Consider the following 205,476-nt stretch of genomic DNA (forward strand, 5'->3'; position numbering starts at 1 on the left):
ACTCCTTCGTATTCGTGTATACTTTATCCAATGAAATTCCAGTTGCTTCTCCCGTACTTAATATATGCTGAGCAATATAAACATCGAGTTTCAAACGCACCGATACCCCTCTCTAGTAACATACGTATCCTATGCATATACGAGAACCACCCGCTGAAAGGAAATAAATGCCTTCCACTCCGACAAGTTGCGCAGTGTAACCCACGGCTATCAAACCCAATACCTCATATATCTCCGGTGCCTGCCTCAAGCAGCCTCGATCAAGCAACGTTGCTTCTTCGGCGTCATCAGGAAGTACTGGCTCGGCTCCATATCCTCGTCGCAGAAGCCGTCGATAGTAGAAACCCGCGGATTCCGGAAGGTGAGGAAGAAGCGGGCCGCGGCAAGTCGCAGCTCCATCCTCGCCAAATGCAGGCCCATGCACACTGTAAGGAAACGATCTGTTAGTACGGCCGAACCCGGGAACCATCGGTATGCAACATAAGCAAGCCGAGTGGAGTTGTGTGTGTATGTATGAACTCACCTCGGCTTCCGCCGCCAAAGGGGACAAAGCTGTCTTTCATGGCCTGCGTTGGTCTCTCCCACCTCGAAGGGTCGAACTTGAGCGGGTTGGGGAAGACGGCTGGGTTTCTGTGCATGGTGTATGCCTGCGCGCTGACGGTGGTGCCCCCTGGGATCCAGTGGCCGCAGAATTCGATACCCTCAGGAGGTACCTGTGATTATAATGAGTTAGCAATCAACCAGTCTCAACAAAGTGTACTCCTGATAAGACAATTGTATGAGTGTGTTGAGAGGGGAGTGCTGGGTACACTTACTGCTCTAGGAAGCCCAGCCGGCACAGACGAATACAGCCGCAAAGTCTCCTCTATGACCTGGTTCAAGTAGGGCAGTTTCTTGAGGTCGCTGTCCTCAAATGAGACGGGAAGCGCATCGAGCTCGTCGACCAACCTGGTCCTGACCTCGTCGTGCTTGCAGACGAGCCAGATGAGGTAGGTCAGGGTGTTGGAGGTCGTGTCGGACCCGGCCACAATGTAGGACTGGGCATTGGCCCGGACCTCGTCGAACTCGAGGCCCTCCTCGCCGGCCTTGGGGTGGTACAGCTTGGACAGCAACGACGGCTTGGCGTCTTCGCCCTCCTCCTCGATGACGCGGTAGTGGCGCTGGAGCAGCTCCGTCGCGCTCTGTCGGGTGCGGTCCAGTACCTCGGTGCCCTTCCGGATGAACGGGATAGGGAAGGGGATGTACCGGGAAAGTCTGGTCAACATGGGGAACGAGATGCGAATGCTCTGGGCAGTCCCGATGGCAGCAAGGTTCCGCATGTATTCGTTTTTCTGAAGTAAACCATTAGCATTTGCGTGCGCCGGAGACGGGATATATTTCGCTCACCTCCCCTGTTTCCAGCTGGTTGAAAGATTGGCCGAAGCTCAGCTCTGCGACGATGTCGGTGGTCATGCACATGGACCAGAACAAGACATCCTGGACTGTGTCAGCGCCCCAAATCAAGTTTTCTAGGCTCGTTTTAGTGTTGGGCGAAGCTTACAGTTGCACCCCGGCGCTGCGTCTCCTCCGCCATGCGCTGAATCGCCAAGCGGACCTTGCCGTCAATGGTCTGCTTGTGCCTCAGCAGGCCGGTCTCGGACATGGCGGCCGACAAGAGCCTTCGGTACCGGCGGTGCAGAGCAATGTTGATGGTGCTGAAGACGCTCTCCATATTGACCAGAGTTGTGTACCACGGTGTCTTGGGGAACTCGCCCTTGACCGAGTACATCCTCTGCATGGCGGCGATATCCTTGATGCTGACCTCGTGCGGACTGGTTCTCACGATCGGGCCTTGGTTGCTTCACGTTAGCATGCCGGCCTTCTTCTTTTTCTCCGAAATGCACATTGGACGTCATGAGTAGGGGCTGCTCGTACCATATCTCTCGTGAAGTTCATCTATGTAGGCTGGTTTGCGCCCCTTGAGCAAGTGGTACTTCCCGACAATTTCGGTGAAGTTGGAATACCACGGACCCGGCAGCTTCGCCAGGGGGCCCGTGACAGCGCTGAACAAATACTACAAATCGCCTTAGTCTAGATCATGGCACAACCAACGCATGTTGATGGGCCAGAACTTGACCTACCGCAAGAAGCCCCAAAGCAAGCCCGATGAGGGCCAAGTAGGTCTGGTGTAGACCAAAAATCTCCATATTGAGGATCAAGACAATGGTGGGTCGATGTCGGAAGTCTGATCAAAGGAGCGGGGAAGTGCCCAGTAATATCGCAACACCACTCAAATATTCCCGGACGGATATAGTGTTCTCTTCGTGTCTTGAGTAGTAGGATGTCGACAGACAATTGCTGTATATAGAGATGTTGGGAGTATTGGTCACGCTGGAATGCGAATATGATGCCAGCCAAGTCCAGAGACGGGACCATGGACTCTTTATGCCTGTCCTCTCGCGCGGCGAGCGCCCCTGAATCGCCAGCGGCCACTTTGGGGCAGCAGGTGGGCGGGCCCCATGTCTGATCAATTGGAGGCACGTCAGGACCCGCATCCCGCATTTCGGTCTTTCGCGGTGCCGTTGCGGCTAAGGCAAAAAATGACTTGCCCGGGTTGGGGCGTTGGGGGGGATCGGCAGTAGGGGGTAACAGAGTTCGGTGCTATCGGTACCCGCTCGCGCCCCGATACGTCCTTGTGCGAGATCCCGACGTGGGGATTCAAACGCTACCCTTGAGGTCAGACGGAACAAATCCAACCCGTCTATCACGTCAACACCTTGCACTTTCTTTCTTCCTTTGATGTGTCTGTTGCGACTTGCGCTCGAGTGCAACGCGGTACCCTGCACCTGCTCCGCCCGATCCCCATGCCTACCCTTAGAGCGCGGGGGACGGCTCGCGTTTCAGTCTCATGACGATGTCCGATCATCATCATTATGAGCAACTACCACCCTCCCATCGCGTTCCTCCTCACTGCGGGTTGCAATCGTTATGCGGAGTATCAAGTGCTAAGTAGCAGTATGCTGCATCAAAGCAGGGTCGTTCCATTATTAATCGGCCAGGTAGTGAGCGGTCTAAATTAAACGCCAGTCGCGGCCCAGAAGGTATCCTCCACACCACTGCCGCGCTTCCCGGCATTCCCCGCCCTCAGCTACCCCACAACCAAAAGCTTCGCCCGACTTCAAAGACGGTCTTAGGGGTCGGAGATAAGATCAGGTCAAAACAACGCACTCTATAGCGACTTCTTGCTGCGTGGTTGGTTGCGTAGGGGTACGCGTCTAAAACTACATTACTAAATCATGACCGGTATTAAATTCGATTTCTCTCGTCGTCGCTGACAGACCCGATCTGGATCGAAGGAATCGCACTCTCGGACACTATCACCATTGGGGGCTGCGTGTCCCGGGGCGCCTCGACGTCCCCTTCGGTAGTGGTGGCTTTTTCTCTCTTGAGCTTGCCGAACACTTGACCAATTCGTGAACTGAACGAGTTCAAGGCATGATACACAACGACAAAGGGACGTCCGACCACCCCGGAAACCTTTTCGAACCAGATGTCGGGACACAGTCTTATAACTATCGCCCATGGCAAGGTTACCAGAGCCAAAACGATGCAGATGGCCCACTGCGTGCCGTTGATTGGGGTAATGGAGAATGCAGCACCGCCGACAAAGATAATGGCAATCTGCGCCGCAACCATGATGCAATTGATCACAATGAAGAACTTGTTGCGAAGAACCCCCTCAAAGATGTTGAACTTGTTGTCGAGTCTCCTGTTATTGAACTCGTTGAAGATCTGCATCCATACGAAGGTGTTGAAGACCATCGTGTCGACTTCAAGATCCGGGTAGCTCAGGATTTGACGCCCCGCGTAATGCAAGATTAGGGTAGCCGTCAGCTGGAAAACGGCTTGCCCAATTATCATCTTCCACATGTTGACGGTGATCAGGGGCGCCGACTTGGGCTGTGGGAGACGATCCAGAATCTTTTCGGTTGGCGGATCCGTGGCAAGGGCCAATGCCGCGAACGTGTCCATGATGAGGTTTAGCCACAGGAGCTGAACGGCAGTGAGGACTGACTTCATCTCTCGATTGGAGACCGCACTGATAAAGGCCAACAGAACGGCGGTGATATTGACCGTGATTTGGAACTGTGAGCCTGGGTTAGTCAAAACATCCAATCAATCTAGGAACATCATTGCTTACTTGAAGAAACTTTTGCACCGCGTCATTAACAGCCCTGCCCCATTTCAACGCAACGATAATCGAGGCAAAGTTGTCATCCATCAACACAATCGAGGAAGCCTCTTTCGCCACCTCGGTGCCAGAAATGCCCATTGAGAAGCCGACGTCTGATGCCTTGAGAGCGGGAGCATCGTTGGTGCCGTCACCGGTGACGGCAACTGTCTCGCCACGTTCCTTCAGGCGCATAACCAGAATCCGCTTGTCCTCGGGAGACGAGCGAGCAAGAACTTGGAGATGTGGGAGCGTCTGATCCATCTCCACATCGTTGAGCCTCCTGAAGACTGGACCTTCCATAACGATGCCATCGGTGTAGATGCCGCATTCGGCGGCAATAGCCTGCGCAGTGACCACGTTGTCTCCGGTGACCATCCTGACGACAACACCGGCATGCTGTGCCTTCTTAACAGCTTCTGGGACACCAGGTCGAACGGGATCCTGTATACCAACAAGACCAAGGAAAACGAGATCTTCAAGGACCGCAGATAGGTCCACGTGCCCGTCGCTGGCGGGGATCTCAGCTGGCGGCCATTGGCTGAAATCTCGGTACACAAGACTGATCGTTCGGAGAGATTTGCGCGCATACGAGTTGATCGTATCCGTGAGCACACCAATATCTGCGCCCAACAAAGTGCTGGTTGTCAGTTCAGTAGTAACCAGGTTCGTAGTGACAACTTTGCTGGTACAGCACTCGAGCAGAATCTCCGAGGCACCCTTGATGAGCAGCCGGTAGCCTCCTGAGTGGCGCTTGATAACTGCACCCATACACTTCTTGGAGGAATCAAAGGGCATCATCTGTACCACCTGCTCGTTTGCCCGGGCTTGTACCAAAGATTGCATCCCAAGGTGGTCCTTGCATAGTTGTAACAAGGCCGTCTCGGTTTTCGATCCAATGAATGTAGACTGCCCGTCTTCGTCTCCTTCGAACGCGGTTGAATTGACGGCTACAGACTGGATGATAGCTTCTTTGGTTGCAGCGGTAAGACCAGGAGCCCATTGGGCCACTGTCTGGGTGGTGACCCCCCTGTTGTTGTTGTTCTCTGGTTTGTCGAAACTTGTTGATCCAAAGGTTCCCGCGACCACGGTCATCTTATTGGTAGTCAAGGTTCCCGTCTTGTCGGTGCAGATTGTTGTTGCATTCCCCATGGTTTCGCATGACCGGAGTACACGAACGAGATTGTTCTCCTTCAAGAGACGCTTCGTGGCAAACGCGAGGGCCAGTGTCACAGCCAGCGGCAACCCTTCAGGGACCGCAACCACGATAATGGTGATCGCCACAATCAATATGTCCGTGAACTCGGCCGCTTTCTCCGCTGGGACCTTGTTGTTTGTGGGCAGTCCCGCAAGGAAACGGAAGAGGAGGATGAAGAAAAGGAGGCCCGCGGCACCTGTACCAAGCTTGGCGATCGCCACAGCCAGTTTCTCAAGCTTTGCCTGCAGGGGTGTCGATTCGATATCGGTTCGCACAGACATCATGATCTTGCCAAAACTGGAATTGACACCCACAGAGGTGCAGACAAAGGTACCCATACCCTCGAGGACCTTAGCACCTGAGATGATGAAAGGGTCGAGGTTGTTGACTGATTGGCCACGCTCAAGAAGATCCATCACCTGCTGGCCGCTAGTCTTCTTGATCGCGTCGGACTCGCCAGTGATCGACGATTCGTCGCACCTGAGATCGTGGCCACCGATGAAGATACCGTCGACAGGAATGAGGTCGCCTGGCTCCAAATGTAAGACGTCACCGACCAGAACGTCATGTACATTGATCATATACGACCTTCCTGATCTAATGACTTTGACCTCACGATCCTCCTTCTTTTCGTTCAACTTGACGAAAGCGCGCTCTTTCTGCCAATCGTTCAATGAACCGACCACGGTAACAATAATGATGGCGATGCATATAGCAACTCCTTCAACCCACTTCAACAGTACATCGTCAGTGTCGGGTCAATGACATAAAGTAGGTAGGTAGCAGATTATACGTACATCAATTGGAGGAGGACTTCCAGGTGGATGAGGTCTCCCAAGAGTTTCGTATAGACCAAGTGACAAGGAGACAACCGCAGCCCCGGTCAGAACCAAGATGACTTTGTCATTGTAGGCGTTCCACATAAGCTTCCATAGTCTGTGGATAGTCATGTTAGCTGATACACCATACCAAGCGTTTAATGATGACATGGTACTCCCATATGAGAGACGCAGGCCGAAATTGAGAAAAAGGAAAATAGTATGGTAGCGGCGAGAACATGGTAAAAGAAGAAATATCGGATTTTTTTACTCACGGTGTCGCTTTCTTGGCTGGTAGAACATTCTTCCCGTACACTCGGATACGGTCAGAGAAGGATTCAGGGGTGTCCACGGTGTTTTCGGTGGACGCTTCATGCTTAGTGCTCTGAATTGCCTCTTCGAGCGTGATCCGTCGTTTTGCTGATGTCTCGTCGACACTGAGCCCGGTATGGATATCGGTCTGCAGCCCCTTTTCGATCCCGCGCAGGCCGCCGAGCGCCTTAAACACATGGATCGACTTGGGGTCGATGAGCTTGCCGAGATGCCCCGGGCTGAACGCGAAGGGGTTGTTCTCAACTATGAATGCGCTTTCGGTGCCTGGATCTGGACGCAGCGCATCCTCCGGTTTGAGGACTGTCGTCGCAACACTGGATGCGCGACTTCGATTACTAGGGGTAAGAAAGGGGTTTGTGTTTGTAGGTGTGAGGAAAGGGTTGGAAACGGTTGAAAGGCGGGAAGGCGTTCGCGCATCTTCATTCTCGTTATTTTGCCCCTGGTGAGTGTTGACTTGAAGCGTCGGAGGCGCTAAAGTATGCTGACCGGCCATGATAACGAATATGGGGTACTCCACCTGAGTATACCCGATTTGTGTTGTTGAGTATGCAACGTATAGAAAAGAGCCTTCTCATCAGGTATTCGGTGATGCAAGAGTGTGTGCCGTTTATCCGTGCCAAAGGGAAAGGCCTTCAGGAAACGGCAGCAGGATAGATGCATTATAAGCAAGGCCTTCTGTACTGCCTTGAGGCTTTTTGGGGGCGCAAAGCGATGAACGGCCAAGGCAGATGGCACCCAATGAATCGCAAGTAGGGGTAACCTCGACCAGAGTACCTTTGCCAAGCGGCAGGTGCGCTTGGCCGACCCGCCGCCGAGAATGTGCCATACATGACTACTTGGGTGCGCACATGAGCTGGGCTCGGGATTGGATCTTGGTGAGGCTAGCAAGAAGGCTGTGCAAGATAGAAGGTGTATTGGACTGCTTGTTGAGGGGTGGTTTCCAGCGGGTGCAACAGCATGAATCGGCCTCACTGGGACCTTGGCTCCTTCCTCGACGTAAAAGTGACGACACCTACCAAAGAGTGGCAGAATCTTTGGCCGCAGGGAGGCAAATAAGGCCAACACATGGATCTCAATAAGCATTCGTTGTTACATACGCATTTGCCATGGTCATTTAGGTGGCGGTGTAATGTCAGGTACCTTGGGACGGTGTGTGGCTCGCAAGCACAAATGACAAGGGCTCAGGCACCCGACAGCTTGGACGAAATGGCGGGGTGAATTAGACACGACAAGGCAACAGCAGAAACCCCTCGGCTGGGTATATCTCCGCGTCGGAAGGGCCAAGGCGAGAGAATGCGAGTCAGTCTAGATCGCCAGCACACCAGGAAGAATGATCCTACAGTTGCGAATGTGCCAAGCAATGGAACGCCGGTGAGTTGAGGCTGTGTTAGGTACATGTACGTCTTTTCGCCTGATGGGAGGCCCCAGAACCGGTAAGTGGGGTTTGTGTTGGGCGACTATCAACTGCGTACTAAACCTTATTCGGTTCTTGACCAATCAGGAGGCCACGACGAACGACATCAGGAACGTGGGTCTTGCTGAATGAAGCAGGAAGAGACGACTCGGTTCAATCCACGAACACTTCCATAGTCGGTCTGAAACTTCCTAGAACCATGCGCATGCACAATGGGAATGAAGCAGAAGCAGATTTCTAAAGTCCAAGGCCCGGGGACGATAGCACTTGCAGCCAGCAGAGCGGGCACATGGCTCATTCTCGACCCGATATTACACCCACGAGTCTCCACGATCCCGGCGGTATTGGGCCAGCCAAACTGAGGAAAACCAATCAGAGGGAGGCAACAAAAGAAAATAGAGAGAAATAGTACGGGATCAACACAATCCGAAGCCACGCGTTCTGTATATCGAAAGTTTGATGCTCATGTGTTTCCCCCAGTTCGGTCTTCGTGACGCAGGGCCAAGGAGCTGTGCTGTTTTAGTCCGGGGGCGAGGCAGTAGGCGAGGGAGTTCGAGAGGGAGTTTCAAAAAATGAAGGTTGGAAAACAACAACAATGGGCGGTGCTGCTACCTCACGTTGGAGGCCTCGATGGGCTATGCATGCTTGGCCCACGTCTTCCGAGCTGTCGTTGTTTCGACCGATTTCGTATCCACAGCGGGTCGATCCTCCAGATTCGGAACATGCACCGGCAGTGCAATCTTGTACGCCGTGCGTTCTCTTCGTGACTATAGGCAGAGAGTGGAAAAACAAAGACAAAATCAATTTAAATGAAGTTAAACCCTGTTTCTCCAAATTTGTTCTTATACCGCGCCAGCCTGGTAGAAACAAAAGACCCACACCACGGGTGGGTTATCTCGGGGTATAGAATTCTTACAAAGAGATATGGGTGCGAAGTGTCTTTCAGAATCTCAGGATAGGAGCGTACCTATTTATACGCTGATATCGATATTCACAAGGAGCAAACATCTGGTAGTGGGACGATCGTCTTTGCTGTTTTTCTTCTGACCGCCTCCTCTTGAATATGTAGAAATAAACACAATACCAGGAAAGGAAGGCTTGACGCAATGCCACGCCGTATAGGAAGCCCATTCCTTGTAGGAATCTGGTCATACTCGATTTTACTGATGATGCATCATATCCTGCCCTGGCCAAGAGCCGCGGATCGCACACCACTGCAACAGCTGAGCTAGCTCTTCACTAACCTCCTTGGCCCTCGGTATCTCGTGGCCCCCTCCATGGTTGTAGACTTTCCGTATGTAGGGGTCGCATAGCCCCGCCAGCTGTATCGATGCTGAAAGCCGGGGGTCCTTCTCTCCAAAGACGTGGACTGTGGGAATCCGGATTTTGAGCTCGGCGGGGATCCTATTGAGGTTGAGGCCAAAGCAGTCGTCCGAGTCGAACTGCGCCCGACGCACGACTGAGGCGTAGTCTGTGAGCTGCCACCTGTCTCTCGTCACCTCCGCCGTCGTCTTCTCCAGAAGCTGACCCTTGGTGCGACGGTCCAGCTCCTCAACCTCTTGGGACACATGCACGCCCAGATCCTTGAGCGCCGTGATGGGGACTCCCCCGCAGATGAACATGGCGAACTGGAAAGGGGGCGGTGAGTCGGGCTCATACCACTGCTGGTAGAGCATGTAGCTAGACACCAGAGCACAGCCCTGTGAGAACATCATGACTCCATCGTACGGCCCATTCTGCTCCAATATCCCCCGTAGCCACTTGTGGCCAGCTCTGATGCCTTTGATATCGGTCCCCTCGTAAAAAGCATAGTGAGGTGGCTCGTAGAACAGCGGGGTGTCTGGTGCCGGCGCTGACGGCTGCGGCCCATCAACGAAGTCGAATTCGAACTCCGGGACTGCCGTTTCCAGCTTGGAGCGTAAAGAGGCTGCCTCAATCAGTTGACATGCATGGAGGTTGGGGCAGTGCAAATACCTGTCTGAGATTTGAAAATTCGGCCGCTAGTTCCCTTGCCATGCAAGCACAGGATTTTCATCTTCGGGTTCGTTCTCGGGATAGGATCTGACCTGAGTGGCCTCAGCAGTGTTGTTTTGATAATTCTATCACCGTCGCCTGTTCACTTACTTTGTAATGGGTTGGGGTCTCAAATGGAACGACCCTCCGAACAATGCAATATTGAGAGTCCGGACATCCGAAAACATTTGACGGAGCTCCGACCGACTTACTAACATACACATTTTACAAATACTTCCCTGTTTCCATGCGTAAAATGACAATACGGCTTCTTGAAACCTCGAATTTTCACTTTCCTCCCATTCTCAGCTATGTTGATGCCATCAGTTCTCGGCAGCGTATCTATTCCTCTTCAAGTTCCGGGGAAGTTGCCATGACATTGAATACATATATGGCAGACGTTTGCATACGCGTTTCGCATTCTATAACCCCTTCTACTAACCCCCCTAGAGATTTACCGCAGTCTGGAAAAGGAGGCAGAGTAGACGAGATTTGCCATGTTGCTGGCTGCGGCCTCTGATTGGTTGAACGCCACTATACACCGCCACCTTCCGCCAAACATCATGATAGGCTGAGGACCGCAAAACGCCTCACGCTATCGGAAATTTGCAAGACGTCGTCGCGTCCCTCATCTGATGGTGCAGCATTACCCATTAGATCACGTCAGAAAGGAGGTCAGTCTCGGACTTATCAGTGCATCGGATAGTTTGGGGCTTGGGCAACCCGCTAGCGTCGTGGTCTGATACTAAGCCTCCGAAGAAGAGCGCTGACTCGGAAAACCCTGACACCTAATGATTTGACATGCGCATCAGTATGGAGATGGATCTTTGGAATATTTGTCGGATCCGGTCGCTTGGGGAAGTGCGCCGAGACATGCGGGAAGAACCGTGACTCATCACCCAACTCGCGGTGAAAAAGAAAGATACCCTGACCACCCCGACCACAAGCCCGAAAGTCAGAGGTAGAGAACGCCATATATCTTCGTTGTAATGATCAATTGCACTCTGTGTTGGGAAACACCGAAGGTGCTCTAGTTGCGCCTTTCATCCTATCAAATATAACCACTCCGTGCGCGCCCGTACCATGGGTAAAGTAACACATTGCACCCGATTGGAAAGTCTAATTTTTTTCTTAGACTTAGGCCGATTAGAATCGGATGGGATAAGTCACCACAAACTGCCTGAGGCATCGCCCTACACCGCACACGCGCGAGTTCCTTGTGCTAAGAACGGGTGTGTAGTTTGCGGTGTGCAGCATGAAGAGAGCCCGACTCTGCTTTAGTCGAGTTAGGGGACATAAGACGATTCAGCTGAATCAAGTAGCCAACGTGAACGTCGGAACACCAGAGGAAGCACGGCGTCGCTGTGTTCAACTTAGACGGGAAATGATGGAAGCCAATGCTGCAACTTTCGTGAGTCAGGTGTTGCGCGCGCTCGGGATCGGCATTCGCATCGAGGACTCCCAGAGACAAATCATTCTTGAACCGACCACCAAATGACGAGGATCTTTCTAAGGATATTCCCGAGTTTCCAAAACCTCGTAGTTGATTGGAAGGATGCCACCGGCTGTGATGGGTATCTTGTTCCACTTGGCAGCCAGACCTACTTCCAATTGACTGCTGGTGAAATCTTGCGCAATCTCGGCAACAGCATATCTTTGTCTCGTCCTGATCGAAAGCTGTCCGATCGATCGGCGCATTTAATCGCAAGGTGAAAGCAGGGCTTGCATGATCAGCAACGGACGCAATAATGGTTTGCCATAGTTGGTTCCATGTTCCATCCTCCATTCACTGCCTGGGCTGCATCTTCGGCGATTGAGATATCATGCTTCAAATGAGAGCAGATTCCTTCGCTTGAAATGTGCGATCCGCAACGGCTGCGGGTACGTCGTCCGGAACACGTGAATACTCCTTCTGGCTGTGGGCATGATGCTATTTCATACTTGTAATGAAGCCTAAGGGCTGAGCTTGCGAATAGCCCACGTGGTAAAAGGGGAGAAAACATAATCACGGGAACAGTAGAGTGAGCCAGGTGACTACATTCACTTGATGTTGTGTTTTGTTGGTTGACGGAGGGGTCACCTGCGGCAGGATAATCGGCGGCGGAAATCCCGAATACCACGGCGCGACGGTAAACGAATGAGCTGGCAGCCGGATACTCAGTCATTTTGCGTAACACATCGATTGATGATCGCGGTTGCGCCGTCAACGTTTTGAAGGTGTGGTTGGCACCGGCCCTCTATTACCGACCGGAGCTTCGGTTATCAATGAATTTGGTCTTATTGGCACACCCGTGAACCGGGTAGCAAAGGCAGGGAACATGTCGCCCGTGTGACGCCAAGGCGCTCGGAAGCGACCTTAACGTTGGGCTGACAGTCTGGAGATGGGATGCTCTAGTGATGCAACTGCGCTATTCCGTCTGCAAGTGCCAAGGCTGGCGAACGGGATGCTGCGAGCAAATTATTCAGAATAGTTCAATCGGCGCAATCTTCCACCAGCTGCTGATCGAGGAGCCATTTTCTCCCCTTCCTTCGTTCTCGTCCTCTTACTCCTGCCTGGTTCTTCGCATTGAATGATCTTCAGTGACCGCCGATCACAGATGGGTGGCAGATCAGATCTTGCTTGGCAAATCGCGCTCTCACGTGCAGGGCGGGGTACCTATTTTACGGGTACGGTGAAGCCACTGCGGGCACTTTGTCAAGTAAAACGATGGCCCAGACACATCCGTTAGGCCGCTCCAGTCCCCCCTCTCTGGGTGCTTGGGGGGCCTTGGCTTGCCGGTTTCCAAGTCATGGGTCTGCTCCAAATGATACGGTTTGAAGCTGTTCAATGCGCTATGCGTGCCAGACCCCAGGAAAAAGGAAAACATTTTGCATCATTAAAGGTCTTGGCGTTACCCATCGCTATCATCTATTATTTACCGCCAGTCCTTCATCTAGTAAATTGCGATTGTCACCTTTGCCCGTTCGTTGGAACCTCTATGCGAACCAACATACGACCTCACCTGATGGATCAATAGAGCCCTCACTATCACCCCCAATTTTCTAGTCGACCATGGCCTCTGGAAGACCTCAGCCGACGCGGACCAATTCCCGCCAGGCTGGTGATCATGCACCCATGAACCCGAGCGGTCTTCGCCAGAGCCAGACTCTGTCGTCGACATCTTTGCATCGAGAGAACCAAGGCGACAGCTATTTTGCCGCTGCGCCAGACGCGACAGACGTCCAAGACCACGAAGTCTCGCGACCCGGCCCGAGCTCTCCAAAGACTCCCGACGAATTGAACGAAACGACCTCGCTGCTCCACGAGCATGTGCACTCCGGGCCATGCAACCATGGCACCTTCTCGCCCCGGGCCGGGAGCCCGATGGGAAGCAGCTATAAGACAACCGACACCGATGCGGGCTCAACCGTAGGTTCCGAGCAGGAGGGCGACCGCGCTGCTAGAACCACCTGGAAGAAGGCCCTGTCGGCCAAGGTTAAGAGCAAAAAGATGACAAGCTCCCGCGCTCTGGCAGAACAGCATGGATTCAAAGACTCTCCGTTGATGTACCTGTCCTACTATGTCCCTTGTCTGATTTGGATGCGACAATACAACTGGACCTGGCTCAAGGGCGACCTCACGGCGGCCATTACGATAGCGTCCATGTATCTTCCCATGGCGCTCTCCTACGCCGACAACCTTGCGCATGTTCCTCCGATTAATGGTCTATATGCCTTCGTATTCAACCCTCTCATCTATGGGTTGCTGGGAAGCTGCCCGCAGATGGTTGTAGGGCCCGAAGCTGCAGGCTCGTTGCTGATAGGTTCCATCGTGAAGGGCAGCATCGACGCGGGGGCTGGCGACGACGACAATGGCATCTTGCAAGCCAGAGTTGCCGGTGTTGCTGTTGGCATCGCGGGAGCGACTGTCTTCATTATGGGCGCATTCCGTCTTGGCTTCCTGGATAGCGTGCTTAGTCGACCTTTCCTTCGCGGTTTCATCTCTGCTATTGGTCTTGTTATCTTCATTGATCAGCTAGTCCCGGTGCTTGGGCTGACAAAGGTTGCCGAGCACGCAAGTAGTGTTCAGCACCCGAGCTCTGTGGACAAGCTGAAGTTCTTGTTCAGCCATCTAGGGAAAATCCACAAGCTTTCTGCCGTTGTGGGCGTTGCGAGTTTCACTGTTATTATGGTGCTTCGGTAAGTACATTGGTCCAATTTGATCTCGCCCTGCTCGAAGCTCACCATCCCGCAGTGAAGTTAAGAAGCGGGTTCAGCCACGGTATCCTTCTATTGCCTATTTCCCTGACCGTCTCATGGTCGTAGTATTGTCTGCTCTATTAGCCTGGAAACTGGAGTGGGATAGACAAGGCGTCGCAATCCTCGGGAGTGTCGAAGCCGCATCGGGCCAAACCTTCAGATTCCAAAACCCATTTCAGCTGCAGCACATGCCACACATTCGTGAAGCGATGGGAACTTCCTTCTTGATCGGCATGCTTGGCTTCTTCGAGTCGTCTGTAGCCGCCAAAAGTCTTGGGACTGGCGACGTCATCGAAGGTATGCAGCTGAGCGCGAATAGGGAGCTCGTTGCTCTCGGTACCGCCAACCTCGTCGGTTCTTGCTTCATGGCCATTCCCGCCTTCGGTGGCTACGGTAGAAGCAAGGTCAACAAGTCCACTGGCGGCACAAGCCCTATGAGCTCCATCTTCGTGAGCATCATCACCGTTTTCTGCATCATGTTCATGCTGCCTTGGTTCTATTACATTCCGGTAAGGGCAATAATCTTTCACATCAGAAGATCAACCAAAAAACTAATGTTTTCTAGAAACCTGTGCTTTCGGCCCTGATTATCGTGGTAGCGTGGTCCTTGATAGAGGAAGCGCCCCATGATGTCATGTTCTTCCTTCGCATTCACGGTTGGTCTGAATTGGCGCTTATGGCTGTTATTCTTCTAGTGACTGTGTTCTTCTCGCTTAATCTTGGCATTGCCATCGGTATTGGGTTGTCTCTTTTGCAGGTAATTCAGCATGCCACGCGCCCACGTATCCAGATCTTGGGGCGCATTCCTGGAACGGAGAGGTTCGAGAACGCCGAGGAAAACCCCGAGCATTTGGAGTTTATCGAGGGCTGCCTCATCGTCAAGATCCCTGAGCCGCTTACTTTTGCCAACACCGGCGAGTTGAAGAATCGGCTTCGAAGGCTGGAACTTTACGGCACGAGCAATGCGCATCCTGCCTTACCACGTCTTCGCCCCCACAAGAGCAACCGTAATGTCATATTTGACATCCATGGTGTAACGTCACTCGACGGCTCGGGGGCACAGGTGTTGGAGGAAATTGTAAGGAGCTACCGCGAACGAAACGTCCGGGTCTTCTTCAGTCGCTCGCCAAGCAAGTCAAACAAGATTTGGACGCTTCTGCAGCGAAGTGGCATCGTCGAGCTAGTGGGAGGAGAGCGCCACTTCGTTCATGATGTCAAGGACGCTCTACGGATGACAGAGTCAGAGGACTTTGAGGAACAGGGCGCCTGCGCAGCGGCAGGCGACAGCACCCCGCTCTAGGGCTTGTCTTGTCTTCGATCAGACATGATTCCATGAGCTACATATTAAGTTTAGCATTTTCTGGCGCAAGTTTATTATAGCGGTTCTGCATTTGGAATGCTTGTCCATTATGCATGTATGTATCAGACGATAGAATAGTTGAGCATAGCGCTGAAACTTCTTTCATGACACCACAAATGTACTCGCTGTCCATTGCATGCTCACGTTGTATGCCGGTTACCTACGGCGTTATAAGTGAACGTGTACTTAATTTTCGCTGCACTTTGCTCTTGGCAGCTAGTCAATGCTGTCTGTCGATCACGGTCTATTTCGCTAAGCCTTCTTGTGGCAGTCTAAATAACCATTTCTCGAACTCCTCGTCGCTCAAATCCTTGGGTATCTTATCCACGCCTTGCTTCCACTGTAGCTTGCCACTGTACAGCGAATGAGATTTGGGGTTCTTGACATATTGCATCGTTTGCGCCGCCTCGGGGCTGTCCTTGCCCTCGCACGCCACCGTGGCCTCGTAGTCTCGCTCGGCGAAGACCTTGGCGCGCGCCTGGTCGCCGTTGGCGATGGCGATCTGGAAGGCATCGTGCCAGGCTCGGCTGACCCAGGCGTCGTGGATGCCCTCCTCGCGCAGCAATTTCAGTTTTCGCCACGCGTCGTGCAGCATCTCCTCGGCGTGCTTGACGATGCGATTGCCGTCGCCCACCTTCTCGTCCAGCTCGTTGATCTCCTTGCGGCGCCGATCGCTCGCGTCGCGTTCCTCGCCCGCCGGAAGGGCGCACGTCGCGCACGCGCACTTGAAACCAAAGTGATCCTGCAGGATCGTCTGGCGCTCGGCCCAGGGGAACAGCGCCGGCAGATAGGTGAGGGTGATCTCCTCGCCCGCCGCGATGTCCCGCGCGGCGTGTACCGTCATCCGGCCCAGGTCCTTCCGCCACTTGTTCTGCGCGTTCGGGACGCAGGCGTGGTTGATGCGGCACGCGGCCAGGAACAGGCCGGCCTCGGTGGCGCCGCCGCCGCCCATGGGGTGGACGTTGGTGCTGGCGGTGCCCACGAGGGGCCCGTTGGCCTTGTGGGCGTTGTCGAGGGACAGGAACTCGCGGGCCTGGTCCTTGGTGGCCTTCTTCAGGCCCAGCGCGATGATCTGCTGCATCGTCTTGACGTCGTTCACCGTCGTCGGCACGACGAACAGCGGGGCGTCCGCCATGATCCGCTCGCCCCGGGCGATCTTTCGCAGCGCCACCACACCGTTTCCGGCGCCCGGGACGGGCTTCACCACCCACATATCTCCGCCCATGTGGTTGGCGGAGATGCTGAGGTCGCCCTTCTCCGGGCCTGCTGCGACGTCCTTGGCGACATCATCTTTGTTGGGGGCCATGGTCGATACCATGAAAATCGGTATGTTATATACAGTATATATAGCAATAGTATATATGTACTAGTATGTCCGCAGGCGGCAGAGGCAGGTCGCAAAGAGGTTAGGTCTCTAGCGGGGTTGCGGTACGGTACAATCTCAGCCGCTTCAGTGAATAAAATAATTTGCACCCTGCATGTCCCCACGTGGGGGAATCGCTCCACTTTCTTAATTGCCCCTCTACTGCATAATTCTTCTGTTATTTTCACGTTTATTCGACAAAGCACTAACCTGCAGCCATATTTGCAATATTCGGCCACAGGGAACCATGTCTCGATTGCTTCCGATTGAGACCTCCGTTGCAGGGCGACCCCCCAGGATCAGGCGGCATCAATGCTTGAAAGGAACGCTCTCGTGCCACGCCGACTACTACGCTACAAACTAGACATGCTCGGATTGGTTCCAAGCTAGTCCGTCATTCACCGTACCATTGGATGATCACCTCACCTTACAATTGTGGTTTACTTGCTCATGGAATCCCGCGGCCCGCGAGACATGTTGCAGATTGAGCGCACACAACTTGGGGAGGTCGCCGAGACGCGTCGATTGGTTGATCATATTCCTTCACGCGTGTACCGCGATCATAGGCCACGGACTTAATTGCTCGACCATTTTTCGTTCTGTCAGCCCATTTCCTCGCCCAAGTCACATGGTATCGCGCCCGACTCGCGCGGACTCGACCCCCGAGCCTAGGTCTGTCAGGCGATCGGCCAACGCGTCCAGCATCAGATAATCGCACCATGTCTGGAGGCTGAAATGCATTGGCTGCGCCATGTCGCTGTACGTTGCTGTCATAGTCGGGCCAGAGATAGGTTTACGCGCCTGTAGAGATCGAATGCAATGTAACGCGTCAACTATCAACACACGTCCAGTTGCTTAAATACGCTGGAATGTCAGCGACAATTGAGAGCTTAAATGGCACTTTGGGAACGCCGAGCAGACTTTGTAACAGATTTGGTCTCTTTCATTCCACCTCCTAACAGTCACTGTTGCAATCATGTCGCCGAGCGTTGATCTTGTCGAGGAGTATCTTGCCAAAGGTTCTTGGAAAGGGGCAGAGAACGCCAACTCGACCTTCTCCCATCAGGGACTGATGCAGTATGTCTCCAATCATATCATCGCGCAGTACTGGGTTGAGAGGGTCTACACGGACGAAATACGCCAATACGAGCGCGATAACCGATTCCACATCCACGATCTCGGCTTCCTCAGCGCGTACTGTTCAGGATGGTCAATCGAGGACATCCTTCTCCAAGGTTTCGGTGGCGTCGACAACAAGATCCAGTGTCGGCCACCCAAGCATCTTAACACCGCCCTTAACCAGCTCGTCAACTTCCTCTTTACTCTTCAGGGCGAGCTGGCCGGAGCCCAGGCACTTTCCAGCTTCGACACCTACCTTGCGCCGTTCGTTCGGAAGGATGGCTTGACGTACCCTGAAGTCTTCAAGTACGTGCAGAGCTTCGTCTACTCGCTCAATGTACCTACCCGAAGCGGGTTCCAGGCCCCCTTCACCAACGTGTCGATGGACCTTGTTTGCCCGAAGAAGCTTCGAGATCAGTGCGTCGTCATCGGCGGCCAACTCAAGCCAGAGTGGGTCTACGCCGACTTTCAGGAGGAGATGGACATGCTCAACAGGGCCTTTGCCGAGGTAATGATCCAAGGAGATGGGAATGGTAACATCTTCTCGTTCCCAATCCCGACCTACAACCTCTGGGAGGGGATCGACTGGGAATCCCCGCGATGGAAACCAATTTGGGAGATGACGGCCAAGTACGGGATCCCATACTTCGGAAACTATTACAACAGCGACTTGGACCCAGAAGATTTTCGATCTATGTGCTGTCGTCTTCGTCTCGACATCAGCAAATTACACTGCCGAGTGGGTGGCCAGTTCGGTGCAACCCCTTTGACGGGTTCGCTTGGCGTGGTCACAATCAATCTTCCGAATCTCGCCTACTGCTCTGGCGGCTCGAAGGACAAATTCATTTCGAAGTTATCGGATACTCTGAGGGTAGCGAAGGACTCTCTAGAGATCAAACGCAAGAGGGTGGATGAGAACGCGGCTCTGTACCCCTACGCAGCGCACTACCTCTCTGCAACAAAGCATCGTACCGGATCCTGCTGGACGAACCACTTCAGCACCATCGGCGTGAATGGCATGAACGAGGCTTTGGTTGCTCTGCTTGGCGAGGGCATCGAGAAACAAAAGGACTTCGCACTTGAGGTCTTGGAGTTTATCAAAACGCGACTTCAGGATTTCCAGGATGAAACCGGTAACTTGTATAACCTGGAGGCCACCCCAGCCGAAAGTACGTGTTACAAGCTAGCCAAGAGAGACAAGGAGCTGTTTCCTGATCAGGACATCCCAGCCTTCTACACCAACTCGACCATGCTTCCGGTTGACAGCACAGATGACCTGTTCGAAGCCCTTGGGCACCAAGAGGATCTCCAGTGTGCATACACAGGCGGTACTGTCTTCCACGCGTTCTTGGGCGAGCAGCTGCATAGCTGGGAACTTGCACGGGACTTGGTCAGGATATTGACAGCTCGATTCCGCATTCCCTACGTCACCCTAACTCCGACCTTCAGCATCTGCCAGACACATGGCTATCTGCCTGGAGAGCAACCCCAATGCTCGGTCTGTGGCGATTCGACCCTCGTCTATTCACGCATCGTGGGCTACTTTCGTCCGACTCGAGACTGGAACAAGGGCAAAGCGAAGGAATTTGTAGCCCGTAAGACCTACCGGTACATCACGAACTCGCCGGCGGTGGATAACGAGAGTGGACTGCTGGATCTTGAGCGTCAAATCGCCGATATCGCCGATCTTCCGGTGGCAGGATACATCAAGAACACACTAAGCGACTATCCCGGCAAGGTGCAGGCAGCGATCATGTTCACATCGCGGTGTAATCTTGCTTGCCCATGGTGTCACAATGGACCGCTGGTTCGCGGCGAGCGCGATGGGATGACGAGTCTCGATGTCTTCAGGCACGTGTCGTCGACCACCCACAAGTCGCTGGTCATCTCCGGAGGCGAGCCGACCATCCACAAGGGCCTGGTCCCCTTCCTCCGGATTCTCAAGAATGCGGGCGTCAGCGTCAAGCTGGACTCGAACGGCACGGCGCCCGACGTGCTGCGTCAGGTGTTCGCCGAGAAGCTCGTCGACTTCGTCGCCATGGATATCAAGTGCGCGCTGGAGAACTACAAAGCGGTGACCGGCAAGAGGATTGACCCGAGCATACTCGAGGACAGCATCGGGCTAATCAAGGCGAGCGGCGTCCCGTATGAATTTCGGACGACGGTGGTGCCGTCGCTGGTGGACGTCGAGGACCTGTTCGAGGCCAAGCGCTTGGCCGGAGGGAAGCTCAAGCTGCAGCGATTCCGGAAGGGGGAGACCAACTTGGCCAAGCGCTACAGGGACCTGGATCAGCACACCGACAAGGAATTCAATGCGCTGGTCGCGCAGTTGGCGTAGACATTATGGAGGAACAGCATCTTTCCAGGTTTTCTTGCCGTTAGTGTGTAGTCGGACTTCGCGTTGGGGATTTGAAAGCCGAAGTTAGGCATTTCTTGATGTTATGTAAACGGGTTTAGGACCCGACGGGAATGCATGGAGCTTCTCACTCTGTTTGGGCTGTACATTTCTTTGGAGCAGAGAACAGGATATGGGCATCCAAGTCATGATGTATATGCGAATCAATGGGCTATTCTATCTACACTTTACTTCCTTCTGCATTTGTCCTTGAATCTGCGTTGGGTGGAAGCTATATTATTGGTGGGTTTCCGTGACATCAAAGTACACGATTCAAGTGATCATACAATTCCAAGCCAGAAGGCAAGCCTACGAAGCTGAGTCTTAGTGTGCCAAATTTTATTACCTGCTTGTTCAATAGTTTTTCGATGCTTTCGAATTGATAGAGAAAGTGTTCCCAAGCGTGCTCGACTTTGGTACCTAGAAGCCACACCAGCCCTAAGTGCTTAGTCATCTTCTTCCTTCGACCAGGCAGATCTCCATTTTCCAATAAGTCCTTCGTCTCCCCATGACGCCTTTCCACGACGAAAGCTAAAACCACTTGATGTCGAGACTGCCCGACGGGCAAACATCTCTCGGAGGTGGTTTGGGGTAGGTATCCGACTGCGGGCACCCCGCTTCCATCTCTTAGACGAAAATGCATACAGGCAGGTGGGAGGAGAGCAATGATGGACTGAGGTAATGATTGCGATAGGTATATGTAGTGCCGACTGGACTCGGCTGGGTTCTTATTGTGGCCACGAAGACACCCCGTCGAGACCGATGGTGTCAGATGTCAGTCACGCATAAAACTCCGTTGAAGGTGCGGTGCCCCACGACTTCGCATCATCAGCACGATCTTCATCGGTGGCACCACCAATACGACCTGGACCTGGACGCCACGGAAGGTCATCACTGAGTGCCTCGGAACTCCTTCTGCCAAGAGGAGTTGCCAAACTCGGAGGATCGTCTTTTTCTCAATACTGCGGCCTCATCCAGGGAGATTATCGGTCCCATTCGAGTCGATCTGGTCAGGAGGGTTGGGGTCGTTAGAGCGCCCAAGGCTTTGATGATGATGGGAAACTGGGGGTAACGGTGGTCCGACTTGAAATCCTGCTGCTGCTCTTCTTGCTCGCTCAGCTTCTAGTATGCGCGGGTTGGTGTTGATCTGGCCCGAGAGACACTTTTTGCTGCTTCCTTTGCTTCTGGTACATCTCCCGCAGCGCCTTCCGTCAAACAATATCTTACAGGGCGTGTCGGTGTTCTTGCACGCATTGCAAGGGCCATAAGGATTCAGAAAGCCCTCGGCCTCAATTTTGTCGGCGCGTGCGTTCTCGTTTTTTGTCGTGTCACGTCGCGTTTCTTTACCACTTTTCGCGTCGATGGGTTTCTTCTTCTCAGGCTTTGTTTTGGCTACACGTGGTTTCTTGGATGGCGGAGATTGCGCAACATCTTCGTGGCCGGGCAGCGGTGGTGGTGCACCACGCTTGGACGAGTTGGAGACCGGTAGGGGTGTCCGATTACTTCCTCTGCTACTCGGAGCCGGGCTCTCGCTGAGTGTCCGTTCTCTGTCGTGGCGATCTTGGAACGCCTGTTCAGAGCCCATAGTCGGTTCATGCTGAAGCTGCTGCTGGCCTGATGTATATGCTGGCTTGGGCTGCGGGCTTTCGGCTGCATACAGATGTTCGGGGTTTTCCTTTTCCAGCCTGCCAACCAAACCACAAGCGGCCACCAGCGATTCCCATCTGCGTTCATCTGGATCATTTATGGTTTCAATTCTGCGGGACTCCTCCCTTTCGTCTTCATTCATGGCATCGTGGATCCTCTGCTTGTCGAAAGACCGAGGCGGTGGGTGGAGAGGTGGGAAAGGGGTACGAGTTTGGGCCAGGGTTTGAGCCTTCATCATGATTCTCGGGATGCCGTTCAGTGAGGAGGAATCAATAGTTTCGGGCTTTTTGGACGTTTTGGGGCTGGATCGTGCAGAATGAGCTATATCCGCAGAGAGACAAGGGGTGTCACGAGTGTGGATGACTACTGTCTGCCTAATATGATGAACTTTGGACTCGTGGAATGGATGAGACGAAATAGAACATTTATTTTGAGGAAAGGACGTTCCCGACGGTTGAGGATCTGTTTATAAAATATGGTGTACGGGGACTATCTCCGAACACAAATTTGCCATACAGACCTTTCCCCGCAGGCGTGTCCATTTCCTAACTCAAATACGGGATCCTTCCTGGCTCCAGGTGAAGGCTAAGATGTACAATCTGAAGATCACTCGCAGACCTTCCAATTCACCATGGGATCTTGTTCGGCGAAAATGACATCTATGGATATAATGTTTGAAAGAACATATCGGAAACACCCCCTGGGGTAAATCTCGAAGACTGATAACAGACAGGTTATAGGAGATCCGAACTCATGCACCCTAACGCGGATTCAGCCATCACGAATTAGAGTTTTTGAATAACCGGATCACTCGACCAAGAACGGTTTTCTTTCGAAACGGTGACATTGCGAGCTTTAATTTGTGCCCCTGGACAGGGCCAAGACAAGAAAACACAGACCCTGAAGAGCCCTCGAAAGGGTGTCCCAAGGAGGCATATGCTTGTAAGTTCTATTCCGTGACACCCATAAAGATACTCATATTCATGAACCTAGACAGATTTTAACGAGGTAACAATGTGTTAACCCCTATAATTCACAGTAGAAATTTTCAATACTGCACTGTGGATGATGGCAATCACGGATATTATGGCTCGATGAGATCCTTGGCGGAACCAATACATCGCCTGATGGCTCCTATTATCGGCGCGGAGAGATCATCTTACACCGTCTCCTCTCACCCGTCTGGCGTTGCAAAAGGCGGGTGAGTCGTTAGGCTGCCTTAATAAGATACTCATGATATAGAGGCTGCTTTTCCAAGCTCTCCTGGTAGAGCAGCAAGAGTAATATGACGCCAAATTTCGGGAGCATGATCTCTAACTACTTCTTCTTGGACAAGACTACTGACTTGAATGCGATCGGCAGTGTGCCATGGTGAATGAACGATTCCGGCCTGATCGCTACTTGGCGGGTGGCTCTGATCGCCTGGACATCATTGCTACCTAGCCTGCCCGGAACCGCTGCATTGCAGTTCTTTTGGCACATTTCGTGTAAAAAGCAGCTGTAATTGATATATATATCTATGTCTCGCATACTGGTAACTGCCATTGAATATGTCAAAGCTGTCAATAGAAACAAGGGACATATGCAACGCCTCAGTCCATACACTAACACTGTCACGTACTAACTACCAATCTTACTACAACTAATCTAAAGCCCATGATACAGAGTCGTCCGTCTTTTCATACCTCCGAACTCGGAATAGACAATTTGTTAGAAACCTCGGACGCCACCAAGAACAAATCAAGCACAAAAATATTGCAATAGTTGTATGAAGTGAAGTTCTCTTTAAGGGGGAGTTTGGTTCGCAGATTCTGATTTCCTGTCGTGCAGGACGACGAAGTCCCCTAGTGTGCAAAATATCATCCGCATCCAACCTGCTAGCTGTCGATACACCCTTCTCCGTTCCCCTAGCTTGGCGGGAATCGTCCCACTGGACTCCCCTACACAAGCGACGTTTTCTCAAGAAGCCTAAGACATGTTGTAGCAGACAGTCATAGGGTCGCTTTGGCCGCCCTTGACACCGCGTCCGTACGACTTGTTACCGGAGCCCTGGAGGAACCAGCCAGGAGCGAGATAACCGCACTTGTCGGCGATAAATTTCATGTAGTTGAAGTACTCGTCCCAGCTACAATTCTGAGAACCGGCGTAGTTGCACATGTACGCCAAATCCTCGTCGGTTTGCCACCACCGGATGGAGTGGCCTTGCATCTTCTTGCCAGCATCGCACCAGCGACCCATCTTGTTCCCAGCATCGCTCCAGAAGCCCTCGTCTAAAACGTCGTTGCCAGTGCACTGTACCAAGGAAGAAAATGCATTGGTCAGCGAATCATGTTCAAGTCAATCGTGAGGGGCTGCAAAGCGATGAACAAGAACAACCACATGAATCGAAGCTGAGTGCTCATTTTGCATGGGGAGAACAGTAAGAATAGAGAAGTAAACTTACACCCCACTGATCTCTGGTCCGGATGCTGTCTGGGTTGGAGTCATGGATTGCCACACCGGGGGCCGGGATCGGGTCGATGACGAAGGGAGAGCCTTTGACCATGTTACCGTCCAGATCCGTGACATTCAGAACTCCGTTCTGGAAGGTGTGCATGTCGACCATGTAGCCGCCATCAGGGATACTTTTAGTGACGTCGTTAAAAGTCACGGCATTGGCGCCGAGACCGAGGAGGAAGAAAATGAAAGCAAAGATGGCATGCATAATTCCGGTAGTGTAAAGACAGTGAGCGAAAGCGAGTGTGGTTTGTTGAACGGGCAAAACACGAGGTTTGCCGGCGGAAGAAGGCTTCACTTGTGGAAATTGGTTGTGCAGGTGGTTTGAGGATGAGGATGTGTGTTGTGAGGAAGGAAGGATTGACTGGGAAGAGTTTGGGAATCCGAGATCACTTTATAGGGAGAGGGAGAGAGTAACGATGAATACACCATGTTCGTTGAATGTAAAATGAAATTGAATATAAATGTCGATAATCAATTACAGACTCTCGATTTGCCCTCCTAGGATAGATAACGTACATTCAACCCACGATATCCTATACGTCACACTCACGGTGTCATGGCCACACCCCTTTTCACTGATCACCTTGAGATTATCAGAGCCTTTGATAGGTAGCTATCCTACCTCTTATAGCCCTAGCCGTGCTATACTGATTAATATTTGCTATAATATAAAATATATGATGCATCGTAGAGCCTCTACTAATATATTATTAATGTATAATTAATTATATAGAAGTTGCAAGCATGCTAGTTAATAACTAAAATCAGTTTAAAAGCATGGGATCAAACATCTAAAAAGCCTCCCATCGGGCTTCTAGGCGACTAGGATGGCATCTGTTCCATCGATGATGTTGTGATGAGGCCGACGGCAGTTTGCTCCACGTAAGGGCTGACTGAAGCTATCGCTGCTTTCAATTCACTGTACTCAACAGATCTCTCAACACCACCAAATTGCGGCTGACCAAAGGGGATATTTGGAAGCTTCCAGCCCCTCCTCAAGGAGCGATCGGAGAGGCACCGGGTAGCAGATTAACAGTCTTTTCAAGCTCCTAGTACGTCCTCTGCGTCTTAGAGCTGCAAGATACTGCTTCTGAATGCTCGGAATCATGACGAGGTGTTATGAGCGTCCGGTCGTGCTGTCACTCGATCCCGAGTCTTTGGAAACCGGATTGCGCGAAGCAATTATGGCGGCGGCAGTGGTCATGATAGAGAAAAGGCCTCTTGCGTGATGCGCTGGGTTGCAAGACAGCAGGCCATTATTTGGCTTTCGCTAGATTACGCTCGATGACAAGACAGTTCGCCCAGTGGAAGAAGACAAATGAGCTCGCTATCAAAGTGTGCATGGTATTATAAGGGTGGTTTGATTACCACGAGGTGGCAGAAGCCATATCCGGGTGAAAGGGGGCAAGACGGTCAAGGATATGGACGTCCATCATAATAGGCTTGGGCGTATCGGCAATATCAAGAGTTGATAGAATAACACTCCTCTTGCCATGTCACGAGTCTCCTGAACCGGCGTTTATCAAAAAACCTCTTGTATCTTGATAATGAAACGCGGGGATATCTTGATCCCAGGGCTATCGTTTGGACTGGATCCAAACGAGTCAAGGGTGTTTCCTCTGACGTGCGCCGGTTGATGCGAGGGGCGCGATTTCGATCTTCATCCAGCTGTAACCTAGGCAAAGGATATACATAACATAGACGCATATGTAGGAATAGGTTCGTTGCCTTTCAGGGATGTTAGCGTCTCTATGTTCAAGATTTTTCGAGGGTTGAAGCAAAAGGAAAGCAAAACAGCAGGTGTGAGGCAGGCCTCCAAAAACGATAGAGTTGCGCCAAGTGCCTGCCCGGTTTGACTTACCACGCGCGCTAAGAAATCCGTCCCATCTTCCAACTGCTTATTTGATTTTACGGCAGGATGGGTGACCTTTTTTTGTTCGGCTTCAACTACCCGTAACGCTTGCAAAATGGTAATGGCATTCCACGATTAAGGCATACCCGGAGTTGGCACCGGATAAGACTGGAACCACGTTTCGGCAATACCACGCCTGCGTCTCATCTTGACGTCTAACATGGCAACCGAGAAAACTGGCCACGGCGGTCTGGCCTGCTCACCTCGCTACTTACCGCACCCGTCGCGGGCCGTCGCAAAGCCAAGATTGACCTCCCACGTTGCCCAGCCTGCCGTAACGAATGCCCACGAGATGCAACTGGCTACCGGCCCAGGTAGAACAGGCCAAGGAATCGGTTTTACTTGATTTGGTTTTAGGTATTGAGCGTCTTGATCCGACCGAGGTATAAAGCAAGATGGCATTGCCGCCCGGCCACAAGTCCTTTCTTGGTCGTCGTCGTTAATCGCAAACATGGCTGCCGGTCCAAAGAAACCAGTCAATATCTTCAAATTGAAGAGCCTGGGCGAGCCCAAAAACGTTTGTAAGTATGCCAAGCGGCCAATGCAGCTCTCCTCTTCCTCGACATGGACTTTCAGCTTTGTCCCGTCCCAAGATCATAACATGCAGTAGAAGAGAGAGCTGACAAGGTTCATCCGATAAGTCAACTGGCGATTATGGTTCGCCGTCATCTCATTCGGCCTACTTGGGGCTGCCCGTGGCGTAGATGAAGGCCTGATTGCAGGAGCCTTTAGTTCTGCCGACTTTCAGGATTCAATCGGACTCAGTTCCTACAGTCTGGTCGAGCAAACGAACATCAAGGGCAATGTTGCGGCCATGGTGCAGCTCGGTTCAATTGGCGGTGCCCTTATGTGAGTCAATCCTGGATGCGCCGCTTCCTGGCCACGAACTGTACGCTGATATGCGAGGATTTACCAGTGCTTTCGTGATCTGCGACCGCATCGGCCGGATCTGGGCTACTCGACAGCTGTGTGTCCTATGGATACTGGGGATCGCCCTCTTCATGGGAAATAATGGAAAGCTGAGCGCCATTTACGCTGGCCGATTCATTGCTGGCCTTGGTGTTGGGCAGACAGCTGTGGTCGGGCCCATATACATCGCCGAGATCTCACCTGCCTCCGTACGAGGGCTGTGCACATGTATATTCACAGGATTCGTCTATTTGGGGATCGTCTTGGCGTACCTTGCCAACTACGGAGCCCAGGTTCAATTGGGTGATACCACGCACGCCCGCTGGGTTCGTCGTCGACTTTCTAGATAGAGGGGTAAACTTGCTAACGTTCAGTGATAGCTCGCCCCGACCAGCATCCATATCATTTTCGCTACAATCATCTTGGCAATGTCGATCTTTCAATATGAATCACCCCGTAAGTAACCGGCGCTACCCATCTCAATATGGTGTGCCCATATGCTTACCATGCTCATAGGCTACCTTATCAAGATTGGCAAGCCGGAAGGGGCCCTGCTCAACATGTCTCGCCTTCGGAATCTCGAAACCACAGATCCATATCTCGTCCAGGAGATAAAAGCCATTCAAGATTCACATCAAGAAGAGGTTGCAGAGACGAGCGACACGGGATTCTTAGATGTTTGGAAGCAGATGTTCTGCTTACCCAGCAACTTCTACCGCGTCTACCTCGCCACCATGGCTCAGCTGATGGCCCAATGGTCTGGGTCCGGTTCAATAACTGTATATGCGGTAGATCTGTTTAGGCTTCTCGGTTTTGACGGCGAAAACGAATCGTTACTGATCGCTGTTATCTTTGGCGTGGTTAAATTGTTGTCGGCCGTTTGCTGCGCACTCTTCCTGGTCGACGTGATTGGTAGGAAGCGTTCTCTGATGGCTGGCATTTTGCTACAAACCATAGCTATGGTTTACGTTGCCAGCTTCCTAACGGCCGTGCCTCAGCTCGGTGTGGCTACGGACTTCGTCGTGCCCAAGAGCCTGTTGCCGGCGAGCTATGGCGCGATCGCGATGATCTTCATCTCCGGGATTGGTTGGGCGCTGGGCTGGAACTCGATGCAGTACCTGCTAACCGCCGAGCTCTTCCCTCTGCGCATACGCGCCGTTTCTACATCGCTCGCCATGACGGTGCACTTTGCCAATAGCTTCGGCAACTCCCGAACCCTGCCCCATATGCTTCTACCCACGGAGGACGGCGGGCTGGGACCGGCTGGTACCTTCTGGTTCTTTGCCGCCGTCACCATCGCCGGCGGAGCCTGGGTGTGGTTCTCCATCCCGGAGACGTCCGGGCGCGACCTGGAAAGCATGAACAAACTGTTCGAACTCCCGTGGTACAGGATTGGGCGTTACGGTAACGCAGACGCGGACCGGGTGGAAATCTTGGATGGCAGCAGGCGCCCCGACACCAACAGTGACACTGCCACTCTCAAGAGAGTGAACGCGAATGTTTCCGTGGTAGAGAAGCGGGAACACGGGCACAGCACAGCCTAGGCGCGTGTGTTTGACAGAGAAGGCAATGCATTTGTTTGACAACCCGATCTTCAGGGCCCCACTTGCTGAAGATGCACCATTGACGATAATTGTGCTTGTGTTATGCGACACAGGATTCTATGCATCGAACAGCTGGCAAACTTGTTCTGATGACATAGGAATCATGTCTCCATCTCCCCAAGTACGTCAAGGGTAGGACCACCTGCCTCTAAGGGACCTCCCGCAGCACATACGTTGGATCCAGTGCAATGCCTTGATCGTGGGCACATGACGCTCGGCCAGTGGAAGCTGTCTCTACTATTCCTTCCGAGAAAGGAAATTGGAAGTTCATGCTTCTTTTCTATGGGGGGCTGTCTCTGTTGTTGTGAGTGGGGAGCTTTCGTTGAAGATAAGAAGGCTTGGCATACCACCTCGGCGGACCAAGGCGTCTTGGCATCGGGGATCATCCTCTGCAGGGTAGTTGGCTTCGGCACACTACGCCGCATCCAGAAGGACAGTAAAGGTACGAGCTGCAACCACGGCACTTGTTCGCCTTGGCGAATGAAGGTTCCGCATTGGGTAGTAATCAGGACATTATCGTGCGTATACGCATCGGGGAGTTCTAAATGCTGAAGAAAGTAGAGTCGTATATAACGGGACGGGGTTTCCTCCAGTGTCGATGGTCCGAGGTGATGCTTTCACGCGCCAGGTCATTCATTGCACTTACCCCGCCCCTTTACCAGTCCATCCTGCCTTGCTAGTTTCGCCTTCACTGGCTGCCGTTCGCTCATCATGGTCAAATTCGCTCTTCTTGGGGCGACTGCGCTTCATGCTGCCGCCGTTCTAGGTGCCTTGACTGCCCAGTCGCTGCCGGCTCGGGATGAAGAGCTGAGACTCGTCAAGACCTCTGAGGAGGATGCCGGCACTTGGATGACTGAAGAGCAAAAGTTCGACCAACTTATCTCCAAGGGAATCCACTTTGCCGATATCACGGACACCATGGTAGGTCCCCATCATCTACTTCCTCTGACCCTGAGAGCATCCCTGTCTCATCCAAGTACCCGCGCGCCTTCTAGGAGAGAGGAACGAGGGGGCAGCTACACGGAAGAAGACCAAAACACTGACGGGGACTCCCTACAGGAACTCGAGACGCTCCGCGCTGACCGCCTGGCCACGGCCGTGGCGAAGCGGGCCACCTTCCCGAGCGGCGCGAGCCACCAGTCGCAGGCGAACCCGCTGATCGCGAAGCTGTCGCAGAGCAACCTGCAGACGTGGACAAACGCCATGGCCGACTTCTACAACCGCTACTACAAGGGCAGCTACGCGGCGACGAGCGCGCAGTGGATGTTCGACACGGGCAAGTCGGCGGCCGCGGCCAACGGCGCCATCACCGTCAAGCAGTTCGCCCACTCGTACAACCAGCCAAGCGTCATCGCCGCCATTCCGGGCACCTCGGGCGAGGTCGTCGTCGTCTCGGCGCACTACGACAGTGTGGGGACGTCGACGAGTGGGCGCGCGCCGGGGGCGGATGATAATGCCTCGGTGAGTACCTCCTAATCTAGCCCAAAAAGGAGGGAGGGGAGGCCAAACCACCATAGCGGTCATGGCTCCTTCCTCTCAGTCAATGGCCGCCGTGTGCCTGTCAATCGATGTCTGAAAAATATGCTGACGCATAGTTGCTTGATGACAAAGGGCGTTGTTGTGATCCTCGAGGCTCTCCGTGTTCTGGCCGAGGCCAAGTTCAAGCCTGCCAACACTTTGGAGTTCCACTTCTACTCCGGTAAGCCCGCGAATAGTTGGATCCCTAGTCGCTGAATTCTCCCAGGTGCCTTGCACCTCTTCCGCAAATATATACCACTAACTCCCTGGGCTGATAGGTGAGGAGGGTGGTCTGCAAGGGTCGCGTGGTGTGATGCAGTCTTACGCTCGTTCCGGCGTCAAGGTTCTGGCTGTCATGAACCAAGACGTAAGTAAATCAATCGCCTTTCCCCTTCTATTGATTCGAGGTGGACTCTCTATCTGGCTGGGCCTTGGCTGATCTCAATGGATGAATCCTTTCCAGATGACCGGCTACTCCCCCAACAACGTGATCGCCGTCTACACCGACTACGTCGACGCCGGCCTCACGTCGTACCTCCAGAAGCTCGTCCCGGTCTACACGCAGCTCAAGGTCGCGACGGACCGATGCGGCTATGCTTGTTCCGACCAGTAAGTAGCCGACTCCCGGCCCCTGACCCCCTGAACTCAATTCCGCACACCTTGTTTCTTTGAGACTACTTGCCACATCCGAATGCCTAAGTTTTGATGTCTTGACTGATCAATCTCTACTTGTGTGGTACAGCGGTTCGGCAAGAGACGCCGGCTACCCCGCCGCCTATGTCTGCGACGAGGTCATGTCCGACTCGAGCCCGTACATCCACTCGGCCAACGATGCTGTGTCAACGCTCAGCTTCCCTCACATGCTGCAGCACGCCAAGGTACGCTATATGTATACTTCCTATGGTGATGTCCCAGGTGGGCTTACTTACGAGGATTGGCTGACACTCACATTACCCGCTTTATAGCTTACTGTCGGTTTCCTGGTGGAGGGCAGCTATTTCTAAACTAGGGATTTCGGAGCTGGCAGTGGTTGTTCTGCACGAGAGGGAACCGAGAGTTGCAACCTGGTACCAGATCGCTATCTTAGTATTGTGTAAGAGGGCACCAAGAATGCTCACCCAGCCGGACCTCAACTACTTCAATTCGTCACTGCTAGAACGATAGTCGGTAATTCAACCACCATATAAAGAATAGGTGTAATTTATAACCCGTTCCCAAACACGTATGTAGGAGAATATCAAAAAACAACAGGCATGCAGTAAAAGCGCTGCTATGGTTGGAGTGGCGCTGAACCCCGGACCTAGGTCTCTGGCATGACTCGAGTTGGCCAAGCCGCAATCTCCGAGGCCGGCAGAGTGTTCCCAGCATTTCTATATCAATCCCAGCTCGTAGTTTGTGACTACGCATATTTAGATCTCGTGCGGTGGCTTTCTTTCTTCCTTTATGGGGTGCAAGTCATCATCTTGGCTGTACAAGGGGCTCAGCAAGATACCCCGATTTACAATGAAGACGCTTTCAGTCGCGACTCTGGCGTCGTGGTGGGCAGGTGCAGGAGCTACGATTACGTCTGATTCCCAAGCTGGAGGCAGCTTGCTAGAAGACATTGTTGCTCGGGGACACCTCCGAGTCGGTACAACAGGCAGCTACGCCCCTTTCTCCCACCTCGTCAGCAACGCCACTGAGAACGGAACAAGCTTCATCGGAGCGGACATCGACATGGCCATGTCTCTAGCCAGCGCTTTAGGCTTTACTTCATCGTCCCCTTCGGTGGTCTTCGTGCCCACGACCTTCGCCGATCTCGCCACCGGCGCCGCGGCGGGTCTATTCGACATTGGCATGTCAGGCGTCAGCATCACGCTGGCCCGCGCCCTACAGGGCGTCTTCTTCTCGACACCCGTGCTCCGCGTCGGCAAGGTGGCGTGCGTGCGGTGCGAGCGGGCGGCTCAGGGCGAGTTCGCGACGCTCGCGTCCATCGACCGCCCGGGGGTCAAGGTGGCCACGCCCGCAGGCGGCAGCAACGAGGCCTTCGACCGCGCCCACTTCCCCGCGGCCGACATCGTCGTATATGCGGACAACACCGACATCTTCCGCGCCCTGCTGAACGAGACGGCCGACGTCGTCGTCACGGACCGCGTCGAGGCCGAGCTCTGGGCCCGGCTGCACCGGGGCGTGCTGTGCGCCGTCCGCCCGGAGAGCCCGTACAGCTTCGAGGAGCTCGGCTATGTGCTCCCGCGCGACGTGGCTTGGCTCCAGTTCGTCAACACCTGGTTGCATATCGAGCAGGGGAGCGGCGAATGGAACTCAACCTTGCAGCGCTGGATGGATTACGCTTGGGAGACGTGAGAGGATACAGTAGCATGGCAGATGATGCTCATGCATGCCATATACAATACGAAAAGGCAACAGTCAGTACTCACCAGGTCTATGTGATGCAATTTTCAATCATGACAGAAACCAAGCCCAATGAAATGAAATTGGAAATTTTGACTCTGTTAACTCAGTGACAAGCATATTTTGCTTCTAATAATATCCAATGTCTGGCCATTCATAGACAAACGGGTTTAACCCAAGACAACATAGACACGTAAACGGCTACTCTTTTTCTTATGGCTTAAGAGTAGTCTTCACCCATGATACCCCATCATCTTCCACAAGTCGGTGGTTGTGGAAAGCCCCTTTTGCAGTTTCACAACCCCCCTTTGTTGGCGATTGAACCGAGCGTATCAGGGAGCAGTCTCAACGAATTGGCCTAATGGCGAGGGATGCAAAGGCTTCGAGGTACGCCGGTAGTATTTGTGGCTTTGCTCAGCTCGATCGTCGCGTTTCACCTTGGAGACACGCGTCCTTTCCTTCACTTTCTCATCCGTTTGCCACATCTTCCTGATGACAGTGCGGCAAGCGCAAATTTCCGGTGCCGCCGCCTTTTTCTCGTCGCTCTCGTTTAATGCACGTGGATCGCCATCTTCTTCATTGACGTCGCTGCCGGGCGTTTGTGTCCATGTCCTGGCCGGGCAAGAGGTGATTTTGCTGGGGCATTGAGGCGGCTCCCCAAGCGTGGACATACAGTATGCGAACTTCCTCTTCGAATCATCCCTCTGCTGGATCATCTCCCCGCACAGGAGCATTCGAGCGTCGTCACAGACCATTCTGAATACCCTGAAAAGGTCGCTTGTTTGCTTCGTCAGATGGGTCAGGCCTCGCTCCTGGTACCAAAAAGCCTGGTCCAGGGCTTCCGCGACCCTACCGTAGCAGGGCTTAGACTCGTCGAATAGGAAGGTGTGGTCGATGGCCCGACTGGATTTCTCGATGGCATATTCCAATACCTTCAGCATCATATCCATGTGCTCGTCCGAATAGCCCCATGGCCAGTTGCGGGGTTTGCTGTACCAAGACCTGACGTCCTCCAGGATGGCCCCAAACTTGTTCGCATCCTTGCAGCTCCTGGTCTTCAGCATGTCGATGGCGGATTGAATGGCAAACAGTTGGTTTGTCAAAGTCTTTTCGAGACCCGGCTGCCAACACGTATCCGGCATGAGGACGTCACGCAACTGGGCAATATCATCGCTGAGCTCTTCGATGGCCGCGCAACGTCTTGCTTTTTTCGGATTGTCCCGCCAGGCTTCGACTCTGTCGCAAAGCGTATCCTGATCCATTTTACGTCTTCGACACGTGGATTCGCAGAGGAGCCCGTTGGCCAGCATTGCGCCCAGATTTAGAGCCATGTTGTGCGTGATTCAGACTATGGCCGTACAGGCTGAATGGTCTTGAGAAGATCGATGAGAGAAGTATTGGTGTGGAGATGTGGTCAACACAATGGTATCTGTATGAGTGGTGGTAGTAAGTGTGTGGAAACAGGAATGAGACCCGAGAACGAAGAATGGGTGCTATTTGTACACATTGGACAGGATTTAGACGTTCCCTTTTCTCCGTTATACTTCGGGGAAGGAGATGTTATTCAGACTTGAACTCATCTCCGGTACCTGCCCGCATCGTCACAGCCCCATGCAGTAATTGTCTACCAACTCTATAGGCTCATATAGAGTTCTGGGTTTCTGCGGTCAAGGGAACGCATCGACTCCAAGCTGAAGGGCCCAAATGAAAGCATGACCATCAATGGATTTCCCACTTCATACGAATGGGTAGCCAACTTCAAGGAAGGTCGAGCACAATTGAGGCTCTTATCGGTCTGTTCCAGGCTCTGAATTGAAGACATCTGAACAACTTCAACAAGATGCGAGGATTGGTTGAAGTCCCTACCGTTTGCCGTTTATGTTTTAGAATATATTCCTACTGAGGTTTCCACTTATAAGTAAACAGTTTGGGAAGTCAATTGAAACACTTTTTGACGTACCGAATGGTCAATTTAACATCGTACTCATCGAGCTCGAGCGTGAGATGGTGTCTGTCACCAAATTCCCAGAGTCTCTCATCCAGTAATATCTTTTTCCTGAGGCATCATCTCTGCAGTAACTGAGGGAGCCTCCAGAAGCCATCACGAAGTGTGGAATGGTTGGATGGTTATGAGAATGCAGCTTAGAGCACTGGCAATCCAAGGCACCCGCAACCGATCGTAGCAGCTGGTCGAGTGGTGCAACTCAGCATAGTAAGATCATTATACCTCCACGTAATCCAATCATGGGATCTCCTGTTCGCCTATAATCGCAGTCTGTTCTGTTTGGGCGTGGATTGGTGCAAGATCACGCTGCCGCCGTTGTTAAATTGGGCCGTATTAGTACTTTATGGTAGGTATTTAGCTCACCACGGTTTAATTGGCACTATGCCTAATCCAGAAGCACTTTACGCGACCCGCCCACGTCTCGTGGCCCGAAAACGCGTCGCGTTCAATTGTGAAAGTCCCTGTCCCTTTTTGCATCTTTATGCGCTTTCGCTGTCCCGCACCCGAAGCCGACATCACCAACTTTTGCCCACCAACTCGCACAACATCAAACCTCAACAGACCTCAGGTAGCCACAGAGGGAATTGAGGCACCATGGACGCTTTAATGCTTCGCGATGAAGCGACCAAGGAGCGCATTCGCTTGGCCGAAGAGTTCCTGGATCCCAGTGAGTTTTGCCCCCCTCTTTCAAGCCGTTGTACGCCCCCCAGCAAGCAGGATAGAGTCTGATTGTGCCGCCCGACATAGACGATCAGCATGCTAGAAGCTACCGATCCGACATCATTACGATGCTCCAGAAGAACCTCAGGCGGCTAGTCGTCGACATCGATCTCGTCCGCGACCATAACCCAGAGATGGCCGAGGGTTTATTAAACGACCCCTTTGACTACACCCTGGCCTTCAACCATGCCCTCAAGGAGATCGTCAAGACCCTACCTCAGGCGCGCCCCGATCAGACAGACGCAGATGTTCTCTACTACTGTGCCTTTGCTGGCAGCTTTGGATTGCATGCCTGCAACCCTCGTACTCTGTCGTCCTTTCACCTCAACAACATGGTCTCTATCGAGGGTATCGTTACAAGAACGTCCTTGATCCGGCCCAAGGTTGTCAAGAGTGTGCATTTTAACGAGACCAAGAATATCTTCCACTTCCGGGAATATCGGGACCAGACTATGACCACTGGTGTCACGACATCCAGCGTCTATCCCCAACAAGACGACGAAGGCAACCCACTCCTGACCGAGTATGGTTTCTGTACCTACCGGGATCATCAGACCATCTCTATCCAAGAGATGCCCGAAAGAGCCCCCGCTGGTCAGCTGCCCCGTGGTGTCGACGTCATCCTCGACGATGATCTGGTTGACAAGGTGAAGCCCGGCGATCGAATCCAGATGGTTGGTATCTACCGGACACTCGGTAATCGCAACACCAACCATAACAGTGCGTTGTTCAGAACCGTCATGTTAGCCAACAACATTGTCCACCTCTCCTCAAAGTCAGGTGGCGGTCTCGCATCAGCCGTCATTACCGACACCGATATCCGCAACATCAACAAGATTGCGAAAAAGAAGAACCTCTTTGAACTCCTCTCTCAATCACTGGCGCCCAGTATTTATGGACACGATTATATCAAGAAGGCCATTCTGCTCATGCTTCTTGGTGGTATGGAGAAGAACTTGGAGAACGGCACCCATCTTAGAGGAGACATCAACATTCTCATGGTTGGTGACCCGTCGACAGCCAAGTCTCAGCTTCTTCGCTTCGTCTTGAACACAGCGCCCCTGGCTATCGCCACAACCGGTCGTGGTTCATCCGGTGTTGGTCTCACAGCTGCCGTCACCTCAGACAAGGAGACAGGCGAGCGGAGACTCGAAGCCGGTGCCATGGTTATGGCAGATCGCGGTGTGGTCTGTATCGATGAGTTCGACAAGATGTCCGACGTCGACAGAGTGGCAATCCACGAAGTTATGGAACAGCAGACCGTCACCATTGCCAAGGCCGGTATTCATACCTCCTTGAACGCCCGCTGCAGTGTGGTCGCAGCTGCCAACCCAATTTTCGGACAATACGACCCACACAAAGATCCCCACAAGAATATCGCACTTCCAGACTCCCTGCTATCCCGTTTCGATTTGCTCTTTGTTGTTACGGACGACATCGAGGACACAAGAGATCGACAGATTTCGGAGCACGTGCTGCGTATGCACCGCTACCGTCAAGCCGGTACCGATGAGGGTGCCCCGGTTCGTGAGAACAATGGACAGTCACTTGGTGTCGCACTTCAGAGCCAGAACGACACGCAGAGGCCTACCGATGTCTACGAGAAGTTCGATAGCATGCTTCACGCAGGTGTCACTATCACTGTTGGCAGAGGTGCAAACAAGCGCCACGAGGTTCTCAGCATCCCATTCATGAAGAAGTATATCCAGTATGCCAAGACCAGAATAAAGCCTGTCCTTACCCAGGCCGCTTCTGAGCGCATTTCTGAGGTTTATGTTGGTCTCCGAAACGACGAGATGGAAGGGAACCAGCGAAGGACGTCGCCACTGACTGTCCGTTCGTTGGAAACCATCATCCGTCTGGCTACCGCACACGCCAAGGCCCGTCTCTCAAATCGCGTTGAAGAGAGGGATGCTCTTGCTGCGGAAGGCATCCTCAGGTTTGCCCTGTTCAAGGAAGTCGTGGAAGATGAATCCCGCAAGAAGCGCAGGCGCACTCAGGTCGTCGAGTCCGAATCTTCAAGCGGGGAGAGCTCTGACGATGACGACGACGATGCCACTGCCAGGGGTACCTCGAACCGCACAAGTGCTGCTCGATCGGCCCGCATGTCTGCGCGCGAACAACAGAAGGGCCGCCGTGCCGCTGCTAACGGTACAAATGGCGATTCTTCTACGCCGGCACCTGCGCCTCAAGAAGAGGAAGAAGATATTTACGATGCAACGCCGCGACGTTCGCGTCGTACGGCACCTGGCACCTCCAGCGCTGCCGCGCCCACACAATCGCAGACCTCGTTTGCGTCCTCGATGCCCTCGTCACAACTGGAGTCGCAATCGCAAGAGGATACGCAAGAAGACGTCGACCTCGCCTCAGGAGCGGCCTCGCTCAACATCGCCGGGCCCATTAGCTCTGAGCGGTTGTCGACGTTCCGCACGACTCTTGGTCAACTCCTTAACACGGACCTGTTCGAAGACGATTCTGCGGACGTCGGCGCGGTAATCACGGCTGTCAACGGACGTGTCGGCAGCAGAAATGGCGGCGCCTTCGGCCGCGATGAGGCAGTCAAGGCTCTCAAGCGTATGGATGAGGCCAACCAGGTGATGTAAGTTCTAAACCCTTTCCTCTCTTTCCCACCCTTTTGGTGTCCCCGATCATGAGTACATGAGACTAATATTATTCTGCACAGGTACACGGATGGCGATTTGGTCTACAAGATTTAAATGTGGCTGATGTTGTGTCTTTTGTTGTTCAAGTCGGGCCGCGATATGGTCTGATGAAGATACCTACTACGATGATGAGATGAATGGCGTTTCGGCAAGGACAAAGTCGCATAGCATGTCGGTCTTAACGAGTATGAGCTAGTGCCCCGTGGCTTAGCATAGCGCCGCGATGATGATGTTGATAGTAATGAGATAGTCAATGAGCCACAATACCAAATAAGTGAACTGAAAAAAAAAAAAAAAAAAAGTCGAAGCCGTGTGTAGCGGCACGCGGCACGCGAATAAGAAATGTGTAGTACGTGAACTAACAATAGACGAGGTGGACTTCAGATGAAGACGACGCGGTTGGGTTGCGTTCCCAGCGAATCGGTAGAATGGTCTCGATGTACGTTAAGATTGGATGCAGTATTTAGTCGGTAGGTGCCATGCGAGCCTGGCTACCAAGAAAACGAATATTGTCATACTCTTCCATCACCTCGTCCCGGGCTGGCAAGAAATGGACTCCGATTTGAAGCGAGCAGAGAGGCACGCAGCTTACACACTACAGGTCCAATTCAATATCATGATATTTTACCGCAATAGGAACCGATGGCATCATATCGTTCACCCAAATCGACCAGTGTTGGGTTAAATTGGAAATAATACGTATCACTATTGGAAGCAGACTTTCTTCGGGTGCAAGACCAGCAGCGGGGAGCTGGAAATAGGAGAAACACGATCACCCGGCTAAACAGACTACCAACATGGAAAAGGAAATAGTCGCGCGCCCAGAACGGCATCTAGGCCTTGGAACTGGCCTCCTGCTGTGTACATGCGCGTATACCAACCATACGCCGCATCTAATTGATGCTGTCTGCAGTATGAACGATACTCGGCAACATCGGATCATCCTACCTGCGTGCGAGGAAGCGAGGTTTGTTTACCTTCTATAAGCAATACAGAGATAGATGGCAGAAGGACTCCCGAGGGAACTGGGCTGAGTATCGTGGTATTGGCCTAGTAGTACACCCGCTGCTGCGCGGTATGCCGCTGTGGCCCCCTGTCACCCACAGCTCCCCTGACGTCCCTGGTTGGGGTAGGTACAAGTAGGGAAAAGATGCCTAACCTTAGCCTACTTGGTTTCCCAGAACGGCAAACGACATCATCCCAATGCGGAAGCAACCTCGCCCTCGGGATTTTGGATGTTGTGTAGGAAGTCGGACAGATGACATATATTCTTGGAAAATACGCAGTCTATGCTTAGAAAAGTTTAGTCCTTCCTTTCAACGAGAGAATGCTCTGGCTGGCTGGTCCTTCGCTAAGATATTGCTGCAGCCCGCCCAAACCAAAACTCCCAATATCACAGCCGCGAAAAAGGAAAAATGCAATAATCAACGGGATGGACAAAAGTAGACATGGAGAAGAAAAAGAAGCATGCGCGCGATTGGCTACAGGCCTGAAATGCAATTTACACATTACTGCACAAGGCGAACCCGCACGCGCGCCGATGTCATTTCTCTGGCTTTGTCGAGTCCTCGTTGGGCGCCACGTCCCCCCCCAGATGCGCCGTCTGCAGATTGCAGCTGCAGGAGCAAAACGGGCGGGAGCAACGAAAGGCAAGCAAAAGAAATACATACGCGGGGCAGCTAGGTAGGTGGCATTGTTTTTCTGGTTCCTGCTTTCGCGGTCTTTTTGTACTACTGTTGGCTCTGCTGGCCTACTTTCCCGTATTGGCATCTGCCCAATCAGAACGAGGCAATGCCTGCATCCGATCTGGCGATTTCCATGTATGGACGACTGGGATTGGGACCAAGAAGCGGATGGGTGTGTTGCATATGCGCCTTTCTGCTAGCCTGCCTTGCCCCTGCATCAAGAAACCAGGCTGGGCCATCCTACGGCCCTCCTCCTGCGCCGCGTGGGCACGTGGTTGTCAGCGACGCCATACCCGGCCCCCAGCCCATGCTCATGGATGGAGCAGGACGGGAGAATGGATGGATGGCATCGTGCGTGTCCGACAAATCCCAACGCTACTTGATAGTTGGGGGTGGATGTGCAGGTGGTATGGTAAGGTACGTTGGCACTCACACACACCCATCTCTCTATAAGATCTAGATGTCCTCTTGCCCCTTTCCGTCGTGGTGAATCTCCTCTCTCTCCTTCTCTTGTAAACCAAGTATACCAAGTCACTCGTTTCCTTCGGCATATACACGTATTCCATAGCCTTGTGTTATAGTCACTCGCTACATATCTACCATCGACCTTACCCTGCCTTGTATACCTGATCAACATCAACAACCTCACTATGCACGGAATCGTCTTGAGTCTGGGCGCTCTCGCCCTGAGCCGCGTGGCCGGCGCCGCCCGCCTCGACAGCCGCTGGAAGTACCCCGACTGCGAGGCGGACAACTGCTACCGCGCCTTCATCGACAAGGACCACATCGGCATGGCCCCGGACTTCTGCTGGGACTTCCTGACCACGCCCCACAGCGACGCCTCGGGCGTGCCCCAGGAGTTCAAGAACTGCGACAGCGACATCAAGCTCATCTCCTCGGCCTGCTCCTGCATCACCTACACCTACTCGCACTCCTCCTCGTCGGCTCCCTCGTCGGCTCCCTCGTCGGCTCCCTCGTCGGCTCCCTCGTCGGCTCCCGCGGCGGCCACCACGTCCTCATCCGCCATGACAGTGATCCTGACCACCTCGTCCGCCTCAGCTACCACCGCCACCGCGACCTCAGGCTCGGCCGCGGTGCCCTCTTCATCCAGCTCTGTCGTCCCGGTTACGAGCAGCACTGCCATCATGCCCACTGGCAGCACCACCAGCGGCGGCCCCGTTACCAGCGCCAGTGCCACCGAGGGGTCGAGCGCCACCAGCGAGGTCATGACCACGTCAACAGTGACCGAGGTCCACTCGTACACGGTGACGAGCTGTTCCTCGACAGTCGTCGACTGCCCGGCGACGACCAAGCCCTATGTCACCGTTGAGACCAACGTCTATGTGACTACCTGCCCGGTCAGCAGCGCCGGGCCCAAGACCTCCCTCTACCCTGTTTCCTCGTACCCCGTCGGCACCAGCACCTCGACCCTGTACGCAACTTCACTGTACACCGTGACCAAGTGCCCGCCCACGGTGGGCAACTGCGTAAGTCCTCACTTTTACCCCATTTTCCTCTGTCATCCCTACATAATCGAGCTTGCCGCTGTTAGGAGAGTTTTAGCTGACTAGAAGAAAACACAGCCTGCTTCCAGCACCTACGTGGCCACCAGCGTCGTCCCGACCGGGACCACTGTCATGACATACCCGGTCGCCGTTAGCACTTCCACCCTGTACGCGACTTCCCAGATCACCGTGACCAAGTGCACGCCCGGCGTTGCCAACTGCGTAAGTCCACCCCTCGTCCCCTTTAATCCCTACCATCACCCCCCTCCCCTTCTATGTCTCTCCCGAGCCCAATTCCTTGCCACGAACCCACCACGGCTGACACAAAGAAACAAACAGCCCGCCTCCAGCACCTACGTGATCCCGAGCGTCATTCCCACCGGCACCACCGTCATGACCTACCCTCTCGCCGTCCCCACCACCACCAAGGAGGCCGAGAGCCCGCCGCCCTACGGCGTCACCACGGCCCCGGCGCCGCCCCAGCAGAGCTATGGCTCCGGCGGTACCGGCGCGCCCGTCTCGCCGCCCAAGCCCACCTCGTCTTACATGGCCGTCCCGACCGCCGCCGCCGGCCGCGTGGAAATGGCCGGCGTCGCGGCTCTTGTGGGCGGTGTGCTGGCGGCTCTCCTATAAGAGAGATCTCCATTGATCTGGAGCAGTTTTTGGTTTCTCGTAGGGAAGGGGATATATATGTGTTATCTTCTTTTTCTCGCCCCCTTCCCTTCCCTCTTCTCAATAATCAATCAACATGGTTTGGTAAAGGCGTCGACCTTCCCCATCTTGGTTATTGTCCTCTATTGCCCTTCTGTTGGTGCCGCGTCCGCCAGATATTTAGTTATTATGATGATGCGAAGACAAATTTTATTACACTTTGAAAAAGACGCGACGCTTGTCATTGAGGTGTGTTACGGGGTTCTTGATTTGACGACAACTTGATGATGGCTAGAAAAAGAAGACGGTGATGAATTTGAGACTTTTATTTTCATCCAGGGTTGAACTTCAATATTACAAAACCAGTTATAAAATACAGACGATTGCATTCTCATTTGAACATCGATCAACCGCCCACACTTACAGAACGTGGTGCAAAATACCCCTTACTCGGCCATCACTGGCTTAAATGGGGCAATGCGTGCTGCGTGACAATCTATCCGAGTAGGGATACGCCGTATTCAATTTTTCAACGATGCCTCTTTTCTTTCTTGACAGCAAGATGTAACATCTCATTGTGGTTACTACAGCTGCTGCACAAGCAGAAGAACAGCCTCCCATGCCCCCCCCCCCCAAACGAGTCCTGCAGGTACTGAACCTTGGCATTGATGGTTTCCCAAATGAACCAACCATCGTCACGAACTAGTACACAAGCTTTTCGGCCCCTCCACCGCTTCTGGGGGTGATAATTCCGTACAGTGACGAATGTTGCATATGTATTCCCATGCCAAATGCCATGCCATGCCATGCCATGCCATCCATGTACTGATCCATGTCCCATTCCAAGCGGGTACAAGCGCGCACGTACATGCCAGAGATTCAGGTTTCCACATTGCCACATCATAGTAGAACCATCCCAGTCTGTGGATGATCTCATCGTAGGTTTCAGATTGATCGCCAGCTATTAGCGGGCCGGCACGTAGATTAGTGCTTAGTCCCCCTCTAGTTCGGACAATTTCCAGACGTCATCCATCCATCTACCTAGGTAATCATAAGGCAGAACATGATTACAGCTGTAATTCAAGGCCGGATTACACACATGTGCTGTGCCACACGGAACTTGTAAGTGTAGGGATAGCATGGGACACGAGAGCGAGCGACCAGTAGCAATGAGTTTTTCAATGTTTATATTAGTTGTGTCCTCAGGATAACCAGAAGGGTTATCAAACAGAAAACCTATGTATGCATGATAGAAAGCCGTACTGTCCAATCCGCCAACATCCAGAGATAAACCGTCATATTCTTCGTAACCCGACATGAAGTTCCGTCGGCCAGCGCAGCGGGCTTCGTATCTGCCGCAATAGTGCAATGACAAAAGAAAAGGCAAATGCTTCGGCGCTCCAAAACAAAAGGGGGAATCTGTGAGTAAAAAGGGGAGGGGTATAATTTTATGATGCAGAGTAAACCAGGTCTCTCTAGATTGTGAAAAACAAATGCACCGGTATGATTTGTCATCATCATACGCAAGAAAAGAGAATATTTAGTCTTCGAAAAACTTGACAATCTCCTTCAGATCCTGAACACCGACGCCACTGCGAGGGTAGCAAATGTAGACGGATTCGCCCACGACACCAAACTTCTCGCGGAAGGATGCTTTGTTGGTGAGGCGCAGGCTCTTGACAATGAGCTCGTACGAGTTGGCCAAAAACTTGGCGCGAACACCGTTGAGACGAGCGCCAGGGGTCAGCTTCTCCGATACGCCAGCACCGAACGTGACGGGGCCTGAGACAGCGTTGAGTGCCTTCTCGATCAGCACCTCGATAGTGCCGCTGGGGGAGCCAGGGAAGTCCATGGCCCACTTCACCTGCCAGCCGTGGCGAGGCGCCAGCTGTGCCAGCACGACCATGCAAAGGACTTCGCCATCCTTCTCGGCGGAAAAGTAGCGCCGATGCTCTTGATCGACCCAGGGTCTGATTTCTGTCAAGTGCACCTGTTTGCCCTTCTCACTGCGGGAAGCCTTCCAGGCTTCGATGGCTTTGTCCGCACGCTTCATAAAAGCATCGTCCAGATGAACCTCGTCAATGTCAATGCCCTCACGCTCCACGCGGCGCAGGTTAGCCTTGAAGTTCTCGGGTTGGTGATGGTTGTTCGAGTCGACGCGCTGCTCCTCTGTGCAGCTGAGAGTGCGCCACTTCTGGTTCTGGGCGAGGATATGCTGAACGGTTTCCGACACCAGCATCCATACCGGCGTAAGCTTCAACTCATTCGTAATATACTTGATGAATGCCGAAGTGACATCGGCATATTGGACTTGGTCGCAAAGAGGGTCACCAACAACCATGGCAAAGCGGTCTTGCTTAGCCCAGCCAATCGCGGCGCCATTCGAATGGCGCCAGATCTCGAATCGATCATCTAACCAGGATGTGTTTGATGCATCACCGTAGTTGGCAATGAGCTTCTCGATCGGAGGGGCCTCTTGGTATGTCCAGTGCTTGGTAGTATCTGCTTCAGGGTGGGGCAGAGTGGGCGGCTTCTCAGGCAGAGACCTGGGGTCTCGGTGGAACATAGTGGCATTTCGCACGTCGCCGAGGTTAAGCAAGAGGAATACAACACGCTCTAGACCAAGACCAGCGCCAGCATGGGGAGGGGCTCCCAAGTCGAACGCACTCAAATACTCCTTCATGTCGTCCTCTCGGATCTTGGCTTTCGCCATGCTTTCCCGAAGCAACGCGGCGTCGTGGATTCTTTGGCCTCCGGTGCAAATTTCTTGGCCACGCAAGAAGATGTCGAAGGAGTTTGTGAATTCGGGGTTGTTATCGTCCTTGTGTGTGTAGAACGGGCGAGCGTTGGCAGGGAATTTGTCGAGGATGTAGAGATCGGAGTTGTACTTCTCCTTTACGAGCTCTCCGAGTCTAATCTCATCACGTGTCGAGAGATCTTCAATGTCGACTTCCCTCCCGTCGGCTCGCAGCATTTCAATACCCTCAAGGAAATGAAGCACGGGTGTCTCCTCAAGGACGATAGCGTCCTCGCTTGGCCACCTTTGTCGTACCACTTGGAGTTCAGGCATAGCTTGAGCAGCTTTGATCATAGCCTTCAAAGTTCGATCGACAACCATCATCATCTCGTGGTAGTCCTGGTGGAGCGCCATTTCAAGATCCAACCCAGTATACTCGGTCAAGTGCCGATGGGTGTTGGAGTTCTCCGCGCGGAACACGGGGCCGACCTAGATTGCAAATTAGCATATGGATAGGACACCCTTACATGGGGTTTTGTTGGTTTCACATACCTCGAACACCTTGTTCAAATCGGCTGAGATGGCCATTTGTTTGGCCAACTGAGGGCTCTGGGCTAGGAAAGCTGTGCGTCCAAAGTAGTTCACCTTGAAGACTGAAGCTCCGCTTTCGGTAGCTGCTGGCTGCAGCTTGGGCGTCTGGATCTCGAGGAAACCGCTCTGGTCCAGGGTGTCTCGGAACGTACGCGTGATCATGGAGCGGATCTTGAAGATGGCCTGGTTGGATGGATGACGAAGATCCAAAACTCTCGACATCAGTCGCGTGTGGAGTGAGTCGGTGGGTTCGTAGTTGTCCCATCCGGGCAGGTTGCTTGCTGGGTTGACGAGATGAATCGACTGGATATCGACCTCAACGTTCGAATGCGACGCGGAGCGTACGGCACCGTGAGGCTCCTTCAGTTTTCCGACCACGTGCACCAAGGACTCGGGATGCAGTCGTTGCACCCACCGAACCATGTGCCGACTGCCATCGACATCGGTCAAGACGCCTTGGATCGAGTGCGTCTGATCACGGAACAGTATGAAGTCGAGATGGGCCGAGACGCGGCGCTGGGTAAAAATACGCGCTCGGAAGGAGACTTCGGTGCCAGCGGGAAGTTGGGAGATCTCTTCTATCGAGGAGAACTCGGTGAGCTCACCAAGCTGGCCGTAACGGGCGCGGACCTCGGGGTCATCCTCCACCAGAGCTCGGGCAAACTCCTGTTTCCGGCGCGAGTCTATGCTTTCACGCTCGTGGTGGATACGCTCATCTTTGGATAGCTTGGAATTGCGTCTGTCTTCGCTGCGGCGGGAACTCCGTCCATCAGACGACGCATCTCCATTAATGTTGGAAGACTGGGAGCTCTTGGCGCTGTGGAGGCTCTTGGGGCTCTTAGGGCTGTCGGGGCTCTTGGGGTTCTTGGAAGTACTGCCAGACCGCAGGCGGTGACCTACGGAGTTGGTAATACGCGCCAAGGGGTTGGGGGACCGATGACAAGGTAGGCATCGTGGCGGGTTCGAATGGGTATAACAGGTGAGTCCTCTAAGAAGAGTCCCGTACAAATCTTAAGAAGTCGCCAGCACAAGTGTATTGATTTGGTATTGGCTTGGATGACAAAAATAAGAAGTATGAGGAGGGTGGGCAACTGCTGGTTTTAGGGAGAAGAGGCAATGTTTACAATAAAAAAATGAGTCAGGGCACTGCATTAATAGTGTATGTCAAGACCGAGACCGAGGCAGCTGAAGGAAGCGAGAGGGCGAGGGGGGGGTGAGAGGGCACACTACTTTTTGAGCGGGTTTGAAATCCGTCCCAACAAGCCGACAGGGGCACTCAGACTGAGTTCTCGACTGGATTGTTTGTGCATGGAAGCTGAGGGAGCAGATTACAATTACATCGAGATTCTGTACGTCATCGTCATCCCGCGGGCCTAGCTTGTACGTTAAGACATCAGATAATTGAGCAACCAGACCCGCATTTTGGCCCTGTTCCCCAGTCTGGTACGGGCTTGATAGGATCTAGTAATACCTCTGCGAATCCACCGGACATTTCGCTCCAGGCTGGGTCCGCTGGGCTGGCGCTGGCTGGCTCCTGGCTGGCTGGCCAGCTTTTCGGAAACAAAGAATGGGAAAGAAAAATAGGCCAGATCCCTGTACAGGCCGGCATCCAGATCCCGCGCGCAGGGCAGACAAGCTCACAAGGCGCCGCAATGCTTGAATGTCCGCATTGCCACGACCCTTGTCGTCGCATGCAGGTCTGCCAAGAGCCAAGGGATATGTTTCTGATTCGTCCCGCAGGTGTGCACCATGTACACCCGCCGATGTGTCAGCGCTCGTAGCGTTAGTGGGGTGATTGGGTCAGGTACATACATGCCTTGCCCAACGCGTGGTTTTGTGCCCTGACGTCAGTGGTTCCCGGCTACCGTCTAGCACCGACTCTTCTTGATTCGGATCCTGCCCAAACTTCCCTGCCTTTGTACCTGAGCCAGCCGCTCTCTAGTGAAGACTCCAGCAGACTCCAGTAAAGGCTTGCTGCAAAACCCGATCGCCCTGGCCATCTCCCGATACATCGCTGGAGCCCATTTCCCCCTCAACCGCGTTCTGCTATAGCGGTTCCTCTTGCTGCTGACGTCATACCTCAACGTATGGTCCCTTTCAGCCGGTAATCGGATTCTCGCCCTCCTTTCTGTCGCTTATCCCGTGTCTACAACTCGCCCGTTGCATCCATGACCAGTGCGCCGCGATAGTCTTTCTGTTCGGAAACAGATTGATTGCCATTCGTTTCGAAACCTCCGTTTCCTACTGCAGCCATGGCCGATCGTCTACAAGTTCCTCCCCAACGGCCGGCGGTGCCCTCCAGTCACTCTACCTCGTGGTTTACTAACAAGCTCCATCGCACCGCCAGTCGCAGCTCTCTCAAGCGATCGGCCTCGGCCCTGAAGCGATCAACATCTCTTCTAAATGTCAAAAACAGCAAAAATGCCAACAAATCTGCTGGAGCGAGCCCGAATGATACGGAAACCGAAACGATCAATGAGGAAGACGACGACTATATCAACCCATTAGAGAAGGGCTCTCGCTGGCTACTATCGGCCCGTGCCTATGCACTCCGTCAAGCCGCCCATTTAGGCTTCAGTCTAATGAACATCTCAGCTCTAGCACCTACAACAATCATCTGGTTAGACTCGACCCTCGGGCAGTTCAAGGGGAAAGACAAGATCAAGGTCGAGATATGGGAACCTCAGTCATCTGAGCAGCAGACTTCAAAAAACCGGTTGACGCTCGCCAAGACGAACCGTCCCGCCATTATCAACTTCCACGGCGGAGGATTTGTAGTTGGCCAGGGGACGGATGACGCTTTTTGGGCCGGTGCGGCGATGAAGGGTATAGAAGCTGTTGTATTCTCTGTCAACTATCGTCTTGCGCCAGAATTTCCTTTTCCCACGCCGGTCGAGGATTGTGCAGACGCAATCGTACAAATCACATCCCGCGCTGAAGAATTTGGTATTGATCCTGATCGTGTGTTCATCTCGGGCTTCTCCGCCGGTGGCAGCTTGTCATTGGCTTGCTGGGTGCTTCTGCAGGCACCTCAGCGATGGGGTTACCAGCTGCCCTATACGACGCCGCCCAAGATTGCGGGCTTCTGCCTCTTCTACCCTCTGCTGGACTATACCATCAGCCGGCCCCAGAAACGTACCACGTGCTCTAAGCCGGATTTGACGTTACCCAAGAATATGACGGACCTTTTTGATGCTTCGTACCTGTATCCGAAACTCCCGAAGGAGGACAGGGATGACCCGCGCCTGTCACCGGGGCTGATGCCAGACGACATGCTGGTAAACCTCCCTCCTCTGCATCTCTGCATTTGCGAATACGACATGCTATTGGCCGAGGGCCACAGCTTCGCCGACCGCCTTCGGGATGCCGACAAGGAGATCAATGTTCGCGTGGTGGAAGGCGCGAAGCACGCATGGGACAAACCGCCGCCCATGTGGCCCAAGAAGAGCGTCCACATCGAATACGGGCACGCTTTAGAGTCAATGCGGCGGTGGATGGGCGGCCCCGAGGGCAGCGGAAGCGACAGCAACGTCGAGTCCATTCTGAAGCGCATCGAGACTGTGTAATGCAAACGGCCTACGACAGATTGAGCGTTCTTTCGGTTATCATGCATTTTGGCGAGGAGTTAAGGATCAATAGAGTGGGCGCTATACACGATGAGCTACCGAGATTGGGGGTTCCATAAGACCAATAGACGGTCCTTGTTCATGTTTTGAAGAATGCACATATACTTCTCGGGCACTTGAGATATACATCGGGCGCCCGGGCAGCTGAGGCAACCGGGCGTCTTGGATGGCGGTCCTGTAGCGGATGCTACAATGGGACCATAAATCCCGTTGATCAATCCCAGAATAGAGCGAGACCTAGACTAGAGTTGAAATTCCAGTCAGTCAAGTCGCAATGAGTCAAGTGAGGTAACACGTGTTACGCACCGGTCAGTCCGGAGCAGGCCAGAAAGATATGGAAGTAGTCAGATGTTCGGCGGCATGAAAGTTTGTGAGCACTCGTGCTACTTAAAAATGCATCCCTCCGCGTTCCGGCGCATCCGGATATCCCGGCGCCCCGCGAACTCGGGAGCGCCTTCCATGGTACTCTCCGTCGTCCCAACGTCCAGATAGTTCGACAGTTTAGGCCGGCACTTGAAGAACTAAATTTAGCAGTCTCCCCCTTGCCTTAGTCAGTCGTCCAGTACTAGCTGAGGGTCTGAATCCAACCTCACGTGTTGCAAAGGAGAAAGGAAGGACGACTTAGCGCTGAGCGACAATTACTCAAGCTGTTATGTATCCCTTTCCCGCAATAACTAAACTCAATAACGGCGGTTTACGATATATCTTTGACTAGCAGGATCTACACTACTCGTATTTCTTGATAATATCTGCGCTCTTAAGTAAGAGGTAGTTATGAGGCTGTCTTGCCAGTATTTGACATCGTATCTGAGGGCCAACAACTATACCCAGAGACCGCTCAGGTGGGACACGATCTTGATATGTCCTGGGAGCATGATCTTCTATTCCCTCAACTTCTCCGCCTGGCTTACCAGCAGAATATGTTGCACAGCTGTAGCTTCCATGTTATCTCAAGATCGCGTCCTGCTTGATCATGGCAGGGTTAGTGATGGGTTGGCCTAAGAGGTTTCCCTTCTGGGGATACCAGAATTGCCTTTAAGCAAGGTAGTGATATAAGTAATATGTCCAGTAAAATATTCCCTATTTATTAATCTACTGAATACTCTGGACTTTGTTTAGCGCAGAGCATTGATTCGCCCTTTCCCATTGCTCAACATCCAGTTATGTCATATGGTGTCGAAAGCTGGCTAACATCTGCTCATCGTATTGAAAGAGGAAGTCTCACATCGCATCGTACTTACCCAAACCGTGTCTTTCACCGCGTGGTGGATTGGGCTGCGATCTCGAAGGACCAGACTTCCAGCCAGTACTACTGACATGGGCCGCGATTTCATATCACGCATTGCGACATCATATTGACAGGCCGGAGCCAGTTTTGAAGGATAAGCTGGTAGAATCTCTTGTCGAGATCTGGATGGCATATCCTGATAAATAGAATGAAGTGGTTCAGCCACCCCCCCTCCCCCCCCTCTAAACCCTGCGGACAGAATACACATTCCCATTCTATACATCACCGGCGCTCGAAAAAGGGGGAGCAAAAGCCATGCTCGATATTTCAATCAATCAATACCATGATCCGAACAGAAGTTATATGAGAGCAAAATAAGAAAAAGAGAAACCCCACCAACCATGTGACTGACTCATGAGAGCAGTCCGTATCATGCGTTCAGTCCCCTCTTGCGCCCGAACAGCCACACCCATCGGCGAACGCATTGACGAACCCGATATGAGGCCCCATCCCAATTCGTGCACACAATCCCGTACGAAGCCATCCCTATGCCGGGATTGGCATGCATAGACCCTGCCAAGAGATCGTGGTGTCCCCGATAAGAGCCATCGGGAGCTGCCTCCATCACCTTCTCCATCCGGCAATTGTCTGCAGGTGTACATAGGAGCTCCATTGCTTGATTGAGTGCGCGGCTCCACATCTATCACGACGGCACACGGGGGCTGGGTCGAGGGTCGCAGCAGCGGGCATGTGAATACCATTAACAACAAAAACAATGCCATCGGGGAGGGGAATAGGTGTGGTGAGGGGAGGAATCATCAGATATATGCAAAAGAATCACATATAAGTGGCCACATCGGCACCTGTATGTTTGCTTCCTTCCGTTCTCCTGGACATCTCTCTTGAACAACATCACTCTCGCCCACCACTCAGGCTAATAGGACCCCAATACACCGTTCACGCATCTTTTAATATACAACTCCTTCTTTCCACTCCCCAAAATACAAAAATGCAGCTCTCCATGCTCCCTACCCTCCTACTAGCCGCCGCGGCCGCGGCCCTGCCCGTTACCGACGTGGAGCCGGAGTCGCGCGCCGCCGCCGCCAGCTTCGCCCGCGTCAGCCTGCCGGCCCCGGCCAACTGGATGGCCGACAAGTCCCTGTACCCGGGCAACATCATTGCCGCGTATAACGCCGAGCCCGCCCAGTACGCCTCGGCCGAGAGCTGGGCGGCCTACATCCTGGCCAAGTGCCAGGGATACCGCGACTGCACGTCCTGCATCTCATACTCCGGTAAGTTCTATATCCACGGGGGGAGGGGGGAGGGGAGAGAGAGAGGGAGGAGAGAGAGAGAGAGAGAGAGAGAGAGAGAGAGAGAGAGAGAGAGAGAGAGAGAGAGAGAGAGAGCTACTACGTAACACACATGATATATTTCCGTAAAGCTGGCTACATGTAACTAACTGATTCGTGACTTAACCTTGCGCAGCTATCAACTCCGGAAGCACAGGTGGCAGATATTGGTTTGGCGAGGTGTACCGAGGCGGTGCGACGACACCGGCACAGTACGAGCGCGAGACCGATCCCAGCTTTGGAGTTACCGATTCGATTGCGTACACCATTGTTTCCTGAGGTTTCAAGCAAGGAATCAAAACTGATGCTTCTGCGGTGGAAGGATTATAATGATGTATGCGAGGGTCTTTCTCGACGCAGTTGCGGAATCATGGTCTTATACAGATACCCAAGTTCTTCACCATAATATACTGCTGATAAATGTTTCCGTGTTCATCTTGAATTGTATTATTCCGCCTGGGTTATACCCAAGTCAAGAGAGATCAGTACAACCTCCTGTTGCATACTACCATAGAAATGTACAGTCAAAAACGCCCTAAAACTCCTCGTGAGCCATCCAAACTCCCGTGTTTTCCAGTACCAATCCTGGGTGTTTCCGTAGAATAAATAGGTATCGAATGTGGTTGACGCGGCTCAACGTCTCCTGACCTGTCGGCCATCGTTCCTACGTCTCTCGCACAGAGCCGCATCATCATACGTTCTCTCGGAACACTGACCGGCGCTCCGTCGGGCTGTCATTCTTCCCAATACTGCTAACACCGCTCAGAGGTCTCGCAGGCATGCCCGTGTCGATGGGCCTTGGGCTTACGCCGCGCATGCTAATGTTGCTAGGCTCCGCTGCGTCATCATCGAACGGGTTTGCGGCGCTCCGGCCGGCTGCTCCAGGCACACCGAGACTATCTCGATTTTGCGAACGGCCCCGGCCATGATCCGGCGCTGCAGCGTCTGGTGCCGAGGCCAAATTCATATTGTATCCGCTGCCCGAGTACGGGTCGTTGCGAAGGCCCAGCTCTTGTTCCTCGTAGTAGCCGCCGGGTCCGTAGTGGTCGGCCTCGGGGCCCACGCGGCTATCCCACGCCTCGTCGGGGTCCAGAGGCCCAAACCCGCGACCGGCACGCCCGGGCTGCTCGTAAGCTCCTCCAGCCGATCGGTTGTTACCGCGGCCGCGTAGCTTGTCGTTGAACCAGCCGCGGATGCCGCCCGGGGCCGGAGTAGGCGTACCGTACGCAGAGGGCTCGGATGGTGCGAAGGGGTTATACGAGGATATGGTGGGAGCGGGCAGCTGCAATTGGGATTTCTTATAGTCAGCATTCGAATTTCTGTGACCGAGGCTGTAGAGTGCCCGGAACAACAGGGTAGCTCGAGGCAAAGGACATTGAACCCCGGCGGAAAGCATGGATTGATCGGCGCAGCGCCGCAGACTTCCGCAAGGTACACGCGGTTGTAGTAGACAGCAGGAAAGAAGCCAATCAAGGGAGGAAGGCACTTACACCTAATCGTCGCGCTCTTAGCTGTGTGAAGACAATCCATCCTACTGCAGCTACGATGAGCAGCAGGAAGAGGACAAGGAAGAATATGCCGAGACCATTCATTTCTGCCAGCACAGCCTAGGGCCAACACAACACGTAAGGTCGGCGAAGGCGATGGTGTTCTGCTCAATCAGAGAAGTCATGCAGCAGCAGCAGCAGCAGTCGAGTGCCAGAGTATGCGCGCGCTCTCTCCGTCTGGGCGGCTATGCGATGCAAAACAATTGTAGATGGTGTCTTGCTCTCGTAGAGTAGGTAGGGTTGCAACAAGTAACGTACGAGGCTGATTAGCATGCCGTGCCTAAATGGGTGCGAAGTAGTACCATGATTCCAAGAGAGGGAGAGAGAGGTTTCCTTGGCGACTGGCGGGTGGTGCCAACAATAGCTGTGTACTTGCATTAGCTTTTGGGTCAGGCACTTTCACTAAAATGTGCGTCACTGAGCCGATCGACCCAAGTATCCATCCCCACAGGTGAGCAAGCAAGATAGAGCTTGGCGAAAAGAGCAAATGCGCCCAGTGCTGCGTGCAGAAACGAAACCCAAGCATGGGGGTTGTTTTAGTGGGTTTCAAACGTCTACAGGGGGTGAAGTCACTCGCTCAGTGCCCTTGGGGATCTCTAGTGAACTGCGGAGTGCTGCTGCAAGCTGCAGGTGCCCCCGATAATTCCATGTTGTGCCGACCAGCAACCAGAGCCAATGGCGGCATTCCTGCTGCTCTCGATGCCCAAGCCACTTCATCAACACACCATCAAGTTGTCGTGTCTCATGTCGTCCAGCGAATCGATATTTAAACTTGACAGTGTGGCATTGCCAGCCGGCCTTGCATCTCCCAGCCTCCGTGAATGTCTCGCATTTGCCCGTATCGCTTTATTGCCAAGAGGTGGCTTTGCTTTCGCGCCCAGCAAAAACTAGAACAAGGTTGCAACACGACATCATGTTTATTGAGACGCAAGAAGATACTGTAACGCAAGCTTGCTACCGCAAGACTCCAGTTTATTATGTAATACGTGGCGAGGCCTCAAATGTACAATATCCAAACAACAAACCGGCCACCACCACCTGGGGTGCATGGCTCATATTCATATATTCGTAAATCGTGCTCTAAGGAAAACACTGATCCCAGTGCCCACCAGCCCTGGCAAAGCTGAGGCTTTCTACAAATCGTCCGAGCTTGCAGCGTCCCAGGCTATCTGCATCGCAATTCTGCAAGGGAATAACTCTATCGTTCACCAAGACCCTCACGAGCTCCTCGTCGGCAGTATCGGCGCAGGTCATCTTCTCCACGTACATTCTGGCGGCGAAGGGCACCGACCAGCTAGACGAAAACCCCTTTGTCTCTCTGGGGGAGGCCTTTGTTGTGTTCGAGAGGGGCTCGGTAGCATTGTAGAGGCCCAATGCAGAGAACACCCCGGTCATGTCATTGTCGTGGCTGAAGTCGGCGTAAAGCGACCTGTCCAGAGGGAACGTGTCCGGCGAGCTGTCTAGTGTTGCATTCGTAGTCGTCTGGTCTACCACTGCCTTTCCGGTCAAGCGAGCAATGAGCTCGTTGACAAAGCCGACGCCCTGGGTCGCGCCAAGAGGATTTCCGTTTCCGTAGCCGTACCATTTGCCCAGAGACTGGAAGTAGTCGTACCCGTTCCACTCGTCGCGCGTAAACAGGCCACAAAAAGGCGATATTCTGCCATTGATATCGGCGACGGTGTTGAATGGGCAGAGGTCCATCATGTAGATGGTGTCATCCAAAGTGAAGTTCGCACCTGGCAGGTTTTGGTTGAGTTTCTCTGCAATAGGCGGTGCGAAAATCTCGAGCCAAGCGTTCTGCGCCTCGTCCTTAACAGACGACGCAGGTCCGTCTTCAAAGGCTTTGCAATTGGCATGGCTCAGCGTGTTGTTGAATCCTTCATCCTCGGGGATAATCAGCATGGGGTATGGGAACGCATCAGGCTCATCCGAGGGCTTGTCTTCCAGGCGCGACTGGTGGAAGCCTTGCGTCCAGTTCTGGGCAGATTCGATCACACGGTTCTGACCGGCAGACCTCAGGAATGGAACGGCCTGTTTTGTCAAATGTTGGTAACGTTTGTAGAACTTGATGCCCGAGTTCACCAACTCCTGCTGGCCGAATGGCGAGAGTTCATCAGCACCCAAGGTGTAGTTGTAGTTCTTGATGAACTTGTAACCTTTGCCATACTCTGTAACTGAACCATGGATGCGCTGAATCAGGGCGCTGTAAGTGGCGGTTTTAGATGCCGTAGGATCGCGGGCTCCATGTCGCGAGAGTATCTGGGCAAACGTTACGTTGCACCCCTTTGGGGTGGCACGGCTGATATCTGAGTTGACCGAGTAAAATGGCGAGTATTGGCCCCAGGAGTGTGATATCTCGGGCAAGCACGTGAAGCCGTGCAGAGCAGTGTCACAGGAGCCATCCGCGGAGGTTTGCCTGTGTAATGAGTTAATGTTACAATGCTTCGGGGCGCGGGTGTAAACGGGATCGGATACTGACGCATAGCTGACCACCGAGAAGAGGGCTACTACAATGAGAACACCGACCATGGCGAGTTTCATAATCGCGTGCCTGCGCCCCTGTTCCGTCCAGGTGGTAGATGCCGGGGCTAACTCATGAGAGCGGCGGCGTGCTGCTGCCACGGGAAGAGGGCTGTATTTATGCGACCCGGGCGGCCATTCCCATTGCCTGTTGAACATGTTCGCAATGTCATTTTTAATGCCCATGATGGGGTTAGTCGAAAATATAGAATAACAAGAGGTGGTGTCGGATACTATGTTAGGTAGTACTCGGTGGCATTCCAGAAGCAGTCGGTGTTCCAGCACACGTGGGCCAGACCTCCAAGCCTCATTTGACCAAGCAAATCGATGATCCAAAGCCGATCAGCACCAATCTCGGAACCCCGGTCGGCAGAGGTTACAGAGTCCAGCCGCAAATGAGTGAATCTCGAAATATTTATGCCGCGGGGTTCGCTTGAATATGATAACGGCGGCTTTGCTAGCATTAATATGAGTCGTGGAGAGGCCTCACCGAACGTGGACCTTGATTTGGGGGGTTTTGGGTTACTGCCGCTCAGTGGGGCGACGATCGTGCTGAGGCAGTGCCTTAGTGGATGGTCTGGACAGAACGGATTTCCCTCAACATCAGACCGAGAGTCCAGTCGGGTCGACGGGAACATCTCATTGAAACACCACCAAGCCGTCTCTCCAACAAATTGAATGCAAAACACCTTCCATTAAGAATGGAGCGCCACCAGAGGGCACTCGTCAACTCTAATACGGCTACATACAAAAAATGCCGGCGCTATTACCGCACAGTCGTAATGTAATGGATTAGCCCCAAGATCTATCTATATAGCCGGTCAAGGTAGGTTGGCACGCCATCGCCAGACCCTACAGTCAAATCCCGTCCGAATTCCAAGTCTAAATAGCGCCGCTCGAGAACCCATGGTATCATGATGCAAAATACTGGTACAGAGGAAAACAGCCCAACTCCATAAAACCCACACAGCTTTCTCATCAAAAAGCGACTCCCACAGTGCTTGTCCGAAAGCGGATGGCGTCGAGAGCAACAGGCCGGGACTGTTTGGCGGCCATGGAGCTGATACTGCCGTATGGACTGGCCAGCGTCGTTTGCAACGTTTGCGTATCATCCTCGGACGTATCTCTATCGGAACTCCAGTCGCTGGACGTCGCATACGGATTGCCGCGCGACCAGTCGTTCGTTGCCACTACTTCATAATGTCCCTTGTTCGGCTGGACAGGTAATGGCGAATTCGTGATCCGCTCGCCGCCGACTCGAGTAGTACGTTCTTGCCTCCCAAGCCAATCAGCCACCCGCGAAAACGATTTCTTCTTCCGCAGAGGAGGGCGGTATTGGAGTGGCAGCGGTGGAGTCAGTACTTGTTCCCCTACTGGCCGCCGACGCGGTGGTTCTTGCTTGATGTTGAAGTCGGTGCCAGCCAGAGGCAAGACGAAATGGGGACCCGGCGATGATGTTTTCGGGGGTGCCGTCCGTGGGCGATCGTAGCTCAAGCGCTCACTGAATGAGGGCGCATTCGGCGGTAAAGCAGGGATGTCCGGCATGGGCTCTGTATGGATGAATCTGCGGGAAGGTACCGAACGAAGGGAACCAGGGCGCCTGGATATAATGCTTGGCGACCTGCTGACGGCGGTATAGACGCTCGCCAACTCAGCGGCATCTTCAATGCGGTCCTGGATCTGATCTCGCTCCATCATGGCGTTGGCGATCCTCTCAATGAGATCGTCTATCGAGGGATGGCCAGCTGACGGGGTTGCTGTCTTCAGATGGGCCGGCCCTGGATGTCTCACCACACCAGATCTTGGAGAATCAAAGACAGATCCGGTTGGGGTTGGTTTCCTGGGAATATGAAATGACATTGGAGACAGTGACTGATCTGGGCTGCTGTCTGAGCTGGCGATGTAAGCCCCGATGATACGGTCAGGGGGCGTACGGGGGCTTCTGAGGGACTCGAAATGCGGCAGCATGGGGGACGTGATTTGGAAGTCGACATTAAGTGGGCGGAACGAAGACGGCCGGGGCGCTTGTCTCGGCTGTGGTAGGTCATAGTCCGGAATGTGATATGACCCTGAATCGAGATGGCGGAAGTTGCTAGGAGCCGATATTTGCGGCCGGCGCGGGCTCGAGGACCATCGAGGTCGTAGTCGCAGATGTTTCCTCAAAGACAAGTAGATATCGCCCTGCTCAGAGCCAAGCCATTTCCTCCTTCTGGGAGGCCGCTCCTTATAAGAAAGGGCACTTCTACTGTCCATCGGTTCATACGAAGGAGGCGGTGCCATCATCAACGGTTGCTGGTGAAGAATAACTGGTGGCTTCTCAGACGCTGTTGAGTTGGGTATTCTTAGTTGTGGCCATAGGGTTGGTTGGGTTGCAGCAGATAGGTGGGGGGTCTTACTATTATGATGAGACTTCTCATCGTCATGAGCAATGGAGCAGCACAGAAATGAATGGGATATATAGTCGTATACCTCGGTAAACACCGTGTTGAATGACTTCATATTCTACGGCTTCATGGCGCGTGACCCGAAACCTGCCCGAGAATCTAATGGATACCAAAGAGAACGACCAGCGGATCTGTTGGTGTGAAATAGATACCGAGAAACAAAGACGGCGTGCCAGTCACGCCAGGCATGCTCGAGTTCGACCCGGATCCGCGAACGGCTTTATGCAGAAAAGTGCGAGAATAGGAATTACCTTCTGACCCTACCTTTTTTAGGCTTGCGCAGCTGAACGGGCGCAGGCTCCTTCTCTTGGGGCCCGACATTTTGCATTTGGGATACCAAAAAAAAGTCTTGATGACCTTGATGCTTGGATTTAGGATTTGATAGGCTGTGCGGCTTGGGCTTCGTCAACGACGGACCAACCATGGCGGTTAGAGGTTGGGGCGTCGGGAGCCTCCCATTCGCCGACCCACCCAGTGGTGTAAGATGAACGAAGGGCGACCAGCGAGTCGATGTCTTGGATTCTTTTCTCTTACAGGACTCGTCTGCCCACCCATTCTTACCACCTTGCCACATAGTGCCGACAGGTGTGTCTCGTGTACCATGCAGATTGGCCTTTAGGAGTGGCCGCCCGCCAAATTGATTCCAAACGAAGAAAAGGGTCTGTTTCCCCGCCCCCCCCCCCCCAGGAAGTCCTCCGTCCGTCGCGGGATCGGATAGCGCGCGCAGATGATCCTTTTTCTGACAGACAGAGCTGGGGCGGAGTAGTATCTGGGGCCACCAAGGCCAAGGAAAGCCAGTCAAAACATGCATTCCAGCAGCAACTTTGCTGCGCGCTGATGCAGCTTTCCTCTAGCTAATGCGTACGTTCCCACAGAAATCAAGGCAGGAAGGAAATATTGGCATGGTCAGTCAAAGACCCGTCCATACTTAGTTCAGAGAGCCGGCCTGGACGAAACAAGACAGAAAGGACCTGCCGCATCCCGTCAGCAGCAGCTCCTTCGTTCGCGGTCATGGGATTCGTCATCCGGGACTAGGTAGTAGCGCTCGTAAAAACAGCGACCTTGGAGCTTATGCGGTCCAAGTGCTACGCCCGTGTCGTGAGCGAGGTTGGGGTAATAGGCCATAGAGGCATCATCTGTCTCAGATCTGACATTTGTAATTCGCACGCGCAAAGAGGATTCTCACAATAGCTTCTGTGACGGCGAAGAGTCGAGGTCCAGACAAAGCGGCGGCCCTCTGGAGGGACCGGATGCGATGCAAGGTAAACGAGAAGAGGGGCCAAGCGCGTGACCACAAGAATTATCCACACGTATTTTTGGAAGTGAAGCCACCCACTTCGAAACAAATTCTGGGCATTGAAACAATAAACAGAAATGAAGGAGAGGAGTGACGATGAAATGTAATAGTATCGATTTGAAGCACAGCGTCTAAAGGCTGCAAGGGAACTGGACCAATGGTGTCTGCTGTTTCATTCCGGGCTGAAACGAAGACAAGTTGGTACAAACGTTGAAGCTTCTAATTATAGCCAATGGATGTGGTTCTCGATTTCATGTATCCGCAAGTCGATAGATACCTAGCACATCGGATTGCTCAGATTGAACGTCCAGCTCCTGTGCGGCCCTCGCATGTGTACATATAGAGACGGAGGCCCCTTTCCCTGCTCTCTGCGTGTTCATGCGAGGTGTCCAAAGTCTGACTGCCCCTTTCCCATTTTCCCTCGAAGATATTGAAGAAAACCTGCTCTTTTGCCCTCAAAAATTACCATACCAGGTCGGATCCCTCTTGCCATATACCTGGTAACGGCATACCCAAGGAGATGGGGCTAGCATTCTTGCACTAATTGGGGGGGTTCTATTTTACTACGCAACACCTACTTACACTTACACTCGCCAACTTGGATGCGATGGATGAGGCGGAGAAAAACAGCATGACTCACTGTAGATATGGGGGCTGACTCATTGGGCAAATGTAGAGCTCATATGTCCGTACTTACTACTTGGGCATTCATTTGATCTCCTCCAGAGCATCAACAATTGAAGGAAGCGGGAGAATGCCGGTTAAAAGCCCGCACATGTAGAAAATAGGTAATCACCACTGGCTGACTGGTACCTGACGTAGGTACTCGCTGACTGAGTGATCAGATTGAAGCATGAGGCTGAAAGTGGCCTAAACACGTTTCGTGTCCTTAAGCCCGGGGGCCCAGTAAAATTATTGAACCGCGCTCGAGGTAGTTGCCAGATATCAGGTATCGAATTTAGCCTTCAACTTCGTCCACTCTCACTCTACTGTAGACCTTGCAGCGCCATCCACAACCCAGTCGCATAACCTGCGGACTCGACCCGGACAACAGGCCAATTCAATTGAACATACTTAGTTTCTTTTGCATCTAGCCACGTAATCAAGATGGCCGACGAAGAGCAGCAGCAGCAGCCGCAACAGGCGCAGCAGCCACAGCAGCCTCCGTCCGGGGAGGAAGGCCAGCAAGGCCAGCAACAAGGTCCTCAGCCCGGCCAGCCAGGAACAATCACCTTCCAGTTCCCGCCCGGTGTCCAACCCACGCCCGAACAGATCGAGATGATGAAGATGAAGCTGGCCGCGGATGCTGAGAAGGCCGGCATGACTATTCCCGAGTTCCTCGAGGAGATCAAGAAGCAGCGCCAGGCGCAGATGGAAGCCATGCAGCGACAGCAGCAGATGCAGGCCCAGCAGCAGCAACAAGGACAGCCACAGCCTATTCAGCCTGGCCCTCCGAATCCGGTCGCCATCGCCATGGCTAATTTCCTGCGAGGCCAGACTTTGAAGCCCAGAACCTGCATCTTCAACGGCCAGCGAAAGGACATGTTCAAAGGTGCGTTACTCCACAATTCTTTGAGTCTCGAGTATCCTCTGCAACCAACCTGTATACTGATGCCCTCAATAGTGAAGCGTGCTCTCCGAGCCCTGCAATCCCCCGCCTATGAGAAGGCGCGCAAGAAGAACCCCGCGCTGCCCGAAATCACGGACCGTGCCAGTCTCGAGAACGCCTTCAAGCTCCTGCCCATGTCGATGCTGGCACTGCGCGTGAGCAAGATTGACCCCCACGAGGGCCACGACCATGCGCCCAAGAAGGGGAAGCGCGTCAAGGGTCTGTGGACCGTCAAGATCGAGCAGCAGCAGGAGGCACATGACGACATGTATTACATCTGGTTCTACGAAGGTAGTCAGCTCATGCGCAAGGTCTACGCTGGCCTGGCCCTGGTCGTCATCTTCACGCTGGTCTTATACCCCCTGTGGCCCCTCGTCTTGCGACAGGGTGTCTACTATCTCAGCTGGGGCTTCCTGTGTCTGCTGGGTCTGTTCTTCGCCATGGCCATCTTCCGAGTTATCCTGTTCTGCATCACCTACTTCACCAACTCTCCTGGTCTCTGGCTATTCCCTAACCTGTGGGAGGATGTATCGTTCATGGACAGTTTCCGACCCGTCTGGGGCTGGCACGAGGTAAGTTCATCACAATCACAGCCGCATGGGGTCCAGAACGCCCAACCATGAACAATGTACTGACATTCCATAGACTGTTAAGCAGAAGAAGAAGAAGACGAAGTCCAAGGGCATGAACCACGAGTCGGCCGCCGGCTTCGCCGGCTCAACCGGAAATGTTGCTCCTGCTACTGCGACTACGACTGGCACCGATACCCAGATTCAGACGGGAGCCCAGCAGCGGGCAGCATACACAGCACCTCAGGTGGAGGAGCTGGCTGACGACGAGTAAAAGCAGAAGAAGGATAAGGATCAGCTGCACGGCACGGCGTTTACGGAGTTGAAGAGTCGGTCTAATATTCTAGATTGCTCTGGCGGAATGTTTCCAGGCAGAGCGATGCGACTCATAGTTATATTGAAGTGTTTGCTAGGGGTTCTCTGGCACCGACTCGCATTGAACATCATGATTACGTGTCTATATAGTCGTTCATGGATGGGGTTAATGCAGTTTTGCCATCCTCGTGGCGAGCGGACTACCGTTCCTAAACTTCGGACCCAGCTGCCCGCTCGTAGTAGTGCAGAGCCCCAGGAGTCTGGGCACAGTTGGTCAGGCGGCCACCGGCGACGTCGGCATCGACCGCGATGCCCTCCTGCCGCTGCACGCGCCCGTTGACGTGGTAGTAGTACCAGATCTCGTTGACGACGGTGTAGCCGGCGTCGGTGCTGCCCTTGCCGGCGTCGGTGGCGTTGAACTTGGGGCCCGAGCAGCCGATGTAAGGGACGGCGCCGAACGCCTGGGTCAGGGGCCCGGCAAAGTCGCCCAGCGAAAAGGTGGTCGCGTTGGAGGGGCGGACCCCGCTCGCCTCGAGCCAGGACCAGGTCGGCAGGCGCCGGTGGAAGGCCGCGGCCGTCTCGAAGAAGTCGGCCACCTCCTCGTGCTCGACGTACTGGGGCCCGTAGCATTCGACGTCGAAGGTGCTGTAGCAGGTCGCGTGCTTGCTGAACTCGTGGCCCCAGAAGTCCCCGTTGAGCCAGCCCGGCTGCGCCACCCAGTGCACCTTCATCCACGCCAGCAGGTCCAGCTTGCCCAGCGGCGCCAGGAAGGTGCCGATGTCCGGGCCGCGCCACGCGGGCACCGGTGTCCCCTCCGGCGTGCCCGTGGTGGTGTTGGGCGAGGGGAGGGGGTCGTACTGCCGGGTTAGGTCGCAGTACTGCGTGTAGGACCCGTTGCAGAAATCGGGCCAGAGGCCTGTTTATTGTGTAATTGTTGGTGAGTTCCACTGCTGCTATAGTGATGACCCCCATCAGGGGGCCAAAAAGACCGAAGCAACAAACGTACCGTGAAGTGTCCAGGCGTCCCTCGGCAGCACCTGCCCTTGCGCCTCGAACCCCGTATACGTGTTCCAGAACTGCGTCGCCAGCACCAAGCCGCCAAACGTCTCGGTGCAGCACGTGTCGACGGCGCTCGGGTCCGAGGCGCCGGAGGAGCACGACAGGATCGGGTCGACGAGCGAGCACGTGTGGTTCAGGTTGCTCAGGCCCGGGTACAGGCCGGCGACCGCCTGCTGCGCGAACAGCAGCGGCGCAAAAGCGACAGCGAGGTGGCGGCGAGTGTTGGCCATGGCGATGATGCTGTTTTGTAGGTAGCTTTGCAATTAACCGACTTCTACCACAAGTGCAAGTGAACACAGACGGGGCTAGGCGGGCAAGAGAGTAGGTGAGAGAACGTGCTCTATCAAAGGCGGGACCTGGTGTGGGCGATCTTTTCTATTTTATATTTCCCTGCGTAGCTAGATCTGCATACACTTTGCGCCCTCGGCATATCCTTGTACTAACAGGGGCTAGAGGTTTTCTATATGCAGGAGTAGCTACTATCTTCCATGATGTCAGTATGGAAACGAGACCGGATAACTACCTGCGTCTCCCAGGTCAAAAATCTCAGCTGCGAAAAAGCTGAAAGAGAGGGAGAAAGAGATGGATTGCATGGTATCAATCAACCGCCCACCTGCTTTATCCCTGTGCTGTGAGAGGTCAATTGAAGATGGCACTAGGGTCCCTCCCCGGTAACAGTAGCGGCGGGGGGATATGCCGTGGGTGGGCCTGGACTACACTTGCTTAGGAAGCTGTCTACGTGCGACCTTTCGATCATTCCTGCAGTATTCTCCAGCCGCTACATGGCCGTTCACTCTACGCCGACGTAGCCGACGGTCATCGGTAACACGGTTTCCCCGTACAGCCAATAATTGGTAGCGCGTATGGACAAATCAGGCTTCGGTAACCAGTTGGTTCTGAACGTTTCCTGGTGGCCAAGCCCACGTGCTCAATCGTGTAGGTTTCCCCGGAGATTACAGCGCCTAACCTGTCAACCCCGGATGGTCCAATGAAGCGGGGTGAATACCTGGCCAATTTCCAGGCACAACAAGGATGGGACGAACTCACCCGGCGAAGAGTTGTATACTCGACATTCATGGATACCCTGGGGCAAAGTCTGGAGGTACGCAGGGTATGGCATGGCAAAGATATCCCAGCTTCTGGATGATGAACTGATCTTTGAACTGATGCCGTTCTCTTTGCATGGTTATATCCATCTCTACTGCTACTAGAGTCGCCTCAAATTTCATCGGCTTCCTACCGCGAGGCGATATGCATAACAACAGACAAACCACGCAATTGGGAATCCTTCCCATTGTCCAGAATCCGTTCTTCTATTGCCAGTGTCAAAAGAGCACAATACAAGATAGCCTATCACTATTTGATATATTCTATCCCACATTGCTTATGTATTGTTCGTTGATCATCCACTATGGCCCGTCGAAAGACGCCCCTCCTCCTGGGCCCTTCTTCGACATCAGGACTGAAAGCTGTTACTCTCGGTTGAGGTATATTGCATCATGTTGCCGCTGTTTGACCTGTCAGAATGAGCCACACTCGCTCCTGGTGCTACATCATTATAGGATACCGCCCCGAACCCAGAATAGGCCAGCTGGTTAACAAGGCGTATCCCCGTGCTCGTTGTCGTTTCGCCGTCCGCGTTCACCTGCCTAAGTTTTCCGCGCAAGGTATACGCGGTGCCTTGATGGGCTCGGCTGGAATGTGCAAACATAGCAATGTCGCAGAGACGCTCGATCAGACGCCATGAAGGAACGTCGTGCATTGCCATGTCCTCGCCGAGATGCCGGCGGAAGATGAGGTCGACTTGCTTCCAAGCACGTTCAGCTTCGCTCGTCCTGGGCACTTCCGCTAGGCTGTGGAGAAGGCGAGCAATTCCTATATGCATATGACGTTAAGTTGAGGCATTACAAGGAATTGAATGGTGTATAGCTGATACACAAGCCCGAATCAAGGCGCATACACTTACCGTGAAACGGTGGTGGCCATTTAAAGATCCACTGCCAGTTGTGTTGTTTAGCAATGGCTTCGGTGCGCTCGAGGTCTTCGAAAAGATCGAGTTGGGTAGCCAGGATGCTTTCATTGTGACGACACGTCAATAAAATTGATTCAAATAAACCTGGGGATCAGTCTTACCGAGTATGGACGTCTTCAGGCAGTTCTGACTGTGCTCTACTTTTCACCGCCGTGACTTCTACATTTATCCGCAGGCATCGGTGATAGAAACTGTAGTAACCGACGATAACCGCCTGCATGGGGTTTTGTACATTCATATGTTCAATATACTTCTTCCGTATGGCATTATCGCAGTCGGTAATGATAGCAAGGAGCCGCTCCGGTTCCGTCATGCGGAACAGCCTGCCTACTTCGCGGCTCATGTAATAAAGCTCTCGGCGTATGTTGGCAAACGCCATGTCAGTGAAACCGTCCGCATCGGCCGGTACCTGTTCCGGCTTCATGAACCTATGGGGCGGCCACTGATTGTCGTTCGCGTTCACCGGCCGTGGTATCCATGGCAGAGTGTCGAAGACAGACTCGGCACCTTCAGAGTTGTATATCGGCTGATCCATAACTAGGAAATATGTCCATAGTCTGCGCCGCATCTCGGCAACCCATGGGGTGAAGAGATGCGCAGACGGGTCTTTGTGAAGGCCCAACCGCATGCCGATTCTCGACGCGGTACCCAGAAACGAAGTTGCCTTCTCTGCTTGACCAGTGTGAAACAGGAACGTCTGGACACAAGTTAGATGAGGTTATGTCCTACTGAAAAATGCCACACCATGCGAAGCGCCGTGACAGCTGTTGGGGACAGCAGGAGACATACAATATAGTGCAAGAGAGCCATAAACATAAACATGTTCCTCGTTCGAAGGAAGTTGGCGCGGTTCATGGCAAGTTCAGTCGCATACTGAAAGTGAGAAAGTAGGTGGTCCCTGGATCTACCAAAGAGCTGCTGGACCTGATCGCCTGGCATCGCAGCAATTGTAACAGCATGGACCGAGAATATGACGGCTTCTATCTCCCGCGGCATACTGCTCTTCCCTATCCGGAAGTTCGAGACCTCGTTCATATAGGCCCGGTAATGGGTGGCACGTATCCATGGATCCGCGGCTTTGTAAAACCACTCGTGGAGGAGGTCTTCTTGTTCTATGGGTAGGTGAAGCGGTGCCAAATTCTCGGTTAAAATGGGAGGTATACTTTGTGCCGAAAACGGCCAGTTGTTGCTCATTTTATCGTCGTACGGCCATCTCAGCAGGTCACGCGGCTCGTCCATGAACTCTTCCAGGTTCAGCCAGTAGTTTGGGTGCATGTAGTAGCATATGTTGGGCTCAGACAGCTGCACGCCTTGGTCTTCTGACTCGACGGTCGAAGAACTCTCGGGACTCCAGCCTTGAATTACTGATTCGGTAGACGACAGGCGAGATTCTCTTCCTGCAGAAGGGCCGCCGATGAAGTTCATCCCCTGGACTAGGCGCTCCAGCCTGTCCAAGCGATCTTGCATCCTCTGCTGGGTCTCGGCGGTGAAGAGGCCACTTTCGGGCGGCCCCTCGTAGACGCATATTTCTCCATGGCGACTGCAATTGATACACGAAGGTCTGCCCTTATCGCAGCGCACCTGCAAGTCGTTAGAACGTCGGCCACTGCTAAGAATAGATGACGGCTGGTAGTAAGGTAGATGGATGGGTTGCGTACTTTCCGCCTTCGGCACCCGTTACAGGGTTTGTTGTTGGCAGAAGACGCATCGTACCCCAGTGACGTTATGCTTGAGGGTGCTGGTGGTGGTGGTGGTGGAGGAGGAGGAGGAGGGCCAGGCCGGGCCCGACCTGGAGCATATTCCGGATCCATCTGCTGAGTAACAAACAATCCAAAGTATGTCGCCAGATGATCATCATAAGGGATCAGGTCCTAAAACATAGAAATGCATTCCGTCTTAGCCAACATAGGCCATCGATAGGCGACGAAAAGTATGGGACGGATGTACAGCATGCGCTACACATACGCGGTCACCAGCCAGTTGGTTTCTCATTAGCGAACGAATGATAGGTCGCGCTGACAATACTGACGGGCTGTCGGTTAGTATGCTGCGTAAACAAAGTGAGTCTAATGCCGTCTTTGTAACTCGGGCGGTTCGGTGTAGTTTTTACGTCCCAGCTATTACTTTGTAACATATAACTCGAGACTAGAAACTATGAGATGTCAGAAGTGAATTTCATCCGATGTTCGTAGGGTTGTCTTCCACATTCACACCTGTTTCCGCCGCAATATTTGGTAAGGCGTGGTTTGGCTAATCCCAACCCCACTAAGCGAAGCAAGGAGCCCGTCCTCCATAATCAAATCCGTACTAACACAGCACTAGGCTAAGTAGGAAACCTGGAAAGCATTTCGATCGGAGGTTGGTAGTGGTACGAGCCGGACATGGAATACGAACGATGATGACCAACTATTTCTCTACGAGCTTCAACATGAATATGAATCGGTATACTTCGAAGATCATACCATATACAATTGACTACCCCGAGATCCTAGTATTTGAGAAGTGCCGCATCTACAACCCCTCCGCCAAGAACATGCATGGCAAGGTATCGATCAATAAGAAAAGGAACCAACCAAATCGGTTTGTCTACTTGGGCAAATATCGAACATTATTTTCCCTTGTACTCTGTATATTTGAGGTCCAACCAGGGGCATACAAATGATATTACTAGACCGCCTCAGAGACCGAACCCTAGTTGGTTACTTGACTACAACACCTCTACGAGCGTAACAATATTTACACATTGCTTTCGTTGGCTCCAGATTACTCAGACTTCGAGGTCACCTTTTTCTTCCTCAAGCGAACTCCCTGCAGAAAACACGCCCTCGACTCCCAGAAAGCCTTCGCCCATTTCCGAGCCCCTAGAAAGTTCCGGCCTCGTATGTGTTTATCTGAGGAGCCAATGCCTTCAAGCTCTGACTCAGACGGACCTATCGATGGATCTGACATTTGAGCAACCCAAGGTGATACTTCGACGCTGCATGGGGTGGAAGCTTCTAGGTTTGGCGCCGTGGTAGGGAGCGAGGTATCGCTGTCCTCTCGAGGCCCCAATGCGGCTTCTGGTTCCTCCATTAGATTCCGGCCGTGCCCGCTGCCAGTGCTTGAATCTGAGCTAGTCCATGTGAGATCAAACCGATTATTGCAGAATAGCTCGATGCTCGAGATTGAGGTCAGGTGCCCATGAGCAAGTGAATTGGCGGACGACTGGTCGTGGTTAGAGAGAGAGGACGCCAACCCCCCCTCTGGTGCATATGTTGACGAGGCACTGCGAATCTGAGATATATCCAAGCTAGTCCACGATGGTGCCGTTACAAGATTTTCTGGCCCGCATTGATTTCCTGTGCACCCTTCGAGTTCCAAGGCCGCCACGGGAGTTGTGCCTTGTAGCTCCCCAACATGTCGCACATTCTCGTCTCGCTTCGCCAACACGTTTGATGGGATACGTGGGGCGACAGATGTATTGGTGTCAGGCGAGCGATTCTCATCGTTCTCCTAGAAACCTGAGAATGCTGCTGATAAGTTACCACGACGTTGTCCTGGACTTCGCGGCTTCAATCCTTCTTCCTGTATCATGTCCCTGGTAAAGGCTCTGCTCGGCAAAGATAACGTGAAGAATGACATGTTGGTGACACAGAAGGTGCAATAGAAGTCGGGCTAAGTTAGAAGGTGGTCGGTATTAATGTCTTTTCTATGATGATGCTGAGTGTTGCACGTGCATTATGTGATGTTGATAGAGGTGAGTAAGCAGATAGGTATTCATGTCTCAAAATAGTGCAATCCATGATCAACCAGACATGTCTTAAGATTGGGAAGGTGCTCATCGACCCCGGGGATGATGCTCCGACTAATGCGTGGCTGCCGACTTTCTAAGGATCGCTCCAAAGAAATAGATTCTGGGTAAGGGCAATTCCCAGATCCCAAACTGATTTCTGAATGCTCCGGCTCTTTTGGCTGGCGACAAAAGCTATTATTTAACTACATATTTGGGAATGCGGCTACCCCTTTCAATACCGAATTGCAAAGCTTCTTGAAAATCAGTATTGGTCATGTCTTGCTTGCGGACCAAATTCTGCCTGACAAAGATGTTTCATCTCTCGCATACACCCAGCCTGGAGCAGATCCAGACTTTCCCCCCGAGACATCGCAACTGCTCTGAGCGAGGCAAGTACATATGTTTTGGGGTCCGTCAAAGTCATCCCTCGACATGTCTCCAGTGATCCTGGCGCTGACTGCCTCGCTACCAGCATACCGATGCTAGCTCTATCCAGCAACAACACCAAGCTTTTCGATATGGAGTCTCCTCATACGGATGCTGCCGAGAGACACCAGCGACGCCATGAACCAACGGCTGAACATGGGGGAGGGGGCTAGTTGCGACGAATCCCCTTACAGGGCTGAAAACAGCCAATCAGAGATGCACCTGAGGCTGAGTCTTGGATCCCTGCCCACACCCACACTCATCCATGCAACCATTAGATCCCAAATCCTAGACGATTTGACTAGCGGTGTCTCGGACGATGACATCACAGCTCTGGAGCTGCCACCTCCTGGCCTCCTCGATCTCGGGGTCCTTCACTGCTCACTACGCGATGACCTGCATTGACCCTCTCCGCAAGCCACGTCGTCAAATGACTGTGCTACTAAAATTGCACGATGATGAAATCCAGCGTTTCGTTTTGGAGCACCTAGCCAATCGGACCCGGTAGACCGTTATTCCTCCGATTCCAGACTTCGGGTCCAGCGACACGTCCTGGGGGGTTGGTTATATATATTGAACACAGACGGCAGCCCTTCGCACCATCTGTTGCTACATTTTTTCTGTCCCCCTCCATAAAGTACCAGACGACCAATTGCTACCCCAAACGACACTGCAATATTGAAAATCCTCCAATGCATTTGTAGTGGCTATCTAATCTACATAATATTCCGGCGCAGCTAGCCACATCCGCACCGACGAATATAACGAATCACTCGAGGTCGGTTAGCGGTGCAACACCATCTGAACCAAATAGTCGCACGTATCAAATCTGTGGACTGCGTCCGAATCATTGACAAGTGGCTACGATTGACGGATCTATACCCACCACCACGCACGCGACAAGACCAAGATCCGGTGTGTGTGTGTATGTAACACGACAGACCACTGCCGAGCCGACTTTTTCGCCCAATCGCTAAACAATACGTAATTGTACGCAATGCCGAAACTCCCAGTTGATCCGCGAGATCTGCTGCCCTCGCGCGCGGACCCGGAGCACCGATCCCACCGCAAGGAGCTTGAGAAACAGCACGGCTACGGCTACACAGAACCCCTGATCCTGGCGGCGATCGGCATTGGCCTAGTGTGGAACATCGATAATCAAGTGCGGAAGCACGAGGAGCGCAAAGACGAGGCGGAGCGCGCCGCGGAAGAACGCCGCGAGCGACGGCGCAAGCGGGAGCTGGCACAATACGAGCATCGCGGCGGCGGCCCCCGTTCCGGGTCGAGGTACGACGACTCTCAGCAGTCAGACAGGAGTCGCGATCGGTGCCGGGGTGACTGGGACCGCGACTGGGATGCCGCAAGAGGACGGGACGGTGGCCGTCGCAATGAAAGTAGTAGAGGCAGCACCAGCCGCGGCCCCCGCCGCGATTCCAGCCGATACGAGGACGACGGGCCGACGTACAAGGATGACCCGCGGCGCCTTGACTACCGATACGAGGAGTATCGCGGCTTCCACGACGACTACAAGAACTACCGGAACGACTATCGGTACGAAGACCGGAGGGACGGCAGCGTCCGCCGTAGCAGTAGAAGAGACTCGTTTTGATTGTGTGTACGATTACTTTGGGGCATGACGTCACGGGTAGGAGTTTGGCAGTTGGCATTTCATTGGCTTTTCGGGTTACATATGCATGCGAGTATACGCAGCCATTGCATCAGACGGACATGGGCTTATACTACAAAGGAATATGGGGGTCATTGGGAAGCATAGGTCCCAATTGCATAAGAGACACCAACTTACGTTGCTACCATACTCTATAAGGCTGTGTGCACTTGATAAATGATTGACTCTATAATCGTTAATCTAAGTCTATCCGAGTCGTACTGTCTAGTTTACCAACGTCGTCTCAGCAGCTGCCACCAGGATCTCGAAGTGATTCTTAACGTGCTTCTCCTCGACAAAAGGAGTCGCGGGGCAGTGACGCACGGCAAAGGCGTCGCCAACAACGGTGCTGGACAGAAAGATCTTGCCGTCGGCGATGATGTTGTCGTAGTACTTCTTGGTGAGAGCGTTCTGTTCGTCGACAGTGATGGCGGCGCTGTCGTGGCCCTTGAGCTTGAACACGGTTAGGGCGAAACGGGGGCCCGTGACGATCTCGAAGAGGTCGCTGCGCGTCTTCATGAGCTCAGCGAACATCTCGCCGAGCCCGACATGCTTGCGGATGTGCGCCTGCAGGCCCTTGATGCCGTAGCTGCGGATGACGAACCATACCTTCAGGCTGCGGAAGCGGCGGCCGAAAGGGATCTGCCAGTCGCGGTAATCTGTCACCAGGCCAGAGGAGGTGTAGGAATTCTGCAGGATGGCCAGGTTCACGCTCAGGGCTTCGATCAGCCAGGCGCGGTCCCGCACCCACAAACAGCTGCAGTCGAAGTTGGTCAACAGCCACTTGTGCAAGTTGGTGTTGAAACTGTGGAACTTGGAGAGTTGCTTGGTCAAATGCTGGTACTCGGGGCATACGAGGGCCACACCCGCATAGGCGGCATCGACATGGACCCAGATTTCGCCGTGTCCCGCCGGTGCCGGCTCGGACAGCACCTCGGTGATGGAGTCAAAGTCGTCAATCGAGCATGTATCAGTGGTGCCCAGCGTCGCAGTCAAAAAGAAGGGCTCGAGGCCCTTGGCCCAAAGGGCTTGGATGGTGGCCCTTAGGCTCTCACCGGTGAGCCGGTATCCATCCTTGGCATGAACTGGGATCGTACGGAAGCGGACACCTGCGATCATGGCCGCCTTCTTCGTGGCACTGTGGGTGGCCGCGCTGCCCAGAGCAACGAGCTTACCACGCCTCTCGGCCATGGCATCTTCCTGCTCTTCGCCGGTAAGGCCTTTGGTGGCTTCTCGGAGATACTTGTCTCGGGCCGCTACTAAGACTGTCGCGATGGCTTCAGAGGCGGTACCATGGATGACACCGCCGCCATGAGTGGGACCAGTCGACATGTAGCAATCCGGCAACGCAAAGGCCTTGGCGAGCCAGTCCATCACAATCGTCTCAAGTTCGGTCACAGCAGGGGAGCAGATCCAGTTGAACGCTGCGCCGGTAAAGGCAGTCGAATACATTTCTCCCAGCATGGCAGGAAAACTCGACGAAGAGGGGAACCAAGCAAGGAAGTTGGGAGATTGCCTAGCGGACTGTGAGCCAGAAAAGCCGCAACGAATATAAAATAGATGCCTCCTACCAGTGTGTCAGTCCGGGAACGATCTTATCCTCGACATCCTTCTGGATGTCAGACCAGGCCTCGCCATCTTCGGGGGCATGATCGGGAAGAAGTTTTCTCAAGTAACCAGGTTCAACATCGGACACAACTTTTCGCTCCTCGATTGTGTCATAATACTTGACGACTGATACTGGTTAGCCATGGATCTACAGGGGTGTTAGGTTCGTGCAGGGCGAAATCGTACTGTGGTCTATCGAAGAGATCGCGGCTTCTCTGAATTCCTTAGAGTCCATTGTGTTCGTACGTATGTCTTAATGACTCGTGTCGGGAATCAACCTCTTGGAGTATGAAATCTGACTTATATACAGATGTATAAGGGAATAATGGTGTATATAATTTCAGGCCTGTGTTCAGTTCTTGCTTGGTAGTCGAAAGCTTCAACGTCGCACCAAGGGGCTAAGCAAATGGATAGATCAAAGGGCGCACGAATGTCAGTCCAGATGTCAAGGTACAGGAAAACACACCAGACTACGGAGTAAAGCGGGGAACATATCCGGCAGAGCAACCAATATCCATGCAATCCTACGACCAGATCATGCCATACCCGATGCTTGACCTTTTGGAGTATGCGAATGATATCAAACAGTCCGTTTGAAATTTGATTTGACTTCTGCTAAGATTCCCCTACAGTCTGCAGCCGATGATACGCGATGTATATAAGGTGGCGGCTTAGTACCTACCTAGTGTCCAGTGTTGAAGAACCGTATTCGAAAAGATCAGATTGAAGATCACCTTAGGTAGGTAGGTACCGTTCTCGCTGCCTTGCAATATGGTTGAAGCAAGTAGCCGGTGTGACTTTCCCCCGAACCACGGCCGATTCTGCAATGCGAATTCAGGGATGAGCAACCACTGCCCAAGAATGAGCAACCGCAAACCTTGAAGGATGAGCAAGCACTACACACCCGCCTTCCCCCGGAAAAATTGGCAATGAGCAAGCAGGAGCGCCATTTGCAGGACCCCGGACTAACAACATAACATCTACCTCCTACACAAGCTGCTAATAGTCACATACAACTCCAATGGACTAGCAAGTATTGCATCTAAATCAAAACGTTGGATAAACTAGTTCATTCCATGCCTGTATTATTCAAGTTGTCACGACCACTGGATAACGTGTTGCTGTTTAGGCCAGTGTGATGTCCTGTCAATCTACTGGAGTAAGTACTACCTGTTATTCAAGTTGTCACGACCACTGAATAACGTGTTGCTGTTTAGGCCAGTGTACATGTAGTGTCCTGTCGATCTACCAGAGTAAGCACTGCTTGCATTATTCAAGTACTTGTCATAACTATTGAATAGCGTGTTGCTGTTGTTGCTGTTTAGGCCAGTGTAATGTCCTGTCAATCCACTGGAATAAGCAATACCTACCTGCATTATTCAAGTAGTCGCAACTATTGAATATCGTGCTGCTGTTTAGTCTAGTGTAATGTCCTGTCAACATGTCTACTGGAGCAAGCACTTCCTGTGTACATGTATCCAATTGAATAAAAAAACCCCCCACCATGCCCCTCCATGATGGCAGCTGGGGAAGGTACGATGCACCCGTGACCGGCGCGTGAAACAGTCATTCGGCCAGCGATAAAAAATTAGTGGCGCAAACGGAACTACTCATTATTCCGGCGGGGCATTGCTCATTATTCGGCGGGGTATTCCTGATTGTTTTGCATCGAGTCACTGTTGATTCGCACAATTTCCTGAGCAAGATTGGGAGTAAACCACCACCTACCAATTGAGTCATTGGTGCCCTGTACTATTTATTGGGCTTGGTCTCTTTCGTAGAGCAAACCAACACCAACCATCCATCATCTCTCCCCTTCCTTCACAGCGATCATGGCTACCCCAGTCGACCAAGTCGCCGGCGAGGTCGGCAAGCTTCACCTTGACGAAGTCACTGGCGAGATGATTTCGAAGAGCGAGCTCAAGAAACGTCAGAAGAAGCGGGAGAAGGATGCCCAGAAGGAGGAGAAGCTGAAGTCCCAGCCCGCCCAGCCGAAGAAGGAGGGTGCCGTGGACGAAAGCCAACTCACCCCCAATCAGTATTTCGAGATCCGATCCCGGCGAGTTAATGAGCTGCACGCCCAGGGGAAAGCCTACCCTCACAAGTTCCACGTCGACTACGACATTCGCAAGTTCGCCGACGAGTTCAAGCATCTCAAGAATGGCGAGTCTGACAAGACCAAGACCATTGCGCTCGCTGGCAGAATCTATGTCAAGCGATCGTCCGGCGCTAAGCTGGTCTTCTACGATCTTCGATCCGAGGGTGTCCGACTTCAAGTTCTTGCCCAAGCCCAGGAGTCCGACCCCAATGCGCCTGACTTCGAGGCTCAGCACATCGACTTGCGCCGCGGAGACATCATCGGCGTTCGTGGGTTCCCGACCAGAACTAGCCCCAAGAGCAAGGCCAGTGAAGGCGAATACTCGGGAGAACTGTCCATTGGTGCGATCGAGGTGACTTTGCTTTCGCCATGCAAGCACCAAATCCCTGATGATCACTACGGATTCAAGAACCCCGAACAGAGATTCCGACAGCGACATCTTGACCTCATGATGAACGAGAAGGCACGAGACGTCTTCATTACCAGAGCTAAGGTAGACTCTTTCATCCGACGGTGGTTGGACGAGCGCGACTTCATCGCTGTGCAAACTCCGATGCTGAACGCTATTGCCGGAGGCGCTACGGCGAAGCCGTTCATAACTCACCACAACGATCTGAACATGGACATGTACTTGCGTATTGCCCCTGAGCTTTACCTGAAGCAGCTGGTGGTCGGTGGCCTTAACCGTGTCTACGAGATGGGACGCCAATTCCGAAACGAGGGTATGGACCTTACACATAACCCCGAGTTCACTACTCTGGAATTCTACGCGGCCTATGCCGACATGTACGACCTGATGAACTGGACCGAGGAGCTTGTCTCAAGTCTCGTCAAGCACATCCACGGCTCATACGAGACGACCTTCCACAAGCAGGATGGAACCGAATACAAGGTGAACTGGGCAGCCCCTTGGCGACGAATCGAGATGATCCCCGCTCTGGAGGAGAAGACGGGTGAGAAGTTCCCGCCCGGCGATCAGATGCACACAGCGGAGACGGGCGAGTTCCTGAAGAAGGTGCTTGCTAAGATGGGCGTTGAGTGCTCACCACCCCACACTAACGCGAGAATGCTCGATACCCTCGTTGGTGAATACCTGGAGAGCCAATGCATCAACCCTACCTTCATCAAGGGACACCCCCAGATGATGTCGCCGCTGGCCAAGGCCGACCGTGCTATTCCCGGCCTATGCGAGCGCTACGAAGCCTTTGTTTGCACCAAGGAGATTGTGAATGCGTACACCGAGTTGAACAATCCCGCCGAGCAGCGCCTCCGATTCGAGGAGCAAGCGCGACAGAAGGACCAAGGTGATGACGAGGCGCAAATGGTCGACGAGACTTTCTGCAACGCCCTCGAGTATGGTCTGCCGCCGACTGGTGGCTTTGGCATGGGTATTGATCGCATGATCAGTGAGTCGGCCACCACAATGATGCTGTTTTATGCCAAATTACTAATAAGTGTTCTAGTGTTCCTGACGGATAACTACTCCATCCGCGAGGTTCTGGCTTTCCCGACCATGAAGCCGGAGTAACCGGATTTGTGTGATGGTCGCGTTGATACGAGGGAATAAACGTGTTCATGCAGGGGGTAACGATGTTGATGACAGGGGATAACGATTTTGCTTGGGGGAATAATCGCGTTTACACGAGAGAATAAACGCGTTGACACGAGAGAATAAACATGTTGCTACGGTGGAATAATCATGTTGATTCGAGGACATCAGGTTGATAGATAGACGGAATAACCAGCATTGCCATAAGGAGTACAAAATCAAGGAGAGTTTAACTGTCATTATCCAAGTTCCCGCACATTTCCCAGTATGCCCAAGCAAGCAGAAAAGGCCTGGAATATATGTGCGGGATGAAATGTCCAGTAAAATTAGACAGTCCAGCTGGGTTGAGATCTCGATCAATTGGGGGCAAAAAGATAAAAGGTAAACTTTGACTCGGCTGGGGCTCGATCCCAGGACCTTCAGTGTGTTAGACTGACGTGATAACCAACTACACCACCAAGCCCGTTTAGCTAACAAATAGCCATTTGCCTCTTAGCTTAGATGGTGGAAAAGCTCGTTACTGACCAACATATAGCAAGACGCAGCTGTGGGAAGGGGATGTGGATCGGACTTGACTTGCGAGTCGTCTCCCCCCTGAATACCAAGGCTCACTCAGGCAGGTGATCAATCATCCTATGGTACAACAAGCAGCACATTGCTATTGATACAGACCGTATACAGAGTATCTCTGGCGACCTTTAGCGAGCAATCTTATATCTTGTTCTTGTCCTGAAGGCCCTGCAGGCCCTGCATCTGGTCTAATGTGGTGGCTCGCTCAACCAAGACAGGAGCTTAGCTTAGTACAGGTGCGGATGCGACAGTCACCTCAACCGAAAGCTGCTTAGAATATGTGGTGAAGCCTTAGAGACCTGATGCGATTAAGCAATGCTAGATATTCTAACCCGCGGGGCATTGTGTAGAGGAAGTCACCGCTGCAGTTCTAGGGTGTCGGCTTGACGGAGAGGCTTGCGGAAGCGGTGGGTGGCCACTATATGATCTGAATATTCAAGGACTCGCCTTGCGATTTTCAGTCTGTTGTGAGGGTGGTAAATGGGAAGCAAAGGGACGGACCATATAAAGCGGCTAGAGTACCTTGCGTAAAGCAAGGAGCCGTGTAGGCTGATAGCACATTTTGAACGTGCTTCCCAGACCCTTCCTTCTGTTGAGGGTGAGGAAACTCCATCAGTAGTGACATGCTATCTCTCGCGGACCCTGCTCAGATGGTTATCCTAGACCCTCCCCGGTTTGTTGTATGAGATATGAAAATGTAAATGGGAGGTGAGTACAGAAGATCTCTTAGATATATAGGTAAGATTACAGGTCATACATCGATGAGGAAGTGGGATGCTTCTCTCACGCCTCCTTCACGTCAAGGTTACGCATTACATAACGTCCTGTATGCGCCCATTCGATACCTGATAATGCTGGCAAGATGAGAACCTTTGGGTTCCTCTGTTTTCGAATTGAATCTAGTGACTTTGCCAGTGACTTGTAGCAAATCGGCGATTGTGTGGAAGCTTGCAATTTCCCCACGTAGCTGTTCACCTCGATCACGTCTTGCTCCTTGCGATTTGGTTGCCCGGCTTGCGAAGTCGAGCCTTGATGCATGTGAACAGGCGGCCCTGGAGCTTCTTTGCCAACCAATTACTCCAGTTTCCTCACCTGTTTCCTGCTTTGGGGCATCTTATCTGTGAATACAGTGAGCTCACACTTGAGTGTTTGCAGCAACCACATCAACATCATCAGGTTCACGTCCAGGGCTGCTCCACTGGAGCTTCAACGTTTCCGAATATCATCCACTGTCATCTGTCATTGATCTGATGTTCACCACAACCTCAGATCCATCCCAATCATCATTGTTCACGCTTTCGCTGTTCCACGTGGAGAGAACAATCAACACTTGCGTCAACTTTGCGCCTCGATTCTCAATCCTGTTCAGGTGTCTCCCCAACAATAGCATCACTCGGCGACACCATTCTTTCTCTTCGGATACAACAGACACGAAATTTCAGGCTCAGATGTCGACGCACTCCGACTAGCAACAGAGTTGAGGATACACCACGATGGAGAACACTGCATCGTCAGCGAAGGCGCAATCCAAGGCGCCCGCAACACCGGGGCAAGCTTTGACATTTCGCGCAGCACCTTCATCAGAGTCGAGACGAGACGTGAATCGGCGTCATGAAGGCAAGCAAACCATCCATGATGGCTTTGGCCCTGGTAACAACAGAGCTAAGCCATCTCTCCCAGTGTTCCGCACGCCGGGCCTGCTCGACGACTCCAGCCCGGCCTGGTACCAGGAGGGCAACGTGTTGCTTCCGGGCGCAGAAGCCAAGAACCAGGGTCCCGAAGAGGATCCGTCTCAAGACGATGGGAAGAACCGCCTGCCCAGTCCGGTCCCTAGACCCCCGAGCCCGCTCCAGTGGGGTCGCCTCGACTATCGCACGCAAGCAATCATTATGAAGTCCCTCACAAAGTTCCACAAGAAGGAGTTGTTCGCTCTCGACGCAGCTTGTGACACCTTGGGCCTGTACCGCCATGAGGCGGACGCGTTCGTCGCCCGCCATTTCGCAGAATGGAGCAAGCTGATAGCTGGCGAGATTGACGACACAACGTTGGTTGACAGAGGCACTGTACATATGGCTCACAGGTTCATGATGGGGCAGAGCTTACCCCAGCAGGCCATCGAAACGGTGACGCAGATGTCTTCGAAGATAATCCGGTGGCCTCAGCGTATCACTACTGATGGCCCTCCTGCGCCTGCCGACCCTTTTATTAATGGAGGGTTCCCATCATTTGTGCCTCTTCCCTCAAGCCCCTTGGATCAGAGGCCCGGCGGGCTTCTCAACCAAGGACAGAGGCCTCAACCCAATGCTATCCCACCTCAACCCAGACACGCAGGCTTTCTTAAGTTCGCACTCATACCAGGGATGGAGGGCACACCCCACGGCGTTCGGTTCACTGAGATTGTGTTGCCTCCCAAGACCTTGGTTCGTGGGCCTCGCTCAGCGTACACCCTGCAAGACGGCGGACGATATGTCATCCAATACCCAGATTGGTGCAAGGACTACACGAACTTGCAGCTCAGTCATTTCACTTTCGTCGAGGGGCGTGGAGGTGTAAAGCCCATTCCGCAACAGACGCACGGCGGGGATGCTGCACACAGCGATAACAGTGCCCAAAAACATAATTCCAGCCCCCTTCCTATACATAAGCACACTGACATACCAACAGCTACCTCCATTTGCGCATTGAAAAGCCACGGCTCCAACACAGTTCATCAAGGAGGGGGCGAGGGTGACAGCGAACTCGTGACACCAGAGGATCTCCAATGGAACAGGTCGGCACCCATGCCTTCCTTTTATGAAGAAGAGCAGGGAATCACATCCGAGGAGCTGGCTAGAATGCCAACAGGTCCTGTGGCACCAACAAGTTCTTCTGTCATCAGCAGACATGTATCCCATGAGCCGTATCTCACGATTCGCCTACCTTCCCAGTATTATGTCTTTGGCCCGAGGTCCCAGCTCATCACCTTCGATGGCAACTTCATTCGCTCAGCACCAGCGTGCCAGCTGGCTAACCCCAAACAACCATGCCGCCATGGAAACATGCCACATAGTGTTGGCGGGGTCTATTCGTTTTGGTTTTCTAAAGAAATAGACCCCGTATTGACACCGGCCAACTTGGCGGTGTTGCCGAAGTTACCGGAGGCGGTGTCTGCCCGGTTCTTATTGCCAAGTCGTTACGCCATGTACCGAGATGGTAGTCTCATGCCGCGAGCCACTGCGCCCGGTTTCCACGAACTCCGAAGGATGCGGAAGACTCAGAGAATCGATGGCGCCGTCGCCGAGGAGAAAACAACAGTGGACCTGGTCGACCAGAACGGAATCTACCTACTTCTTAATGACATGGCTCCCTACCGAAGCCGCGTTCTGCCTGTGTCCGAGAAAAAGGCCGAGGCCTCTTCCAGCACTGACGAGCCCTCCTCCGAAGACGAAGAGTGTGACGAAGGAGCGAATGATATTGCCGCTATCAAATCGATGCCGCATCATATGCAGGATACCATGCTCGAGGCGCGCCGCCTCATTGCACCTTATCGGGAAGAATTCGAGGCCGGCATGGAGAAAGAGCGCAGGGAGGAGCTCCTAGCCGAAAAACGAGAATATTCGAGAGAGAAGGCTATGGCCCTGAAGGAAGCCAAAGAGGAGAAGAAGAGGAAGGCGCTCCAGAGGAGAACCGCACCCAGCAGAAATGTAGCCCCGGTAGCATCAGATGCTACCAACAGCAGTGGACAGCACGGAGGATCAAGCAGAACGGGGCCAGGGTTGGGAATGGGCCTCGTCTCTTTCAACGATGAAGTCCTAAAGAGGCAGATCGAATCCTCTGGCAGCAGCAGTAGTAGCAGCGACGGCGAACGGACGCAAAGGAAGAGGCGGAAGATGGAGAAGCTTGCTGAAAAACTCGATCGCATCCCCGATGACGATGACGAAGACGACGAAACGTTCCACACCAGCCGTTGGGGCCGCAAGATCACCAAGTCGACCAAAGCTCAGGAGCAGCAGCAGGCACCTGTGACCAGGAGAACCGCACCGCGAGCTGCTTCTTCTGTCGCCACCACTACAAAGCAAGCTCAGGTCCCGACTCCGGCATCTACCGGACGCCAAACCGCTGTTGCCACCCCGCCCAGCCATCCTGGGGCTGCATCTGGAGATGGCAGTCCACTCAAGAAGAAGCGCGGCCGACCGCGCAAGCATCCTTTGCCCGAACCGTCCCAACCGGAGGCAAGTAGCTCGACGGCCGGGACCACCAACACTCAGTCGTCCGGCGAAGCGTCGTCATCGAATGCTGCCAACACCATCCATTGCGCACCTGGTTCGTCTCTGTCTGTCAAGACCGGGCAGCAGTCGAGAGTGGAGTCGAGCGAGCAAGCCAGTGCTGACTCTGGCAACGACACCTGAGCTGAGGGCTCGAATTCTTCTCAGCATTGAAGCTCACAGGGACGATGAAGGTGTCTTTCTCTGATAGCTAGCGAGAGAACTTGATTTGTTGTCCTCTTGATTTTAGGGTGAATGGCGTCTTGCGAGGTATGAGTGAAGCATTTTCCACCTCACATGGTCTTTGTTTGAGCTCTGGATGTCGTCGGCGACGATACGAGCAACAGGCTCGGACTAGGGGTGGATTTGTACAGCCAGCGACCATGAGATGGTCATCGAGGCCTTGCATGCTGGCTCACGGCTTCACATACTTGAGAATGTTGGTATAGAATAATTACAGTGATACCCAAGATGCAATGAAAATATTCACGAATGCCTGTGTGATGTATGCATGTAGTATATGGTTAGTTGCATTGTACTTGTAGGTAGTAATAAGTCCAGCACGGTTGCTGTTGTCTTCAGTGCGTGCAGCAGTACGTGCAGTCTGTTGTCTGGGGCTCTGAGGCCGTGCACTAACAGGGGCAGAGTAGCGGAAGTACCTAGCCTAAAGGAAGGTACAAGTGCAATAAGGATCCAATCCAGCTAAGACCAAGACGTCAGCTCCTTGCTGGGGCTTGGGCCGACAACAGCAGTGGGGATTGTAGATTGACATTCATTTGGCGATAGGGACGACCAAGACCGGCAATCATTTTCCTGACTTGGACTCGAGACGAGCTTATTACTTACTACTACCTACCCGACGAAAAGGGCGAAGAAACGTCATTCCAAAGATCGAGGCATCCCTCACGAAACCACTTCTGCTGCCCGCCCTCCGACCTCCCGATCTACCAGACTCGAAACCATCCACTTCGCGACTCCGTATAAGACCAGACCCCGAGCGGCACATCAGCCATCATGGCCCCCCGAATCGAGCCTTCGGAGATCGAGACGTACTGGAACATCTTCGCAACCCGCACCAATGGCGCCAAGTTCCTGACGGGCGAGATGGCGGCGCCGCTGTTGAAGAACAGCGGCTTGCGCGACGACCAGCTCGAGCAGGTCTGGGACGTGTCCGACATCGACAACGACGGCAACCTGGACTTTGAGGAGTTCTGCGTCGCCATGCGCATCGTCTTTGATATAGTCAACGGGGTCGGTAGCCGCCACATGCAACGCACACAGACAACATAGCACTGAGAATGCCTGGGTCTAATCATTCGAATCACTTGTAGGAATACGCCGAGGTTCCCAAGGTCCTGCCCGACTGGCTCGTCCCCGAGTCCAAATCCCATCTTGTACAGGCCGGCCGCGCTATCACGGGCAAGCAAGTACAGTTTGAGCAAGTCGACGACGACCTCGACTCGCCCGGCCTGAAGGACGGCTTCGATTGGTACATGAACCCGGCAGACAAATCCAAATACGAGTCAATATACCAAGAGAGCCGAGACATGCGCGGCGAGATATCATGTAAGCCCTCACTCTACATCGACCTACCTGTCTGCCCTGCGATGCTTGCCTTCAACGCTACACCTAAGTGACGACACGCACAACTGATCGCTAACCACTGGGCTCTCCCCCTTGTCGCAGTCAACGCCTTAGAAGACCTGTACGAATCGCTCGACGTGCCCGACACCGACATCCGCTCGGCCTGGAACCTGATCAACCCGTCGGCCTCATCGAGCATCAACAAGGACGCCTGCCTGGCCTTCCTGCACATCCTCAACAACCGACACGAAGGGTACCGGATCCCACGGACGGTCCCCGCCTCGCTGCGCTCCTCGTTCGAGCGCAACCAGATCGACTACCAGATCGACAGCGAGCGCAACGCCCCGGCCCCCAGCAAGTCGCGCTGGGCCGCCAAGGCCGACGACACCACCTCGACCGGCCGCAAGGCCAAGTTCGGCGACCAGTACCTGACGCGGTTGGGCCGCAGCGGCTTCAAGGCGTCGGGCACCGACTTCAGCGCGACCAAGGACGCCGACTGGGAGGAGGTGAAGCTGCGCAAGGAGCTCCAGGAGCTCGACGACAAGATGGCCAAGGTCGAGGAGATCGCCAACCGCCGGGCCCCGGGCGGCAAGCGCGACAGCAAGCCCGCCCTCGTGAAGCGCGAGCTGGAGCAGCTGCTCGACTTCAAGCGCAAGGAGCTGCGCGAGATGGAGGAAGGGTCCGGCGACAAGGCCAAGGCCGGGGGTGGCCTGCGCGGCGTCCAGGACGACTTGCAGACGGTCAAGGAGCAGATCGACGGCCTGGAGGCGCACCTGAGCTCGCGCATGCAGGTCCTCGACCAGCTGCGGAGGGAGATTGAAGACGAAAAGGCGAACAGATAGCTGATGTGTGTTCAAGACGAGTGGCACGGGCGGACGGACAGACAGACAGGCAGGGAGGACGACAGACGGGATAGGCTGGGTGGGTTAATGGTGCACTCTGCAGGGTAAGTAGAGACTCACCGTAATCAGTACCGGATTTACGTTCTCGTGGTTGTAAACAGCAGCGATTGTTCTTAGCAGAGGGCGGACGGAAGTCTAGGGACGGAAGCCCTCAGGATTGCCTTCTACATTATTAGAATGGACAGCACAGGTGCGCAATAACCGATCAATCTTATGTAGTTTGCATAGCCATGGTAGAAACAAAACGTACGGAGTATGGAATGTAATATATTTTTCCCAGCCAGGCGTTATACTGACTTCTCACTCAGGTATTCTTGTGCTTCATAAGATTAAATGTCAATTTGAGGGTATATTATCCAACCATGATATCTTACAGAAGGGGCTAATAGGGTATTATCGATGTTTCCCGGCCATCCTGTCCTGCGCCTACCGCGTCCCTATGGCAACGTTGTAGATAATAGAAGAAGGAAAACGGTTCTCTTATTTCGTACACAAGTACCCAAGAAAGGGGAAATGAAGAGTCGAGAATAACAAGCAATTAGAAAGAGCTGCCATCCACGATGCCGGGCAGCATCTGCGTGCCCAACGTCTTGCCCTTGATCATATAGACCATGAAGGAGAAGACCTTGATGCCAGCCATACGCCCTGCGCCACGGCCGCGACCGACGGCGCACACGAAGACGTCAACGGGGATCAGCTTAACTGGCGTCGTCTTCTTGCCGTTTAGCACGAGATCGATGTTCTTGGCAACACCGGCAGCCTACAGAAGCATAGTTAGTACCAAATGCTTTTGACCGGTTCTTGTAGAAGAAGCGGAGCGAAATGTAGTGTAAAGACAACTCGTGGGAATCTGGTAAAAAATGAGGGGGAAGGAACATACCTGCTTGTCGGCAATAATGAAGCTGGACTTGGGCTCCGAGATGATGTCACCAGCCGCCCACACGTTCTCGGCGTTTTTGACGCGACCGAACTCATCGACGAGAACGTACTTGTCGTCCCGGAGCACCTTGGCAGGGAGGTAGTCGGTGTTGGGCAGGACGCCCATGGTGGGCAGGTACAGATCCGTGAGGATGGTTTCGCCGTTCTCGAGCTGGACCTCGGTCTTGCCCTCGTCGGCCATCTCGTTGGCGCCCTTGACGCGGGCGTTCAGCTTGAGCTGGACGCCGAGCTTCAGCAGCTCGCTCTCGGCGTTGCCGGCGATGGCGTCGCCGCCCAGGATCTGGTCGCCGCCCGAGAGCAGCACGACCGTCTTGTCTTTGAACTCGTAGCGAATCTCGCCCGCCGTTTCGACGCCCGTGGCGCCGGCACCCGCAATCACGATGTGCTGGGCCGCCCGGATCTTTTCCTGTGTCGTCCTCACGTTGGCCATGACCTCCTCGTTGGTGCCATTGGCCTTCCATGGCGAGTTGTCGTCCCTGTAGCGCGTGCCCGTCCCCAGGACGAGGTGATCATAGCTCAGGCTGCGCTCGCCCGTGGCCGTCACGACCCGGACAGTCTTGGCTTCCAGGTCAGCGGCCTCGGCGCTGCCCACGATGAACTCAAAATTCTCGGCTGGGTACTTGGCGAAACCGGGCTCAATGGGCAAGTTGTACTGTTCCTCCTTCAGTACACCAGGCACAACGGCACGGACAGAGGCCAGGTTCCAAAAGAAGTGGCTATCCTGTCGAGATGTTAGATGCAAATCCTCTGTGTCACAGTACCCTTCTCTTCAGTATCCTGGACAGCTCCGGCTGTGTATGTCAAGGCAATTTCACATGAATATGTGGCGTAATCTCAAAAGGCTGGTTTCCGCCACAACCGAGATCCGGCCTCTCGGCTCCAGGATCATGCTGGGAATGACTATACATTCAGAAGCTTACCTTAGAGACGAGAATAACTTTTATATCCTTGTGGGTATTCCTCGTGTGCTTGAGTAGCCTGTGAGCAACTTGGAGGCCAGCAAAAGAGCCTCCCAAGACGACAATTGTCGGGGCCATTGTGTGTGGTTGTGATTGGAATGTTACGTTGGCGAAGTCCGGTGTAAGTCAACAGTAGTTCGGGTCCGGAGGATAAGGCTAGCCTGGTAAGCGTCGAGACGGATTGGAGCTCCAGAGGAGAAGCCTGAAAACAAGAGACAGAAGACTGGTTGGGTATCAAAAAGCAACAGGAGAATGGAGACGAGGGCAGGAAAGAGAAGCAAGAGAGTTACAGGCCATGCCACTCGTGGCCGGAGGGCGGACATAACATCTTATATGTGCCAACCGGTTGTCCGGGTTGGCGGAGTGTGCTCAGTTGTAGACGGCTTGGGATGAACGCTACTGTCCGTATGTAGTAGGAGCTGACAGCAAGGGAGGGTCTATCCGCTCGTTCGTTTCACGCACTTCATTGCGTCCTCGACACACGGACGGACATGGCTGCTGCTGCTGCTGCTGCTGCTGCTGCTTGTGCAATGTCTCGTCGAGACGGCCAGGCCAGCCTGCACAAATCGTACGGCCAGTGGGCTGTGTTGCCAAGTTGCTTAGCCATCCGTCCTGTCGTGTCACGTATTACGACGTATCCGGGTGCTTGCTTTGGCATGATTTGTTTCGTGATATACCCGCATCGGCGCATAATGTTCGTCCATGTTGGCATGGAAATTGTGGTGGTTGCTTTTGCGTCCACTAACCTAGGCTACGCTGCGGTTTGGCCTATACACATGGCGTGGCTCCGCGCGGCGTCAGATAATCTAGGAGGTCTCTCCGTATCCGGTAGTTCCCCACGCCAGCGCTCTTCGCCCCCGAAAGAACCCACCATAACAGAATCTGGGGCTCGCATCTTCTCTGCTTCTTGTCGTCTCTTCCGGCAGAAGCTGGACCCGTTCGTCAGGGTTTGCAAAGTCTAATCACATACAAGTACACGATGTGCTGGCTGAGCGAACACATCCTTCATGTAGGCAGGTAGGACCTGCGAATTCCCGGTTGCGAGCCAGCGGTGCTTAGCGGTGCTCTCGGTCCCGACAGGTCACAAACCAGCTTGCCAGTGACCCCACAAATAATTTCCACTGCGAGGCCACTCAAAAGAATAGCATCCAAGAAAGATGCCAATGCTTTCAATGATCCACACAACAAGAAGTAGGGACTTGGGACGGAAGTATGTATGTAGGTTACTGGGCCAGGCACCAGGCGTGGTTCGGCTCGGGGGGATTGGGCCCCAAACTCTAAAGCAGATCAAGGTCGAGCACAAGCGCGGCAGTCGGAGATACAGACATCCGATTAGATTGCATCTCTGGAATGGCCCAAGCCGGGCCATGGCTGATAGACGGGCGGTGTCATGTCAAACTTCGGCAGCTTATTTAGTTGCTGCAGCAGGGCTTGGTGTAAAGGACCCTGAGCCGATGCTGGCGGCAGTTCGTTTACTGTAGATCACCGAATTCGCGATGCTTCGTCGCGGTCCATATCCAAATCAAGATCGGGATGCGTGTTAATGTTCCGTGGCATCCACCCACTTCAGTCGGTTTGGGAGCAGGTACCCAGGACCGTTTATCATGGAGTGTTCCACCCGCTGAATGATGGACCCCTATGAACACGTACATACCTATGAAAACACGAACCTTGAGAGATTTCCGACACATGATTCCAGTAAGCTCCTGAGCCCTCCATAGTGGAAAGCCTCGCAACATGCATTCGTCTATTTTCAGGGGCGGCCCCCGAAATAGTCCCTTCCTCCTGCAAGTAACCAGCAGCCATGGCGAGCTTGCCCTGGCGTGACAGATAACTGGGTGCGCCCCCTCGGCCTAGTTGACGATCCAATCAAGGACGGGCCCAACCCAAAAGAAAGACCCCGCCATGCTGTGCTGCTTTCGGGAAGAGCATTACACTCATTCCCTCTCGGCTCAACACATGATGCTAAGCCAGGCGAAATACCCCGCAAGGGGGGTAAGGTACGTAGGCTGACGGTGGAAAGTGGGCAAGCAAGCAGCAGCTTTCCTCAACAACTGAGACATTCTCTATATAGTAAATCGTTCGTCTCCATCCCGTGAGATTCCCACTGCTGCAGTTCAACTTTGTTACACACACGACTTTCCTGCATTCACGTCTTGTCTCTTCTCGAAGTCTACCGAAAGTAACTTACCACCCGAAACCACCCCCACCACCATATCGTCAAAATGGTTGAGCAAACTGAAGCTTTCAAGAAGGCCGTCGTCGACTCCAAGAAGTTGACCACGAAGCCCAGCAACGACCATCTCCTCGAGATGTACGGTACGTCACATGTGTCCCAGGCGGTTAAGTCTTCTCTTCATGACCAAGTGGCATGCTTCTTCTCCTGCACGCTGCAAGTATACTAATGCGTCATCGCAAACCAACAGCTCTCTACAAGATCGGCACCGGCGAGGACATCAAGGCCGCCCCGGCCCCCGGCATGTTCGACATCAAGGTATGCATGCACAACCCCTGCCTCCCTCAGATAAGATAGGACAAGACAAGACACCGGTGGAGCTGACATGCGCGCTTCCAACTCACAGGGCAAGGCTAAGTCCAAGGCCTGGCAAGGCAAGGTCGACGAGGGCGTCACCCCCGAGCTCGCCCAGGAGCAGTACGTTGCACTGATCGACAAGTGCAAGGCCGAGTACGGCTACGACGAGAACAAGGCCCCCGAGACTGTTGGCGCTTAAGCTACACATGTATATCCATGAATGCAGACAAACCCAGCAAGGGTGATAGAAGAGAGGATCGAAGACACATGCTAAACACTTGAGCATGCTGCGAGGAATTGGTAGAGTGCTGGGTCTCAATACTGTTGCTCTAAGAAAAATCGATATATCAGATCACCCACCCAAATCGGTATTTGCGTGCATGAACTCGAACACACGCAGGGTGCATGTTGACAACTACCCGAGATGTCTTTAGGGAGAACGTGGTGAACCAAAAAGAAACATGTTGGTATTAATATGATGCATTGAACCTTCTATGCTCTGGCATCTTTGATGTGCCAGGAGGAAAAGGAGAACATGGGTGTCTTTCTAGACCACACTCGTTCGTTCTTCTCTTGAACATCCCAACTCCGTCGAACCCGTTCCGGCCCTACCAACCCATCCGTGCTATAGAACTAAGTCCGCCTTACCGTTTCTCATCGATAACCCAGAATTCCCCATTGCGTAAGGTCGGATTGTAGAATGTGCAGACATGTAGTGTCACAAGAGGGTGTAATATACAGGAACTCCCGCTAGATATATGGTGTCAACTCCAAACCTGACCAGCCCCGTAGGGTGTCGCCGGTAATGCATGCTTCCCGTCTAACCCCGTTTGAAACAACTTCAATCCGTCTTTCCGTTGGCGGTGTTGCCGAGGAAAGTGTCCTTGAGCTCCTTGATGGGCAGGTTGTCCATTTCCAGGCGGAATGAGCTGCGGTTTCTCCTGAGGCGGCCGCGCAGCCACGATCCGATGCCAAGAGCGAGACCAGCGAAGCAGCCAATGGAGAGATAAGGGTGTTCCGTGAAGGTTACACGCATATCGAAGAAAACCTTCTCGAAACTCGAGATGGTCAACTTGGGCTTGATCTTGGGCGGCGAGACAGTCACCTTCGAGATGGTCTCCAAGATCGATGTGCGCGAGGGCGTGATGTGGTGTCCAGTAATGGTCTGGTCCCAGTATCGGCGGTTCTAAATATGTGTCAGTCAAGCGAAATTGCCAAAAAGGAAGAATGGAGCCTTACGTCTTCGTCGTTGATGATTACGCGCTCGCCGTCCTTAACGTCAATACCGTAGGTAGTCTTGATCCATCTCTGCCAAAAGGCGCCATCAACCCAGGCAAAAGCGACCTCCTTAGTGTCAGACTTGTCCATGTTGATGCGGATACTCTTGGCAGCCCGCAAGGCGCGCTGGTCATTACGATCCTCGGCTTCTTCGATCCGGAGTTGCTTGGCGGCACGAAGGTCGGCTCTCTCAAGCTGGAACAATTGCACCTGCTTATCCATCCACTCCCCAGCTGCCATCTTCATCTCGTGCTTGGCCTGCAAGAATGACTCGTTCTCTTCCCTGTTAAGAATTCCGAGAACGACAATCTTTCCGTCCATGATCTCTCGGGCATTGGATGCAGTGAGCTCAGGTACAATCGGGAGCCAGACGGATTTCATCCAGGTCAACACTTGTCGGGTGTCCCGCATCTCTCTGGGCGTCAGGGGATTGTAGTAAGTAGGTCTTCCCTCACGGGAAACCAAAAGTCGAGGCCACGTCGTGATCTTGAACCTGTCATACAATGCTGGATCTCTCGTCTTGACCAGCTTGGCATGTCCAATTAGGCTTAGAGGAAGTCTTTCCAAAGCCATCATATCTTCCATGGTCGTGGCGTGATCGTAAAAGTAGACGAAAAGGACATCTTCCTTCTCCTCCAGAGCCTTGAATGACTCGGCATCGACATCTTGGACGCCGCCGCAAATATCCAAAGCCTTCTCAGCATATTTGACGAAATCGCCAAGTCCACGCAGACCATCATACTCGACACGCTCGCCGCCTCGAAAGAAATGAACAGTAGGGTAACCGCGGACCCGAACATCCTTGCACAGCCTTGATTCGGCGTCGCAGTTGACCTCACCAATGTTTAGTCGTCCCTTCATCTCCTTAGCAAGCTGAGCCCAGCTCGGGGCCATAGCCTGGCAATGGTGGCACCATGGCGCATAGAACTTGATATACCAAGGCTCCTGAGTCATGGTTACCAGCGTCTGGAAACTCTCAGCGGTGAGGGCGACAGACAGCCCCTTCTCATTTGGGGTCGTGGTAGGCTTTGCAGACTTGGTAGCGAATGGGTTTGGTGGTGTCCACGTGGGCTTAGAAGGCGCGATGGGCTTCTTCTCGGCTACGGGCTCGGGAATCTTGTCGTTCTTCTTCAGCTCGGAAGGTTTCTCGGCGTTGTCGGGCTTCTTGTCTTCCTTCTTGTCTTCCTTCTTGTCCTCTTTCTTCGCCTCCGTAGTGGCATCCTTGGCATCGGGAGAGTTGGTCGCACCAGGTTCGGGCAGGTTGAGCTCCTTGGGCCGATCGCCGGGGAACGAAGCCGCCAACTCCTTCTCGATAAGGCCTGAGATGACCTTGATGTTCTTGCCGCCCTTGATGAGGTCGGCAGCCTTGCCAGACTTGTACAATGTTGTCTGTGGGTACGAAGTAATTTCGTGCTTGGTGCACAAGTCGCCGTAGGCAACGCAGTTCAGGGTTGCGAATCTAATATCATAATAACTCTCGAAAGGCGACTCTGCAGTCTTGATTTCCTTGCTGGCGCTTGCGGGAGCATTTGAGGTATAGTAGTACTCATACAATGTTTGGTATGTCGGAGCGAAATCGACGCAGTGAGGGCACCAAGGGCTGCACAGCGATCATCAGTCTCCAGTCAATGCGAATGACCCACGGTCAGAGGAGGGGTGCGCCAGAGTGTGGAAATTGTGACGGGGTCTTCTCGATCATCATACCTGTAATATTTCACCACCAAGTATTTTGACAAGTTGACCTCCTTGTCGAAATTGTCGGGCGTCAACTCGAGTAGCGGCGGGACCTTCTTGCCATTGAAAGTGGTCGTGTCTTTGGCGACACCGTCCGGGGCAGATGCGCCAATTGCCTGCGCAGCGCCCAGGACAGATGCGCCCAAGAGCAGCGCGAAGGAAGCGAGCCTCATGGTGGAGAGCCCGAGGGATTATATTGCAACAGGAAACGAGCGTGTCGGTAGGAAAAAAGAAGGGTTGGGCCGATGAAGCGAATTGAAGTATTATTTGGCTGGCTCGGCCGCGCAAAACGAGAACCAGCAGAGTCTTGAGCGCGATGGGATTCGTCCAAGCCGGTCGAAATAGTCGGGAGGAAGAAGCAAAGGGGTGGTGGTCTGGGTGTTGATTAATCGGACACGAGACGACAACTAATCGCGTTGGTTTATCTGTTGGTGCAGATCTGCATCGGGGCTACTTCATGCGATACGAGAACACGGCGTGCGACGTCCCCCAAAGGTCCAGTGGTGTAAAGAGGCTCAAAATCCCGTGGAATGGGTTCTGTGTCGCGATTCTAGAAAAAAGGGAAGCCAAAATCGGGGATGAAACGTCAAAATTACAGAAGTCGCCTTGGCCTCCCCAGACTGAGGTGAGTTTGTACAATAATGGGTGGATGACGGAGAAAAAAAGGGCAATGCAATGCAGGGCAGTGCAAGATTCAGTGATACATTGGTAACAGTATGTAAGTAGTCGCTTAGCAGGTTCCAATGCTTTAACCTAGGTACAGTACACTTTCAGGAGAGGCCAGAGGGTAAGAGGCAAGCAGCAAGGGAGCGAGACAGGGAGGAGCGCGAGTCCGTGTCCCCATCAATCAAGGCCCATTGCTGTCTCGAACTTTTTGGCCTCCAAGTTTCCAAGCTGGCCAGAAGCGAAATTCACCTCTTGGATCTCCCAGGCAGGCTCCAAGCACCCCCAAGCATCAAGCACCCAAGCAAGTCAAGCAAGTACATCGAAGCGCATGCCAAGGCTCTATTAGGGATTGGTACAGCTTCTGCACGAGGTTCTAGGTGTGTTATTGGTCAAACTCTGAAGGGCCCCACCACCAGCTGGAAGCCATTTCTGTCCCCCTTTATTATTGCAGGTGTACTTATCCTGGACGAAAATAGATAAGTGTGCACCCTACTTCTGCAGTCACGGTAGCATCGAACCTGTAGCAATGCATTCAAACATGATTTACATACATGATTTATTTTTTATATAGCTGCGAAGCCCATACTCAACGGTGGTGTAGGTGGAAGAGGAAAATACCCGAAGAGGTCCAAGAGACTGATCAGACAGGTATCGGTTGTGTTAGACCCCTACTGCGTTTAATAATTCCAACATGAGCCGTTTACCAGTAAGGTCCCCAAGATTAGGTTAGCTTTAGGTAAGTGCATGCAGCTGACGTGTAGCGATGCTTGTTGCCAGCAAGCTACCTACATACTTAGTTACATTTACATTGTGTATGTACAGTAGGTAGGTCGCTAACATCAAGGCTTGCACTGTACCTGACTGACTGAGCTGGGTTCAACACTATGGAATGGACTGAAACCAAATTGAATATATTGCGAATTCTACGTCTCTGCGATTGGTATCTTAAATACTGCAATTAGCTGATCCGGGTTTGTTTTTGTCATTTTCATCATGGCGTTTGAGGCAGCTGCGCTCAAGGTGTCGCACCTACCTGGTCTGGTGATTTAGAAGGGTGGAATGCCTTTCCTACTTGCCTACACATCCACTTCGCCTGCCTAAATCTACTGCATCTGCCAGTCTTGAATGTAAAACCACGACAACCTCGTTCCAATCCCAACCAAAGTCGGTCTTGCTCGTCTGTTGCCGTTATACTCGCATGATTCGGGACTGCATTCCTCTCCACCGTTTCACGCCTGCCTGAGGTGCATACCCGATGTCAGAACACCCTGCAAAGCGTCGGCGTCTGTCCGAAGGCCATGACCCACCAGCCGTAGAAGTCGGAGCTGCCTCCGGATCCGGACTGGGACCAGCTTCACTCACACGGCCGATCAGCCCGCCTCCAAGAAAGAGCCCGAGGTTGGCACAGCAGGAGCGGGTTCTGATACCATCTCCCTTTCAGTTGACCACAATCCGCGATCTTCCTGCCGCCTCTAATGTTGGAGCGGTGTCCCTGCATGATCTGTTAGGCGATCCCCTGATCTTGGAATGCTGGGAGTTCAACTATCTTCACGACATCAACTTCTTGATGGGCCATTTTGACGAAGATGTCCGATCTTCAGTCAAAGTTCATGTTGTACATGGCTTCTGGAAACGGGAAGATCCAAACCGAATCGCGCTTGAGGTAAGACTCCGGATATGCAAGTGATTTTAGTGACACACATATCAAATTATCGGAAGCGGTACGTGATGTCATACTGACCTTGGTCTGGAATAGCAAAACGCCTCTACTTTCAGTAATGTCGAGCTCCATTCAGCCCACATGCCCGAAATGTTTGGTACTCACCATTCCAAGATGCTCATTCTGTTCCGGAACGATGACACGGCCCAAGTGATCATACATACGGCTAATATGATCTCCAAGGACTGGACAAACATGACGAATGCCGTGTGGTCTAGCCCAATGCTCCCCTTGTCCAAAGCGGAAGAGAAGCAAGATTTCGCAATCGGGGGTGGTTACAAGTTCAAGTCGGACTTACTGAGCTATCTGAGAGCCTACAACACGAAACGTAGTGTTTGCCGACCCCTGATCGACTTGTTGGCGAAGTTCGATTTCACTGCAGTTCGTGGCACACTCATCGCCAGTGTTCCAGGCAGGCACGCTGTGGAGACAGATCCACGGGAGACTCGTTGGGGCTGGGCGGCATTGAAACAAGCAATGAGAATTGTACCGGTCCAACCAGGCAATGCGGAAGTTGTTGTGCAAGTATCCTCTATTGCTACACTCGGTGGAACTGATGTCTGGATCCAACGCACCCTGTTCGATTCGCTGTCCTCGACGGCAAGGTCTACTACTCGACCCAACTTCAAGGTCGTGTTTCCAGACAGCTCGGAGATTCGACGATCTCTGGACGGATATGATTCAGGAGGTTCAATCCACACCAAGATCCAGTCGGCACAACAAGCCAAACAACTTCAGTACCTGCGACCAATATTCTACCATTGGGCAAATGACTCGGACAAGGGGGTTAAGCTGGCAGAAGACGCAACTGTGCGAGATGCGGGTCGGAAGCGTGCAGCTCCCCATATAAAGACCTATATACGTTATGGGCAGAATTCGATCGACTGGGCTTTGCTGACTTCTGCGAACTTGTCAAAGCAAGCTTGGGGCGAGGCACAGAGCGGCTCCTCGGAGTTCAGAGTTTCCTCCTGGGAAATTGGCGTGTTAGTCTGGCCAGAGCTGCTTGCTGACAATGCAAAGATGATCGGTACCTTCAAGACAGATTCACCCTCGCCCCTCGAAATCCAGGGCGATTGCCCCCTCGTCGGACTGAGAATCCCTTACAATTTGCCTCTGCAGTCGTATGGTATGGATGAGGTACCCTGGGTTGCCACAATGAAACATACAGTACCTGACTGGATGGGCCTGACCTGGAAGGGTTGGTGAAGTTGCCAGATCTAACAGAGGAAAGAGGTTTAATGAGTCATGGGAACTCTCGTGTGGGACAGGCGGTTTTTACAACGCGAGTATTTTAAGAAGAAACTCGCGGGCAACACATCTTGCGAACAGGCTGGGTTGTCTTCAATTGCTTACATGGCACGAGTATTAATCACGCGTTTCTACTCACTGAATGGGCGTGATCCGTATTGTAATGCCCCCAAGAGATAGGGCGTGTATAACACACAGGTGGTAGAAAGAGCGCAGTAAATTGCATTCATCTTGCGTGTCTACGTTGCGATATATTGCAGGGTATTCAAGCCCCATTCCTTCTTTCCAAAGTCTAGCAAACACCGATCAACGATTTAGGTATAGACCGTCTCGGTGAACTTGTTGAGGGACATGCCTTCCTTGGCCATATCCTGACCGAGCTCGATGAGGAACTCGAGGGGCATCTCGACAAGGGTGCCGCGGACGCGGTTAAGCCAATCCTTAACCTCGCGGAGGCCGCCAGGGAACTCCTCGCGCACGACGTGGCCGTACACGACCCGGCCGCGCTTCTCGTCCTCGTCCATGTCGGAGCCGGGGATGATGAAGTGGCGGCTGAAGAAGTCTTCGTACTGCTCCCAGTTGCGGACGTGGTCCGAGGGGACCGGGTGGAACACCTTGTTGAAGATCTCGGTGTTGGAGCGCGCCGTGCCCGTCCAGAGGTCCCAGAACTCGCGCGACATGGGGTCGTGGACGAGGCGGTCGGCGGGCGAGCCGAAGTCGTACTGCTGCGGGTCGCGGTCGATGGGGGTCCAGTTTGCGTTAGGGCGGTCAGGGGCCTGTGGGCTTGTCAGTTACTCTTGTCTTTCATAGACACCACGGGTATGTGCTAAAGATGTTTCTTACCTGGTGAGGCAAGAGGCCAAGATGCTTTCGCCAGAGCTGGCGGCGCAGTGTGGTGGCAAATTTGGAGGCCTGGTAGGGCTGTCCATTCATAGCCGACTCAACGGTCTCGCCTCCCTCAATGACAACGGCAATTTCTGAATCTGATAGCATAATGGTAAGCATAAATACAAAATACTTCGGGATCAGACAACCTACCATGGGTTCCAAGCTGCGAACGATCGTTCAAGTTGGCGGATCCACAGATCACAAGGCGATCGTCGGCGATCAAGACCTTGGAGTGGATGTACAACTCCTCGCTGACAAATGCGTTCAGCTCGGACTCCTCATCGCCATCCCATGGGGCATCTAAATTTCCTTCGGCGTTAGTAATCATGTACGAACAAATACTAGGCACGAAAAGATCTTACTATGCAAATCAGGGCCTGCGTCCATATAGCAAGCCGAGATCGAGTCCCAGGTCATGTCCTTAGCATCATTGGTTGCCTGTTGGTACCGCTCATACTGGTTGCCGGAGCCGCCCTCGCGCGCGTCGGAATGCTGGCCATAGGGGTAGTTACCCGCACCGACAATATCGTCGTGTTCGCGTCGAGCACCTTCATAGGGGACGCCGCTCTCGTTCTCCACCCTGCTCATGGTAGAGGAGATGTTGATACGGTCATAGTTGCGAAGGTTGTAGAAGGTGATGTATTGTCTCGGGTCATCGATGCCCTGCTGTTGCAACGATTCCATGATGCTGTGGCCGCCGCGGTTAATGGAGTTGTACTGGAACTCCATGATGCCTCGTGTACCCAAGGCACCGTCGGACTTCAAGTCGCCAGCAAAGGCCGGCACAGCGGGCATCAGGACAATGACACGGAACTCTTCACGCGCCTGGTGAGCTCTCACGATCCGATCCACAATTGCCCGGCCAATCTTGTTGTCGACAGGGTGTTGCTCATCAGACGTAGCCGTGATGAAGAACTAGGCCGTTTTAGTATAATACATACTTCTAAAGATCTGTGATATTAACATACCTGGTTCTCGATGTAGACGAAATGGCGAGCATTTCCAATTGCCGAAATATAAGCATTCGCAATGGAGTGCTCGGTTGGATGGCCCGAAGACCACTCCGTGCAACTAGCGTTGGTGAGTATGTTGGTTTGCATGTTCTGCTAAGGGTTGGGGATCATACCTTCGGCAAAGCTGAATGGAGAGTTCAGATGAGCCGCCACCAAGTTCGCGTTGGCCCTCACCTCCTGGCTCGCCCATGTATCTTTGAAGTCCGTGCTGCAGGCGATGACGGAAACCACCTTCTTCCGCAGGAGCTCTGCTTTCTTGAGAAGAGACAATGCCACCCGTACTAGAAAGCACAGGCTCGTACTTTCCAGGATCCTTTCCGTTGTACTTCTGCTCAAAGATGAAGTTCCTGGTCTCATTAGTGCACATTTCGAGCAACTTATACGAAAAAGGTCGATGCCTTACCAGCGGTCAGAAAAGTGGTCGATCAGATTATGGACAATAGGCCCCTGAAGCGAGATCGAAATATCCGACCAGCCCATGCGAGAATTCTGGGTGCGATCAACTATGTATACATTATTAGACTCGATCCACATTCGGAGCACACTGGCACTACTCACGCTTGTTGTGGTCCCAGTCGTCGACGCCCTCGAAGTCGTAGATTCTCGCATTGTTGTACTATCGAGTCGGTGGAGATTAGTTTAGGTGAACGGAGATGGTATATAACCCAACAAAGTTTGTTGCTTGAGTTGTAGTTGGAAAACACTGACATCTTGGCCGGGGAAGATAATAGCGTCCAGGTTTCCGGGATGAGCGTCAGCAATTGGGTGAGAGTTGGTATCCCATCTACCGAAGCACATGTCGAGACCGCCCATGAAGGCGAGTTTGCGGTCGACGATGCAGAGCTTCTCGTGATGTGCCCAGTAGAGGACAACATCGCCAGCAGACCCGTAGAGGGTCTTCAAGGCGTCACCGGAGATCTTGTGAAGGGCTGCAGCATTTAGACGTTCCGTCAAGTTCTGCAATTCAGCCTCAAGATCGGCCCTTGCGTCATTAACGCTAGGGATATGGTCCGGATGTCTGAAGACCTGTACAAGTGGAGTCAGCGGCAAGAGCGTCAGACAGGATATACACGTTGACCAGAAACCAAGTCTCCCCTCGCGGACTTTAACGTACCTTGATATTGGGATGCATGCCTTCGAGATGATGTCTGGTGTGCTATATGTCGTTGTTAGCATAGCACCAGGTTACAGAGTGCGAGGTGCGCAATATACCGCCGAGTCCACTGAAAGTCTTGTAGTCAGTATCGGTTATGTTATAGCCCTGGGCCAACACTACTTACATGTCAAAGCTTGAGTGACTTCCTTATAGACAATGATATTGATCTTGACCCCCCTATCAGCCGCAGCTCGGAGCATGTGGTCCAGCCGGTACTGCTCATTGCGAGAGGGGGGTCTTCTGAGATAGAGTTCAGGGCTCAACCACCAATCGAGAATATAAATGCTCTCTCGGGCCTCTGCATGCAATGTTAGAATGCGTTTGGCTTGGACTGGGAGGTGCAAAGCTTACGCTCGAGGGCACATGAAACTGCCCAGAAGTACGAGGCACCATCGACAAACCACTTCACACCGCCAGACGAGGGGGGTGCGAAGGAGTCGAAACGATTGCCTTGGCGAGCCTGGTCCTGCTGCTGCATCTGTGGAGTGAAGTGGCCGGACGACTCTCCATTGCCAGACTCTCCTCCTCCATGAGGCGTTCCCTCAGGGTGTCTCTCCCTGTGGAATATCTCGTCGAACTTTTGCTCAGCCTTCTCCTCCAGCTTGTGGAGCAGTCCGTCCATCGTCAAGATGTAGATAGGAATTGATTGGCAAGTGAGGGGTTGGGGTTACACTGTTGCTTCTAGATGGATCACGACGAGGGATAAAAAAGACCTCTTAGCAAGCAAGCAAGCACACGTGGATGTGGTAAGAAATAAAAAAGGAAGAGAAGATGCCTATTTGTAACTCACAATCGCCTAAAGCATGAGCTGGTTAGATCAGCAGCCGGCAGATGTCACGTTGAAACAAGATTACTTAAAGCTGAAGGGGCCGAGCTTGGCTGGATGCATCACAGACAAACTACAGCCAATGGCTTCGGCTCGTCCCATGCTTCGTTGTCGGTCTGTCCACTCCTAGTTTAATCTGGGACGCCAGGGTAGAAGCCAGCTCAGAATACTGGCGCCAGGCTGTCAGGGTTGGCTTATTACAGTCCATAGGGTGGTTCATGCTGGAGCGGTGGAGTCCAGGTCGTGATGGGGAAACACGATCAGCCTGGGTCACTGAATCGCCTGCTCGTAAACACGAGGAGGGGTTGGAAGGGCTGGGAATCCAAGGAAGAGATCAACTAACCCATGTATCTAACAGGTTTCACCAACAGCACCTTCATACCCCCTTGATGCTCGGGCATGTTGTTTGTGTCGCATGCTTTGCCCATCTTACATAAACCGCCAACCCCCCACAAGCCGACGTCGTAGTAAGTTAGTTAGGTGGAGGTAAGTTTCCATGGTGCGTGTTTCCTGCATACTGGGCGCGGCAGGTGGTGCAAACAAGCTTCTGCAGGACGCCAAGCCTCAAAATGAAGGTCACTTCTGTCCGTCACATCGACACTTAGACATGATGGACACGGAAAAAACGGCCCCAAAGGCTGCAATCATGGCTGTTACTCATTCTGCCTCTCTGTGTGCTCTAATCATCACCGCGAAGTAATCGTCCAACAATGGTGGGGTGACCTGTCCCCTCGATCTTGGGTGCCATGGTGGGGTTACAGAATCGAGTTGCACTCACCGCCTTTGGCAGAAATTTGTCGGTTCCACTTTATTTTTGAAGATAGCGTACTGCAGATACGGAAGTTTGCGCGCTGGAGTCGAAGATAATTCCCAAATTTCGACGAAAGTTTGTACTGTAAGGCTTGCGCATGTGCAATTGAGAAGCCATTCGTTGACTCAATCCTTTGACTTCTTTGCATATTATCAGTCCTCTCGGGGGCATCTTATTGCCAGGAAACGCTGTCGAAGATGGTCAAGAAGACGCAGAAAGCCGGCAGCGGCAGCGGCAAAGGCAAAGGCGCTGCTATCACCGATTCTCGATTCGCCAACTTTCAAACCGATGAAAGGTTCCGCCTGCCCTCAAGGAAACTTGGCAAGACCAAGGTCGATTCCCGATTCGCCAAAGTGCTGAAAGACGACGAATTCACAGCCGCGGCAACTGTGGATAGGTATGGAAGGAAGCTTAAAGCCGACAGCAAGAAGGAGGCATTAAAGAAGCTGTACGAAGCATCTGACGATGACGATGACGACCAAGATGACATCCAAGATGCAGAGGTTGACGACGACGAAGTTATTGAAAAGGAGCTGAAGAAAGCCGGCAAGAACTATGATCCGGCGCGTGGAGGTGGCTTTTCTTCGTCGGAGTCGGAGTCCGACTCTGAAAGCGATGACGAAGAGGAAGAGACTGCTGGAGAAGCTGCTGCGAAGGCTTCTTCTAGTATGCAACGTTTGCGTGATGAAGAGGCCGAAGTCGAAGAGGGCGAGGTGACGAGCCGACTTGCTGTCGTCAATATGGATTGGGACCATGTCAAGTCTCAAGATCTCATGGCGTTGTTCTCCAGCTTTGTGCCGAAAGGGGGCAAAATCGAACGAATATCGATATACCCCAGCGAGTTTGGAAAGGGTCGAATCGAGCGTGAAGAGCTTGAAGGCCCGCCCCAGGAAATCTTCAAACAGAAAGACGGTTCAAGTGACGAGGAGTCGGAAGACGAGCCTGAAGATGGCGATTCTGACGAGGACGAGGACGAAAAAATCAAGCAGGATCTGCTCCAGGAGGAGGATGCCGACGACTTCAACAGCGATGCTCTGCGGAAATACCAACTCGACCGACTACGATATTATTACGCCGTTGTGGATTGTAACAACAAGGCTTGTGCCGAGAGTATTTACCAGGCGACAGATGGTACAGAATACCAAACTACTTCAAATTTCCTCGACCTTCGCTTTATCCCCGATGGTGTCACATTCGATGATGAGCCTCGAGATTCTTGCACCGAGGTCCCTGCGTCGTACCGGCCAACAGAATACGTCACCGATGCGCTGCAACACAGTAAAGTCAAGTTGACCTGGGAGTAAGGAAATCTTGGATATTATTAATGGGAACGAATGCTAACATGAATATCCAGTATGCATCCCGAAGAAGCTGCTCGGAAGGATGATATCGCACGAGCGTTCACTGGCAGCCGTTCCGATATTCAAGAAAACGATCTCCGGGCTTACCTTGCGAGTGACAGCGAAGACTCGGATGCTGGTGCTGATGCTCTTGGGGCCGACGATGAGACGCCAGCCGACGAACCCAAGCTGAGCAAAAAGGAGCTTGCCCGGAAACGAATGCGCGAGGCACTTGGTCTTGGGGCTGAGGCCACAAAATCCTCCAAGAACGAGCCTACAGGCGAAATGGAGATGACTTTCACTGCTAGCGACATGGGCGGCAGCGAGACCAAACCAGACGTGCCCGAAGAAGAGACCACGGTTGAGAAATACATGCGGAAGGAGCGCGAAAGGAAAGCCGCCAAGAAAGACAAATCTCTTTCTAAACGCGACGGCGCTAAGCAGGCTGAGGCTCCTAAGGAAGTCAGCACCGAACAGGATGGCGACCTGGGCTTCGACGATCCCTTCTTCCAGACGGAAGCACCCGTCAAGGCCTCCAAGACTTCTCTGAAGAAGGAGGAGCGTCTGAAGAAGAAGGCCGAGAAGGAAGCGGAAGCTACCGAAAACGCCGCCGAGAAGGCTCGGCTGCAGAAGCTCATGGCTAACGACTCCGCGGGTGCCGCTGAGCACCTGGACCATTTCGACATGAACGAGATTGCCCGGGCCGAGAAGCAAAAGGACAAGAAGAACAAGAAGAAGCAGAAGAAACTGAAGAAGGACGGTGCTGAGGACCGCGGCGGCCTGCAGCAGGACTTCGAGATGGATGTGGCGGACGAGCGTTTCAAGAAGGTCTTTGAGAGCCACGAGTACGCTATCGACCCGTCCGATCCCAAGTTCCAGGCCACGCCTGGTATGAAGAAGCTACTCCAGGAGAGGAGAAAGCGGACTACCGGCGAGGAAGCGGGTTCGGATCGGTCCAGCAAAAAGGCTCGTAAGAACTAAATGTTCGGTAGAGATGGTAGCACTTGTCGTTTACGAGGTCAATACAAGATATGCCCGGTTCTGTCGAGGTAAAGATAGAATCAATAAAACATTCGCGCATTGTAATGCTACGTCACCAAGATCCCGCACCATGGTACTACACAAATCAAAACGCTGAAAACGCTACATTGAATATTGCTATCTTGTTCCCGACACAATTCTGTTCCCTCTATTCCTAAGTCACAATGTATGCCATGTTCCTCTACCCCCTTTTCCTCTTGACATAGACCATAAGAGAGCGTATCATATTCCAGGCTCTCGCTTTTTTATCTAACAAGCGTCCCCCGGGTAGCAGTAGCAGACGCCTCGCCGCCCCTGAACCGAAGGCTCTCCAGGATCGCGACGTCCGCCTCGAAGCTGGAGCCGGCCGTGGCCCAACCTCGGAGGCTCGCGACCAGGGCATCGCGCAGAGTGGGCGGCACCTCGGGGGCCACGAGCGGGCGCAGCGGCGGACAGGTGTCGGCCGCCGCCAGCACGAGGACACAGGCCAGGGCGTTGTGCGCGAGGGACCAGAGGTGGGCGGAGCGCCGCCCGAGGCGCTCGACGGCGTTGTACAGGTACGCGACGCAAGACTCGAGACAGACCTCGCAGCCGTCGAGGACTGCTTGGGGCAGCTGGTCGAGGGCGGTCGGGACCGAAGACGAAGAAGACGGCTCGTTCTGCTGCTGGAGGCTATGTTGCTGTTGCTGATAGTAACTCACCGCTTGCATCACGAAGGGCCGGTGGGTGAGTTGCCGGGCTTCGTAGTAGCGGAGTCGGAGGGTGCGACCCCGGTCGGTCTCGATGGGCTCCATCCCTTTGGGCGGCCGTAGACCGTCGGGGATGGAGTCGTACCACTGCTCCAGCTGGCGGTTGAGCTCGGAACTCAAGGCTAGCAGCTTCTGGAGGCTGAGTCCTTGTTGTTGTTGTTGTTGTTGCCAAATGGTTGGTGCAGTGTCCAAATAGCATCCCCGTGTCTCCTGGGTGTTGTAAAGTGAGCTGAGGATGCGGTTGAGGAGTCGTCTCAGAGCAATCTCGGCGACGAAGCTCATGGTGTCGTTGGTATCGCTCATGTTCTGCTTCATACTGCGCGGAAGCGACATCTTGTCCCCTAATGGCTCGATACCACTTCTGACGACATTTAGCTCCGCCGCTTGGTTACTAGGAAAGCATGTGGTTAATTAGTTGGCTATACTCCTCATGCATATGGCGGCTATTTATGGAATAAGAACCACAGAGAAATGAAGAAAATGTTCATCCGGAACTTACCAGTCGATAAGAAAACAGAGCCAAAATATTCGGAGCTCGCCATCGTCACATTCCGCAAAGGAGGCCTGGCGATGTCTTCCTCGGCACGTCAGCAAAGAAATAAGCCTAAACATGGCTGGCAGGTGGGGAGTGTGCTTACTTGTCGAGGTGACCTAGAAACATCCTTGCAGCGAAGCATGCCATTCTTCCGCGATGCAGCGGTCGGCCGAGATATCCAAAGTATGTTGATGCCAGTAAGAGGGCTTGGCAAGTCGTCAAGCTGGGCTCGAAAGACCATGTGTAAGTGCGTATGATAATCTGGAGTGCCGGTTGGAAAAATCGAAGACCCAATGCCGTCTCGTCTTCTTCATCCCTGGGGTTGTGGGCAGTAATAGTACCCAGGGCGTATACACATAGGCAAATAGCGGTCTCGATACCGTACTCGGGCACGTTTTGGATAATCTTGCTCTGCCACACGCCGAATAGATCTGGACAAAAGAGGGGTTGGTGTGGGTGCACATGGAGGAAGTAGCTATTGGCGAGGTCGTTCGCAATGTTTTCAGGGAGGGCCGGCCAGCTCACATGACCGGCGCTGACTGGGTCGATGTCGCGCGGAAGGACATGGTTTTGCTCGATAGTGAAGAAGAAGTTCCGCGGATATCCTCCCAGCTGCTCTCGCACGCCCGGAATCAAAAATAGGTCATTTATTGGACTGATGCCTGTGGGGATGAGAAACTGGGGGGTATCTTGCGGCTCGTCCTCTGATAGGAGAGGAGGCTCAGGATAGCTTGAAGAATGCTGGTAAAGCAGAGGGAAAGAACCAGATCGTTGTGCGGGGGAGAAGGCTGGGCTTGAGTGGGTAGACAGTTGATGTAGCTGCTGACTCTGCTGCTCCAGGAGAGCTTCTATCCTGGAGAGGCGGTCTACCACAGCCGAAGGACTAGCATCTTCAATCCTGTAGCAGTATACCTTGTGTTAAGCGCATTCTCGACCTTGGTGAGGGGAGGCTTACCTATCAGCCGGGAGCTCCTTGTAGACACAGTCGGCGTTAGAATCTCTACACGTGGAGCAAGGGCGTTCGCCATCGCATTTTCTCTTCCTATACCTATCAGGAACCCTCACATCAGATACGTCCCAAGCCGTCATGGCGATGTCTTGCGTACCGACAGAAGTCGCAAGCCAGTAAGGCTCTCTTTCGCGTATAATTCATTGAAGCCGAGTCTTAGCTATCAACTTGATTTAAGAGCTCCGACACTTCGGCGTTTGGCGTTGGGCGCGGGTATAGGTGAAGGTGTCTGATGTCTGATGTCGTAATCAGTTTGCCCGCCTATATGGCTGCTGACAATAGCGATCTAAACGTCACTAAGTCACACAACCGGGATATCACGCTATTTGTACGGTCATATTGTTGACAATATGGATGATATGCTTGGATGAGTTGAGGTCCCAAAAGGCAAGTGGCGACTCGAAAGCGCCACGGAGTGCTGCAACTGTAGGCATCAGCGTGTTCAATGGTAATCGAAGGCAGTCGTAGTAGCAGTAGCAACCCACCACAGAACTTGGCCGCTGAGTGACCTATGATGAATCCAATCCAGTCCACCCTGTGAAGGAGGGTATCATGTACATGGCCGCAATAGCCCTCACTACTGTACATGGACCCTTCAAGGGGAACAAGTTGACGTAACAGTGCTCTTGAAGCCTCTCTAGCTCCCAGACACAATACAATTATATTAGTACACGTCGGTATGTATACTTAAGCAAATGTCAGTCACTCGTCATTGTACCGCCTTCCGCGGCGAAGAACCTGATCCAAGGCCTTCTTGCCTCCGCAGAGTCCTCACACAACAAACAGGAGTAAGATTTAGCCGGTGCCATCTCGCTGGCAATAGGTATTACAAATACCAATAGGTATATGTTGGCCATACCATTTTGGTCGGTCGAGTTGCTGCCGAAACAGATCTGTCAATGAGGCTGATGCTATAGTCGCTCTGGCCCGGACGTGGTAAGCATACCAAGTCAGCGGAGATAACGACTGATTCGGATAAGTCAGCATTCGGAGCCAGTGAGATGCGCACGCAAGTTTCCATGTACGTAAGTGCCAAAAATGATGCCGGACTCGGCACGAATATTCTGTTCTGGGAAAAGAAAGCAGATGAAGACGCCTCTCCATGGTGCTGCACTGCGGTCGCGTGCATCACATGCTGACGTATAATTGTATAATATTCCAGGCTTCGTGGGTTGCACAGTTGGAAGTCTTGAGTCCTGAGTCACTCATGCAACCTTTGAATATGCGCCCTTCAAAAATGCGTCGGCCATTGGTAATGAAGCGCAGCTGACTCCGCAGCTCGGGGCATCATATTCCATGTTGGTAACCCGGTGTCATGTCGGCATCTGTACAGAATTTGATAAGTTGGTATCATTGTTAGCACCCAATAGGATCTGCACACCTGCCTCGCTCGTCGCTGTCTACTTCGTCCGAAGTGAGTCTATTCTGACCGGCCGCTATCGCCGACGGGGATTGAAACAACGGCCTCGCCGCCTTGGCCGTTGCCCTCTATACATCATGCATCGCATCAAATTGGATGCTTGTGATTCGGCCGAGTTAGCAAGCAGGAGGGAAACATCCTTTTCTGATTGCAACGTTGAGAATTTGAGCAGGGGTGTCGATCGATATGTAGATCCCTAGACCTCAAACGATATGTGATGATTGGTAACTCGCTTGCTGGTGGGGTTGAGAGAGCAAGAGAGTTGGAGAGAAGGAGGGATTAACTGCCTACCAGAAAGGGGGGGATTATTAACCCGCCAAGAAGTGCTGCGCGCTTATTACGTGGGCACACTTTGTCAGCATGCCAGCCCTATTTCAGCCGCGACATCATGATCTGCATACATTAACCCGACCTCACTGCAACCCATCCGCTTCTAGAATCACGTCCAGGTCCTTTCCCTCCCGCATGCTTTGTCAGGAAACTACAGGAGCACTTGAACGTACACTATCCTATCGCCGACAGCCAGGCGAGCGGCATTACCGATGCATCTAACCTTGCGCGGAACGAGAAACGACGATACCTTTTCTCGTGTATCAATTCGTCTAGAAGGGACCCTTACTAACTCGCGTGGCCATGTGTGACATGTTGGACCAGGACTGCTACCAATCCATAGGCATACATGTCGAGACTGCGACGTACCTAGCCATACAGATCGGCTGGACCTTTATAACGGCAACATCTGAGAACTTTGACTACCAATGACCCGAGACTGTGGTCCCCTCCCTCTCCAGCACTGCCTCTTGAATGCGTACCAGGGGGTCAACCGAACGCCTCCTTCATTGGAACCCCATCTTACGCATCTCATTCCCTTCATAGGCCTTGTATTTGCACTAGGGCGGCATGACTCATTGTCGCCTTGGGTAATTCCATATCACCACAAGACAGGCTTCGAGATGCAGTCACAGCGGCGAGCCCGAGGTCGAGGGGGAAATAGCATTCCATCCATTTGTACGATATGTATCAGTCACAAGATCGCCCCCAACACAAATAACGCATATCACTGGAAACGTTACACGAATACTGAAAAGTAGGGAGTATCACCTGAGATGTATTCTAACGGCTAAGCAAGTTGATCAGTCTCATCGCCCTCCGATGAAAGTATTTACAGAGAAGTAAAGTTGGTAGAAGTCCATCGTCCGCCAGCAGCATACACTAATGCAGAAAGAAAGTATTAGCGTGTTGCGAGTTGGTCACTTGGACTGTCCCCAGCAACCTGAATCGTCTCTTATGGAAGCAAAGAACCCTGTTGTTTATGAAACGCCGAATGCCAACAAGCAGATGCCCAATATGCGCACCATCAAGGTGTACAGGGCAGAATAGAAATGTTAGAGCACAACAAGAAGCTTCCGAGGGTATCATTGAATAGAGTGCATATTGAGGGCGGGCACTAGGAAGCAATGTCTCAGTCACCACCAAACGAGAGTCCAGTCATATGGCATTTTCCCTTATTGATTGCTCACTGAAGGTTCTTGAGAACAGGTGTAAAGCCTCTCCTCCTTTTCATAGCTCATCTCATCGTATCGCGTACTGTTGTAGGTTCTCCCCTTCCAAAGCCCGATGTCCCTTCAACAGGTCATTGCGAGACTTAGAGAGCCAGGGCCGCCAGAGCAGCAGCCCCGAGAACAAAAGCAACCACAGGGCGCTGGTTGCTGCTGGATGCGGTGACGGGGATACTGGAGGCAGTAGCGCTGCTAGAAGCCGTCTGTGAGACGTAGGACTTGCTAGCAGAAGTTATCAAATCCGTGTTGCTTGCGCTGCCAGGCGCAGAGATGGGCACTACCACTTGGGTGGTGTAAGTGGTGCAGTTAGCCGTCGCCGATTGGCTCGTTACCACAGCGGCAACAGAAGTGCTCTCGGCAGTAACAACAGGACTGCTGGTTGAGTCCGTGGAGCTAGCCACAAGGCTGGACGGAGAGCTGAAGAAAGAGCTAGAAGAGCTGGACGAGGAGCTGGACGAAGCCACATCTGAGGGGGTTGTGGGGGTTATGGAGGTTGTGGTAATGGTGGTCGGTGAAGGGCTTGGCGAAGGGCTCGGCGAGTTGGTGGTTGCAGCGGTAACAGATGTCGACGAGATCAGCGATATGGGAATCTTGCCGCCACAAGCTTCGTCACCATCCTTGCAGCACCAGGTAGCGCCCTTTCCATCATTGGCACAAGAATAGCCCGCGTCACATGCGTCTAAGACATTGTTAGTGGGTGTGGACACCGCTTGCGGTATGAGCTTCCGACTTACTGCCATTGTCTGCTCCCGAACAGCAGGTCTGGCCGACGGTAGGGTTGAAGCAGTGAATCTCGTCGTCCTTGGAGCCACACTGCTCGAAGCCGCTGCCGCAGGCCTCGGCACAGGTAGTTCCAGAACCACACAGGGTATCACTAGGTTGGTACTCGCCGCCGTCGTCGCGGCGCTGGAGACCGAAGATGTCTCTAACAGACATCTTGGCGACGTTCAGTTGGTAGGGTTGGGCCACAGGCTCAGCAATGGCATGACCCGCCAGGGCCAAGAAGGCAAGAGGGGAAAGTGCGTGGAGAAACATCATGTCGAAGTCGATATGTATGTGGTGTACCAAGAAAGACCTGGGTTTGATCTTCTTTTGCCTAGGTCGGAGGGTAGGGAAGATGCAAAGAGAGTGAATCGAACGTAGGCTTTATGTGAAAGAATGACTGGAGGTTGCAAGCGAACGGATGCTCTTAGGAGAACAATAGGTACACCGTCGATTAAAAATACCAACAATTGCAACGCAACGGGCGAAACAGAAGAAGAGAAATCGGTCCAAAGAGGAACAGACGATGTAGGTTGCGCGGAGAGTTTGGTGATATATGAGTAGTGGGCGGTGGTGCGTGAGTGGTGCTATGTCCCTCCTACGGCGGCTTCTCTCGATGCCCCCCCCTGCACTTCCAGGTGGATCCTGCTTAATTTCTGTCCACTATAACCCCAGATCTAGGATTTGTCTAAGTCGTGCTGTCCGTCCCGGGATCCCATGTGAAGTGCCTGTTCCTTTTTTTTTACTGTCTCTGCTAGATTGAGCAAAGAAGGCGCAGCCCATCGCATCCCTTTCCTACGTACCTAACATAAGTACATACATGTTTGCGTGTAGTTTGTTGGAGTTGGTCAGGACAACCAAACAGCATCATATTGACTGACTGTGCGTTTTGGGTGGGATCGAAACGATCGAAGCCTGGAATGGGATGGGGGAAAGACCGCCGGCAATCAATCCAACGCGGTACAGAGATCAAGTGTTCTGTTCCTCCGTTCGGCGTCCAATTTCCGGGAAAATGCCCACTGAATGGATCTGTGTCATCCTGCGTTTGTGTACGATCCTCCTGCTGGGGGCGCATGTCGTCGGTTCTCAGCCTGCCTCAGCCAAGATACTAGGCGCGCTTATGTACTGGATACGGCTCCTTCCCATTTGCACTGGACCCCATCCCCTGGAGAAAAAGAACAGATACGCGCTTTCTTTGCCGCACAAACAACATTCTACATGTACCTAATGTATGGAGTTGCATGTAAGCAAGCTCATAAGCCGACCAATTCAACCATGTACCTACCTAGCCATCAAAAGCCTTAGCTAGAAGGCGCCCAGAAACGTTCGCGTGGGATGCCCATTTTCTCGCATCAAACCGAAGGTGGCGCCAAGGCAACTGTTGACCGACCACAAGAAGCAAGAAGGAGGTCATCCCAAAATAGGAGGAACCGGGGAACCGTCGACCGTTGAAGACCGAGGCAGAATTATCTAAGCGCCCGAAGTGCGACAAAGTGCAATGTTGCGCTAAAACTCGGGTCAGGGTCTAACAGGACAGACACTAAAGGGATCGCAAGCCAGGAACAGTTTGCAACTCGTCGTCTGATTTGCCGAGAGGAAGCCTACCCCTGATTCCTTGGCGTTTCAGATCCTTGTCAAACGGCGAGACACCACCAGAGGATTCAGTGCTCTGGCATTGACGCTAATAAGATTTGCCCAGGGCGGTGGTTTCCTAGCCTCTACCACCCACAACCTATCGCTGCTATTCAGTGGGCTGCAGATGTAACCTCTCACGGCGCTGTACTCGCACGATCAATGCCACACGTTCGGGAGGGAGAGTTACCACGTCATATTGCATCAATCAGTTTACCATGGAGAAGACGAGGTTTTGCCAGCCGATACAACACACCTGCCTGATGATAGAAAGGCTGACCTGACCCTCTTGCCAGCGTAGCATGTAAGGCAGTACTCCGTAAGCCTGCCCCCAATTCCATTACCCGCCCCCAAACCTGCAGCTAGGCGGAGATGAGTGGCACGGTACACGATGACGACTGTATAATCTAGTACCTCTCGTGCGACCGTCGCGATCGCTTGAAGTGCCATGTTCAATACCAATCATGGCGTTTTGGCAACGACAAACCCGTGCACATTGCGCAACGAGATTTGCCTATCGCTTACATGACCGCGTTGCAGAGACGACGAGATCATAGCCGGTGATCGCCAATGGGCCACGAAAGAGTCCAAGATCGGCTTTGCATACTGCCGATGCAAACTTCCTCGCTTAGTTGGCTGAGTGCAGAGAAGCGAGAAACATGGATGTCCCTGACCTAAAACGTGCCTGGTTGAGTACCTGATTGCTCGAGAGGAGCAGCTCAGCCTGCTCGGAAATAGAGTCTACCTACCTGCAAGCAGGTCTGAGGTTGGTAAGTTCTTCCAAGCACCGCACAACCAACATTGTGTATCGCGGGGAGCTGCATGCATAACCGGGCTGCGATCGGCCTGTGTTCATATGTATGTGCCCCTGCTACATTTGATATTGAGCACATGCAGGCGAATGGAAACGACATGACAGCAGGGCCTGGTATATGACGCAGTCACATATCACAACTACAACTTACATTGGTGTCATCACATGTAAGGGGAACGGGCCGTCCTCGTTTGCTACCGCGATTGACTGCCATCTGATTAGAAGTCTAACCTCAAGTACTTAATTCAACTGGCACCACTGCTGTGTCTTTACCGACCCGCTGGACAGACAGGTACCCGGTGAACCGTTGCGATACCTACGATGCCCCCCTCCCCCTAGGCAAAATGATTCCATAATGAACTGCCTGGTACTCAGATCCGGGAGTAGCATTGCACTGTCCACCTTTGGACGACCTCATTGGTTCAACCACTATGTCAGCTCGTAATCTTGCCGCAGTGCCTTGGGTCACAATGAACGCATCGTATGGATGATTCCTCGACTCCGTGGCGTCTGCTATGATGTGTCTCGATCTGGTTCGACAATCTAACCTAGAAGTCTCCTTAACGAGATTGAGCCGTATTCGTGAACGGAATGCAGGTAGCAAAACTCGCTTGCAAGCTGTATAGTATACGGCATCATGCTGTAACCACCTACAGGCTGGTGCATTCTTAACAACGATCAACTTGTACATGGGATTTGCCCTCTAATCTCTATGTCCCCTACTGTACCCAGCGATACTATGGTATGTTCCATCTCTCCTTAATCTGACTACTTCCATACACTTGAGGCAAGAACGCCTTCGAAAATCATCTTCCCTGATAATGTTCATCTCCATGCAGCGAAGATATGCGAAATGACAAAAGATTGATGTGTCCTCTACCGGGGCCATGACGCTCTATATCCACTCACTGGTTGCTCAGGGGCTACCATTGCAGCTGTTGCTGCTTCTCAACGGGAGTATTTCAGTCGATCATCACTCATGACCTCATCAGTAGGGATTTGAGGATCGCATGAGGCCACACGATTCGCTTTCCAAGTGATTCATGACAGAGCTTATGTACATGAATCCCCTGAAGCAATGTTTCTTGGGACAGTGGTATAGAGAATCTTGGTCTATTAATAGATAACATGAAATTAGTATGGGAAACATGTCCTCATCTTAAGGAAGATAAACTTACGAACAGGCGAGCGAAGGTGCCCGTTGAGCATTGGTAGTGTACTGAAGCGCTTACGACACAAACAGCATTCATAAGCAGATCCGTTCCAGGCCAGGGCGTTGGCTTCGTATGTGATCTCGTTCCATTTGATGGGATTCTTGGAGTGCATGCAATCCGGGACCTTTGAACAGACCAGCTCGTATATCTGTTTGTCGGTTATGTTGGATCGGTTGCGGCAACCATTCCTCTCTAAGTGGGCGCAGAGGGTTGTGGCAGAGGCGAAGTGGCGATTGCAGAAGGCGCACTTGATAAGTCTCGCGCGGTGAACCCTGGAGTTTTGGTGCTGTCCTCATGTCAGCTATATCTGCAATTGGAAGGATTGTGTCGGTCTCGCCATTTGGCATTCACTCACCGACCAAGCGTCAGATACTGTCGGGAAGTACTTCACGCAATCGTAACACCACCTGTGAGCGAAAGCCTCGTGTTTGATGCATTCTTCTTCAGTGGCGAAGGAGCCATGACAGAGATCGCATGCATAGCTATCTGTATCATCCCCGTCGTAGCTGCTGTCCACCGCATCATCGCCATAGGTGCTTTCATCTTCATCCGTGTAGTCCCAGTGGCCTTCCGAGGTCATGTGCTCCTCGACCTCCCGTTTCGATGAGAAGAACATTTCGCATGTATTGCACTCGAACTCGGGCGGTTCGTGGTTCAGCTCATCCATGTGTCGATCACGCGGTTCGAAAGAGCTAAACCAACGCCCGCAAGTGCCGCAGACGCAAAATTTATCGTCATCTATGTCCCTTCTTTTTGACTCGTCGTAATTGTACCAGTGGCCGGTGGAGTCCATGTGGTCCTCGACTCGCGAGCGAAGTGGGAATGAGCGTTCACAGGTGTCGCACTTGTAGCCGGGTGTTGGATGTAGGTTCGCTCTTCCATGTTGTTCGCGGGCATCATGGGAGTCGAACCGACGACCACATGTGCCGCATTGATACGACATTCTCGCCCAGAAGTCTGCAAAGCGTTAAGTGGCAGAGTTCCTGCAATCGAGCAGATGGGTGGTATAGCGCAAGCGGAAATCCGCGAGAGGGTTTTGGTATGTGTCGATACTCCAAGCTTTTTGTTGGAATAGTTTCAAAAACTTCAACCAGATTCATATACCTCTGTTTTCCATTTGACAAGAAGGGAAATTTTCTGGCCTGGCAGAAGTAAATGTTGGTCTTGGGTAAGTGGGAGCAGGTGCGAACCACGTTTGGTAATGCAGCGACGCTTTTGAGCAAATCAAAACACTAATGGACCCATCAGGTAACGAACAGGAGGAGAAATCTAAGGGTAGTTGATCACTCAAAGATTATATGATGACTTTTGATGCCTAAATAGATCCGGAGGGTTGTTGGTACATGGTTTATTGATTCATGTATGCTTGAGTGACTTCCAGGTCTTCTGTAAAAGCCTAACATCGATATACCCAATACAAGAAACGCATATAGCTTTGATGTTGTCCGTTGAGTTTCCTGGCTAAGAACAGTCATAAGATCCAGGTAATTATGTTTTCAATTCAATACTCTAACCAGAGCACATATCTAGGCATCGCCGTCCTTCACACCACTACCAAAGAGCAGATCTTTCCGTGCCTTCCGATCCCAAACCACCACCCCATCACTCTTACGCTTGAAATATAAGACACGATGTTGGGGGGATGAACTCCTCATCCGTCTGCTCCGACTTCCATAAATCCAGCGCCCGCTCCTTGGCACCCAAGAACCTGTCCTCGTAGCCCACGATGAAATCACCACTGTCTAGGCTGGGATCCCAGCGAAGCCGGCTGATTACATCAGCCGACGGCCGGAACTTGCCTTCGTAGGCAGGTCTCGAGGGCACGTCGTCTTGGATAGTATTCTTCTTGGACTTCGCCTTAGGACGCGCTTCTTCCGCGTATTCGTCTTCATCGTTGAGATCCTCCTCTTCCTCTTCCTCGTCAGACTCATCATCCCCGATGGTGTGCTCGCCCCACTCACGTCTATCCAGTTTGAGGTCGCCCAGCTCGGACTGCTTGACCACAGACGCACTCATCCAGGACGTCTTGGCATCGAAAAAGGCCTCATCGCCCCGTATGCGCTCCTCGAAGTTCTGCAAAGCGGTTTGTAGACCCCCGAAAGCAATCTTTAGGTCGTCCTTGGACATCTTCGCTGCTCCATTAGACGTCTCTAGCTGGTCCAGGCCAATCAGGTAGGAACCTTGGTAGTCCGTCTCATCCTCTGATAACTCGCTTCTCACGAAACGTGCCGGCCACATCCTGGCATGAATATTGGGTATTCGTCTGCCCAAATCTGAAATAAGGCATGGTTAACACAACAATCTGAAAAGGGGAAATACAACGCAGCTAGTTCACTTACCAACTAGGAGCATCACACATCTCGATTCGAGCCACCCCACATATTGGCTCCCCTTAGCAAGGGAAATGCCCCAAAACTGGACGTCAATCTTGACATAGCTCTTGTACGTTTTCGAGAAGTCCAAAGCACCGTCCACGAGTTCGTTATCCCCGAGGAAACCTGACCACGTGGCGCCATCACTGGATAGGATCTTGTTGGCCTTTTGGAACTCTTCGGCAATTGCTCTGACTGACGGTGTCGATGCCGCGAGTGCTGTGTTGAGGCTTGGGGGGTGGAACCCCAGGATCGCCATAGGTTCGCGGGCGGTTCTGACATACCGAAGATGCTTGTGGAAGAACGGGTCAAACACCATCTGTTTAGTCCAGTCAAAATTGGCATAGTGGTCGAAGAAGGTTGTCAAAATGGTCGGCGCCGACGTCGAGGTACCGTCACGGACCAGCAGCTTGCATACCCGTGATAACAAAATTGATATCTGGATCCCATTCAGATAGCCGAACTTGCCCGCATAAATGCCTCGCTGTTTGGCCCATGTCTTTACGACGTAATGCGCCGTTCTGAAAGCGGCAAGGTCCGGAATCGTCTGTCGAAGATAGTAGAGGTCCCTCACGGGCTTCAGCTTCGCGAGAGTCTGCATGGATAGTGAGAAGGCCGGATCATTGGATTGAAGTCGCATCGCTTGAGGCCAGGATTCGGCAATCCACGTTGCAGGGCAATACTGCAAGTCCATCTTAACCCCCTTGATTTCCAGTTCCAACATGGTCCCACTGTTTGCATGGACTCGTCTCAAGATTCTTACATCGCCCGAAGAAGCTCTTCTTAGCCTCTGTGTAGCAAGAGCAAAGAATGTCTTCGAGCTTATCGAGCCTACGCAGAGACAGTCGATATCCGATGCCGCAGTCCATACATCCAGCCCGTAGGATCCGACAGGAACCAGCACCAAAGAAAGCGTGCTACGGGTTTGCGTGGCAGACCCGTCGCTGTCGCCATCCAACAAGATTGATCGAAGGAGGTCAAGAGCTAGTTTCCGATTCGAAACATCGTCTTCAGAGGGTAGCACCTGACATTCTGTGAGGACTTCTTTTAGAGCAGAGACACTGGCGAGATTTGCTGTTGCAGGCTTTAGTTCAACGGGAACAACCAGCTTATCTGCTTCGCCAGTTGTGTTTGTTTGCTCTGTCGAGTTCATTTTCAGGATGCATCTGATTCCCCAGTGGTCGCTGCCGTAAGATTTAAGGGGTTCGACTTGTGTCCCGAGGGCGACTTCAAGGTCACCTGTATCCTGACCGAACATGTTGAATCCGGCAATTGAGAAAAGTTCGCGGTCCTTAAACAGAATTCTGTCGTATCTCTGAGGCCGATTGTTGAATCCACTGCCAACTATCTCGGAAGCCAGTTCGTTCACAGTAGGGTCAAAAGTGGCACCCGTTTCGCCCTCGAACGCGCCTTGCGAATCGTTGGGCCCCCTTCCTACGCTCATATCCAGATTGTTGAGGTGTGCTTCAGTCCAAGCATCAGAAAGTCCCGATTCTGTCAGCGCCACTTCCATCTGTTCCAGATACTTGGACGTTTGGGGTGAAATTGCCTTCTTCTTCAGGGCTGTGTCGATTGTATACGCGCTCGTTGTAATATTGAAGTCGCCAGCCAATACCCATGGATTCAAGGGGTGCTCTTTGGACAGGTACTTTAAGACAGCCAGGAGTTCCCCTTTCTTGGCCGCAACAGAACCATCGGTCAGCCCACACGTTAGGTGGACTGTTGCCAGAACCAAGGGAAGGAATGTGTCTCCATCTGCTCGTCCGATGTCCCGGAATTTCAGTATGACCGACCCCTTATGCTTGCGTCTGAAGGACACCCAATCCCACCTGAAAGCCCACCTGCTGAGCACGACGACGTTGAGATGGCTGGGGAGAGGATCGGCGTTGTCTTGTTCTGGCGGACCACACGTGGTGAATGGATAGTTTTCCCTGATGTCCTTGCCGTTGAGTAGGTAGGAAAGGAAATCATCTGTGACCTCCTGCAGCACCAGGATATCTGAGAGTGCAGGCCTTTTCAGGATGTTCCTGATGAGAATAGGATACCTACTCTGCGAGGGGGGGAACTCGAATTCGGCCAAAACGTTATAACTAGATACCCTGAGGTAACTCGGCAGCGGAGTACCCTCAATCGTGGGAGGAGGAGACTGATACGGCTCCCATGCCTGTGCTGTCGACGTAAACACAAATGGATTTCGGCTTAAATCGCCGCTCATTTCCGCCGCTTCGTCGCTGGTCGCATCTGAGCCCATAGCCTTTTGTTCGTGGTAGAACGAGCCGACTTCAGGGTGTTGGATGACTGAAAAGTCACTGAGACTTATTGTTCCCCAGAGATTCATCTCGCTTGATGTGTCACCATCTCTCTGGCTCCTTTCGCGGATCAGTATGCAAAGCTCCCCAGCTTCCCACGCCACGGTAGGGGAGCAAGTTCGCTTTCTGCAGCAGGAACTTGTGCAGGTCGGAGGTGACATCCTCGCTCTGGCCGATGGTCAGATGCGTTTGGTATGCCGTCGAGCTTTGACCTAATGCATCGAATACAGCTGCCCGAACCTCGCCTAACCTCCTGTTATGGTCCTGGTCGCTGTCATGAATGAAGATGGTGTTGTAATGGCGATGTACAAAGGCATCAGCCACGTCAAGACTAATGGGCAGAGCTCGGCAGTCATGTTCTGTGCTGAGAGACCTTAGCTGGTCGGCGATCTGGGCTGCTGCTTGAGGCAGAGAGTCTGGTTTGACAAAGGGGTAGACGAGGTTGACGTGGGGCGGCCAGCGTCCATGTGCCTTGTCGTATAGAGATCGCAATCTTTCTAAAGACGGCCAACACTGACGCGGCGGAATTATACATAACGCTGTATCGCGCGAATCTACCGAAATAGTCGTCGACCCAGATGTTGTTTCCGTACCCGCCATATCTATCTTCCTGGCGAAGTATATAAGGCCTGCTCGTTGTTGTTGCTCGGTGGGGGCAGTTATAGAATAGAACCAACGCCCGTGCTAGTCAGGCTTGATATGAGATTACACGATCGCTTGTAATGGAAGTTTGGAGAAGAGCCTATACCGAATATCCCTAAATTGGAAGGAAGTGGACTCTTATTTATCAATCAATTCGTGATATTTAGATACCTATACGCTCTGTTGATACAGGAAACTGGACAAAGGTAGTATGCAACTAGGCCCGCATTGCGGGGTGCACGTTGCAGGGCTGGGAGTGGGCTGAGTTCCCATAGTGGTCAATGGGGGCCTGTCCCCGGTGTGACGATAGTGGGTTTAGGGGCGTTGTAGCTCGACAGACCCCTGGAAATATGGGCTGTGCTCAGAATGAATCATAATGAAAAAGGCAAGAGCCATGACTTCGTTATGCCCGGCATGAGTCATAGAGCCACCAACCATAACGACGCTGAGTTTCAATCAAGGCAAATCATTCAACTACATACTTCTTGAAGGCATTCACTCCAGTTGGTATCTTTATAACGATGAAAGAATAACATCAATTAGTGAATGACCAAGGTACCTCCTTTAGTCAGGGCTCCCCAGCGCAGCTAGCCTGGGAGACTGACTGCACCTCTAGAATTTAGCACAATTTACTAAGTAAGTAAGTAGTCCAACAAACGCAACGCCGGGTCTCTTGCGATAGAACGGCCAAATCCTCACGCCTTTCTTCCTCTCCTTGTCGGCAAGCTAAAGGCCAAAAATGGCAGTAATCATGTTTTCTATTGATCAATCTTCCACGGCTCTCACAAGGGCGATTACACAGTACTTCGAAATATCACTGCTCTGGATCATTTGTAATCTTTACCCTTCGAGGATCAAAATATCATCAACTGTATCTTTAGTCAATCTATCGCCACCACTCTGAAACCAAGGGCCCAGCTGGGATATAAACCTCAAGTACATGCTGGCATCTGAACTGGGCACCATCTCAAGAGGTCAACACTCTCTTGATTTCCTGGCCACGGTTACTCGAAGATATAGGGCCAAGACCACATACACATCAAAACAATGTTTTGTCTTCCTGTCTAGGCGTCGCGAAAAAGCCCAATATCTCCAGAAGCCATTGCAAGTCTTCAGTCAAGCATTAAGCTCGCTATCACCGAGTCTACGGGTGGTTGCTCAGTCGCCTGATAGAATAAGCATTACCATGCTTGGTTTCACCAAAGGAAGTATCATCAAGGGCCGATACATTTATCTGGCTCGGTTGCGGGAAATCTGAGCATGATTTGCCATTTCGAGCCTACGTGAAGCTGAGATCGCTACTCAAACGCAAAGCTACGGGGATCTGTCATTAAGCGAGTAACCTGGGTTACTCGTATCCTTCCGCATCGAATCGAATCGAATCGAATCTAACTTGATGATGTATATGAATGCACTGGCAATGGTATAGCCTACCGCCTGAACTGGCAGAAGAAGCATGCTAACGGAGAAGCGTAATTCTTTCGAGGGGGTATTGGATACAGGCATCGTTACTCTCCTCAGCGTACTCGGTCCGTTTACTACGCCCTGGATACAGCTGGATTAGCTTATCAATGAGTTTTAAGGCGTGCTCAAAGACGCACACCTTTTAGAAGTGGCATGTGGTAAATGAACACATCGGATGCTCATATGAGCTATTGATCTACAAACCTCTCCAAGGAACAGCTTAAACACTCGCGTTGGTCCAAAATTGCGCCGAGAACCGAGTTGATTCGCATGCTCTAACCAATCTATCTCATGCGTTCGATCACGGCGCAGAGTGTTATTACATATACCCAGACACGGTGTTACGATCTACCGAGGGAGGCTTATTGCGTGTCTACTGGCAGGAATGTTCGGGAATTCCACACGAGCCGCTCTGCAAGCCGCAATATCTTGATTTCAGACTAAATTCCGGTACACGACAGCGAGGGTCCTTGGACCCTTGTTGTACAAAGGGTCCCTCTTGTACTTCCGCCTATGCATGTCAACGTTGTTGCAGCCAGCTGCAGCTCTGGAGCTTGGGGCTTCATGAATCTTCTTGTTGCACCAAGCATGTTCATGGGTCGTAAGGGTCTCCCAATCAAACTTTGGACACAGATCCCAGGCTAGAAAAAGACAGGGGCCCTGCGAGTCTAAACGAATGTCTCAGATCAATAGACTGGGGGGCTCTCGCAGCAATCTAACCCGTATGTTTGCTACGAACGACTTGTTGATCAAGGGCAATCAAAATGACAGAGGCACGGTTGAGCAGTTCCTATATTGCCAAGCTGGGCGTACCTGATGCGCCATCAGCAACCAAATCCCTTTTTGGGAGAGAATAGATGTTATCACAGTGGTTACACAATGGCTACAGCTGGCCTTTGATCGAATATCAAGTCTTCATGCCGGGTCTCGGTCCGATAGGTCTGCCATTCTGTCATTCTGCCTACAATGCTTCATTACTGGTCATGAGTGTGGGGGTTGAGGAAATCTTTGACAATTTGCCGAGACCTCCTGAATATCGCACCAGGAAAAGGCAACCACCAGCAGAGGAAAAGCCTGCGACAATCATTACAGAAACCCCGTCCTCCGCATTGAGCAAATAGTCTCCATCAGAACTATACAGCACATTCTGAAAGGAGAAATAATGTCGGCTGATCTTGCTCCGATCTCGATCCATGTATCTGTCTGCCTGGTCCGTAGAAGAGGAGGAAAAAGGGTGGGAGGTAGCCAACCAAGTCTTCAGGTTGGACAAAGAAGCCAAAGGGACCAAAGAGATCCCAAAGACGACACGATTCACGAGTTCGCAGGCTGGGAGCGCATTACAGTGGCGGGTAGGGGCATCGGCCCTGGTCGGTACCACAGGATGCCTTCTCTGTCAAGCTCGTCGATCCCGTCGCCAGGGCTGGGGCAATCAATATCCCCAGTGCCAGATCTGCCGTGTACTGTCTGCAGCGTTGCGAAATGTGATCAGTCAGTTGACCGTACGCCACGAGCGACACGCATGTCGCCAGGACAAGCGGTGGATGGATGGACAGTTGTGTGTCACTTACTGCCTGTGCGGTCTTGCCGACATCAGCCTCGACCCATTGGCACTGAGTGAAGGCGACGTACAAGGCGCCCCACCAGGAGCTCTTGTCGACGTGGTAGTAGTCACCCAGCAGCGGCCGGATCGCGTTAGTGGCCTCCTGGGCGTGGTAGTGTGGGATACGCCTGCCAGCACAAAGGCCTCGTCAGCAAGGAGAAGAGGGGCTCTGACGGGACACGAAATACCCCCCAAACGATTGCAGATGGCACTTACGGGAAGAGGTGGTGGACGACATGGAGGTCGACAATGTGGTGAAACATGTATCTAAGTATTGGGCCCGGGTCACGGTCGACGGTAGCAAGCGCTCCACGGAGATAGGTCCAAGACTCTGGCATGTACTTGGGGAGAACAGGCGATGTGTGGTGAAGATAGGTTATCATGACTGTGGGTTTCCCCTCATTGGCGGTTAGTAGCTTCACGTCTCGTTGTCGTGTTCAACAGCATGGTCCAGCATGAGGGGGATAAGGGATGGTTGTATTGCATTGCAATCAACGTACCGATCCAATGGTTGACCCACATCAAGGGGAGCAGGTATGTCCAGACCATTGTCCACATGCCGTAGCGCTGCTCGAGAGCGTGAAGTACCACAGCCATAGCCGAGATGGCCAGGTCGGAGATGACGATGTTCCAGAACTCGCTGGGGCGGAACAGCGAGCTGTCCGGCAGGAAGTGGCTGTTATCCCACCAGCCCCTCGACTTCTTCGGCGAGCTGTTGGGCCCGGCTGTGATGTGGGTGATGAGGTACCACGGCCAGCCTACCAGCTGCTGGAACAGTATCCTCAGGAGTACGACGAGCGGTGCATCTTCAATCATGTGATCGAGATCAAGCTGTCCACGAAACAACTCCTGATATTCGTTGCGCAGCGGTGGCACCTGCGATCACCCAAACATTAGCGTTTTCCTCTTTCCTTCCTAGCGTCACTGCTGGCTCCTAGCAAAACACTGCCATTTGATTCACACAAACAATCCCATGGATGCTTGTGCATTGGAGAAAACAAAAACCAAAGTAGCACTTACATAGTTGAGGTCTGTCTTCAGATTGTTGGCGAATTGGTGATGCCTCCCGTGGCTCGACCGCCAAGCAAAATAGGGGTTCATCAGCGCCGAGTGCAGCACAAGACCCACTGTGTTGGAGACGAGGCCGTTGGTCGAGAACGCCCCATGGCCACACTCATGGGCCAGAACCCAGAGGCCAGTCAGTGGGAGGCCAGCAAGAAAAGGGAAAACGAAGTAGCACAGAAGAATGCGGCCGCCACTGTCAATGTTCGAGACCCGGCCCTCGAGGTAGAGTGCCGTCGCCAGCAGCCCGAAATACAGGACGACGTCATGGAGGACCCAGCCCAGAGAGTAGAGGGTAGATGGGCGAAAGCAATGGGCTGGTACGCAGCTTCTCAGTTGCTGGATGTTGATTCTCATCTTCTTGCCGTCGACGACTGTCTCAATGTCCTAGGAGGCACCTGCGGTTAGATTGATGACAGCAGCTAACCATCAGGAAGGCAAAGTACGCACTCCGCTTTTGACCCGTTCTTGGTGAACAGTCTCGGTAGTGTAGTCGGCGGTCATCGTGAAGGCAATAAGTGAATTGCAATCCGTTCAATCTTGTCTCTCTTGTTCGCAAGGGCGAGAGGTAGGTAAGTATTCTAGTGGTAATCTCGGACCGAGAAAGTGATGTCACTTGGGTGCGTATATATCAATCAAGTGGATGCCTATTGGTTTGGTGGTCTTGTTCGTGATGGCCAAAGAAGAACAGGTCGATTACAACACGGGTCAGTTATATATATGTGCATTCAAACACGCACACGCATGTTACAAGTCAACTATGTCGGCGTTCCTTTAGGGACGTGTCATGACGATGCTGGACTTCGATGGGGCAAGCCAGCGGAAAGTCAACAATTGCATATGCACGCAGCCCTCCACTTCGTCTACTCGATGGCGGGACAAGCCATACGATGCGACTGTTACAATGAGGAAAATTATGACGAAGGCCTACATGTCGTGTAGGACAGGTAGACCTGGACTACAATGGAGGCAGCGGATCTAGATTGGGCCTCGTCACAGTCGAGACCACGATCAGCCCAGCTTTCCGATGATTTCTGGACAGCAGGTCCCAGGCATCCATCTAGCGGGCAGCCCGAGGAAACATCGATGCCGATGGTGTATCTTGTCTAAGCTCTGCTGGATGATTCGACTCACGGTTCCCACATTTGCTATTGGGTCTTCCTCTGAACCTTTGCGGTCCAGAACTCCGTCGAAGACCTTCTGGTTCACAATTTGGCCTGCTGGCTGTTACGTGAACCGATTGGCTCATGACGTTCCACAACCGTCAAACCTCGCGAGCATAAATGCAGTAAGATTTTTTACCCGAGCTATTGGTCTTGTCTTTATGTTGGTGGCCAAGCGCTTGGGCTCACCGGTGGCTTCGGCGATGATGCTTCGGGCCTCAGCGACTACTGCGCGGCGTCAAACAAGAGTACTTGACTCCGACAGATATGATGCATGCACTCGGATAATTCATGCCTGCCGGGGCCTTTAACCGAAAGGACGTATCGAGTATATATATAGAAAGAGAGAGTGTGTGTGCTGATATCAGTAATTATATATTCCAGATGGAAGGGATTGGCCAATACGCGACCACCAACTTCCACTCCTTCCCACCCATGCCGTCCTATGGACGTTTGGCCCCCTAGGCCAGAGGTATCAATTAACCAATCAAATCCGCCCAAACACCGAGTTCCCATCCAGAAACGGCCACCCACATCCACAGACACCTCGAGGCGTCCTCTCGCCTCCTGGGAGACTGGGGGCTGTATGTAATTTGGATCCTGCTTGCTTCGTTTTACTTTTCCCCAGGCATGCTCAAAGGTGCCTAATCGGCCCCCAACTGGAATACGGAACGCTCGATATTGCCTCTCCCCTTCTAGTATTCCGCCATTTCCCAATTGACCGTCAGGCTCTTCCCCTTGCCTTCCATGATGCACTCCAGCTTGTCCTCATTCGTGACGTACCCGTGTCGCTTGGTGACAATTGCGTACTTGATCGGGTCCTTCCACTCTTCCCACCACGTCTTCTCGCTTTGCACAATGCATTTGCGGCCTTGTTCGTTGTTCTTTGCAGTCCTATGTGTGTACTCTGTTTAGCATATAATCTCATATTTCACGTTGTTTCGCTTTCCGAATCTCATGCATCGGAAGCAGCCACCCGGCCCGATCCTATTGCCTATCGGGTCGATCGAGAGCGTCTCCAAAGCTGGGAGGGCTGGGGGTGCGTGGGTGGGTTGCACCACCACCAATCAAAGGAAAAAGGCTCGGTACTTACGCGAAGGGCCACACAGCCTTGACTACCTCGTACTTGCTCTTGCCGGTGAAGAGCGCCGAGACCGAGGTGAAGAACTTGTTCACCTTGTCGGGGCTCTGGACGAGAACCTTGCAGTGTGTGACGGGAAAGGACACGGTGACGTGCCCGTTGTAGTCGGTCGCCGCGGCGAGGCTCCGCAGCTGGCCCTCGATCCAGTTCGTGTCCAGGTTGGCGACGGCGCGCTCGAGCAGGAACGTCTTGATGTTGGCCGGGTCCGCGACGAAGCGTTCGCACCACTCCTGGAGGGACCCCGCGGGTACGTCGGGCTTGAGCGACGGCTGCGCGCCGCCCCTGCACGCCATCTCGTCGCGCCTCACAACCCGCAGGTAGTCTAGCCGGTCCTGGGGGTCGTTGGGGACCAGGAGGCTCATCAGGTTCATCCTGATCGAGAAGTCGACCCGCCGGCCCCGGGTCCCCTGGACGAGGATCTGCGGCTTGGGTGGTACAGTCGCTAGATTCTGCAGTAGCGTGGCCAGTGCCTTCGCATTCGCCGACAGATACGTAGCCTTGCTGCTGATGGTCGTGCTGTCGCCGGACAGCTCGAACATGGGCGGAGAATACTGGCGGTAGTCCAGCAGGGGGAGGCCCGGGTAGTACTGCAGGCCCTTTCCCGTGGGCGATTGGTTGTTGCGCACCTCCACAGAGCTGCTCGACGGCGTCGAGTAAGGGGGCGGTTTGGCTGGCTGCGAGGTCGGCAAACTCACATCGGGCTCGTCGCCAGCCAATTCCGCCGGCAGAGGCACGCTGCTGGAGCCGAATCCATGGTCGGACGCTCGATGCACTCGTCCGCTGGCCTGTCCAGACTTGTCTGCAACAACCGAGTCTTGATTCTCCATGCGGTAGAGACCGATCTGTACGTAATTAAACGCGATGCAGCTAGCCACGCTCGATCTGCCAACTAAGCGAGGTGCTAGATCAATTGGAGCCAATTGGCTTGATCAGACAACAACGACGACTACCTACTTAGAGGGGCAATTGGCGACGTGGGGTTCGTGGCTTCAGTTCCAAGTGAATTGAGGAGATGATGAAAACACCCAAACGGCATCACGGCTACTTAACCAGTGCGCAGGGCTCCCTTTAGACATCAAATCTATTCGGCTGAGTATTGACTGACGTGGAAAAGAAGGCGCAGTACTCCGTCAAGCTCCCGGTCTGCTATGGTGTCTGCCTATTGGTAGCCAAATGTGGCTTAGGGCTGACGGGCCATTCGACAAGCGGCCGCCAAATGCGACTAAGCATTGAACTACATCGTTCAAGGCTGTATTAAGACCGACGCAGTCCGGAAGAAACATCATAAGCCTATCGAGCATTGATTATGTAGGTATGCTAGGTACTACCTACATGTATTCTGAACATTAGAGGTGTGAGGCATAACAGAACCACTGGCCAAATCTTCTGCGAAACCGAAACCCCTGTTTGTGATATGTCATATCACGCATCAATATGACGAATCTTGATTCGATGAGGGCGCGTTTCTGTCACTGTATATTAGTGATCCTCATTGATGGCGCGATTGGCGACATCGATAATCGAGACACTTCCAGTGGCTAGCAGTGTTTGCTACATGTTATATAGTCGCGGATCTTGATTTGACCCGGAAGGGCCCTCGACCCTGTGGCCAATGGCAATTTCCCTTTTACGCGAATAAGATAGAAGACGGTAAGGGATGATCCGGCAGAACTCCAGCAATTAGTAATCTGTTCATCGCCTTGGCCCCTTGCATCTTGCACCAACCACCCCTAGACAAACCGACCTCGCATCACAAGGCGGCGCCAAACCGTCTCTTCGTCTTCGTTGTACGAAGTCGGCGACATGTCTGTGTTGTCGACAGGGTCCGGATTCTCACAAAGGTCGAAGAAGTCTTCTGCCATTCCTTCTCCGGCCACGAACCCGAGGTTCAAAAGTGTATCGGTTGGCACCGGATCGTACCTTGCGACAAAGTCAGTTTCAACGGGAAAATGGCATGTATCTGGGCCGGAGTCCAAGGTACTTACCATTTGTATGTACTTGCAAAGTCTAAATCGGTTTCTGTATTCCGTCGGTGCGGCACAGAGCTTTCGCCATTCGATTGAGAGCCTGGCGTGCCGTGCGAGGCGCTCGGCGTTGCAAATGTACTTGGGTGGCGTTTGACTCCCATGGGAATAGGGCACTGATACAGTGAGGCAGCATCGTGGCTGTCGTCCAGGACGCTTCGGTTAAAAGCCGACGTCGTGTCCGATACGATTGGAGAAATACCAGTCTGCCAACTAGAATGCTCGGTAGAATGAGTTTGCGAAGTTGGCCCGGGTCCGTCAGCTTGGGCAAAGTCGGAGAGGGTAGCTCTCCTGATATCATCGCTTTGGGTATATATTTCCCCTGGGTTTTGAGGGGCTCCATGAGAGCTCACTATAGAAGCGGGATGTGGGAACTTTGGCGCATCGTCCTTTGCCGCCACTGTTGCGCCATGCTCGGAGTTTGCGTGATGGCCGTTAGCCCGAGATAAGCTCAAGTCAGGAGTGAGCTGCTCGCTTGTGCTGTTGCTGAGCTGCAAGGACGATGGAGGAGGCGGAAGATCCTTTATATCCGGAAGATCGCCCGACTGAACGAATCTTCCAAGGCGACTCTCGGTGAAGTAACTGACAAGCTCTGCCTGGTTGTCGTTATTCCTGAAATAATCGGCATTTGTGATGCCTGTATCACGATATGTGTCGGTGGCCAGCGTGCGAAGTATCATGTCTTCGATGGCAGGATTGGCCTGAAGCACTAGGCCCCAGAGACGCTCGCCATACTGGGCGGTGTATCCAGTTCGAGGCCCCCGTTTGCGAACGGGGCGGTTGTAGGTACATTCTGTACCGGCGCGGTCACATACGCTGCATTTAGGCGTTGCGTTGTCACACGGCTGGTGTTGAAGGTTGCACCGGTCGCAGGCCCGACTAGCCTTCCTCTTCTTGGAAGCGCGCCCGTCTTCAGCCTCCTCATCGCTCATAGCAGCCGACTGCCTGTCAACCCCAGGCCGAGATGTGTCGCATAACCGAGGATAGTGAGACGCAGACGGTGGGCGATAAAAGCGGCGCAATGGAGTTGACAACCCGACAATGACGTGGAGAGACTCACGATACTTGATGAAAATGGGACAGAGGGTCAAAACAGAGAAGACATGATTGAATGCTCCTCGTCGTTTCGTTGGTGTGTCGCAAGCACTCACTCACTCGCCCGTCCACTCACGGAGTTCAAGTGGCTTCAACAAAAGACGGGGATCGGGTCGGATCACTCGGCCAGATAACGGGAGCGCTAGAATGCAGAGCGTCCTGTGGCTTAAGCGCGCCGTTAGCTCCAGAGTCTGACAATCTGTTGGTGACTATCGGCTGCCGCGCTGAACTTATTGTCTCGGAGACTGTGTGTGGTATTCTTGACTTGGTATGTCTCGTCGTTCGGACCGGTCTGGTGTATTTTAATTAGGTACTTCCATTTGGTACTTGTCTGAGTGGATCTGGCAGTTTTACATCGGCATGGGAAGGGACCAACATTCGACCGGGCTTCGCAAGATTGGTCTTCACACCTTACACGATAATGCCCAGGTACAGAAGCGTCGGCACCCCCTCAATTGATCGCCTGTGGCGTGACGTGTGGGTGCATCAGCCACACGGTCGACCCCTCGGAAGGAACTGCGACTGACTGCCGACGCCAATGCCGGTGTCCATCTCCATCCTCCTCCCTCCCTCCGCTATATATATTACAGCGTTGCCTGATTTCGTCTGTTTGTGCTCTCAGCTTTCTTGGTCGCGCGCCTACGAACCGAGTCGAAGCCATGCGAAAACAAGAGTCATGACATGACTGCTTCACTTGGTTCAACGATGCGATTATAGTGTGCACTTTGATTTATTCACCCACGAACTCTAAAAAATCAGTATCATCACGTCGAGTATAATTCAGATGGAAGTCTTGAATTCGCTGTGTTCTGTGTTGGCTTGCGTGTAGTAAGCAGACGCCTACACGGGTTGTTGCAAACTCCAAGTCAGTGAGGGTATCTTCACCCCGGAACGGAGTGCATACCCAAGTATCGGAGAGGATCGAAGCCTCTAAGAAATCGGGAAGCGGGCACCGCTGTCCAAAATGGTCTCGCTTGTCTCTCCCATGGCAAGGCCATACTCATCCAGCATATCCGAGCTGGTAGACAAACCATCATTCGCCGGCGACGTGGTGCCAAACCTGCGGAGTTTTCACCCGGACGCCACCATCGTCCTTGTCGGCTGCCGCGGGGCTGGCAAACGAACTCTTGGGTTTATCGGCGCAACATACCTGCACCGCCGGCTGCTCACAGAGGACCATTGCTTTGAGCAAGCTTCGGGTTGCACGAGAGCCAAATATCTCGAGCAATATGGCCGTGAGGCCTTCCAGAACCAAATGGCCAACACCCTCGCCCAGGTTCTGCATTCAAACCGCACCAACTGTATAATGGAGTGTAGTATGGCAACGCTGTACCCCGGCACCCAGGAGTTGCTCCGCCAATACGCCGAGACAAATCCAGTAATATACGTCCATCGCGACAAAGAAGACATCTATCGCCTCCTGAAGCTCCAGGCACCGGATGCCGAGCGCCTGTTTGCAGTCGACCAGAAGCACCGTGAGTGCACCAACTTGGAGTACTTCAGTCTGCTGGACACAAGCGGAGAAGAGCACGAAGATCAACAGCCTAGCACTAGGTCTATATCTACAGGCGCAAGGTTACTCCAGGTTAAGACCGATTTTGCCAAATTTCTTGATTTGATCACGGGGCGGAGTTCGACGCGGTCATGGGTAGAAAATCCCTTCTCGATCAATGCTATCCCACCCGAGTACCGGCCTTATTCTTATGTCCTGCGCCTACGGCTCTCCACCATGCTCAGCCAGCAGCTGAACTTGGAGAAGCTTGAGTCCAGCGGCGATGCCGTGGAGTTCATAGTTGATACATGGCCAGACAATATCTTGGATGTGATCGCAACTCAGGTATCGCTGATCCGGCGGAGGTTGGACATGCCGATTGTTTATCACGTCGAAGAGAACCCACGGGAAGAACGTCAAAGGCCACAGGAAGAGAGGGATTCGACTGATCTCAAACTGATCATGCATGGGCTGAGGCTGGGCATCGAATACCTCAGCTTGGACTTAGAGCGAAGCGAAAGCCTGGTTACCCAAGCCCTCACCATGCGAGGCAGGACCAAGATCATTGGCAACTTCACTTTAAGGGGGGTAAATGCCCCTAAATGGACGGATGAGAGCTATATACAGCGTTACCTACGCAGCCAGGCCCTCGGCTGCAGCGTCGTACGTTTTGCCCGATTTTGTGCAAACGACCGAGATGACAATCTTCGCAAGCTGTTTCTGGAGCGCATTGATGCGCTTCCAGATCCCAAGCCCCAGCTGGCAGCTTTAGAGTATTCGGTCTTCGGGTCTATCATCTCAGATATTGCATCCTCTCCGAAGCAAAGCCTAAAATTCCAGCCGGTTGGTCATGAATCGACCGAAGCATCGTCCCGAGAGTACCTTACTGGTGTCAACACAACGCGAGGCATCATCCGCAATATGTTTCGTCTCGGCCGGCTACAACCGCTCAAATTCTACACTCTGGGGTCCAAGGTGTACTATTCCGCATCTCCAGCAATGCATCGAGCAGCCTACGATGCACTAATGCTGTCGCACACCTTTGATGCAAGGCAATGCTCTGAGCTGGAGGAGCTTGACAGGATCCGGTGCGAGCCCAATTTCGGCGGCGCTTCCCTTGCTGCCCCTTTCAAGGTTGCCATGCTGTCTCGAGTGGATCATCTTAGCTCCCATGCCACCGCGATCGGAGCCGTCAATACACTGCTGCCTCTGCGAGGAGAAACGGATTCTATACTCGACCATGCCAATGCACGCAACCGAGCAGGATCAACTACGAAGTGCTATGGAGATAACACGGACTGGAGTGCCATCATGGCATGTTTGCGGCGTGCTATCAGCCCGCGCAATGCCGTGCAGCCATCGCGCACTACTGGGTTGGTCATCGGCGCAGGTGGCATGGCGCGAGCTGCCATCTACGCCCTCATCAAACTTGGCTGCCGAAAGATCTTCATCTACAACAGAACCAAAGCCAATGCGGAGAAAGTGGCAGAGCACTTCAACACGTGGGCTACAAAACAACGGTTGAACTCGACTCAGCACCACGCCGGGCACATATGCCATGTTCTCGAATCGACCACCTCAGAGTGGCCTAGCGGTTACCAGCAGCCCACCATGATCGTGTCATGTATTGCCTCTGCAGGCGACCGCCATGGCTCGGTCGATTTCCAGGTGCCATCTCAGTGGCTGAAAAGTCCCACCGGAGGTGTCGTCGTTGAGGTATGAGCAACCTGCACTTCCCCCCTTTCTGTTCGAACGGACATACTAACTCCCAATCTCCTAGCTGGCATATGAACCCCTTGTCACCGCGTTGATAAGACAGATGCGGAGGGTCCGTGAAGGAGGCAGTACCTCTTGGTTCATCGTTGACGGCCTGGATGCGGTATGCGAAATGGCGATGGAAGCATTCGAGTTGATGACTGGCCGTCAAGCCCCGAAGACGTTGATGCGCCGAGTCTGCAACGAGACCTGGGAGAAGAATTTTGCCCCCTTTGAGCCGCGGCGGTAGTCGATTCTCCACGTAGCTGTTTGCTCGCAATCGCCGTCATCTGGCAATATATGCCCCCGGCGGGATCTCACTCGTCATGGTATAACAACGTCCCCATCGAATCCCAAGCTCTTTGGGAATTGGCTGATACTTATGTACAATACATGGCCCTGTGTCGCTATCGGGATGTTACTTCGACAAGCGATCTGCCTTCTGGAAACCCTATTGATTTCAAGCAATCTTCTAATTACCAAAACTCATGAACATCATTGTCATCCCACGAAAACACCGAGACCATTGTCTAAATTGTCATGTGATACAGCGGGTGTATAAAACCATTGCCCGATGCCAAAATCCTCACGTTTCAGTACATACATATGTCTTGGTTCAGCGATAAGAGTGCAAATGGGTTCAACAGGTGCCGCTAGTAGGTAAAATACGGTTTATTCACGGTTTGTTCCAGCGATCGCTCGTCGCCATCTCCCTATACGCTAAAGTTGTCCAAGTCCACCAACGCCCAAAAATCAAGAACACATTGCAAGCCATAGTCAAACTAACGCTCAGCCTTAATAAGCTGGAACCCATCAACGTCTTCCACATCGAGATCGGTAGAAGCATGTTGCTTAGGGCTGGGATGACGAAGAATTCGTCGGGCCTTTCGGCCTTTGAGAGCATCCCCATTGATGTCGAGAACCTCGTATTCCCTTTCAATCAGCTTCTCCGTTCCCTTGCCGTCCGATTTGACGAAGACGTCGAGAGAAAGCGGCTTTCCTGGAGAATCGACCCGATCGAAACTATACAGGAATTGGTCCGCCACATTCGTCTTTGGCCGTTCGGCGGAGGGTAGCGTATCGATGAGCGATCGCGTCAAAGGGTCGCTCAGCTCCTCCATGGGATTCACCTTAGCACGTGAATGATTGTGTGGGATATCCCAGGGAATCTTTGCCTTGACAATGTTGTGATTCCGAATACGGTTTCTGAATACATGTTAGTATGACTCAGCTTGATCTGGAACCCATACTTACTCTGGGAGCGCGCGTTGCGGCCGGACTTTGGTGCCTGTGTTGAAGGAATCGAGGATATCGTCCTTGCTGCCAGGCAAGGGTCGGGATCCGCGAGACCACTTCGAGTACCGCTCCTTTGCCCGCTTTGGGTCCTGAGCAGCAGCACGAAGGTCGCGAGTGGCCTCGAATGTAGTAGCCATGACGAAGATATAACCTTTGAATATGACAAGGAGTGTGATGGGGAGGTTACGGACTGTTGAAAGAGGTATGGAGTGAAATGCTTCTCAGTCTGTGATGGGAGAACTAGGTGCGTGGCTGTATAGGGTTGATGGAGGATGGGAAGACAAGATTATCCTCCAGGTATGATGACCAAGTATTATGTGAGGTAAGAGGCGTTGGCAGGAGGAAGGTGCTTTGTCTTTGTAGTTGGACGGATGACAAGCAAGAGCGAAGCGAAGATAAGGATGGCAGTCAGTCAGGCGGCGATGATGGAATTAATGAGCCACGAGGAAAGTGGCTTTGTTCGGTGCCTCGGGTATATGTAATCAAAAGAATGCGATGGGCGAATGGACAAAGGGTCCGATTCGGGAAATCTCGACAGACAACCTTTCAGACCGGGTGACTCAGACCAAGATGCGATGGATGATGCGATTTCGATAGTGCCTCTTACAACGATCGCCAAGCCCGTATGTATAGGTTTATCGATAACAGATGGTGTTGGTTACAGTACAGATGGGTTCATATAAACAAGACGGAAAGTAGAAAAAGAGACTTGGGAGAGGAAGCTTCGAGTCGGTATGTATATACAGAGGCTAAGCAATCGAGTTCTGGAACATGGAATGATCTCACTGTCCAGTATTGTTGGGGAGCAATGTATGTAGGCAAGTAAGTAGGGGGTGGATGATTTAGTGAAACTGAGAGGCGCGTAGTCATATGGCAGGAACAGGACGTCTCTTATCAATCACCCGTGCCGAGCTTAGGTAGGCAGTGGGTAGGTGACTATTGCCTTCCTTGCAGTACCCGTTTACCCAACTGACTATCCGACCTGTACGTACACCATGTAGGTAATTGCTAACAACTAATACGATCCAAACGTCTTCCCCCGTTTATCCCGTTTGGCGTTGCCAGCAACTACGGCAATCTGGACGCACATGGTTATGGTTAAGGGGATTCCCACCCACTTGATCCCACCCTCGGGGGGTCCACCTACCTATCTCCCGCTATCTGATAACCCCAACAGGCAAAACTGCCCTGCTGAACCTTGTACCCATCATGATAAAGCTTGGGGCGTGCGAGTGTGTCTAGTGACCTGCTCCTTCGCATAGCTGGCACCTGCCCACTTGATTGGCTGGGCCAACAACGAGACAGAAAACGAGACACTGCCCCTTCGATTTCGCAGTAAGTAGTACCTATCATCGACGTGTTTAGCGGCTGGAGCGGACTGGCTCTCGCGTACAAGGCAATAAGTTCTCCAGCCATCCCGCATCACGTCCAACCAGCGGTTCGGGGTCTTGTGGCCCAGCAAGTCACCAAGCAGGATGGATGGATGATGCTGGCCATGATGCAATCAGGCGGCCTTGTTCTTGGTTTCCAGCAGTTTAGCTACTTGCACGCCTCTCACCGAGCCACCACCCACCTGGCCGGGCTTCCTTGGGGGATTCTGGACCTTCTGGAGCCTCGGCTCTTTCGTTGGCTCAAACTTGGCACCCCGTGCTACGACGGCTGACTTGTCATTCGCCTGTTAGGCCGGAGCTTAATATGTAGCCAGAAACAGCGTCGGATGTGTGCAGCAATGCCGGACGTGCCTCCTGCATTGCTCCTAATGCTCGTTTCTTCATGCTATTGCTCGCGCCACTCATTTGCTTAACTGGAAACCGCTGCTCCCTGCAATGGCAATATGCCTGGCCGTTTCAACTTGCCCGGAAAGTGCCGGGGGACGTTGTTTTAGTGACCCCAAGTCGATGTTGCATGTCAACAACAAACATATGAATGTACCAGACCTGAAGCTGCTGTTCGGAGATTTGAGAAAGAGCACTGTGACCAGAACTGTGACTGCTGAGAACTCCCACATGCGGGTGCAACAGGCTGAGGTGCGTTTATCGAAGGCGCCCCCCTCCATCTCACCCTCCCTTTCGGCACCCTACTTCCCGTATCGCTGTACTGATGAACTGAACTCGCGATAACGGATAACCTATCAGGCCTGCCATGTGTTCTAGCAAAAGTGGGAAGCGAAGGTCTACATAACGCGCTCTTGAGTGTGGTGCCCGAATCCGGGGGCCACTGCCGAGGCAAGTTCGTCGATGAAGACGAGGTCTCTATTATGATTTACTGAGTGATCGCATGGATTTGCCCAGGGTCTCTCGCAACGATTAGCTTCCGATGTGGTCCATTGCCATGAATGAGTCTTGCTGTCGACTCGGCTCACCACAATCAACAACCTTATTCCTTATCGCACTATCTGCCAGACATAAAACCCCTAATCTAATAATAAACGCTGGATTCGCTCGCCGTACTTACCTCCTAGTGATCCGAGTAGGTACCTAGTGATTACCCATCGTTGGCCTCAAGTACTATTGATGTGGTGGGGCTTACTGCCCATTACGATGTACACCCTCTCTGCGAGCGATAAGCCCCTTCCAACCGTGAGAGCTGAGAGGGGGCGGGCTCGCGGGGTTGCTCGGGCTGGTTGGCTGACTGTGGTTGCCTCGACATTTAAGTACATACGTGTATGATCAACTGCCCCACACCCCAGTCCAGTTCTTAAGTATCCAGCCCCCTGCAGCTTCTTGGCCCTGCAGGCTGCACGGGGGTGGGCGACTCGCAACGTGATTTGTCCAAGACACTGAATAGGAAACAGGCACACACTTAGATAGGTTCAAGTATGTAATTTGGTCGATGGGTGATGACGACGGCGTCTTGCGGTATTACCTCATTTCCCGATCCTCGATATTGGCCACGACGGCGTAAATGGGATGATTATTGGTGGTGACCGTGGCCCGACCTCGGGGTCATCTGATCATTTCACGTTTAAGCTAGATGGCGTCAAAAAGGCCCAGTGTGCCGCCACTGGAGAATCGATCTCCAGACGTGCGGCATGCCAAATGCCACCGGTTTCAGCTGACGCTACGTATGGAACTTGGACTAGAGGGCTTCGAGACGTTCAACCAGAATCCAAGCAGGTTTCCCAGAAGGTTTCAAGGCCAGAGTCAATATAGTCCCCAGGGATGATAAAAGCTAGGCCGGCGCCAGATCAGCTGTATTTTGGGTTGAATTCTGGATAATTCTGGGATAAATTTTATGCGCTCCCGGGGTCCTACGTCGATCGCGACTTGCTTAGCGTACGTCGGTGTATAAAGGCTGTATCTCCGACGGCCTGTTCTGCGTGCTTTATACAGCAGAACTACCACCCATCACTAGCGCCGCGCTAAGTTTTATCATCCCTCTGTACCATAGAGAGGCGTCGGGACGGATGATTATCCGTTCTCGTACGGGCAACGGAAGCTGGTATGTTGCCATGCCTGCCTGCCATCTGATGGGCTGACTGGGCCACTCACTCATGACCTTTTGCATCCTACGGCCTCCTGCCTGAGGTACCGAGCCTCGGGATGCAGCTGACATGGTACATCGTACGTCACGATTCCCATATCAGCCTAGGTACTACGAGAGACCTTGACCGGAAGAGAGGAAGGCACTTAGTGTCGAGAAAACTCCGGGTTGCTTATGACAAGTATCTGTCTAGAGTGGGAGTACTGCGAGTTCTGTTGAGCGCCAATGAGGATGACGTCATCTCGGCTGGTATGTTCATCATCGTACGCCTCAGATGAGTAGGGCCCAAGGAGTTGCGAATGCGTTGAAGACATATGTTGCATTTGCAGGCGATCCAGGAATGGTTGGTTATCTGTTCACTAAGCAATTCTCTGCGTTGGTCCAAGGGGTTGTTGCCAGCCAGAACATGATCCGTTCCGTTGATTGGTATTGCAGTGTAAACGACCAGCTCTCAAGTAGTTGCCACGTTGGCAACAATCAATTTCCGAACACCAAAACCAACATTGAATAAGTCTGCTTGGTGATTGTGAAAATATATCATATTAGATGACTTCAGTGTTTGTTTGCATTGCTATCGCCTGAAATGACTGACATCAAGTAGGTAGGTAGCATGCAGATTGGCCATTAGGTAGGTAGGTATGTAGTACCCACACTTATTGATAGCGATAAGAAACAGCACCTGGCATGCTTGCAATTGATGGACTTCCAATGGAGATAGATGCCTTGCAGCAGCAGCTCTGTATTTAGCCTCGCCAAAAAAGAAAACGCCATCTTTCAGCAACAACAACAAAAGCATCTGCCGCATTACTCTGCCCTGCCATTTCTCATTCGCCGTATAAAGAAGGGACTTCGGACTCTCATTAATCGCCCAACGTTCGAACCAGGTCGAGCTCGCATTGCTCCCGAACCATGCCATCCGACCTGTCGGCCTACCTAGCGACACGCTACCTAACCGCCGACCCCAAACCCTCATCCAAGAAGCGGAAGCGCAAGCAAGATCTGAACGCAGGCCTGATCATCGCCGACGACGAAGAGACCGGCTGGTCGCGGACGGCCCAAGGCGAAGAAGACGACGATGGGGAGGGCGGCGGCGGCGGGCCCGCGACCGTAGCCGGCACCTCGGCCGAGTTCCGCAAGGCCAAGAAGTCCGGCTGGAAGGTCCTGGGGGCGCCGATCCCCTCCGCATCCGAACAGAAACAGAACAACGCTGACGCGGCGGCCGCCGATGCGATCCTGGCCTCGGCGGCGCAGGAGTCGGCCGAGACGGGCGGCGGCGAGAACGGCGACGACGGCAACGCGCCCGCCGTCGTGACCATGTCGGACGGCACGCACGCGGGCCTGCAGTCGGCGGCGGCGGTATCGGCACAGCTGGAGAAGCGGCGCAGGATGGAGCGCGAGGCCTACGAGCGCGACAACCCGCACGCCAAGGAGGCCGAGACGGTATACCGCGACGCGACGGGGCGGCGCGTGGATGTCAGCATGAAGCGGGCGGAGGCGCGACGGCTGGCGGCGGAGGCGGCAGCCAAGGAGCAGGCCAAGAAGGATGCGCTCCGGGGCGAGGTGCAGCAGGAAGAGGCGCGCCGCCGCCGCGACGAGCTCGACGACGTCCGCATCAAAGGCGTTGCCCGCCACGCCGACGACGAGGACATGAATGCCGAGCTCAAGGCCCAGTCACGGTGGGGCGACACCATGGCTGACTTTGTCGGCAAGTCGGACGGTGGTGGCGGTGGCTCGGGGGCGATGGTCAAAACAGGGGTTAGCAAGAAGAAGACCAAGGATCGACGGCCGTTGTACCAAGGTGCGGCGCCGCCGAATCGATACGGCATCAAACCGGGTTACAGATGGGATGGCGTGGACAGGGGCAACGGGTTCGAGACCGAGAGGTTTAAGGCCATCAACCGAGTAACGCGGAATAAGGATCTTGATTATAATTGGCAGATGGACGAGTAAAAGCACTGTCAGTAATACCAGGAGGCAGTGGGCAAGTTTGCATTTAATGGATATACCCCTTTTTGAGCGCATCTTTATCCTCATTTCATAGTGTATCGTATTCGATGCACCGTACACACCAACACGCTTCCGAATCAATCTTGAAATAAAGAGGGCAAAGCTTACTTTGAAGTTTGATATCACGCCCTCCCATATATGATCTATGAGGCCCCGAAGGCGGTGATGAGTACACGAAGCAAACGATAAAATCATGTATGATTGATTAGCAATGCGATCTTAGCTAGTGCATGCGGGACTATGTGTTTATACAGAACTTCTATTGACCACACCAAAACTCAGAGAATTGTCATGGCCTCTGGCGAAGCCATCCAAGAGGAACTTGTTCGGCCGTGACCTAAACCTTCCTGGAAAGAAGTTTGGTCTTGGAATCATACTTAGTATTCTCCTTGACAAGCTTGATCCAGAGATTTCTTGCCATCTGCCCAGGCTTGTCGCCAACACGCCTGTCAAACTTGCGCAGGAGCTGGGCAATACTAATACCCTGGGGAGGAATATGCTCGATAATATCGGCCCCCGTGACAGGCTCCATAGGCGAAGTTGCTGAGGGTGGGTTGGGACTACCAGCACGTGAACCTGTCGGGGTACCCTTGGGGTGGGTGCCAATGCTGAGTTGGTTCTTCTTCTTCTTCTTGATACCGCCTGCGCCGTCAGACATATCTCCTCCCGTGGCCTCGCCGTCACTGGTGGAACCTGCGAGGTGCGATGGGTTGCCGACCATCAGGGGAGTTGAGCTGCGGCTCCCGGTAAGGGAAGATGAACTCGGGCCGGTCTTGGCCTTCTTCTTTCGTGTCGACTCGGTGCCACTAGAGTCCGAGACACCGGGTGAGCCAGCACGCTTCAAGGACTTGCCCTTCTTCCCGGACTCGACCGCAACCTTCTTAGCATGCACCGCGTCGCTGCCCTTGTAAGCACCGCTCTTGTCCTTGTCCTTGCCGTCCTTATCTTTCCCGTCCTTGTCTTTGCCATCCTTATCCTTTCCGTCCTTATCCTCTTCCTTCTTGACATCATCATCGTCACTGTCTGAATCGGAGTCGCTCTGGTCCAACGTGTGAGCATAATTCTCCTCGATTCCAGAAAATTGAAAGGGGCAAGGAAACAATAATACTTACGGAGCTAGCGAAGGGATCCCTCTCCCTCTCGGAATCATCACTGTCGTACTGGAATTGCTTGTCGCGTCTCTTGAGGGCCTTCTTCAAATCTTTGCCCAGCAGCTTCCTTTCCAGCTCTTCCTTCTTCTCCTTGGCCTCTTCATTGTCAACCTCACGCTCATCTGCGTCGCCAAACAGATTAGCGCCAAGCTGCTCGCGACGGACCCGATCTTTGCTGTCTTTCGCATCTTCATCGCGGTCTGGTTCAAAACCTGCGGTCTCATCATCATCCTGGAATTCGTCGCCGGATACGTCGAGCTCGTTGTGGTCTTGAACCTCACGACGGGAAACAGAGCGGAAGGTAGCACTCTCCTGCTTGACATTCGGGCCGCCATTGACAATCCGACGGGACTCGACCATAGCTTGTTCGCTCCTCTCACGCTGAGCATCTCTCATAGCCCACCGAGAAACAGGTGCCTTCTTGCTCATTACTTTTTCGGCCTCCTCGATACTCAGCGCGTTCACATTGGCCCGTTTAGACACGAACTTGTACCATTTCTCTAATGGAATCATCTGGCAGACTCCATTCTGCATGACCAGGGCAAACTTGGCATCTGAGAGAGGTGCCTCATATTGGCCCACCCACACGTGCTTGCCATCAGCGTCCTCCAAGTGCCATGGAAGAGCTTCTTCGTAGCGAATTTCATTCTCCTTCTTCTGCTTCTCGGTTCGAGCTCCGTAGTGTACCTGTGTTCCTGGCTTCTTCTGCTTGTTCTCCTTTGGGTTCTTCTTCGGTGCAGTGTCCTTCATCACGGGCGCCTTCATGGCATCGTCGACCGCGCGCTGTGCGTCTCGTTCTGCCTTGAGTTGTGCCAGCTTCTCGGATTCCTCGGTCTGCTCAGGTGTAAACTCTACCACCTCCTCTTTGACTTCGCGACCAGGCGGGGGCTGTCTCGGGTCCCGTCGGTGTAGGGTAACGGGTCGGACGAAATCGTTCTGGTTTGAGGGATCCAGGCCGCCTTGATCCTTCACTCTCTGGTGCGGAGGAGCAAGTCGCATGACGTGGCGGCGCTGACCGTCCTTCGAACCCTTCTTACTCAAGACCAGAGAAAACTCTTCGCAACCGGGAGGCGCAGGTGTTGACCACCCGCCGAAATTGCTTCGCGCAGCTTCGATTTGTGCCATTGTTGGTATTCCACGAGGCTGGACCATCTTCTCAGGCGCCACTTTCGAGGGAGTAGCAGTGTTTTTGGAGTTGGCGTGCATTGGCGTCCCTGGGGCATGAACACCTGCCGGGCGCGGCTTTGGTTTCTGTCGCGGGACGAGCGGGTTTCCCACAGGCTTCCGCTTGCGAAGAGGCGCTGCTCCCGTCGGAGGAGTTGGGCCTTGGCCATTAGGACCACCTGGGGGTAGAGCGCTCATGATGAACGACTACTTTTCCAAGCTGGCTATGCAACTCTAGAAGCGTGTAATTGAATCGAGGATGTCGCCGAGTTATTGGGAGGAACACTGGAAGCCCTGGATCATCGAGGGCGCACGTGCATTTACAAATAAGGCGCGGATCTGGAATGAGCCAGATAGTATAAATGTAAGAAGAATGTAATGTCGGTAAACCAAACTGCTTAGAGAAGGGCGAGGGCCTTCGGCGACGCGAGGCAAAGGGCTGCTTTTGTGGTTGCCGGGTCGCGGCAAGATGTATTCAACTGCAGGCGACGCCAAAGGCAAAGTAGAAGCACTGGGAGGAGAGTTGTAGATGCGCCCGGCGACGAGACGACAAAGATGGTGAGACGTGATCAGGATGGAGTTTGCCTAATGAATGCGGCCAACGTTGATTGATGCTGCATGACAAAGAAAACAGCCAGTGCCAGGCATGGGGGAGCCGCAGTAGCCTAGCCTCAAAGACTGGAATTGGTCCTGCTAAACCGGGGGGAGCTTGAGACGTCAGCGGATACCTTTGGCAGCTTCAATGGCAGGTACCTGTAAAGAGCACCGCCGGCTGTGCTCAGGTGGAAAAGTGCAGAAGCCAGTACTTTCTGTTCAAGTAGCTCCATCATCCCTAGAGCCAGGTACCCCACATCTGGTTTGAAGTGGCCTGATTGGACGTCCCAGAGAAATCCAGCAGCTGTTAAGGTTGACCCAACCTAGCTCTATCCAATTCTAGCTGCAAAAAGAGCATGGTAGCTGCTGACCATAAATACAGCTTCAACTACAAGTGTGCACCAGACAGATGCCACCACTGTCTAGATGCTCATATTCCCCCCGAGTTAATTGATCTTCATTCTGGCTGATCGACTATCTCCGGTACCCTCGGTGGAAATGACCGCAAAGTGAAACACGATCTGGAATCAGTGTGGCCTGACTGGCTATCCTCAACCCCATGCCAGTCTAATCCACCATCTCAAGTATTCCTATTTCTTCTTGAGTTCATCCCTGGGAGCTGCTCGATACTCCTCCAACAAACAGACAACCTCATGGCAAGCGACAAGATGGAGTCCCATCCGAGTCGCGGACAGTCTTCGCGAAAACGGCCTAACCAAGCCCAGCGAAGACAGATGACTTCTCAGTTGTCTATCGACATTGACCCAAGGGCTACTGAACCTCAGTTCTCGGCCCCCCGAGGTCCAAGCGGTGGTGCCGCTTCTCATTATCATCATCCACAACCCCAATCAGGAGCTGCTCGTGGTGGTTACCATGACCGGGGCCAGTCGCATCCACCAGTACATAACCGACCGTTTCCGCCTCAGCAGCAGCTGCATCAACCCCGTCAGGGCTTTGGCCATAGATCGTTAGTCTCTCCTACTTATGGCCAGCCTACACAGCAGAACCATTGGAACAACCACCCTGCCGCGAAGGATCCAGCCATTATCTCAGCAGAGGCTTTTGTGCCCAGATCACATCATCAAGGATCCCTCTACAACGCTCCTGGTTATCGCCAATACAATGTTCGGCGGGAAGAGCTAGATGCTCAGTCCTCGTTTCTCGAACAGTTATGCATTGCCGTAGTCGGCGATGCTGAGATCGAGCTTAGCGAGATTGCGGAAAAGGAAAAGTTTCGCGTACAGGTTGAGGAGATCTGCCGCGCTGTCATTGATGCTCATGAGATCGAGAACAAGAATGCCTCGTGGGCCGGCCCTCAAAGTGTTCAACTCAAATGTTTCGGCAGTCTTTCCTCTGGATTTGCTACCAAAACAGCCGATATGGACCTTGGTCTCCTATCGTCATCATCACTGCATTCCCCTGACACGCCAGACTCGCCTGTACCCCGGCTTCTGGAGAAAGCTTTACTCGACGCTGGATTTGGAGCTCGTTTGTTAACTCGAACCCGCGTGCCTATCATCAAACTCTGTGAAAAGCCTACAGACAAGCTCCGCTCGGATCTTCTAGAAGAACGAGCCAAGTGGGAAAAGGGATTAATCGATGGTGAAAGCGCCGATGCCGAGGACGACCCCGGTGCTGATGATGCTGGCCTTCGAGAACAGGCAAATGCTACTTCGGGAGGCGCCAATGGTCATTCCAATGGCTCGCCGGAAATGGCCACAAGCGAATCCCTTCAACAAAACCCATCTGACTCCCTCGCCTCCCTGAAACAGTCCGACAACCAATCTCTAGCAGGCTATCATAGCTTGGCCAAGAAGGTATTGCGCCGTTTGAACGGACGAGATCTCACACATTCAAATATCGATGACTTTGAGGATGCGGATTTCATGCTCCTGGATGATCTGTGCATTGCGTTTGTTAATGGTCTCCACGACGAAGAACTCAGGGAGCGCGTGCGCAACTGCCACGCCTTTTCACCAGGCAAACACGTGGCAAACTTCAAAAGTCTACAGGGGGTGTTCAATCTGGTAGTAGGCGAGCGTTTCGTCCTGCTTCACAACCGAGGGTTCGCGTTTCCGGCCGGCAGCGTTGCTGAAGAAACATACCTGAAGCACTTCAACCATTGGATGCATCTTCGTGATACCCGAACTTTCGGCAGTGATCCATTGTTGCTAAGCAGGGATCTGCACATTGCGGTTGAGAGACTTCGTCAAGTTCCAGGGCTCCAGCTTATGCTGCTGCAACAAGATCAATACGACTCGCCCACCACTTATCATTTGCGGGCTGCAAAAATTACAGAAGGACTACTCCCAAGGAATGCCACCCAAACTCAGGAGAACGCTATCATACCCAAGTTGCCAGGATATTACATCTCCGGTATTTGGGATGCGGATATCCGGCGTGAGCTTGAGGCATTTGCACAATCGAATCCCTCGTCAAGCTTCAGGGAAATTGCACGCAAGCACAAGTGTCTCCATCTCGCTTCTCAATACTCCAAGGCCTTGGACAATGGCCAGTACAACAAGCAGGACATTCCGGCCGTGGCAGACTACATCAGCTTCCTGCGCGGCGATGCAGGTGATCAGATCCCGGAGAAGCTGGTTTCAACAATCCGCGCGCTGCCTGACCCTTCCCGCATGCAGGTAAATCGACCAAGAGATCGATATCACGACAAACTCGAGTTCCCCAAGTCTGGGGTTGGTGTGCAGTGCGATATCAACTTTTCTGCCCACCTTGCCCTCCAGAATACCTTGCTACTTCGGTGTTACTCCTATTGCGATTCTCGCGTGCGGCCGCTTGTCTTGTTTGTCAAACACTGGGCCAAGGCAAGGGGCATAAACACACCGTATCGAGGAACCCTGAGCAGCTATGGGTATGTGCTGATGGTGATACATTATCTCGTCAACGTTGCTCATCCTTTTGTTTGCCCCAACCTCCAACTTCTGGCGCCGCCAGACCCGGACCTTCCTCCGGAGGCCCTCGAAGGCATTACAGTATGCAAGGGCCGCAACGTTCGTTTCTGGCGAGATGAACAAGCAATTTTGCGAATGGCACAGCAAGGTGCAATTAACCGAAACAGGGAATCTCTCGGCTTCCTCCTTCGAGGCTTCTTTGAATACTACGCCCAAAACAACATGATGAGCGCCACTCCCAAGAGAGGGTTTGACTGGGGCCGGGACGTGATAAGCCTGCGGACTCCGGATGGCCTCCTAAGCAAGCATGAGAAGGGTTGGATTTCCGCAAAGACCGTCCTCCAGGTTCAAGGCGGAGCACCACCGACCCCTACCGAAGTAGACCTGTCACGGAACCCAGCTTCGCCAGCGCCCGATTCCCCTTTCACTCCCAACCAGGACCCGAGAACACCCATCTCTCCGGTTATACCAACCAAGACCGATGCAAACGCCAAGCCCAAAGATTTCAAGGAAATCCGCCATCGGTACTTGTTTGCTATCGAGGATCCCTTCGAGCTAGAGCACAATGTTGCTCGAACGGTGACCCACAACGGAATCGTGTCGATCCGCGATGAGTTCCGCCGCGCATGGCGCATCATCAAGTCAGCTGGCAAGTTCCCGCCCTCCGAGAACATACTTGAAGATGCGAAACTGCATAGCGAGCTTCTAGGCGGGAAACAATTTGACGACCTTCTCAATGAGCTTCACGGTCTCAATTTGAATGAGTAATACGGACGAGGGGGCGTGATACCAAGGGTGGCGTAGCTGATATGAGTATCGTTGTGGCTTTTATGATTTAGGCTGAAGGTGGACAACCTACGAGTCTCACGAGGATGGGAATGCTAGTGATTCGAGAGCATTACACAAGAGTTATAATGTTGCTTATATTGCCTATGTAGCATGTCAGGTGCAGCCATAGGACATCAGGAAACTAAAAAGGGGTGAAATGATAATGGAACATGTTGATTTAAACCATTTGTAGAAAGCATTGATGTCATGTAGGTGCCGAATAGGGGATAAGCCTCTCCCCTACCCGTCCGCATCATATAACACACACTTCTCTCCGCCATCCCCACTGCCACACCGGCCTGTCCATTATTAGCATAATGTTTATTTCAATAAATATGATTAAGTTTATCCAATGAGATTAACTGGCCTGTTGAATAGCATTTCTTTTCCGTTGGACCTGATATCCAATCCAATTGTTCACGGGGGGCATCATATTGAGAGCTGGGGATTTGTCATCATTGGTGCTTCTTCTATTATCTCAATATCCATATCGTGTCCGAACCTGTGGACTACATGAATAAACAATCCTACTGAACGTCCTTTCCCCAATCTTACCCACCCCCCTCCAAGCGATTACGACTTAGGATTACTGCCCAGAAAGCGTCGAAGCTTTTCAATGTTACAACCATGCAGTCGAGGGACAGGCGGCAAGACCGCCGATGAGAACTCTTTTCTCCAAGGGTGTTGCCAAGTCTGCTTGGCCGAGGTGGCCTTGGGTGCATTTACATACTTTGCTGTTGCTTCGACTGTGATTCGTGGGTACTTGAACTCCCAGGCGTCGTAATCATTCGGCGTCATGGGCTGGAAGTGACAGCCGTTGGTGAAGCAGAGGAAGACATGGCGGCTGTTGTAGACGCCGCGTACGTTGGTCTCGGTGGTGACCCCATTCTCCAGTGTGAAGATGACGACACATATGTTATACAAATCTGCCGTGACCTGACTGATCACGGCGGGTGTCCAGGCGTGTGCAAGATGTAAGAGCTGCCAGATGTTGGCCTTGAACGTTGCGCCGTCTACTGAAGAAGTGTCAAAGAATCGGGCATTCAGGTGGCCGTGGTAGAGTTCATATCGTGGGTGTTGCGGTTGAGATAACACGTAGTGCAGGTATCCCAGGTGCTCAGCCTTCACCACGTCCCAGTGCTCATCGCTACCGTACAGACAGAACGCAGCACTGCGCCAGTAGCAGTCTCCGTCGGGTTCTTGCGCCGGCATGTTCCGGTGTACGATGAACTCGACGTCCTCAACGAGCGGGAATCCCTTGAGTAATTGGTAGGATCCGCTACTCGTCCAGTTTGACATGGCCGCTTTGTCGTCAACGGGAGCCGGGCTGCCCCATGAGGTCTTTTGAAGGGTATCTGTAGCTAAAGGGATGGGGTCCCTCCAGTGCTTCGATCTGATATCGGTCCTATATTTATCTTGATGGAGGCGAAGACCGAAGATGGGTGAGGGATATTCGCCGATGCCAGTCTGCCTATCCTGGTATCGAAGCAAGGTGCGCGTGCGAGTTGCACTGGTGGTAGCCTCCTGGATGCCGTAAAACTCGACCTTCTCAAGAGCTTCCTCGTAATTATCTGACCCGCCTGCGTCTCCGAGGCCACCCAAGTTTCCGTAAACAAAGTCATTGCCGTATCTTGATCCTCCAGTCCGCCAGTTTCCCTCGTGAGGCATCTCCACCATGGAAACGTCGTCGTCATTATCATCATCTACCAACGAGACGACCTGGGACTTGGATGGCCGAGGGACGCTGGAACGAACGCCATTATGGGTCTTGCTTGGCGATGGGAGGTAGGAAGCCGTTCCGAATCTTGACTTCGAGGGAGTCTTCGTCGGTTCCTTACGTAAGCGACACTTGACTGTAATCACATCGGCGGAGGGTACGAAGGGCCTAACCCGACGAATGTATTCCAGATCTTTCTTGTAGACCTCGTCGCTCGAAGGGAACGTCTTGGGGATAGGATCAGTTTGGACGCCGGCGTTGGAGTTCATTGGTTCCGTCTGAATGGCAACTTCATTGGAAGCTGGCAGGAAAGTTTGCGTCGAAGCGATGGGACCTGGAATGACTTCCGTCTGGATCTTGGACGACCTCACCACCTTGATAACACGTTGGGTATTAGTGGCAGCATCAACACCCTTGGGCTTGATGTCCTCTGCCTTCGGTTCGGGCAAGTACAGATGCGACGAGGCGACCTCGGATTGTAGGTACTCAAATGCCTCGGGTGTCAGCAGGCCCTTGTTCGCGGTCTTGATCTGAGCCAACGTAGCTTTGAGGTCCTTATGCAATTCATCAGGATCATCTTCTTGGCCCGTCTTGACCTCGATTACCTCTTGGACCTGTGATTCGTACTGCTCAACAGTCAAACGTTCCTGCTCAAGACGATGGAATTCTTCGACAGTTGGCAGCCTGCCTTCGCTGACCTCACTTAGTGGACTGCTAAAGCCAGTAGCCGTAGCATCAATATCACTAACGGTGTCGTCTTCATCGACCTCGGAGTGCTCGGAATGGGTTTCAAAGCATATGCGACGCTTGTGGTGAGGAGATCTGCTAGGCAACTGAGTGTCTGCAAACTTGCGTTTGGTGCCTACGGGCGAGGAGCTCTCGACGGATTCTGAGGCCATGTTGACTTGCTGATTCTCACACCGAGATGCTGATTTATGTGTCAATTGGGGGAAGGTAAACGATTTACTGGTGCCAACGAGTGATGGGTCTGGTTCCAGGTTGGCCTGCAACTTGAGAACAAGAGAAGTTGAGATGCAATGTGTGAAACCTCAGCGTGCAAGAGTGAAGAGTTGAGGTTGGTTTGGAGACGATGAATGCATGAAATGGAAGGCAAGATGGGATCAAGAAGATGCAAGACATTTAATCAATTTTCTCCTTCAGGGCCAAACTGGGGAGTGATTGCAGAGATTTGCTCCGTCGACTGATTATCCCCATGAACTGAGGTTGGGATTGTTGTCAAGAACTTCAGTTCACGTAGGTCCATTGAACCTCATGCCCAACCTCTTTTCCTTCCAGCAGGATAAGAGGGTGGTTTGCTCCGATGGACTCAGGTACATGCATTGGAAGTCATTGTCTGGCTAAGTATTGCCTTATCAGATCGGATGGGGGCTCCTTCCTCGTGCCGTATTTGATCGATGCATTATGCATTTGTCAATTACACTGCTGATTACAATCCGACTACTGTTGGTCCTGCCTCAACCGGTCACTTTGATTCCTGTAGACTGTACACCTCATACACAACCTTGCATCAATATGCTGATGTTACTTACATTCCATTGGTAGATTTCCCTGCCTATCCCCTTATGTGCCAGGAATTGAACGATGCTACAGTCCTTCCAGCCCTGCCCCTTTGTGACTTTGTCCCATTCATTTACCCCATGCAGGTTTTATCTATGCCCGTCCAGCACTCACCCACCATACAGTTTTTCATGGTCCTTTACCCCCTCACCATGTATTGTGGATATGGGGGACTGCATCGTACAAAGCACCGAATCATCTCTCCAGTGCAGCAATAAGTTCGCTTTACACATGAACCAAGTGTGCCAGGAAAATGACCCGTGATGACGGATGGCGACAGAACTCTGACGATGAACGTCAGTGATGGGCTGCTTTCCCTAATGAATATATCTATACATCTTTCAATCGCTCCATGATTATCCAAAACAGTTAATCAACCCTCAATCACCAACCTCAGCAACTACGCCATACTTTACCTACACCAGTTCGTAGGTAACCGCTCCAAGGACACCGAACCCGAGCAAGCTGTCAATACTGCATAAGAATCACAAAGGACCAAGTAAACCAGTCCTCTACTACCCTGAGTCACCTGAAGTCTTTCCCTTTTCCCTCGTCAATGTGGGTGAAGCCTTACCCCCTTCCGTCGCCAGCTATCCCTTTTTGGCAACAACCTCACTTCCCCGTTGAGGCCAACACTCTCGTACCTCCTCAACTCCAGCACCTACCGCCTGACCCCAGCTATCGCTTCTGTTGTTAACGGAGCTTTATCGTAGTGAGGGTCTAATCGATGAGGAAGGGAGAGTGAGAAAGTATGCCTCTTGGGGCGGACTGGGTAAGTGAGGAGAATATATAACGAGCCCTCACGTTTAACGGTCAGCAACCACAAAATACTGGTCACCTAGATGACTTGTGCTACTGGTAATAATATGTTACATACAATGAACCTGCTTTAGCGTCCATGGATTGCGCTTGCAATCTACATACATACTAAACACCCTCGCCATGATGAGGCGCAGGCCCTACGTTGATTACCTTGGGCCGAGTACAGATTCTTCCAGCAGTCGCTTGTTATCTTTGTACCTACCTATCATGCCACGCAATTGAGCCAAGATGCAATTCCAATTTTAGCCCGAACCACTGCGGCTGGCGATAGACACTTGCCGAGCCGTCACTAACTACCTAATGTAATTTGGCCGAGTCCTCTGGAGGAGTTCCTTCTCACCCACTGCTTTCCAGACACAGATCTACAGGAAGTAAATCTCCAAGCCGGCTTATTGTTTTACGCACGCACGTTTTCATGAGGGCTTTGTCTATACCCAATGTACAATATACTGTTCTATACTGAAGCCGCTCCCTACACCGCAAGTACTTGGCCGGCAGCCACATTGGCGAGGACTTGTTCAGCTACGCGGAAACCGGCTGATCTTTGCGCCTCGCTCAATGCTTGGCTTAATTGAGTTTCGTTTCCATATGGCCTCAGCTGAAAAGTGGGCGTCGCTTGGTAGACAAACTTGCTGGGGATGGCTCAAGTTGCATTTCGTAGTCGTCCTAGGCGTGCTTTTTAGCACGTAGACTAGAGAAGTAGCATTTACCGCCACCGGGACACTGGAATAAGTAGGAATAGTCGCTTGTATGGGAAGCAATAGGCATCCAAAGACTGTGCCACCATTCAGGACAAAGTCTAGACCTATCCCCAGAGTCGAAGGGGGTGGGCTGCGCGTGTATATATACCTCGTAGCTAGGTACCCAATTGTTGACCTTGCCATTTCTTCTGCTTATCGTATACCCATCTGGCGAATTTTCCAGGAGTCATGCCCCAGTGTCACCCATACCCGTGAGAGAAAACACATTGAGATAAGGCTCAGTTTCGCAGAAGCCCTGGTGCTAGCTCAGCCCTCACCATGACTACCCTTGTTTACTTGAGCGCTGTGTTCTCCGTGGTCCTGTATATCGTTTACCTGCGCCTCCTGCCGCGGCCTCTGCCTGGGATACCGCACCACAAGCACTCGGCCCAGCGGCTCTTCGGCGACCTGCCCGACTACGTCGCCTCGTACCGGAAGTATGGCGAATTCTACCAGTACCGGCACGAGAGTGTCAAGCGACTGGGATTTCCCATGTACCAATTCTTCATGACCCCGCTGTCCCGGCCGCTGGTGGTGCTCGAAGACCCGCGCGAGGTCGAGGATATTTGCCTGCGGCGCAACCGCGAGTTCGACCGGGCCCCCTTCACCTCCAACATCCTCGGCACCGTCATGCCCCACTCCAGCATCGTCAAGAAGACGGGCGCCGCCTGGCGGGCCCAGCGCAAGCCCTGGCTCGGTGTCATGGCCCCGGACTTCCTTCGCCGCGTCGTCGGGCCCAGTCTTCACGAGGCGGCCTTGGATTTGGTGGAATTGTGGCGGGTCAAGGCGGTGGCGTCGTCTCTCCCGAGTGACAGAACTGACGGCGGCATTGTTGACATCCTGAACGATTTCGATACTGCTGCCCTTGACGCCATTTGGGTAGCTATTCTTGGCGAGAAGCTCAACGGGCTAAAAGACCAGATCAATATCATCTGTTCGACTGAAGAATCCCCTACCAATGCGAGTGCGGAAAAACAGGAGACCAAGGGTGGTGACGATGAACAGAAAGCCAACAGCATCGACATGCAGAACACCATGCGATATATGAACCATGCCGCCCTCTCGTATAGAACCTTCAAGTTCCCGCCCCTACAGCTCTGGCTCATGAAGCGAGGCGCCGAGTTCCAGCGGTTCAATGACCTCAAGAACCGGCAGATCCAGCGCATCATGCAGAGCTCCATCGCCAAGTTCCAAAACGCCCTCGCGCGGGGGGTCGAGGCCCCCGACAGCTGCGCCATGGACCTAGTCCTGCGCCGTGAGGTCCAGGACGCCCACAAGGCCGGCGTGCCCCTGCGCGATCTTGCGGCCGACGTCGACCTGCGCGACGAGATTTTCCTCTTACTCTGGGCCGGTCACGATACCACCTCTAACACGCTTTCGTGGTGGGTTAAGTACATGAGCCGCTACCAAGGGGCCCAAGCCAAACTTCGCGACTCCCTCGAAAAGGCATTCCCCGTGGTCCAAGATGGCCAGTTGCCAACAGTCGAGGCGATCCTCGACGCTGACATACCCTACCTGGACGCGGCCATGGAGGAGACCCTCCGGATTTCGTCCATCAGCACGGTGGCGCGGCAGGCCGTCGTCGACACCGAGATCCTGGGCTGTAAGATCCCCAAGGGCACGCAGATCGCCACGCAGAACCTCCTCTATGAACGACCCGTCGCCGTGCCCGAGGAATCGCGCAGCGAAACTAGCCGCGCCGCCCACAGCGCGAAGCGAACCCGCGGCGGCTATGACGGCCCCGCGGGAGACGACCTGAAAGACTTCGTGCCAGAGCGCTGGCTCGTCCCGGGCGACAAGGACGGCCAGATGGTTTTCGATGCCTACGCTCTGCCGCGGACCGCGTTTGGTGACGGACCCAGAGGGTGCTTTGGTAAGTGAGCTCAAACGACCTCTACTAAATCTTTTATTCGTCTGTTTGTTTTATTTTGAGATCATTTGACTAACCTTCTGGCTTCTCTATCGCCGCCGCGACACAACAGGACGTAGACTGGCGATGCATGAGCTTAAGATTATGATGACGTTGACGACGCTGTGCTTCAATTTCGCGACCCTACCGGAGCATCTTGATAGCATGCGTGCGAGCGAGACGTTGTTCAGGAAGCCGGTCGGCTGTTACGCGCATCTCGAAGTCTTGCGGGAGGCCAGCAGACCGTGTCGCTGAAATAAGGGGGGAAACGAGGGCAAGCCAAGACTGCCAGATTATTAACCGAAAATCGTATTTAACAAACTAAGAATTATACGAATGACACCAAGTTATCTCTGATATGCAGAGTACGGCATAACAAAGTGGAAGCAACGCTTTCGCTACTAAGGGGATGTCAAGATGTGCGAAGTTTTCTCTTGCCTATCAACCATCGCCCCGAGGGACGCGATCTGTGATCTGATTGATAGGCCTTCTTTAGTCGCTTAAGAATAATTGATCTACCAACGGTCCGTTCAGAAGCTCGTCCTAGAGGGACTAGAGCCCTGGCTCTCCGAAGAGAGCAACGCTGGGGGAGGGAATAGGGGGTTCGTAACCATATATAAGATCACTTTGTCATGATTCTGCACATGAACATACCTCACCAGAAGAAAGTCATATGGTATCTGATTGGGTCATAGTCTAGTGCCCTAATCCATATCCTCGTAGCTGGGCCATATTTTAAGCCGCCCGAAACGCCTCGCAAAGTTGTGTCATAGTCGTTCATGGAATCACATAAGTTGTACAAGAAGCTTCCAAGACAATGTCTTGTTGCTAACTCATGACGGCTCAAGAGCTCAGTCTGCAATGTGCTGGAACAGCGGCGAGATGGATTCGCCGTAGTGGTTCCTTCGAATGGCCTCGGAAAGTAAGAAGGAAAGGTCGAGAATGACCAACTTACTCGTGTTCTTGGCTTTGTCCTCACTGATGGGGAAGCTGTTGGTGACGATAATCTGGTCGATACACTCGCAGGCTTGGAGTTGCTCGAGACAGTCGCCACCAAAGACACCGTGGGTTGCCATGCAGTACACCTTGTTGGCGTGACCTCGCTTGACCACAGTCTCAGCCGCGGCGATCCAAGAGCCAGGCTTGTCAATCATGTCGTCGACAATGAAGACTGGTCGATCCTTGACATCGCCAACCAGAGTGATCATGTGTTCCATGCTGGGGTCCTTCAACTTGTCATCTTCTTCGTCAGACGAGACATCCGCGTCGCCCGATCCACCCAGAGCATGCGGCTCCGGTGCGAAGTACGACGATGCATGCGACATAGCCATCGGGTCATCAGCCTCTGTCTTTTCAGAATGCTGGCTGCCTTCCCCTCCGGCATCTGACTGATTGGCCGAAGGATAGTCGTCAGGCACGATATGGCCTTGCACCAATCGGCCGTGAGTTACGACCTGAGCACGCACGTCGTTGAAGTTCTGGCTCTCCTCCTCATTCAGCTCATCGATGGGCGAGGCCGGAGTCGGGGCTTGCACCGTTCTCGTGCGCATGAGCGGCGGACCATTAGACCGCCGAGGGGATCCTTGCGCATCGGCAATGACGCGTGATGATCTGGGAGGGGTGGTGTCGGCATCCTTGGATTGACTTGTCTCGGCTTCTTCACCCATCAGGGCTTGCGAGAGCCGCTGGGTGCCATTGACAAGAGGGGCGGGTCGGTCGAGCCCATCGAGATGGTTCATGATCATGCTGACCGTCATGTTGGCACCAGCCCGCTTGCGGTCCGTGGTGACAATGCCAAAATTCAGCTTAAGAGCATCGGCCAGTGACGTGACTCGCTTGGTGCCGCCAGCATTCTTGGAGACGACAACGGCCTCCTTCCAATTGGATACGTTCATGCGTATCCAACGGGCTATCAACGGCTCGGCGTGGAGGTTGTCAACAGGGCATTTGAAGAAGCCCTGCATCTGAGAAGCGTGCAGGTCGATCGTGATGACGTGCTTGACGCCAGCAACATGCATCAGATTTGCGAGCATCCGGGCCGTAATGGCGCCTCGGTGAGACTTCTTCTTGGACTGTCGACTGTACGGAAAGTAGGGCAGGACAGCTGCAAGGGCCATCATTAGCAAAGCTGACGCGGGGGCACGGTTCTGGGCACGGTAGGTAGCTTACCAGTGACCTTGTTGGCGGAGCCGCCCTTGCATGCAGATATCATGATGAGCAGCTCCATGATTGTGTCGTTGATCTTGGGACTTCCCGATTGGACAACGAACACATCCTTCTCTCGAACGCTAGTCAAGATCCGTACGCTTGTTTCTCCCTGGGACAAGAAGCCATTGTCAGCGGGAGCGGGAGACGTAGGAGAGACTGCTCGACCAGGAGCTCAAGCAAGACGTACATTTGAGAATTGGGACAAGTCGGCCGAGGCCGGTGACAAGCCCAGGTTCTCACATATTTTGCCCGACAGCGCCGGACACGAAGTGCCCGAGAAGATGAGTGTGTTGCGCATCTTTTCGAGAATGAGGAAGAAAAGATCTTTATTATACGGGCGGCAGGCGAGGGAGCTCCAGGTAAAGGAAAGAAAAACTTGGAGTGGGTCAGCGTGCACGGCCAGTCGTTTGTTCCTTAGCCGAGCGGCGGCCGATGGAGGAGGGAGAAAAAAGAGGGAGAAAAGTATGGGCTTATCAGCGATCAGCAAGGGTTCATCAGCATCAGAGCTTGACCCAGAGCCATTGGAAATTGATAGATACCTCTCAATGGTCCGGCCTCCTCATGATACACGGTGTGTATGGAGGAGAGAGAGAGAGAGAGGCTAACTGCTGAAGACAAACAACATTGAATAGATGGGCAAGTAGGAAAGAGAACCGCATCGGTCGCACATTCGACGTAAACGGACAGAAAGAAAAACCCCGACCTCGGATTGGCTCCAATGGATTAGTAGTAGGACATGTACCTCATACCTAAAGGCAGGTGCATGCGGGCATAATTGCATAATGCCCGCCGGTCAGTAACCCAATTGAGGCTAGGCTCGTTGTATTTACAAATGCCGTACAACTGTTGAAGGGTGAGACTACTACCTAGAGTACTTAAGGCAAGTATACCTAAATGGGAAGGGCATTTTCGCACAGTAGATGCACTTACATATTTTTGATAGAAAACCAGATCCATCCTTATACCACATGGCTTAGTACCAGAGCAGACTTGGGTAGTTATAGTCACCCAGGGAATAACTAGGATTCTCCAACGGACGCACAGCGCATAGGTAGTATTATGGGCATCCCGGGTCTCTCGGCGGCCCTGCGGCCGTATGGGAAGGCCACTACGTTGAGTGGGCAGAGCGTCGTGATCGATGGCCCTGCGCTCGTCCACCGGATATGGGAGGCCGTCATGGCCCAGCAATCTTTGGAAAGCGCTACCCTAGGCCATGTCCCCTATGCCGTATTGGGGGAGGGGTTTGTTAACTGGTTGAACCTGCTTCATGCCGGTAACGTCAAGGTGTAAGTCGTCCTTCTGGCCATTTTTATTAGTTTGGTTATTATGCTACACCCTTCTGGAGTGCGATGTGTGGGTTTGTATCATTATCATTCAAACAAGAAAAGAAATCTCATTGTTCTTACCAGGAGAAAAATTTACTTTGATGGCTTTCTACCGCCTAGGAAGTGGGCCACGCGGAGAGGCCGCCTGATCCGGTCGACCAAGACGATGACAGACACCTCTTCGTACATGTCGTCCGGCGTGAGCAGGCCGAGAGGCAACACGCCCTTCAGCTCCAACATCACGCTGGCGGATTTGGGCCGGGCCGGCACCGGCTCGACGCGGCGGTTTCCCAAACACCCGTTTCTCGTGCCTGCCGTGGCCGAGCTGGTGCGGAACTCGAGGGCATGGAGAGACGTGGTGCAGGTCGTGCCCGGGGAGGCAGACACCTACTGTGCCGAAGACATCCGACAGAACGGGGGTATCGTGCTGACGAGCGACTCGGATCTGCTCATGGAAGATCTCGGCCCGCATGGCTCCGTGGCTTTCTTCTGGGAGATTGGTACCAAGTCGGAAACCGAGGAGACGGACCTTTTCGCACTCACATACTCGGCGCGACAACTGGCCGAGCAACTTGGCCTTCAGGATGCTGGCGGCATACCACGACTGGCCTTCGAAATGACGACCCGGCACACCGGTCTGGACGAGGCGCTGCACTTTGCCAAGGCCAGCGACACCACCGAGGAAATAACAAAGGAGAATTATCAGAAGTTCTTAGAAGAGCACCTGGTTCCACAGGAATACATCTCCGCCGACCACCCAGTTATCTCCCTCCTCACCTCCCTAGACCCGAGGATCTCCGAGCTCGTTATCCAGTCCCTGAACATTGATCTGGCGACCGACGCTGAAAGCTCTGCTTCGACAGACATCGTCACCGCCACCGGACAACCCCGGGGCCCCGACAAGACCTCCATGTTCCTCCCCGTCATGGTAGAGGATAACGCGCGAAAGAGCTCCTGGACCACCAGTGAGTCAGTGCGTCAGCTATGCTACGCCATCGCGCAGCAGCACAAGAAGAAGGAGGGCCCCCACGGTGGCCCGGAGCAGCCGCCGCGTCGCGACGACGTCGTCATCGAGTACCGCACGCTCGAGAGCCCGACCGGCGGGCGCCAGATGAGCCTCCCCAGCCCCGCGGAGACGGAGAGCGGCTGCGCGGAGCTCCTCGCAACCCTCGAACAGATCGAGCTGGGCCTGCCCGGCCGCGAGCTGCTGTGGCTCGCCCTCGCCGTTTACCAGGACGTCGACTGGTCCACGTCCAACGGCCGGCACCCGCTGTCGGTCCAAGTAATGGGCGAGGCCGCCACCCTCTTCCTGAACCCGGAGAATAGCGACGGGCAAGGACAGCAGCAGCAGCAGCAGCCCGGGCAGTACGGTTGGGATGTGCTGCACTTCACGGCACAAGTCCAGACCTCTCTCTACTCCCTGCGGATGCTCCAGCAGGTCCTCGACATCGTGTCAGCTCTGGACGATTCTCCCCTCTCTCAGACCCAAGAGAAGCTTCAGCAGCGGCTCTCGAACCTACCGTTGATCGCGAACTGGCCGACGGCTGAGTCCATCTTTGGCCAGTTGTCTCGGATACAGCGGACTGGGTGTCTCTCTGTCATCTCCAAGATGCTCGACATAGCAGAATTTGAGTTCAAGGCCCCTTCTAAGAATAGAACTTCACAGAACAATCAGAAGAAGGGGCAATCCAGCAGAAAAATGCCACCGCGTTCGCTGGCGGTCAACCCCTTTGCCGTGCTTAGTCCCCAGGCGCAAGAGGAATGATACCCCAAAGAGGGCGAGGCGAGATCACTCGACAAGGAGAGGTAACAGTTCCAGTGGCCACGACGATAGACACATTCTCAATACAGAAATATCAACAGTCCCCGAAGCGCTTATTTTGGTTTGGGGGAATGTGCAAATTGCGTCCCGCCACTAGCATATTACCTTACTATAACTCTTCAACCGTTTGACCCTTTTCCATCGCTCTATCTCTGAACCTTGCCTCCCTAGCTGTCCGGTAATCTATGAGAAATATCCAGAAGCACTGTAGCCCCCTTGTAGCAATAATACGCAGGCACAAGTCTAGCCAAAGGCTAAGCGGCTTTTGAACTCCTCGAACCTATCGTCTACGCGAACACCATTCCAGGTCTCATTTCCCTCCTCGTCTTTACCAAGATCCGGTGGCCCGACCTGTTCGATGGCGAAACTGGCAGCCACACTTCCCCAAGCTGCCGCCTCCTCAAGACCCTTTCCTCGAGCAAGAGCTACCGCGAGACCGCCCAGGAAAGTGTTTCCACCCCCTGTGGGGTCGACAACCTTTTCCTTGTCCGTGTGATATGCAGGTACCCAACGTTCGATGCCGGGGTCGACCTCAATCTCTTCATCGGCCACCATGCCCTCGGGATCTTGCAGCAAGCCGGCAAACAAAGCTTCCATGTCCGTATCGTGCTGCAAGCTACCGTGTAGCATGGCGGACGGCTTCTTGCGCTTTCCAGAATGGCCCGACCGTTTTGTGCGTTTCCGGCCACCGTTCTTGGCAAGATAGCAGCCCTTTTCACCCGCTCTCACTACCAGGGCAAAAGATTGTAGAGGCATAGACCCAAGTAGCTGCTCGCACGCACGTTCAACAGAAGCCGTGCTGATCTCGTCCGTTTCAGGATCTAGACCATTGTCGCCCATGAAGCCGGCAAGTTCTGAGTGGTTTGGGCTACATATATCAACAAGAGGCAGGGTGTTTGTGCAGTTCAGCAGTTCATCGGGGGTACACAAATCGGGGACTGGCTCCCATACGAAAACCGGTTTCGGCAGGTGATTTCCGTCGGGAGTGGTCAAGTCTGCGCGCCGCTCCTTGATTCCCCTCACGAGTTCCTGGCAGCGTAGTGGTGAACATACCATATGGAAGGAACGTGAGGCGAGCAGCTCCGGCGTAAGATCTTGGGCAGTAATGCGTTTCTTGGGGGTAAGGTAATGAAACCCACGGTTCTGATGCTCGTCATAACCATTCCACCCGCGAGTCGTCAGGCGATCTGGTGTTTCCCGTATCAATGCTGCGGTCTCCCAGCTCGAGATGAGTTCGTCCAGGGCGGTTGGGAAGTCCGAGCCCTTGTCGACGATCCACCCGACCGAGGTGGAGAGTGGTGGAGGGGACAAGAGCCGTGCTCCAAGGGCCGAATAGGTGCCCGCACCGCCGATTACGTCTTTTTTGGGCGGTATTGGGGGCAGATACTCAATGTCGTCTAGGAATGTGTCAGCAGATACATAAGTAAGTAGGCAAGCATGTAGTCCCCATATTAGGAAATATAAGAATGTTGAAAGCGGAGCTTGGGGACTTCAGCGTATTGGCGGCGCAACGTCAAGACATGGGGTAATATTGCAAATCTGGAACAAAAGCTCTCCATACTTGTACTTTCTCTACCGGATGGCATTGCAAACTCATGTACTTGGGTGATTCTCCAGTGGCAAGCTCTTTATGAAGGGAAAAGAAAAGAAACAGTCGAGGGCGAGTTTGGCCAAAAGAGGACATGCTCGAGCTGGATAGCGATGAAGAAAGCCTTACCTATGATGAACATGCCCATGGTCACAAATTCTATCCCCTGCGGCTCGAACCCGGCAGGTTCGATGCCGGCCGTCTCCGGGCTGCGCTCACTGGTGTCTGCAGCGGTGTCCATGATGTATCTCCCACCCTAATTCCTTCGCGCAAGGAGGACTAGGGCTTGGCCAAAGACAGGCAGCCAGCCACACCGGCAGATCTGGTGTGCGGGAAAATAGGCCGAGCCCTACAGGAGAGCCAGAGCGGGATTGAGAGTGGTGGTGGGTTGCAAAGTTGGATGTCGGTCAGTCCTGGACATGCATGCATGAGAGCGACACCTAGGCAGGCTTAGGTATCAATTTGTGAGACAAGGCTGCATCGGTGAAGCCCTGGTCGGTAGACTGATAGGCTGCCTGCATTGGCTGCTTGCAGTAGCAGTTGGTTGGAGCAGCAGTAGCAGCGGCGGCGGCGGCGACAGCAGCAATCAATCAATCAATTGAAGGCTCTTTATCTTGAGAGAAAAGAAATCAACATCCAGTGAAAATATATAAGGTGTCTTCCCCATCAGCCTCTCGGCTGATAGTTAACAGAACGCGGAGGCTTGCTTACATTGAAACAATGATATCCCCAATAGCTTACCTAATTGGATGGGCATTAAACATTGAAACCTTTTATGGCGAGTGCCCGTTCACCTTGAAGACAACTAATACCCAGGCAGTCAACCAAATGGCATGGAAAATCGGGTAGGATAGAATGACATTGCACGATTATTGATACAATATCCCGGTCCTGCTATGAGCGGGGCACCTCTTATATGGCAGACGCCTCTATTTGAAGCTACAGCGCAGTAGCTTGCATCCCAGGCAGCTCCCTGCCCCAACGGCTCTAATGCAGGGGGGTTCTCCAAACATCTTAAACATCCATCCACGTAACCACGCAAGCCGCCCAGACTCCCAGCTGTCAAATACGCTAGGCTATGTACGCTGTAACGCCAGGCAGTCGGATTCTTTATGTCGTCGCCTGATCGGCGACTCAACTTTATTTACAATATATGCATGCATTCACTCCGTAGGTACGATCTTCACATCGTTGCATGTATTCCATTCTCTTGCTGCTTCCTGCGTCTGGCTTGATCGTTTCGGAAAAAGAGGCCTTCGCGTTTGAGCCATATTCCCCTATTGCGTAGATTGCGTAGCAGGTCCCCTCCTAAACCAGCTAATTGCTAGGTGGGCTCCGCCTAACAGGGGACGACTTCTCTTCCACTCCTTGTACGTGTCTGTGTCTGTCAAGCCCAACGAGCCAACTTCGCAGCTTCCGTGTTCACCACCAACATAAAACCTACCATCTGTCGCAATCCACATTGCGCACGTAGCTGCCACCATGGCCACCAACAATATGCATAACCTCACAACCCTCATCAAGCGGTACGTGGTTGCTCCCCAACTTTCCTACCCTCCCCTCCCTTTTCGTGCCCAAAGAGTGAACGACGCAGCCGTCGCAACCCCGTCGCAATGGCCCCCCTTCTCGTGTCCGAAGATTGTAAAGACTGGTTTACTCAACTCAGCAACAGGCTTGAAGCCGCTACCGCTCGCTTAGAAGACATTGCTACTTCGACCATAGAGCTGCCCCAAGCTGTGCCGGCTCTATCCCACACCCTCGCCTCCCCGACCGGCGCTGGTAGCCCAGCCCCAACACCGGCCCCGGCCGCCTCCCCCGCCCTCAAGACAGTCATCGAAGAGCCTCTAGCCGAGTCGATCGAGGATTTCGATATCTTCATCTCCCAGTCCGTCGACAAGTATGTCCAGGCCAGTAACAAGCTGGGCGGCCTCATCGCCGAGCAGGCCGCCAAGGTCCTGGAGGGTTTCCAGCAACAGCGCCGCTTCCTCCTCGTCTCGACACAGGCGAAGAAGCCCGACTTCACGGGCTCGGAAATGGCCGTATACCAGGAGCTTCTAAAGCCCATCAACGAGGCCCTCATGGCTGTCGGCAGCATCAAGGAGTCAAACCGCGGCTCCCCCGTCTTCAGCCAGCTGAGCGCCGTCGCCGAGGGTATTATGGTCCTGGCTTGGGTGACCGTCGACAACCGCCCGTACAAGCATGTCGAAGAGTCGCTCGGGTCTGCTCAGTTCTTTGGAAACCGCGTCCTCAAGGAGTACAAGGACAAGGATGCTGCTCAGGTCGCATGGATCCAGGCCTTTTACCAGGTCTTTAAGGACCTGACCGAGTACGTCAAGCAGTACTTCCCTAGCGGCATCCCGTGGAACCCCAGTGGCCTGCCCGCCGCCGAAGTCGCAAAGAACATACCGAAACCAGGGGTCGCCAGCTCCTCTGCTCCTCCGCCTCCACCTCCTGCCGCAGGTGGTGCGCCGCCGCCGCCGCCTCCCCCCGGGCCCCCGCCGGTCCTGCAGATCAAGGAAAGCAGTAGCTCAGCAGAGCCTGCCTCTGGGGCCAATCTAGGCGCTGTGTTCAGTGAGATCAACAAGGGTTCGGATGTGACCAAGGGCCTGCGAAAGGTGGACCGATCCGAGATGACGCACAAGAACCCCTCCCTGAGAGCCGCTTCCGTCGTTCCTGATCGCGAATCTTCGGGTCGCGGAAAGAGCCCCGCACCCGCGAGGAAGCCCAAGCCGGAGAGCATGAGGGCCAAGAAGCCTCCGAGGAAGGAGCTTGACGGAAACAAGTGGTTGATTGTAAGTCCAATTGGGACCTGCCAGTTCCAGAACGGGTACACTAACATTTATGCTAGGAAAACTACGAGAGGCATCCCGACCCCATCGAGATCGACGCATCCATCAACCACTCGATTCTCATTTCCAAGTGCAATCACACTACCGTCATCATCAAGGGCAAGGCCAACGCTGTGACTGTTGAGAACACGCAGAGGCTTTCCATCGTGGTAGACAGCCTTGTCTCCACCGTCGACGTCGTCAAGTCGTCCAACTTCGCGCTGCAGGTCATGGGCGTCATCCCCACCGTCATGATGGACCAGATGGACGGCGCCACGGTCTACCTTAGCAGGGAGAGCACGGCGACCCGCATCTTCAGCAGCAAGAGCGCCGGCATCAACCTGAACGTCCTCGACAACGATGAGGACGACTACAAGGAGGTGCCCCTGCCCAGCCAGATGTGCCACTACTTCGACGAGAAGAAGGGCCAGCTGGTCAACGAAATCGTCGAGCACGCCGGTTAGAGTATCAGTACGTTGTGTCGGGTGTATGATGAATGCAAACGGCGTCCATGGGTGACTTTACGAGCCTTACGCTTCCACATTACAAAGCGTTCCAGCATAGGGATATTTTGCATTCGAAAGACTAGTAGTGTATTGTATTGTATAGAGAGCAATCGCAATATTACATCTCCATCATTCCTTTAAACAACTGCCTGATTGCCCTAGTAAAAACAACATTTGAGCAAGAGCTCTGTGGCCACCAGATACCGGCAACGATGCTATATATCTGAAGGCTGTCTATAGGGAGAAAGTGCAAGTCTACAGAGAAATGTGCAAAGGTAGGAAGACGATCCCGAAAAACCCTCTCGCTCTGGATCTACACTTACAACGACCCAAACTCGACTCGATACTTCTCTTTCTGGCTTTGATTGGCCGTTCGTCCTATAGGAATATGTCGTAGTCTACAGCTTAGCCTTGGGGGCCTCGAGGGTCTGGGTCATGAGGTCGCGGATATCGCCCGCAGCCTCGTTAAGGTAGTAGCTCATTTTCTGGCTACCAAGACCCTTGGAGACAATGTTGAAGTTGATGCTGTAGATAATCGATTAGCCATGAACATGCGCAGTGGACGGGGTAGGAGGGGTTGGGTCTTTCTCACCTGTTCTCGTTAATCATGTAGGCGATACCGAAGCCTCCGTCAATGACCTGGCTCCAGCCGTACCCGTTGAAGAACTCGGAGCTCAGCTGGCTGGTGCTCAGGTACCAGGAGCTCGAGTAGCCGTAGGCCGGGTCCTTGTAGATGGCGGGGACCTCCTGGCCGGGCTCGAGGAGCTTCTTGAGTCCGAAGAGGTGGCGGTCGACACCCTTGCCGTCCGACGCCGCGCTGATATACTCGATGTGGCTGTTGACTGCCTTGCGGAAGAGGTCGATGCGCGTCTGGTCCTCGGCGGACGCATCGGCCATGCTGGCGCAGAAGGCTACGCTATCCTCCGATACCGATCGGCACGTCTCCGTGCGGCCCAGCTGGAACCGGCGCGTGGCCGCCGACTCATACGTGGGTCGGTTCTTGCCGTACATCTTGTGGTAGGCCAACTGAATGACCATCTGCACGTACGCATCGGGCGAGCACTTGAACTTCTTGATCAGACCCTTGCCGTAGCCTTGGTAGGCCTGGACGGCGAGTTCGTGCGAACCGATGACCGTGCTGAAGTCCTTCTCGGCCCGCTCAATCTCGGCCTGCACCTCTTTGGTGATCTCGAAATTCACAGCAGCTGGCTCAGGGAGGTTTGATCGCACCGAGGGGTTGCTGAAGTCGAGCTTGTTGTTGAAAATGACGTCATTCACATAGTCGTTGAGGCGATGCGTCGGTGTGCCGTCCATCATACTGTGCTCTCCCATGAATCCAGATGTGCCGTTGTCGTTCACGATGAACTGCAGAGGTTTGTCATACCACCTGTTCTTACCATCGCCATGCCAGTACGCGTGCGCTCGCTCCTCCAGGGTAACCGGGGCAGCATCGTCCAGGCAGACAACGAAGGAAGCCGACTCGACAGCCTCCAGCGCGGCCTTGTTCTTAGGCGCAGCATTGAGCAGGATCTCCCGGGCGTCAGTCCAGACGTCACGGTTCTCGGACGTGAGCGCGCCAACAGCCGGTTGCCGTGCTGCCAACTCGTACACGCGAGCAAATTGCGCCTCAAGCTCCGACGTATTCAACTGCTGTCCATCCACCTCGTGCGAGATCTTGAAGAGCTGGTTCTTCCGCATGGCGATGATGTGCTTGTGGGTGCTGGCATCATATTTGACGGGGTAGTCGGCAGGCTTCGCAGCCACACGGCTGGCATTGAACATCCATTTATAGCTGTCCATGCAGATGGGCAGTTTCTTCATGTACTCGGGCTCGAGGGTGCCACTATCGACCTGCTTCTTGAACTCCAAAGCTGCCGTCGTTATAGCTGCCGCTCGCTTGGCCGGGTTGCGCCGCCGGCGGTCGTCTCGGTGGGAGTAGAAGTAGCTGACATAGGGAACGACGGGGTCGCGGTATGCCAGATAAGCGGCCTCGTTCCACCACTCATAGATCCAATTCCGCACATTGGGGTCCTCGCGCTTAGCGACCAGCTTCTCCTGAAGCTTGCGACCCACGCCACCGGGCTTGACAAACTCCTCAACGGCCTTCTTACTGCTGGCGAGCTCGTCGGCGCTCAATAGCGGATGTAGCGACTTGATGTAGCGGGCCGAGGTCTCTTCGAGTGTCGGCACGGGGAGGCGCGGCAACGAGTCTTGAAACCGCAGCATCGGTCCTTTTGACTTGTCTTCTGCATAGCCTGTGGCATAGTTAGTGATGCCAGTCACATGGAAAGCCAGGTGAAGCTCAGAGTGACGGTCAGAAGCTCATGCGACTTTACTTACCAGCTGGCAGGGAGCTATTGCTCCGTTTCGCGGCTGGTGCCATTAGAAGTATGTTGCTCTGCAGATTCAAGAACAAGGTGTATTCGTCAGTCTAGGTTGCTCCTCTTTGCGTTGTTTGGGAGGGTTTTAGAAGGGCAGGTTGTGTATAAACAGCCGAGGTCCAGACGTGGTGGTAGTGGCAGGATATAGCACGACCAAGGGATGGCTTCTACACACCTTGGGATTTCGCAGTTGCTGTCTCGCGGTTGATCTGAGTGCGGTAGCTTGAGCCCGACTCTTTACCAGAGAAGCAAACATGTCAATTGGCTTGTGAATAGGAAAAAAGAGAAAGAGAAGAAGTGGTCGAACAAGAGGGAGTCGCGACACCTGATGATGATCCACGGCTGAAGCTGGGGGTGGGTAGCGAATTGCGGGTAAGCCGAGTAGGGTGCCGCAGGTTACAGAATGTGGTGTTGGTGGATAGTGGTCAAGTGCCTCGCCTCTCTCACACAAGCATGAGCCTAGGTTATTTCTCTACCACTAGTGGGTCTGGCGGCATATGTTTGTAACTTGGAAGGTAGGTACTCGGTCTTTTATGAATCGCGAGCCAAGATCTGGTCTGTCGAGGATGGCGGATGAATGGATCGACTGCAGGCAAATCTTCGTGGTTGGAAGCTGCCAAGTAGAGCGGACTCTCGAAGATGGGATCATGTGCGCTTTTCTTACCGTTCCAGTTGGATCCTGCCAACAACCCGGACTCCCGTTTGTGTCTACAGTGATTTGGGGCTGAGCGTCTTTTTCACGCTCTGTTACCTGTCTCATCTCACCCGTCTCTGTGGGATTGTCTTGTACGTCCGGGGTACGCTTTTATTAATGTGGTTACTTACAGATGTACCGCTTCCCCAAAGTTCGCGCCTGGGGAAAGAAACCGAACAGCCCCTCCAGCCGAGGTAGAATAGCTCTGGAATAGCCGTGTGTTTATCCACTCATGGACGTCCCGTTACTGGTCCCGTGTGTCCGCGCTGAGCTACTAGCGACTCGTCAATTGGGGACAGATCGATGCCAGACCTTGGCATTGGAGACGAGCTTGACTTATGTAATTGCAAAGCCACATTCACATGCCAGGCCACAGGTTGCATAATGACGTGTTTTGCATATCCGACATTTCAGTGGTCGCTCATTCTGATTGAATTTGGTAACTTTTCAGGCGCAATTGTGTCCCTGACTGGCTTGTAATAATGGAAGGCAAAGCTTTCGGGCATATCGCACTTTATTCCTGAAAGCTTAAGATATTTCGGTCCTTCTCCCGACCAAGCAAGATTTCCTTGAATATTGAAGGTCCTGGGTTGCGCATAGTAACAACAGACAGCTTCGCGTGCCATTGCAATCAGGTATCGCCCGTCGTTGTTCCAATTCCTTCAACTTTACATCGATATTAATACTCATTCATGCATACTAATATTTGTTCATGACTGAACATGAGGTAGGAATAGTAGCAGGTGACTCTAGCAGGTATATTGCGACTCTAGATGTGCGCACATATTTGTATGCACGTACTTGCCGGGCAATTTTTGTCAAAAAATGGCTTGCATCTTGAGACTCTAAAGACGAAGTGGAATCTTTAAGATATGGGAGTTGGCTTTATACTGGATATAAGCCGCATCAACTCATCAACGGCAATTGAGATTTTACATATCGCAAGGCCGTTTGTTCAATCTCCCCAGGTATGGTAAGCTGAAAAACCATGCGGTCTAGGAAATAACATGCCCAATATGAGTGAGAATCCTCCCTGGCTATATTACCACATATCATCCCTGGATCGATTTGCAATAGTCCAGGCCGGCAGGGCCAGATGTCTCAACGCCAACAACGCGACAGCTTCGACGGAAAGAGCAGGCAGCTTGGGTTTAATTTGCATTCTTCTTCCGCGAGCTCTGGGAGCTCTCCGCATTTCTCCTCTGGAATTCCTCAACTCCCGCCAAACATGCAGTTAAAGTGAAGTCGGCCAAGAGTGATTGCGGGAAGTAAACAAAAGGATATAGAGAAAGACCTCCCGGTCTGGAGCTCCTGGTCGTCTGGTGGGACTTCTGTTACTCTTTCTCTCTTCAGCTGTATGTTCCATGTCTTCGTTCGGTCAACGTACGGCCCAGCCACTCCTTACTTCTTTTCGCTCTTTTCTCTGACCGCAAGGTTCTGTCGCTCTTTTCTTCTGGATGTAGTAGTTTTCTGTTTCTAGTCACTCTTTTCATAAACACCGGTTCTTAACTATAGAATCGCAAAAATGGCATACGCTTTGGCGACCCATTATGCGGGTCAGGCGCTGCTTGATGGCTTCAGCTTTTTCACGGGAAAGGACCCGAGCAATGGCTTTGTCAAGTAAGTTGAGTGCTTGAGATAGCCTGAAGAGATATACTGATTTTTGCCTACAGCTACCAGAGCCAGCCCGCCGCTCTTTCACAGGGACTCGTCTCAATCGACGAGTTCAACCGAGTCCGTCTCGGTGTAGATACTTATAACAACTATACAGTGAGCGATGTTGGTCGACCCAGCGTCAGGCTCACTAGCTACCAGGGTTTCACCCATGGTCTTTTCATAGCCGACTTTGCTCATATGCCAGCTTCCACCTGTGGTGTCTGGCCCGCCTGTAAGCAGTCGACGTTGATATTCGCCGTGAGGAGACATGCTGAGTAGCGTCGTCCTAGTTTGGGCTTTCAACAATGACCAGAATGGCGCAAAGTGGCCCCTTGGCGGAGAACTGGATATCCTTGAGGGAGCCAACACGGCCTCGAGGAATCTGCTCTCTGCCCATACGTATGAATCCACCTCTAGCGAACGACGAAGGAATGCTGACAACCATATAAGACTTCCCGGGTGCCAGTTGCCAAGCACTGGTTTCACCGGTCAACAGGGACCGAATAATTGCGAGCCTGGTGTAAGATAGATCCCCTTTTCCCTTGTTCAGAAACGTATGTTTGCTAAAGCGCTGGTGATTAGCCCGGAAATGTCGGCTGCAACTACGCCTCTCCTACGTCTGATGCCACCTCGTACGGCGACAGCTTCAATGCTGAAGGAGGCGGTACTTACGCTCTTGAATGGGACTCGGATGGCCTGAAAATATGGCATTTTCCACGGTCCGCCATTCCAAGCGACATAGCCTTTGCGCCCCTGACAAGCCCCGATCCAGCCTCCTGGGGCCCCCCGCAGGCAATTTTCGGTGGCTTGGGATGCGACACTGACTCCTTTTTCTTCAACATGAGTCTTGTAATCAATGTTGTAAGTCAAATCCTATACGTCGACTATAGACACCATGCATGAGAGCTCATTGTTGCTTAGAACCTATGTGGCGACTATGCTGGAAATGTATGGGGCGTCACTGACAAGTGCAATACGCTGGCTCCGACGTGTAAGGAATATGTCGCAAGCTACCCAGAGGCTTTCCTCGGCGCGTAAGTGATACCTTGTTGCGGAAATATCATACCAGCACATCATTACTAATAATGTCTCGTCTATAGCTTCTGGGACGTCAACTACATTGACGTCTACCAGAAGCCGGATTCCCCCAAGCCATCTACCTCGTCTAGTGCCACCGTCTCAACAGCTTCTCCCAACGCCACTTCGATTGCAACGAGTCTTCCCAGCGTGGACACGACAGCATTGCCATCTCCAGGCAGCACGCGGACGATCACTTTGACCACGGCGACACCCTCGTCAGTACCTACCAAGTCCGGAGGAGGATTGAGCGACCCATCCATGATCAATGGGTACACGCTGCTCGGCTGCTTTGGGTCCAGCTCCGGCTACCCGACATGGTCTTCCGCTGCCGATTTTGCCACCATGGACAACGAAGCCTGCGTCGCTAGCTGTGCTGGGCGCAAGTACTCTGGTGTGTTCGCAACGTAAGTCTGACCCCCTTCTCTATAGCCAAGCGGGGTTGTTGTATAGGGTGAGTGAGCGCTCATGGTCGATATGTAGTACTTGCTATTGTGCAGATAATCTCGGCGACGCCTCCGCGGTGGAAAACGCGCAGTGCGAGCGAGCCTGCCCGGGCAACCCTAACGAAAGCTGCGGTGGTCTCGTCAAGGGCACCAACAACAGGCCGTCAATCCCCCCATCCAACACCACAACAGCGAACAACACATCCCTACCTCTGAGCCGCCGCGCTGCGCCAGCCAACATTCTGCTCACCGTATACGGTAACATAGCCGCCGCCCCGCCGCCAGCGGGTGCGCCAGCAATGGGTGGCTCGTCGTCTGCCACCGCCCCCGCCCCTAGTAGCACAGTGACGGGAAGCAACGGTGGTGATGTCAGTGGTGGTAGTCGTAATATCACCATCACCAGCGTGGTCACAATGACTTATACGACAGTCTGCGCAACGAACCCGGCGCAGCTCGTTGCCGCCGAGTATCGCACCACCTTGACCATCACTTCATGCAGCAGCGCCAAGTCCTCGGTTCCTACAGCAGCGGCGGTGGCGGCGGTGGGAAAAGTTGGGGGAGGCATGGGGGCATCCTGGAACGGAACCTGGAACGGTTCTTGGAATGGGACTTCGAACGGGACAGCGCAGGCGGCAGCCAAGGCGGTGGTGCCTATGACAACCTACACCGAGACGTGCTCCGCGTGCGGGCCAAGAGGCGCCAACACTGTCACCTTGACAATCCCCATGGCCGTGGCGACAGCCGCCGGACCCGACGTGGTAGTCACGGAGATCGCCGTCGCCACGGTGATTCCCGTCATCCTGAGCAACAGCAATAGCAGCAGGCTAAGCTCCAACGGCACGAACGGCACTGCCGCGGGCGTATCGCGGGTGAACCAGTTCCCGGTCATGGCCGGTGCGTCAAGCACGTTCGGCGACAACTCGGTTGGTGTTACTGGCATGACGCTTTGCCTGGCGCTGCTCGGTGCCGTGTTTCTTTTGTAAAGACATACGATCGTAGGTAAGTTTCTCATTGTTATCATTCTGCGGAAGGGTTGAGAGGGGGAGGGAAGTCGAAACTTGTACGATACTGGGAGAGGGGGAGGATCGCAAAGGGGGAAGGGTGTATTGCAAACAAAACTATGAGCCTGGTGCCTTTCACTTGTTTGCTGGATGAACTGATGGCCCGAAGCCCCACGAGCTATGCTTATCGGGAGTGGGTGGCCCTCAAGAAAGGGAGGTGTTTGGGAAGGAAGTTGAGATGAACGAACCGCCATGCCATTTTGACGTACTCGCTTATCCGGGGAAATCATTTCAGATCTTTTTTTGTATCTTCTATCTGTACTCGTCATATCGCAGCTTTCAGTTTCTTACTTGTTCGAAAAATGATTAACCAAAATGATTTGACTCGTCCCCTTTTCGTGCTTCTCGGTGGTGTGCAACCCCAGCATGTGCGTCCCAACAGCCCTTTTCTGAGTATGCGGGTTCTAGACGAGGCGGACTTCGTACGCGCCGTTTGCCGTATGCAGGAGTTAAACTAGCGCCAGCAGGGTAGTGTTTCTGAGAAGGGAAGACGCCGTCCTGACTTCCAACGCAATGTTACTCAGAATGGGATCCCTTTGCGAATCAGGTAAAATGGCATGATGGCTGAAAGTTCTGGCCGTTCTGGGCCTGGCCGATTGTGTGATTTGTCTGACTAGCCGAGATGAAACCACAGCAGTATCAATTGCCAGGCCAGATTTATGTTCTGTTCCTCGATGTGCTGTACCGGAGGAGGGTATCGTCAGTCTGTGTGCCAAACAAAATCTGAGCCGGACCAGGGGAACATGGGACACATCGACATTAGGGTTCTGGCCATGTTTGGCTAAAACCCCAACGCTACGCGGAGTAGCAACGCGCGACGGAAGCTTCTCAGGTCCCCGTGCAATTGGCCAAGCTGGTAGCATCACAACTTATTAGAGTTCTGCTATCCAGGCACGAAGAAAGCAGGCGATTCGCTGGACTCTGGCAAGCAAGCCGTGTATAAAACCGATGGATGGGATGTGCCAATGTTGGGAATAGTGACCAAAAGGGATTTTCTTTCTGTCTTTCCATCCATCACTAGCTGGCTCTATATCTCTCTGTGTACAATAATGCTCTAGGCCGACTCTCTTTCTTTTCTTTACCGAGTCTATCGAGATCTCGTTGTGTTGTCACAGACCGGTTCTGTCTCCTCCTTAGCCACTCATTTTGACGAAGACTCTCATTCATTATTCCAGAGTACTGAAGAACACCCAGATATCATCTTATTATTTATTATACTATACCACAAACGAAAGCATGACCCGATCCACCACCGCCGTCGCCCTGCTCGTCGGGGCGTTGCTCTCCTCCAGCGCCCTCGGACAAGGTATGTCAACGCCGGCGTGCGAGCAGGCGCTCATCCTGGCCAACGGCATCAACATCAATATCGAGGACCAGAAGCAGGAGCAGGCCTCAGTCGTGAAGCTGCAGGCAATCCTGAGCAAGAACCCCGTGGATGCCGGTGCCTTCGCTGCCGCCAAGAACGACCTCCTCACCTTTGTCAACAACGGCATCCAGATCCGCCAGATGAACCAGGCTATCACACCCAAAGGCAACAAGGCCACCGCCGGACTCGCCAAGGTGAGTTGCCATCATCCAACCATGTCCGGCTGGATCTCTTGAGCCACATCCCTGGGAGAGAATCCCCTGAGGGCTGAAGAAGAAAAGAGGCTGATATGACACACCGTCGCGCTCGCAACAGGTCGCTAATGCGCAGCTCGACGAGCTGAACCTAGCCATGAGTCTGTCTGGGAACCCCGCCCAAGACAACAAGACCCTGCAGACTCTGGCGGGTGACTTTGCCGGCGGCATCATGGTGAACATGCAGAACTTGATGGACGTGAGTTAGAATCACTCTACCACCCAAAATGCCCTTCTGGAGTAGTACATATATATAAATGTAGAGTGATAACGCTAAACCTCCCACCCCCACGATAGGCTATGGCAGGCTGTGGTCCTGCGCCTGCTCCGGCGGCAGAACCTGGTATGGCGCCTCCCGCAGGCAACAAGACTGCCGAGACAGGTATGGGCTTGAACATGACGATCAACGGTGAATAGCTATGAAGAGTCGAGGGGTTCGGTGCCATTACATACCTATTTATCCGAATAGCCTGCTGCTGTCTCATGAGATACTCGCTATCTTATAATCATAAAAGCACGTTATGTTGGCAAGATAGTATATATACTAGCGAAACAACGAATTGGATTTTCGTAACTGTCTGAATAATATAAATCATTGAGCAACGCCTAAGTTTGTCTATAGCTCAACCGTAATGGGTGTCTTCTTGCTGATCTTCCCCTTGTTTCCGTCTTGACACGCAGCATTAATCAACATGCCACCTTCAGAATGGCCCCCTTGCATAAACCATTTCCATATGACGCTGCTAATACCAAAGATGACGATATTAACGACATCTAACCATTGAGCATTGGGTACAAAGTCCCAAATGGGACCGCGCATCTTATGCGAGAGGAAGTTCTCATACGCCTCCTGGCAACTGTCCCAGAACACAGCTCGTTTACCACGGCCACAATGTATGTGCCCAAATACGTGAAGCTTTGGCTTCACGCGCCAAAGGTCTTGGAGCAGGCCCGAACAACCGAGGTTGAGGTCAAGATGGTGCTTCTGTAATGCACAGTTAGTGATACCAGAAACAAGGGTGTTGTTACTAATGATGAATGAGGCAAGAGTATCTCACCGGTGGTCCATGTGTGATCAGGACGTCTGTATCTTTTGGAATTGCCTCACGCCATGGATGTCGGGCACCATCGTACTGAAATGCGTTGGAGGAGGCGGGGTCACCAGACCCGATAATATCGGGAGCACCATAGATATTCAAACGTCGTTGGCCTTTGAATTTCAAGGTAATCGACTGGCGCTGGAGATACTTGACACTTTTGAATTCGATGCCGTGTTGGGGGGGAGTGCCTTCATCCCGTCGGGTTTTCATATCGAAGAAGATGTCGTGGTTTCCACCAATCACAATCTTGTGTCTGTGAGGTAGCGAGTCAAGCCAGTCAATCTGCGCCTGTATCTCCAACGCAGTACCTCCCTGGGTCAAGTCGCCGGCGTGGATCAGGAGGTCTCCAGGAGGCACATTTGGTACTGTCATGCCGTGCGTGTCCGACAGGCAGACGACCTTGATAGGAGGCCGGTTGCGTGGTGGCTTCATGGGACTGCCGCGCAGCCATAAAAGAAGGCAGTAGAGCCGGACGACAAGGGCCTTTAGAGGTGATTCGAGGTACTCATCCAGGAGGGTCGGCTTGTCCCAATGGCTGGACCGCCGAAGCCTGAGGAACTGGAGGCATGCATTCAGGCGGTGGGAAAGCCCCATGGTCTGCCAGGCCTGGGGATCGCGGCAGCGCAAGAAGCCTTACACGATTTGGGATATCAGAAATGGGTGAGAAAGCAATGCAGATCCAAAAAGCTCATGAGTAGAGCAGAGTAAGTCAATCAATGCGATGTCCGACATGTAAAGAATTGAAGTGAGTGGTTTCTCAATACTGCGGTCAAGTTGCGAAATTGACGGATACCATCCTTGACAAAAGCCTGGGGAAGTTGCACCACCCAATCAACTAACAAGATGCAGGCACTCTTGACATTACTAACGAAGTAGGCACTTCCTTCTAGTTTGGTGGGGCTTCAGGGGCTTCTTCTCTGGACTCCTAATGAATTACATTTATATAATCGTGGTAATGGAGGCCGGCACCATTGCATGTAATTCAATTCCCTAAAGGTAGGTAGGTGCGTTATGGATCTGACAACTAAAGTGTACGAAGAGAGCTTGCGTCTTCAGCCTACCAATTCCATTGCTGTCCAGTTGGGAATGGTAGGGGCTCCATGTTCTCTTCCATGGAGTCCAGCGTTCATTGGCAAAATATCTCCGGCGATAGTCGATCACGATGCTTTGGTCTCGCGTGGACAGCCATAAAAGTTACACTGGTACTCCGTACATTTGGTGGTTTTGGTACCTCATTTGATGTATCGTGTTCTGTAGTATTAGACGTCAATGTAACGTGTATATTATTTCTTCTTTGTTCGTTGTTCAAGAAGCACATGTAATCAAGGCTCGCCAACTCGGGTGATACAGTGACGAAAGTCATTGAAACAACGACATTTTTGGTGATGCAACAGCTTCTGCCACGCCCCTCCCTCTCGTTCATTGGCAGCTTCGATGCTCTTGCATGTCCAGCGGAACTAGCCCCCTGCAAGACTGCAAGATCGCGTCGGGCAGGGGCTGCACGGACCCGAAACTAAGGGTGTCATCGTCACATCCCAACTCCTTGGGCTGCGGCATGACGTTGATCGACATTTCAGCTCTTGCCAAAATTCCTGGATCTACAAGACCCAAAAGCCAAGTTTGAAGCCTGCCTCTGGACGACTACCTATGAGCGACTGACAGCATCGCATTTTCGCAGTCGACTCCTGTCTCGGGACCAGGTTCTGCTCTTTTTGAACTCCCCTTTCCCTCTTTCCCTCAAGTCAACCCAAGACTGCTCGACACACCATCGTCGCACATCAGGCCCTTCTCGATAACCCCGCCAAGATCTGTAACCATGGCGAGCCTACGCACGTTGTATGCCGCCGATGGCAATCCGCCCGCACTGAGGACGAACATGAAGTGAGCCACGTCTAGTCCATACTCAGGGTAACATTGGCTCATCATGTGCTATTATTCCACAGTGTCGACTTTGTCATCAACTACAGAATTCCTTCGGACGGTTAGTCTGCGATACATGTACGCCGAATCACGGTTCACGGCTAACAGTTTTCCCTATCCACAGCCCCAGTTGAAGCTGAGGCTGGATTCACCCAGCTTATCGAAGCACTTACCAAAGCCGGACTCGCCTCAGAAGTCCGCCGCGGTGTCGATCATACGTCCGTCCTGGTATTCGTCAAGGTGGCTTCGGAGAAATACTTGAAATCCAGGGTTTACCGCGAGCGGGTTCAAGACTGGCTCTACGGAGTCCGTATCAAGACCCCCGAAAAGGACGTTGATAAGATATTTGAGGACGAGCCCATTGTGGACGCCGAGCGACTTCGACTAGTCTACCTCCTTCTCACCAACCCAAAAAACGAGGGTGGCGCGGGCATCACGCCAAAGACTGGACAGTGGAAATACGTCGAGTCCATTTTCCCTCTACACAACCATGCGTTCAACCGGAAATGGATCAAGCAGTGGAGTAGTAAGTATGTGTTGAACGAGGAAGATGTCGATCAAATTCGCAACCAGTTCGGCGAGAAGGTTGCATTCTACTTTGCATTCCTGCAGTCGTACTTCAGCTTCCTGGTGTTCCCGGCAGCATTCGGCTTTGCTTCCTGGTTGATTCTCGGGCAGTACTCTTGGCTATACGCTCTCGTCAACTCACTCTGGTCTGTCGTTTTCTTTGAGTACTGGAAGGGAAAGGAAGAGGACTTAGCAGTGCAGTGGGGCGTGAGAGGAGTTTCTCGCATCCAGCTTCCCCGTACCGCGTTCCACTGGGATCATGAAGATGCAGACCCAGTGACCGGCGAGGCTGTCAAGGTCTACTCGGCCAAGAAGAGGCTTCAGACCCAGTTGTTGCAGGTGCCATTTGCGTTCATTTGCTTATTGATCCTCGGCGCTCTGTACCTCTTCTGCTTCTCTGTTGAAATCTTCATCGGCGAAATTTACAATGGCCCCTTCAAGTCGTACCTGGTAAGTAGATATTAACAGGAGAAAGCGTGTATGCGGGTTGCTAAACATGAACAGACATTCCTCCCTACAATTATTCTGACAGGGTTGGTTCCCACATTGTCAACTATCCTTGGTAATCTTGCCGCGCAACTGACGGAAGCGGAGAACTACGAAACCCATGATGGTAAGAGAGCCATGTCTTTAAAGTTGACCAACGTTGACGAACTGACAAATTTGCAGCTCACGATGCGGCGTTGACGCAAAAGATTTTCGTCGTGAACTTCATCACTTCCTACACTCCCCTGTTCTTGTCTGCTTTCGTGTACATGCCATTTGGCAATCTTCTGGTCCCGTATCTTGACGTGTTCAAGGTCACTGCGGAGAAGATCTCCTCTAGCGATCAGCTTACGACGCAAAGCTTCCAGATCAACCCTGACAGGCTCCGGACGCAGATCATATACTTTACTGTAACTGCTCAGATCGTCAATTTTGCCCTCGAAGCCGTGGCTCCCATTGTGAAGCGCAAGGTCTTCAAGAAGGTCAAGGAGGTACAGACCGAATTCGCCCACAAGAACGAAAAGGGCGATGTTGTCCCAGCAGACGCGCCCGAAGAAGCTGCATTCTTGGCAAGAGTCCGCAACGAGGCCGAGTTAGATGTATACGATGTCGCTACGGATTACAGGGAGATGGTTGTGCAGTTTGGTAAGTCTGAGCCATCTCTCGAGCTGAGCTTTTCTCTAACATCAACATAGGATATCTGTCTCTGTTCTCGGCTATCTGGCCCCTTGCTCCCGTATCTTTTCTTGTTAACAACTGGGTGGAATTACGCTCTGATGCGATGAAGATTGCCATTAGCAGCAAGCGGCCCATTCCTTGGAGAGCCGACTCTATTGGCCCCTGGCTCAATGCTCTTGGTTTCTTATCGTGGTTTGGAAGCTTGGTCAGCTCGGCTATCGTTTTCATGTTCAGCGGTGACTCAAATGGACCCAACGGCGAACCATCCAGCATCACTGGATGGGCACTTTTACTCACCGTTCTTTGCGCCGAGCACCTTTATCTTGCAGTTCAGTTCGCCGTTCGGTATGGTTTGAAGCAAATGCATAGCCCCGGTCTGCACAAAGAACGTGCAGAGCGGTTCCAGATGCGCAAAGCCCTTCTGGCAGATACCTCGGACAATGACGTCGAGACGAAGCCTTTGCCCGACATCCCGACTGGCGAGAAGATCACCAGGGCTGCTTTAGAGGAAGAGGCGCGTCAGGCTTCCATCCGAGGCCATGGGACCCCCGAAGAAGCGTATGTTGACACCCTCCCTTGATTATTTTGCCACTGACCTAACTCTTTCTATAGGTTCTGGCAACGCCAGCAAGGCATGGATGAAACTATCTCCATCGGCCGCAGTCTGATCTCCAAGGTATGCATCTCTAAGTGATTGATATCGCTTAAACTAATTTTTGGTAGATGGCGGCTGCAAATAAGACGGCAAAGGCCTAAGAATAAGGCCTATATAACCCCTTATCTTACCTGGTATAGGCATCGACTAAAGATTGGCATAAGTTATTACGGTCAGGGTAATGAGTTCACGATCGGTAAGGTGTTAAGCGTACTACATCACATCGAACTAGATAATATATAAAGGAGGCAGGAATTATTATATTATAATACGAGTAATCTTCTTAAACAAACCCGGAAAGCCTTGCAGGAGAAAAACAAATGCGACAATCAAGATCTCGTACCATAAATAATATGCTTGTTAAGATCTAGACTCATCGTGAGCAAATAACATCCGATCAAGTTGCGAGTGCCTTTTCACAGCATGGTTAAAACCGGCATACTTGCTTTCATCTCGAGCGGCGAAAGCCTCATAAACAGAGCCAACATTCCTCGCGGGGAGTTCGATATCAAGCCGGGGGCCATGGTCGTATTTGATCTGCTCGACTTGGTCGGTGGCGAAATCGTGCACTTCAATCACGGGTGCATTCTCTTTCGAAGTTACGTTCACGACTGGCCCGCCATGGGCTATGAAACGTAGCTCGCCCTTCTCGCCATTGATGGTCCACACCATCGGAGGCTCGCCCTTGAAAGGCTGGCCACGGCGATATCGTATGTGCACAGTGGCCCCGTTGGACACAGAGTCCGACTCGGGTAGCGCACCAGTCACATATATGAGGTCCGGTACATTGGACTTGACGGTTTCGAGAATCGCTCCGGACGCAGGATCTCTGATCTTGGCATTGGGACGCTGCAATTGCAAACGTGGCTGTATATCGTGCACGTCGCCCAGTACAAACTGGACAAAGTCGAAGACTAAGGCGTCCGACTGTTAGCAGAACGCGGGACTACTCGACATATTTAACATTACGGCACGATGCTCGTTACTCACGGTGGCCAAACCCAATGGTGAATAAATTCCCTCCAATATCCCGATCGGCGAAGTACCTCAAAAAGGGGGGCAGCGTGGCCCGGTCCAAGGTGCCGCCCGCAGCCCGCACCTCGCTGCTGAGCACCTTGCCGATGCGGCGCCCGCCGGCGAGGAGCCCGCGCAGCGCCATGATGGACGGGGCGAACCACGCCTGCAGGCCCACGACGGTGCGGGACCCCCTTTCGGCCGCCACGCGCGCCAGCTCGGCGGCGCGCGGCGAGTTCTCGGCCAGCGGCCACTCGACGAAAGCGCCCTTGCCGGCCGCCAGCGAGGGCAGCACGGTGCGGTAGTGCTGGTCGACGCGCGTCGCGACCACGACGAGGTCGACGTCCGGGTCCGCGGCCAGAGTGGCGGGGTCCCCGTACGCCCGGGTGGTGGTCGGGTCCAGCCCGAAGCGCGCGATGGCGCGCTCTGCCGCCTCCGTTGTCGTGTTGCACAGCGCTACGATTGTGTACTTGGCCCGGCCCTCGGCCGAGAGCAGGTACGGCAGGTGCGCTTTGGCGGCCCAGCCGGTGGCGGCGTTGGCGGAGAGGCCGATGAGGGCTACGCGGATAGTGGGCATTGGCACTGATGAGATGACGGGGTCGAAGTATATATATATATACCTGGATTTCAATGTAAGAAGAGTCGGAAAATCACCGAAGAGATTTTATCTACTGAATATCTTAATCTCTGGTCTTGAGCTTCAGTCTGGAAAGCAACCCCGTACGGGGGGCTCATCGATCATTATACTTTTTGCATTCATAGATGATTACAAATGCTTCTCACAAAAGCAGCTTATAAACCCAGAATGTCTACACATGGCACTAACTTCGGGCTAGGGATATGAATCACTGGCCAACGATAGAAGGCTACATCTCTGGACCATCATATATGAATTACGTGATGATTTTGACAGATTAGTATTCAGCAGGATACGATCGCATGTGATTCTGACAGATTAGTGGTGGGTCAGCCTGCACTGGTGAGACTTTGTTGTTTAGATGTTTAGACCGCATGGCTTCAGAACGACCACTTGCAGTCTGCTACCGCAAAAAATGGCTAACAAGTTTAAATAAAGCCACCGATGCTCATCCCGCCACCCAGATTACCAGTAGCCAGATTTCTTGGTGTTGACAACAATGATTAAGAGCGTTGGTATACAATGGCTGTGTATAGACTTTCGATGAGTGGGATGGCCGGTGTTTTAGTGGGGTACGGAAGCTCTGTTCTGTGCTCCAAGCCTTACCTACCTACAAATTGAAAAACCGTCTTCTTCAGTCTCTGATACCTGAACAGTCGACTGAGCAGCGGTTTGCATCACCACAACAATTAATGAACTCGAACGGTCCCGTACCGTAGCAATGAGGCCTGCATGGGCTCATATTCTCAACAAGCTCAGATTCCCGCTGACCAAGTCAAAATGGTTCCAGTCTCGGTCTGACTCGTGGGGTCCTTGGTTTGGCTGGGCTCTCTTCACTCTTGGAACATGGTCGCCTGTCGTGGCGTTGGCCAACGATAACTTCTTCGAGGTCACCAGGATCAACGGGGCTTCCATGTATCCCTTGTTCAACCCAGACAAGGACCGGTCGCTGACCTTGGATCGGGTGTGGACGTGGAAGTACAATGCGCAGAACAAACTGGCTAGGGGGATGGTCGTGACATTCTGGTAGGTGGCTATAGCCTCATCTTTTTTCAAGACCGGACCGGTTGTTCTTTATGTTCATTATCTAGAGATATGACTGACCTCGCTGCTGTTTTCCGCAGGAGCCCCTTCAGCCCAGAAGGTCGTGTGATCAAGAGGGTCGTTGGGTTGCCAGGAGATGTCATCAGGACGAAACCCCCGTACCCGGTAGCCACCGTGCAAGTGCCGCCGGGCCACGTATGGGTCGAGGGCGATGGGGACGCCACGCAGGACAGCAACACGTACGGGCCAATCTCCACGGGCTTGATCATTGGGAAGGTGACGCATATCCTCTGGCCGCCGCGCAGGATTGGCCGGGTGAGCTGGGAAGAGTATGCAAAGAAAACCAAGTATAGCTAGCTCATGAAGGCGAAGCCTGCATAGGTACTTTACGGATACTAGGCATGCACCACAGCCTACGTACCTGCTTGGCAATTGATGTGTTTCAGGCATTACAATAGGATATGCATATATTATCTCTATCTATCTAACCTGCCTGCCCTATAGTAGGTAGCACATGGACTTCAAAAGGCTTGGCCCGGTACCTCCCAGCTTTTGGCTTATGATGTACCTTCAGAACGGGCTGCAATACAGAAAAGTGCAATGAGGAAAAGCTACAAATGCCAATTGGTAACATTGGAAAGAAACCCATTAAATCATACAAAATGCCATTAGAATTACCTTGGTTTTGGTTGAACTGACAACTTGTTAGAGGCCTCCAGGGCTGGTGTCAGGTAAGTAGTGAGATCATCCTGTGCACAGACCCTTCCGGCCGTCGGTGGAGCCCTATTCGCGTTATCCGAAGCCCGATCACGTCAAAAAATTGCCAGCTTGGATCCGGGATGCCTGGGATGGTGAAAGTAAAATCGCATCATACAAAGGGTCCTCGTCATCAGCCCTTCCAACAACCTCCTTTCACGTTTGTCTTTCGGCGCGGGGTGGGAATACCATTCTGATATAGAGGGCAATGCCCCTGGACGATTTTCGGAGCACTTCCACAACTGCTCCGCAGTCTGATTCGTTCGGAGCCGTCGTTCTTTCGCCCTCTCCTTCCGCAAACAATGGACATTCTGCGCAATCCATCTTCTCTTCGAATTCCTCGGATTTTATAGCCGGAGCGCAACAACCTGTCAATACGAACATGGCCCCCAAGGATGGGGAATGGGAGAGGCGCTCGCCTCTGCTCCAGGTCAGTGGCAGTTCCAAGCTTTGTGCAGTTGTCCCCTATGTCGACTGACTCGTCGTGTGCGCACAGAATATGTTGGCTGGAGGGCTAGGAGGCACCACGGGAGACATGTTGATGCATTCGCTCGACACCGTCAAAACACGACAACAGGGCGACCCCCACTTCCCACCGAAATACTCATCACTCGGGTCTTCATACTACACGATATGGCGCCAAGAAGGCATCCGGCGTGGACTGTACGGCGGATGGCTACCCGCGATGCTGGGGTCTTTCCCTGGAACTGTTCTCTTTTTTGGTTCATACGAGTTGAGCAAGCGGATCATGTTGGACTATAATATCCAACCTCACATTGCATATCTCACAGCCGGTATGGGTTCTCTCCAAGAACAACTCTAGCAGGAAGAATACTCACACAGGACAACACAGGCGCCATCGGCGATTTTGCTGCGTCCATCGTTTACGTGCCGTCGGAAGTCCTGAAAACACGGCTGCAACTACAAGGGCGGCACAACAATCCCTACTTCAAATCGGGGTATAATTATAAGTCAACTTTCGATGCCGTCAAGACTATTATTCGAAATGAAGGGCCTAGTACCCTGTTTCACGGCTACGGGGCGACGCTATTTCGCGATCTGCCCTTTTCCGCTCTGCAGTTCATGTTCTACGAGCAGTTTCAGAGCTGGTCCCGTCAATGGAAGCGGAGCCGTGAGATCGGCACGCCGCTGGAGATATTGACCGGTGCTGCGGGTGGTGGACTTGCTGGTGTCATAACATGTCCCCTGGATGTGGTCAAGACGCGGTTACAAACCCAAATAGAACCCGCGCCGCCTCCGGCTGGGAAAGAGCGCCTGGCGGGCGATCCACAGTCTGCGGCGAAACCCACGCATCCCAAGGCAGCCCCTCCTTCTCATGAGCAACACCGGAACATCTCTACGTCCTCGCCATCAACACACAGGCCTAGACCAGGCGCCGTCACTCTGGACACCTCTTCTGTGTTCAAGGGCCTGAGAATAATATACAAAACGGAAGGCATTGGCGGCTGGTTCAGAGGCGTTGGGCCACGCGGTGTCTGGACCAGTGTGCAGAGTGGGTGCATGTTCTTCTTGTATCAAAGCATTTTGCGACAGTTGGAAATTTGGTTACCTCCAGAGGGAGCGGAGGCATCATTGTAACGGCAGGCAGGAAGCCGATGCCCCGCATGACGCCCTAGACGAATGTACCAAACATGTAATATATGAAACGAAACAGCATTTGCAGGGCGTTTGGAGATCCATAGACGACGGTTTAGAAGGGGATGAAGAACAAGATAGATCATGAGCAGGTAGATAGGCACACACACATACACACAAAATCTCAAATCTACAGCCAGCTTTTGGCATATCGACCAACAACAGCTGCCAAACACCAAACTTGTTCTACTACTACTACCTACTATTCTTCGATTTGTCTCCAGGATTTGCCGTGCCATCAATTGACTGACGAAAGGCAGATTTGCAGTCAATAGCGGTGTTGCCCATTAGTGGGGGCGGTAATTAGTTTATCCAGCGCTTGTGACTTTCCCAATTCCCCAGCCAGCTTAGCCAATTGACCCCAGAGAGTGCTTCAGCAAGCAAAGTGCTTTCCGTCGTACGACTGCCCACGACGACGATCGACTGTAAAACCGACACATACCTTTCGATTGGAAACGCCATTTCATTTCTTTTAATCCAGATGGTCGCCAATTAACATTCGAGCTCGACATGGCTCAGACCCATGCGTTCATACTATGTCTCCGCCCTTACCCGTGCCTTCAAAGGCCGCGATACATGCACTCAGAGGCCTGGCATTAGGCACGTCCTGTGCGATTGGCCTGATTGTGGACGATAGGCGCCGACGAATCAGCACTCTGCGAACCGCCGTTGAGAACAAGAAGAAGCTCAAGTCCTCGAGGCTTTACCACGGCACCGCTGAAGCTGTTGTACTGCCCGCCGACGATCCAGTCTTGCTGCACGGCGACGACCTGCATTGGCACTACCACCCAGATCAATCCTCGAGCCTGGAGGAGCGACGAATAGAGTGCGACTCTTCTGCTGCAGGAACGCCTCCGGAGCAATCTTCTTTGCATAATTCGTCCCGAGCCGAGGCTGCCGAACCGCAAAGGACAAGATCAACGAGGATAGCTGCGCGACAGGGGTTTAGACGGGATGAAGACTCTCCACGATACTCTGCAGAGTCTCTACGAAGATTGGCGCCCCTGCGCACTTCTCTTGGCGTGCCTGTTGCGAGGGACAGCGGCGGCTGGGCGCGAGGGTTAGGATCTCAAAATGAGGAAACGCAAGAATTGGACCCGCCACTCGATATCAACGACATCTTGGGAGTGTTGGAAAAAGAAGAAAATAGCTTGGATGGAATTATTGGCGATTTTCTGCAGAGGGTGGCTAGGAAGAGCCTCTTTGCGCAGCTAGGAGACAAATGGTGTGATTTGTCTATAGCGCTGTGCAAGCACTGCCAGGAAAGAGGTCGATGGGATGGAGCGCAAAAAGTCCTTGCTGCCAGCTTTCAGTCGGGACGTCTTGGCGTGGAACAATATTGGGCGCATGATCCTGTGCCCGTTATCGAGTCGGCGCTCCCTTCCGCTGATCTGGCGACCAAGCCGAGTGAACGAGCTGCGGCGCTGGAAAGCTTGCGGCTGTCTGTACAGCTGTTCACACCGCATTTCAACGAAAAGGCCTCTATGCTCTCTCCAGAACTGGCCCCTCTTGGACGAATCATGGTCGAGCGCGTTTTGGCCTTTCACCAGCCCCAATATGTTCGCGATATCTATGGACGTGTCTTGCCTCAACTAGCAGATGCTACCGAGTTCACGTCTATGGTTATAACCGCTCTCTACAAATTCCACGACCACAAATCTGTCCTACAGCTATTTAGGGCCAACTTCTCGAAATGTCGTCCGGATCAACAGTGCTTCAATGACATAGTAGAAATGGCAGTGAAGTCTGTAGAAAATATGGCAGGCGCCCGGGCTATGGCGGTACTACGCTCTCTGGCAAGTCTGTGCGATGCCAGCAAGCAGCCGCTGAAGACTGCCTGGCTCATGAGGATACTGCAAGCCCATTGGAGTCGCCACAACGATCTCAAAAAGTCGAAGGCCTTATTCAGACAAATGTTGACCGAGGGGCTCCTCGACCAAGTAGCGTATCCGCAATACGTCTACAAGGTCATGGTCGAGGTCTCGGTCATGTCTGGCGATATTGCAACGGCGCGTCATTATCACAGCGAGGTCATCATGATGGCCCCCGCAATGGCCGAGGACGTCGGGCTAATGGGCTATTTTGCTTTGGCGAAGGCTCGAGCTGGGGACTGGGATGGCGTTTTGGGTGACTTTGTCAAGATGCGGCCGCATAGGGAGATGCAAAAAGAAGCGTACGAACAAGCTTTCATTCGAATATTGAAGATCTTTGCGCAGGATCATCCCATCGCCGAGGTCGAGCAATTTGTTCAGTATTTTATCCAGGAAATGCACATGCAACTGCACCCATTCATGGTGTCTTTGGTGGCCAATTCGTATGGCGAATTCCATGACGCCCCTGGGCTTATTCGCTGGCTGCAGTTCTGCAGTTCAAGCGGGTTTGCACTGTCGCCGGGTTTCGTCAACGCTGTGCTACGGAATTGCCGAGTCAAGTGGAAGCTGCCATTCCGTCAACTGCGAAAGCTGTTCTCTGAAATGAGGAAACTTCAAGGTACTTGTGTTGACGATGTGACGCAAAACATGATGCACAACGCGGCTTTGATGGATGGCAATTACCTTGGGAGGCCTGCCCGCCAACGGGTTCGGTCCTTGAAGCTTTCTCTGAGTCGCAAGCCTTATTTTGCCAGATCAGCCAACAACAGGCAGGTCTTTGCCGCAATGCAAGAAGAGCTCCAGAGCGGTCGCCCCAACATGACTGTGTATATTTACAAACGAGCTCTGCAGTACGGGATGGAATGGTGTCCGCATTGTTTTCGCATTGCTGTTATTGCGTCCCTCAGGCAAAAGACGGGCAACTTCGCGAAGGCCATGCAACTCATCGCCAGTACGTCGCAGAAAGGCCACGACGTCAGTACTGCCGTTGGGCTTTATATCAAGGCTCAATTGAACTCCTTCCGTGGCGCATTCGGAGAAATCATGAATCGACTCAAGGCCATGACTGTTCACTTTGAATCGGCAGGCATAATCATTGACCCGTCGGTCCTAACACATGCTGCAGTCATCGCGGCCAAGTCGGGCCGTGACGCCCATGCGGTATCCCTTTGCCAAGTTGCCATGCAGAAGCAAGGGACGACGAACCCCTGCTTCACGATCCAGAATTTGAAGGCATTGCTAATGGCGTACTATCATTTGCTGGATGTGGACGGGCTCCAATGGGTGGTTGAGTCGCTGTCCTCCAGTCCCTGCTCGGCAGATGTACGTGCGTTGTCGTTGCTCAAAGAAACGCGGAGGCACATGAGAAAATGGGAAACTTCGGACCGTGTCTGCTTGATAAGGGATGTTCTAGAAGCCGGGATAAACAGCATCAAAAAGCGTCGGGTCCTGCAGATTCGGGAAGGGGCCAAGATCCAACAGGAGTGCTTGAACATCATGAGCGACGCTGTGGCCCAGATGGAAGCCGACAAGTCGCATCGGGATGCCGAAGTGGCGGCTGAGACGCCGTGCCCGGCATACGGTGAGCTCCCGATCCGGCGGGCGGTCGTGAAGGGGTGATCGTTTTCGACACTGTATATATTCCTACATATACGTAACACTGCAAACAAAGTATCTACATACCCAATAGAGGCTATATACATGATGCCTATAACGGTCTGCCAGCTCTCCCATCCATCTTTTCGTACCCGTGTGCTCTGAATGTTGGTGCATAACCTTTCTACTACAAACTCAGCCCCGGCGCCTGTCACCTGTCACCTAGAGCATTAGGTACCTACGTGTAAGTGTAGGTAGTACGGCCTGTGCCGAGAAACAACGTTTCGGGAAGCATTGGGCAAACCAACGGCCCAATTGGGCGCAATACATTTGAAAGATAAGCTACTGCAGGTGCATGGCCTGATTATCGACGCTGCGTAGATGTGTATTGACAGGTAGGCCAAGCGGCCGAAGGGATAAACTTTCCACTTACTCTAGGTTATATATTACAGCGGAATAAACGAAAAACGTATACGTAACTCATTTACTACGGTAATAATATTTCTAGCCTTATAGAACTTTTTATTCTTGAGGAGACATGGCCGGTTTGTTCTCACAGGGGCTTGAGGCCTCCCTCTGTCGGATCACATGCCAGCGATAGCGTCTTCAAATGTTAGGTGGTGGCAGCATTTTCGGCCAGGGCAATCAAGGCAAAGTGATTCATGAAGGTGATGGTTGACCGCTCCTATTATATCCGACGGTGACCCGGAGTATGGTACCTGAGTCGGCGGGGGGACAAAACCGATAATTTGGCTCTAGAAAAGCAGCCCCACTAAACATTTAGGGGTCGACCCCGGAAGTTCGATGCAGAAGAGATTGTTTCTTAGTATTCATCGAACCATATGAGCAGACGTAATAGACTCTGTCGGGCAATTATGGCATGCTGTATTTCGACGTCTTTTTCCTCACCTAGCAGCATATCCATATCTCACATACAGGGTCCTGATCTCATGGTCATTTAAGGGAATACAAAGCGCCACGCCACATCATCTCAACGAGTTACGAGTCGAGTCGAGACCTCACACCGCAACGGGCATCATTCAATTTTGGGGACTGTTACATTCAATCCCCCGTCACGCCAGCCTTGAATTGAGTTGAGTTGTATTTTGGGAACCTGCCTAAAACCTTAACCTACAAGTACGATCCAATTGGCTTTCCACCCGAAACGAAACACAACCAACCGTTGCGCTTACACTACTAAGCACTAACATATTACCCTCACAATCCTCGACATTTCTCACCCCTCGAGATTGCCCTTCGCTCTCGATCAGACAGTCAATCCTTTGCGAGGTTGGGAGTTCTTTCGTTCACTTCCAGTCAGTCATTCAACAACTGCACACCGTTCCCCTCAAGAGACGCCACAGAGAGCCACGCACAGCCCGAGCTGCTTCGATGGCGACACGAACCGAGACCCGAGACGAGCGCGAGGAGCGCCGCGTCACATACCACGAGGCCGATGTCGTAGTGGTGGGCGCCGGCGTTTTCGGCTGCGCCGTAGCCCACGCCCTCGCGAGCCAAAACCGCAGCGTCCTGCTGCTCGAGCGATGGATGAAGGAGCCGGACCGCATCGTCGGCGAGCTGATGCAGCCCGCCGGCATGGCGTCCCTGCGAAAATTAGGTTTGGGCCACTGCGCCGAGGGAATCGACGCCGCCGCCTGCTACGGTTACAACGTCATTAACTACGGCGAGGAGGCCGTCATCCCCTTCCCCAAGCTCGACCGGGTTGGCGCCGAGCACCTAGCCCCCTACGTCCTGATGTCCGACGCCACCCAAAACGGCCACGCCAACGGCAAAGCGAAAAGAGATAGGACAGGGAGGCCCGAGGGCCGCGCTTTCCACCACGGTCGCTTCATCGCCCAATTGAGGAAGGCTTGTCTGGCTCACCCCAACATCACTGTGGTCGAGACTGAGGCTGTCGCCACTATTAAGGGCGAGAATGCCAAGGAGATTCTCGGTGTCGAGGCACGGACGGTAGACCCAGACACTGGCAAGAAGAAGCCCGACTTCTTCTTCGGCCAATTGACCATTGTGGCTGATGGTTACGCCTCCATCTTCCGTAAGCAATACGTCGGGCGCATGCCCGAGGTTCGCTCCAAGTTTTACGCACTCGAGCTCATCGACTGCCCCCTTCCCGAGCTTGGCTACGGCCACGTCTGCTGCGGCGAAAAGACCGTTGTCCTCCTGTACCAAATCGGCACCCACGAGACCCGTGCCCTTATCGACGTGCCCCTGAACTGCCCCGATGCCTCACCCGCCAAGGGCGGTGTTCGCGGTTACATGGCTAACGTCGTGCTACCTCAACTGCCCGCCGCGATCCAGCCCTCCTTCCGCGCCGCGCTGGAGAAGGACGACAAGATCCCGCGCAGTATGCCCAACTCTTGGCTTCCTCCGACGCGCCAGGACACGAACCCCGGCATTGTGGTTCTCGGCGATGCCATGAATATGCGCCACCCGCTGACGGGCGGCGGCATGACGGTGGCGCTCAACGACGTCCTCCTTCTGTCGGAGCTCCTGGACCCGTCCCAGATCCCCAACCTCGGCGACAGCGCCGCCGTCAGCAAGGCCATGGCCAAGTTCCACTGGCAGCGCAAGAGCCTGACGTCCATCATCAACGTCCTCGCCATGGCGCTCTACAGCCTCTTCAGCGCCGCCGACCCCAACCTGGCCGTGCTGCGCAGGGGCTGCTTCGCCTACTTTAAGAAGGGGATCGTCGACGAGCCCGTCGGCATGCTCGGCGGCCTCATCCAGCGCCCCCTCACTCTCGCCTACCATTTCTTCACCGTCGCTTTCCTGGCCGTCTGGATCGACTGGAAGGAGCGGGGCCTGTGGAACGTTCCCGTTAACCTGTATAAGGGTATCAGCATCATCTGGACCGCCTGCGTCGTGTTCCTTCCCATCATGTACCGTGAGGCTTTATAGACGATGACTACCACGGGCTTTCTTTTACGGGTGACGACGGATGCACGAGTTGACGACGAAGAAGAAAGAAAAGAATATGCGGGTGTTCTCATGTTTCTTATTAGAGATCAGCAGAACGGCTTACTCCCACGATAAGCCCTGCGTCTCCTTTCTCCATTTAGAAGTTTCGCCCCGTAGCAGGACGAAAAACAATGCCAGAGATGGCGCGACAACGCGCAAACGTCGCGCCCAAGCATTTTGGCTTTAGCGCTGAGCCGACGATACAGGTGTTCATTGTTTTTAACTGGATGTCCTCACGACATGAGTTTTACACAATCTAGCTCCCTTGGCTTTGCCAGGAAGACGAGGAGCATCTGATCTAGCTACGCTGGAAAAGAAGGCCAATTGGTGGAATAAAAAGGTCCACTACTCCGGTCGCTATTGTTTTGGGAGAGCCAGCGCTGCTATTAGGCAATGGGCATCGTTCGGCGGGCGCTTTGGAGTCATGTACATATCATATCAGAGAGGGAGATCATTCATCGCCACATCGTACATAATACTAATTCTATACGTGGAAGACGAATTTCATGATTGATGCAATGCACCGATAGACTTCATCTTTTGTGCCATAATTTCATTTATGTTCAACTACCTTGCCTCTCAAGTAAGCAAGTATAGCCTTCTGACGTTGTTCCGGGCTCGCCATCGTATGTAGCAATTGAGCAGTCATTATACACAAACTTCCTTCGGGTCTTCTTTCCCGAAAATGAACGGTAAATCTGTATACCCGTCGCTTTCTCTATTCTCTATGTCAGGCGTCGTCTGTACACACCAAACATCCAGCTTGCACGCAAAACAGCCAAGCCGACAGCCATCCTAACGCTGTCCTGTATGACGTTCAGCTTGCTCCCGTCGACTTCATGCCAGTCGATAGGTACCTCGGCCACCTTGATTCCGGGACTGCTGCCAATAACAGCGCCGTCGCTCGACAGAACTGGCACAGCCGGGGCCGACTCAGCCAGCATCAGCATCTCAATGTCGAAAATCCAGCCCTCAGCGTGCATGTAAGGAACGATGTGGGGCAGGGCCTCGCGCGAGAAGAGCTTGAAGCCGCACTGAGTGTCGCGGAGGCGTGAGGTGGCGGGGGGCGTCAGGATCATGAGGACGAAGTGGAAGCCGCGCATGAGGAAGTTGCGCAGGGCCGAGCGCTTAACAACGGCCTCGCTGCCGACGAGGTGGCCGCGGCTGCCAATCGCAACACCGCGGTGGCCGGCGTCAGTCACATCCTCGCAGCCCTCGAGCAGCTTGCCGAGGTCGCTGAACCGGGAAGCGCCGTCGGCGTCAGCAAAGAGGGCGAACTCGCCGCGGGCGTGCCGCAGGCCGTGCGTCACACCGCCGCCCTTGCCGCGGTTGCGCGCCAGCGTCACGAGTCGCAACACGTCGTGCAGTTCGTGCTTCCGCGCAAAGTCCAGCACCACCTCCTCAGTCCGGTCCCGCGACCCGTCGTTCACGATGATGATCTCGTAGCCCGTGCGCGCCTGCTCTGGCGGAATCCTATGTTGCCAGCGCGGGGAGGTCGGACTCATGACTCCCTTCTTCTTCTCGTCATTGTCGGCGGCGGCGGGCTGGGATTGACGGCCGAAATGAGCGTCCAGGTACTTGACGGCGTCCTCGAGCGCAGGCAGGATGCGCTTCTCTTCGTTGTAGGCGGGTATCACGACGCTGAGGCGGATCTCGGCGGGTTCGATGGAGCCCGTGTCCGGTATGGGCACAAGAGGGCCATCGGTTTCCTGGGTCTCTCGGTTCTCGCTCGCCTGGCGCTCGGCCAGCCAACGGTCGTGCCAGCAGGGCAATTGGCGGGTTACGACCTTGCCGTCGGACGTGGTGGTCTTGTACGTCTTTTCGGAGGGGAGGACAGCTCGTGGCTTGGGCGCAATGAGGTGAAGAACTGCGTAGATCTGACGTGTGTACTCGTTAGTATTTGTGGAAACCCGGAATTACACGGGATGGCACTAACTGTGTAGAATGCCGTGATCAGTAAGGCAGCAAAGGCCAGAAGGACCTTGTGGGCCGGGAAGTCTCCGATTGCCCGGACCAGGGAAGAAAGGGCGTCCATGGCTACCGGTGCTTTTGGTGTTTGGGGGGAGACTCCAGCCTCACATTTGAGAAGTCACAGGTTGGGCGACTTGGAGGCGCCGAGATGTTTCTGTGGTGGATGGCAATTGCCTTCGGGCCACGGTTACGTCCGGACCTAATGCAGGGTCCTCCTTCCTGCCAGTTTAGTGGGCTGTGCCTGGAGGAGTGTGGGGTATCTCGATCAACCAGGTTAGTTAAGTAGGTAAGGAAGGAGTCCGCAACCAGCCGTCCAACGGACGTCCTGCTACAGTACAGTCCTGTTTGAAACCTACCACGTAAAGTCGGTTATTCTGTGTAATTTCTGGCCCTTACGCTTCCTTATGGCATATGGTTATATGCAGGGATTATGTCTACCTGGGGGCAGGTTGGTTCTTCGGTAAGCAAAAACTCCCATTGACGTGGTTTCGACTAGGTGCTAGGTACGGGGCAACAGTTGAAATAAGTGAGCAGCTGCAGTGAACGACCAATGCTTGTCTATGTAGCTAGGTAGGTAGGCAATACCTCAAAATCGACGCATAAGTGGCATGCATGCCTTCATGTGGGAGGCGAAGAGAAAGAGAGTTCAATGGTATCAAGCAACATATCAAACGCAAGGGCTCTGGCATGGCCGTCTCCTACTTTTCGGATGCTAAAGAGCGCGTAGGTGACCGGGCTTCTAGTTCGTGCTGAAGCCAAAATCATGCAAAGCGTATCCCCTGATCCTAATCATGGCAGTTCCCCCCTTCTTTTCGCGAGCTGGATTAACGGAAGAGCTGAACAATTTCGTGTCGATTGGTAGGTAGGTAACCAGGTAGAAACCGTGTTCAAACTTTTGTTCATTGAGCGCATGTTGGTATTAGATACGCTAGTATATAGCCCTGACATCTTTCTTCTACACTTCCGCGGTTGCGACAGCCTTGGAGTCCACGACATCCTTCTTCTGCTCTTCTGCGAGCGGCTGCTCTTCCACTGCCGGGACAGACTTAGGATCCGCCTCATCCTTCTCTTGTTCCTCCGCTGGTAAAGTAGTCTTGGAAGCTACGTCGTCCTTCTTTTGTTCCTCTGCTGCTGGTGTGGTGTCCTTGACCTCCACAGCCTCCTGCTCTTCTACCGGCGGGGCAGCAGTAACCTTCACATCGTCCTCCTTCGGATCTGCTACTGGTGCGGCGGGCTTGATCTCCGCGTCCCCCTTCTTCGGCTCCGCTACCGGCTCAGCAGCCTTAACCTCCACGGTCTCCTTCTGCTCATCTAATGCTGGCGTGGCAACATTGGAAACCACGACGTCCTTCTTCTGCTCTTCTGCTGCTGGTGTGGCAGCCTTGGTATCGACGTTGTCTTTTTCCTGTTCTTTTACTGCTGCTGGGACAACTTTAGAGTCCACATTAACTGTGTTTTTGGCAACGATTGCGTCTATGCCTTCTGCTTGCGCCGGCCCCTGAGCAGCGCCGTCTTTGCCGGGTGGTGGCCGTTCCGGCTTCCGTGGGCTAACGGGGCTGGACGCACTGCTTTCCGAGCCTGCTGCGTCAAGCAGACTCTCGCTGAAGCTGTGCTGCGTGCCTGGTCGTTGGTACTCGCCCCTGTCGCTGTTGTTGTTGTCGGTCGAGCCCCGGATGCTAGCCCAGGGAGCGAAGCTCGGCGTCGTCGGCCCAGGACTGTTGAGCGGCGACGAATATCCGTTAGAGTCCGTCTTCAACTTCCGGGCCCCGAACCCCCATCCTCCCCCACCTGAGTTACTGGCGCCGCTGCTTGTGCGGCCCCAGCCTGCTTTGCGCTTCTCCGATGCCCAGGTCGCCCAGCTGCCTACATAAGCACCCACCTTGGCACCAGTAGTGTTTGTACTTGCTGGGGTCTCAGGGCTCTTTGCTGACTTTACTGACTCGCCAGAGATAGACTTTGTATCTTCTGCGCGTTTGCGCTGTGCTTCGCGCGCTGAATCCATGTCGGCATAAAACCTATTGAACATGGTACTGGCCTTATCACGGGCGGCGGCCGCATTACGGCCCAGCACTTCGCGTCCGGCGGCAAATTTCTCGTCCAGGTGAAGATCTTGTACTTGTTGCTGGAGGCGCCGTTGAACATCTTCCATAGTTAAACCGCCAGCGCAGGGATGCTTGGGCTCAACAATATCGAAAAGTAAGGAGTCCGTGTGTGCATCCCACATCCGATAGTTCTCGGTCTTGGCCCAATACTCTACCCATTCGGTGCCGAAATCAATCGACGGGTCGCCTTCCACATGGGGCAGAACCACCTTGGGGTCATTGCCGTGCTTTGCCAGGTAGTTGCGGTATTTGACCGAGGCAATCAACGATAGCAGATATTCCTCGAATTGGAGTCGGATATACTCTTCGCTGCCGCGGTAGCCCATATGATTAGGCCGTTGAGGGTTCCTCTCGTCCCAGGTGTCGTTCACTTCCTGGGTGATGACATCGATCCATCTTCGGTCACTCGCAGTGAGAACCAATGCCGTGCGAAGTGATGTCGATGTAATGTTGATTGTGTCATCGTCTAGGTTGATGAGAATATCGCTATAGCGGTCCTTTTGCTGCAAAAGAAGAGAGTTTGTGCTGCCCACAATGTATGACTTCGTACCAAAGTCGGCGAGAATATCGAGTTGCTGAAGCGGTGTGTACGGGCCGAACAAGCTCCCCTGTCTCTAGTCAACAATGCTGGCCAGGTGTTAGACAAGGATTGGAGACTCTACCTTCCCGAAGATCTGGAGCGGCAACCCCATGTACGAAAGAAGCGAGTTGCGGTCACTAGTCCGCAAACTCGTCGGCTTGCTTAAGCTTTTCTCGTATCCGTCCTAGATCGGGGCCTGCACAGTCCTGCAGGCTCCTCAATAGACCCGGGATCAAAGATATAAGAGAGAACTGCATCATACATAGGCGTTCACACCTTGAACCGAAGAACAGCATCTGTGGAAAATATTAGTACACATTTCAACGCCGGCAAAAACTTGGTTACTTACCTTGGGCTGCAAGAGACAGCATTTTAAAAGCACAAGTGTTTGCCATCGGAATTCGCGTACTAGTTCGCGAAGGCTCATACCCAGGTACTGATCTCGGTCCTCTTCGCTGAGTGACCCTCGCTCTTTTTCCTCTTTCAAACTGTCCTGGAAGCGTTTTAAGATTTCGCAGTCGGTGAATTCGCGCTGCGCGAACCACGCGCTCGTAACTACCGACAGTCTTTCCCTGAGCATACCGAAGAACTGGGGGCTGTCCGCTATCACCACCACGGCCTTCTGTACAGTCGAGCGAGTTACCTCCGGAGGTCGGTTGAGGAGCTGCGATGCATCCATCTGGCGCGTGCAGGATATTCCAAAGAGGGATGTCGGAGGCAAGCCTTCGGTGGCCGGTTTGAGCAAGGTGAAATAGGAGAAATCCTCGGTCGTGCTACAAGACATCCACGAATTAACATGGCACATGAGTCAACTGGATGGCTGCTTCTTTTTACTTACGCATGCGCGCCATCGCTCAGCGCCATGAATGGCAACAGCGTCCAATCCCAATCTGCAGCCGGATCGGAACCCTCTGGTACCCCAAACCACTTCTCGACCTCGGGTCCCCTCGCATGGTGGAAGTCTACCACGGTGACCAGAGGAATGAAGCCAGGCGGCTTGTTTATACCCGGGCTCGGTGGTACGCTCCCAGCCGAAGTCTTGATCGAAGCCGCAGGCTGCAGTTGTAGTTGATTTGCGTCCGCCATGGTTGCGATTATTGGGGGGTATGCCGGTGTGGATGGACTCTCGCGCGATCAGGCAGTGGATTAGACCGCGGTGCTGAAGCTGCGACCGCAGCCTGTTGCGCCTCCAGTGTTGCGGGTGACCAGGCGATCGAGCGGTCTATCTAAGCGGGCCAGATCGTATATAAAGGGCGATTGACGTCACGGCAGAGCGTGGTCCTAGAGGCGCATCCCCGTGCTTCAGCTGCTCAATGAACCACACAGGAAACGGCGGTTTGCGTAGCGGTCGACAAGCTGGGCTGAGAAAAGATGAAGCGAGCAAGAAAGCGATTCGAGGTGTGCTCGGTTTGCGTCCAGTGAGTGGTGGCCAGAACTACTAAGAATACAAGCGGTCAGGAAGGGACCGACTCGAGATAATCCAATCCCGAATTGTTGTCCTAACATTCCCACCACGACACGGTCAGCGGGGCCGGGTCATTAGAGCAAATCGCATAGCTCCAGGCACAAGTAACAACGTCAATGGCTCAGTGCTCACCAATGCAAGACCAAAAAAAAATCGTGTTTCCTCCTATGACATGATACCAGCTGAATCGAGATTGCTTTATAATGGTCAGCTTGGAACAGCTTGCTGTGCTGTGTGTTGTAATGTGAGCTCGAGCGGAATTTGCTATTTATTGATATTGTATAGGACCACCCTGATATTGTCATGGGGGGGGGGGGAAGCACACGCACATAAGGTTAATGCACGTAGTGGTATGCACGTATGTACATATGACAGTGGGACATTTTCTAGAACCAGAATCGACGGGATGAGTTATTCCAAAGTCCCAGAGCCCCCTCAGCACTCAGCTTCTGCGCGCCCAGAAGCCCCTCTAGAGCTCTAACAGAGGAGTGGGATGGAATGTGTAGCAGTCCCACCCAGCAGATGCAGGCCTCAAATCACAAGCGTGTAAACCGCCTGGGGGCCAACTTACGAGCGCCCGCCGCACCCAGCAACCAGTCGGTTTTATCAATCAGATTTCCTGTCGTCCTATCATTGCCGAGTTTGTGACAATATTGGTATGGAACGAGCTTTGCCCCACGGTAATCAGTCCAACAGGTTCAACACTCTCATGATTCTCTGACACGGTTCTCGCTTTCTCGCGCGCGAAGCTCCCAACTCCCTAGCAGTCCTCGGGCGCTGCGGGAACATAAGGATGACAGTGCTGAGGGCATTTCATCCTATCAAATGAACAGATGCAATACACACACTCAACAACAATGTTTGCCGAGCATTCTTAGCATGGGAACCACCCCCTCCAAATCTGCAAGACGTGGCGATCTGCCAGCTGTCCTGCATTGCATAAACGATATCTTGCAATACCGTCGTCATCCATTGTCCCCAGAACTTCCTTCCGCAGAGCTAAATAGCAAGATATTGGCGGACCGCCGGCAGTGGGCAGTGGGCAGTGGGCAGTGGGCAGTGGATTCGACAATCCGTAGGCTCGTCGTCGCCCGAGCTCTTGGCCGAACGGCGGGTCGCCTACAAGCTGCCGACAGACCACATTTCCTGCGAAGAGGTCAAAATGTAGCTCTGCAAGTAGTTGACAGAGGGGAGCAAATCGCAATACAAGTCCTATTACAACTTTGATAGCAACATTATTATGTACATGCCAACGTAGCTACATACTTACGTTAATCAATCGTTTCCCACCGTGTCCTCACTCGCTGCCACGTTCTTCCCGACGAGCTTTAGGCTCGGTAATATCGGTCTCATCATCAAGCCATGAGTTCATACCCGGGACTGCTAGCCTTAGTTATTCTACTTTATTGTCTGTACCTTGCTCACCTCCTCTGGCATTACTACTTACTGCCCGGTCACTCCACCTCTTCTGCCCGTTGCCTAGGTAGGTAGCAGTCACGGTCAGTTTTCAGCAATGGCGAGATGTGGCGCGGTGCATCTTCTACGCTGTGATTCCCCGTATCCTGGGCAGCGCGATGGCCCGAACAACAGTGAAAGGCATAGTTGCTGGTGCTAGATCCAGCACTAAGCAGGCTCATTGCTCCAAAGGCCGGCAACTCAGAACAATGATTCTGGTCTTGTTGGCCAAATTGTCAAGCACGCCAACACACTCGTGCGCTGGTCAACGGGGGGTATTATTGGTGACGACTTCGCTCGCGCGGTCGATGGTTGGTATGCTGCTGGTGATCGACAATGCTGGCGTCTGAGCATTGCGGCGGCTGCTGCAAGCAGAATACCAACTCTTATCTGATTCTGCTAATGGGTTGATGGGCCGTTATTCCGAAATGAGGATCATACCTATCCATGGAGTTATCTGCCAAGCACTGGAAAAGGGGGTATTCGGATCTTCAGCCTTGCTGAGCATCGTCAAAGGCTTCTTTGGTATGGCATGTCTGCTCATAAGACGCCATGCGTCACCTATATGGGACGATCGTGCGCTCTTTGAGCAGGCTCGTCATCGGAACCCGCGGCCTGCTAATGAGATTTCCTCCAGCCAAGATGTTTGCTTCATTGAACTTGGAACCTTGTCGTTCTATCCAGATACAACGCCCGTACAAGTTTATTTAGGCCTTGGCACTCTGTCGAGACGGGCCATGCCCCCCAAGTGCCGAGTCCTGATGCTTACCAACATGGTAGAAAGATACAAGGGGATTCTTAGCGAAGCCTACCTTTGCGATGTTTTAGATGTCAACTCAAGTCTATACCAGGTTTATAAGTATTCACAATCTATCAATGGTCTGGGGTATGTGCCGGAGTAAGGAATTATAAAATGAGCAAGAAATGCTACAAGAGTGACAATCTAATGACGTTCATACAGAGGGCTGGTGGGTAAATGATATGAATGCTCTTCTATAGTCAATGCCGCGAGCGTCTGTACTCGTTATTATCTCGATTATGCTCTAGACGACTTGTGCCTGATCAAGAGTTGATGTCCGCAACCTCCGTGAATCTCCCTTTAAGTGTGCAACGGCTCCCTAGGAAGTACCCCAGACAACAGCCTCGCCTGTGATTTTGGCCGTTGGCATTGAGTTTAGTAAAAGGATACCAAGCAGGTCAAAATGTAGTTATATAGATCGACTCCATTAAGCCACTAACATGGGCTTGACACAGGTGACAGGCAAGAAGGGAGAAGTGGGAGTATAGGTACTCTCAGGTAGGCCTAGACTCCCGCTAGCGGAAGCCGTTTCTCTTTGAGCCGATTGGACTCGGTCTTTAGAGCGGGCCCAGCAAGCCAGAGCCAATTACGGATTTTGCAATTGTCATTTTAATCAGATTGTCTGCTGTCATATAAACCTCGGTTCAATAAGCAGCGACTCGGTAGCGTCAAGCGTCTGCAAACGGCATCTCATACACCTCGCCGCTGCGATGAGATGAACTGGGCGGGATTGAGCAACTCGGAACCGTGTAAATGTCCCTTATGTAATGCGAGTTATCGAACAATCTGATACCAGCCTCGAGGTCGGGCACACACACTTCTCCTAGTGCGACCCATTCTTGATAACCGAACCGGAGGATCTTGCAGGTGACCCTCAAAAGATGGCCAGATAAAAAGGCTTGGCACCTAGGAGGGTGTCCTGTCAAAGTCGAAATGCACATATATATTTTCCAAGGTGCCCCTGAAAAGGGTATACAGGCATAGATAAGGTAGGTACTTCATGTGCCGCGCAGGATTCTCGAGTTCCGGATGGTCGGCTTCAGTCTACAGTCTACAAGTACTGAGTGATCGAAGAAATGGATGTTTGTAGTAATATGCTACAGAAGTCAAGAAGTCTCATGCCCCTATTCCACGGCCTCTCATCGATATCAATCGATGGATGAGATAGTTGTGAGGGCATACATCCACACATACCAGGTAATGAAGAAACCTTAACGCCAACAGAGGACGATGGATGTCCCGTTTGATCTCTGCTGTACTCCGTACGTACACTTTGATGGGAGATGGACCCGATGCTGGGGACTCGCCTAGACCCATGCTAACTCCATGACAGGGGCTGCAGTTCCCCCTGCAGTCCCCCTTTGAACCAATCAAAGCAGCTCGAATTCAAATCATCTTACCACCGAGCGCCGACTCCGGGCTTAGCCCACGCGGACAGACGACAGTGCAGAAGTACTCAAGAACCAGGACCAGGACCAGGACCAGGACCAGAACCAGAACCAAAGACTGGAAGCAATCAGTCGACTGATTTTCCAGGTACCTTCCATAGAACGCTCTGGTGGTTCGGACCGGTCTGGTTTCGATCGAAGCAGACAGTGGCTCAACTCGGGATTGATTCCAGCGCTGTGATTTATGCTTCTGACTGAGTAGTGCTGGCCCCAAAGCTTCTTTCCCAAGTGCCTTCAGCTGTCCCGTCCCCGTCTGATCTGGAGAAACCGAGTCGAGGTGGCGGAGTGCGGATTGACTGACTGACTTCACGCCTGCCTTCCCGCTTGGTGCATGCCTGCCTGCCTTATTGCATGGTCTTGAGAGAGCATAAGCAACAACCATCTTCTAGAAGACACACAGATCTCCCACACCGCATTCCGAACGTTGCCCACAGGGAGAAGCAAAGTCGCAGTCGCAGTGGTCGTGCCGTTTCGCATCCCTCCCACGCCGAACCCCTCCACGCAACCTCGATCTCTCCCTGTATACCTACATTAGGGAGGAAGGGTACCGCCCCCATCGCTGGCCACAGGTCAGAAGTCTGCGCTGTGCCTCCGTCGCGCGCCCCAAAGCCTACGCCTACTCCGTACACACACAGGTTCTGTAGATATCCGGGTCGCCGACGATACTTGTGTTCTATATATCCTCTCGATCGTATCACATCACGCGACCGACACCTGCGAAATTGTAGCACCTCGAAAAGTTGCCTGGCACACGGGTCTGCTGATTTCCACCATCGCCACAGCATCTGAACATACCCTTTTATAAGTTATCCGGAACAGGTGACTGTCAGATGTCAAGCCAACACAGGAGGCGACAATTGCAGCAGACAAAAATCGCTTCCTCTTATATGGTGGGTGCTGGTCCTCGTTGAAACAACGCTGCAGCACGATGGAAGTTGCCCGCCAATCAAACACCAATAATTCAATGGAGGGTTCTGGCTCAGGTCGTACTGCCCTCCCTTCTCGTCTCACAGCGTCAAGGGAGAATGCGCAGTCTACGGAAACCAGCGACTACCGCTATGCATCCTCGACCGGATCGCGAAGCCCAGCAGCAGATAGCGTCGCTGCCTCTGAAGCCAGGCGTAGCCCGTCTATACTGGAAAGCGCACAAGCCACCTCACCAAGCCTGTCGCCATTGCCATACGAAGCCGTTCAGGATGGAACACCGGTGAAAGGGAAGGCAAGCTCTCTTGCTGTACCAGTTCAAGGCGGCCAGATCTGCAGGTAAGAAAAATGCTATATAATACCCGGGAACCTCTGGGCCATCAGCTTACGTGAGCTACAGCAACTGTCAGACCACACGGACACCGCTCTGGAGGCGGTCACCGCAAGGTGCCATCATCTGCAATGCCTGTGGTCTATATCTCAAGGCGCGGAACTCATCTCGGCCTACTAACCTGAAGCGCCCGCCTACCTTGTTCACGGCTGCGTCAGGGCAAGACTCGGAGCCCGCTGCATCTAAAGCCTCGTCGCAAGCTTCCGGCGCTACATACGTAGCGGCCGACCATATGCCTACAGGATCTTGTCCTGGTGGCGGGCGCTGCAATGGTACTGGCGGCGCCGAGGGATGCAGTGGCTGTCCAGCATACAACAACCGGGTCGCCAAGAGTGCGCATATGACCAGCTGCCAAGGACCAGACGCTTCGAACAGCCAAGCTTCCGATGACGGACCAACTCCAATCGATGTAGCTGCGCAGCAATCGCAGAATCAGAACACGGCTGTTGTGATAGCTTGCCAGAACTGCGGGACGACAGTCACCCCTTTATGGCGCCGAGATGAGGCTGGTCATACCATCTGTAATGCCTGCGGTACGTGACTTGATATGCATATGCGAAGATGATTACTAAGACGAGACAGGACTATACCATAAACTTCATGGTGTTCACCGGCCGGTTACAATGAAGAAGGCCATCATCAAGCGACGGAAACGAGTCATACCAGTGACCAGAGAAGACCAGGACGACGAGAGTGCAACGTACTCTCCGGAGCAGGAGTTCCAGAAGTCTCGCCCGGATTCCGAGCGCGGGACTATGAACGCAGATGGATCTGTCAACCTCGGGCTTCGCCGCCGAACGGAACACCCCTTGACACTGCTGCCTGAGCCCGTTCGCCCCAGCCAGATATCGTCTCAGTTACCTGCCTCGGATTTGACTGCATATCATACAACACATACAACGCACACTCCGCAGTCTCTCAATTTGCGGGATTCACTCATTGACGATAATCGACTGGCACCACTGACTTCTATCTCGGTGATGAAAGACAGGCAGTCCTCTCTATCCCCAGCATCGTTTCTCTCGCCTTCACGAAAAAGATCGTTCTCGGCGGCCGAGTCGGACCTTACTTTTAGCGACGGAGGCTACGAGGGTTCCAAGCGCCTCTCATCTATCAATTCCATCCTCAATCCATCAAGAGCATCGCAAAGCCCAAGCCTCAGTGCCGTGGAGGACGCTGCGGATTCGCTGCGGCTATTACGGTCCCCAACTGGGACCTTGGTGTCGGCACCCAGCCCAGGGGCTTACTCAGTCGCGTCCACAGCCACGAATCATGCCCATGTGATGGAGTCTGAGAGGCTGAAGGCGGAGAAGCGAGCAGCTTTGCAGTTAGAAGCAGAGAAAATGCGCGAGCTCTTGGCTGCGAAGGAGAGGGAGCTGGCTGCTCTGGAAGAGTAATGCTTAAACGGTGGGTGATGCGTCGGTCAAGGAATTGAGTGTAAGAAAAAAGGTAGATACGTTTGATTCGGGCCAATTAGCTAGGGCGTCAGTATATGGGACATTAAAGGGGAACCAGGGCAATCCGGATAACATTACGACAGGCTATGAGTTATGCAAAGAATCCAACTTGACAAGCTTCGCTATGCTCGAGGTACAATTAAACCACCAGAGAGTTGTTGGGATTGGGACAGCCCACTACATACTATCGTTGAGCTGTGCTGTTTCGTTGTATGTCGAGGAAGCGGCCTTCAGGATTTCTGCCAGAGGAGCTCCTCTTTAACTTAAAAGGGGCTGTTTCATACAATCCTGCATCCCTTGTGTCGTCTCGTCAAGCACGAATTCTTACACATCACTGATTATCATAGTTGGGAACTTCATAAGCGTACGTATACTGGGCATTTGTACAAAGTTGCATACATGGCTGCGCGTATGTACAGCCTAGCGTTGCACTTGGTTCTCTACATGTGATATCTCGCCATTGCCTCGTGCATAGAGATATGCACACACAATGATGACATGTATGACCAGTCATCCGGCGCTCCTTGTCCCGAGCTCCTACAGAATCTAATCCCCGAACAGACCCCTGCAAAGACCCGCCTTCCCCGGTGCGCGTGGTCTCAGCTTCTTGAGAGTCCTTTTTAATACTGCCTCTTGCTCGCAAATTTGCGGTCTTGCTAATCGCCGTGTGATGGCCGACCAGCAACGTAGCAGCAGCACTCCCGAAGGAGAGGCTCTAGACCTGCTCGGCACCCCAGCCCGCGTCGGCCTCGCGCATGTTGGCGGGGGCTCGATGGAGGGGATGAACTCGAGGGCGCAGTAGGCGACACCGACAAAGGCGACGATAGTGCCGGCCAGGCCGCGGAACCAGTCGCTGCTCAGCAGGATTGAGCCCATGAAGATGTAGAAGACACCACGGCCGATGAAGGAGAACATGAACGAGGCGTAGCGCGACACCTGGGGCGGAATCTGAAACTCGAGGAGGGCCACGGCGCCGCCGAAGATGATCTCGTAGATGCCGATGATGAGGGTTTGGCTGTGGTGTCGCGAAGCTGTCAGTTACGGGTTGTCGCGTTTTGGAGAGCCCCTCCAGACTGGCATATAGGTGTATTCATAGCTTGCTGATTCAAGCAATACGTCTTCTTCTGCATCACCCCGTCGCAGGGACGCAGCAGGAGGAAGGCGAGGGGACAACAGGGAGTGATAGGGTAGAGAATATACGTACACTCCGAAGTTGAAGAACTGGACAATACCGCCCACGACCATGACGGCCGCAACCACCAGGTTAACGATTCGGCTACGCGCAAAGTAATTGGTTAGCTGTGATATCTTCTTGACGACTCCTACAACGCGACTGAGGCTCCGCGGCAAGGATTGCGGGTGTCAAGCACCGTGCGCGTCATGGCGGCACACGGGCGACAGCTTCCTCTTTCTTCCCTTTCTTCCAGACGGCCGCCTCGTACGGCGATCTCGAAGGATGGATTGGGTTTCGCGGCAAGGAGCATTGCTTACAAGGTGTCGGAGAAATCCATTTTGGTGGTTGTGTGTATACGTGACGCTGTACGGTGCTTGTGGCGGGAACTAAAAGGATGGGAGAGAGGGAGGGAGAGAGTGAGAGAGGGTGAAGATAGAACAAATCTATCTCAATTCGCGATTTGTAGTATTCTGCAGTGATAATGCGCGGCGACGACGACGACTTGCGTGGACAGTCCAGGCAGTAGTATTTTTTGCTTGGGTGCTCGGGATGATGTGTTCTTGCGCGCTCCGTCAAGCTAATAGAGAGCACAGGTAGCAAGCAGGTTGGGTATTAGGTATGGGTATCAGACAAATAGGGAGTATGGGACAGGACAGGGGGGCGGAACAGTGAGGATGCGACAGGATTGGGTCAATCGCTCGAATTCAATGGAGCTCTCTCTTCCCTTGGAAGCTGATAGGATGAAGGGGGCTGGAAGCTGCCCCCTGTCCGAGATCTGACTGCTGGGCCCAGCCAGTACCCAGCTGGACTGGACCAAAGCTGTTTGGGCGGCGGCTGAGCTGCTACGCTACGATACGCTACGGGGGAGCCAGGAGCCTTCCCCACAGGTTCCCTCTGGAGCTGACTGCCGGCTGCCGACTTCTTGCATCTAGCACAGGTATCATGAAGGAATATTTGCCCTTGCCCACCACCGCGCAGTAAAATGACGAACATGAACATCTACATTATAGAAAAGCCATATCAATCCTACTGATTACTTTTGTACTTGGCTGCGTCTGCTTTCCGGTCGCGGCTGGCGATTGATCCTACTACGCAATATGAATTGCTATTACGGAGTACACGTAGGCCGAGGTTCTCTCGATTCTTGTAGCCTGAGGCCTCTCCCTTCATGATTGATACGTATATCGATGAGCAATGGATTTTGCAGCGAAGTTTACCGTGCTGCTAGAGCCAAGTCCACGAGAGTATGCGAGCTCCTCTATGTTCTCAGCACACTCTCAGTTACATCCGTTTGACGACAAGATCGGGTAAGCATGCGCCCAAGGAGACACCTGCAATATAGGGCAATACCCCACACGTTAGGGGCGGCTTCGAAGACAACCAAACATCTGCATACTTTTGACTGGAGAAACGTGGTTGTTGCATATGCAAGCAAACAAGACTGCATTTTGATGTGCAGCATTGTCACCAGAAACCCCGGGCGTCTAGGCGATGGAGCGGAAATGTCTCATGCACCCAAGAACAACCTCCCCCGGGATGCCGTGGGCTATCGAAACAGTGTTTACCAAGTTGGATACCAGACAGGCATACTGGCAATGGGAGATATTCCTAAGCGCAGGTGTGAAACATGCTTCCCGGCATTATTGATCGAAGTCCACCGCGGTCTCGGGATCAAGAGTTATTCATGAGATCCTACCTGGAAAGAAAGCCAGGGCAGCCAGTCAGAGGAAACGCACATGCCGTCATGCCGATTTGGATTGCATCGCCTGTCGGCATTGACAGAATCGCGGGTTCCGTACATGAACCACACAGAAGAGAAGCCCCTGTTCATTGAGATACGGAAGGCTTCGTATTAGTCTTTGACATGCAGTCAGAAAAAAAGCCTCTGGTGACAAAGTCAGTTGGCAGCAGGAAACGCCCTACCCGTACATTGTCAGGACCTGTAGCAAGTAAGTATGATGTATGACTTCACCGAGTCTATGTTTAACGGCTCCTCAACCTTAAAAACCTACGGCTTCTCAACAGAAGCAAAGAACCAGAGACTTAGGGGCCAGCCACCCAATTGTACGTAAGTTTTCGTACTTCCAATTCCGTGCCCTGCTAGAGCTCACTCAGCTAACAAACCAGACTTTGCCGTGAAAGCGCCGCGCCTTGTTGCCTGCCACTCGCTTCAAACCGGCCCTTCCTGCGCTGCCACAGCTTGGAGACGTCGGGCTGAATCCCGTCAGACACAGGCACGGGCTCCAAAGTACGCAAGAAACGGCATCTTGTTTGCCTTGTTTCCCAATGCGCAGCTGCTTCTCTAGTCCGAAAGGGGTGGCTGGTAAGACACGATGCGCGCACTAGGCTCTGATCCTCCTGATCCGTGTGTGTGGTGCGCTACCCAGGTTACCAGCAGGCTACTCGGTATGCATATTAACTCTAAACGGGCACTCTGGCTAACGGCCAAAGCAAGACAGCTGATTGGGGCTCGGTATGGGTTGGGTCAAGCCCGACAAGATTTGGAACATGTTGCCGCACTATCTGCTAACATTGATCGGTGACCGGCCACTGAAATCTCCCCGTTGGTCACATCGATGACGGGCAGTTGTTGTCGCCCAGGCCCCCGGATGCTTGGGGGGCAGTCTGTCAGCAAGGAGTTGCGTTCTGTGTGATCCAAACTGACCGTGGCTTGCTTCTGCGCGCCATGGTGTCAAGCATAGAAACACAGTTCACTCAAACCAAGATGCGAAGGCAGCGTGGGCATGCGAGTCTCGGTCCACGACCACCGTGCGATCCTCCGGTGTTGCAACCTCCGGTACCTTTATCATCTCAACTGGCTCCCCTGGAAATTACTTCTCGGTTTCCTTCTTCGGTTCCTCTTCCTTGCCCGCTGCTCAACACGTCCATCCCCACGGTCTGTTCACGCCCAAAGTTGCGTTAACCCTCATAGAATACGCTTCAACCGCTGAAGGCATTTCTAGAGGGCGAGGTGCCATCTTCCATGTGAAAAGCAACCACGCTGTCTATACCGGGCTCCGAGTCATCTTGATCATGTCGAACTGGACGGCAATAGGCTCGCCTGGTGCCTCTGGCGCACCTCAGCTGGTATGTTTGAGCTCACACTTCCTCCTCGGCATGTTATGAGGCACAACGCTCCAAGAATCAGATGTTTTGAGACCGCTTGATTTGAAAATAACCACCAGTGTATTCCCGAAGTGGCGTGCTGATGTATGTACACACAGAACACGACAAACTCTGGCCAAAATGCCCAGTTATCACCACCTGGACCGCCATATCCGCCCACGGTTGCTATGATGGGCGGCGTGCCAAGTCCATCAATAGATGATCCCATCAGTGCGATCCTCATGGTGTTGTTTTTGGTGGCAGCAGCTGCTCACCAGGTCATATTCCAGAAGAGCAAGAAGCGCGGACACTTGTTCGTCTTCTCGGCTATGATGTTCGCGTTCAGTCTTATACGAGCCATAGCATTACTCATGCGGATTGTCTGGGCTTCAATGCCTCGGGATGTCCAGGTCGCCATGGCAGCCAATATCCTCACGATGGCGGGCACTGTCATCGCATTTATCGTTAACCTGTACTTCTCGCAACGCATTGTTCGAGGGCTACACCCCAAATTCGGGTGGTCGACACCGGCGCGACTCGTGTTCCGCTTCCTCGTCGGTGCCGTGGTGGCTTCCATCCTGATGGTCATCGCCGTGACAGTCCAGTCATTCTATACGTTGGACGCCAGCGTGATAAGCAGCGACCGTGTCGCGCAGCTCTTTGCCGCGACTTTCCTGGCGGTTCTGGCTTTCATACCGATCCCGGTACTTATCATCGCTTCCCTCGCGCCGCGGCGCTATCGGCTCGAGAAGTTTGGAGAAGGTAGCTGGACTGCCAAAATAGTCTTGGTACTCTTCACATCCACTCTACTCTCTTTGGGTGCATGGTTCCGCGTGAGCACCGCTTATATCCCAAGTCCTCAGAATGACCCTGCATGGTACACTGGTCGGGCACCCTACTACGTGTTCAACTATGTTCTGGATCTTATCGTCACTTACACGTACATGGCCTTCGCTTTCCATCGGCGGTTCCATATCCCCAACGGCGCAAAGGGCCCAGGCTCTTACACAAACGAAAAGCGGCGGCAATCCGGAGACGACGAGGACACACCCTACATCTCATCTTTCAACTTCTCCAAGTCAGCCCTTTCGCTCAAAAAGCCAAAGCCGGTTGCGGGTGCTACAAGACCCCGTAGCGAAGTCACACTGCAAGGCATTGACGATGACAGCGCCGATCCGCCACCTGCATTTTTTGGACCTGCCAAGTCTCTACCAAGGTTGCCGTCAACTATGGATAGAGAGTACGATGACTTGCACATGGCCATGATGACGCCGACATTTGCCAATCATGACCATACCCGAGGCAACAGTACTGGCGGAAGCGCCTACCACAGTAGCGTTTACGGCGGCGATACCGAGGTTGGCTCGGTAGGCGGTGACCTTCATGGTACGCTCGAGGATATGCTGGACAAGATCGGGTCAACCGGTAGAAGCAAAACCAGGCTATCGCAATGGGGCTACCAAGCTCATGCTGACCCTGAACAAAGTGACTCGGGCGCGGAATACAGTTCTGTCTACGGGCGTCAACAGCATAGCGTTGCGGGCTCAAGCCGCCGCAGGATCAAGCGACTGAGTCTCAACGAAAGCGTGAACAGCTCTCTCGCCTCGCCTACATTCGCCAAGCGAAATTCTGTGGGAATCATTGGCACTGCGACCACCGCCCACATACGATCCGTACCTCCTGGAAGCGCTTCCCATAGCCACAGCCCAAGTCACTCCAGCAGCTACGTCGCCAGTCAAACCCGCCCACGATCCGGGAGCAGGTCAAGCGGCCGCACTGGTAGCTATTCAGGAAGCTACCAAGACCGTCATCCCAGAAGCCGCGCACCAAGTCACACTGGTAGTCGTGCAGGTAGTCGGGCTGGCAGCCAATCTAGAAGCCAGCCTACCAGCAGGACCAACTCAGGGTTCGGCGGACGGCCCACGAGCAGCTTCTTGGCCGTTGGAGGCAGCGCGACACCCCGCTGCAACTCCCTACGCACCCCTGGCAATGCACACGATGTCCCCGAGACTTGGAGGGACAGCCGCCGCTACTCTCTGCCCGGCGCTGGCAACTACAACAACTACAGCCGGCCCAACTCCGGCGTCGGTGCTTTCAGTAACCAGAACCCGCCTCTCCTTCGCCGCCCTTCGCCCGCCCTCGTCGAAGTGAGACGCCTTTCGAGCCGCGGGGACCTGGACGACATGAGGACCGAGACTTTCCACTCCATACAGAACAGCCTGCACAGCAGCAGCAGCGGCAGCGGCCACGACGACGGCCGCCGCAGCCGTCGCAGCTCCCGTCCACGCTCCATATCCGGCCGCGAGCGCAACCGGAGCGTGAGCTTGGACCGCATGGCCAGCATGCGAACGGCTCGCACACGGAGGAGGAGCAGCACTAGCGTGCATTCGTACTACGCACCAGCAGCATCACAGCAACAACAACAGCAATATCAATAGCCGCAAGATCAACCGTCGATGTCTCAGAATTATCAGCCTATTGTTTCTGCTTATTTCTTCCTAGCCGATTTGCAGGTCTCTGGCGGCGCCATGTTCCATCTAGGGGCGCTACTGGCTTTTTACTAACTAATTCATTTTTCCTTTGTTAAACCTTTCTTCTCTTCTTCACGCTTACTTTTGATCATGTTCGATCAGTTGCTTCGAGGGGTAACCAAGGTGATTTACGTCGCGCCCAAATACTGAATACCACAGGATAATGAATGTAAAGGATGCGATAGAATGTGGAAGCAAGGTGGTGGTTCCTTCGTTTTTAAACCCACGCCTTACGAGAGCACTGA

At 53.1% G+C, this 205,476-nt stretch overlaps 66 protein-coding genes across 66 annotated transcripts; 32 read left to right on the plus strand and 34 right to left on the minus strand.

The window, feature by feature from the left end:
• Positions 1-246: 246 nt before the first annotated feature.
• PG985_004665 (cytochrome P450) lies at positions 247-2,186 on the minus strand (the record flags this gene model as incomplete). Its single annotated transcript, XM_066824434.1, has 7 exons — positions 247-425; positions 524-713; positions 816-1,331; positions 1,387-1,476; positions 1,541-1,830; positions 1,915-2,053; positions 2,121-2,186. 7 exons carry the CDS (start codon positions 2,184-2,186, stop codon positions 247-249), a joined length of 1,470 nt encoding a protein of 489 aa, XP_066687594.1.
• Positions 2,187-3,285: 1,099 nt separating this feature from the next.
• PG985_004666 (Calcium-transporting ATPase 2) lies at positions 3,286-7,052 on the minus strand (the record flags this gene model as incomplete). The annotated part of the gene is made up of 4 exons (XM_066824435.1): positions 3,286-4,125; positions 4,181-6,139; positions 6,206-6,344; positions 6,502-7,052. 4 exons carry the CDS (start codon positions 7,050-7,052, stop codon positions 3,286-3,288), a joined length of 3,489 nt encoding a protein of 1,162 aa, XP_066687595.1.
• Positions 7,053-9,133: 2,081 nt separating this feature from the next.
• Positions 9,134-10,008, minus strand: PG985_004667 (uncharacterized protein; the record flags this gene model as incomplete). The annotated part of the gene is made up of 2 exons (XM_066824436.1): positions 9,134-9,900; positions 9,948-10,008. 2 exons carry the CDS (start codon positions 10,006-10,008, stop codon positions 9,134-9,136), a joined length of 828 nt encoding a protein of 275 aa, XP_066687596.1.
• A 3,030-nt stretch (positions 10,009-13,038) lies between these two features.
• Positions 13,039-15,525, plus strand: PG985_004668 (uncharacterized protein; the record flags this gene model as incomplete). The annotated part of the gene is made up of 3 exons (XM_066824437.1): positions 13,039-14,165; positions 14,221-14,734; positions 14,791-15,525. 3 exons carry the CDS (start codon positions 13,039-13,041, stop codon positions 15,523-15,525), a joined length of 2,376 nt encoding a protein of 791 aa, XP_066687597.1.
• A 304-nt stretch (positions 15,526-15,829) lies between these two features.
• On the minus strand, positions 15,830-16,891 carry PG985_004669 (SET domain protein; the record flags this gene model as incomplete). Its single annotated transcript, XM_066824438.1, has 1 exon — positions 15,830-16,891. One exon carries the CDS (start codon positions 16,889-16,891, stop codon positions 15,830-15,832), a length of 1,062 nt encoding a protein of 353 aa, XP_066687598.1.
• Positions 16,892-17,924: 1,033 nt separating this feature from the next.
• On the plus strand, positions 17,925-20,405 carry PG985_004670 (uncharacterized protein; the record flags this gene model as incomplete). The annotated part of the gene is made up of 1 exon (XM_066824439.1): positions 17,925-20,405. The coding sequence occupies one exon, from the start codon at positions 17,925-17,927 to the stop codon at positions 20,403-20,405; it is 2,481 nt and encodes an 826-aa protein (XP_066687599.1).
• Positions 20,406-21,432: 1,027 nt separating this feature from the next.
• On the minus strand, positions 21,433-22,344 carry PG985_004671 (uncharacterized protein; the record flags this gene model as incomplete). The annotated part of the gene is made up of 1 exon (XM_066824440.1): positions 21,433-22,344. The coding sequence occupies one exon, from the start codon at positions 22,342-22,344 to the stop codon at positions 21,433-21,435; it is 912 nt and encodes a 303-aa protein (XP_066687600.1).
• Positions 22,345-24,077: 1,733 nt separating this feature from the next.
• PG985_004672 (uncharacterized protein) lies at positions 24,078-24,813 on the minus strand (the record flags this gene model as incomplete). Its single annotated transcript, XM_066824441.1, has 2 exons — positions 24,078-24,401; positions 24,553-24,813. The coding sequence occupies 2 exons, from the start codon at positions 24,811-24,813 to the stop codon at positions 24,078-24,080; spliced, it is 585 nt and encodes a 194-aa protein (XP_066687601.1).
• Positions 24,814-26,971: 2,158 nt separating this feature from the next.
• Positions 26,972-28,973, plus strand: PG985_004673 (MFS quinate transporter; the record flags this gene model as incomplete). The annotated part of the gene is made up of 5 exons (XM_066824442.1): positions 26,972-27,041; positions 27,162-27,369; positions 27,437-27,755; positions 27,810-27,885; positions 27,946-28,973. The coding sequence occupies 5 exons, from the start codon at positions 26,972-26,974 to the stop codon at positions 28,971-28,973; spliced, it is 1,701 nt and encodes a 566-aa protein (XP_066687602.1).
• Positions 28,974-29,744: 771 nt separating this feature from the next.
• Positions 29,745-31,555, plus strand: PG985_004674 (peptidase family M28; the record flags this gene model as incomplete). The annotated part of the gene is made up of 6 exons (XM_066824443.1): positions 29,745-30,494; positions 30,645-30,732; positions 30,830-30,918; positions 31,015-31,160; positions 31,294-31,429; positions 31,517-31,555. The coding sequence occupies 6 exons, from the start codon at positions 29,745-29,747 to the stop codon at positions 31,553-31,555; spliced, it is 1,248 nt and encodes a 415-aa protein (XP_066687603.1).
• A 499-nt stretch (positions 31,556-32,054) lies between these two features.
• PG985_004675 (uncharacterized protein) lies at positions 32,055-32,894 on the plus strand (the record flags this gene model as incomplete). Its single annotated transcript, XM_066824444.1, has 1 exon — positions 32,055-32,894. One exon carries the CDS (start codon positions 32,055-32,057, stop codon positions 32,892-32,894), a length of 840 nt encoding a protein of 279 aa, XP_066687604.1.
• A 380-nt stretch (positions 32,895-33,274) lies between these two features.
• On the minus strand, positions 33,275-34,273 carry PG985_004676 (uncharacterized protein; the record flags this gene model as incomplete). Its single annotated transcript, XM_066824445.1, has 1 exon — positions 33,275-34,273. One exon carries the CDS (start codon positions 34,271-34,273, stop codon positions 33,275-33,277), a length of 999 nt encoding a protein of 332 aa, XP_066687605.1.
• A 1,268-nt stretch (positions 34,274-35,541) lies between these two features.
• On the plus strand, positions 35,542-38,384 carry PG985_004677 (DNA replication licensing factor mcm3; the record flags this gene model as incomplete). Its single annotated transcript, XM_066824446.1, has 3 exons — positions 35,542-35,614; positions 35,695-38,266; positions 38,351-38,384. 3 exons carry the CDS (start codon positions 35,542-35,544, stop codon positions 38,382-38,384), a joined length of 2,679 nt encoding a protein of 892 aa, XP_066687606.1.
• Positions 38,385-40,665: 2,281 nt separating this feature from the next.
• PG985_004678 (cell wall protein sed1 protein) lies at positions 40,666-42,153 on the plus strand (the record flags this gene model as incomplete). The annotated part of the gene is made up of 3 exons (XM_066824447.1): positions 40,666-41,502; positions 41,599-41,742; positions 41,860-42,153. 3 exons carry the CDS (start codon positions 40,666-40,668, stop codon positions 42,151-42,153), a joined length of 1,275 nt encoding a protein of 424 aa, XP_066687607.1.
• Positions 42,154-43,711: 1,558 nt separating this feature from the next.
• Positions 43,712-46,451, minus strand: PG985_004679 (uncharacterized protein; the record flags this gene model as incomplete). Its single annotated transcript, XM_066824448.1, has 3 exons — positions 43,712-45,397; positions 45,461-46,363; positions 46,434-46,451. 3 exons carry the CDS (start codon positions 46,449-46,451, stop codon positions 43,712-43,714), a joined length of 2,607 nt encoding a protein of 868 aa, XP_066687608.1.
• A 1,300-nt stretch (positions 46,452-47,751) lies between these two features.
• PG985_004680 (uncharacterized protein) lies at positions 47,752-49,065 on the plus strand (the record flags this gene model as incomplete). The annotated part of the gene is made up of 1 exon (XM_066824449.1): positions 47,752-49,065. One exon carries the CDS (start codon positions 47,752-47,754, stop codon positions 49,063-49,065), a length of 1,314 nt encoding a protein of 437 aa, XP_066687609.1.
• Positions 49,066-51,362: 2,297 nt separating this feature from the next.
• PG985_004681 (uncharacterized protein) lies at positions 51,363-51,981 on the plus strand (the record flags this gene model as incomplete). Its single annotated transcript, XM_066824450.1, has 2 exons — positions 51,363-51,645; positions 51,839-51,981. The coding sequence occupies 2 exons, from the start codon at positions 51,363-51,365 to the stop codon at positions 51,979-51,981; spliced, it is 426 nt and encodes a 141-aa protein (XP_066687610.1).
• Positions 51,982-52,393: 412 nt separating this feature from the next.
• PG985_004682 (acid phosphatase-like protein) lies at positions 52,394-53,294 on the minus strand (the record flags this gene model as incomplete). The annotated part of the gene is made up of 2 exons (XM_066824451.1): positions 52,394-52,984; positions 53,193-53,294. 2 exons carry the CDS (start codon positions 53,292-53,294, stop codon positions 52,394-52,396), a joined length of 693 nt encoding a protein of 230 aa, XP_066687611.1.
• A 1,035-nt stretch (positions 53,295-54,329) lies between these two features.
• PG985_004683 (uncharacterized protein) lies at positions 54,330-55,955 on the minus strand (the record flags this gene model as incomplete). The annotated part of the gene is made up of 1 exon (XM_066824452.1): positions 54,330-55,955. The coding sequence occupies one exon, from the start codon at positions 55,953-55,955 to the stop codon at positions 54,330-54,332; it is 1,626 nt and encodes a 541-aa protein (XP_066687612.1).
• A 792-nt stretch (positions 55,956-56,747) lies between these two features.
• PG985_004684 (uncharacterized protein) lies at positions 56,748-58,541 on the minus strand (the record flags this gene model as incomplete). Its single annotated transcript, XM_066824453.1, has 2 exons — positions 56,748-58,093; positions 58,478-58,541. The coding sequence occupies 2 exons, from the start codon at positions 58,539-58,541 to the stop codon at positions 56,748-56,750; spliced, it is 1,410 nt and encodes a 469-aa protein (XP_066687613.1).
• A 2,076-nt stretch (positions 58,542-60,617) lies between these two features.
• PG985_004685 (Sec62 family protein translocation protein) lies at positions 60,618-61,962 on the plus strand (the record flags this gene model as incomplete). The annotated part of the gene is made up of 3 exons (XM_066824454.1): positions 60,618-61,062; positions 61,135-61,691; positions 61,765-61,962. The coding sequence occupies 3 exons, from the start codon at positions 60,618-60,620 to the stop codon at positions 61,960-61,962; spliced, it is 1,200 nt and encodes a 399-aa protein (XP_066687614.1).
• Positions 61,963-62,212: 250 nt separating this feature from the next.
• Positions 62,213-63,292, minus strand: PG985_004686 (Ribonuclease Trv; the record flags this gene model as incomplete). The annotated part of the gene is made up of 2 exons (XM_066824455.1): positions 62,213-62,919; positions 63,010-63,292. The coding sequence occupies 2 exons, from the start codon at positions 63,290-63,292 to the stop codon at positions 62,213-62,215; spliced, it is 990 nt and encodes a 329-aa protein (XP_066687615.1).
• A 1,226-nt stretch (positions 63,293-64,518) lies between these two features.
• PG985_004687 (fungal-specific transcription factor domain-containing protein) lies at positions 64,519-66,905 on the minus strand (the record flags this gene model as incomplete). The annotated part of the gene is made up of 5 exons (XM_066824456.1): positions 64,519-64,937; positions 65,029-65,135; positions 65,196-65,791; positions 65,884-66,675; positions 66,753-66,905. The coding sequence occupies 5 exons, from the start codon at positions 66,903-66,905 to the stop codon at positions 64,519-64,521; spliced, it is 2,067 nt and encodes a 688-aa protein (XP_066687616.1).
• Positions 66,906-70,289: 3,384 nt separating this feature from the next.
• On the plus strand, positions 70,290-70,901 carry PG985_004688 (uncharacterized protein; the record flags this gene model as incomplete). Its single annotated transcript, XM_066824457.1, has 1 exon — positions 70,290-70,901. One exon carries the CDS (start codon positions 70,290-70,292, stop codon positions 70,899-70,901), a length of 612 nt encoding a protein of 203 aa, XP_066687617.1.
• Positions 70,902-71,183: 282 nt separating this feature from the next.
• On the minus strand, positions 71,184-72,801 carry PG985_004689 (uncharacterized protein; the record flags this gene model as incomplete). Its single annotated transcript, XM_066824458.1, has 3 exons — positions 71,184-72,474; positions 72,530-72,692; positions 72,753-72,801. 3 exons carry the CDS (start codon positions 72,799-72,801, stop codon positions 71,184-71,186), a joined length of 1,503 nt encoding a protein of 500 aa, XP_066687618.1.
• Positions 72,802-74,398: 1,597 nt separating this feature from the next.
• Positions 74,399-76,192, plus strand: PG985_004690 (Lysine--tRNA ligase cla4; the record flags this gene model as incomplete). The annotated part of the gene is made up of 2 exons (XM_066824459.1): positions 74,399-76,070; positions 76,128-76,192. 2 exons carry the CDS (start codon positions 74,399-74,401, stop codon positions 76,190-76,192), a joined length of 1,737 nt encoding a protein of 578 aa, XP_066687619.1.
• A 2,084-nt stretch (positions 76,193-78,276) lies between these two features.
• On the plus strand, positions 78,277-81,171 carry PG985_004691 (uncharacterized protein; the record flags this gene model as incomplete). Its single annotated transcript, XM_066824460.1, has 1 exon — positions 78,277-81,171. One exon carries the CDS (start codon positions 78,277-78,279, stop codon positions 81,169-81,171), a length of 2,895 nt encoding a protein of 964 aa, XP_066687620.1.
• An 870-nt stretch (positions 81,172-82,041) lies between these two features.
• On the plus strand, positions 82,042-83,453 carry PG985_004692 (uncharacterized protein; the record flags this gene model as incomplete). The annotated part of the gene is made up of 3 exons (XM_066824461.1): positions 82,042-82,278; positions 82,359-82,593; positions 82,714-83,453. 3 exons carry the CDS (start codon positions 82,042-82,044, stop codon positions 83,451-83,453), a joined length of 1,212 nt encoding a protein of 403 aa, XP_066687621.1.
• A 598-nt stretch (positions 83,454-84,051) lies between these two features.
• PG985_004693 (uncharacterized protein) lies at positions 84,052-85,489 on the minus strand (the record flags this gene model as incomplete). Its single annotated transcript, XM_066824462.1, has 3 exons — positions 84,052-84,273; positions 84,394-85,173; positions 85,373-85,489. 3 exons carry the CDS (start codon positions 85,487-85,489, stop codon positions 84,052-84,054), a joined length of 1,119 nt encoding a protein of 372 aa, XP_066687622.1.
• Positions 85,490-87,609: 2,120 nt separating this feature from the next.
• PG985_004694 (acyl-binding protein family) lies at positions 87,610-88,143 on the plus strand (the record flags this gene model as incomplete). Its single annotated transcript, XM_066824463.1, has 3 exons — positions 87,610-87,730; positions 87,838-87,905; positions 87,994-88,143. The coding sequence occupies exons 1-3, from the start codon at positions 87,637-87,639 to the stop codon at positions 88,141-88,143; spliced, it is 312 nt and encodes a 103-aa protein (XP_066687623.1). The 5' UTR covers positions 87,610-87,636.
• Positions 88,144-88,785: 642 nt separating this feature from the next.
• Positions 88,786-91,129, minus strand: PG985_004695 (thioredoxin; the record flags this gene model as incomplete). The annotated part of the gene is made up of 3 exons (XM_066824464.1): positions 88,786-89,130; positions 89,184-90,822; positions 90,927-91,129. 3 exons carry the CDS (start codon positions 91,127-91,129, stop codon positions 88,786-88,788), a joined length of 2,187 nt encoding a protein of 728 aa, XP_066687624.1.
• Positions 91,130-92,877: 1,748 nt separating this feature from the next.
• On the plus strand, positions 92,878-94,548 carry PG985_004696 (uncharacterized protein; the record flags this gene model as incomplete). The annotated part of the gene is made up of 2 exons (XM_066824465.1): positions 92,878-93,285; positions 93,379-94,548. The coding sequence occupies 2 exons, from the start codon at positions 92,878-92,880 to the stop codon at positions 94,546-94,548; spliced, it is 1,578 nt and encodes a 525-aa protein (XP_066687625.1).
• A 356-nt stretch (positions 94,549-94,904) lies between these two features.
• Positions 94,905-98,269, minus strand: PG985_004697 (uncharacterized protein; the record flags this gene model as incomplete). The annotated part of the gene is made up of 13 exons (XM_066824466.1): positions 94,905-95,366; positions 95,434-95,567; positions 95,629-95,778; positions 95,841-96,393; positions 96,447-96,549; positions 96,605-96,838; positions 96,895-96,994; positions 97,050-97,107; positions 97,200-97,517; positions 97,606-97,647; positions 97,704-97,714; positions 97,772-97,945; positions 97,999-98,269. The coding sequence occupies 13 exons, from the start codon at positions 98,267-98,269 to the stop codon at positions 94,905-94,907; spliced, it is 2,610 nt and encodes an 869-aa protein (XP_066687626.1).
• Positions 98,270-99,481: 1,212 nt separating this feature from the next.
• PG985_004698 (uncharacterized protein) lies at positions 99,482-101,605 on the plus strand (the record flags this gene model as incomplete). Its single annotated transcript, XM_066824467.1, has 2 exons — positions 99,482-100,584; positions 100,639-101,605. The coding sequence occupies 2 exons, from the start codon at positions 99,482-99,484 to the stop codon at positions 101,603-101,605; spliced, it is 2,070 nt and encodes a 689-aa protein (XP_066687627.1).
• Positions 101,606-101,910: 305 nt separating this feature from the next.
• PG985_004699 (uncharacterized protein) lies at positions 101,911-104,017 on the minus strand (the record flags this gene model as incomplete). Its single annotated transcript, XM_066824468.1, has 5 exons — positions 101,911-102,784; positions 102,893-102,967; positions 103,032-103,826; positions 103,884-103,928; positions 103,977-104,017. 5 exons carry the CDS (start codon positions 104,015-104,017, stop codon positions 101,911-101,913), a joined length of 1,830 nt encoding a protein of 609 aa, XP_066687628.1.
• A 2,985-nt stretch (positions 104,018-107,002) lies between these two features.
• Positions 107,003-107,951, minus strand: PG985_004700 (uncharacterized protein; the record flags this gene model as incomplete). The annotated part of the gene is made up of 2 exons (XM_066824469.1): positions 107,003-107,595; positions 107,651-107,951. The coding sequence occupies 2 exons, from the start codon at positions 107,949-107,951 to the stop codon at positions 107,003-107,005; spliced, it is 894 nt and encodes a 297-aa protein (XP_066687629.1).
• A 3,161-nt stretch (positions 107,952-111,112) lies between these two features.
• On the minus strand, positions 111,113-112,281 carry PG985_004701 (uncharacterized protein; the record flags this gene model as incomplete). Its single annotated transcript, XM_066824470.1, has 3 exons — positions 111,113-111,237; positions 111,303-111,624; positions 111,694-112,281. The coding sequence occupies 3 exons, from the start codon at positions 112,279-112,281 to the stop codon at positions 111,113-111,115; spliced, it is 1,035 nt and encodes a 344-aa protein (XP_066687630.1).
• Positions 112,282-112,946: 665 nt separating this feature from the next.
• Positions 112,947-116,048, minus strand: PG985_004702 (Nuclear poly(A) polymerase 1; the record flags this gene model as incomplete). Its single annotated transcript, XM_066824471.1, has 2 exons — positions 112,947-113,611; positions 113,678-116,048. The coding sequence occupies 2 exons, from the start codon at positions 116,046-116,048 to the stop codon at positions 112,947-112,949; spliced, it is 3,036 nt and encodes a 1,011-aa protein (XP_066687631.1).
• A 3,388-nt stretch (positions 116,049-119,436) lies between these two features.
• On the minus strand, positions 119,437-121,291 carry PG985_004703 (delta-12 fatty acid desaturas-like protein; the record flags this gene model as incomplete). Its single annotated transcript, XM_066824472.1, has 6 exons — positions 119,437-119,589; positions 119,694-119,853; positions 119,942-120,110; positions 120,226-120,601; positions 120,746-121,174; positions 121,238-121,291. The coding sequence occupies 6 exons, from the start codon at positions 121,289-121,291 to the stop codon at positions 119,437-119,439; spliced, it is 1,341 nt and encodes a 446-aa protein (XP_066687632.1).
• Positions 121,292-122,645: 1,354 nt separating this feature from the next.
• Positions 122,646-123,918, minus strand: PG985_004704 (uncharacterized protein; the record flags this gene model as incomplete). Its single annotated transcript, XM_066824473.1, has 2 exons — positions 122,646-122,844; positions 123,044-123,918. 2 exons carry the CDS (start codon positions 123,916-123,918, stop codon positions 122,646-122,648), a joined length of 1,074 nt encoding a protein of 357 aa, XP_066687633.1.
• Positions 123,919-127,174: 3,256 nt separating this feature from the next.
• Positions 127,175-129,707, plus strand: PG985_004705 (uncharacterized protein; the record flags this gene model as incomplete). Its single annotated transcript, XM_066824474.1, has 2 exons — positions 127,175-129,418; positions 129,483-129,707. The coding sequence occupies 2 exons, from the start codon at positions 127,175-127,177 to the stop codon at positions 129,705-129,707; spliced, it is 2,469 nt and encodes an 822-aa protein (XP_066687634.1).
• Positions 129,708-130,239: 532 nt separating this feature from the next.
• PG985_004706 (uncharacterized protein) lies at positions 130,240-130,890 on the minus strand (the record flags this gene model as incomplete). The annotated part of the gene is made up of 2 exons (XM_066824475.1): positions 130,240-130,663; positions 130,712-130,890. The coding sequence occupies 2 exons, from the start codon at positions 130,888-130,890 to the stop codon at positions 130,240-130,242; spliced, it is 603 nt and encodes a 200-aa protein (XP_066687635.1).
• Positions 130,891-135,145: 4,255 nt separating this feature from the next.
• PG985_004707 (cell cycle control protein (Cwf26)) lies at positions 135,146-136,186 on the plus strand (the record flags this gene model as incomplete). The annotated part of the gene is made up of 1 exon (XM_066824476.1): positions 135,146-136,186. The coding sequence occupies one exon, from the start codon at positions 135,146-135,148 to the stop codon at positions 136,184-136,186; it is 1,041 nt and encodes a 346-aa protein (XP_066687636.1).
• Positions 136,187-136,580: 394 nt separating this feature from the next.
• On the minus strand, positions 136,581-138,756 carry PG985_004708 (Transcription initiation factor IIF subunit alpha; the record flags this gene model as incomplete). Its single annotated transcript, XM_066824477.1, has 2 exons — positions 136,581-137,282; positions 137,356-138,756. 2 exons carry the CDS (start codon positions 138,754-138,756, stop codon positions 136,581-136,583), a joined length of 2,103 nt encoding a protein of 700 aa, XP_066687637.1.
• Positions 138,757-139,820: 1,064 nt separating this feature from the next.
• Positions 139,821-142,832, plus strand: PG985_004709 (terpene cyclase atmB; the record flags this gene model as incomplete). The annotated part of the gene is made up of 1 exon (XM_066824478.1): positions 139,821-142,832. The coding sequence occupies one exon, from the start codon at positions 139,821-139,823 to the stop codon at positions 142,830-142,832; it is 3,012 nt and encodes a 1,003-aa protein (XP_066687638.1).
• Positions 142,833-143,465: 633 nt separating this feature from the next.
• PG985_004710 (uncharacterized protein) lies at positions 143,466-145,508 on the minus strand (the record flags this gene model as incomplete). The annotated part of the gene is made up of 1 exon (XM_066824479.1): positions 143,466-145,508. One exon carries the CDS (start codon positions 145,506-145,508, stop codon positions 143,466-143,468), a length of 2,043 nt encoding a protein of 680 aa, XP_066687639.1.
• A 2,520-nt stretch (positions 145,509-148,028) lies between these two features.
• On the plus strand, positions 148,029-149,856 carry PG985_004711 (cytochrome P450; the record flags this gene model as incomplete). Its single annotated transcript, XM_066824480.1, has 2 exons — positions 148,029-149,622; positions 149,732-149,856. Coding segments are annotated over 2 exons (1,719 nt in total), but the record flags the coding sequence as incomplete, so codon positions are not given.
• A 653-nt stretch (positions 149,857-150,509) lies between these two features.
• Positions 150,510-152,164, minus strand: PG985_004712 (Ribose-phosphate diphosphokinase; the record flags this gene model as incomplete). The annotated part of the gene is made up of 3 exons (XM_066824481.1): positions 150,510-151,762; positions 151,828-151,975; positions 152,054-152,164. 3 exons carry the CDS (start codon positions 152,162-152,164, stop codon positions 150,510-150,512), a joined length of 1,512 nt encoding a protein of 503 aa, XP_066687641.1.
• Positions 152,165-152,925: 761 nt separating this feature from the next.
• Positions 152,926-154,956, plus strand: PG985_004713 (DNA replication initiation factor cdc45; the record flags this gene model as incomplete). The annotated part of the gene is made up of 2 exons (XM_066824482.1): positions 152,926-153,152; positions 153,312-154,956. 2 exons carry the CDS (start codon positions 152,926-152,928, stop codon positions 154,954-154,956), a joined length of 1,872 nt encoding a protein of 623 aa, XP_066687642.1.
• A 300-nt stretch (positions 154,957-155,256) lies between these two features.
• PG985_004714 (PfkB family carbohydrate kinase) lies at positions 155,257-156,842 on the minus strand (the record flags this gene model as incomplete). The annotated part of the gene is made up of 2 exons (XM_066824483.1): positions 155,257-156,410; positions 156,731-156,842. 2 exons carry the CDS (start codon positions 156,840-156,842, stop codon positions 155,257-155,259), a joined length of 1,266 nt encoding a protein of 421 aa, XP_066687643.1.
• Positions 156,843-158,083: 1,241 nt separating this feature from the next.
• PG985_004715 (Adenylyl cyclase-associated protein) lies at positions 158,084-159,893 on the plus strand (the record flags this gene model as incomplete). Its single annotated transcript, XM_066824484.1, has 3 exons — positions 158,084-158,127; positions 158,274-159,393; positions 159,450-159,893. 3 exons carry the CDS (start codon positions 158,084-158,086, stop codon positions 159,891-159,893), a joined length of 1,608 nt encoding a protein of 535 aa, XP_066687644.1.
• A 440-nt stretch (positions 159,894-160,333) lies between these two features.
• On the minus strand, positions 160,334-162,572 carry PG985_004716 (carnitine O-acetyltransferase; the record flags this gene model as incomplete). Its single annotated transcript, XM_066824485.1, has 4 exons — positions 160,334-160,460; positions 160,528-162,190; positions 162,276-162,333; positions 162,492-162,572. 4 exons carry the CDS (start codon positions 162,570-162,572, stop codon positions 160,334-160,336), a joined length of 1,929 nt encoding a protein of 642 aa, XP_066687645.1.
• Positions 162,573-164,526: 1,954 nt separating this feature from the next.
• PG985_004717 (uncharacterized protein) lies at positions 164,527-167,172 on the plus strand (the record flags this gene model as incomplete). The annotated part of the gene is made up of 7 exons (XM_066824486.1): positions 164,527-164,630; positions 164,684-164,898; positions 164,957-165,186; positions 165,249-165,527; positions 165,588-165,700; positions 165,767-166,150; positions 166,227-167,172. Coding segments are annotated over 7 exons (2,271 nt in total), but the record flags the coding sequence as incomplete, so codon positions are not given.
• Positions 167,173-168,486: 1,314 nt separating this feature from the next.
• PG985_004718 (uncharacterized protein) lies at positions 168,487-169,287 on the plus strand (the record flags this gene model as incomplete). Its single annotated transcript, XM_066824487.1, has 3 exons — positions 168,487-168,810; positions 168,932-169,069; positions 169,168-169,287. 3 exons carry the CDS (start codon positions 168,487-168,489, stop codon positions 169,285-169,287), a joined length of 582 nt encoding a protein of 193 aa, XP_066687647.1.
• A 199-nt stretch (positions 169,288-169,486) lies between these two features.
• PG985_004719 (uncharacterized protein) lies at positions 169,487-170,564 on the minus strand (the record flags this gene model as incomplete). The annotated part of the gene is made up of 2 exons (XM_066824488.1): positions 169,487-169,855; positions 169,929-170,564. 2 exons carry the CDS (start codon positions 170,562-170,564, stop codon positions 169,487-169,489), a joined length of 1,005 nt encoding a protein of 334 aa, XP_066687648.1.
• Positions 170,565-171,786: 1,222 nt separating this feature from the next.
• PG985_004720 (uncharacterized protein) lies at positions 171,787-174,377 on the plus strand (the record flags this gene model as incomplete). Its single annotated transcript, XM_066824489.1, has 8 exons — positions 171,787-171,851; positions 171,914-171,951; positions 172,015-172,907; positions 172,962-173,070; positions 173,127-173,588; positions 173,639-174,179; positions 174,234-174,297; positions 174,345-174,377. The coding sequence occupies 8 exons, from the start codon at positions 171,787-171,789 to the stop codon at positions 174,375-174,377; spliced, it is 2,205 nt and encodes a 734-aa protein (XP_066687649.1).
• A 259-nt stretch (positions 174,378-174,636) lies between these two features.
• Positions 174,637-175,867, minus strand: PG985_004721 (uncharacterized protein; the record flags this gene model as incomplete). The annotated part of the gene is made up of 2 exons (XM_066824490.1): positions 174,637-175,190; positions 175,267-175,867. The coding sequence occupies 2 exons, from the start codon at positions 175,865-175,867 to the stop codon at positions 174,637-174,639; spliced, it is 1,155 nt and encodes a 384-aa protein (XP_066687650.1).
• A 781-nt stretch (positions 175,868-176,648) lies between these two features.
• Positions 176,649-177,328, plus strand: PG985_004722 (uncharacterized protein; the record flags this gene model as incomplete). Its single annotated transcript, XM_066824491.1, has 2 exons — positions 176,649-176,953; positions 177,052-177,328. The coding sequence occupies 2 exons, from the start codon at positions 176,649-176,651 to the stop codon at positions 177,326-177,328; spliced, it is 582 nt and encodes a 193-aa protein (XP_066687651.1).
• A 652-nt stretch (positions 177,329-177,980) lies between these two features.
• On the plus strand, positions 177,981-179,326 carry PG985_004723 (solute carrier family 25 member 38; the record flags this gene model as incomplete). The annotated part of the gene is made up of 3 exons (XM_066824492.1): positions 177,981-178,157; positions 178,224-178,521; positions 178,581-179,326. Coding segments are annotated over 3 exons (1,221 nt in total), but the record flags the coding sequence as incomplete, so codon positions are not given.
• A 593-nt stretch (positions 179,327-179,919) lies between these two features.
• On the plus strand, positions 179,920-182,874 carry PG985_004724 (uncharacterized protein; the record flags this gene model as incomplete). Its single annotated transcript, XM_066824493.1, has 1 exon — positions 179,920-182,874. One exon carries the CDS (start codon positions 179,920-179,922, stop codon positions 182,872-182,874), a length of 2,955 nt encoding a protein of 984 aa, XP_066687653.1.
• Positions 182,875-184,242: 1,368 nt separating this feature from the next.
• PG985_004725 (squalene monooxygenase) lies at positions 184,243-185,769 on the plus strand (the record flags this gene model as incomplete). Its single annotated transcript, XM_066824494.1, has 1 exon — positions 184,243-185,769. One exon carries the CDS (start codon positions 184,243-184,245, stop codon positions 185,767-185,769), a length of 1,527 nt encoding a protein of 508 aa, XP_066687654.1.
• A 785-nt stretch (positions 185,770-186,554) lies between these two features.
• Positions 186,555-187,864, minus strand: PG985_004726 (Glycosyl transferase- family 2; the record flags this gene model as incomplete). The annotated part of the gene is made up of 2 exons (XM_066824495.1): positions 186,555-187,706; positions 187,766-187,864. 2 exons carry the CDS (start codon positions 187,862-187,864, stop codon positions 186,555-186,557), a joined length of 1,251 nt encoding a protein of 416 aa, XP_066687655.1.
• Positions 187,865-188,755: 891 nt separating this feature from the next.
• On the minus strand, positions 188,756-191,568 carry PG985_004727 (LAlv9 family protein- variant; the record flags this gene model as incomplete). The annotated part of the gene is made up of 6 exons (XM_066824496.1): positions 188,756-190,510; positions 190,565-190,619; positions 190,759-190,778; positions 190,832-190,837; positions 190,892-191,255; positions 191,321-191,568. The coding sequence occupies 6 exons, from the start codon at positions 191,566-191,568 to the stop codon at positions 188,756-188,758; spliced, it is 2,448 nt and encodes an 815-aa protein (XP_066687656.1).
• A 5,009-nt stretch (positions 191,569-196,577) lies between these two features.
• On the plus strand, positions 196,578-198,361 carry PG985_004728 (uncharacterized protein; the record flags this gene model as incomplete). The annotated part of the gene is given in 4 exon segments (XM_066824497.1): positions 196,578-196,912; positions 196,974-197,373; positions 197,386-197,497; positions 197,547-198,361. 4 exon segments carry the CDS (start codon positions 196,578-196,580, stop codon positions 198,359-198,361), a joined length of 1,662 nt encoding a protein of 553 aa, XP_066687657.1.
• Positions 198,362-199,136: 775 nt separating this feature from the next.
• Positions 199,137-199,932, minus strand: PG985_004729 (Golgi apparatus membrane protein tvp15; the record flags this gene model as incomplete). Its single annotated transcript, XM_066824498.1, has 4 exons — positions 199,137-199,169; positions 199,235-199,436; positions 199,626-199,697; positions 199,913-199,932. The coding sequence occupies 4 exons, from the start codon at positions 199,930-199,932 to the stop codon at positions 199,137-199,139; spliced, it is 327 nt and encodes a 108-aa protein (XP_066687658.1).
• Positions 199,933-202,628: 2,696 nt separating this feature from the next.
• Positions 202,629-205,138, plus strand: PG985_004730 (uncharacterized protein; the record flags this gene model as incomplete). The annotated part of the gene is made up of 2 exons (XM_066824499.1): positions 202,629-202,682; positions 202,820-205,138. 2 exons carry the CDS (start codon positions 202,629-202,631, stop codon positions 205,136-205,138), a joined length of 2,373 nt encoding a protein of 790 aa, XP_066687659.1.
• Between the last annotated feature and the right edge of the window lie 338 nt (positions 205,139-205,476).

Source organism: Apiospora marii, assembly GCF_038362585.1.
Source record: "Apiospora marii strain CBS 49790 chromosome Unknown utg000003l_segment0_segment0, whole genome shotgun sequence".
NCBI classification, from domain to species: Eukaryota; Fungi; Ascomycota; class Sordariomycetes; order Amphisphaeriales; family Apiosporaceae; genus Apiospora; species Apiospora marii.